General features: G+C 43.6%; 1 protein-coding gene across 2 annotated transcripts; it reads right to left on the bottom strand.

Moving 5' to 3' along the window:
* Positions 1-60,391: 60,391 nt before the first annotated feature.
* On the bottom strand, positions 60,392-215,495 carry ADAMTS16 (ADAM metallopeptidase with thrombospondin type 1 motif 16; the record flags this gene model as incomplete). 2 transcript variants are annotated; one of them, XM_079915264.1, is made up of 23 exons in its annotated part: positions 60,392-60,507; positions 61,270-61,417; positions 70,186-70,410; positions 73,285-73,479; positions 73,586-73,787; positions 110,281-110,407; positions 128,601-128,739; positions 130,631-130,875; positions 131,285-131,408; positions 133,375-133,505; positions 135,328-135,500; positions 136,688-136,836; positions 141,555-141,650; positions 151,202-151,355; positions 159,013-159,150; positions 166,437-166,542; positions 168,102-168,261; positions 170,469-170,552; positions 172,043-172,242; positions 175,989-176,271; positions 208,484-208,809; positions 215,229-215,334; positions 215,421-215,495. In XM_079915264.1, the coding sequence occupies 23 exons, from the start codon at positions 215,478-215,480 to the stop codon at positions 60,392-60,394; spliced, it is 3,687 nt and encodes a 1,228-aa protein (XP_079771390.1). The 2 variants fall into 2 exon arrangements, with proteins under 2 accessions (XP_079771390.1, XP_079771391.1); XM_079915265.1 differs by having other exon boundaries at positions 215,229-215,331; positions 215,421-215,480.
* Positions 215,496-288,358: the final 72,863 nt, after the last annotated feature.

Genomic DNA, 288,358 nt, shown 5'->3' with positions numbered 1-288,358 from the left:
CTCCTCCCAAGGGCACTGGCTTCTTTTCATTTTGTTTAGCTGTCATGTCTTCACTCCTCCCCGAGTACAGGACTGCTCACATCTGCTCATATGGCCTCTCCCTGAAATCTTTCTCTTTCTCTTTTATACAGTCCTCTGCCCCCACCTCCCATATCCACAAACACTCACATACCTTCCCACTCCACTCAGGCTCCCTCCACACTCCCCAGTTAGCACTCCCCCATTGCAGCTGGCCAGGACCAGCTCATAGTTTGGGAGATTAGGTCACTGTGGCTTGTCTATACAGCTGCGCTTCTGGCAGGGCCCCGGAACCACTAATCCCATCCCTCATGGTGGAACCGATCGTTTAGTCTCATATCCACTTTGCAGGCATGCTCACAGTCCTAGAAATGTGACACATTCATAATAAAGCCAAAACATGAGTCACCTAGACCTGTAACCTAGTACCCACTTCCAGTGTCTTCCTGCAAGTTCTATGACCGTGGTGGGAGCCCTGGACTCATTGAAAAGACCTTTCTAGCTGGTGGTGGGAGTGGCCGTGTTACGACCACCGTGGATGATGATGGTGAAGTCTGGGGATACGAGGTCAGCTGAGTGCAGTGAGGCTGTTCTTAGGATGACGAGGGCAGTGCCTGCCACTTCAGGGTAGAGGAGCCTGGCATGCTGGCTTATTTCTGGCCACACCTTGTTATGGCACTAGACACACCTAATTTGGAATTTGACGGGTGAAACAGGACCCAGAGATTGGGTCCAAACCAGAAAAATGTCCAAGGCATGCCAGAAGGGATTTGAGGATTAGGTAATAGGGAGGGGAAGGGGCTAGTCCAGGACTGGACTCTCTGTCTGTCTGTAGTCACCAACAGTCATGGCTGGCCGAGGTCTATGTGGAGGCAAGGCCAGAGTTGTCAAAATAATAACTCTGCTTGAACACAGACCACACAGTCATGGGACGTTAGAGCAGAAACTGACTTTCAAGCTAGTCTAAGATTCACGAGGTTGACCAGTTGCCTAAGGTCACAGAGCTGTGGGACCTGTCTCCAAGTCCCCTTCCCTTCCAGTGGCCTTTTCCTATTTTTTTTTTTTAATGTCACAGGGCAGACAGGTGAGTGTGAGGCAAGGGGTGTGCTGGCTGCTCCTCTAAGTACTTCACTGCTGCCACCCGTGAATCTCTGTCGGGGACATGACATGGTTTTGTGGTTGTTGGAAACTTTACATTCCAGCGTCTCTTAGAAGAAAAGAATAACTCATTTGCAGCACCTGAGCACAGTGAGCAGGAAATCAACCAACGATTATGGTGTCTGAGCAGATGTGTGTGCGGGGATCTGCTTCGTGCTCCCAGGGCCGCCGCCTCTGCCTCCAGTCCGCCAGCTCAGAAGCTGCCCTGTTCTTTTCTGAGACCTTCTCCATGGCCTTCTTGATTAATCCAGGGATGGAAACCTGATCCTCTAGGAAACATTGAGTCTCTCCCCAGGGTTTTTGAACAGGAATTCCCCAATGTGGAAACTGAACACAGGAGCCAAGGGTACTCCAAGTGCCTTGTTTCCTGCCCTTTGGAGGAAGGGTCTGGGCTCATGGTGGACCCCCTGAGAGAAGGAAAGACCGGGTCCTGAAACTAAGGAAGCCTGACACCATCTATATCTGGGGGTCAGTGCCCCCTGGGGTTCAGAAGCACCACTCTACTTCCAGAGGTTGGTTGTTCAACCTTTCCTTGGATTCTGTCAACCAATTTAATGGTGTTTGTTTATGCTCATTCAAGTCAAGTTTTCTGTTTCTTGTCACCAAAGGAGTCTTATTTAACTAGGAAACTTCAATTTAGACTCTAAGTACTTATTAAAGAAAACTCTCTTTGTAGCATCGAAGTAAACCAAGAAGAAGTCAACTATCTTGTTTTAGATATAAAAATGGCAGATCCCAGGGTTGGGACAGAGAAAGTAGAAGATGAACTTGGAACATCTTATTGTGTCAGAAAGTAAGAAAATGGTTTAAAAAAAAAAAAAAAGACAGGGTCTTGTCATGAGGACAAAGATCACAGTTGCCACTGGAAGGACAGCAGCCACATCTGGGTCAATTTTTATTTCAGCATCATTGAGGATGGTAATGAATTTTTGCAAAAATTCCTGCCTCCTTGTTAACAATAAGTAGATACACAAAATAAGGGGGGCGGAGAGGAGCGGGCTCTTGCCTGCTGTGGAATGCCTCATTCAGCTGATAAAGTGGAGGGTGAGCTGGGTTGAAAAAGCTCCACTTGGCAACCATCGCTGTACAAAGTGGTTCAGGCAAGAATCATCAGTGAACGCTCAGTCTATTCGGGGGCAACAATAGCTTTCGATGAGGAGCAGGATGTTGACATGTCTTAATGTGCCTCCCCACAGATTTCTTATTAGAAATTAGGGGAAAACTAGTAACTACAGAGTGGAGACATTGTATCACACAGTGACTGGATGATCAGAATCTGCCTCAGCAACGAGGGCAGACCACAGCCTGTGCTCTGGGTGTGATGCACGATGCCCTGTGTCCCTCACGCAGGGCATGGACCAGCCCTAGATGAGCAAACACTGACAGACCCACACTGAGAATACAGGGCAGGATTCTGAACTGTTTCATGTGAAAGGGGATTAAAAGGTGGGATGACCAGATGAAGGAAATGGTCCTAGACCAGCTCCTTTACTGGAGGGGGAAATGCCGTAAAGGACATTACTGGGTCAGTTGTCAAAATTGAAATATAGATAGTGGGCTAGATGAAGCAATTGCCCCAAGGTTAAATTCACTGCAGTTGATAATGGTACTACGGTTATGCAAAAGCAGACCCACTTCTAGGAGTAAAGTGCCATGACCCACACAAGCTATTCTCAAACGGTTCAGAAAACATTATACACACACACACACACACATAGACAGAGAGAGAACAAATGCAAAAGCAGATGGGGAAAAAGGAAATAATATGTGATGCTGAGGAAAGGGTAGATGAGTGTTCTTGCTCGATTTTTTAAAACTTTTTCTCTAATTTCGAAAATATTTCCCAATAAAATGTTAAAAACCACAGCAAAAGTGGTGCAATCTCTCCCTACGGAAGAAAACCCAGACCTGCCTGGGCAGTGGGAGCTTTCTCAGTTTCGGGGTTTGCTGTTTGAATTCAGCAATGCGGTAGCAGGCCCGGCCTGAGGGCTTGCACTCTTGGGTCCCCTGTTTGGCGAATTTCTCTTTTCCAGGATTTTTGTTTCAATTAACCCACAGGTAGCAGAGGGTGAAAACAGCCCAGCTGCATGCCAACAGTAAGGCCTGGCTCTCCTGCAGCCTCAGAAAAACTGTAAATAAACCAAAACACAGGGGACATTATTTGATCTGGAAAAGAGTTACTTAAGTATTCCAGGATGTTGGAAACAAAAGATACTTTAAATACCACAAGGCCTTCAAGAGTGATTTAGAGGATGTAATTCTGCTCAATATTAGCTGACATCAATTCACGGAAACCACAGCTAAGAACTAAAGCCCCAAGGGTAAGAGAAAGAATGAAAAAATCCAGTGACTTAGACCCCAAGATTTCAGTGATCCTCATTTCTAAGTGGACAATAATTGGATCAGCATATATCTGAAAATCCTTGAGCTCCTCGCGACTACATTAGCCACTCCTGCATGCGTAATCTTTTTCCCTCGTGGCAACATCTCGAGTTGGGGACTGTGTCATCGCCATGTGGCCAAGCTAAAGGGACAACTTCAGTGGTTCCTGAAGTGGGGTCCCTGGACCAGCAGCAGCACCACCCGGGAACCTGAGAAATGCAAACGATCAGGTCCCACTCAGACCTGCCAACTCAGAGCTCTGGGTGTGTTAACAAGCCCTTGGGTGGTTCCATGTTCACTACAGTGTGACAGCAGCTGGGCTACATCTCATTTCCAGCTTTCATTTCCAATGGAATGTCAATTGCTCAAGGAGCCAGGTTTTAATCCAGTTCTATCACTCCCTGTAAACTTGGGGGGAGCCAGTCAAATGATTGTGCCTTGTTGTAAATGTAGGTACTTTGATCAGAAGATTTCTCATTTTCTATTTTCTTTTCTTGTTATTTGCTTATTCAAAATCACATCAAACAGGACTTATCTAATTTGAAGAGGTTTGCTCAACCTTACTGCAAAATGATACGCAGAATCCATTCCTTTATGGATCCAGCAACAGACAAGGACTTGTGGGGCGTGTCGGACTTCCCTCTGAAGGGCAGGGATTTCCTGCGGAAGGGCCCGGGCAAGGAGACTGGCACACGTGTGCTCCCAGATTGCCTTGTCTGTCCCCCTGCTCACCGTCCAGGTTCTGGCAGGCGCAGTGTCAGAGAGAGGGAGTGCCAGGCTCAGGCTGAGGCCATGTCCCCATTCAGAGTGGGGAAGTCCTCGCACATTTCAGGGTGCATATGGGTGTCCAGGAGAGATGCCGCAGGCTCTGGCCTGAACCAGGGCACAGACACCAGTGGGCGGAGGTCTGCAAACCGTGAGGGCCTGGAATAGGTGGGGGGCCCATCAGCCCTGAGTTCACAAGCACAGGGCTGTGCTTCCCTTTGTCAACGGCACCCTTCGGGAAGCTAGGGGCCACTGGAGCGTTGGGAATTAGGGTCCATCTCATCTTTGTCTTTGGCACCTATGGGATCGTGGGTTCCACAGCCACCCATGCTGTAGTCCACTGTGGCCCATGTCGGAGGGCGAGGCTGCCTTCCTCACTAGACTGAGGGGAAAGGCGTTGGGCCAAGGAGCTCCCCATCCTCTCTCCAGTGTACCCTGATCTCCCTGACCCTCAGCCCCTGACACCTCTCCTGACTAATACAGGCTGTGATGAGAGTAGGAAGTTCTTTACCAACTCGGCCGAGAGGCAGGGCTCTCTCAGTGGGGTGGAAGGGGCTCAGGACCCCGCCTCATCCACCATCAGACATTCATTTCTATGGAACTTGAATGCAGACCTCAGAGAAGGCTTCTCAAGGCCTGAGTAGAAAAGACCAAAGTCAAGGTCAGAAATTAGAAGCTGTGAGAGAAGAAGCTAGTGTTTGCCAGTGGGGAGAGGGGATGGGAGATGGACAATACAGGGGTAGGGGATTAAGATGTACAGACTACTATGCATAAAACAGAAGCAATATACTGTCCAGCACCGAGAGATATAGCCATTATTTTGTAATGACTTTTTATTTATTTTAAAAAGTTTAATTTTATGTTGGAGTATAGTTGGTTAACAATGTTGTGTTAGCTTCAGGTGTACAGCAAAGGGATTCAGTTATACATATACATGTATATATTCTTTTTCAAATTATTTTCCCATTTAGGTTATTATAGAGTATTGAGCAGAGTTCCCTGTGCTATACAGTAGGTCCTTGTTGGTTATCTATTTTAAATATAGCAGTGTGTACCTGTCAATCCCAAACTCCCAATCTATCCCTCCACTCCACCCTTCCCCCAGTAACCATAAATTCATTCTCTAAGTCTGTGAGTCTGTTTCTGATTTGTAAATAAGTTCATTTGTACCATTTTTTTAAGATTCCACATATAAGCGATATCATATGATATTTGTCTTTCTCTGTCTGACTTACTTCACTTAGTATGATAACATCCAGGTCCATCCATATGGCTGCAGATGGCACTGTTTCATTCTTTTTAAGGGCTGAGTAATATTCCATTGTATATATGTACCACATCTTCTTTATCAATAATTTTAAATGGAGTATAGTCTATAAAAATATTGAATTGCTATATTGTACACCTAAAACTAATATAATATTTTAACTCAACTATACTTCAATTAAAAAATATTAACTAAAAGAAATCAGAAGCTGTGGAACTCTCTACTCCCTTGGCAGGAGACGAAGTCGCAGTCACTCCTTATAAAATGGGTTCTTACCTCTCATTGTCACCGTTTAGCTTCTTCCATCCTAAATTTATGTGGTGCTCTTTGCATGGCCTCTGAATAAGAGTGATATAAGGAGAAGCGTTCCTCAGCAGGGAAGGACCAGCCCAGGGTGGTTCTGGAGAGGAGAGCAGGTGGGCATGTGGTTAGAATCCTCTCTGGGGAAAAGCATGGCCAGTTGTCTGATAACCTGCAAAAGATGCTCTGAAGAAGTAGAAGAAAATGTGAAATTTTTCTTGAACTAGAGTTAACCTCCAGCTATAATCCATTACTCACCACTAAAATGCTTAGTGATGGAAAAATATGCATATTCGTAAAAGAAGAAACAGCAGGGAAATGAATGATGGGACTAAGAAAAGAGGATTCTTGGACCTAACTTGTCCTGAAATAAGTGAGCTTGGAAGGCCCTTGTGTGTACGTGTGAGTGTGTATGTGTATATATGTGTGTATATGTGTATGTGCATGTGTGAGTGTATATGAGTATGTATATGTGCACTGTGTATGTATGTGCTCATGTGTATTCAGTGTGTACGAGCATGTGTGTGTATATGTGTGTGTGACTGTGAGTGTGTGCATATGCAGTGAGTGTGTGTGTGTGGACTCTCCTTGTAACCTTCAATCAACAACAGAGTCCCAGTGGTCACTCAAAAGTGGCAGGAAAGAGAAGGAGAGAGGGGGAAGGAGGAGGGGAAAGAGAGAGATGGCAGGACCCAGGTCTCGGGCATGGTGCAGATGGCTCAGCAGGCCCGGCTGCCAGAGCAGCTGGACACACGCTGGGACACTGTCCAGGGAGGACGATGGCAAAGCATTTGCCTGTCTCTGTACTTTATTTCATTCTTTTTGTAGAGAACTAATACCTTAGTTTGACAGGTATGGTCAGGGAAGAAAGAAACATTTACTTAGGCTTGTGGGGAGGACATTGGAGACTTGGAGGTGGCTGAGACCCTAAATTCTAAACCCAGCCTTGCCAGCAGTGCACCTAGGATTATGACTTCCCCTCCGTGAGCCTATTCCTTTATCAGCCAATGAGGATATTAATACGACTATTCTACACATAATATATGTGTATTATAATATATGTAAAATACATATATAATACATGTAATATAATACACATATATTATATATAATAATCTTATTACTATCCTCATTGACTGATAAAGGAATAGGCTCAGGGAGATGAAGTCATATATATATGATGTGAAAAATCGTTTCTTCACTCACAAGACCCCCTTGCAGAGAGGACGTTCTAAGCACACATACTCACACGTACACACAAGGGCCTTCCAAACTCACTTATTTCAGGACAAGTTAGGTCCAAGAATCCTCTTTTCTTAGCCCCACCATTCATTCCCCTGCTGTTTCTTCTTTTACGAATATACATATTTTTCCATCACTAAGCATGTTAGTGGTGAGTAATGGATTATAGCTGGAGGTTAATTCTAGTTCAAGAAAAATTTCACAGTTTCTTCTACTTCTTCAGAGCATCTTTTGCAGGTTATCAGACAACTGGCCATGCTTTTCCCAGAGAGCAGGATTCTAACCACATGCCCACCTGCTCTCCTCTCCAGAACCACCCTGGACTGGTCCTTCCCTGCTGAGGAACACTTCTCCTTATATCACTCTTATTCAGAGGCCCTGAAAAGAGCACCACATAAATTTAGGATGGAAGAAGCTAAACGGTGACAACGAGAGGTAAGAACCCACTTTATAAGGAGTGACTGCGACTTTATCTCCTGCCAAGGGAGTAGAGAGTTCCACAGCTTCTGATTTCTTTTAGTTAATATTTTTTTAATTGAAGTATAGTTTATTTACAATATTATATTAGTTTTAGGTGTACAATATAGCAATTCAATATTTTTATAGACTATACTCCATTTAAAGTTATTGATAAAGAAGATGTGGTACATATATACGATGGGATTAGCTACTTCTTTCCTGTCCTTTCTGATCTGAATAAAAGCCAAGCACCGTGTTTATGTCCAGATTTGAGTTGAGTTAAAAATAAAACTAGTTATTATACAATTTAGAGCAGGCTCATACACTAAAATAAAACAGTGAATGTACTGAATGCCACTGAATTCCACGCTTGAAAGTAATATGGTGAATGTTATGTTATGTGAATTTTACCCAAATAAAAGCTACGTAAATAACATGAAATAAACCCAAAGCAGTAGCCCTCAGCTGAACCCCTCGGCCGCCCCAGGCTCCTCACTCTTTGGGAGAGGAACCCCCCAATGTTAGAGGGGGTGTCGGAAACTTCCCACAAGCTCCTGCCTAATTCTCTCAGGGATCCTCCACTCTTGCCTGAACAAGAATTTTCCCTTTAAGCTGACTCTGGTCTACAGAATATTCTCTGATTTCTGAAAACTAATTTCTACATCTTTTTTTTTCAAGTCATTCCCTCTGCCTGGACCCACGCCAGAGGAGGAAGGCCCTAGGGCCAGCCTCACCCCAGGATGGAGGGACTGAAACCCTAAGTCACCCCGTGGGGAGGGCAGGATCTGCATTGGGCAGACTGGCAGCGTGAGTGTGCCCAGGGCTCAGGCCAGGCGGCCTTTGGTGGGTCAAGGATCCCCAGACTCACCTCTGACTCTGGGGCCCAAACCAGAAGTTTAGGGATAAGAGGAATGAAGAACTGACCCTCTGAGTGACTATAGCAGGAAAGTTTAAAGCCTGAATGAGAACCTGAGAACAATTAGAGGTGCACACTTAGGTCAATTCAAGCTGAAAGAGACCCCAGAGAATCAACAATCCCAAACCCCTTGTTTTCCTCATTGAGCAATGGAGGCCTTGTTCCTGGTGTCAAAGAGAGATGTTAAGCAGAATGTGATTAAAATCCCAGTCTCAACTCTGTAATGGAGCCCGCTTGTCACCCACCCACGCTACCTTGGGAAACAGAGAACTCCTCAGGCAGAATTTAATGAGAATATAGAAAAGACCTGCAAGAAAATGTGACTATTTACAGGTACTATTCAGTAGTGCTCTCCTCAAACATAACATGTTGGATAAAACAGTTTTGTTTGCAGTGGGCAAAACCCTGCCTCAAAAAGAGGGAAATAGTTTTATGAGGCAAAAGAGTTGCAAAGCCTTAGTTTTCTCCAAGAACAAAGCAGCTATTGATTCTGTGAACCCATTTTGCAAATGAAACTTTTCAATAAGCTAGAGAACGTTAATTTATTATAAATTATTATTATAATTATAAATAAACATAAAAGTACATAATTAATAATTTTTATACATTTAATATTATAAGTCCCAGAAAGGACTGAAAACTGGGAAAAATAAAGCCAAAAACAATGTTTCTGTGTTTAGATTCCAGTAACTAGAGCTTCAAGCACTTCATGCAGTTCTATTTGTAAACATCTTTAAATAAATCACTTGCCTTGTACGCAGAGTGAATGTAAATTATACATTCTTTTCAGGTAAAACCTAACTAGTCTCAATATTACGTTTACATAAAGGGAGTTATAATACAGTGGTCATTTTCACAGAAGTAGAGAACAAACATATGGACGCCAAGGGGGGAAAGCAGTGGGGGTGGTGGTGGTGGGATGAATTGGGAGATTGGGATTGACATATATACACTAATATGTATAAAATGGATAACTAATAAGAACCTGCTGTATAGAAAATAAATAAAATAAAATTCAAAGATTAAGAAAATAAAGTGGAAGGCTTCTGGGAAGACGGCGGAAGAGTAAGACTCGGAGATCAACTTCCTCCCCACAGATACACCAGAAATACATCTACACGTGGAACAACTCCTATAGAATACTTACAGAACGCTGGCAGAAGACCTCAGACCTCCCAAAAGGCAAGAACCCCCCCCCCCCCACCACCACGTACCTGGGTAGGGCAAAAGAAAAAAGAAAAAACAGAGACAAAAGGATAGGGACGGGACCTGCACCAGTGGGAGGGAGCTGTGGAGGAAAGGTTTCCACACACTAGGAAGCCCCTTCGTGGGCGGAGATTGTGGGTGGCGGAGGGGGGAAGCTTCGGAGCCCCGGAGGAGAGCGCAGCAACAGAGGGGCGGAGGGCAAAGCGGAGAGATTCCCGCACAGAGGATCGGTGCTGACCGGCACCGACTGGCCCGAGAGGCTTGTGTGCTCACCCGCCGGGGCGGGCGGGGCTGGGAGCTGAGGCTCGGGCTTCAGTCGGAGCGCAGGGAGGGGACTGGGGTTGGCGGCGTGAACACAGCCTGCAGGGGTTTAGTGCACCACGGCTAGCCGGGAGGGAGTCCGGGGAAAAGTCTGGACCTGCAGAAGAGGCAAGAGACTTTTTCTTCCCTCTTTGTTTCCTGGTGCGCAAGGAGAAGGGATTAAGAGCGCTGCTTAAAGGAGCTCCAGAGACGGGCGTGAGCCACGGCTAAAAGTGCGGACCCCAGAGATGGGCATGAGACGCTAAGGCTGCTACTACCACCACCAAGAAGCCTGTGTGTGAGCACACGTTACTATCCACATCCCCCTTCCAGGGAGCCTGTGCATCCTGCCACTGCCAGGGTCCCGGGATCCAGGGACAACTCCCCCGGGAGAACGCAGGGCATGCCTCAGGCTGGTGCAACGTCACGCTGGTCTGTGCTGCCGCAGGCTCGCCCCGCACTCCGTGCCCACCCCCCCCCACCCCCCCGCCTGAGTGAACCAGAGCCCCCGACTCAGCTGCTCCTTTAACCCCGTCCTGTCTGAGCGAAGAACAGACGCCCTCTGGCGACCTTCACGCAGAGGCGGGGCCAAATCCAAAGCTGAGCCCCTGGGAGCTGTGAGAACAAAGAAGAGAAAGGGAAATCTCTCCCAGCAGCCTCAGAACCAGCGGATTAAAGCTCCACAATCAACTTGATGTGCCCTGCATCTGTGGAATACATGAATAGACAACGAATCATCCCAAACTGAGGAGGTGGACTATGAAAACAAGATTTATGATTTTTTTCCCTTTTCCTCTTTTTGTGAATGTGTATGCTTCTGTGTGATACTTTGTCTGTATAGCTTTGCTTCCACCATTTGTCCTAGGGTTCAATCCTTCCTTTTTTTTTTAACTTTTTTCTTAATATTTTTTTTTATTTTAATAAGTTTAATATATTTTATCTTACTTTATTTTATTTTACTTTATCTTCTTGCTTTCTTTTTTCCTTCCTTCCCTCCTTCCTCCCTTCCTCCCTCCCTTCTTTCTTTTTTCTTTCTTTCTTTCTTTCTTTCTTTCTTTCTTTCTTTCTTTCTTTCTTTCTTTCTTTCTTTCTTTCTTCTTCTACTAATTCTTTCTTTCTACTTTTTCTCCCTTTTATTCTGAGCCATGTGGATGAAAGGATCTTGGTGCTGCAGCCAGGAGTCAGTGCTGTGCCTCTGAGGTGGGAGAGCCAAATTCAGGACACTGGTCCACAAGACACCTCCCAGCTCCACATAATATCAAATGGCGAAAATCTCCCAGAGATCTCCATCTCAACACCAGCACCCAGCTTCACTCAACGACCAGCAAGCTACAGTGCTGGACATCCTATGCCAAATAACTAGCAAGACAGGAACACAAACACACCCATTAGCAGAGAGGCTGCCTAAAATCATAATAAGTCCACAGACACCCCAAAACACACCACCAGATGTGGACCTGCCCACCAGAAAGACAAGATCCAGCCTCATCCACCAGAACACAGGCACTAGTCTCCTCCACCAGGAAGCTTACACAACTCACTGAACCAACCTTAGCCACTGGGGACAGACACCAAACAACAGGAAATACGAACCTGCAGCCGGCAAAAAGGAGACCCCAAACACAATAAGATAAGCAAAATTAGAAGACAGAAAAACACACAGCAGATGAAGGAGCAAGATAAAAACCACCAGACCTAACAGATGAAGAGGAAATAGGCAGTCTACCAGAAAAAGAATTCAGAATAATGATAATAAAGATGATCCAAAATCTTGGAAATAGAATGGACAAAATGCAAGAAACATTTAACAAGGACCTAGAAGAACTAAAGATGAAACAAACAAAGATGAACAACACAATAAATGAAATTAAAAATACTCTAGATGGGATCAATAGCAGAATAACTGAGGCAGAAGAATGGATAAGTGACCTGGAAGATAAAATAGTGGAAATAACTACTGCAGAGCAGAATAAAGAAAAAAAGAATGAAAAGAACTGAGGACAGTCTCAGAGACCTCTGGGACAATATTAAACACACCAACATTTGAATTATAGGGGTTCCAGAAGAAGAAGAGAAAAAGAAAGGGACTGAGAAAATATTTGAAGAGATTATAGTTGAAAACTTCCCTAATATGGGAAAGGAAATAGTTAGTCAAGTCCAGGAAGCACAGAGAGTCCCATACAGGACAAATCCAAGGAGAAATACACCAAGACACATATTAATCAAACTGTCAAAAATTAAATACAAAGGAAATATATTAAAAGCAACAAGGGAAAAAAAACAAATAACACACAAGGGAATCCCCATAAGGTTAACAGCTGATCTTTCAGCAGAAACTCTGCAAGCCAGAAGGGACTGGCAGGACATATTTAAAGTGATGAAGGAGAAAAACTTGCAACCAAGATTACTCTACCCAGCAAGGATCTCTTTCAGATTTGATGGAGAAATTAAAACCTTTACAGATAAGCAAAAGCTGAGAGAGTTCAGCACCACCAAACCAGCTTTACAACAAATGCTAAAGGAACTTCTCTAGGCAAGAAACACAAGAGAAGGAAAAGACCTACAATAACGAACACAAAACAATTAAGAAAATGGGAATAGGCACATACATATAGATAATTACCTTAAATGTAAATGGACTAAATGCTCCCATCAAAAGACACAGATTGGCTGAATGGATACACAAACAAGACTGGTATATTTGCTCCCTAAAAGAGACCCACTTCAGACCTAGAGACACATACAGACTGAAAGTAAGGGGATGGAAAAAGATATTCCATGCAAATGGAAACCAAAAGAAAGCTGGAGTAGCAATTTTCATATCAGACAAAATAGACTTTAAAATAAAGACTATTTGAAGAGACAAAGAAGGACACTACATAATGATCAAGGGATCAGTCCAAGAAGAAGATATAACAATTATAAATATTTATGCACCCAACATAGGAGTACCTCAATACATAAGGCAAATACTAACAGCCATAAAAGAGGAAATTGACAGTAGCACATTCATAGTAGGGGACTTTAACACCCCATTTTCACAAATGGACGGATCATCCAAAATGAAAATAAATAAGGAAACACAAGCTTTAAATGATACATTAAACAACATGGACTTAATTGATATTTATAGGACATTGCATCCAAAAACACCAGAATACACATTTTTCTCAAGTGCTCATGGAACATTCTCCAGGAGAGATCATATCTTGGGTCACAAGTCAAGCCTTGGTAAATTTAAGAAAATTGAAATTGTTTCAAGTATCTTTTATGACCACAACACTATGAGACTAGATATCAATTACAGGAAAAGATCTGTAAAAAATACAAACACATGGAGGATAAACAATACACTACTTAATAACGAAGTGATCACTGAAGAAACCAAAGAGGAAATCAAAAAATATGTAGAAACAAATGACAATGGCGACATGACGACCCCAAATCTATGGGATGCAGCAAAAGCAGTTCTAAGAGGGAAGTTTATAGCAATACAATCCTACCTTAAGAAACAGGAAACATCTCAAATAAACAACCTAACCTTGCACCTAAAGCAATTAGAGAAAGAAGAACAAAAAAATCCCAAAGTTAGCAGAAGGAAAGAAATCATAAATATCAGATCAGAAATAAATGAAAAAGAAATGAAAGAAATGATAGCAAAGATCAGTAAAACTAAAAGCTGCTTCTTTGAGAAGATAAACAACATTGATAAACAATTAGCCAGACTCATCAAAAAAAAAAAAAAGGGAGAAGACTCAAATCAATAGAATTAGAAATGAAAAAGGAGAAGTGACAACTGATACTGCAGAAATACAAGGATCATGAGAGATTACTGCAAGCAACTAATTGCCGATTAAATGGACAACCTGGAAGAAATGGACAAATTCTTAGAAATGCACAACCTGCCAAGACTGAATCAGGAAGAAATAGAAAATATGAACAGACAAATCACAAGCACTGAAATTGAAACTGTGATTAAAAATCTTCCAACAAAGAAAAGCCCAGGACCAGATGGATTCACAGGCGAATTCTAGCAGACGTTTAGAGAAGAGCTAACACCTATCCTTCTCAAACTCTTCCAAAATATAGCAGAGGGAGGAACACTCCCAAACTCATTCTATGAGGCCACCATCGCCTTGATACCAAAACCAGACAAGGATGTCACAAAGAAAGAAAACTACAGGCCAATGTCACTGATGAACATAGATTCAAAAATCCTCAGCAAAATACTAGCAAACAGAATCCAACAGCACATTAAAAGGATCATGCACCATGATCAAGTGGGGTTTATTCCAGGAACGCAAGGATTCTTCAATCATGCAAAACAATCAATGTGATAAACCATATTAACAAATTGAAGGAGAAAAACCATATGATCATCTCAATAGATGCAGAGAAAGCTTTCGACAAAATTCAACACCCATTTATGATAAAAACCCTTCAGAAAGTAGGCATAGAGGGCACTTTCCTCAAAATAATAAAGGCCATATATAACAAACCCACAGCCAACATCGCCCTCAATGTTGAAAAACAGAAAGCATTTCCACTAAGATCAGGAAAAAGACAAGGTTGCCCACTCTCACCACTCTTATTCAACATAGTTTTGGAAGTTTTAGCCACAGCAATCAGAGAAGAAAAGGAAATAAAAGGAATCCAAATCAGAAAAGAAGAAGTAAAGCTGTCACTGTTTGCAGATGACATGATACTATACAGAGAGAATCCTAAAGATGCTACCATTAAACTACAAGAGCTAATCAATGAATTTGGTAAAGTAGCAGGATACAAAATTAATGCACAGAAATCCCTTGCATTCCTATACAAAAATGATGAAAAATCTGAAAGTGAAATCAAGAAAACTCTCCCATTTACCATTGCAGCAAAAAGAATAAAATATCTAGGAATAAACCTATCTAAGGAGACAAAAGACGTATATGCAGAAAATTATAAGACACTGATGAAAGAAATTAAATAGATGGAGAGACATACCATATTCTTGGATTGGAAGAATCAACATTGTGAAAATGACTCTACTACCCAAAGTAATCTACAGATTCAATGCAATCCCTATCAAAGTACCACTGGTATTTTTCACAGAACTAGAACAAAAAATTTCACAATTTGTATGGAAAAACAAAAGACCCCGGATAGCCAAAACAATCTTGAGAACGAAAAACGGAGCTGGAGGAATCAGGCTCCCTGACTTCACACTATACTACAAAGTTACAGTAATCAAGACAGTATGGTACTGGCACAAAAACAGAAAGATAGATCAATGGAACAGGATAGAAAGCCCAGAGATAAACCCATGCACATATGGTCACCTTATCTTTGATAAAGGAGGCAGGAATATACAGTGGAGAAAGGACAGCCTCTTCAATAAGTGGTGCTGGGAAAACTGGACAGGTACATGTAAAAGTATGAGATTAGATCACTCCCTAACACCATACATAAAAATAAGCTCAAAATGGATTAAGGACCTAAATGTAAGGCCAGAAACTATCAAACTCTTAGAGGAAAACGTAGTCAGAACACTCTATGTGATAAATCACAGCAAGATCCTTTTTGACCCACCTCCTAGAGAAATGGAAATAAAAAAATAGGACCTAATGAAACTTCAAAGCTTTTGCACAGCAAAGGAAACCATAAACAAGACCAAAAGACAACCCTCAGAATGGGAGAAAATATTTTCAAATGAAGCAACTGACAAAGGATTAATCTCCAAAATTTAGAAGCAGCTCATGCAGCTTAATAACAAAACAAACAAACAACCCAATCCAAAAATGGGCAGAAGACCTAAATAGACATTTATCCAAAGAAGATATACAGACTGCCAACAAAGACATGAAAGAATGCTCAATTTCATTAATCCAAATCCAAACTACAATGAGATGTCTTCTCACACCAGTCAGAATGGCCATCATCAAAAAATCTACAAACAATAAATGCTGGAGAGGGTGTGGAGAAAAGGGAACCCTCTTGCACTGTTGGTGGGAATGTAAATTGATACAGACACTGTGGAGAACAGTATTGAGGTTCCTTAAAAAAATACAAATAGAACTACCACATGACCCAGCAATCCCACTACTGGGCATATACCCTGAGAAAACCATAATTCAAAAAGGGTCATGTACCAAAATGTTCATTGCCACTCTATTTACAATAGACAGGACATGGAAGAAACCTAAGTGTCCATCATGAGGTGAATGGATAAAGAAGATGTGGCACATATATACAATGCAATATTACTCATCCATAAAAAGAAACGAAATTGAGCTATTTGTAATGAGGTGGATAGACCTAGAGTCTGTCATACAGAGTGAAGTAAGTCAGAAAGAGAAAGACAAATACCGTATGCTAACACATATATATGGAATTTAAGAAAAAAAAATGTCATGAAGAACCTAGGGGTAAGACAGGAATAAAGACACAGACCTACTAGAGAATGGATTTGAGGATATGGGGAGGGGGAAGGGTAAGCTGTGACAAAGCGGGAGAGAGGCATGGACATATATACACTACCAAACGTAAGGTAGATAGCTAGTGGGAAGCAGCCGCATAGCACAGGGAGATCAGCTCGGTGCTTTATGACCACCTGGAGGGGTGGATTAGGGAGGGTGGGAGGGAGGGAGACGCAAGAGTGAAGAGATATGGCAACATATGTATATGTATAACTGATTCACTTTGTTTTAAAGCAGAAACTGACACACCATTGTAAAGCAATTATACTCCAATAAAGATATAATAAATAAATAAAATGGTCATTTTAATCTTTTTTTTTTAATTTAAGGCGATTTAAAGATTTTTTTTTTCTTTTACTACTGAAAGCAACTATCATCTGAGACTGTTACATAAAACAATGGTTTCAGAACAGAACCAACCCCAAAACACCAAAATGAAGGCAGTTCCCCATTCAGTTGGGATGTGTTATGCATCATTTTTTATACGACGTCAGGGACAAAGTCAGTGGCTTCACATATGTGGAGCTCCTTTGATGAATCTCTCTTTGAGTTCAAATTCATAAATTAATCCCCTCTTGATGGCGGCCCTTTCATTACCAGGAGCCCTGGAATCTGAGTCTGTCCATGACGGGTGTGATGAGAGCAGGACCGGACAGGTGTTAAGACCCCGCCCTCCCTGCTAACACCCTTCATCACCTGCTTTCACATCTCGGCCTTGGGATATCTGCCCACGTCTGCCACCATTTTCCAGGTGAACATCTCTGACATAGACATTTATCCTACCTCTTCCAGACAGATGAAGAGAAATTAAGATTTATGGGACTGCACCTTTTGTATCCAGCCAGCTCTGTTTGCCAAACCTGTCTGGTGTCTCTGGAGATGATTTTATCTCCTGCATAGATGGAAAGAGCTTTGTGTATTCAAAGTTCACAGAGGATAGCACCTTCTAACAAACACCTCATATTTCTTTGGGTTAGATTAGAAAAAAAAGCCTTTCACTTCTTGTCTTGTTATTGCATTAACTTTCTGTATTTCACTTTCAGAATCTGCTCAAATACTTATCCTTTATTTAGGCAAAACTGCAGGAACTATTCATTTAATGAAGTAGTGCTTTAAACTTCTAAATCTAGACATTATGCTTTCTAGAGACCTCATACAGAGATGTTGGGCAAGGGGTGGTGGTTGGCTGACAAGTCTTCATTCCATTGGTAATTTTCCATCAAATACAACAGCTGTCCTGAGCCTGACTCTTAAAAGCCCGTAGCATCACACACGGGAAGACTCACCAGACCTCTCTTCTCTTCATGTTCTGCAGAATGAGATGCAGCCCCGGAGAAGGCATGCTTTCAGCAAGGCATGCTCATGAATACAGGATTCATTCAGCAAGAATACATGAAATTTAGAGATTTACAGTTCTTAGTGAAATTATATCAGCCAACTATAAAATACCAAATTGCAGCAAAACCGGCCGGATTGTTTCTGCTGCCTGCAATTAAACAGGTGCACTTAAAACACTCCCACACCCTGAGCCCCACCCTCTGCCTTCCATCCGTAACCATCTGTCTCCTTCAAGGTGGTTCACAGCCCATGCATACCCTGCACACCTCAGCCTCCTACTGCTGATCTGAGTTTGTGGCTGCTCCCTTTACGAAGCCAGGTCCCTCTCTGTCCCCCAGTGGATGTGCCTTGGGGAGGGAGAATAGGGCCATCCCTAAAGTGGGGCCCTTCCCAGCCCTTCCTTTGCCCTCCCTTCCTCTTGCTTTGCTTTCTCTGTCCACTTCTTTTTGCCACAGATATCCACAAATAGGTCCCTCTCCCAGGCCCAGAGTGTGTCCTTGGAGGCCTGAACCTCTGCCTCCTTCCACACCATCCAAAGCATGCTTGTCCCACATCCCTTTGCTTTAGGACATCGCACTTTCCCAAAGAATCCACTAAAGGAATCCACTGTAAGGTTATAACTTAGAGGATGATAGGGGCAGATCCAGGTTTTGGGGGGTCTCAAGCTTTACAACTGCAGGGGCCCTCTGTAGGAAGAAATAATACAAAATTAGGTATGATAGTGGCATTCATTTAGAATGAGTAAAGAAAGCCAAGCAAAATACTGGGGAGCCTTGGTGGTTCAGATCACTTTCTTCCAAGATCTGGTAGAGGGATTTATCAGAAAGGTTTCCTTGGTACAGGTCCCTAATGGCAGGCTGCTCCCTTCCCTGCCCAGAGTAGCCTAGGGTTACAGTTCGGACTCAGATAGCAAAGCTTTACCAGCTTCACTGGAAATCTTTCTCTGGCAGCAAACAGTGAAGCCTACTGGGTTGACCAGAAGTACCTGATTTTGGATTGTGGCTCCATCTTCTACTTGATCACTGAGTGGCTTGGACAAGGTTTTTCCACTTTGGTTTTTCTGCATCTGTAAACTGGAGAGAGTACCACATACTCCTAAGTTTGTGCTGAGACCATGGATGCAATTACTTGGTCACACTTGGCCCTAAACACTTAATAAATGGTTGACTGTTAGGAACATGTTTGACTATACAAACATTTAGACAGATGTCTCCTGGCACAAAACTGTGGCATTTCCAAAGTTTTTCTATGGAGTCTCCTCAAAAGCCAATCTTACTTTAAAATGATAAAAAGAAAGCAACGATGGAAACAACAACAAGAAGACCTTTCAGGTCAAAATCTACTAATGGTTCTTGAAAATAATTTCAGCAGTAAAAAAGCCACAGCATACCAGAAAACTCTCCTTTGTATGAACACTGTGGGTGTGTCTCTGACATTTTACAGGAGTGAGGTGTCGGGAGATGGTGCTGCTGGCCGGATGATGTGCACCCGTCCTGGGTTTGCTGAAGTGGGAGCCCTCTTGTCAGAACCTCGTAGTCTACTCTCCTCCCAGCCTCTCTGCTTTCTTCAGTGATTTCTGTTACTTAGAACAAAAGATTGAAATCCATTCCAGGAGAAGCATGTGGTGTATGAGGGCATGAGTGGTGATGTTTGCATATGGGTTTATTTCAGGTTTTGGTTCTGAAGTGTTAGAGTGGGATTGCTGGTTAACCCCAGGCCTTGGCAAGCTCTCAGCCAGGCAGGGCATAAGGGCCTGACGAAAGCCAGTAGAGACACACTTTGGGAGTGTTTGCTGCCTTATCAAATCCAGAACCCGGGGTACTGGATCCATATACCAAACCAAAGAGGTAGGAGAAGCCGAGAAGAGAAAGGAGAGGGCCAGGTCTAATCAGCTGTCCAGAGTGGGTTCACAGCCTGGACAGTCTGTCAGTTACAGTTTACAACCTGATCTTTGTTCTCCTCTGTCAAGACAGAATAGTTTCTCCCAGTGAATTCTGTGTGTAGGAAATGTATGGAAGGGTACTTCCATAGACTGAATGCTTACGTCCCCTCAAAATTCACATACTGAAGTCCTAAACCCGAATGTGATGGTATTAGAGCCTTTGGGAGGTGATTAGGTCATGAGGGTGGAGCCTTCATGATGGGATTAGTGCTCTTGTAAAAGAGATCCCAGTGGAGATTCCTTAAAAAACTAAAAATAGACCTACCATATGATCCAGCAATCCCACTCCTGGGAAGATATCCAGAAAAGACAAAAAATCTAATTAAAAAAAAATACATGCACCCCAGTGTTCATAGCAGCACTATTCACAATAGCCAAGACATGGAAGCAACCTAAGTGCCCATCAAGAGATGGATGGATAAAGAAGTTGGGATATACACAATGGAATATTACTTAGTCATAAAAAATAAAATAATGCCATTTTCAGCAACATGGATGTACCTAGGATTATCCTACAAAGTCAGGCAAGAGTCAGACAGAGAAAGACAAATATCATATGATATCACTTACATGTGGAATCTAAAAAAGTGGTACAAATGAACTTATTTACAAAACAGAAATAGACTCACAGACATAGAAAACAAACCTATGGTTACCAAAGGGGAAAGGGGGGGAGGAATACATTAGGAATTTGGGATTAACAGATATACACTACTATATGTAAAATAGATAAACAACAAGGACCTACTGTACAGCACAGGGAACTATAGTCAATATCTTGTAATGACCTATAATGGAATAATAATAATAATACATATATATTAATATATATAATAAAGAATAATAATATATATACATAACTGAGTCACTTTTATGTACACCTGAAACATTGTAGATCAATTATACTTCAAAAAATAAATAAATAAAATAAACTTCCAAAAAGGACACCAGAGAGCTCTGTCACCCCTTCTGCCCTTTGAGGACACAATGAGAAGATAGTCGTCTATGAACCAGGAAAGGGGCTCTCACCAGGCACCAAATCTGCTGGCACCTGACCTTGGACTTCCAGCCTCTAGAGGAATGCATTTCTTTTGTTTATAAGCCTACGGTATTCTGTTAGATCAGCCTCAATGGAACAAGACATATAAGTAACATGTTTGTCTTGTTTGTCTTCTGGAAATATTGGTACTCACAGAATAAACACATTTGGGACTTCTTTGGTGGCTCAGTTGTTAAGAATCCGTGTACCCAAAGAGGGGGCCTGGGTTCAATCCCTGGTCAGGGTACTAGATCCCACATGCATGCTGCAACTAAGAGTTCACATGTCACAACTAAGGAGCCTGCTTGCCGCAACTAAGACCTGGTGCAGCCAAATAAATTAAAAAAAAAAAAGAATAAACACATTTGTACAAGGAAAGACAGGAGAGTATATTTGGCAAAGTCATGAGACAAAGTTTTCTCCCACCTACTGTTTTAATTCCTCTCTCTAGTACGACAGGAACCTGCTTGTCACTATTATAAGGACATCAGTCCAGGTTGCATCTGATCATGCAAAGTGATTTCACTGCTACAGCTGACCTGAAGAGCCAAACTAAAGTTTGTAAAAAGGCAGCCCAAAACATCAAAATCTGAAATATCCATTTCATAACATTTCCTTCCTATATTTCCTCCATGGAACATCAGAGGATGTGGACATTTCATCTCGTTATGACTTGAAAGAAATTACTGCATTAGTCAGGGTAATCAAAATGTTTTGTACTGACTAGACATCTTGATTCGTTTTCCAAGCCGTCTCTCTGTCTTTGCACTGACCTGCTGCATCCCAGGACCTGCATCCCAGCTGCACAGGGCTGCTCCAACTGCTGATTCTGTGGGTTCTGTTCACTAGTCTATTTCTTTCATGACCTGCAGCAAGATAAGAAGTCTCTTAGTGCCTCCTTGGTGATGCTGTGCTTTATGTTTGTGTATTTGGGCTGGTTTATTTTGCTTTTAGGTGTGGGACTATTTCCTGTCCAAAAGTGAACCTCTGTGCCATTATCGGAGGCTGTTTACATTCTAAAGAATTTCACTGAGTAGAGTTCACTCCAGGTTTCTAAAAACACCATCCTCTTTGTCCAATAATATTTATGGCCTCATCTTGAGGAAGAAAATAAAATTATAAGTTTTCTTTGGTTGACATCCCCAGGAGATGACAAAGTTAACAAAAAATTGCATCTTCCTGAAGGTAAATGTCTCAGATCTGTGGGCTTGATGGACATGACGGATGATTATGTTTTGTATTCTATAAAGAGCTAAATATTAGATATTATGTTTCACACAAACATATACAAGTATATTCATAACTATGGTTCCTACTTCATTGTTGAAGAATTGGGTTTTTATTTTTTTAATGCACATCTAATTCAGAGACCTTACAAATAATTGACAATGCCTAAGTAAGGAATGGCATATTTTCCAGAATTTAGTAACACTGAACTTTAATTCATTATTACAGGAATGATTGTGGAATTTGGTGAAATGATTTTCATAGAAAAATAAAATATAATTTGAGGCCTCAAATTTCTGATAATTGAGTAATTTAAACCCCTGTGACCTTCACTCCCAAATATTTTGGCCATACTAAACAAAATAAAGTTGATTTGCCAGCAATATCAAGTTTTAAGGATACAATCATCCATCCACCCATTCACTCATCCATCCATCATTCATGCATGTATTTATTTTCAAAAGGTCATGAGTTGGGTTCTCCTTCTGTTGTGGGAAATAATGCAGAGAATTATGTAGCATGACACATATTGCCTTTATCTCGACTTCATTCCTCCTCCCAGGTCAGCATTCATTCATTTTCAAGAGTTAGAGAGAATATAGCATTAGACGAATGGTGGGAACGTTGGAGAGTATTTGAAGCCAAGACTGTGACTGTGATCAGAGCCTTTAGAACTGCTATGGAAAGAGAAGTACAATGGACTGCATGCTTGTACCTCTCAATTCACATGTTGAAGCCGTCCTCCCAGTGGGATGGCATTTGGAAGTGGGGCCTTTAGGAGGTCATTAGCATTAGATGCCGTCATAAGGGTGGGCCCCCCATGATGTGGTTGGTGCCCTTCAAAGAAGAGGAAGAGGGCACCTGGCTCCTCCTGTGATGTGTGAAGATGCAGCAAGAAGTTGGCCCTCTGTAAACCAGGAAGAGAGCTCTGCCCAGAATCCACCTTGCTGGACTCTGATCTCGGACTTCCAGCCTCCAGAGAAATTCCCGTTTGCTGTTTAAACAGCTGGGCTATGGTGATTTGTTGTAGCAGCCCAGGGACTGAGGCCGGAGTAGCCCAGCAGCTTCTCACAACAGTGCTTCTTGACAGTTTGACTCTTGCAGTTGGAGCACAATCTGGAAAGAAGGTGGGTGTCTGCCCCGAATCACTGGTGGTTTCTTAGTCCCTCTGGATGTGGAGGACCACTTTGCAATCACTGGGGCCTGCAGTGGGTCAGCAGGATCAACCTGTGCCACTGTCGTGGCCAGACTGGCCATGGAGGAACCAGTTCTTCCTGATGATGGTGGCATTTGAGACAGTTACACAGACCTAGACACAGCTGGTGATGGTTGCAGTCAGGACAGAGATCGGCCATAGAACAAACTGACTGATTGACCAAATCAGTGCTGCTAACATTACAAACAAACTTTAGCAATCAGATGAAACAATTTACTCTTTTAAGAGAAAAGAACAAATCAGTCTGTGGGCTAAGTCCAATGTTAAATGCACACTTTAATCCAACAGAGCATAATATTAGTGGTTTATGACAGATTATGATCCCTTTCAATGAATCAAAGATCTAAAATTACAGGACTCACATATTTCTGGGCTTCACTGGGCAAGAATTTCTCCTGAGTAATCTAAGTTGAAACATAATTTTTAAAGAGCCGAGTCCATGATTTTCTTAAATAAAGAAATATCAGGAACATGCACAATTACACAACCTTTTTAAAATCAGTGGGGTTTTGCCATCCTATGATTGATGAGACACGTTTGGGACACTGATTTATCACCCCATGGAGGGCAACTGTGCTAGACTGTGTTTATTTACTGAAAACTTAAAAGAAGTATAAGACCATTGGGATGGTCATGATTTTACAAAGGATAAGATCAAATGGGAGTGGGGCTTTAGCATGCCGTCCAAAACCAATGTTTAGAATAGGATAAAGGAAGCCCAAAAATGCAACAAAATACAAGCCCCTTGGCTTTTTCATTAAGATGTTTATCCCGGGTGGGACCACATTAAGATGTTTATCCCGGGTGGGATCCCGTTTCCTGTCTTTTGAAGCAAAGCCTGGCACTAGGGGAGGGCCATCCCTTTTGTTCTGAAGCAGTCAATCCCTTTTCCTCCTAGAAGGTGTTGGTTGGCCTGTAGGGGCCTGTGTCTCCTGACTACCCGTCCTTTCACTCACCTGGCTAGGGTGCTATGTGGTGGAGGAAGGGGTTCCCAGGCCAGTCCTGGGGGCTGGGGTAGGACAGGTTAAGTATGCCATGAAACTTTGGGTTGGCCAAAGTTTGGGTTGGCCAACCATTGTTGACCCCATAGCGAGTTGGCCATGAGATCTGCTTTCCCAGACCTGCAGGAGCCTTGGGGCACATAGGGTAGGTCTTCTGCCCCAAAGCCCAAGAAGCTGCCTTAGTCTGGCCCACTAGTCTCCTCTCCAAGGGGGTCCTGGGCTGGGGGCCAGTGAGACACCATCTGGGTCAAACGCTGCCTTTTACGGCTTGGGCGATCCTGGGCAAACGCTCGCCCCCTCTCTGCCTTGGTTTCCCTGTCTGTTACAGATAGAGATGATGGATAACCCCACCCCCCTTGCTCACAGGATTGTTTTGAAGATTAAATAAAGACGTTCACTTAAACCCTCTGTCCGGGGCTGTGTAGCTGTAGCATGTAATATGAAAAATAAAGGTTTTTCAACAAACGGTGCTGGAAGCTTTGGACCTCCATATGCCAAAAAGTGGTCCTCACACCTTACACAAAAATATCTCAGAGTGGATCATAGACCCAAGAAGAATACCTGGTTCGATAAAACTTCCATGAGGAAATATAAGAGAAAATATCTGTGACCTTGGATTAGACAAAGACCTCTCACATACAACACCAAAATCACAATCCGTAAAATAAAAAAAATTAAATGATTGGATTTCATGAAAATGGCAAGAGCCTGCTCTGGGAAAGATGTCAAGAGAATGAAAAGACAGGCCACAGATAGGAAATATTTGCAAAACCCACATCTGATAAAGGGCTCCTATACCAAATAATCAAAACTCAATAATCAGAAAACAAACAATACAGTAAAAGTATGCAAAAGACGTGAACATAAAATAAGCAGGTGTCAATTAAGTACATAGAAAAGAGCTCAACATCATCAGACACCAGGGAAGAGCCAAGTAAAACCATGGTGATAGACCAATACATTCCTACAGGAATGGTTCTGACCAGACTCTCAGGCCATGAGGCCCTCTAGCTGAGGACACCACAGGATGCGCACAGCAGGGCAGGGAGCTCCTAGGTGGAGAGGAGCCCTGGATCCTGGGCGACCACCTTTGGAAGAAAGGCCCTTGGGGCCCCCGTGGAAGAGAGAGTGTCCCTGGCAGAGGCTGTGAGCTCTAACATGACCAAACACTTTCATCAGAAAGGCAGCAGACAGAGAAGTTGATGGTTCACTAGCCAACTCAAGTTTTCTCTGCCGTCAGCAGTATGATAGGCAGTTGAATGATTTCAGTTCAGTATAAAGAAATCAAGAGGCTGGGGACTTCCCTGGTTGTCCAGTGGTTAAGACTCTGTGCTTCCAATGCACTGGGCATGGGTTTGATCTCTGGTCGGGGAACGAAGGTCCTGAGTGCCGCATGGCGTGGCCAGAAAAAGAAATAAATGAAAACATAAAAAATCAAGAGGCCATATCTACTCTTGAACATCTGAGTTGTGCTGTAAATTTCTCACCCCCTCCATACTCACCCAGGTGCTTTATCAGCACGCTTGAGAATATCTGAAATTCAGGAAGAATATGCTTTCCACAAAATTAAATTACTAGGAAGCTAGGAAGTGTCTCTCTCATGCTGTCAGATGCTTGACCTTGAGACACAGCTCGAGGGCTTGGCAGGCGTGCCCCTGGAGTGGAAATGGGTCGGACTAGATGGTGGTGGGTACACCGTGAAAGCAACATGAGAAAGTGTGATTCTGTCCTTTACAGAAAGAAGCAGGCAGCATTTTAAACCACCCTACTTTCAAAACATAACACACGGAAACCCAGTGGGTAGAGCAGGCAAATGAGTTAGATAGACTGAAGCCAGCAGCCCCTGGTCGATACACACTTACAGCCCCCAGACCCTCCCGAGACAAGTCCTGGGCAAGGGAATACCTTTCTGGAGCTATTGGTCTCCTCACTCTTTTTTTTTTTTTTAACATCTTTATTGGGGTATAATTGCTTTACAGTGGTGTGTTAGTTTCTGCTTTATAACAAAGTGAATCAGTTATACATATACATATGTTCCCATATGTCTTCCCTCTTGCGTCTCCCTCCCTCCCACCCTCCCTATCCCACCCCTCCAGGCTGTCACAAAGCACCGAGCCAATATCCCTGTGCCATGCGGCTGCTTCCCACTAGCTATCTACCTTACGTTTGTTAGTGTGTATATGTCCATGACTCTCTCTCGCCCTGTCACAGCTCACCCTTCCCCCTCCCCATATCCTCAAGTCCGTTCTCCAGTAGCACTCTTTTTTTTTTAATTGAAGTATAGTTGATTTACAGCATTGTGTGAACTTCTGCTGTACAGCAAAGTGGTTCAGTTATGTCTGTGTGTGTGTGTATATATACATATATACACACACACACATATTCTTTCTTACCCCTTCACTCTTCCATTGTGAGATTCTGTACATCCAATACCAATTCCGCAAGTTTATTTTTGAATGGAGTAGGAATCTTAACAACCACAAAGTTGCAATCACAAAATACTTCTAAAAGGGCTGGAAGGAAATATACAAAAAAGTCTCATAGTGATTATTTCCAGCTGGTGGGATCAGTGATCTTCCTCCTTCCTTCCTTTCTCTTTTAATTTTCTCCAGTACTTTCTAACCCCCCTACAGTGACTGTGAGAGAATTTCATAATCAGGGAGAAAGTGAAGTGGGCTACAGTTTTTGGCAGACTGTCTTCGTGTGGCGAACCAGAGGGAGAGGCATGGCCACACCAAGCTGGTGCTGCCGGGCAGATAGGCCTCCCAGTGGGATAGCGGCTGTTAACGGTGGTTCAGCATTGCTCGCAACAAATGAGAATTTTACATTAAAGGTTCTCCAAGGAGTAATTTTCCTAAATGGTAACCAATGAAAAAGTCTTCAAGGAAAGATGATGTTAGCTCTTGTTTTTCTGTTGAGTGAACTGTGAATTCTGTATCCATGCATAATCACATTTGCATCTCACTAACACAGTTAAGATGTTTTGATAACAATTATTTTTTAAGGAGACTTTGTTTTGTATTTATTGTAGTAGGTGTGTGTGGGAGAGAGAGAGCAAGAGAGAGAGGGTATCGGAAAGGAAGAGACACCTAAGTGAAATGCTTATGAAGCTGCGTGTTTTGCATTCCAAGCTGGTGGCACCTTTCTGCGAAAAGGCCTGAGCAAGGGCAGCCCTGGAAACCAGTCCCCACAGGGGGCTGGGGGCCGATCTCATCTTACTGCTCACAGGACACGTCACTGCACTCACCGAGCCTGCATCTTACCTGTAGAAGAGGGAGGGGCATCCTGTCCTTGCCATGTCATCTGGTTTCTCTGAGGATCAACTAAGCCGAAGTGGGTAAAGTAATTCTTTAAGTGTTTTGAAATCCACGTGCGCTGGCAATGGCAAATGCATGGCTGAATGAATTGGAACTCATGAAACGCTTCTCCCTACACTTGATGCTAAAGTGTGGATTTTTAATGTACTTTGCGCGACCTCCTGGTGCATCTGTGGTCTTCCAATTCAACAACTCTCCAGAACGCACTGTTGGTTTTTGGACATTTTATCAGTTTATCCAAGAGGACGTTTGCTGTGCCTGGGGAGAGCAAGCCAACCCTGGCTCTCCCTCCATGCAAGTGTCTTGATTTCCTTAGAATCCAGCGGGCAGGTGTTTTCCAAATAAATGAAATGGAACTAGTACCAACACGTCTAATGTTTCTATGACTGTATCTCCCTAATGCCCAAACCACTGGATATCAGAGGAAACTCGTTTTCTTGGCATTCATTGGACCAACAGAGTTTAAACCTAAGAACTTTAGATGTGCAGGTACAGCCAGCAAGGAAGTTTCACATCAAATCAGCAAAAGTAACAAAAGGCCGGGTCTGCACGGCTGGTCCCAGCTTGTCTTCAACTTGCACTGTTTTATCTACACATGCACCAATACACACATCCAAACATGCATACACATAGCTACACACATGTACCCATACACAAGTTCAGCACAGAACTCTCTGCATGCCACGTGTGGCCTGTCCACTCTGCCTTTTCAATCTGAGAAATGGTCCTTGTCCCCCACCCCAAGCTGTGTGGGAACTGCTTCGGCACCAGAGTAAGTGCACTGTGGTGCAGATCTCCTGGTTCAACTCTCCTCCGTACATGACGATCAAAGCCTGATCTGCCTTCTATCATGTAACACGATCAGTGTAGCCATGACAGTGGTTGGTGCCAGCCTCTTTACAGTCCAATCAGTCACTGACTTCACCAGCTCCTCCTTGCTTTCCTGAAACTGGAGGAGAAACTGTATCACATGCCTCAATGACCACTGACTAAGGAGCCGGGGCCACTTTAAATAGCCAGTTTCCAATTCTGTTGAAACTGACCCACATACATCTATGGTTAGTTTCTCCGTGGTCAGGGAATATCACACTGTCATGTTCCCTCACCGTCAGACGCATGGTCCCTGGTCCTTTTTCTCAACTGCTGGTCTGTGGATAAGTTGGCAGGTGTGATTAGAAGCTGCCGTGTTGGCGTCGCCCTGACAGCTGGCAGTGGCCACTGTGGTATGCTGTGTAATGAACATCTTTTTATAGTTAAAAGTAGTTCATAAGAGGATGTGAAATCCCATATGATTTGAAGGGAAAGGGTTAAATCCGTTAGCAAAATCTGTGTATTTCAACAATTAAGCCACAACGGTAGCCTAGCATGACACTGTTGGGATTGTGTTGAGTGTTCTTCTTATTCTGCTCCTATTTATGGTATGTGGGACTTTTTCCCCATTTCAAGCAATTCTCTGACATCAGCTGAGTGTCCTACAATTCAACTCTTTTCTGATACTGTCTACTTGGAGGCAGCATCAAATCCCACATGTCAAGGGCTCAGTCCTACAGGATTTCCCCCTACACTTCAGATGCCAATCACAAGTCCAAGATGTCAACTGTGATTCTGACTGATGGTTATAGATTGGAGGTTCCAATGACTCCCTCCTTGGGTTCAATTTATTTGCTAGAGCAGCTCATGGAACTCAGAGAAACAGTTTGGTTAATCATTTACCAGATTATTATAAAAGGATATAACTCAGGAAGAGCCAGACAGAAGAGATGCATAGGGAAGGTATGGGGAAGGGCTTGGAGCTCCCATACTCTCTTCTGGCACCATTCTCCACAGTTTCCATGTGATCACCCACCTGGACACTCTCCGAACTTCGTCCTTTTGGGTTTTTATGGAGCCTTCATTATGTAGGCCGGACTGATTAAATCATTGACCATTGGTGACGGATTCAACCTCTAGCTCCTCTCCCTTCCCCAGAGGTCAGGAGGGTGGGGATGAAAGTTCCAACCCTCTAATCACTTGGTTGGGTCCCCTGACAACCAGCCCCCAGCCTTAGGTTACTTAGGGGCTTTCCAAAAGTCATCTCACTGACATACAAAAGGCACATTTATTACTCTTATCACTTAGGCGATTCCAAGGGTTTTAGGAGCTCTGTGACAGGAGCAGGATGAAGTCCAAATATATACTCCTTATTATACATCAAAATATCACGTTCTATTTAAAATAAGATTAAGTATTTAAAGCTTTAGTCTTAGAACAAAAAAAAAAGAGAGAAGAGAATCTGAGGAAGTTTTGAAAAGATGAAATGATGTAAATTTCTTAGACCCATCATTAAGGGAAAACATTAGTTTCAGTGATTATTATTGGGATTAATATCAGATTGAGGTTCACATTTAGGGTGAATGAAGAGACGGGTCTAGGGATGTGAAAATCCCTTCATGAGCATGGATGTAAGATAAGTGAAATAAAGTTTTAAAAGCTGAGGAAACTTCATAAGAGGTTATGAGAGTCACTAAGGTATGATGACTGAGAAAAAATGAACAACCTAAAAGTTGAGAATTATGTTTTATTTGGCAGACATAAGCCCGGGAAACAGTCTCTCAGATAGGTCTAACGGACTGTTCTGAAGAGGTAAGCGGGGAGCCAGGATTTATAGGAGTTTTTGCAAAAACAACCCAAAAAACAAACACATAAAACAGGTAGTTGAACATCAAAAGATGACTGCTAATTAAAGAAAATAACCAGACATCTCAAATTAATTAATTCAGTGCTTTTCTATGTATGGGAAGATACAAGAGTCTGGGGTCATTAGAATCATTCCTTTGATAACGCCCCTCAGCTATCTGGGGCCAGTATCCTGTTTTTCTCCATCCTGAATCCCCTCAGGGCGCACAGTTGGGGGCGGCTACAGTGGCTGATGGCTGGATGGTCCCCAAATCCTTTGTTTACTGATATGGCAGGTGGCATTCTTTGACCACAAGTGTTAAGGTAATACTTTGGATATGATCAACTGCTGGCAGGGGTCCAAAGGAGATTTAAAGTGTGTTCACATTTCACATCATGATTTCTTCCAAACTACAGCTTTGTGAAGGGGGAACTAAAGCCAAGTGTAGAACTCATGTTTTTGGTGCGTCTCCTGCCTTTAGCATTTCCTTCCTGCTCCTTCCATCAAGTGAACCCTGATTTCCTTTGGAGAACTCACCCCTTTCCATGGCATGGCATCGTGCTAGGGTAGGTCTTGATGGACAAAGACCATCCCCCCTCACCAGGTCACAATGTTATGCAAGGATGAGCCTCCGGAGTGGTTAATTCAACATCTGCACTTGAAAGGGGCCATTGGAGGTTTCACCCTCCTTCTCCAGAACAGCACTGGTGTGAATTGCTGGCGGGGAGGGAACACGGGCCTCACTGCAGGCACAGCAAGTAGCCCCTCGACCGACCATGATCGTGGACCTTGCTCGATGGGCAGTCATGACCGTAGGAAGAGAGGCAATCTGAGTCACGGATGAGAGAAAAGGAGAGGCTGATTCTATAGTGAAAGGCAACCAGTCAGTGACTCCATTTGGGGAGAATGGGAGGAAATGGGGAGCACCAAGGAATGATTTGCTAGTGTGTAGCCAGAACCATGAAGTGAGCCAAAAATGAAATTGGGGTTTGACCGCATGGCTGCGTTTGGTGCTGTAACCATGCACCACACGTGGCGTGGATGGTGGCTTGAGGTGGAGCCGAGGGGGCAGCTAGCCCCCCACTGGGGAGAGGTCTGGGAGGGTTTAAGGATGAGTTTGAGTCCTGAGGTTAAAAATATGGATTTTAAGTAAAAAGGGCCTGTTTCTGCTGTTTCTTGGACTCTTCTGTGTTCAGACGATGGTTGCACATGGCACAGGTCTCACCTGGCCCTCCGCCTACACCACCCCTGCTGGGACGTGTCTCCGTGAAAATGTGGCAGGTCCTGTGTGCCTCAGCTGAAGCAGGGGGGCAGCTGCAGGGAGATGCTCTTCCTGGATGAGCTCTCAGGTAGGAGGGGGCTGCCTGGAGGGAACAGAATGGGAGTCACCTTGGGGCGGGCGGGATGGGGTCTTCTGGGCCTGAGTGGGCGGCATCCTCTCCTCCTATGCACTGGATGTGAGTATGTGGGTACCTTCAGGTCATTTTCTACATGTTTGGAAGATCTCACAATTAAAATTAAAAAAATGAGTGGAAGAGAAAGAGGCAAAAGCAGGAGCAAAGAGGACTGAGCTCCTCAGGCTTCGAAAACCGGCCGCCTGTGGGGAGAAAGAGACCCCAGGTGCAGGGGCGGCAGCGGCCGGAACATCGGGAGATGTCAGGTGAGGACAAAGAGCCGCTGCTGGGAGAACCAGAAAGCAGCAGAGAGAAAGGCTGATACTTTAAAAAGCACTAGGTTCTCCTCTATTTGCAAGACCTTTTAGACGATGGTTAAAATTAACAGAAAAATTGAAAAGTCATTGATGAATTTTGAGACAATTTGCTTTCCACTTAACTCTGTAAGGAGATTCCCCCAGGAGGGACTCCCATAGGAGCAAAGTGAACACGTGCATCTTTGAGCCCCCAAAGTGTTAGAACCAAAGGGGGCCCACCTGGCAAATCTGCACCAAGGAATCTGCAGAGGGAGGCCTCGGATGTCTGTCTGCGGAGGGCATAGTCCCCAGAGGCACAGCAGCTCCCCATCCAGGTGACAGATCCCCTTGCCTCCAGAGTGAGATGAGTCACTGGATGTCCCACGGGAGCCGCAGAGAAGAAGGGCAACTAAAGCATCCCATGGCTCTGGCGGCCCCATCCCCTGCCCAGACTCAGCTTGCCAGCCTGGAATCTGCAGCACTGAGGAGGGGGCAGACAAGCACACAAGCGCTGTTTACATTACTCGGTGGATGAAAGAGCCCTAGGACATTTATAGCTCAGACAGAGGTATTTAGTGCTGATCCATAAATATCATGTCAGCTTGGAAGGTCCATTTGTCACTCATTTGACAATTGCCATAGCTTGTCGCTAGGATCTTAGAACAAAGTGCCTGAGAAAGTTTACAAGGTTGGGAACCGAATCATGGGCATCAATAAAAAAGAAAAAAAAAAAAAAAAGCAATAACCCTGCCTTGAAGACAACTGTGGGCTGTTCTGACACAATCACTTAGACAGTATTTCCCCTGGAAACTCAAAGGCCACCATCAAGCAAAGCTTGAGAAAAATTAATCATTGCTCTGAGATGCCAGGAAACCTCAAAGAATCCTTCCCTCATGGGTGCCCTGGAGTCTGCTATCATTCTCTCTCCACGTCCTATGCCTCCACTCATCTCTCACCCTTACTCCCAAACTGCAGAGTTCTCATTCCCAAACTCTAGAGTTCACCCAGCTGAAGGTGCCCGCGAGCCCCAGGAAAGACTCCAAGTCCCAATAAGGGACTTCCCTCTTTCAAACTCCTCCTTACGCCAGAACTGCCCTATACACATTTTTCATTCTAAATGTCTCTCAATACTTCTTCTCTAGCTGTCCCTTCGAAGGGTTGAAGCTGCATGGCCCACCATGAGTTGACCAATGGACCACAGATGGGTCTCGGTGGATAAAGGGGCATCAAGGCAGGAGAGTCAGCCCTTAGGGGGCTGACGTGATACAACCAGAAGAAGAAAAGTTGTGTGCGCCCAGGTGGTCACCAGTCCACTGACAGTCAAAGCAGTGGAAGGCAGTGAGTGCTGCTCAACTTCTAGGGGCAGGTGAGGGTGTTAGAAGCCAGTGTTTACCTGTCAGGATCTTCAGGCTGGCATCCAAGAGCTGCTGTTTAACCTGCAACGATACACAGTTCAAGGAGGAAAACGTTTAACCAAATAGAAAATATAGATGAAAACCTAGTCCTCTTCAATACTTACCTTGTCCTGCTGCCGCACTGGTTCTGCCTTTTGGCAGAGACTTTTGGCTCTGCCTTTATCCCTGTTCAGTCACCGCGGGGACCCCAGGTCCATCCTTGCAGCTGTGTGAGCCTGAACCTTGGCAGCATCCTTGGTCCCTCTCTCCGCTCACACCTACATCCGATCCGTCAGCAAGTCTCCTGATCTCCATCTGCAGAACGTGTCCAGGTTTGGCCTCTGTCTCAACCCTTAACACCTTCCACCTGGACAGCTGCCATTGCCTTTTAGTTGGCCCCTCTGTCTCTGCCTTCCTGCCTTTTTGCTTCGTCTGCTTAGAGCAGCCAGAATGATTTTACCAGTTGCAGCTCTCCTCACCCATCACCCCACCCTCCTGCCCTGCACCCAGCTCACTCAGACACGTGAACATGGTGGTCTAGGAGGGTCCCACAGTATGGTGCCTGTTACCACTGACCCAGCTCCCACTCCCACCTCCCTGCCTCCTTGGCATTTCTCAGCCTCTCTAGGCATGATTCTGCTGTCCCTCTGACCAGTGCGCTCTTCTCTGTATGCATGTATGGCTCCCTCTTCCTTCTTTCAGATTTCAGGTGTCCCTAAATAAAGAAGAGGCTTCCCTATACAGTGGCGACCTGCCCTCCATCAGCCCAGATCCCAGTGCATCTCTGCACTTGCACTCCAGAACACTCAAGACTTTGACATATTGTGAAGGTGTCTGTGTGTGTGTGTGCGCGTGTGCTGGCACCTATATAATCTGAGGTTGCAGGAAGGAATCTGGTCCTGGCCTCTCCTCTGGCTTCTAGTGGTTTGCTGACAATTTTTGGCATTCCTTGGCTTGTAGTAAAATCACTCTGATACCTGCCTTCATGCTCATGACCTTCTCCCTGAGTACATATCTCTGTGTTCCAAATTTCTTCTTCCTGTAAGGACATCCTTTTTATCCAGATCTACCCTAACGATCTCATTTTAACACAATTACATCTACAAAGAATCTATTTCCAAATAAGGTCATATTCTGATGTACTGGGGTAGGACTTAACGAATCTGAGAAGACACAACTCAGCCCATAACAGGGTGTTTCTATAATTTGCAACTTATAATCTTAACCCCCTACTAGAATGGGAGGAAGTTTAGCTGCCCTGTTCATCCCTATCCATTCAGCCCCTGGAACAGAATCAAGGTCATGGTAGTGTCCAACCTAAAGGAGTAAATCCAAAGGTAAAAAGAGGTCAATTCCCATCACCTGATCATTTCTGCTGGGATAGCTACCAATGCAAAAAAAAAAAAAATACAAAACGGATTCACAAGCATCTCTGGACTGAACATGAAAAGGTTTAGATTCAAACTTTGTGATGCTAAAGAAAGACAGCAAGTGACTGTTCCTCTGTTTTTTAATTATTATTAATGTACACATTTTAGTTTCTTCTGGCTAACATCTCCACCTCAGTCAACTCCTCAGCAAAGTTGTTGATAATTAATAGGGACTTTTACAGTTGAGCATTTTATAATCACAGACACAGTGTGATCATGGTTGGTTTCCTTGTTCCTACTCTATTTCTTGACTGTTCAAAGAGCTGACATTCTCCAGGGAATCTCAGGTTCCCTTGGCGACCCCCATCTTCTGCCAGATCTCTTTTTCCATTCACCTTTTCTGGTGGTCACATTACTTATTCCTCAGCTGAATCTTGGTGCTTGAGCCCAGGTGATGAGTCCTCTTCCTCTTTCTATCAGCATAAATGATTGCATCTACATATTTGCATACAATGCAGGCTCAGCTATTCACAAGTGACTGCACTTACATCATTTGCATACACTGAAGGTACATCCAGTTTGCCTGTAGCATCAGCAGTGTTCCAGGAAATACCTTCTCAGCAGAGTAGAGGTGGGACTGGCTTCTTACAATATATTCAAAGGGAAAGATTACCACCCCCCCCAAAAAAAAAATCCCAAAATGAAATAAAGAAAAAAACAAAAAGAAACCCCAACCAAACAAGAAGTCAAGCATTTTGGTTGTGTCCAAACTCCTCTTCCAGCCCTCAGTTCTTTCAAAAGGAAAATCAGGGGTTCAGATGCTCACCGAAGTCTCTTCCAACTATGAAAATTAAAAAAAAAAAGTCTTAATCTGGTTTTGTTCTTCATTTTAGATTACTCCATAAACAGAAATTTCCAGACAGAGGACTTTTCAGACACCTTTAAGGTTTTTTTTTTTCAAGTAAACACATCTAAATTTCAAAACCAAACAAAAACAAACCTATGTATATCGTTAAACTTAGCTACCTCAGGTCAAGCTCAACCATTATGTAAAGGTCACCAAAGATCAGCAAATAATGGATTGTTCCAACACTGATGATGCTGTAGAGGCAGTTTATAAATTATGACTGCATTTATTCTTGCTCCCAGCCTTCTTTAGCAAAAAAGTAATCATTCTGGTGTGAACAGGCATGTGAAATAAGGGTTTCACACTCAAGCACTTAGGTAAGAGCATCATCCACAGAGTGGCAGAGTGTGAGAGAATTGGCACCTGGAGAAGCTGGCCAGTCAGAATGTGCACCTCGTACAGAAAGGCGCTCATGAGAAGAGCACAACTGTGGGCCAAACAAAAGCTCTCTGCGTGTGAATCTTGGCCCTGGAGCCAGTGATTAGCGAGTTCCGAGACACAGAGGCAAACTACCCATTTGCTACTTGCAGACCCTAACCAATAAATAGACTTAAGCTTCAATCGTCAATCACTGCACCACTTTTAGAGGCATATGTGCAGAATGACACCCTTTCAGGTCACATGAGCTAGTCAAGTAGAAGATATTCGCTCCTTTTTTTGGTTACAGAATTGAGATGAAGACTTTCGGCATAAGGATGCTACCTTGGAAATGGAACTGAGCCTATTTCTTTCAGTGCAGTGGGTACAGACCCCTGTTCCATTCAAGCAGATCCCTCTGCTGGGCTGTGTGTTACTGTCGTGCGCTCCACTCTGACAGGACTCCACTCTGGGCTCCCTAAGCCCCTGTTGAGCATCCCCACCTCTCCTGGAATGGGTATTCAAGGCAAGCAGCTCAGAGTGCCACGGGGCATGGGAGGAAGAAACTCAGCATCCCTCCTTCAACACCTGCAGCACCCAGAAATGCAGGAACTGATAGGGCTTCCTGCTGGAGACCAGCGGGGAAGCTCACAGAAAACGTGTCTCTTCTGCAAGGTGAGGGGATGCAGGGAAGAGACTGCTTCTTGGAAAGCAGCCCCTGGGGAAGAACGCGTTTAGAGAAATGAAAACTTTTCTCTAGCACTAATCTTTTTAACCAGGGACCTTTTAGGATTTCTTCCCACTTCCCCGTGCCTGTTCCCAGCTTTCCCCCACGCTCCCTCTCTATCAGGCCTCACGCAGATGGATGCTCTAAAACTTAGAACACAGTGCTTCGCGCTGGGGTCTCTCAGGCTTGAGTGTTGATCACCTGTGTTTTCACGCTGCACCTAGACAGGCCAGGCTCCCAGCAGCCTCTAAGGAAGTGCTGGCTCATTTGGTCATCCATCTCTTAGGGCTAGTTCCCCCTCCACCTCCCCGCCATCATGCCAGGTGCCCTACCATGGAGCCCTCTTGTTAGTTTCCTAGGGCTGCTGTGGCAAATGGCCCCAGACTTGACTTCCTGGCTTAAAACCACACACGTGTATCCCTTCGCAGTTCTGGAGGCCAGACGTCTGAAATCAGCATCTCGGGGAAGAACTGAGGTGTTCTTGCAGAGCTGTGCTCCCTCCGGAGGTTCTAGGGGAAAAGCCGTCCCTTGTCTCCTCCAGTTTCTGGTGGCTGCAGGCATGCCTTGGCTTATGGCTGCCTCACTGGAATCTTCAAGGTCATCCTTTTCAAATCTCTCTGTGTCCTGTCTTCACCACGGCCCCCTTCTGTGGTCAAATCTCTCTCTGCTCCTCTCCTAGGACACTTGTGATTACAGGCCTACAGATAATCCAGGAGGGTCTCCCCATCTCAGCACCATCAGTCACATCTGCACAGTCTCTTTTGCCTTACAGAAGATGATATTTCCAGCTCTGGGGATTCGGGCCTGATGCCTTCAGTGGTCATTACTCAGCCTACGCTATCCCTCCAAAGACAAGGATGTCTGGACTTAGAAGCAGGTGATGCCCATTGAGTCCTCACTAAGGAACAGGTGGAGTCAGGCTGTGCTACCTGGCCCACAGCTGCTCAGTCCAGCAGCAGGATAATATCTGAGCTAAGAAATAAAAAATCCAGACTACTCCAAATGCAGGATCCTGGGCTCAGAGAGCGGGGCAGGCCTTTAGTAAACAGTTGCTTTAATTTCCACCTGGCCTCGGACTGCAGCGACTCTGACCACTGGGGTAGTTCCCTTTCCGCTTAAATGCTTGGAAGGGGTGCAGTTAGGAATCCCACGCTTACAAGCCAATTCTCCCCAAACAATCTGATCATACCACACCCTCCCACAGCCTACATGAACAGTGAGTTCTCAGCCCCTCGGGGATGAAGTTCAAGCCGCCTACGTACCTTCCAAGCCCTTTGCGGTGTCGGGCGCAGCCTAATCCTCTGTACCTCCCCAGCAGTAGCCTCTGACCCACGTGTGAGCGCTTAGAACTCCTCGGACACCCCCTGGTATTCACGGCTCCCCGCCCCCTGCAGGCCCGGGCGGCAGGCACGTGGTGCTTGCTGGCTGTGGCAGAAGTCGCCTTTCTCTCTCTTCACAGCACCTGCCAGTGTGGTGTGGGTGTCCAGCTTGTTCTTGGGGCCTTTTTGGTTAATCTGTTTTGAGGCTCTGTTACCAGGTATGTACACGTTTACAAGCATGTCTCTTCTTATCCTTCCACTTCTGCTGACGTGCTACCTTCTTTACCCCGAGTGCTTCCTGCCTTAGAGGTTGACACTAGCATAGCTGGCTCTGCTGTAGCATAATGGCACTAGTATTTTCTTTGTACTGTTTTTTTCCCTTTTTTCTTCTTGCAGGTTTTATGCAACTTTTTGATTTTATAGATGCGTCATGTGTAACAGCATATAGCCAGGTTTTCTAAGTTAAAAATGAACTCTGAGGGCTTCCCTGGTGGTGCAGTGGTTGAGAGTCCGCCTGCCGATGCAGGGGACACGGGTTCGTGCCCCGGTCCGGGAAGATCCCACATGCCGCGGAGCGGCTGGGCCCGGGAGCCATGGCCGCTGATCCTGCGTGTCCGGAGCCTGTGCTCCGCAACGGGAGAGGCCACAACAGTGAGAGGCCCGCATACTGCAAAAAAAAAAAAAAAGATCTCTGACAGCTTCTGTCTAGTTATAGAGAGTTTTCATTGTGTTGGGGTACTCATATTTCCTGAGTTCATGTCATGCAAGTAAGTACTTCATGATTTTTGCCTCCCCTCAAACCTCTTTAATATTATGTAATAATAATATAATTAAACTGATAATTAAAACAATAATAAATTATATTAAAATTGACTCAATATTTAAAAACTTAAATAGGTGCTACCTACTTAAGTCCTAATTAATAATATCAATATCTATGAGGTCATAGGTTTAATAAAATACATGTGTGTGTATGTGTCTGTGTCCTAAAATATATTAAAGTACATTCGAAAGCATTGAAATTAAAATGTTTCTTCACACACTACTTGGAATCCTCTAGAATACCTCAGGGATGCATACCTTTGTCTCAGAAGCTCTAGAAAATTAATAATCAGTTATTTTCTAAAATAAATAACTATTTACGTGAAGTCTAGTTAGATCAGCAAAGACTCTGAGGACTTTTATAACAATAAATACAGGGTAACAAGATTAACACGTAAGGGCATCTGGGGAAAAGAACAATGAGCATGAAAAGCAGTGGAACCAGGGCTATGAAATGACAGTGAGCCGTGGTCTGCGAGACGTAAGTCCCTGATTTTATTTGGTAGAAAAATTAGCAGGACAAGACCATGCATGTTTACTAGTTACAGTGCCCATAAAAATAAAAAAAATAAGTCAGATGTTCAGAAAGCCCATGCATGTTCCAGTAGCTGAGAGGTGATTTCTCCCTGGTGCCTGGGGGTAGGGACCTGTGTGATGCTTCCGGGGGCAAAGGCATAGCACGTCCCCTGCAGCAGGACCAGAGCACCGTGTCTGCAGGTGAGGAAGCAACAAGCAAGATGCAAGAAGGCTGCTCTGCCCTTTTCTCCTGGTGCCGCTGAACCAAGGTGGCAAGGAGGGGACCGTAGGCCGGAGGGGCTGCTCTAAGGAAGGAAAGCCTCCATTAATAACATTTCTGTCACCTGAGCTTCTAGTGTGGCCCTGAGCGGCAAAAAGCTCAAAGTTGTATTACTTGAAAGGTACCTGGAGCGCAGCTGTTCTATTTTACTAAATTCAGACGAGTCAGGCCAGCTCAGTCCCCTTTATTACGCTTTTACACACACTGTCACACACAGCACACACACCACACTCACACACACACGCATACAGATCTATGAACACACTCTCACATATGTGCACATGCTTACACCACCCTCACACATACCCACACCCACAGTACACACACATACACAGCACAATTTACTTTTTAAAATGTAAGTTGCGTGTGTGTGTGTGTGTGTGTGTTTATCTTGACTTGTTTGCCTTTAAGCTCTGTCTTGGGGACACTCTGTGCTGCCTTTATTCAGCACCTGGTCCGCGCCAACTCAGCTCCAGTTTTTCTGTGTTCTGTTCCAGGCAGGGTCTTAGCCTGAGGGTCACATGGGTTGGGCTTGAGACCCCCTCCAGTGATGAAGAAGCCGGCTGGGGAGACGGTGGGTGGACTTGCTTGTAATGCCTTCCGTCTTCCACTTATCACCCGTATGACCGCGAGTTAGCTCCTCAAAAATAATTTGATTTTACTGTATTGTCAATTAAGACACTAATACTATTTTATACAATTTGGGTTCCTGTTTATAAACACTTAACGTTTTGCCTGGCTCACAGAGGTCTGTGATTAAATACATTATTAGCAATTTAAAATTCCTCGGATGATGTCTGTGTCCTAAACATCAAAACAAAATAAAGACTAGTGTCCAAACTAGGGAAGGATATTTGGATGATGCATTCCGTTATTTCTTTATTTCCCAAAGGGGCTGGGGACAGTTTTTCTTCAGATATTTTGGAGACGTGACATTTTCTACTCTCATATTCTGAGTAGACGGCACAATTACTCTCTACCTTGAAGGAAACTCACATGGTACATTTTACCTGTAAACTGTTTGATTGATTTTCATCATATTTCAGAGTGTGGAGAACATGGATGTATCCAGGGAGAGGTTGATCACTTGAGTCATCTGAAATCTGTTAAGCAAAGCCTGACAGTGTTGGTCAGAGAGAAGCATCAGGGGTAGAGGTAGGGCATTAGCTACGGAATGTCTAATTTTTTGACATTAAATAAGCAATATGAAATATGCAGTCATTACAAATTAACACGCATTATGATGATAATTTCTAATCCTTTAGCTGAATATATTTGAGATATTGCTACCACTATGGTGTATGTGTCTGTTTAAAAGGAGTTTTTTCTCTTTCCCGTTAAACATCAGTTGGTAAAAGTGATGGAGGAGGATGGATGGGTGAAATGTAAAGTGATTAAACACCAAGATTTGGCTTTAACTGCCAACCCCCCAGCTTGGCCACAGAAAATCAAACCAAACCCACTCCAGGAATCCTTGTGTATTAAGGAGAAACTCCAGGCTCCAGGGGCTGACGTGGTCACATCTGTCACACTGAGGGACTTTAAGGATGTTGCCCAGGAAAGAATAAGTCTTGGGGTTTTCCAGGGCAGGATGTGTGGGTTGAATGGCTTTTTATTTGATTTTTTCTTAATTTCCTGACTATGTAGGCAACAGTTGTGAGCCCTGAAGGCCCGGGGTTGGGGGGAGAGCTGCGGTCATGCACCTACGCTCTCAGGGAATTACAGAATGGAGAGAAGGTGGACGGTTCAGGGAGGCCATTTGTGGAGCTGAGCTGGGCTCCCTGTCTGGGAGTGAGGGAAGGACGGGTTAGCTCCACACTGAGGGCCTAGAGGCCACTTGACATGTCATGTGCAGGTGGCTGGAAAATGCTTTCCCTTTGTAAGCAGGGCTGGCCCTACACTGGGAGGCCTTTTGTTCTGCAGTTCAAACTAGGAAGGGAGGGCCTTGAGGGGCTCAGGTGTGGATGTGGGATGATTTAAGAAAGACTCCATTACCATGTGATTTAGCAATCCCACTCCCGGGCATATATTCAGACAAAACTCTAATTCAAAAAGATACATGCACACCAATGTTCATTGCAGCACCGTTTACAGTAGCCAAGACACAGAAACAACCTAAATGTCCATCAACAAAGAAACAGATAAAGAAGATGTGGTACATACATACAATGGAATACTACACAGCCATGAAAAAGAGTGAAATAATGCCATTTTCAGCCACATGCATGGACCTAGAGATGACCATACTAAGTGAAGTCAGACAGAGAAAGACAAATATCATAAGATATCACTTATATGTGGAATCTAAAATATGACACAAATGAACTTATCTATGAAATAGAAACAGACTCACAGACATAGAGAACAGACTTGTGGTTGCCAAGGGGGAGGGGGATGGGGGAGGGCTAAATTGGGAGGCTGGAGTTAGCAGATGTAAGCTTTCATATATAAAATGGATAAACACCAAGGTCTTACTGTATAGCACAGGGAACTATATTCAATATCTTACGATAAACTGAAGTGGAAAAGAATATTTTAAAAAATGTATCTATAAGTATAACTGAATCACTTTGCTGTACAGCAGAAATTAACACATTGTTAATCAACTATACTTTAATTAAAAAAAAAAAATAATGGCTCCAAAAAGATGGATTACTCCCTTCAGAAGATTTCGAATTCAGAGTGTAACATGCAGCATAAAAGGACCGTCTTTAGTGTGCTTTGACTCTGAATCTTGCATTGCATGTCACAGCTCAGCCATGCACTGGACAAGGGCCAGTCATCGGGTCAAATTACAATGGATTCAGCAAGAAGTGGAAAAAGGGAGAAGGAGGAAGTTCAACTGCAGAAGAATGATTAGCAGGAGACAGGCATCAAAAGTCTCAGAGTCTCCACTGCCCTTGACCTACAGCCACACTCAACTAAATCACATACACACAATGCAAATCCTAAGAAGATAGGGGCTACATAAGGAAGAGACACTGGAGGAAGGACCAGGAGTTTCCCCAAAATACACAAGGAAGCTATTTCCATTTTGTCTTGAGTACTGGTCTTCTCTATCATGTCAGGAATTAATCTCTTACTTAGAAAATAATAAAATGAACTGACTCATCTTTTCTGTAGTACTTTTCTTCCTTTTCTTTCCCTCTTTGAAAAGTGCAAATCATCACTGGAGTCATCAGAAGCAAAAGAAAATTAAACTCTTGGAAGAAAACATAAGCATAAATTTTCATGACCTTTGCTCGGCATTCATTTCTTAGGTATGATACCAAAAGCACGAACAACAAAATAAAAAAAAATAGATAAATAGGACTTTATCAAAATTAACTTTTGTTCTTCAAAGGACACTATGGAGAAAGTGAAAAGACAACCCACACAATAGGATAAAATATTTGTAAATTATATATCTGATAAGAAACTAGTACCACCATATATAAAGAACTCTTACAACTCAACAATAAAAAGACAAATAGCCCAATTAAAAATGGGCAAAGGACTTGTATCCCTTTATCCATATAAAATATACAAATGTTCCATTGGCATATTCAAAGATGCTTAATATCATTAGTCATCAGAAAATGCAAATGACAACCACAATGAGATACCACTACACATCCATTAGTACAGCTAACATAAAAAGATAGAAATTAACAAGTGCTGGTGAGGATGTGGAGAAAATAGGACACTTATACATTGCTGGTGGGCTTGTAAAATAGTGCAGTTTCTTTGGAAACTGTTTGGCAGTTCCTCAGAACGTTAGAGGTAGGGTCACCCAGCTCTTCTACTCCTAGCTCTAAACCCGAGAGAAAAGAAAACAAACATCCACACAAAAACTTGCTCACAATTGTTCATAGTAGTGTTATTCATAATAATAAAGAAATGAGAACAACCCAGATCCCCGTCAACTGATGAATGGATAAACAAAAGCTGGTATTTCTATTAACTGCAACAAAAAGGAATGGAGCATTGATGTATGTTACAATGAGGATGAATTTGAAAACATCATGCTGAGTGAAAGCAGTCAGACACGATGGCCACATATGTAGGATTCTTTTTATATGAAGTAGAGTCAAAGTCATAAAGACAGAACGTAGATTAGTGGTTGCCAGGGGCTGAGGACCTGACTGTGAATAGTACGGAGTTTCTTTGGGGATGATAAAAATGTTCTGGAATTACACAGCAGTGATGGTTGCACAGCTGTGTGAATATACTAAAATCCACTGAACTGTACACTTTAAAAGGATACATTTTATCATATGTAAATTATGTCTTAATGTTTTAAAAGGAAGCAAAGAGGAAGAAGGCATAGTGCACACAGGAGCCATTTGTAAACAAGACAGTGGGAGTCGCGTTTAAAGGTCAAAGCTTTGGATTATCAATTATTTCAGCCAGAAATATAGATAAACATTTTTGGGGTGTTATGGGTGATGGGCTGCTGGCTGAACCAGTGGGTTGGTGGATGATACATCCTGTGAGGCAGGGAATGGAGTGGGCAATGGGCCTGACCCAGCTCTCCCCCTGGGGTCCAAGCCCAAGACCACAGAGCCTTATCCAGCTGTGAGCTCCAGATCCAGCCCCGGCTGGGGGTCCTGGACCTACTGCTCAACCTCAGCCTTTGACCAATCAAGCGGCAGACAGGGGAGCCTCAGCCTGCCCTCTTCTCCTCCGGGCACCTTCCCCCTCCCCCCGTGGTACAAAACCCATCCATTAGCAGGGCCCCTTGGCTGCAGTTGGCCCCTGTTTTTATGCATATGTTGTGGGAGGGTGTCTGGCATGGTTCTGCCATTCCTTTCGCTGCAAAGATTCTTTTTTTAAATTTATTTTCATTTGTTAATTTCTTGACATACCATTTTCAAAGGATTATGCAGAGTTTCTCTACATCCATTTTCTAAGGAACTTTGAGGTGGCATCTTCTCTAATGGGTTCTTTTTTAATTTTTTATTTTTAAACAAATGTACTCTATAAGTAGGGCTCTTTATTTTATTTATTTTATTTTTTTACATCTTTATTGGAGTATAATTGCTTTACAATGGTGTGTTAGTTTCTGCTTTATAACAAAGTGAATCAGTTGTACGTATACATATGTTCCCATATCTCTTTCCTCTTGTGTCTCCCTCCCTCCCACCCTCCCTATCCCACCCCTATAGGTGATCACAAAGCACCGAGCTGATCTCCCTGTGCTATGTGGCTGCTTCCCACTAGCTAGCTATTTTACGTTTGGTAGTGTATATATGTCCATGCCATTCTCTCACTTTGTCCCAGCTTACCCTTCCCCCTCCCCGTATCTTCAAGTCCATTCTCTAGTAGGTCTTAGAGTCGCAGGGAGAGTCTGTGGTCCATGGATTCATAACGTTGCTCTGAGATGGAACTTCTGTTTCCGGTTCTGCAGAATGGCTAGCATTCCTTGAAATAAACTCCCCAGTCAATCTGAAGGACTAAATATGTTTAAAGGGACGGAAGGCCCTGTTTCTGTGAGCACAGTGCGGGACCCCTTGCCGGCATCTGGGTCTGATGAGCTCCCACACAGGCTGTAGGGAAGTTGTAGTTCCATCTGCAATGGATTTCTCAGATGCTTGAAGATAAATCATTCAGAATCCATTAAGAGAAAAAGAAAGGCAAAGGTGATCTGTTGGCCGTAGGGAGCTGTGAGGGAGTCCCATGCCCTGTGGAAGCTGAGTCACCGTGAGATGAGTAATACTGAGAGGAAACAAATGTATGGAGGCTTCCACAAACGCAGGGAGGCCAGGCCTGCCCCTGGGACAGGATGTGCTGGGAGGTCTGGGAAAAGTACACTGATGTTTAGGACCAGCTTTTCTGGGATTCCCTCATCGCTAATTACAACCCCCTTGCAGTGTTGCATCACCGTTAACTTTCCCTCAGTGGACTGGTTATTTGCTCTTGAGGTCCTGCCCACGTCCCTCACCTCCCACGTCAAGGATTTGGTTCACTGGTGACCCGTGCATTTTTCTTCTGGCCTCAAATCCTTCTAGGAGAGAGGAAAGTCCCAAGATGAAGCTGCCAAACTTAATCTACTTTCCTACAAATTGTATTAATACAAATAGAAGAGGCAACATGAAAACTGTTCCATAAAATTGGACTGTTTAGACACCCTGAACAGTTGGGGGTTATTATTATTTTTTTTTAAACTTAATTCACTGAAGATTTATTGAGGACCTAATAGATGCTAGAATTATGTAAGGTGGGTTAGGAGATAGATGAATCAGAAATGAATTTCAGCCTTAAAGAGTTTACAGTATTAGGAGGCATGATTTGTTCACTATAAGTAGAAAGAAATCTAAGTTATGAGAAAAGAATAATAGAGGTAAAGGAGTTGGTAGAGACTTCTGCGTGGGAATATCCTGTAGCATGAGTACCACGAAGGAAGAACTAAATAGTCCTAGAGCAAAATGTCTGAAGTGTTAGGGGTTAATTGTAAAACACAGTAATTAAAACAAAAAGGCCCTGCTCTAGAAATGGTTTAGTGTTTTTGAGAAGGAAAGAAAGCGACGTGGTGGTGAGCTTGCCCTTGAGTTCTAAACTCAGCTCTGGGAAGTGGCTTACAGCAATGTCCCAGGGAAAGTGAAGGGGGGAATTGGACCAGCTTCTTCCAGGTCCTGGGCTTGCCAAATCAAGGAGGGAGCGTGGGTGCACAGCTCCCCCTGGGCTGTGAGAGAGCTTCTCCTGCTACTGAGATCTAAGCCAGTGGGAGTCATGGAAACCCGAGAGGAGCGGGGAGAGCAGCAGTTTGAGGGGCACCCGCTTACTGGTGCAGCCCTGGGAGCCTGATGGTGAAAGACTGGCCCCAGTTCTAATGGCCCCGGCTTTCTCTGCCTGATGAAATTGGTTCTTTCTTGACTTCTAAAAGGGTGATGATTATTAGGTTCTTAATAGATTGCTCTATGAGGAGAGAACTAAAATTTCCCCTCACAAAGTCTAGTGCCTTGATGACCCTCCTGTCTGGGCTTAGCTATTGCGAATAACGCCACTATGAACATGGCGTGCCTGTCTTTGTGTGAACACATTTCCAGTTCTCTTAGGTATACACCTAGAAGTGGAGCTTCTGGATTGCATGGCAGTTCTATGTTCAACTTTTTGAGGAGCCGCCAAAGGGTTTTCCTCAGTGGCTGGGACGCTTGACATTCCCACCAGCAAGATCTGAGGGTTCTAATTTCTCAGCAACCTCACCAACCTGGTTATTTTGTGTCCCTTTCTTTCTCTTCCTTCCTTCCTTCCTTTTGTTCTTTTATCGTAGCCATCCCAGTGAAGATGATGAACTCTCTCATTCTGGTTTCTGATTCTCATTTCCCTAATGACTACTGAGGCTTAACATCTTTTTCTGGGCTTATTGGCCATTCATATGTTTTGTTTGGAGTCTTTTCAAATTCTTTATCAATTTTTAAGTTGAATTATTTGTCTTTTTATTGTTAAGTAGTTGAATTGCTAAGAGTTCCTTATATACGCTAAATATCAGATCTTTATCACTATGAATTGAAAATACTTTCTCCCATTCTTTGGGTTGTTTTTTTTCATTTTCTTGATAGTGTTCTCTGATGTACAAATGTTTATAATTTTGATGGCATCTGGTTTTATTTTTTCCCTTTGGTCATATCCAAGAAATTATTGCCAAATTCACAATCATACAGATTTATATCTTCTAACAGTTTTATAGTTTTAGCTTTTACGTTTAGGTGTGTTTGATCCACTTGGAGTTAATTTTGTGTATGGTGTGAAGTAGGGGTCCTCATTCTTCTGCATGTGGAAATCCACATGTCACATCAGCGTTTGTTGAGAAGCCTGCTCTTTCTCCATTAAAGTGTCTTAACTGAAGTTTTATTGTAAATAAAAAGTTGAAATCTACTATCTGACTTACATTTTTTCTAATTTCAGAGTTCCATTAGAGTCATCTCTGGTGGTTTTCACTGGACAATATCTCTTAAAATTTGTGGTGATTTTAACTGCCATGTTCAAAATGATTTGAAACAGGCACAAAAGCTGAGCGCTTAAAAACATTTCTCCAGTGTGTCTTGTGTAAGAAAATATATAATTTACAAACCCTATGCCCTTCTCATGTTGTACCACTCCTGAAATGCTCTGGCCTCTTCTTTGCCATTTAAAACTCAGTTCCAGTCTGTCCTCCTGGGGGGAAGCTGTCCCAGGGCTTCTGTGTCACCCCTGGGGCTTCTGGACTTGGTATTTTACACGCCTCCATTACTGAAGTGCAATTACTTACTTACATCCCTGCCCTCCTCTCCCCTTTTCTCTGAGCAGATGAAACTGAGCCACTCGGGCTGGAAGTGGGCCCTTGGGCTTAGGCTGCACTCACGTTAGCTGTGCGTACAAATCCCCTTCGCAGAACGATGCCCCGACCGGGGAGCACTGGGAAAGCGTGGTGTGGTCTTGTTTGTCAGGACTGATGCAGGGCGCGGCTGGCGTTCATCTGGGGCCAGAGCACATGGCACTAACCATCTCACGGTGGGCAGGACAATTATTCATGGTGCAGGTTTATCCTGCCCCCGTGCAGTGGTGCCTACTTTGGGCAACCCTGACTCCTAAAACAGCAAACAAACAATCAACTAAAAAAACCTCATTACCAGGTTAAAGAAAAGTCCCAGAAATTTCATTTAGTACTTCTTGAGAAATCATGAGTCACATGATCAGTGCAGGAGAATTAGGATTCCGGAAGACAAAGTCAGATCAGTGGTCCATCCAGTGCAGTCCTGGGTCCTCTGTCATGCTGAACACCCCCGGCTGCCCCCCACCTCCTCTGGCAGTGTCTTCCCAGGCGCTCAGCAGTGGCTGGAGGTGCCTCTCATGCCTGCTCCACGCCCACTAACTTACTCCCCACTTCCTAGCTGATGGCCGGTTCCTACGAGTGCTGCACCGCGTTGAGGATGGACTCCCCCTCGCTGTCCCACCCAAGTCATGGGACTCAGCAACCTGAACCGTCTGCCCCTTTGCTCAGTGATGGGCCAGGGCTGGACTTTGCTTCTGGAGGCAGTTCCAGCCCTGCCTCCGTTCACAGGGGGCTCCCGGGAGGAGGTGGCCCTCTCTGTACACGGCCCTGTGTCTGCTTCCCGTGGTTTTGTGCACTTTTGATATATTGCTCACATTGTGGCATCTGCCTGGAGGGTCTCTACCTTTTCCTTTGGACCCCAGCCCGTCCCCCTGATTTGATATGTGGTCTTCTTCCACCCTCACCCCAGCCTCAACACTGACACCACGGTTTTAACCTGAACATGTTCATTGCAGCGTTTCTATTCCTGCTCTGATGCCAGGTGCTCCCTGCTTCACGTTTGTGACACCTATTCCACGATAAGTGCAGAAATCAGCTCAGGACAGGGTTGGGTCACACACCGGTGGGAGCCCAGATGGAGTCAGTGATGAACTGAATGGATTTATCTACAAGCTCACTGAACTGCTGCTATTTTTAGCCTTTGGGATTTGGGGAGCAACGTTGTCTATCCTCATGGTGTTATTGGATGTCTGACACCTTGAAGTCTCACAGGACTTTGGATGGCACGGGATGAAAGGGAGGAGAACAGAGAGAAGGAAGAATTGGGGGAGATTCCTGGAAGGAAAAGTTTTCTTGAGCTTTGTGAGCCTAGAAACCACAAGCTGGTGGTCCTGACGTTAAGGACGGGCTGCTGAGCACATGCGCTGCAAGGGCCGTGACCTGAGAACATTCCCAGAGAATGTCCCATGTGATCAAACTCAAAGCATGACCTCGGGAGGAGATTGCTGGCACACAGTGGCTGAAAGCAAACTATGGGGAAAGTAGGCTTTTTCTTTACTTGAAGGTTCTCTCTGTGTTAGAAAGAATGTTTTGTCAGTGTCTCCTTCTCACACTCACTGTGCAGTGAACTCTACTTAGTAAGATGTTAGGGTTGAAGAGGTGAAAAGAAAAAGCACCCCCAGTGATGGGCTGTGCTTTCCTTTGTCGGGAGACAGCCCCTGAGGAGGGCTTTAAAGAGATCTGAGCTCTGCACACAAAGACCACTGTTTAAATGGTGATTAATCCTGGGTTATGGTGACTCTATCCTAACAATATCTTACCTTTTATGGGGCTTCGACTTTTCAAAACATTTTTATGTCTTTCACACATTTGCTTTTCAAGAGGAAGCCGGACCCAGCACACAGCCTTCTCCTTACGTGGTTCTGTGCGCAAATTCATAATTTGGGTGATTGCATTTCATTTCGGCAAATCTTTATTAAATAGTTAGTGTTTATTACCCACTTTGCATTTGCTGTTTCACTGGCAAAGAAATATGCCCCAGACACACACATTTCTTCTCTCCTTGGTGATTCCCCATCTCCCTTCCCCACCAAAATAACGTGCAAGAAAATTAGAATCTATTTGGAAGATAATCTTTGTTCTTCTACTCGTGACATATTTGTTCATTTATGATGTTTGTGGAACGTGTGAAGAAGTTTCTGGTCCTTTCAGCTTTGTTTAAAAAAAAAAAGTGCTTCTACTGAGGAAGGGGCTTTGTCCACATGAAAACCACTTTCTGCATAAGTGGGTACATGTCTGTGTCAGTCAGGCCTGAGGCTATTCCGATCGAAGGCGTAGTGGGTGGCGGCGAAGGAGAGGACGTGTGGCGGTCCTCAGAGGTACCATGCAGTGACTGGAGGCGGGAGGACGGTGACCAAGGTGGGAGGTACCTGCAGAGAGAAGCAGCGGAGCTTGGAGGGGGCTCGTATTTGGACGTGATGCATTGATGATTCTCCCAGGGCCCCTGAAGGGACACATCTCAGGGGCTGCTGTGGATAGACCATTTGTGTCCCCTCCAAATTCATATGCTGAAGCCTAAATCCTCTTTGTTTTGGTATTTGTGAGGTTGGGGGAGCTTTGGGAAGTGACTAAATGTGGATGAGGTTGTGAGGATGGAGCTCCCATGGTGAAATTACTGCCCTTTTAAGAAGAGGACGAGCCAGATGTCCTCTCTATCTGCCATGAGAGGCCACCTGCAAGCCGGGAGGAGAGCTCTCAGCAACACCAGATCTGCCTGCACTTTGATCTTGGACTTCCCAGCATCCTGAAGTATGAGATTGAATTGTTTGTTGTTTAAACCCCCTGTTCGGTCTGTTGTGTCCTGGGATGGCAGCCTGAATGGACTCAGACAGAGGCCCGTTGAAAAGCAGAGCCTAGAGGGAAAAAGATTCTGAGGCTGAAGACCAAGCAGGGCCTGTGGAAGGGGCCGCGGCTTCCAGAGAAGGGGCCCACGGAGGACGGCAGAGCTGCAGGGGACCCTGCTGCCGGGCAAACGAGGTGGGGAGGACATTCGGGGAGAAGCCACTTGGAATCAGAATGGAGGGTTTGTTTTCCTATATCTCTGACTCCGTTGGACCTAACGTGGGCAAAAATATTAAGGTGAGCTCAGCTTCCAAAATCACCATTGTTGCCATGGTGAAAATGTGGAAAACAGGTTGGTAAATTATTTAGGGAACATTGTAGAAAGATCATTCCTCTAAGTCAGAGTCTAAGAAGGGGCCTTGTTCTCCACAAAGACCTGGAAGCCACCCGGGCCATTGATGGTGCCTCTTGCAGCCCCTTGAATGGCACCTGCACACAGAGGTCCTCCTGCCCCATGGTCCACCAAACACAAGGGGTGACTTTTTCACATGCAGCCTTTTCACCCTTCTGCCCCAGATCTGCATCTCAACCCTATGGCTGGGAGAGCTGTGAGCATACAGGAAAGGCTGACAAATTAGTGTCTGAGGTTGGAACTCACCAGAAAACCTGGAATGCATTGTCCTCATGCCACGTGAGAGGGGATGCTGACCTCCAAGTACAGACAGAAGAAAGGGACTAATGTAAAACTAACGACCACTGTGGCAGGAATGCTCTCCTGCTGTGGAGAGAAGGACCAGAGGAGGAATGATGCTGAGATGATCCTTCGTGTTCATTTACTGTGCTTTCACACAGTAGTGTCTCTCAAAATTGAAGAGAACGCCACTTGTCACATGCCGTACCCTCAGTTAACATAATAAAGAAACAGCTGTGTGTGTTTGCTTTCAAATTGTTCATGCAGGCTGCTCTATCCTGATGAAACTTCCAACATGAATGGTTGTGCCTAGAACTTTAACCTGACCATGAATCTCTAAAGACATCACACGTTTTCTTTTTACTTCCTGCCGTCTCTCTTTATTTAAATTTTCTAAGAGTTGATTTGAGGTGTAGGTGGATATATAGCACTCATTAAAAAAAACAAAAGTGGAAGAAAGAATAAGAAAACTATTCTTACCTGTTTTCTGAGAGTAAGGGAAGAGTCAAAAATAATTTAGTTGGTTTTTGCAAATCTTATAATGTTCTCCTGTCTCCTATCCCAACACGCACAGGTGAGTGTGTGTGTGTGTGTGTGTGTGTGTGTGTATGAGAGAGAAGGAATGGATCTCTAGTGCCTCTTCCTTTTCTCATAAGGACACCAGTCCTATGGGATCAGGGCCTTACCCTATGACCTCATCTAACCTTAATTACCCCCACTCAGGCTCCATCTCCACATACAACCACTTTGGGGGTTAGGGCTTCAGCATTGAATGGGGGGACACAATTCAGTCCATAGCCAACAGTGTGCTGGAGGAGGGGTTTTAGGGTATTCCAGGGTCTGGGAGTGACCTGGAAGGGTACAGAAGTGTGACAAAGTGCAGCGCCTTCCAGGACTATTGCTCTCACTCAAAAATGAGGGGAGAGAGTTAAAGCACAAGCACTTGGCCTATTTCCCCATCAGGCAGTGGGTCTGAGGGTTGTGACGGGACATTTAGGTGCTCCCGCCTGCAGCGGACAAGCAGAAGGGTCCCATCTGCATTTGCAGGAGGAGACCTGTGGTGCGGGCAGCTCTGTGGCCTTCCAGTCCCCGTGGGAAGGCGTGGTTTTCTACTTGGAGGCGATAGGGGGGCGAGAGGTGCCCTGTGGTGCAGAGTCATGCCTTGCAATAGGAGGAGGAGGCGTTGGGGAAATCATGGAGACGGGTGGCCTGCACATTCATCTCCTGGCTTGAGCCTGGTTTTCCTGGGGAGGTTGGCATCCTTCCTCAGCCCCTGAGCAGATGGTGATGGACAGATGTCAAAGCAAAGCAGTAAAATGTGCTCACCCACACCTCACGCTCCACCTGGGGGGCAGGGTGCCTCGCCTCTCAGCCACAGGGTACACGGGTGCCGCAGGGTCTCTGCCGGACTTCAGATTCAAGGTTTCGTGCTTTGTAAACCCACCGCAGGACCCCAGCTGGGGTGTCAGCTGCCAGGGTCAACCATCAAACCTGAGGTCAGAAGAAACTGCAGCCACTGCGACCCATGGCTGCACGTGACCCAGGTGGGAGCCTTGGGCATCTTGGCTCAGGCCCGAGACCATGGACGGCAGCCAGGCCGCTGTCAGGGCGAGTCCAGCAGGCACGTGGGCCCGGGGATAGTTCCTGCTGGAGACCCCAGCAGGAGGAGCCTCGGCACTGCCTTTGGTTCCCTCCATTGCCGGTGGGCAGGTAGCCCTGGACACCCTGGTCTGGACTCGACCCACCTGGCCTCTTGGAGAATTATAGGTGGGCTCTGCTCTGCTCATTTCTGGAGTCTGTGAGTGTATGAGTGTAGGTGTAAAGATTTCAATAGGCACCACCAAAACGCACCACTTTAACCTCTTTATCTGCTTCTAATGAAGAGCGGGACCCTCCCCTCCATCTGGCTGGATTGCATGATACGAGATTCTGTGCTCAGGGTTAATTCATGATTTCCAGTCAAAGGTTAGTTTAAAAATAAATAAAATGGAAGGGATAGCATCGTGGAATTTTTGAGGAATCTGAAAGATCTAATTGCTTTGTTTTATAGGCAAAACATCCAACAGCAAGGGAAGGGAAATGGCTCGTCCAGGACCATCACACTGCAGCAGCTTTAAGGGAAGGGGCCCTATTTATTCTCACGTGAGTGAGTGTAGAAGCAGCGCTATGCCTGGCACATAGTAGGTGTGATGGGTGATTCGGCTGGTCTGAGAGCCAAGCCCTTCCTGGTACATGCAGCGCACACCTCACCACGCCATCTGCCACAAGGGCCTCCCTGTGGGAGGAGTTCAGGTCCCCGCCCCATTCACCCTGGTTTTGAGTGCTCTTTGCTCTGGATGGCAGGGTGTGAGTACATGTGACCTGGGGCCTGTTCTGGGCAGAAGCGGTAACAGGCAGCGACCGTGACCAGCAGCTGCTGACCTGCTTCTCTCTGCCGTCCAAACAGGATGGCCTGGGTGGGGGGCTGCCTTTCACCCTGGACTCAGGATTGAAGAAAACACCCAGAACAGTTCCGCAGGCAATGGACAGCCACAGAGGTAGAGATAAACCTTTGTCCTTATGAGCCTCTGTGACCTTGGGGTTGTCCTTGCAGCCACCGAGCTGACCGACAGAGTTGGTGTGCGGTGACTACATGTGGAATTCATGGTGGCATAAATGACAAGGTGAGTAATCCATTTTCTTTCAGTGCCTCTAGACAACGTGCTCATTTGTGGCCATGGCTTCTCCCAGGCTGGTGGTGTGATAAGTGAGGCTGAGCCAGAGGAGTCTGGGCCTGGGCGGGCTCACCGTGATGGCTGGGCTGTGTTGTGTTAGAAACTAGCCTGGGCCAAGCTGCCGGTCCCTTGCACTTTGCAAAGCTGGTGCAAACTGCAGGCCTCAGCTATCGGGACCCATAGAGGGCATGAGCCCTGCTGCCTCCACTTCTGGCAGCCTTGGGGCATCTGGTAAGTGTGGTAAATAAAGCCATTTTCTCACCTGGAGAATAAAAGTAGCGTGAGTGAGTGAAGTGGTCTGTCGTGCGTGTAGGTGAGACTCCTGTGTCTGGCCCTGGCGTCCTGGCGTGCATATTAATTGTGTCCGCTTGTACTCTCCAAAGTGATCCTGTTTCCACCTGGAAATTAGCAAATAGGACTTGCTGAAGTGTGCAAGCCAAGAGCTTTTTTTCAGTTGTAAAAAGTCAAAATTAATTATGAGGAACAAAACCTGACTTCAATACATGCCCATCCCTGCATTCTGCATGTGCATGTCAATATCTGTGTAGAGACAAAACAGGACTCTGACTTGACAGATTTGTGTTTCCAGTCCCTCATCTCAGCACCCTTTCTCCACGTCTAAGGGACGGAGAAAAGCTGGGTTTGGCTCTGGGGCAAAGCATCATCGCTGTGGCATCTCCCCTTGATCCAGTGACTCTGCTCACCTGAGAGAAGCAGCAACCTGGGCAGGTCAAGAGCTTCCCCCAGTGGACAGCAGGCTTCACTCTGAGTCTCCGAGTGTTGGGTGTCATGACACCAGGAAGGTGGATGATTACAGAGCAACTGGGGAAACCAGGATCAGACACTAGGCCAAGGCAAGAAACCAGCTAGGTTAGTTGGGCTTTGGCCTTTGATGACCCCTCACCAGCCGGTGACCAGGCTAAGGTTGTCATCCCTGACCTGTCCTCTGCTAGCGGCAGGAGAACCGTTTTCTGGAACAGCTGCTCTGCTCAAAGGGACTTATTTTAAAGACTCTGAATTTATGACCCTGTTGGAGGGCTGCCATTCATAAGCTGAGTTTCACTATAATCCAACCTCCTAATGTCTTTACAAACCTGACTTTTAAAGAGCAGGAATCTAGTACAGGGGAAAAGAGGGATGAATTTTGCGGCCCAGAGCTTGTGATGATGTGATAGTCAGTTTTAGGATTCAGCAGAGAAAATTAGAGCCTATTACAATGCTCTTTAGGTTTTATGGATAAAAAATCCAGAGCTACCATCCTGTAATCCAACTCCTGGGCATATAGCCAGAGAAAACTCTAATTTGAAAAGACATATGCACCCCAATATTCATAGCAGCACTGTTTACAACAGCCAAGGCATGGAAGCAACCTAAATGTCCATCAACAGAGGAATGATGGATAAAGAAGATGTGGTATATATATGTCTATATATATGTGTGTGTGTGTACACACACACACACACACACACACACACACACACACACACACACACACACAATGGAATACTACTCAGCCATGAAAAAGAATGAAGTAATGCCATTTGCAGCAACATAGATGGACCTAGAGATTATCATACTAAGTGAAGTAATTCAGACAAAGACAAATATCCTATGATATCACTTATATGTAGAATTTTAAAAAAAATGATACAAATGAACTTATTTACAAAACAGAAAATAGACTCACAGACATAGAAAACAAGCTTATGGTTACCAAAGGGGAAGTGGGGGAGGGATAAATTAGGAGTTTGGGATTAACAGATACACACTACTATATATAAAATACATAATTGACAAGGACCTACTGTACAGCACAGGGAACTATACTCAATGTCTTGTAATACCCTATAAGGGAAAAGAATCTAAAAAATAATATGTAGATGGTTATATATCTATAGATAGTTATATACATATATAACTGAATCACTTTGCTGTATACCTGAAACTAACACAACAGCGTAAATCAACTATGCTTCAATAATTTTTTTTAAAAAAAGGAATGGCAAACTTAGTATGTGGAAAATGCAGAATGACTATTTTTAAATTTTGAACTGTAATTTTGATGCTGAAATCAGTGATACTCTTTTAGCAGAAAAAATGTGCCTGAAGTGGGCAAGCGGCCTCAAGCTGGAACTGAGCCCCCTTCAGGATGGCAGGAACCAGACCACTCACACAGGGCTCCGGCTTCTGGCACCCACACAGTGGCATCTGAATTACATATTGAAACACAGCTTTCTTTGTATTTGGCCTGTAATTTCAGTCTCTTGCTATAATACTGTCTTGCAAAGGATTTTGCAAAACTTTGCCCAGTGAGGCCCTTTATCTTTCATCTTCCTCCAGCACAGAGCTGAGGGCAGATGGGGCAGCTTCATTCTGCAGCTACCTCTTGTCATTCTTTTTTCCCTACATTAGTGTCTGGAGGGCAGCCTGCCCTTCTGGTCTATCACTGCCCTCCCAGTGGGAGAGAATCTCCCCCTCCTCTGCGCCTCCCTATTCTTGTAATACAGCGCTTTGGGGCCCGACGTTACTTTCCTGATGAAACAAGTCCTTGAAGACGGGACCACATGAGGGGCCACTTTGCATCCTTCACAGAGCCAGGCCAGTGAAACGGGATTCGGACCATCTCCCGCACTTTGGGCCCAGGGGCTCACTGAGGTGGTGCAGGTGTTATTGCAAGCCAGGGAGGTGCACAGGGTGAGTGGGGCTGGCCACACCAGGAGCTGCACTTGGGGCAGCTGGTGTTTGGGAGGGCAAGTGTCGATTGTAATCCCAGGCGCCGCTGCAGGTTTTCTGGGTCCCCAGTTAGGGCTCGCATAATCCAGTCCGAGGGGGATTGGTGTGATGGTTAATTGTACATATCAACTAGGCTGGGCTCTGAGGTCCACTTGCTTGGTCAAACACCAGACTAGCGTTGCTGTGAAGGTGTATTTTAGATGTGATTAACATTTTAAAAACTAAAAAAAAAAAAATTATTGAAGTTTAGTTGATTTATGATGTTATGTTAGTTTCTGCTGTACAGCAAAGTGATTCCATATATATATATATATATGTGTGTGTGTGTGTGTGTATATATGTATATATATATATACACACATATATACACACACACATACACATATATACATATTCTTTTGCAAATTCTTTTCCACTATATTGATAGTTTATTACGTGATATTCAATACCGTTCCCTGTGCTACACAGTAGGACCTTGTCATTTACCTGTTTTATATATAGTAGTGTGCATCTGCTAATCCCACACTCATAATTTATCTCACCCACCCCACTATCCCTTTTGGTAACCATAAGTTTGCTTTCTATGTCTGTGAATTTGTTTCTGTTTTGTAAATAAGTTCATTTGTATATTTTTTTAGGTTCCACATATAAGTGATATCGTATGATGTTTGTCTTTCTCTGTCTGGCTCACTTCACCTAGTTTGATAATCTCTAGGTCCATCCACGTTGCTGCAAATGGCAATATTTCATTCTGTTTTATGGCTAATATTCCATTGTATATATGTGCCACATCTTCTTTATCCATTCATGTTTTTTTTTAAGTATTTAAAAAATTTAATTAATTTATTTTTGGCTGTGTTGGGTCTTCGTTGCTGCGCACGGGCTCCCTCTAGTTGCAGTGAGCGGGGGCTGCTCTTATTTGCGGCATGGGGGCTTTTCACTGCGGTGGCTTCTCTTGTGGCGGAGCACGTGCTCTAGGCACATGGGCTTCAGTAGTTGTGGCTCGCGGGCTCTAGAGCACAGACTCAGTAGCTGTGGTGCGTGGGCTTAGTTGCTCTGAGGCATGTGGGATCTTCCCGGACCAGGGCTTGAACTTGTGTCCCCTGCATTGGTAGGCCGATTCTTAACCACTGCGCCACCAGGGAAGTCCCTATCCATTCGTCTGTTGGTGGACATTTAGGTTGCTTCCATGTCTTGGCTATTGTGAATAGTGCTGCTATGAACACTGGGGTGCATGCCTAGACCTGATTAACATTTAACATTTAAATCAGTGGACTTTGAGTAAAGCCAATCACCCATCACAGTGGGGTGGGCCTCGTCCAATCAGTTGAAGGTCCCAAGAGCAAAGACTGATGTTTCCCTGAGAAGAAGGAATTCGGCCTCAAGACTGTAACATAGAAACCCTGCCTGAGGGATCTGTTCGCTGGTGGGGAGCTTTGGTACCTTGGGCCGGCCCGAGGTAAAGAGAGCCAGGAGGGTGCTGTGCCTGCGGTTCTGAGAAGGGTCTGAGGCTCAGTGTGGGCACCATCTGGCCTGACTCTGTCTCGGGGCCGGGAGGGGCCTCTGTGCCCCAGTCCCATGTTCACCCACAGACTCTGCTGGGACGGCCACGCCGATGAGTATGATCCAGCCAGTGGGATCTTGGTGCCCAGACCAGGGATCAAAATCGAACCCATGGCAGTGAAAGCACCAAGTTTTAACCAGTGGGCAACCAGGAATTCTGGGATTCATGTTCAACGCGAAGTCAGTAAATGGTGGTTCCATTCTCTACTACAGGAGAAAAAAGTAGGGTATCACGGTGATGGTGGCTTCATGGAGTGAGTTTGGGAGTGTTCCTTCCTCTGCAATATTTTGGAAGAGTTTGAGAAGGATGGATGTTGGCTGTTCTCTGAGTGTTGATGGAATTGACCTGTGAAGCCATCTAGTCCTGGGCTTTTGTTTGTTGGAGGATTTTTGATTTCAATTTCAAAAAAAAAAAAAAAAACAAAACCCTGCCTGAGTTTCCAGCCTGCTGCTCTGCAGAACCTCTGCAGGCTCAAGGCTGCAGCATCAACTCTAACCCGAACTTCTGGACTGCTGCCTGGCGTACAGGTTTTGGACTTGCCAGCTCCCACAATCGTGTGAGTCAATCCCTTAAAACACCCACCCCCTCTATAAATACATTGTGCCTGTGTCTCTAGAGAATGCTGACTAATACAGCAGGGATAACAGGGTCAGGGGTCACCTTTCAATTAATCGTGTCATCTCTAGAGAGGCTGCACCTGTCCTGTGCCGGTTGCAGGTGAAGCCGTAGAAAACCTGGTCCCTGGGCAGGATGACCCTGCAGAAGTGCCCCCCTGCACAGGCTGCCACCGTCACCAACCGTCTTCCCTGAAGCCTCCTCAGTCGGGGTCATTTTCTCCTCAGACTGATTCCAGCACTTTCTACCAGGTTCTGGAGCCCCGTTTCCCTTTGAGGCCAATTTCCCGGTCTCTGTGCCAGCCCTCGCATCTAAGAGCAGACGTCATGAAGACTCACGAGCAGTTCAGAAGCACGCCGCACAATATAAAATTTATTATAAAACTTCAGTAAATATAAATATCCAGGTGCCATTTGGAACGGAGATCGCACCACAGGAAAGGGTTAAAAGCCACACGGATACTGACGGGAGGATGTCAGAGGCCAGCCGCGCAGCTTGTCACCAGGAAACAGGCCTTCCTTCTGAATGGGTGTTACAAAAACAACCAAAATTTATGGAAACATTGTTTTTGAAAACCCCGCAAAATACAAAAACGAAACACAGGGCTCCAAGGTCATCACTTGACATCTGCCCAAGTGGACCCACCACTAGTCCTCAGTAGGACGGTGGGGATTCCGTGTAACCAGTAAGTCTCTAATTCAGATACAACCTGTAATTCTGTCACTTGAAGTAGAAAAGCAGTAAGAAATGGGTTTAAATAGGAACACTCACTTGTAAATAACTGAGAAAGATAAAACATAAAATAAGAGAATTCTCTCCTCCAGCACACAAGTCTGAAAGGGACAGGAGCACCTTAGCAGGGATTTCATTTTCCCGTTTCCAGAGGCGAGGTCCCCAATCAGGATGGAGACCAGCTCTCCTGTCCGGGCCCCAGGTCGCTGTGCAGAGAAACTGCTCTTGGGGCAGGATGGGCCTGGGGACGCAGCCTAAAGCTGATCCCGCTGTCGGAAGGGACCTCCAGGTGGGAGCTGGGCCGACATCCTTAGAGGCAGGTGTTCCGTACTTCTCCCTCATTTCCTGGCCTGCCTTCCTTGACAAAGCTCTGCAGTTCTAGGTGAGCACGTGCCCTGCTGCACAGTGCGCCCTGCGGCCTGACTCGACATCCCCACCTCCCCAAGAGCGTGTCCATGTGCCTGGGGATGCGCTCACACACACGAGTCACACACACGCTCACGTGCTCACACACACACACACACACACACACACACACACACACAGGCATGCACAGAATCGTATATAAGAGCCCCAGATGTTTTTTCTTCTCCCAGCTTCCATCTTCCTCGGAAGCACCCCGGTGTAGACCACGCAGCTCGCTGGTGCTGGAAACAGGTACCTCCTGTGCCCTGTCAGCTCACAGGTTGGATGTGGAGCACATCTTGCAGCACTGCTGGCCGTAGAAGTGGTGGCTGCACATCCCGTGCTGGGGCACCAGGGGGCACCAGTGGAAGCGGTCCTCGCAGAAGGCGTCTGAAAGCGAGCAGTCCCGAGTGAGACACCGTTCCAGCACCCCGTATCTGCTGCCACTGCCAATAACTCCAGAAAATCAAGGTAAATCTGTCCTTGCCCTGAAGCTGCTGAAGGAGGGCAGCTCCTCGGGTCAAATGCGCCATGTGGGTTCTACTGTTTTCACAAGACCTTTCTTGGAAGCTTCCCGCAAAGTTGAAATTTTCTGCTTTTTGCGCTAAACCCATCCACGTAACCACTCATCCACCCGAGGCGATGGGGCTTCTGTGGACTGGACTCCAATTGCTGAGTCCCTGATTGAGCCAGACCACTCATTCTCCTCCAGCCCCATTTTCTCTTCCAGAAACCTCGACAGATACACAGGGCGTGGTCCCCGCAAATACCTGAGGCACCGAGGGCGTGTGCACAGGGATGGCGTTTAGAGCGCATCCAAGGAAGAATCTGGGTTCTCCTTTACCTCGGGCGGAAAAGGCTGCTCTACTTAAAATCGGCTTCTCTGAATATAAAGAGCAGCAGTGAAGCAGGAGCATCTGATTTCCCAGCCGTCCGTGGCATTTCTGGGGAGGCGTGAGAAGCGAGGGGTCTGCTTCGTGGGCTATGTCATGGGAAAGCTGGGGGAGGAGATGGAGAGAGAACCGGGGAGCCGACACCAACCCCTCGACTTAGTGGGCGCCCCGCACCTGCTCAGCCCTCTCAGGAGACACTCCGGAAACGGGACAGACCCCCCGAAACGCCAAGGTCAAGCCGAGGGGCTCCGACACTCACCTTTCTTCTGTGCGATGGGGCAGAAGCGGGTGTTGCAGGCCTGGGAGGCCGCGGGCTTCTGGTGCGCGGAGCAGCCCACGGCCGGCCGGCGCCCCGCCAGGCACTGCACTGACCTCGTCTGCATGCCGCCTCCACAGCTGGCCGTGCACTGCGGGAAGCACAAGCAGGAGTCACCGGGGCCACCAGGTCCTTGGGTCAGCTGCTCTCGCAAGCTTCCCCCCCGCCCCCCAACAGGCTCCTCACGGTGGTCTGCCTCAACCAACCACTGTGGGTGGCTGAGCAGATTCCGGATTTTTCCCAGGTATGGACCCTGGGGAGAAGTGCCCAGAAGCCTGAATGTCCTTGAGTCATCAAGGGTCCGATGGACACCAAAAAGTGGCACACGCATCTGGGGATGCAGGCTGTGGGTCTCTCATGGAATGCCATCACCAAGCCAGCCCTTCTGGTGCCCCTGACCTGGAAAAGCTTGACAAACCAACTCCCCAGGAGTTGGCACTCAGCCCCTTCCAGACCCCAAGCGCAGGGACTCTGCGTGTCTGGAGGTTCCCCGGGCTCGTTCGCGTGCTCCCGGGAACTTTGTTTCCCGACGCCGAGGCCCCCGCGCTCTAAGGCACAGAGCACGGCGGGGCCAGAGTAGGAAGGAGAGGCTGGGTCAGACCATCCCTCACCAGCTGGCCGGGCGCACACCCCATAGACCACAGCAGTGGGTCCATCTGAGATCAACTGCCGGCAATAAACCAGGAGGGACGTGGGTGATCAGAGAGACAGAGGGGCCCAAACGTGTAGCAGTGAATATGCCCAAAAAGAAGGCGACTCGAGGTCTAGACGGAAGCATGTGAATTGTGCTCAGACAAGGCTGTGAGTTCAAGACAGTTAAGAATGTAAGCAATTAAAGGAGCACCTGCAAAATGCCGGGGTCAGAGAACGTTTTGGATATCCTGTGGATAAGCTAAATGGTTGCTTTAAAACACGAGGCTAAAGCCGTGCAGACTTAGGGACACACATGACTCAGGCTGCTGACAGCATGTACAGGTCCGTGTGCCAGGACCCCATTGGAGCAGCCCTGGGGCTGGTCTTCCACAGCAGAAACAGCCCACAGCCAGACGCTTGCCTGCAGCCAGATGTTCAGGACCCGCTGCAAACAGAGCCCGGAGAAGTGGCTTTGACATCCCCTGGGATAGGGACTCTGTGATGGAGTAAGTGAAACATCTCTATCTGCCCCTCGGGGGGAGAAAAGTTGGAAACAGAGAGTCCTGAAAACTCATAAGCTGAAGGAACTGTTCCTGCTTCTTGTTTTTGTCTTTAGGGAAAGGATGGCTGTGCCCCTGGAGAGAAAATCCAGGGCTTTAGCTGATAAGCATGTGGGTTTGGAACATTCTGTGAGGCTTACCCCTTCTCTTCAAAACCAATTTCAGCGAACGTCATCAATAGTTCAGTTTCAGTATATGACTGTGGCAGCCAGGAAAACAACAATGTTGTGGGCAGACTCACGTCTGATTCCTCAATCGTGAGGCCCATCCGCGATAGAGCTAGATGTTTCCCACTGCCTGTAACATCTTTCTGAACGTTCCGGCAGAGCCGCAATTCTGGCCTGGGTGCTTTGCACTCTGGTTCCAGCCCCTCCCTCAGCTGTCATTGTGGACTGAGAACTTACAGGGCTGCACTGCCACAGGGTTCCTAGGGTCTCTTTGGTCACATCTTCCTCTGTAGGTGATGAATGTCTCTGCCTTGTGAGTTGAGTTTCTTTCATCAGCAGCAGCAGAGGCAGAATTCCACTCTTGCTAAAGATGTTCTGCCTCAATGAGAAATCAAGAGATCTGGCCAGCATGTTGCATCACTTAAACAGCACCAAGTGGTTTGATTCTTTTTTCGTCATTGGTTGATTTATTCACAAAGAGGGATCCTCCTCCTCCTCTTACCAGGCACTGGTCTAGGCTCCAGACACGAGTGCTGAGCACAAGCAGCTCGCCCTTCCTCGGGGCACTTTCTAAAGCCGCTACTCAAAGCTTGGTTTCTGGACAAGCAGCCCTGGCAACAGCTGGGAGCCTGTCAACATCCCTGCCTCCCACCTTTGGACGCTGCCTCAGAATCTGCACCACCCCCAGATGATCTATAAGAACACCCAGTGTGAGAAGAACTGGTCTAGAGAGATTTTAAACTCCCCGTGGGAGACATTTTTTAGGAAAAAAACCTCCAACTTGCTCAACTTTTGTGTTTCTTCATGTAAACAGAAAGAACTAAGATGTTTGGCTGTAGATTTTGAAAATACTTTACATTGATAGAACCAGAGATAGAGCAGGAGAGGGAAGAAAAAGAAGGAATCTGAAAAAGTTTATTCACTTTTTTTGGTTTGTTTTCCCCAGGAAGGAAAAGCTATGCAAGTGGTTCAGCTATATCATAAACATAGTGGCCTCAAACTCAGCATGGAGTTTAGAAATCACATTCCAGATTTTTCACTGGATTTGCAGATGGGTTGATCCTAAGAATCTCTGTGCAGACTCCCAGGGTGGAGAGCGAGGGCCTGGGGCTGCAGGAGCAGCAGGTGTGGAGGACAAGTCACAGGACACAACACTGCTGGGAAAGGAATACTCGGTGGAAAGAGAGACCGGAGCTCAGATCTGAAGTCAAAGGCTACGTCTTCTTCCTCAGCTTCATGGGGCTTAGCCTGAGCGTCTCAGGCCATTGCTCGTACTGATGGCAGGAGAGGCGGCCACCGTGCCGGGTGCTGATGGTGTCCTGCACCTGCTCTCTGACCTGCAGAGTGACAGCTGCTGTCGCCCTCTGTCCAGAACCCCTGCTGCTGGAGACACCCTCCACACCAGTGGCTCTCAAGCTCGAATGCGTGTCCGAATGAACCACAGGACTCAGCAAAGCAGAATGCTGGGGCCCAGGACCAAAGCTTGAACACCAGCAGCTCTGGGCTGGGCCCGAGAACCTGCATGTGTAGCCACGCTGCTACGGGTCGGGACATACCCGGAGAACTGCTCTCCAGTGAGTGACCGGAACCACACCGGCAAGAGCACCTTCCTCTTCTATTTTCAGAACTGACTTCAGTCACATTCAATCTAACAAAACTCGCACGTCAAGCTGACCTGCAGCTTGACTGCAAACAAGTAAATGAGCACCTGAGACTTTCCCCCGCGTGGCCCTGGCAGTCACTGTCATCTTCAGTCCATGGACTCTCCCCCCCGCACCCTGCTCACTTCTGTTCACCTTCCAGGGCCTCAGTCTGAATGTCCCTGAGCCAGAAAATGTGGATGACTCCCACTCTGTGGGTGGGTGGGTAGTTCTGTGTCTGTTTGCTGAGGGGAGAGGGGGTCCCTCCAGACTCTGGGGCGTGTGGCTTCAGGGTACAGAGCAGGGACATCACCACTGAAGAGCTGGGCATGGGCTGCTCACCCCATTGCTGGGGCCCCGGGGCCTTAAGCCCCCTCCTGTTGCCTCTGGCCCTTCACCCCCACATGCTGCTGCTGGTGACAGGGCCTGAGACCAGGGCTCTGTCCAAGAACCAAGGAACCAGATGGAGAAAAACGTCGAGGCAGGATTCCATGGGATGGCCCCCTGAGGTCTAGCAATGAGGGTCTTCTTGTCATTCTAGAATTAAACGGCCTTCTGGAGGGTGATGCATGCCCGTCCTCACCTGGACCTCATGCAGACCAGCACACTCTGCTCTGAAAGGGCCCCTGTAGGTTGACCAGTCCTGCACCCTTCCAGGGAGTCTCAGGGAAGGCATCTACTCAGACAGACTCTACGGACATTGACATGCTGAAAGACCTCTCCCTTCGGATGTTCTCTGTGTGCCCTGACCCCTCGGCAATCCCCGTGTTCCTAGGAGGATTGACCACCCCTGTATAAGAGGCACTGCATAACCTCTGACTGGAGAAATGGGGGAATTGATGATTACTCTTAGTCATTATCAAAAAAACCCAAAGATACATTTTAAAATAATAACATTTGCCTCTGGGTTTGTTTTAAATTAGAGCGACTACTCTTGTTTATGTTATTGGTCTTCATGGAAAAATGCTAGTGAAGGCGATGTGTGAGAGCTCTAAGTCCTGATTGATGTTCTACGTGGTCTTAGTCTAAGGTAACCGTCCACCTGTCACATTCACAGGAACCTGTAAAACCACGGGGCTTCTTCCAGGGCAAAGTTCATCTCTCAAATGCATGGACACTTAGTAAACAAATGCATGTTAACTGCAGACAGCCAGAGGTCTCACACCTTCATCTTCCTTCTGGGAAGCCTCTACAGAGGCGGGAGGGGGGCAGTTTCTTCCCTTATTTATCACTTTCGTGGACCTCTCCAAGTTTGGAGCTTCAGCCACCATAACTTCTCCCAGAGACCAAATGTCTACTCAGTCAGGATGGGACCACACACACAATTTCTGCTCTAAACGTAGACGGGGCTGTGTATTTTTGTACGAATTCAATTGGTTACAGGCAGACTCCCTCCAGCTCAGGCGACCTTATCCATCAATGTCAACAAAACGGTTCCTGTTTTCCTGTGCACCCTCATAATTAGAAGAGGATGAGAGCAAATTATTAGAGGTGGGCGAATGGGTCAAGGGTGCAGGGCAGCCCTCTGTGATGGACTGACCACACTCATCCAGACCAAGCCTGCTGAAGTCTCCACATGTTCTGTGTGGGCCCATGTGTGTGTGTTCACGTGTATGTCCATATGTGTGAGTCTGTGTATGTGTGTGTGTGTTTGATACATTGTTGCAGTCATAGTTGCCCAGATGGAAAACCCTATCGATGACGTCTGGGACATGGCTCTTTGCCCCTGAGAGCCCAAGGGTCTCCACATCAACTTGTGCACAGTCCTGGTGAGGAACCCCAGAACGAGACAGGGCCCCGGCACTCCAGCGCTGAGAACACACCCAGTCTCTGTCATGTAGAGTCAGACACAGTCCAGCAGGTGTTCGTACTTAAGCCTTTTCAAGACCAGGTCAGCGTGTGATCCACCGGATGCTAAGCCCAAACGACCCAAACGAATGAAGTCAGTCCTGCCAGACGACGTACTACTAACCAAAATGATAAGCTGGGCCATTGAGACCAATAGAAACTCTCCTGGTCAAATAACAGAATCCGCCACCTTCCTGCTGTCACAGGAATAACCTGTCTGCGGGCAAAACTGAGCCAGGCGCTGGCCACGCATTTCCGTCCCACAATTTCCCACGATGGCAGGGCACAGAGCTTTGGGTACAAGAGCTCATGGCAAACATCGCCTTTGAGTTATTACTCCCCAAAGTTACGGACTCGGAATGTAACAGATGAGTCACACCGGATAAGATCTTCAAGCAGCTTATGATAAAAATGACTTATTAGACAGACAGCTTGAATATTTCAGGCTGGTGAAAACTATGCAAGATGTATTTTTAGGTTTTAGGTTTTGGGTTAAAGTAAATAAGGATAAACCTTGTTTTTCTTTTTCTAAATTTGCCTGAAGTCTCTGAATTGAGCAGAGTGAATACTGGCCTGATTCAGTCTCAGGAGCCTCAGTCTCCCCACGGACAGAGGGACCATGGTCTTGGGATCCACCTGTACTTGCCTCTGACTCACATTCTCAAAAAGACAGAGAAAGCGAAGCATCTGCCTCAGAAACAACTCGCCTCAGCTTCTTAGCTCATCCATCCCTTCACCTTGCTGGAAAGCCTGTGCACTCAGAGGAAAATAGAAGGGAAACGTGTGTAGCAAGTGATACTTTTGACCTACTTAAAAACAGCAAATGCTTGAAAAGGATGTGGTTCAAAGGTCCCCTGGTCCAATATTCTAAATTAAACAAATTATAATTTAAATACCATTTGGGGAGGAGTTCATATATTTGTAAATGAAAAAGCAACATCGAGTTTGAAGATAAGAGGAACCAAGCAAAGCAAGAACACAGCTAGAGGGCAGTGCATACAGTGGGTGGAAGGTCTTTCTGCCTCTTCCGCTCCAAGGACTGAGGGATGGTTTCCTTGTTCAGAGCTCAGAGTTTGGGACCAGGAATGTGGCAGAGGCACCAGAGGGACGGCAATGGCCGGGCTGGGATGTTGCGATTTCTAGAGAAGATTATTGATTACCAGCCAATCCTGGGCTCACATACACAGCAGAGCTCCAACAGAATGAATTGGGGCTTCATTTGGGGGGATTTTAAAATGGTTTTATTCTAGTAAAATTTTAGCTAATACTGAAAAAAATTCCGTAGTGGATTAATTTGGTTCCAATATATATTTCCGTTTGTTTCCTTTGGCCTTAGATAAAAATCATAATTCTGTGTGATTTTTGCTCTGTCAAACTTGTTCATTTCAGGTTTGCATTCAGGGTTGAGTTTACGTCAGAAGATTGTTCAATAGAATTGTGGGTGGCGGGCACACATGAGGGAGAGTGAGTGCCATGCTTGGGGACCCCGGTCTGTGGGGAATCAGGAGAGCTGAGAGTGAAAGAGCCCACCGCCTGTCACCTCTTGGCCATTCCTGGATCAGGGGACTGTGGGTCACAGAGCCTTGAGGTCTCCCCTCTGAGATTCACATTCCTCCTTCTGGAGAAACCCCTGTGCTGGCGGACACCATGGTACTGTCGGATTCAGCTGCTGTAGCTCACATGCCCACTGTCCTCAGACTGCAAGCTGGGCTAAGAGGAATGTGAAGGAACTTAAGACACAGCCCTTGCTGCTGGGAGTCACCCTTGGGGGGTCAGGAGGAAACATGATGGGACAAGGACACAACTGAAAATGAGCAGCACCCTGCAGGGCCTTCCTGGGGACAGACACCCCCAGTGTCCCCCACCTCTTGTTTGTAGAAAAGCTTTAACCTCCTAGGCCTTCCCCAAGTACCAAAAATTAAAATTTAATCAGAGAAGTTAAAAAATGCTGAAACAAAGGAAAACAGTCCAGTAATACAAAATAATAGTTTAGCCATAAAACAAAGTCAAGGACCTTTGGTTCCTCCTCAAGGGCTACAGATAACATCCTGAGCCATGTCCTTGTGTTGTTTTGCAGACACTGAAACCCCACCAGAGAAAGTCAACTGCATGCTGACCACCAACCAGCACATAGAGCCCATACCGGTTGGGGCCAGAAAATCGGCAACTGAGATTCCTGAAATACCACCCTGTTACCTCACCATCAACCAATCAGGGAACTGTGAACAAGCTGATCAAGTACCCCGTAACCCTCTCCCTCAGTCTTTAAAAACCCTTTCCTGAAAGCTGTCAGGGAGTTTAGGTCTTTTTGAGGCTGTTCTCCTTGCTTGGTGCCTGCAGTAAACATTGTACCTTCCTTCACCACAAAATGGTGTCAGTAGATTGGCTTTGCTGTGCATTGGGCAAGCAGACCCAGGCTAGATTCAGTAACACCAATAACAACCATGTTAGATGCTCAGGGCTGCTGGAACAAATGACCACAAGCTGGGGGGCTTGAAACAGCAGAAACAACTCTCTCAGTTCAGGAGGCCAGAAGTATAAAATCAAGACATTGGCAGAAGGAGCAAGTTCCATCTCTTCTGGAGGTCCTAAGGGGGAATCTGCTCATCCTTTTCCAGAGTCTGGCGGCTGCCGGCAATCCTGGGTGTTCTTGGGCCCATAGCTGCATCAATGTGACCTCTGCCTCTATTATCACATGACCTTTCCCCTGTGTGTCCTATAAGGACATTGGTCATTGGGTTAGGGTTCGCCCAAATCCAGAATGACCTCATCTTAGCTAATTAAACCTGCAAACTTCCTATTTCTGAATAAGATCGCATTTTGAGGTCCTGGGTGGACATGAGTTTTGGGGACACTGTTCACGGCAAGACACAGGACATGCCCAGGAGGCAGGGTGTGGTGTCCCTTCTGAGAGGAGCCTCGCACAGCGGCTGTCATGGTGCAGGGGCCTGAGGAAAGGGATTTTGCATCAGGAGGGGGGTTGAAGACGAGTCCCCGAGGCCAGGAAATACGTAAGGAGACTCAGATGGAGGGAGAGCTGGTCAAAGTCTGACCCCACTGGTCCCGTCTGGCTAAGCACTGTGGTTGCACCAGTCGCTCCTCCTGCCCGGCCCCTGGCTGGCACTGATCTCCACACAGAACACTGATGTCCTTTCCAGGACAGGTGGTGCAGACGAGCGTGTGTTGCCTGGGATGTGGCCTGCCCCACTGGCAGATCAATAACAGTAATTGTTCAGTCCTTAGTAAAGCTTACCCAGATCAACACTGGTTACACATTTCTGTGGAGCTGGGGACCCAGCAGCCTGCTTCTTTAGGAGCTGGTCTGGCCACATTCCCGATGCTTCCTCTGGGAGCTTTCCTCCCTCATCCCATCAGGTACACAGACTTGGGGAGATCCTCAGTGACTAGAAACACATGTGCACGGGCTTCTCCTTGCGGTGGCTTCTCTTGCTGCAGAGCACGGGCTCTAGGCACGCGGGCTTCAGTAGTTGCGGCTCGTGGGCTCAGTAGTTGTGACTCGCGGGCTCTAGAGTGCAGGCTTAGTAGTTGTGGCACACGGGCTTATTTGCTCTGCGGCATGTGGGATCTTCCCAGGCCAGGGCTCGAACCCGTGTCCCCTGAATTTGCAGGTGGATTCTTAACCACTGCACCACCAGGGAAGCCCCCCTGAGTCACTCATTGAATTTGTTTTTCATTTAGAATTCCATATTTAGCAAATATTCTGTGAGTACTCTGTATGGGCTCGGTGCCCTGGTAGGCACTGGGGACTGTATATATAAAATGTACATATATGTATGCATGTATGTATCTACCCACCTGTCAGTGTGTAGGATACACAGTAAAACACTTAGCAGGACACTTGCCACAAAGTGATCTCTGGGTAAATACCAGTCGGGATGGTTGTTTTGTGACTATCTGCTTTCGAGCAGCTCACATCCAGCCGGAACCTCTCCACCCAGGCCAGCCACCAACACTGAGCAGGGGCTCTGCTCGCCCTCCCTTCACCCCTACCTGAGACCAGGGCGAGGCAAACCAGTCGGCCTGTGGGGAGCCTGCAGCCGCGAACAGGGGGTGCTTAGGGCAGGGGAATGGGGCGCAGATGCGTTCCAGCTCCAGGTGGGGCTGCGGTAGGTGCAAGCACTTCTTCGGGGCCAGCTCGCGGTACTTCCCAGAACTGTACTTCTCAGCACATTTGAAGAATCTTTTCTGTGTTCCTCTTTCACACGTAACAGAGCACTGAAAAGAAAAGACAACAAAGGATGCGGGTGAAAGGTATTTCTCCTGTGGTGGCTGTCTCTTCTACAAAATCATTGAGTCAAGAAGCCTCCTGGTTATATCAGCTTGACCGTTTTCCTAAGTATAAATGGTCAGTGGAATACATGGGACCTTGGCATGTTAAAAAGGTGTTACAGTATCTGCCATAAAAAGGAAGACCTTGTGGTCACAGTGGTCTAGCACTGGGGGCATGAGTTGGGGCAGGGCAATCAGAAACCGTGAAGAGAGTAATTCTGGAGCTACTGCTTCACTGGGAAATTGAAATGTTGGGCTGGACCTGACACCAGAATGCACTGAAATGTAATAGCTCCATGGATTCACACCACCCAACTGCAGCGTGATGCTGGCCCCTAAAGCAGGGGCAGGCAGGGGAAACCCAGGGCTCACAGTCATCCTCAGAAAGTCGAGTGCTGCCCTGAAGACAGCGAGCACAGACAGCAAACCTATTCGGTCCCACGGTGATGTGCTCTGAGCCTGAGCTGTCACTGCAGCCAGACCTTCTAGCATGGGCGGTGGGACTCTGGGCAAATCTGTGGCCAGGCAGAGGCTGCAGACACCTGCCACAGAGGGATGACAGAGAAGACCAAAAGGTCAGCTCGGAGGTCACGGGGAAGGTCCCAGTGGCTGGCATTGCTGCCCTGGGCTGACATTTCCGCAGATCACATAAGTGGAGGAGCCCAGATGCCTGGGTTCTGGCCTCACACTCATGTTCAGACCTGGCTTACAGGTGTGCTCAGTGTGTCCTGATGCCAGGAATGAGCTGGAGGACTCTTCCCAGGGCCTTGCAGGGGCCATGCCTAAGAGAGAAGTTCTGGGAGGTGTGTGTGTGTGTGTGTGTGTGTGTGTGTGTGTGTGTGTGTGTGTGTGTGTGTGTGTGTGTGTGTGTGTGTGTATGCACCCGTATGTGTTATACATTCAGTGCAAGGGCTTCCCAGGGGGACACCTCCAGGACACAGCCCAAGTTGCTTCCTTCCTAAGGACTTAGCCTCTGGGGATATGCACAGAAACAAAAGTCTTCTAATGACAACGCGATTCAGTCCTAGAGACTCTGATGTTCCCAGGTCCCAGGAGACAGAGGACCAGGAATTCTACCTTAGCAGAAACAGGCTTTATCCAAGAGTGATGATGTTTTTAGTTTTCAGTGGCAAACGGAAGTGTCGTCTCACCCGGGTTAAATGCCCTGCTCGGCACACCATCCCTTTATTGATTCATTTCTCCCTCCTGAGCAGGTTGCCAGTGGAGGTGTGGGTACGGGGGCTGTGGCCCCGAGTCTGCCCCTGAGGGCGCGGGATCCGGGAGCTGGGGCCTTTCTCTTCATGTCCGCTATAGAAAGGCAGCCCCGCAGCTGGGATCACAGGCGAGCTCCCGAGGGTGGCGGCGGCTGCTGCTCTCTGGGCGGCTGGCTTTCTGATGTCCGCTGTGCTTTACTGACTCCTGTGCCCCTGAGTGATGCACACCTCTCTGAAGGAGCCTCTCACAGGCCGCTCAGGCAACCCTTGGGCTCGCTGCGCCCGGGCAGGGGGCTGGCATGGCCTCCCGATGTCCCCTCCCGGGCACGGGGGTGGGCAGCTCTGTCTGCTCCCCAGCAGGATGTCCGGCCCCAACTTGGGCCAAAGCGAGGCACAAAACCTTTAACACTCCAAACTCGAGTTTCCAAATGTTGGTCTCAGAGAAGCAGGGTTTGGGACAGTCCCCCGACAGTGCAGATCAGGGGCTTCCCAGCCTTCAGCAGCACAAGGCATTGAGCAAACCCAACACAAGCAGTCTCTTCCCCAAATGAGAAGCCTGCCTATGTACATTCCTCTCAGGGAACGGGTCCTCTGTCTCCTGAGGTCATCCACCTGCTCTACTGCCTAAGCATGGCCAGAGAAGTGGCTGCAGGTGTTCTGGGGTGCAGTGGGTGCCCCCACCCCATGGTCAGCGCAATGAACACCCCTCCCCTCACACCTGCACCTGTTCACCCACTCAATCGCTGCTCAACACGAGGGAGTGATGAGCGTGTGGATGACCTGGGTGAGGTACGCCAGGGATGTGATGAGAAAGCCGGACACTCCAACGAGTGCGTGCCAGGAGGGAGGACTGAATACTGGACTATGGGCAGGGATCAGAGACTCGGGGGAAGAAGAAGCAGAGGAGAAGTGGAAGCAGAGAGACCAGATGAGAGGCAGCCCCAAGGCAGGAGCTGGTCGACCCAGTTTCATCTGGACCTGGTGCACCCACCTGGGACCTGGAGCACCTACCTGGACCAGTGCACCCACCTGGGACCTGGCACACTTACCTGGGATCAGTGCACCCAACTGGGATCAGTGAACCCAACTGGGGCCACTGCACCCACCTGGGACCAAATGCACCTACCTGGGGCCAGTGCACCTACCTGGGACCAGTGTACGTACCTGGAACTAATGCACCTGCCTGGAACTAGTGCACCTGCCTGGGACCAGGTACACCCACCTGGGATCAGTGCAGCTACCTGGGACCAGTGCACCTACCTGGGGCCAGTGCAATTACCTGGGACTAGTGCAACCCCTTCGGATCAGTGCACGTACCTGGGACCAGGTACACCCACCTGGGACCAGTGCACCCACCTGGGATCAGTGCAGCTACCTGGGACCAGTGCACCTACCTCAAACTAGTGCACCTGCCTGGGACTAGTGCACCTGCCTTGGACCAGGTACACCCACCTGGGACCCGGCGCACCTACCTGGAATCAGGTGCACCTATCTGGGACCAGTGCACCTACCTGGAATCAGTGCACCCACCTGGGATCAGTGCACCCACCTGGGATCAGTGCACCCAAGTGGGACCAGTGCACCCACCTGGGACCAGTGCACCCACCTGGGACCAGGAGGACACAAGCCACTGCAGCTTCTTGTGCTTGTGGCAGCGCCTGAGCAGACAGGCCTCGTGAGTCCTGGGCTTGGGCTCCGAGGTGCAGACAGCGTCGGGCAGCAGCTGCGCCCTGGCCGAGGGGTTGGTGCTCTTACAGGCCACGGACCTCTTCCTCCACCCCTTCCCGCAGGTTCGAGAGCACTGCACGGGAAGAGCGCGTCAGCTCCTTCAAGGCCTGGTAAGACTCCAGCCCCACGTTGCCTAGGAGGGGCCCCGCCGTCCCCGTACGCTGGCCCTGCCCCATTACCTCCGCCCAGGGCCCGGCGCTCCACGCGGGTGGGCAGCTCTGAGGCTGGCAGGCCTGTCGGCTGGAGGGCATGGGCTGCGGACACAGACTGGCGGAGACCCGCTCCGATTTGTAGTGTGCCCGCCGCGTGCACTGTACGGGCCGGCTCTGGGTGCCTCCACTGCACGTCCGGCTGCAGGTGCTCCAGTTCCCCACGGACCACCTGGGGGACAGAGAGACCCACAGTGAGGGACAGTGCCAGCTCTCCAGAGCGGAGGGCCGTGTCTGTGCAGGCATCGACCTGCATCATTTCCCACCTACTGTCTATAGGTGCACAGTTATTTTCAGTTGCCAGGCAGTCTCCCTGAGCCCCTACCCCTTCTAACTTCCACGATTAGCATTCCTGGTGGTCATGCTTCCCCTCCCTTGGCTTTCGGGTTCACTTGTACTTGGAAATAACTCCCCTCAACAGTGTGTTGGTTCCCTTTTTTCTAAAGAAAGTTTTTTTCTTTAGAAAACTTTTTTCTAAAGAAAATTTCAAACTTGTACAAAAATAAAGGCCCTCCGTGTCCACTCAGCTCCAAAGATGATCAGTTTATGCCCCCATCCCTATAGCATTTTGAAGCAAATTCTAGACATATTAATATTTCAATTCACATCTCTAAAAGATAAGGAGTCTTAGATTTTTCAACATAACCACAATGCCATGGTGACATCTAAAATTTTTAACGATAATCCCCATTAAATATTCAGCGTTCCATTCCCAAGTATGTCGTCAATGTCAAAATTTCATCGCTCGTCAGAGTCAGAATCTGAATAAAGCTCATAGTTTGCAATTGGTTGATGTGTCTTTCTTCTCTTTTAGTCTGTAGGTTCTTCTGTAATCTCATTTATTTTTCTATTCCATTTATCTGTTACAGAAAGATTGCATACCTTACTGCGTCTCCATTTTTTTTTTTTTTTTTTTTTTTTTGGCTGATTTCAGGACTTTGCAAGTTACATCTCTGTGGTATCACTTAGTATGCTCCTCTGCACTTCCTGTAATTTAGGTGAATCTAATGCCTTTGTCAGATGCGGGTTTTTTGTCTGTTTGTTTGTTTTGTGTGATTACTTTAAAAGTGATGACTTCCAGCAGGAGACCTATAATGTCTGCTCGTCTTTCTTTCAATTTGTTAGCAGCTGCTGATGCTCGAGGATGTTTCTCGAAGCAGCCCTGTTTCTCTCTCTTCTGACTGTAAAAGCATTCTTTGTCGATAGGCATGTTGGCAGATGATGGAGGTGGGGAGGTTGGGTCCAGCTCAGCCCCGTGGCATCACCATTTGCTCTCAGATAAGCCTGCATGTGTCCCCAAAGCTTTGCACAAGTCCACCCGCAGGAGGGCTGAGGGCACAGCCAGGGTGGGGCCCGTCTGGGGCGGGAGAGCCGGGAGGTGAGATGCGGTCCAGTAAGGAGTACCCATTTGGACGGACGTCCTTGGGTCCCGGGGAGACAGCCATTTGCCATTTGGACTCTAAGAGGACTTGATTTCCACTCATATTTGTCTCCTTGTTCAGGGCGTGTAAGCAACATTTGAAAATTCTACAGAAAACTCAGGGCCCATGGGGCTCCGTGTCGGTGGTGGTCAAAAATCATCCCCAAGGAGAAAGGAAAAGCCGTGATCTCCTTCCCTCAGACAGAGAAGCGTGACCCCTGCAGGTGGAGCAGGGTCCGGCGATGTGTCCAGCTGTCAGCGTGATGGGACATCGAAGGACAGCAGGGCCCAGGAAGCTGTCGTGAGGCTCTGCCTCGGCCAAGTCTAGGAGGAGGGCTCAAGGGCCCCGAGCAGAAAACTTGTGTCCTGTTCCACAGCATTTCTGAGTGTGAACTGATAGAACAAGATTTCCTCTTGAATCTGGAGGGAAGACAGGATTTGTGAAGATGCCTGGTTCTCCTTTGTCTTGGTGGCCTCCATCCTCTCCCCACACAGGGTGCCTGGACAGTCACACTTGGGTTGAGGATGCAAAGCAGTGTCCAGAAAGCCTGGCCGAGAGCTCACTAGGGGCCTCTCAGAGATGCTGTACCAACAGAAGAGATTCTGTGAGGACAGAGTGTGTGCACCGGGTTACGTGGGGAGAAACACAACAAGGGAGGAGGAAAGTACTCACCATCCCTCCTCCCGGGGACAATGATTCCTCATTAGCTCCTCACCTTTGATTCAGGTGCTTTGTGTGTGTGTGTGTGTGTGTGTGTGTGTGTGTGTGTGTGTGTGTGTGTGTGTGTAAATATATGTTATTCTTTTAACATGATTGAGGGAAGTATGAGCAACTTTTAAATTCAGCATTTTTATAACTCAATGTCTAAAACAAACATTTTTCTTACCCTGAAAAGCTTCCATGAACATATTTTCAGAGTCTGTAATATTTTGCAGTACCAGACTGAGTAGATGAATATCTAAATAAGGAAATAAAGGCATAAAGGACCAGGAGATCCACAGACACCTGAAATCCTACAAGTTCTAGGTGGACCATGCCTCCAAGATTGCTGAGCAAACCACCAGCATGTTTCCTCAAGTTCTCAAAGGGGTCTGTGACCCAAATCATTTTAGAGCCAGATTTTGGACTCCTGTGAAAGTTCGCCTGGATGGGAAGTGGAAATGATCCGCCCCCCGCCATGCCTGGGCTCTCAGCAGCCCTGCAGTATCACCTGGTGCCTTTAGCCTGAGGTGTACCATGATATTTTTATCTATTTTTGTTTGTAGAAGCCTTGAACTATTTTATACCAAGTGTTTCTCATGAACAGACTCTATTATATTTCTAAGAAAATTATTGAAAAAGAATGCAAAGTTTTACTCATATAATAATAAACTATGTCAGGTTTGTAGGAACTGTTCTCTATCAACCGTGGAAATGCTTCCATTTTTCAATGTCAACAAGATTAGCGTTCTTTAATATCATGTTAAACCACGGAAATTATGCCTAACCCTTATGAAACATGGGCTTTGGCCTCCTGGCTGTGATGAGTCTGCATTTGGATCTTCTCCATTGCTTTTCTGTTGTTTTTATGTTTCCTCCCACTTCTTAAGTTTGCTCTCTCAACCCCGCAGCCTCATAAACTGTAATTGGTGTGCAAAGGCGTCTTGGCTCCTCCAAGGCTTTTCACACCCCTGAATTAAGTCCTCTATCTCCACCATCTTAAGCTGTTCCAACTGGGTTGGTCCACTCTCTGCCCTTCTCTTCTGCACATCATTAAGAAGTGGTCCTGAACAAAGATCGTTCACACAGCATCTGGAAATGCCAAGTGTCTGCTTTGTTTCACAGGCAGAGCTCTGGGGAAATGTCTTGATTTCAGCTTATGAAAGAATCGAAATCCATGCAAGCTTCTGTGCTGACGTCTGAGGGTTCCATGAGCAGAACAAGGTGTGTTGGGTAGCTACCAGTGGCCATACCTGTCCTGCTTTGTTCTGGTTTTTCAAGTTTGCCATCTGGAACAAAGCAGGTGGATGGTATAACCCCAATCAGTCAGGTTTCCCCGGCAGGATCTGGAGGACTCAGCTACGCGGCCACCACAGTACTTGCCCTGGCTGAGGGCTCCCCTGGGGCTCACCCTTACAGCCCTCAGTGCTGCCAGGAGAGGTGGTGGAATTTATGGTTGTCACTCAACAGTTTGGGCAGAATTTCCTGGCACCATCTGTTCCATATTCAACATCCCTAATTGTCAACAGTAATTATTTGTTTATCAGAAAATGACTTTCACCTCCTCATAAAAAAAATAATAACGTTTTGGTTTTGGTTATTTAATGTTTCCTTTGAAAATGCAAATTCCCAACAAGGGTATTTGGTTTAGTGAAATACGTTGTCATGAAGCACCCCCCCCCCCCGCCCCCCCCGCCAGGCAGGCACGGTGCTGTAACTGGCACTCAGGCTCAGAGGCCACCCTCGGTGGGGACCAGAGCCTGAGGCTCACAGCGGAGCATCACCCACGGCCAGCCCAGGGCTGTCACGGATTCAGCATTAGGAGCTGTTCCCTTCAGTTTGGAATTCGGTTTCAGTTTCTTCTTCTGTTCTCTTCAAAGTTTCAAGCTGAAGCACTAAGCCAATTCCATTTTCAGGAATAACTTCTGATCTTCTGCGGAGTGGTCTTTCATTAACTCAATAAACACAAGGAGTCATGACGGGGCAGAACCCGGGTCACAGCCTGAACCTAGAGAAGGCCACGTTCACAGCTGGATTTAGTTCCAGGGAGGTGCGAGCTGGACAGGGTGAAGGACAACATTCAGACACAGCTCCGATTACAAGGTGTCTCCCACATCGGTCAGTCACGACCTTCACGTGCTAGTGTATCCGGTACAACCTTCAGGTAGGCTGTACTTAGTCAAATCGCCCACTTTTACTTTCCGACATCATCTTTAAAATCCTCTGTGACTATAAACACAGACATTCACAGGCTCCACACTCAGTGGCCCAGGGCCTATGACTGACGCCACTGCGGCCCTACGGGCAGGGCAGCGTGTGGGATTTGAAGACAGAAGGACCTTGTCTTTGTATGAAACTACAGCCCCGTCACATGTATAGGTGATCTGAGATTTACCACGCTTTTCATCTAAATGAACTGTTTCCAAGGTAACAGTGCACATCCAACAATAAACAGATGACAGTTTGAAAAATCTGCCTTAGCCACAGGGGAAAAAAAAAAAAAAAGCCAGCTAAGAAGTTAACTTAAAGAGGACAGGCAGGCTGTGAGCGGAAAGCACAGCAGCCGGGATCAGAGGTCTTGGGAGGACGAGGAGGGAGGGAAGCTGATTCCTGAGCCCATCTGGCAGCGGGCCACGCACAGGCCATTAGCTGGCCTGGTCCATCTGCTGACTGGGGAATTATTGGTCTATGTCTAAGGATGTTTCATCAGCATCGTAGGATGCCAGCTGCACTCCAGGCAAGTTCCAGGGCAGAAATCCAGCTCTGAGAGGGCCAACAATCTTGGTAACCAAATGTGTAAGTGAACGGTGTCGGTGGGGCAGAGTTCCTGGACAAACAGCTTGCGCTCTGTGCTTACACTCTAACGTCTGGAGCAAATCCTCCCGGGGTCCAGTAGTAAGTGCATTAGAAGTGACAGCAACACGCCGGACACACATGCATCCCCCTCCACCACAGCCTGTTTGCAGGGATGTTCTGAACCCTCCGACTGTCTGCTGGACGCATTCTTCTAGAAGCAATGCTGGGGACTGGCCTCCACCATCACCTCAGAAGGGAAAGTCCATGGCTGACCACTGGTTGGCAAGGACGGGGCCAGACTTCAGGAAACAGGGGACCTGGATCGGGAAGCCAAGCTCTTGCCATCAGCACTTGGAAGCCTGCAGCTTGACAGTGACTTCATTTTGTTCAGCCTCGAAAGTTAAACTACTTTGTTTGATGTGAAACTGAAGGAGAGATTTATAACGAGCCAGACACAGGACTGTAAATTTTCGGCTTTAAATGCGGCATTTCTTTGCTGACTCACATCGAGCCAAACTGCAGGACATCAAAAGCTCCCCATAAAGGAGGTGTGGTGGGTGTTAATTTTATGGACTGTGAGAAGCCAAAGACATGGAGATTTTTATTATTTTTTTACCAGATTTTCCTGTCTCATTGTCCTGTCATCGGATGTTATCTTGAGAAGAATCAGTAGGATTCATTTACACATGGGAGGCAGGGAAATGGAATTATGAGGGACACACAGGTGAAAGAAACCTACCTCGCTGTTGCAGACAGCCCCAATAATTCCCTGTTTCAGCAAAAATCCTTCATCTGAAGGTTCTTCTCTGCAGACCACGGAGGGTGTGTGCATCCCATTAGCTCAAATGAAAACCCTCAGCTCATAGAAGGTGAAAGGGAAGTCCTTAGATTCTGAGGGACAATGAAGGGCTGGTTCTTTGTGGGGCTGCTCCTCCATCTGGTTTCCATGGAAAATTGGAAAAAAAGAGGCTGACCAGTAGAGCTGGGAAGGACTGCAGAAATGGTCTGCTTTTCTGGTTGTGTTTTACGGATGGGGAAATGGCAGCCCAAGAAGCAAAGACAGTCACAGAGGGAGTGGAAGATGCAAAGAGGATGCAGGGAACCCCCACAGCACTGTCCTCAGGACTCATCCCCGCTCTGGAAAGAATAAACATCTTTCCCATCATCAGAGTTCAACGTGGGGAAGGCAACCCCCTCTCACTCCTCTTTTACATCCACTCAGTACCCAACTCTTTGTATCACAAACCCCTCTGCTATGGGATAAAAAAAAAAAAAACTCAGGTGGTAACTGCACACAGGTAGGCGAGTTAGCAATCTACGCCAAGTTGCAACTGAAATTGAGTAATGACTGGGTAGGCGGTACCTCCCTCCACTTTAACAAGTTTAACATCTCCAATTCTCGTGCCCAAGGATGGCACCAAGGGGCTGAGAGGACCCTGTGACCTAGCCTGGGGCTGAGACCATGTTTCCCCAACCACAGCTGCATGGCGGGCCCCTCAAGCATCTGCACATCCCTGGCCTCTCCTCCATTCTGCAGGAATCACAAATCTGGGGTTGAGGGTCAAAAACCTGAATTTTTACAAAGCCCTCTTTCCCCAGCCTGGTGGCCGAGATGACCATCAGGGTTGGGAACACACTCTGAGAAATGGGACACCTGCTCCTCAGGAGAGTCCAGCGCTCTGGCTCTTGAAGGTGGTAAGTGCCTTTGCTCCCTCCTTTGTATTAAAGTTGTACTGATGTTATTTTTAACGATTATAAGAACTGAGATGTGCCATTAAAACATCAGGGGAAAAGCCTGGTGAGTGGGTTCTTCTGCAGGAGGCATCATCCTTCACTCCCTGTCATAGGCAAATGTGAAAAGCCCACCCAGGCAACCGCATCGCCCAGCAGCCCCATGGTCCAGCTGCCCCTGCTCTGCACAGCCCTCCTGGCTTTAAAGACTGATCTGGAGCAGGTGCCTGGCCCCAGACCCAGCACCCGAGCTTCCGGGAGTGCAATTCATGCAGGCTTAGGCTCCTTCAGGAAGAAAGACCCCCCAACACCAAAGTGGCTGAGGAGCTGGGATGGACCAGAGCTGCTTCCTCCTGCGCTGGCCCTTCCCGCCTCAAAATGATGAGCTCTGAGAAGTAAAGGTAAACAGGTCCAGTGCTGACACTCTTCCAATCCTCCCAAACAACACAGCTTGACAGCTGGGGAGATGCAGTTCCTACCCAAGGATGGCTTCATGGGGTGCAAGGTCTTCGGTAATGTACATTTCGCTTGGGCATGGCAGGTTGTGACAATGATTGCATTCATAGCTGAGGACACCATTTAGGTTATAAAGACCCCTCTTCTACCACCCTGCCCTCTAGGGAGTCAACTGGTTTTCCACTGGGAAGGACCAATATAACTTCCTATGTGAGACTCCTCCAATGTCTGCCCCCAGGAGAACAGAGCAGGGGGATCCTCCCCCATTAGTGCCTGTCCTAGGGATTCTCTACATCTGTTCTTCTCTGAACCACCACCTGGATGAATGCCTTCCTGCCATGGGTTCATTTCTAGCCTCAGGAGCAGCTCTCTACTCTGAACTGACCTGTCAGACAGTTGGGCCTCTCCATTGGCAAAACCCCCAGGCCACTGCCCACACCATGCTGAGTGCCAGGTGGGGTGAAGAGCCAGCCTTGTCCACATTGTCAACATCCTTCTGCTACCACCTGGTGACAGTGGGCACACGGGGAAGCAGCTGAGCCTGCCCTCAAATCTGCCTCTGCCAGCTGAACTTGTTATAGGAATTGTGTAATATAATTAGTTTGGTGTAGCTCAATGGAACATGAGCATGGAAAACGAGACACTTGCTTCTATGAAAACTAAGTTGAATCTTTGGAATGACTCAGTAGAGATCAGTCATTAAATGGAATTGCTCTCAGCTTAGGTGTGGCTGAGAGAAAAGTAAACTATGAAGAAAAAATGAAAGATTTAAGATGATTTTGCACCTGGATGAATAGGACGAGTTTCAGCCTTCTGTCAAGAAACTCATACTGAACATCATGGGTATTGGGCATATTTTATGCAAGTAATCAACTTAGATCTTTAATAGGCATCTTCCTACTCAAAATAAGCTTTGGCTATAACTAAAAGAATTAGCAGGGGGCTTCCCTGGTGGTACAGTGGTTAAGAAATCCGCCTGCCAATGCAGGGGACATGGGTTCGAGCCCTGGTTCAGGAAGATCCCACATGCTGTGGAGCAACTAAGCCCATGCGCCACAACTACTGAACCTGTGCTCTAGAGCCCATGAGTCACAACTATTGAGCCGGTAAGCCTAGAGCCCGTGCTCCACAACAAGAGAAGCCACTGCAATGAGAAGCCCGCGCACCGCAACGAAAAGTAACCCCTGCTCACCGCAACTAGAGAAAGCCCGCATGCAGCAACGAAGACCCAATGCAGCCAAAAAAAAAAAAAAAAAAAAAAAAATTAGCAAATGGGCGCATGTATGTATTTTAAGTGAAAATAAAGGTTCAAGGTGTAGGTGTATGTATGTTATTTTTAAATGAGTTTCCTTTAATTTACTGTTTTTTTCAGAGGGCTGAAGGAGAGCATCTCTTCCTTCTGGTGAGAGCCCCCAAATCCCCCATAAGCGCCTCACCTATATAAAGCCCTGCATCTCCACCACAGAGCATCTCCACCTGAGGTGCAATGGCCACCCGGAGACGACAGTCCCCACCTTCACTCCTCTGCCCTGCATGCCCTTTCAGGGGGTGGAACCCCTCCTGGCTTCCATCCTCCACCCTTCCTGCATCTCCCCAAATCATAGATTCTACTTCCCTCTTCTCCAGCAAAACTGCTCCCTCCTGCACATCTGACAAAATCCAGGTCTATGATGGCTCATTTTATGTGTCAACTGGACCGGGTAATGGAACCCAGATATCTGCTCAAACATTATTCTAGATGTTTCTGGGGAGGTGTTTTTTAGATGAAGTAAGCATTTAACTCTGTAGGCTTTGAGTGAAGCAGATCGCTCTCCATAATGTGGGTGGGTCTCACCCAATCAGTTGAAGTCCTTAATAGCAAAAGACTGAGCTTCCCCAGAAGAAGAGAACATTCTGCCAGCAGACGACCTTTGGACTTGAACCATGGCACTGACCCTTTGCTGGTTCTCCAGATTTGGGACATGCCAGCCTTCACAACTACATCAGTTGATTTCTTAAAATTTCTCTCTCCACACACATACACACACACACACACACACACAGACACACACACAGGCACACATACCTACTGGTTCTGTTTTTCTGAGGACCCAGACTAGTACAAGATTTTTGTCATTTCTCATCTGAATGGGCTCTACATTGGCCCCTTGCTCCTGGGTTTGGTCTGATAAAAGCCAATCTCCATTCTGACACTAGGAAAAATTAGTTTCATTGCTAACATGAATGTGCTTCCTTCACTATCTGAAGTCCTTGTCAGCTCCATTTCCTAGAATACACAGTTCACCACCCAGGTGAACCTGCTGCATTGCTGTGCTCCTTCTCTTCCTCCCCAGATACTGATTGTTCAGAATACTAGGTGTAGAGTACCAAGTATAGAGTTCTAGGTGCAGAGTACTAGGTATAGAGTACCAGGCGCAGAGTACTAAGTATAGAGTACTAGGTGCAGGGTACTAGGTATAGAGTACTAGGCACAGAGTAATAGGTATAGAGTACTAGGTGCAGGGTACTAGGTATAGAGTACTAAGCACATAGTACTAGGCACAGAGTACTAGGTATAGAGTACTAGGCACAGAGTACTAGGCACGGACTACTAGGTGCAGGGTACTAGGTATAGAGTACTAAGCACATAGTACTAGGCACAGAGTACTAGGTATAGAGTACTAGGCACAGAGTACTAGGCACAGACTACTAGATGCAGGGTACTAGGTATAGAGTACTAAGCACAGAGTACTAGGCACAGAGTTCTAGGTATAGAGTATTAGGTGCAGAGTGCTAAGTATAGAGTACTAGGTGCAGGGTACTAGGTATAGAGCACTAGGCACAGAGTACTAATTAAGCCTGCACAATGAGGCTCACTCACTCCTTCTCCCAGCCTGGTGTTTCTCTTCAGTTAGCTCCTTTCTGACAGGGCTCAACAGGAGAAATCACAATGCAAGGAGGGCAAGAATCAAATCTCGATGAGAATCCCACATTTTAAAGGAATGAGAGAGATTCTTTTGTGATAAAGAGGAAGTAGCAAGAAGGAAAGGTCTGTAGGCTTCATTCTGATAGGAGTGTTCCCCCTGAACCTCTGCTCCTCATACAAAGGACAAGAGTGAAGAAAAGGAGAGAGGAAATTGGGACCAAACAGCCATAAGAAGCAATAATTCCTACACATCTGTAGGTTACGTCTCACCCTCACTGAGCGAGGACTGTGTCCACTGACATCATCAAGCAAACAACATCAGGAAATACTCCTCACCCATGAAACATGAGTAGGACATTGTGACCCCTCAGAGGCATCTTTTGGCAACTTTCTCACATCCCAGGAAAATTGACCTCAGGTCCTGCTTCTTCTCCAGAGCCTGACTGCAGACTCACAAGGTCACTTGTGGTTTCCCAGCTTCACATTCCCCTGACACATGTTGCGTGGAACACTTTCACACTACTCCATGCATTCCCTTTGCCAAAGTGACACAGTGAATGCAGGTCACCTTTTAACAAACACGGACATGCAGCCCACGGGCCATGCACATGGGCATGTGGTTCAGACAGACCCGATCCTGGATCTGGTGGGTCTTCAAGAATAACTGTGAAAAGAGATGGACACACACACCCTAAGAGGGGTGAGCATGAAGATAGATGCTGCAGAAAGCCAAGGTGGGAGGGCCGGTGGAGGCGAGGCAAGAAGCCCTAGTAACCAAGGATCGGGGATCAAGAGGACGGAGCACTTGATGGGACTGGCCCTGAGGATCCTGGGGCCACACAATGGGATCTGGGTTCCAGGCGCACAGCAATGGAGGGGCATGGCAGGCTTGACGGAGCAGAGTGTCTATGTCGGGTTTGTATTTGACAAAGACCCTGGCCCTTGCAGAATGGACAAAAGACGGGGAGCTAGATGGGTGGTGGAAACCCATCCGGAAGCTTCTGAGGTTGCAGGGTGAGATGCTGGTGTCGGACTATGTCGCTGTGATAACATTAACACTAATTTTGCCCTGAAAATGGGTGACAGATAATAGAGTCATCATTTTCTATTAAGACACTTGTTTTGCTGAAAAAATGCTTTCATCTAGCCCAGGAGTTGGCAAACGTTTTACTAAAGAGCCAGATATGTATGTTAGGCTGGTGGCCACACAATTTTAAATTCTCAACCTCGCCCTGGCAGGGAGAAGGCAGACAGAGGCAGCATGTAAATGAATGGGCAAGAAGTGTTCCAATAAAACCTTATTTACAGAATCGGGTGGTGGGCTCCACGTGGCCCCGGGACCATAGTTTGCCAACCCCAAACTTAACCAGCTCCACTTAGGAGGAATAGGATTGCACACATCTGCAGAAACCAGGAAGAGGTGGGTATTTTTACAATGGCCAGAATGACTTTATAAAGTCAGTGTGTCAGAGGTTTAGACCTAGCTTGAGTGCAGCCAAAGCAGATTACTGGGAGGAGTGGGATATTGTGGGAGACAGAAGTTACCAATAAAAACACCCAGTCCCACACGCTAAATCTTGAAGTTCTAACAAAAGAGTTGTAAATCTTAAAGAGAGAATAAGGCCGAAAGCAGATGGCTTCATATGTGGCAAGAAGGGGCAAGTGGACGGCCAGTGCTTCAGCGAAGGTACAGCCAAGCCAGGCTCTGGAAAGCTGTGAACTCCTAGCTGTTCTGAGCTCCAGTGAGGTGGGTGCTATTCTTTATTCCATTTCCAAGAGGATGGAGGTGAAGCTCAGGAAGGTCTTACAAGCGGTGTGGACCATGGTTCGAGCCCAGAGTCCAGCTTCAGGACCTAGACACACTCTGGGTCCCTTTCTACGCAAACATGACGCCTGCTTTGTGCCCCAAGCTCTTCCAAATGTTTATGCAGATTAACACACTCACACACCCACACATTTAACAATGCCAGGGAGGCGTCATCAGAATTCTCATTTTACAGATGAGGAAACCGAGGCCCAGAGATGGTGAGAGCCTTTGATGCAGCCACTCAGGTCCTAGATGGTCACGGTCACACAGCTGGTAAGCCGCAAGGCCGGGGGGACATGCAGAGAGCCGTGTTCCCACCCGTCCTTCTGTACTGCTACTGCTCAGTGAGTCAAGGCTTCAGCAAGGTGGGCTTTTCAGCTGAGGAAGTCGAATGAGACAGTTATCCAGTGTGGCTTAGCAATAAACCATCCTAGGATAAATGCATATATTCAGGCATTTGGGGGGCATTATATATCTTAATCGGATGGCTGCACATTTTCTGTGTATTTCTTTCACACACATGTAAGTGTGGAATTCACTACTCTGGTAAAATTGTGTATTTCTACTTTATGACTAATTACCGTACAGAACAGTTTTTTGAGACATCTGTAATGATTCACTATTGAATCAGTGTCAAAATATTCAGTTAGGTCCATGGTCTTCCCTTAGTCACCACGACATCCAGATTTTCTGTAACAACTGTAATATCTTTTCCTGCTTCTCAAGAAAACCTATTAGTGATGCTCTAGGGAAAGCCTGTGTCTAACACGGGTTTAAACATTTCACAACTGGCTTAGGTTCATTTTTCTTTCTTTTAGAATGGATGACCTTCCCATAGGAGATGGTTAAATTCACCTTTCAAGGTGTAAAATGTAATTTAAGTCATGGAAGAGTCACTAAGAACTCTGTGCCGACTCACTTTCCTTGGATCCTTGTTCTCCTCGGAAGGAATGTCAGTTTCTTGTTCTAATACAGAAGTTGAACTCTCCCCACTGTGGCTTCTTCCTTTTATGGAAGGATTTTAAAATGATGGCATCACTCCTACAGTTTCAGGCTTTTCTGGTGTTTTTGCTGTAGGGTTTCTTGGATCTTCACTCCTAGATAAATACTTTGCAATCATCTTCTCCAAACACAGGAGTCAATTTTCTAAGAAAGCTTTCCAGGTGGCCTTGTCCAGCACATCTGGACAGTTTGAGCCAGACCACAGCCACTCAGTTCCCGAGGATTCTTCCCTTGACCAGGGCGGGGTGCTGCAGGGGTCTGGGCCATGTGGGATTGGTCACTTACCATCAACAGAGGGTTTATGTACCAGGGTTGCCAGGAATGGCCATAAATCCACTGGGTTTTAAGAGAGAAACCAAAGAAGCAGATCAAATCCATATTTTACACAGAGCAAATCCGCAAGCACACTGACACCATGGATGAAATCAACGTCAATATCCTGTCCAGAGTCTTGATCACATTCTTTGCTGGAAGGTAATAAGAGACACTAAGAAGGTCATGGTCATAGGGTCACACAACCCAAGTCCACGAAGTAGCCACAGAGCTTTCTGAGTGAGTGGTTAGTGTGCTAAAACTAAACGAAACTGGTAAACTCAGTTCCTTCCTTGTTTTTTTTTTTTTTTTAATTTATGAAAGCAGTAATGACAACTGAATGATGGGGGAATATGAGGCATAAACCTACATAGAGAGTTTTCTCGGTAAATAATTTAAAAGTAAAGGACAGAAATGACAGCAGACGTACGAATATTTACTGTAGTTTCCACAAGATGACGGCAGGATCTGACTTGACAATGATTTCAAAGAATCTCTAAGTTTTATCTGTTAAGCTGTCAAACAGCTTCTAAACTGAGGTCCAGGTATGAAGGCACCCACGCTGTGATGATGTTTCTGACCATGGGGTGCCATTAGGCCGGGCGTCTGCCAAGAATGTGTGGGTAATATTTGATGTTGGGGTCCTCTTTCTCCATAAGGCGGGAACCATTCCATCCTCTGCAGGAACGGACTTCTCACCGTAGCACTTTGAGGAGATTAATCAGATCCAGGAAATGAACACACAGAGTATGTAGAACAATATTTATGTAACCTTCTGGCTCTCATCCCCGGGAAACTACCTTCTTGAGTCGTGTTCATTCTTCTTCAAGACACTGCAGATCAGTTCTTTCTTATTTTCTTACTAAGTCCTAGGTACTCATTGGTTGAATTGCTTCCCATCAGGTGGGTCTTACGTATTTGTAAATACTGAAAGGTTATAACACTTTAAAGAATAGTTAGTTAAATAATATTGCTATTTAGATACTAAATAATTATTTAGTTAAATACTGATTTATCCTCTGGAATAAGCTTCCTAATCTAAAGCTTCAGCTGTAACATCACAAAACTTATCAGATGAATTGTGTTGTAAATATTATGTGATCCACTGCTCTTTTCTCTTTTTTGGAGTATAGTTGCTTTACAATGTTGTTAGTTTCTGCTGTACAGTGAGGTGAGTCAGCTTTATGTATACACGTATCCCCTCCCTGTTGGACCTCCTTCCCCTCCCCCATCCCACCCACCTAGGTCGTCACAGAGCACGGAGCTGAGATCCCTGTGCTATACAGCAGGTTCCCACTAGCTATCTGTTTTACACATCATAGTATATATACGTCAATCCCAACCTCCCAATTAATCCCTCGACCCCGTTAAACACGCTGATGCACAAAGACTAAGGGAATATGAAAAGGCAGGTACTATCCCAGTGTCTCATTAATGATACTTGCTGTATTACAATCAGCATGCTTGATTAGCCTACGCTGAAAAAGAGCCTAATAACTCAATGGTATTTACATTATCTATATAGACATAAGAAAACACTCTTTTATATTTAAAAGGTTTCACATATGCTTAATAGTCTTACAATGAGTTGATGCAGAGAGAAACCCCACATGTAAAGACTTCATTCTCTAACTCAGCTAGTTTAAACGACTCAAATTGGGACAACGGCCAACCAGTGTAGCATTTATGATAATTTATTCCAAAATATAATATGCAGAACATGGAAAGGATGTCTGGGCAGTTTAGACAGTACAGTGATGTCTTTCTCTAACTGCCTGTATGATGTAAGGTCTACATATGCACAAGTAGCCATGAGAGAATTGCATTAGTGTCCACAGACACGGGATAGAAATCGGTGGAAAATTCACTTCTTTGAACTAAAGAAAAGGGTCTCCTGAGGAAGAACAAGTAAAGGCATCAGAAAATGCTGAGGCCAGTGGACAGCTGCATGCAGAGTCCCGTGTACAGCTCATCGTGTACCCCAGTCTAACAGGTGTGCAATGACATCGGCCAGGCTGTGGAAGTTTTCATGGCCCTAAAGAAACCAATATATATTCCAAGTCCTGAGGTATCTATAGCCAGACAACCTGGACTGATGAATCCAATGCCAAGGTCCCTCTAGTCTACTGAGTTCCAATACTAGTTCCAAGTCTACTGAGTTCCAATACTAGTTCCAATACTAGTAATGGCAGCTAGTATTTAATGAGATGCTTTATCTATATTAACTCTTTAATTCTCACAACAAATTTATATGGCAGTTATGATTTTCATGCCCATTTCAGAAATGGGAAACTGAGGTGGAGAAATACTAACTCATGTGCTCAAGGATATGTGGGAGCAGGTGGTGGAACCAGGATCCTGGAGTTGTGAGTGAGACCGACCACTCAGAGGCCAACTGGAGGTATGTCACAAATATGGGTCACAGTGGCCTCTAGGGCAGTGTGGAAAACTGCCAATTCTGAAGAAATTTCACAAACATCCTTTGCTGCAGTCAGGATGGTAGCATTGTCTATAGAGGTAAAAAAAAAAAATGCTCTTGCTGATCAATAGACCAGATTCTGAGTTAGTGTCTCTAATAGCCACAGGTAGGCCACACAACCGTTTGGCGGGTGTGAAAACTCTTTGAAAGCTTTATTTTGAAAACAGCACATGTCTCTGAAACTCTTTTTTTTTTTTAATTAAAAAATCATGGTGGAGATTTTGGGAAAGATGGTGTGAGGCAAGAAAGAGATTCCTTTTCCCAGCCATTTATTTGTTTTCCTTTCCCAGAACAAATAAATGGCTGAGAAGCTGTGAACATATCAAAAGAATCAAAATAAAGGCATTACTCACATCACAAATCATTCAGATTTGCTCCATAAAGCACTTGGGAAAACTACACCACAGGAACAAGGCTGGGAGGAAGGAGATCAGCTCCATTTTTGGTGTATAAAAGACTTTTGTGCAAATGGCTTGATCAGAACTGAACTGAGAAAAAGGAACCTTACTTGGAACCTATGTGAAGACTGTAAAGCAACCCTCTGTCCACCAAAATACACATGCAGAAGAGATACACAGCACTCAAAAGAGAGACTAAGGAAATGAAATATTCTGAAAGAAAACTTACTCATCAAAACCAATTTTACAAAACAGATTACACTGTCAGGAAATTAGAAGTGAGTAAGAATTCTATGAAGCAAGACATCAAGGAAGAGATAAGATGACAGGATGACATGAAAGGCAGCTAGAAGAGAAGCAACAGAAGGACACTCCCAGATAAGCAAGGAGTGAGGAAATTCATGATTTAATTATTTGACTTGAAAACTCTCCTTGAGACACACTTCTGCTAACCAGGAAAAAAATTAAACTATTAAACTCAAGAATGAGAAGGTTATTGTATGGAAAGACAGGTGAGGCCACTGGATCCACTTAAACAGACAATTTAGCTTAACCAATAAGCTTGACCACAACTGTGGTCAAGATTGTAACACAGAATTAACATGCTATCACTATTGAAATGATAGAGATACATGATATAAAAAAAATATGAAAGCTAAATTGAAATGAGAAACATGCAAGCAATTAAAACAAAGATTAGAGCGTGAACTGAAGTGTGAAGAGCAGAGAATGAAAGAAGTAGAAATGTACTAATTATCTTATTTCACCCAGTAAGGTTTTTAATAGTTTTAATTTGTGAAGTTGATAAATCAGAAAAGAATGCTGAAGTATATGATTTTAAATAGTATAGGTAACTAAGGTAGATTAAGAAATATACTGTATGTTTCCTAAATAAACAGTGGGGTGAAAAAGAGAAGGCCATAAATCAAAAGCTAGAAAAGTAACAGTAGAGAAACATTAAATAACTAAAAATAGGAAGCAAACTTAGATGAAATAATGACTACAAGACTTTATCTATTCAAAAATAGCACACAAATAAAATCAGACTGATCTTACAAAATGTATTGAAATCACAAAGAAATACTATAAAATTAAAGCTGCCAATGCATTGAAGAATACACAGCGATTGCTGAGGTTCACGATAGGAATGCAAGGATGGTGCGATTAACCACACATCCCAGGCCTCATCCATCTCAGGCTGGAGAATGAGATGTGCTTTTCTTTTCTTTACAAATTTAATGTCACAAGTGCTCACTTGATTGAATGATGGAAATGTGTCCTAGTTCAAGTGTCCTCCGCAGACCTGTGTGTGAGAGGCCAATACTCTTGATCAAAGGAATATTCGCCCAGGTACTACAGCTCCAGATCCTGAGGTGACAGTGTCCTGGGGGCTTCCTTCGAGGTGTGGTGGGGGTAGGATCATGGCACTACCCTGTATATGTATAGGACCTCACAAACTTCATAGAACAGATTTGTCAACATCTTTTCTTAAAATCTCTCCATGTCTGCCACAAAACTGTTATGTCAGGAAGAAAAGGCATCAGCTAAAATTCAGTAAGTCCTGAGAAACAAGTGGCATTTCCATAAGGTAAACAAATAAAAACGCAATGGGTAGCTTCTATCACGTGAAAAGCCAGAGCTTACTTGTGAAAATGTAGACGTATTCCGATAGGGATCGTCAAAAAAGGAAGAACACATTTTAGTATTATTCTAGAAGCATATGTCATTGGGATTAAACTGGGGGTGGGGGTAAACAAGAGGTATAAACATTAGGAAAGGAAGCTAAAATTAACATTATTGGTTTATGATATAAAAAATATAAGATTATTACTGAAAATATTAGAAAGTATAAAATTTTTGTGTCAGGTTACAAAATTAATATTTTACTCTAGAAAATAATAACTCATTAAAATATAATGGCATAAAGATTTCATTCATAATATTAAAGTTATGAAATATTCAGGGAAAAATATAAACACATTCACTCACGGAAATAAATCTATGAACTGTTCTTGAAAATCCCAATGACCAAATAGAATAAGGAGGAAGAAAACATTGCTGTCTGATAGGTAGCTTCCATATTTTCAAGATTTCAATTGTCTAAATTAACCTGATAATGCAATGTAATACCAGTTAAAATGTCAACAGGGATCTTTTTCATTCTTCAACTTGACAACATGAATATAAAGGTCATCTGGAAAAAAGGATTCAAGAAGCGTCAGGAAAGTTCCAAGAAAGTAAGTCATTCGTCAAATGCTACAGTCATCAAACAGTAAGATTCTGGCACAGAAGGATGAACCAGTGAAACAGGGAAGGGCAGTAGTGCTGCCCAAGCAATTATATCCGTGAATACATATCCTATCCATGTCACTGGTATCCAAATTGATATCCTATCAATTATATACAGGGATATATCATATCTGAGACAAAAGCTGGCCTTCCAACTCAGTGGGCGGAAGATTAATTTTCAATAAATAGTGCTGGGACAGATTGCTGGGAATTGGAGAAAAATTGTAGTTCCCTTCAGTTCATTTTTTATATCAAAATAAATCTTATTTTGACCAAAGTCAAATATTTAAAGTAACCAAAATGTTTGAAGAGAGTATGAATGAATATTTCATAACATTAGAGTATAAAGAAACTTTCTAAGGATGTTATATAAACAAGATTTTACTAAAATAATATAAATTTCATTGCATACTAATTAAAAAATATTATGTAACAGTTATAAGAAATGCGTCTGACAAGGTCCTACAACGAATTTCCATGAATGATTATCTAGAGAGCAAGGGTTACGTGTTGAGCAACCAAGTAGTTTATCATCCAGACTAGACACTTTTGAGGGTAAAAGGAGCACTATACTTACAGTGGGACAGAAGGAATTGGATAACTGTGGATAAACTGGAACTGTTCTGGGAAAATTGGAATGTAGGGGACTTCTATTTTCTATGTTATACACACACACACAACCAATAAAGTAAAGATGAGTTGTGAATACAATTTCATACTGATTCACTTACATATAACAACTGTCTGGTTGGTTTAAGTATTTCCTTGATAATTTTCTTGCTATATAATCTCCAATGCCCATCTGCCTCAGTCTCCATGTCTATACCCTGGGGATAGAAATAGTATCCACTTACTGGGGTTATTCTGAGGATTGAATGACTTAATCCCTCATTTAAGCAAGCATTAGGTTCTTGCCAGGTACTATTATTTTATCATTATCATCATCACCATCAGTGGGAAGATCCAGGTTTTGTGAGACCTGAAGCTTATGTAATTTAGGACAACCCCTGTAAGAATAGTAAAATCAACACTGGGAAATTAGATGAGATTGACAGGAGCCTTAAAGCTCCAGCTTCATTGGCTCCACATAACTTCCTAATCACTAACATTCCTGTACTGACATTGTACCTGGATCCCCATTTCCACTCCTCTTTTGAAAGTGATCCAATGGTGAATATCACTGGTTATAAGAGAAGTAGATGAGCATCTTCTACCATAATTTAATTCTTCATGTCACACAGTGAGGGAGGGGTCAGGGTGACCAGCCCCTCTGGTTGACTTGGAACAGAGGCGGTTTCCCAGACATGGGACTTTTAGTTTTAAAACCAGGACAGTCCTGGACCATTTGGGATGAGTTGATCACTCTAGGGGTAACATATTCTTTTCTTCTCAATACAAACAGATGTAACCATAGACTTTGGTAAAAATTTCCAGTAATTTTCCTCCATATTTCAATTGCCTTGCTTCTATTTACCACTGCTAATAGTACAGCAATGTGTACAGTTGCAGTATCTTACGACTGTTTAGTTGTCAATCTAAGTAACAATGGTAGATGCCTTTAGTAAAATGGGGTAGACTGAGTACGCATGCTTATCTCTGTTGCCTCCCTTAATGCTAAAGGGGGCCAGAAAGGAGGTTTCCCACTGGAGAGGCCAACTTGGGAGAACCAGGGGAGCTGTTAAAATGGGAAGCTCTGAGACCCCCAGCCCCAGGCCCCTTATCTGCTGTGCTGGGCACACATACTGGCCCACCCCCAAACACACACAACTAATAACGGGACCCTTCTTTGGAGAAATAGATAATCCTGGGGGAAGTGACAGAGCAGTTGAAGGATCCTGTTTCAGCCCGGAGAATGTCTAATGAGCATCTTGATGCCTCAGTCTCAGTATGCCTAGACAGAGAAGGATTACTACGTATTGGAGGAAGACATCATCATGAAAGGCAAAGAGAAACATCCACCATCCAACTACTAGAGGAAAGGAATATAGAGGGAAAAGGATCTGTGGGCAAGAGGTGGGTGGGGGAAAAGAGAGAGAGAGAGAGAGAGAGGAAGGGAGAGAGAGAGAGAGAGGGAGGGAGGGAGGGAGAGAGAGAGGGAGAGAGAGAGAGAGAGAGAGAGAGAGAGAGAGAGAGAGGGAGGGAGAGAGAGGGAAACAGAGAAAAGAGATAGAAATAAAGGCAGAGCAACAATAGAATTTCAAAAAGGAAAGAGAGGCCAGGATGCCTTAAAAGAGAGGGAACAAAGTTAAAAGAAAAAAAAGGCATTTGTCAGATATTAAAAAATTTCAAAACAGAGGAAGTAGAAAACCTCAAAGATACAATTTTAAAAATCTCCTAGAACAAAAAGATAAAGAGACGGACATTTGAAAAGAAAACATAAGCACATTAAAACCTGAGTCTAATGTATTAAGAGTTCAGAAGGCAAGAATATGAAGAATGAAGGGGGAGGTTATTAAACTTTTCTTTTTCCCTAAACTGAAAGGGCCCATTATGGGCTCAGCAAACAAATGAACATTAGAAACCTGGGAATAAGTAAAAGACTCAAACGCTTTCACAAAGGGAGAGGTGATCATTAAAAACCCAAACAGTTCCCAAGTAAAGGATTGGGAATCTGAATAGTAGCAGACTTTGCAGCAGCTGCAGGAGAAGGAAGATGGTGATGTCATGGCCATAAAACTCCAAGGGAGAGTGAACTCCACCCCTGAATTCTTCTCTCAAACTCTCTGTCATCCCCAAAGGCTCAGAAAGTTCAACTCCCCTGACATGTTCTCAGAGAGCAGAACGAGGCTGTTTCCCAAATAGTGTCAACTGAGACAGACAATGTCCTGGCAACCAGGAAACAGCATTAGTCCACATCCTAGAGAAACAAGGGAAGCCCCAAGATTGACAGGCCCAGGTTGGAGCAGAGATGGTGGCACCAGGATGAGATGTCCAGGGGAGAGGGAACTGAGGTCTCTGGTGTGTTTGTGTGAGAAACACTGGGACAGGCATGGGACAACCTCACCTCCTCCAAATCCTGTCCACTCCACACTTGCTCAGTGAGGTCTGCCCAACACCCTGCACCTCCTGCCTCCACAGCTCCAGTCTCCTCTGCCTTGCTCTATTTTTTTTTTCTTTTTATCCATGGTTTGTATCACCTCCTAAATATGCCGTTGTTTAAAAAGTACTCTATGCTTATTGTTGACTGTGTCTGTCCCCCAGGAAGCTCTCCACAACACAGACTTTAATCTAGTTGCTCACTGATGTTGGCCAAGTGCCTGGCACAGAGCAGACTCTCAATGGCTATTGGTTAAATGAATCCGTGAACATGAATCTTTTGGGGGTTTATGTAAAAAAACAAACAAACAAAAAAAAACAAAAAAAAAACACCTAAGCAGGCAAAATTCAGGCAATTATTCACTTTTAGAAAAATACAATTTTATATACAAAAGGACACAGCATCAGTGTATTCTACCTAGACAGCAGAGAATAATAAATAATGATGTAAACACCGAATACTAATGGAATATACCCTTATTGAGAGGATGGAGGTAAAGGAAGTTGGTGTAAAGAGAGGGCTTGGTGATGTGAGAGTGATACAAAGTGATGCAGAAGAGCTACATCCTCTCCTGTGATGGGTAAAAGGGTAATCTCCAAAACCGACAAATAGGAAAATGGTAATTACACAGAGTCTTCAGAAATAATGGAATAGACCCCAAGGTAACTGAATTACTCCTGCTGGTCAGTGAGGTTGGGGGTGGGCTGGGCAGGTGGGGCAGGGGAGTGTGACTTCCCAAAGTAACCCTTAAAGTACAGAGTGGCTTTTTAAACTATCTGCAGAGTTACTAAATAGAATAAAAATCTATTAAAATAATAGAGGTAAGAAGCAAAAATCTAGGTTTAGTGTAAATGTTGAATTTTGAGAATTTAAATGAATTCTTCTCTTCAGTCCTCTTTTTCATTAAAAAATGTAATAAATGCATCAAAACAATTAAAAAAAATCCCTCTTGTTGGAATTTTGTTTGACGTAGGAGTAAAATAAGGCTACGGAAGTGTGGCAGCTGGAGGGAGAAGGGGGATACTTGTGTGGATTCTTGTCTTGCGTGGGATCCAGTCAAATCTAAACATTCTAGGAGACTGTGGTCATTACGACAATTACATTCCTGGTGACCACAGTCAGAAGCATATTAAGAATCTGCTCTCTTTTAGGTCTTTTGCCCTGAACTTATATGGGACCTGTAGGAAAAGAAACCAAGTTGAACACAAAAAAATTTATGCTGTCATGCGGTCCTATTTCATCCTGCAGCATCATTTCTTTGTTGAAATGGGGTCTAGTCTTGAAGGTAGTATTTACTTGAAAATATAGCTTATCTAAACAAATTAATTTGAGGATCTCTTTGGTTCTGGGAATATTGTTTAAAAATTCATGCATACCTTCAAAGATGCAATGAAACATGGGTAATATTTATTGGAAACTTTATAAATAAAATAAGGACTGCTTAAGCAGAAACACTGCCAAAAAAGGGATGATAAAAATCTAAGTTTCAGTAATGATATTCATACTTGTCAAAAAAATCTCATAGCCACGTGATAAAATTAATGCGTAAATCTCATTTTCCTTCTAGACCTCAATAATGTTATAAGATCTCTACAACTGGTGAATATGCTTGGCAAAACCACGGTGTATAGGTGACTTTGGGATGACAACACATCAAAAGTCAATCAGAACTAAACTGAATTCTTAAGCAAATTCTAATGTGATTTGCAAAATAAATGATTAAATTCCTATATCAAATTCTAGTCACTTAGTTTGGTTGCCTCTTAAGCTAAAGCTCTTTCAAGATTACATGAGTTCACTATACTCATTTGTTCAATTTCCTAGTCCTGTAAGGTCAGTGATTTTTTTTTTTTTAATTTAGTGAAACTTTTTTAAGGTGCTGGGGGTGTGGAAGCAGACAAAATGGAAAAAGATTATGGTGGGAAAAAAGTAACTTTTCCTTCCAAAATGACTCAGGTAGCTTTTCAGGGAGGCAAAAGGAGCCAGTTCATACTTTACCACGTGGTACCACCTTGTAAGTTTGGTCTGAAACCTTAAGGAACCTCTAGAGGCTCTACAAGTCAGGTGCCCACTTTTGCAGAGGTCGCTATGGAGACAGATGTGTGGCTGAGCATCCCACCAGCATAGGATGCAGAATTTCTGAGGTGGTGGAGGAACCCAGCCCTTAGAGGGGCTACAGTGACGCAGCACAGGGAGAGCCACCTTTGGCCTCTTCCATCCCCTGCCCTTCCCTCCCCTTCTCTTTGGCCTGCTCAATTCAGACTTGTGGGATCATCTTTAGGGAAGAAATAAAGGATGGGTCCCCTCCTGCCCTTCCCATGTTCATGCTGACTTCTGAATCTGGGAAAGCTGGGGAGGGCACATGCTACTTTTGAAGAGAAGGTTCAGGAATTTTGTCTGACACTATGGCCTTGGACTTCTCATCCATTAAAACAAAACAAAACAAAGGGAGACAGTCTTTTTAAAGTATCTTCCTCTAAAAACCTAGTTTATTACAGTGTCATATCATGTCAAGTACCAGGAGCCAAGCTGGACACTTGTCACCTGTTTTCCAGCATAAAAAGAATATGCCTGGTTTCTGAGCACAAATTCAGACTGATGGCCTGAATTATCATGTGTGACCCGCCCCAAGTACACAAACGGTAGAGTTTGTGAATCTTCCCATTAAACCTAAACGCTGTTTAAAAATGTCACTCTCATGAATGAAAGTCACTGGGTGTTGTTAAATAAGATACGATGATTTATAGTTAAACGGAATATGGAGAGTACATTATTCAACTACGTTGAGGAAGACAGTAATGTGACGTTCTGGTAGATGGACTTGTTAGCAGTCTGAAATGCTTTTTCCTTCTTTTTTGATCCTTACTGTCTATATTTAAGTCACATGATGTTGATTTCATGAGCTGAATCATCAGGTGAATATGTGATTTTTCTAGGACTGATGCTCAGAATATTTGACACCTTATGCCTGGCTCAGGAGAGGGCTAATCCAAAAAGACCCTGGCAGCTTGAGCCCATGTCTGCCTGGCAGGGAGGCTGCACACAGGCCCTGGATATAGATACTCAACACACACGGGGCACAGAAGAGATGTCTGCAGATCAACATCTCTTTCACGGAGGTTCCTAGAGAAGAATGTTCAATTTCAATAACTGATTTTGAACTGACAGATAGTTCAAAATACTTGGCCAATATTCAATCAATATTCAAACAGCCATCCTCCTTCCTGCCCTTTGGTCTTGCCCTCCGGAAAATACAACATGAAAAACAAACCATCTTGGCCTGAAACGACAAATTGGGGATGATTTCAGTCCACTGAACGAACGACCCGGTTCTCTGGTTTCTGAAGTCATGTTTCCTGAGGCCTGGCTCCTCAGGATGCAGAGTGCTCCCACGTCCCACACTCCTGGGAGTGTTCATCCGAAGCTCTTCAGCACAGACATGGGCCTGGAGACTTCCTGCGGGGCAGAGTCACATGCTTCTAGATGCTTCTAGAAAGGGGCAGCGGAAGCCCTTGGGATGCCCATGTGGGTGGCCTCCTGCAGTGGGTGTTCTTGCTTCCTGAACTGAGCCACAGACTGACTGCTAGTTCATTCACATTTGGTGTCCAGGTGGGAAATAAAACACACGTCTTTGAACACTGGATAAAAACTAAGCCCTGTTAGATGGAGGTAAAAACGAGGTCACCTGGGGGGGAAGAACAGGACGCCACCCCCCTTTCCAGAATTGAATCTACCTGTTTTCCTCGTTTCATTAATTGAGCACTAATCAGTACCTGAAAAATACTAATCATGCATTTTGGCAAAATGCATGTCTGCCAAAGTGTGAACCCTCTTAACCACCAGGGGTTTCTTGGATACACATATTTTTATTGGTGAATCACTGAAATGAGATGAATTATAACCTATTTTTTTTCTTTTTATCCTAATTCTGGTTAAGCCAAATCTCCCCACCAAATCTGTACCCATGACCTGGGTAATTAGGGTTCAACTTAGGACCTGCAGGCCTAAGTGGGCTCTCAGGGAGATGCCCACCTGAGACTTACGTGGCTGGTCAGGGCACTACCCACCCTGATTTCTCCTTCTCCTCAAGGCAGCAGCTGCTCCTCCCCTCACTCTTAGGTAGTGAAATGGAGCAGGACCCTACGGGGCCTTCCCAGGTCCTCCACCTGCCTCCTGGTTGTAGAAAAATTTTAGCCAAAGAATGAATTTATTCAGAGAAGTGAGAAAATGCAGAAGCAAAGAAAAAGTCAAACAAGACAAAATAATAATAGTTTAGCCATTCAACAAAGTCAAGGATCTTTAGTTCCTTCTCAAGGGCTGTAGATTATATTCTGAGTCATGTTCTTAAAGCTCTTTTGTAGATACTGATACCTTCACCAGGTGGAAGAATTTAACTGCATGATGACCAGATTGTAACCACGACAAAATCTGCACCACCTTACACAATTCTGAGAACTTGGCCTCAAGGAAATGGGAACAAACCAGCCCTGGAACTGAAGATTAACTGTACTTACAACAATCAAGATATTACTGATCAGACCACTGCATGACTAATTTTGATTTCAGAGCTGACTGAACTGTTTCTGCATGTAGCACCCTCCCTCTGCCTGTGCACGCCTGAAACTCCCCTTTGAAAGCTCTTGCCCTCTGATTGGCAGTGAGGAGTTGGCCTTTGGATACAAGTCCACCTTCTCCCCAGGTTGCCGGCCTCCAGAATAAAGCAAACTTTCCTATCCTACCAACACTTGTCTCTCGAGTATTGGCTTTCAGCTGGACCTGCATTTGGTAACAGAAGGACTTGGCTTCCTTCACTGGGAAAACTAACTTCCTCAGTGTCTGGCCATCACCCCTCCTGCTCCCGCCTAGGGCCACCCTCACAGCTGCTGACACACCTGAGCTCTCAGTCCCCTCCCTGATCATTTCCAAAGATGCACATGCTCGCTGCACCAGCTCTCATGTGAAAACAAGGGAAGCAGCAGCCAACCCTCCTGGGCTTCATGGCCATTCCAGGTGCAGTTCTGTCCCTTTGCTTCCCTGTACGGTGAGACTCCGTGGGGACACGCCTGTGCTCATGTGCTCTGCTTTCTCATCTCTCTCTCTCTCAACCCCATGCCTTTGTTCCCACCCCCGCTGGAAATGGTCACATGGTGCTGGTGATCCTGACCTTCCTAAATGTTCTCAACACTTGAGGAGCAAGATGTGAGTGGGCCTGGCCTCCAAGGTGATGCACGCTTGGACTCCCTCCCTCTTTCCCGCAGGTGTCTTCTGTCTGCTGTCTGCCTCCTGACCCAGTGCCTTCTCACCCTCCTCAAATAAAGCACACAGAGAACTCTAGCAATTTTGCCAGTTCTCTATAACTGCTCTGTAAGGAGATTTAATCCAGTTTAAGCTCTGTCACAGTTCACTTAGCTTTTTTCTATAAGTTACTTATTTCTGAGAGTTTTATAATAATCACGTGTGGGTAATCTCGTATATTTTAAAAGTTACACTGATTTATATGGTTGTTTATTTATTTATATCAAAAAGCAGTGGTGTGAAAGAAGGAGAAAGTATAATTTCTTGCAGGAGTGGCCATAAAAGAGCATAAAGAGAACTGTACAAACTCATCAGAAAAGAGTAACGCCATGGAGCAATCAGATGCAAAGACAAGGCCTGGTAAATGGAGGACACAAATCCTAAATCCAGACCTAAATTTAGTACAAGAGCAACCATACCTCATATAAATGGGCTAAGCTTGTGTGTGAAAGATAGTCTTGATTTGATAAAGTCAAAATCCAACAGAAAATTATTTAATCAAGGTGCAGAGAAACCTAATAATACAGACATTTGAAAATAAAGGTAATGAAGAAATGTAAGCCAGGTCAAAAATAAGTAAATGGAGGCTCATGCCATAATGTTCATTTCTGAAAAAAATAGATCATCCACTGAAAAGCAATATTAGGGATGAGGATGGACATTAGTTAATAATAAAGAACGATTCATGCAGAAACCACACGTGCAGAAAACCCTACCTAACAACATAAAGTGGAATTTTAATGTTAACTATAAAGTAAAATTAATAGGAGAAACTGAAAAATAAACAATCGTAATGAGAGATTTTAAAGTATTTCTCTCAGAAACAGACACACAAGATAGATAAAGAGTCAGAACATATTTGAATAAATAAGGAGCTTGACCTGTCATATAAATAACCCAATACAACACAAAACACACATTCCTTCATTCCCACAGAAAATATTTATAAAAACTCCCATTCCTAAGACATAAAGGAAGTCTTGAAAATGCTAAAAATGATATCGTTTTTAACTCTCTCTTTGATCTCAATGTAGTAACATCTGAAATAACAAAAAATTTTCCCTGAAGCCTCAATAAATTTAGAAATGCAAAAAACAATCATTCTAAATAATTCATGGATCAGAGAATAAAACAATGGTGCCTAATCTTACATAAAAACCAACATACTGGGCTTCCCTTGGTGGCGCAGTTGTTGGGAGTCCGCCTGCCGATGCAGGGGACACGGGTTCGTGCCCCGGTCCGGGAAGATCCCACATGCCGCGGAGCTGCTAGGCCCGTGAGCCATGGCCGCTGAGCCTGCACGTCCAGAGCCTGTGCTCCGCAATGGGAGAGGCCACAGCGGTGAGAGGCCCGCGTACCGCAAAAAAAAAAAAAAAAAACAACAGCAACATACTGTGTTCTCTCCCAAAAAAGATATGATTCTGAGAGAAGCTTCAGATATTTTCAGAAGTCCTGATTAGTATACTTGCAGTGAATATACAGATATACATATAGATTTGTAGTAAAATATATTCTATTTATCTATCTACCTACTTACCTATCTAATTGTCATCTATCAATTCTATTTATCTATCTGTAGATTTGTTTTTCATTTTTGTATTTGAAGCATATGCCATAGTGTATATTATTAGGGGACTTGATGAATTTTAGTTTTGATCATATTGAAGTCTGAAGACCAGAATAATAAAAGTATTATGAAAATTTTAAGTATTATTTAACTTTTTTTTTTTTTTTTTTTTTGCGTTACGCGGGCCTCTCACTGTTGTGGCCTCTCCCATTGTGGAGCACAGGCTCTGGACGCGAGGCTCAGCGGCCACGGCTCACGGGCCTAGCAGCTCCGCGGCATGTGGGATCTTCCCGGACCGGGGCACGAACCCATGTCCTCTGCATCGGCAGGTGGACTCTCAACCACTGCGCCACCAGGGAAGCCCTCATTTAACTTTTATAAGTGAGTTCCAAGTAAGTTCCCTGAAATATAGAAGTATTCCTAAAGTGCCTTTCTGCCTTTGCTCACATAGATAAATATATATATATATATATATATATATATATATATATATATATATATATATATATATAAACAACAAAATGCACAGACACACACATACTGCCACACATGCATGCACCAAAACAAATAAGCAGACAAAAAATGAAACGAAACAAAACCCAAACTATTGTACAGAAATACGTAAGGCAGAGTTTTAGGTGTGAAATGATGAAGCCAGATCTAAAAAGTTAGCTATAATTTTTATATCCCCACTGCTTCTGTAACGGTTTCCATGTTAATATTTCAGCAACTGAGGAAATAAGTCAAATCAGTCTTGCTTAGGACCAGTTGGTCCATATTTGTAACTTGATTTTCATTGTGAATATATTGTAACAAATATCTATACCAGCCTGAATGTATTTTAACCTCATTGTTTTGGTTAAGTAACATCTTTCCTGGAGGAGATAGAGTAAGACATCCTCTTTTATATTGAGATATTGTCACATCTAGGTGATTATACAGTTTCAAGTCGTGACCCTAGCACCTGAACTGGCAACTTCACACTGAAGCTGAATGCTTCTCCAAAGAGTGTCAATTACAGAGATGCTATAACACTTCTGGTTTCCCTGATTAACCATAGAGGGTTAGATGCCTTTTCAAAGGGGGTGCAGTGGAGGGAGGACAGGCTTCACAAGAAAAGTGAGGCCCCCTTAGGGAGGTGGCGTGTGTGGGCTTGAGCTGCAACACCAGGTGCCCTAGATACAGGCAGGCTCGTTACAAGAAGAATAGGACAGAGAAGCTGGGGAACCCAGAGGACACAGGTTCTGTAAAGCTCTCCTCAGCATTACTTCACGCATCTGCAAGTATTCTTAAGTCCAGCAAAATTGGCGCTCAGCCCGTAAGTGGAAAGAAAATAAGAAAAGATAACTGTACCAAGTATATCCTTCACATCTGCCACTGTGGTGTCACCAGAGAAATCCATGAGTTGAAGTCATTGTCTTCCAAACTCGAGTAATGTATAATTGATTTACTAAAAGAAGAAACATTCCAGTACAGTTTCCAAAGATTCCAGAAAAGAATGTTGACACAGAAGTCGGGCTGCATGCGGGGCAGGGCTGGCTGTATACCTTGTGGAATCCACTGCAAGGTGCAAAATCCTGAGGGATTTCAAGTTGGCTGCATCAGAGAATTAAACCAAGAGGCGGACCTTCTGAGCACCGGGCCCTGGGTGAATGGGCAGGTCACACAGCCAGGAAGCCAGTCCTGTGGCTCGTTTATTCCGTCACTCTGCTAATTAAATGAACTGAAATACTCACTTCTGTAGCATCCTGGGAATTAAGCCATTTCACTTATACGGACCACCTCAGTGACCACGGACGTTTTCATTCCCTTGCTAACCTGTACACTACTGGGCATTAATATTTTCAAGGCTTGTAGCTAAGAGATGAGACAAAAAAGTTACTGCCCCCTTTCCTGTCACTGGCAGTGTTGCCATAGAAGATCATTAGTCATAAAGTTCCCCTGGTGCAGCTGCTCTGTCATTTCTACCAAATGGATGCAACCAAATGGATGCAGTCACCCGCTTCGGTATCTTGGTCGTAAAAGAAGCAGTTTTGCTGATAGGTTTGTAGAGGGTCAGCAAAGTGTCGGCAAATACAACATGACCATCCAAATATCAAGCAGAGAGGAATACAGAGGGGGGCTACATGTGTACTGGGGTGGGGGGCATCCGATGACAGTATGTTTTATCTACACGCTTACTCTGCATTCCTAGAATAATACTGAAGAGAGAGGAAAAGTGTTCGTTTGCCATCTGGAAAGTATTTCCTCTTGTTCCACCTTCAGTCCATGGTCCAGGAAGGCGTACAATTAGTGTCTGTGCTTCGAAAACTAGAGAGATAAGATAAATGACAGGAAGAGCCACTCCATTTAGATAAACTGAGAAATAGAAAGGAAATAAATAGCCGTGTGATTTATAGTTCACGTTTCAAAAGCAAGCGATAAAAATGCCTGATTCTCCCTCAAATGAGCCGTGGGAGAGCCGCACGCTGCCGTCTGTCTGTGAGAGGCCCTCCTCCTTGCAGGGCGCTGGCCTCGCTCAGTCCCAGGGGAGCAGCTCTCGAAGTGCTGACGCTCCATTATTTGGCCGTGATGCTCCTGCTGGCCGGAGCCTCGCAGACGTTTTGAGATCCTCCTCCTCCAGCTAGGAGGCTCCTGGACTCCCAGGTCTCTGCCTCGCGGAGATTTACGAGCTGGGACCCCGTCCGCGACACCGTGCGTGCGCGCCTTCGACGCGCTGCGCGCACACGTGCTTGGGGAGGGCTCAGGAGGGAAGGGGCTCCCACCAGCGGAGCAGTTTTCCTGTTCTTGTAACTTACAAAGGAGAAGGGCTGTGGATTAGGCTATTTTAAAGTCTCCGCTTCGCGGTCCTTTGGCGAGCCTCCTTCACTTCACGTGGAGCTGGAGACGGCACATTGCACCCTGCTTCATCCTCCCTGCCCCGAGTCGGACGAAGAGGTGGGAGGCTGAGGACTGCAGCCACGCAGTGTGGCCACTGTGGCTTTGTGAGGCCGTGGAGAAGCAGGTGGACACGCGGCTCGAGAGGGTCATGGACGGCCGCCTCGCAGGAGCAGTCTAGTAAGAAAGGCAAGGGTTCTCCTGCTTGGACAAATAAAGCTTGGGTTTGCTGCCCACTTAATCAGGGACAAAAAATCATCGGTATTCTGGGCAAGAGAGAAATGTATCTCACATTTCAGAGGACAACAAAACAACTTTTAAAATTAAGATCTATTTTCCCAATTCAACTGTTAAAATGACAACCCACAAGGACTGAGGCATATAATACAGGTTCATTCTTCTGTGTTTGTCATTGATCGTTTTGCTTCACAGACTAATAACTAATGTGAACTTGTTTCTCCTTTTGCAGCAAAAAATAAAACAGCCAAGACTTACTGAGTGTTTTAGCCCATGTACTGGGCTAAGAGCTTTTACGTGGATTCCCTCAACAAATCCTGACCTTGTGTTGCCCCGATTACGTACAGGTGGGAGCACCAAGGTGGCAGCTCAGCCCACACCTTCGACCAGGTGCGAGCTGGCAGGCATGGGCTATGCTGCTTTAGCCCCTTAGCATGCTAAGTCCACTCCACCGAAGGACTTGGATGCAGAAGAGCTGTGGGCTGGGAACTGGGAAACTTTGTCCTACCCGGACCATAGACACCTGCGGGCTGGCTTGTCATCAGACTCCTGCAACTGGCTGGGGGTGAAGCAGAAACCCTGCAGGCGCCCCTCTTGTCCTCCTCAGGGGTCTCCCAGCAGGGACGCACGGCATTAGTTTGACTGCCAGCTTTCTATTGTCTCCCAAAGCTTTCTCTTTCAGAGGAGATATAAATATCAAAAAATATGAGATGTATAAATCAAAGAGCTCAATAAGGTGGGGGCCTCTGGGTTTTCTGGGGTGATTTGGGTGCCCTCGCTGTGTTCTCCACAGGCTGTTCCCATGCACCACTTCCAGTCTCCCTGAGACTGGTCCTGTTGCTCCTGAGCTGTGCCTTTTCTTTGCACACAAAGCTCTTGACAGAGTTTACTTGTAAAATTCTACACCAATGAGTTAAGTACAGAATATAAGATGTAGAAGAATCCAGAGACCTTGTTGGCTCTGGGTCCCTGACAACCAGGAAGACAGGCTGTAGGGGGTGGGGGGGAGGAGGCCAAGGGAGAGAAACAGTGGGCTGAACAGGGGACCTACTGGAAAAACTAGTAGCATACAAATATATATATACGTTTATAATCTTGCTTAAGGAAACCCAACACCCATTTAAAAATCTTTCTTGGAAGGAGTCCATCCGCATGAAGGAGAAGGAGAGACATAACTATGAAGGTTCCTGGGGAGAAGCAGGACCCTGGTCCAGCGTGAAGGAAGGAAGGCAGAGTGACGGGGGTGTCTCAGGCGGCATTGGTGGGAGGAGGGTGTGGCCATTGCCTCAACCCATCTCTGAGGTCTGAGGTCCTGGGCCAAGAGTGTGAGCTGGAGAAGAAGAAAGCTGGAGGAGACAGGAGGTGATGTAATATCACTGTCCTGCGAGGGACCAGATGCCCAGGGAAGGGTGAGAGGACTGCCTGCCATCCTGGACGGCCAGGGAAGCCGATGGCCATACATTCAGAGTGAGAGCGTGGGCTTGTGAACTTCTGGCAGCATTAAACTCCCGAGCTCCACAAGCAGCAGAGTGAGTGATGAGAGAGGTGTCGCCAGACTGGGTTTTCTGGGTAAGTGGAGTTGGACAAGGGGGTTAAAGCCTGGACACCTGGTGGGACAGGAGGACACCTCGAGCATGGATCTATCTGGGAGCCCAGGAGCTACAAAGACAAAGAGGCCATGGCCAGGGCAGGGTGTTTAGAAACAAGGTCTCACAGGGGCAGCAGGTAGGAAGCAGGAGAGGGCTCAGCTGCCGCAACAGAGACCACGGAAGCACAGCTCAAACATGGTAGGGAGCACTTCCCCTTCACATGGAGGGCTGGGCTGGAGACATGGGGCGGAGGGGGGCAGCTCTGCCCCAGGGAGTCATCAGGGATGCTGTCTTGTGACTCCACATGCTTTGTCGGGGCTGGAGCTGACTAAGGCCAGCTCTGCTACTGCTCAGGAGAGGGGACAGGAGGGGAGGAAGTAGAGCTTCTGCAGGACTCCCTTGAAGGCACCTGCATCTCTTCAGCTCGCATCCCATTGGCTGATGATGATCTAGGAGGGGGATGGGGAACGTCCACCAGGGCGTCCGTGCGTGAGCGTGAGTGTGAGAATGTGTGTGAGCATTGGTGTGTGAGTGTGTGTGTCTGGGGTTCTAGTAACAAAGACAAGAAAGAGGAAATGTGCATGGGGGAGCGCTGCCTGGCAGTCCTTGCTGACGGCAGGAGTGAGCGGCTGGGACAGGACTGGAGAGTCAGGGAGCGTGGTCACTCACGTGGATGCTAATGGCCACAGGTGGCTCTGATGACCGAAAGCGTCTGATGAGACCTCAGTCCCTAAAGCTATGGCTCATCAAGAATAGTACAAGCCCTCTTACTCTTGGGGCAGATCTTGAAGGAGACTGGCCTAGGGTGGGTACTTTACGTGAGAGACACGTGGAAACATACAAATAAGGCTTATTACAGATTACGAGAGAGTTGACGAAGCAGCGTCTTATTTCTCAATGGCAGCATACAAACAGGACTGGCTGGTCTCACCTACAAGACCCCCCAAGGGAGAGTGGGGTCACAGAGCTTCGTACTTAGGGCATACGTCTGTGTGTTTTCTCTTTGTCAACTCACAGCTGAGGAAACCGAGGCATCAGGAGGTGAAGCCACTTTCCCGAGACCATGCCACAGGCCTGGAGTTCTCGCCCTGGCCCATGGGACCCTGGTTCATCCCTGAATTCTACAAGCATTCATTGAGAGACAGATGCAGCTCTCGTCCCTCGGATACGACAGTGGACAAGACTAACACCTGACCCTGGAGAGGTTTTCTGGAATCAATGAGCGTGAAAATTCTGTACCAGCAAACAAGATTTATCTAAACAGACACAAGAGATGATGATGATAGTCATGGATAATGGTTGAGAGTAAGGACAGTTTTGCCCGACCACGTAAGGTATGCTAGGGTTCTATCACTGAAATCCAATAACCAATAATCCAATCCAATAAGTGACCTTCGTGGAAAGTGATATTTCTGGTGCACTTACACGGGACCAGACACTGGTAGAAGCAGCCTGCCATCTGGGGTAACACTGAACAGACAGCAGCTGGGCATCGCTTAAATGCCTCCCCTCAGGGTTCAGTACAAGGAGGAAGCCCAGGAGAGGGAGGGAGGGGAACCCCCAGCCTTCTCCCCACACCATGGGGCGGAGGCCGTCCTCGGAGAAGCATCAGTTGCTGGCTACCGTGGCTGCCTCTGCTTCCCCTGCCCCCTCAGGGCCGCCAGCCACTCCTGCATCCTGGGCTGAGTCCTGCACGGTTTGGAGATGCAGAGGGGCCTATTCAGGGTGTCCCAACCACCACTTCTCATCTGAGTTATGGGATGCTTAAAATCACGAAGGTGGAAGCCGAGGAGTGGGTGACTTAGCCCGGGGCTGGGGTCAGTGTTCACTTGAGTCCACTGTAATGAGCTTCACCAAAGCCACCTGGGCAGCTTGGAATACAAGGGGATGAGCAACTCACACGACCCCAGGAGAGATTCCATGCAAGAACTAAACATTCCCAATCAGCCTGAGCTTTAGCATTCCGATGCATTTAGTCCCAAGTCACCAGTAACTTTAGTTTCCCCTGCACATAAAAGTCACACGCACAAACACACCCCTCTTCGTCTAAATTAGTGAGGTTTTTCGGCTTCTCAACACTGTTAACTAGTTGCCTTGAGGCACCCTGGATTCCTCTGACTTAGCAAGAACTCGGTGCACTATGGAAAGAGAAGCCCAGTGCCTGCAGCAGTGCTCTTAACATCCTTCTCCCCAAGGCTCCTTGGAGAGGTATGATCAGAGGTCACAGTGAGGTCCACGCTGTGTTACCTGGAACACAGGTGCAGAACCGGCTGTCCGAGGAGAAGGGGTCAAGTTGGTGCAACACCTCAGCGGACCCTGGAGCGGACCCTGGGAGCCCTGGCTGTCTGGCCCCTTGTTTCCTTCGGACGGGAGGTTCATTTTGCAGAAGTGGTGCTGTGCTATGTCTTCTCTTGGTTGGCCAGGGGCTTCATTTCGTAAACCATCCTGGACGGTGTGCACTGGGTGTGTCGCTTCAGGCACAGAAGGAGCCCACAGTGGCTGAGCTCCTGTCTGCCGTCCAGCCCTGCGCAGACCATGGGGGCGCCCGGCTGGCTGCAGGATCGCTGACAGGTGAAGCGAGGACCAGGTTGGGTATCAGTTCCAGGAGCTCCTTCGGTCCCAGAAATACCCCCAGGTGGGCCTCCAATGCCTCGGTTGGTGATGGGCCTCAGGCGCTAAATTCCTTTTGCAAATACTGACCCATCTCTCTCTCTCATTACCAGGCTGTGGGGCGTGGTGGCCGAGGAGTCCGGCTGAGTCGGGCCACTGGCCCTCTGAGGGAGGACACATCTTCCCAAGGAGGCCCCGCGCCCCTCACAGCGGTGGGGGGCAAGGTCCCGGCCTCTCAGATGCTGGTCTGTGTCCTCCATCTCTACCCTAAGTGAGGGACCAGGGACCCACAGACTCAGAGAGAAGGGAGACAGTGCCTCCCTCCCTCTTGGGTGTTACTGTCTCTGGGGGAGGCATCCGGCTTTCTGTTTTGAGGCTCAACTCAAGCAGAGCCATCTCCTGTGCATCTTTAAAATCAAGACGTATGAGATCACACGTGTTGTGGCGGGTACCTCCGCTGTCTGAAGGGTCTAGCGGGCCTTTCATCCCATAAATACGTTACTCAGATGATTTCCACAGCCCCTCTGTGAAGATGAAGCAAGTGAGAAGCAGACAGACTACGGACAAGCCCAGGGAGTGACGGCTGAGGAGGGCAGGGCAGGACCACGGCTGCCTCCCAGGGGTCCTTCCCAGCCCCCGTGTCAGGGAACCTGCGCTTTCTTCAGAAACGTGGAGGGGCGGCAGTACTGGGGACAGGTGAGTAGGATGACAGAGCCCTGCTTTCCGTGGCCCGTCCCACAAGTGTGCAGCGTCCACATTCCCTCTACAGCCTGGACAGGCCTCGCCAGCAGGTTCTTCTAACAGGTTTCACTCAGTAAGAAAAGGAAACGCCAGCGAAGGGGATAGAGGCTGCGAGGGAAAGCGTTCCTATGTCCACAGCACACCATCCCTCCCACAGCCTGCGCTGAGTAAGACAGAACAAGCGCCGTCTACCACGAGACCTTCGCTCCCACTGACAAGGCCTTGCAGGCTGTTTCCAGCCCCGGCGCCCTTTATTTGGCTCACCTGTGCAGGCAGTTCTTGCTCCTTTTGCCTCTGCTGTCACGGATTATGTGGCAGTGGTTGGCAGTTCTATTCCCCAGACTCAGGAGCACCAAGGCCTCAGCATTATATCTGCAAAACCCTGATACCCGTTCAGAAGAACATGGCAGTTCTTACCTGGGGGGACAGGCGGACACTTTGCAAGGCACGACCCCTGTGACAGGCCGGGTGTCGGGGCTGCAGAATGATGCGTTCACCGGGAACCTCAGGTCTCTGTAGCAGCCTGCTCTCGTGGTCATCTGCCCTGTGAGAGAGTGGGGTGCACAGTGAAGACTCACAAACACGCCCTGTGGTAAAAGGCAGACGAAGAGCTCACGAAATCTCTTGAAGAAAATCTTTACTGTATTGTCACATCTTTGCATTAATGGCCTTTGGCTGACTACTAATACTCTACTTTTCTGGCCTGTCTTGGTGATTTCTATCAGTGAATTGCATCAATTCTAAGATGGCTTGTATCTTCCCCCTACATTTCAACATCTTGGAACGTGTGTCTTGCTATGGGTGCCAACATACATTTGACAAAACAATCTTTTGGTTCTTTTCTATTGTTTCCAGAATTGGAAACACCAGACATTTTTTCAAAACAAACCCATATTAAGTACACTCACTTGTGCTTCTAAGTGAGAGGGCACAACAGGAAATGATCGGTAATAAACCGGAAAGAAATACAGACAACAAAGTGATAAGCGCTTCCCCACGAGAGAATTCACAGAGCAAAATACCTCCAGGGTTGCAGCTGGATGGTGACCTTTTCACAATAATGGCTTGGATGTTGCCTCAAAGGAGGTCAACGGAAATGAAAGTTGGTCTGATTCTCAGCTCCATTTACATCCCCAGGGCTACTCAGGCTTTCTGAGCATCTCTCAATATGTTCAATATTTCAATTCATTAAATTTACTAAAAAAGGTACCAATGGGGTTTCCCTGGCAGTCCAGTGGTTAAGATTCTGCCCTTCCAATGCAAGGGGTGCAGGTTTGTTCCCTGGTTGGGGAACTAAGATCCCACGTGCCATAGGGCATGGCCAAAAAATAAATAATTTTTTAAAAAGGAACCATTACTTACAGCAGGGTACCTAGACTAGTCAAAATCACAGAGACAGAAAGTAGAAGGGTGGTTGCCAGGGGATGGGGGATGACGGGGTGAGGAGGTGTCTCATAGGCAGAGTTTCAGTTTGGGAAGACGGAAAAGATCTGGAGATGGACGGTGGTGACATTTGCACAATATGAATGTGCTTAATACCACTGAACCATGCATTCAAAAGTGGTTAAAATGGTAAATTTTATATCATATATAATATATATCATATCTTTTACCACAATACAAAAGGACTGTAAATAGATATATATCTTGAAGGATGAAGTTAAGGAGTTCATTCAGTGAAAAGGAACAAAAAAAAGAAAGAAAAAGAACCAAACCAGTGTTGATTTTAAAAATTAACACAATTAATATTAAGATTTAAAATGATTTTTATTGCGGTGCTTGGAAAATGGATGGAGTCCTCCTGTCCATGAGGCCCATCTGTTTTACTTTCTCTGCAGTCAAGGCTGCGCTGCTCAGAATGACCTGCATCCAACTTGGTCCCCACAGGCAGATGACCAGAGGTGTCTCATAAAGGAAGGGACCCAAGACATGGTTTCAGAGGACCAAAGCCACAGGCTGGCAAATCCAGGCTCAACAGCATCTAATGCTCGGTTCTCTATGAAACCGAGTCCCTTACTTGAAGAACACTAAAGTCTCGAAGATATACGTGGAAACAGGTTTGACATTTGGCTTTGCTTTGTCAAAAGGAATAAGGCAAGTCGATGGGGAAAGTTCCCTTCTCTAGAGAATCAGTTTCCTTGATCAGTAGAGGGAAAAGAGCCCTCCTGTTTCCCAAGCACAGATCTCATGCGTCTGAGCCCCAGACCACTTCCTGCCTTGGGTATGGCCCTGTCGGTGCTGATGGAGGACAATCAGAGGTGACACAGGACCCTTGTGGTTTTGTGCGATTATTCAGCTCTCTGCCAACGTGACCCAATCATATTTTAACCAAGTTAAACAGTTTTTATTTGATGCACCCCAGTGTGGATTTCACAACTGTATCTTCCTGATTTTAATGGTCTCTCATCAGGAACAGCATATTTATAAAAGTGACTTTGATAAAGGTCATGGAATATTTCTGCAGAAATCTAAGAAAATTTACTTAAACATGTTGAGAATCTTGAAAGTGAGTATTTCTATGAAAGAACAAGATTTAAGTCACATACAGCAAGTGTCCCGGAGCAGTAACGGGAAGAAGGTCAAGGTGAACCTCAATCCCACGAGGCAGAAGAATGATAATAAAAAAAGAATATTTCCAGGCTCTGCTAAGACTGAAGCCGTGGCATTTGTTCTAATATATAGATTTAGTAAAATCAAAGATGGGCTTGGTGACCTGTGTAGGAAGGCCATGGAGCCCTCGTGGCCACAGCTCTCCTGGGGACGGGGGGAACCAAGAGGCACGTCAGGCAACACAACCCACTGACACCTGCTGGGCTTCACTGTGGAAGGAAGCACATATCGGAAATCCATCTCTTTCAGTGTCCTTGATGTGGTACCAAGCCAGCTGTGTGCCCTGTCACTACGTCACACACAGAACAGACGCAAACGTGCAGTGATGGGCACTGGAGGAGGGTCCCTCACGTCTTACACTCCAAGCCTTGCACAGGTTCGCCCTCGTCCACTTTCCTGGAGGTGCTTTCCTGGGCATCACCCTGACTGCACGTGGCGATGGATTACTGATCCGCCCCCGTCTCCTGCCCTGCACCCGCTCTTAGCCCCGATGTCCCCAGGCTGCCTCCTGGACTCACAGACCTGGCCGTCTAACAGATGCACAAATACATAAACATCCATTTCAAAGCAGGCTTCCTCCAGCCCCGCCTGTCTGAGGTTCTGTGGTCTCTGTGTGGTCAAGGGATCAGTCTTGTAGTCCCCTGCCCCCCACGCCCATGCCTTACTCCAGGCATTCCTCCTTCAAGTCCAGCTGTTGGACTGATACCACGGATACTTCCTTCACACACGCGCACACACACACAGACACACACGCTCATGCCACTCCCAGGTTAAAAGTCTGTTTTTCTCTTTTTAAGCTGGAGACTTCCCAGCCTTGTCCTCCAGCTCTGCTGCATCTCTCTCATGCCGACAACCCCCCTGGTCCTCTGACTCCCAGCTGTCTCTCTACCTGGAATACGGTCCTCCGCTGCCACCCCTGACACACCTGGCAGAAGTCTTCTTATCCCTTTAAGTCAGACCCACATCCCCCTGCCTCTGAACTCCCGTGCTCCCTGACTTGAGAGCACATCTGAACTCTCTGGTAGTTTAAACACAGAATCCTGGCCACCTCAGAGCCTTGGATTCAGCAGGCGTGGGGTGGGGGCTGTGGTTTAAATTTCTAACCGATGCCCAGGTGCTGCTGGCACTGCTGCCCTGCGGACCACACTTTGAGAACCGCGCTTTACGCAATACCCAAGGCCACCACTTTTATGTCTCAGGTTACAGAGCTGTGATATACACGTAGTAAAAAATAAATACCTGGTCTTTGTCCCTGGCTCTTGGCACACAGCTCCTAGAACCTTTGGAGTGTCTGAGCCGGTGGGTGGCGGGGTCCCTTCACAGCTTATGGACGGGGCTGGACCCCAGAAGCATCAAGGCATGATTAGAGGGTTTCAGCCCAATCCTGGGCCTCTGGGGAGGGGAAAGGGGCTGGAAATTTAGTCCAGTTACCAATGACCAATGATTTAATCAATGCCGTGTAATGAAATCTCCATGGAAACCCCTAAACAACGTGTTCAGAGAGCTTCCAGGAGGATGGCACACCCCGGCTTCATGGGGTCCGGAACCTTTCCCGACCTCTCCCTGTGTACCTCTTCATCTCGCCGTTCCCTGGTGTCTTTTACAATAAACCAGCGACAGTAAGTAAGTAAAGTGCCTTCCTTAGGTCTGTCAGCTGGTGTAGCAAATTATTGAACCTGAAACCGGGGGGGTGGGTAGGAGAGTGTAGAACCCACAGCTTTTTAGCCAAGTCAGACAGAAGTGTGGGTGCCCTGGCATGCAAATGGCATGCAAATGGCATCTGAAGTGGGAGCAGTGCTGTGGGACTGAGCCCTTCACCTGTGGGGTCTGATGGTGACTCTAGGTAGTTAGTACCGGAGTTAGATTAATGCAGGACACCCTGTTGGAAGCTGGAAAATCCGGCAATGCTGGTTGGTGTGGACAAAACCCACACATTTGGTATCCAGAGTGTTGTGAGTAAAGACAGTTCCTGCCAGGCTAGCCCAGGTCTGTGCTCATTTGTCCTAGAAAAATGGTAAGCAACCCTTTTGCCTCTCAGTAGCATCCAGGTTTGGGTAAGACATTATATGGTGAACCTAATGTCAAAGTTCAGTGGACATATATGTGTCATCCCTTAGATCAAATTTCCTGAGAGCGGAGAGTACAGCCTGCCTGGACTGATTTGCTCCCACACTTATTAGGCAGTTTTTCAGCCATCGGCCAACTTCATTATATTCAGTAACTTCTAAGCCCCAGCCAGTTAATACAGTCAGCTCTCCTGGTCCAAGGGTTCCGAGTCTGCTGATTCAACCAACTACAGATGGAAAAAAATCAGAAAAACAATCCCAGAAAGTTCTAAAAAATAACTTGAATTTGCCTTGTGCCCGCAACCATTTACCTAGCATTTACCGAGTATTTACAACTATTTAGGTAGCACTTACATTCTATTAGGTATTGTAAGCCATCTAGAGTTGATTTAAAGTGTGTGGGGGGATGTGCATAGGTTATTTGCAAATACCACCTCATTTTATACAAGGGACTTGAGCATCTGCAGATTTTGGTATCCATGCGGGTTCCTGGAACCAACAGGGAAGGATGACTGTAGTGAGTTAATAATACTTGGCAAAAAGAATCACCCAAGTAAGGGTATATTCTCTTCTTTATACAGTACTTAGGATGAACTAGGCACAGTGTTGATGACTGACCCATGTATCAATGCAGAGACGAAATCTGAATCAATGTTTTATGAGTCTACTTTTCCACTTGCTAACAGGGAATAAGAGACTATTAAAGTAAAAAAAAGAAACACATGTCATTTTAAAGCTGTTCTGTAGGGAATCATGTGAACTCCATTAAATTAAATCCTGCAAACTCCTCGAAATTAAGCCAGATAATCTTAATGACCCAATTTACATGAGGACCTACTGAACAAGAGTACCATTTTCTAAAACTGCTGGTTGTCAGTTCTAATAGTAGAGAAGGAAAATTAATCTTTTCTCTCCACTTATACGATAATTTAAAAGTCAATTTTTTTAAAAATTCTTTAACCAAACTCTTCTGGCTTTTTAGGTGTGACTCTATGAATAATGTCTTCAGTTTGGTTTCCAGTTTTGAGATTGAAGACTTGTGAAATTCAATGCTTATGCTCAAGTCTTAACAAAGAATCAGGCCTTAATGATCACTGATGGTCCTGAGTGAGGTACAGGCTCTCGATCAAGCAAATAGGAAATTGTTTTTCTTTGAAATAGAAACATAACTTTACTTTATTAATGTATTCATTTTTCTTTCTTAGTGGAGACATTTGTTTGACCTTGGTGTTAGCCAAGTCCCAAACTTTTACAGGTTAATCGGATAAGAGGGAAATCTAGATCTAGTCATTCATGGAATAATTTAGTAACAATAGAAAAAATATAACCCAAAGAAAAACACTGAATTTGTCCAATGCATGTCCAAGTTCTGACTCTGCCAGTTAATTTTTTTTTTTTTTTTTTTTTTTTTTGGTGGTACGCGGGCCTCTCACTGTTGTGGCCTCTCCCGTTGCGGAGCACAGGCTCTGGACGCGCAGGCTCAGCGGCCATGGCTCACAGCCCCAACAGCTCTGCGGCATGTGGGATCTTCCCAGACTGGGGCACGAACCCGTGTCCCCTGTATCGGCAGGCGGACTCTCAACCACTGCGCCACCAGGGAAGCCCTGTCAGTTAGTTCTTTTAGCTGGTGACATTGGAGACCTTTCATTTTTCTTAGTGGGACACTACTGACATTTTAGGCGCCAGCATTACTTGTGCAGCACGGCTGTCATATCATAAGACTTTTAGCACCTCTGGATCTGCCCGCTAGATGCTGAAAGCACCCCACCCCCACTCATCACGGCAACTAAAATGCCTGCGCACATTTCCAAATGCTCCTTCTGAAAGACAGTACAATCTTCAGTGGAGGACACTGATGGGCCACGAGCAGATAAGGAAGAAAGGGAAAATGTAGAGTGTTGCCTGGAAATTTTAAGCAATTAGTGGAAGTAGGACAAAACAGGAGAGTGGTCGTCAGGTTCACAGCAAAATTCATTTAAGAAAATGACAATGACAAAAATGCTATGAAACAGAATTTACGGTGTGTAACTAAAAGTAAGATTCAGAGGTTATTTTCATGGCCTTAAATACCTTATATTGATAAAAATAGGTATGAATGGAAATAAATGAAGCCAATACTTAATTACAACGTTAGAAGAAAGGATAGATCAAGGAAGCAGAAAGAAGGAACTGATATAGATTGGAACAAAAGTCAGTATATTAGAAAATGAACAGACATCAATATATTTGGATGCAGACAAAAATGTGAAGCAGAAGTTAATATGTTAGGGGAGAGAAAATGGTGAATCCAGGAGCTGATGTTTTGGGGGAGGGGGCTACCCTCAAGCATAACAACCTACAACCCAGCTCACTCCTCTCTTTCCTGCTCTTCCCTCAATTACAGGGGCTCCATGTCAGCACTGTAGTCTTTACATCTTTTGTCTATGAGGCTGTCGGGGAGATCCCACCAATGAGAAGTACGAGCACAGGATGTGGACAGAGCCACAGCATCATGTCCCTGGCAGAGAGGATAAACACTGGCTTTGGCAGATGTGAGGTCTGCAGTAGTCTCCAGACATTTTCCTGGGAAGCACCTGCTCCAATGCTGGCTTAACTCTAATCCTTACCAGGAATTTCTGGAATGTTCCACACCTTCCACCTCTTTATTAGCCAGAGCAACTGAGAGCTACATGGGTCTGTCTCTGACCTTTACTCCTCTAACTTCTCCAGCTATTTTGTAAGTACATGATCCTTTATATTAAAAACCTTCCTGCTTGAAATGCCTAGTGTGTTTTCTGCTTTCCTGGCTAAACTGTCACTGACATACTAACTTAATGAAGAAAATAAACAATAAGCACACATACACAAAATAAGAAATGAGAGGCTTCCCTGGTGGCACAGTGGTTAAGAGTCTGCCTGCCAATGCAGGGGAAGTGGGTTCAATCCCTGGTCCGGGAAGATCCCACATTCCACTGAGCAACTAAACCCTTGCACCACAACTACTGAGCCTATGCTCTAGAGCCCACGAGCCAAAACTACTGAGCCCGTGTGCCACAATTACTGAAGCCCACACGCCTAGAGCCCGGGCTCCACAACAAGAAAAGCCACTGCAATGAGAAGCCTGTGCACCACAACGAAGAGTAGCCCCCGCTTGCCACAACTAGAGAAAGCCCGCGCGCAGCAACGAAGACCCAACACAGCCAAAAATACATACATACATACATACATAAATAAAATGCAATTGGTTTGGTGCTGACAATGTTCCAGTTCTTTATATGGGTAGTGGTTGCACAGATATTCTTACTTTCAAAAAGTAATCTATAGTCTTCAAAAAAATTAATAAGAAAATATGATTAAATATTCTGATAATACTAAAGTTTTAATGCATAGAATGTGAAATTCATGAGTATTTATTGTAAACTCTTCCACACATAGTACTTGACACACAAAATGAAGAGGTACTCAATAAACATTGGTTGAATTAGTGAAGGTAAACTATTGGCTACTAGACTCTCACACTTTAAATGATGACATCTTACTTAAAACTGTAGTATAGAACCACACACAGAAAGGTCATTTTTAAATTTATATAAGAATAATACTCTTTATTTTCAAAGAAAAAAGAGTCATTCAGGTCCCTTACATTCAAAAGAAAAAAAGAAAAAGCAATGGGAAGGCTAGAAGGGGGAGCTCTCATGCCCCACCACTCGATGTCAACTGCATTATCGACAAGAAGAGAGGTACCTTGCATCTCCAACAGGAAGAAGGTTATTACTTTACTACCAGCAGAAGGAAGGAAGAATTTCTCCTTGTCTGGCAACAGTCCAGCCAGTGAGAAACTGCACAGCTCAGCCAACGGAAAGTCTCTATACTTCAAACTCCCAGTTTCCTCCAATGGACTTTTCATTTATAACAGCCCATCACAACTTCCTTTTCTCCTCTATAAAAGAATGTTCCTCTCCTTTATTCTCTGGACTTGCCTGTGGCTTGACATAAATTGCATGTCCAGAATTGCAGTTCTTTGCTGTTCCCTGATAAACCCATTTGGCCGGTAAAATAACTAGCTATCTTATTGTTTTAGATCAACAAAAGTATCAATAATGGTTGAATGTATTTGCTCAAGAATGTGAACTCCCATATTAAAAATGAGCTATTGATTTAATACGTAAGGAGGAACTCTCTGCAAAGGAAGGATACAAATGATGTGATAACATGGAAAAGCTTATCATTAACGAACCTCTGAAAGAGAGCACACACATGTAAACCGGAACATAAGGAAGAGATGGGACAGGACTTATTAAAATGTTTGCAGTGACCTTGGGTCAGAGGAAGATTTGTCTTCCCTATTTTTTATGTTTGTGACATTTGTAATGAAAAATAATTCCAACATCTACAGATTTGGGCCTTCATGAAAATGCACATCCCCTCTTTCTGATCTCCTGGACAGTCTTTTCTCAAGGACACCGGGCAGTGCAGGATGAGGCAGGAGGGGCCTGACCTCTCAGGTGATGCTCACCTGACCTCATATTGGCCTGCAGCCTGTCTGCCTACCTGCTCGGGCCTCCCCTTCCTCTTCCTGTTTTTTGCCCCCCAGAAAGCTTAGCAACAAAAGCCTAAGAGATGCACCAGGGAGGGAGGAGCTGGGAGCAGGGGAAGCTGACATCCTGGTTTCTGTTTTGATCCACGTGGTAATCGTCGATTGACACAGAAAGTCAAACTGGAAAGCACGTCAGGGGCCCCATAAAGCACACACCCACCCAGACACTGAAGAAGAAGGAAAGGTTCTGGGCCTGTTCACATTCCCTCCTCAGTGGAGGGCGGAGTGGAAGGCAGACTCCACATCAGGGCTCTGCTCCTTGGGCTGTGCCCAGACTCTTACACCTGAGCTCTTAGGGAGCATCCCAGGTATCACATGGCCAGGCTTCTTGTAAAGGTCTTGGTTACGCTTTGAGAAACCATTTTTCACAGTTTATCCAAGGCTGCAGAAAATTCCATGCGAACAGAAGGTCTTTGCTTCACTTGAGAATCTGAAAATCTGAACCCACAGTCGTGGCCGAGAACATCTGCATTTCTTTTTTCATATTCCTGATCTTGTTTCTTAATTTCTGTATGTTCTTATCAGATCATTTCTCCCTTATGAGTTGCCGCTGAAATCCCTCTCAAACTCCTGCTTTTCTGTTGTCTGTTCATTACATTGTGCGTACCTATATTTCAACCATCCCATAACCTCACTTGAAGAAAAAATGGTGAACTAAAGATTAAGCAAAAGAAACGACCCTCATGCTTGTGTGCAACGTCTATGCCTTTGTATCAAAGGGCTTTTCTTAGGTCCTTAGGCAGAGACTTTCGCTCACAATATGCATAGACTCTGTACCCTCAAGATCTTGGGTTCAGCATTTACCTGGACCTAAAGTTCTCAGTTCGTGAGTCTGAAAAGGTTACAGGCTGGCATGTTGTCAAGGTCAGATGCTAAGATAGCAGACTGGGTGGAGAAAGGGAAAGTAGGAGCTCCACAGGACAGGTTTCAGAACCAGTGGCCTAACTGTCTGGGGCATTCAGTGGGGGGCCGAGGGCTCTGCAAGGTCCGGGCTGCCCCTGTGGACAGGACCACATGCTGCCTTATCACACGACGTGCTGGACTGAACTTCGCGTGGCGACCTGAGTCCTCCCAAGAAGGGCACGCTCCATCCATGAGGCTGGGGAATCAGAAAGCATTTCACAGGACCATTTCTCTCCATCTCCTTTAAATGCTGCATAAGAGAGTAAACTCATCTTTTATGCTGGAAACTGCAGCTTCCAGGACGTACTTCCTGTACCCTTTGCTCCACTCCTCCTCCTGAGCTGCCCCAAAGTCCTGCCCACTGGCCGTTGTCCCATCCTGGTAGGAAAAGGGCAGGCCATGCTTTGTCCACTCACTGTGGCAGGTACCAGCTTGCACACCCCGTGGGTACACAGAGACACACAGAGACATGCTGCATGCCCCTCTCCAAGTGTGTGTATCCACCACACCAGTGTGCAAAAACACACAGGACCTTGAAGACAGCAGCACAATCCAAAATAGGGAGGAACGTGTTCATCTCCCCTGCCTGGGGCCACGTGACTAGTATCATTGTGTAATTTCCTCTTGCTTTAAGAGTTTAGTAACCTAAACAGTCCAATTTCTTAAGCAAAGCTATAACACTAATGGAAAAGAATAGAATCTGACATTTACTTGGCCAGACTAAGTGTTGGAGCTTTACAGGTATTCTCTCCTCTAATCCTTAAAGGAACCCTATACGGGTGATTACATTATTATCCTCACTTTATAGATGGGCTTGCTAAGGCGTAAAAGGCTTAAGGAGCTCACGAGTTTTAAAGAGGCTGGGCCAGGACTCGATCCCTGACAGTCTGGCCAAAACCCCACGTTGCACGTTCTAGCCTTGGCATGACAGGTTACCTGCTGGCCTGGCCTTTCTATCCAACGTGGCATGCACGTGTAGAAATTTTAAGCTTTTGTTTGATTCCTGTTTGAGAAGGAAAGAGATTCATAATATATTCTGTTTCAGAACTCTTCATATACTGGAGGACAATTAACTCTATTTCACTGGGAGCTGAGTAGAAGGCTAGAAGCAAGGGAATTTGAATTCTAGGGAATTTCAATTCACTTTCAGATATGCTCCCTTCTTTACATCCAGGAGCAGAAGGATGAGAAGCCTGAGGGGCAGCCCTGGGGAAGCCACCATGGAGGGGTGACAGCGGGCTGACCCTGCATCGCCATTTCCATCTGTGGCCTTCGCATATTTACAAATGGAAAAGCGGTTGATATCTTGCATTTGTTCATTCAACAAGTATATACTTGATGCCTGGTATGTGCTGGATCCTGAGCACATAGCAGCTAATAACAAACAGCAAACATCACCAACCAACCAGCACCCCAGACCATCCCATCACGGTCACAGAATCTAAACCACAGAGAGACTGCAGTGACATGTACACACGTCACCCATGAAGACAAATATCCGGACAGGAAAGTTGAGGGTGCTGCTGCTTTGGGGTGGTGAGGACCACGGCTTGCTGCCTGAGGGCCTCCTGGAGCTGACCATTGGTGAGCAGAACACAGCAAAGGCACACCAGAGGTGCAGGGAACACTGAACCTACAAAAAGCACGTCCACAGACCCAAGAAAAGTTTAAAACATTGAGAAAGCTTATAAAATTGAAACCAGTGTAGAAAAAAATCAAAACCAAAGAAAGGGGGAAAAAAATCCAGTCATTGCTCAACACGATAGCATGTAGGAATGATGAGACGTGAGGATGCATAATACAAATTCTTTCCTCTGCAGGACACTTTTTCACTTCCATGCAGCGTGCCCAGATCCTGGGCTTTCTGCAGAGACTGACCTGGGAGCCTATAGAAAACAATATCCTTTCAGTCATACTATAGCCATTTACCTCCATTTCTGCATTTTTAAAAGGAGAATTGCACCCGATGTCTCTGCGCATTTTCACCGAGATTAAGTCAAATCGAGAATGAAGAAATAAAGCCAAGGCAGGTTGTGGGTCGGCATCCTTCCTAGCCACAGGCTGGGAGCCTGCAGGCCGGGCTTCTCAGGCTGCAGGCATTCCCTCTCCACATGGACAGGAATAGGTGAATGGATGAAACATTCCATGCCAGGTGCCTATGGGATGGACCAGTGATGCCCAAATTCTGGACTACTAAAGTCGAAATGGTCAGGCTCAACTGCTATTCTCTTAATTGAAGGGGTCCTTAGAGACATTCAGACATCAGAGAGGAGATGGCACACACCGGCACCCACCATCCCAGGGCGAAGACCCTCAGGCATCAGTGCAGGCCCTGAGTAGGTTGGGAGTTAGTTGCCTATGGATATGACGATGCCGGAAAACACTCCTGTCTCTGCATCTCAGATCAAGTCACAGCATTTTCCAAAAGACAAGATTTTCACAGGGATTTAGCCTGGGGATACTAAACACTCCACTTTATCCCACATTGAAATGGTCACAAATCTAAACGTTCAGCAATGCACCAAGAGATGATGAATTTTGGAGGTCAGATCTGTTTGTAGGTGGTAGGGATGCTCGAGGTTTTAATTTAAAATTACTTTCCCCATATAAACAATAGTAAACTCTAAAGGCAAATTTAAATGTTTCTTCCTTTGTTTTCAGACATCTGAATATTCTGGGAAAATAAAAATATAGACAGCCATATGCCCAGTGGTATTTAGGGTTTCTGGGCTCTATTTTTACATTAGGTTTTAGATAATTATGTTTTCAGACGAGTTTCATGTCAGTTGGGGGTCTCCTCAGCCACCTGGCTGAGTGTTTACGGAGACACAAGTATCATTTCTCTGACTGGGGGCACATCTGTAAAGCAATTTCTCAACTGTGCTTCCAATCTCTCAACTATCTGTCAGAAAGAAAAATCTCATAGTCCACAGGAATGTTAGAATCAAGCTGGCCAATATTCTAAAATGATCCATGTTAATAGATAAGAGAGAACAAGAGTATAAAATTTGAAAAATACATTAAAAAAGAGAGAATAATCCTTTAACTGGGGAAAGCCCAAAGCTGAACCCTAGCCATGGAAGGTGGTGAGTTTAACGAGCAATTTGATGAAGCTCTACCTTTATCTTTTTACAGAAACCAGCTCTTGCCAGATCTTTGGAAATCATTTTAAAAATCTTCACATTTTGCCAAAATATCTGGATGAGGAGTATTCAGTCTAAAAGACTGTGATTATATCAAAGAATATCTAAGTTTTCAGTAATTCTAACAATAGAATGAGTTCCAGCTGTTGACAAAATCCTTATCATTTTTTTTAATAAAGGAAAAGAAACCCATCATTTAAGCAAAACTACACAGAAAACTGGAAAATATTCCATAAACGAAGCATGTGTTTCCACGAGACGCATGCATCATCTCTGTGGTAAGCGCTAGATATAGTACAGACATGAATGCCTGCACATTGAAGGACCTTGACAGTGGAAGAAGGAAGATAACTCCAGGAAAGCAGAGAGGGTGAACTCCTGGGAGCTGCTGCTAGAGTCTAAATGATGCCCAGGTGCGCTTAAGTGACAGCGTTCCTGGCATGATGGCGCCCTAACGGGCACCAGAGCTTGGAGGGTGGTGATGATGGCCATTTACGGATGGCCCGTGACATCCTTGTGTCTGTTCTGCTTAACAAGAAGCTGGCCCGGTATCTGATTTTCCTGACCACACTGACCTGTGTGAAATGACAGCAGGACATGCCCTTCATTTTGCTATAGGCAGGTGTTACCCGTCTTTAAGGTTCCAAGTTTGGTTAATGAGAAGGGGGCAGCAGGACTTGAAACCCACATGTGCACCTCCCTCCCCCTGCAGGAGGATGGTGGAAGGGGGAGCCATCCGTGACCACGTGACCACCACAGGAGCCTGAGAGGGGCTGGGCCTAGGATGGGTCCCAATGCCCCCAGTGAGGGTGTGTGTGCAGGACTGTGGGGCTCTGGGGACAGGGAAGGGTTCCTGCTCCCCAGAGAGAGTGGACGAGATGGACTTCTTCATATTACCCTGAACCTTTGGGGGCTCTTGAAGAAAGGGATGGGGTGGACATCGCACAGGCCTCCTGAGGAAGTTGGTCCCTCTCCAGGGGATGAACTTGTTTTCCTCTCCTCTGCTTTTCTGGGGGGTAAGAGGGCTAAAGTGGGGATGTGTTTTGTAATTTATCCAGGTCTTGGATAAAGACAGAGAAGTGGTTTCATGAACTTGGCTCAAAGGTGACCCAAGGCAGGGAGGAAAAAGCCAGAGTAATTTCAGTTGATCTCTGAGACCTAGAAGGACAAGCCCAAGCCTTTAGGTAAAGTTTAGAAAAGTAAAATGCACATTTACTCTAACATTCAAAATAGGTAAGGACGTTTTGAATATAAGGACGGGGGACGTCTAATTTGAAATAGTTCCCGTGAAAAAGATGTGATTTTTAGCCAGTGAGATGAGTAATATGAATGACTGATGTTCAAAAGCCACCTCAGCTCTCCACCTCTGACTACGACAGATACTCAAAATGCAGCTAACCCAGCACCCTCTGTGCCACGTTTCTGGGGTCCTCTCTGAGTTCCCATGAATGCCTACATACGACAGTGCATAATCTCGCATGTTACGTATGGGTGTGCGGTAATTCCTCCCTCCTGATTGCATGTTTGGAAGGACAGGGCCGGTCTGTATGATTCCTCATTATAGCCTCAAAACTCAGTGTGGTGCCTTGCACACTTGAGGAAGAGTGTAAGTACTCAACGCCTTGGTTGAGCTGTACAGAGGTACCATGTTTCAATTAGCCTTAATGCTAATAGGTCACTAAAGACTTTTCCTATAAAGTAACAATTACATTGGTGTTTCATCATCCACTTCAGAAACAGAGAGAATTAGCAAAGGTCTCTACATTTTCCCCATGTGGCTTAAAGAAGTTTGACACCCACAAATGTTTGCTGACTGAACAGTGAATGGATGAATGAATGGTTTCATATCAACAAAACGAGGGCAAGGTTGCTAATACTTAATTTCATTTTTATTTTTTATTCCATTTTCTAAACCTAACCACTAAGCTAATTAAAGTTTAAGCCCTAAAAATATCTGTAGATGGTGAAGAGACCATTACTGGGAAAGCATGAAAGAGCCTGATTTACAAGCCAGTTTTAAGATTTGTCTGAGGAACTCTAATTGTGAAACAGATGAATAGTTCCATCTGAAAGATGATAATCCCCAGACGTTGCATGATGCATATCAGATAAATTCAACATAACTATAAGCCACGTCTGAACAAGCCTCTTCATGAGTAAGTAAATCAGAGGTTTGAAATTTGTTACTATTTGAAATGCATTGAGCCGATTAAATCACAGAAGTAGATTTTAAAAAATTGCAGCATATGTAATTTTGAGAAATTTCTGATGCCTTTACACTGTCAACAAGAGTCTGGTGAAGTCATCACCATGTCTAAAAGCCCTTATCTTAGAGTAGGACATAATCGGCTAAGCTGGTTCCTATCCCCCCAAATACTGTTGGTTTAGCATCTCATTGTATGAGTCCTTGCACATCACCAATGCCCCAATGAGAGTCCGGTCAAGGCACGACTAAGCAGGATAACTGAAATAAAATCCCATGGTTATGTTGTAAAAGTGAGTGGAAAGGGAAAAAAAAAGAGCAGAGGAAGCTGACAGAAAAGAAGATGAGAGGCACTGTCAGGAAATCTTATTTTCTATAGAGAGACAGGCCCATTAGAACAGATAAGGAAATGGGATTATCCTTCCTTTACTGATGCCAGGTAATGTTTCTGGAATGAAACAAGAGGTGGGGGATTTCCCAGGTATCTTCTCCCAGTTCATTAATTCCCTAACTGGTTCCTTTAAAGAACCCCTTGTAGACATTAAGGTCACAAGAAGATAGCTAAGTAAAAGATGCTTCCAAGGTTCCAAATCCAGGTTATTGGGAGGTCTATGCAAGTGGAAATCTTCAAAATATAAAACATGCAGATAAAATGAAGCTAAGACCTGAACCCGATTTGGCTGCCTCTAGCCTCCATGGACTCTTTCGACTTTTAAGCCCTGTTGAGGGTTTCCACAAAGCCATGTAAGTGACAAGACATAGCAGCTGCTCAGTTAAATACAGCGAAGTGTTTCTAATTTTCCTCCTGTTTGTACAGAAAGTAAGATAATCCCTGGGGACACAAGAGAGGAAAGAGAGAGAGAAGGGAGGGTGAGGTTGTGCTTTTGTCCTTTTAGGAAAATATGGGAGGGTCCACTTCAATTCAAGCCCATGGGATTTCACAAGTGCTCACATGTGGCCTGGGAGGGGATGCTTTGATTAGGTGCTGAGTCCTGGGAGCGGTATGGCATGGGCATTACCACCGGAGGACTGAATGGAAGAGCCGCAGCCTACACAAGGTGATAAAGGATGGGTATCCCACAGTCCTTCTTGCTGTTGAATTGAGAACCCTTGATTTTCCATGAATTTTCCATCAAAATTAAAAACAAACACCCATTCTCTGACTCTATAACACACTTCTTTAGGCAAATGATTAGGGAATGGGTTTGGGGTTGATTTCCTCTAGAAACCTCAATGTAAAAATTAGTCCTTAGATGAAATTAGGAGATTTGCTAGTATGCTGACCATCCACTCGGTGTTTTTCAGGCTGCTGAGATGGGTAATTTGGTCGGTGCTGAGGAAACTGAGCATCCCTCTGCATGCCTGACTCTCAAAGGGAAGATGTGAGGGAAACTGTCTTAATGAAATACTCTCACGGGCCAGACATCTTTACAGGTTCTGCCACGTGGTTCGTTACACTCCTTTCACCACATGAACATCGTCATGTCCTTACACAAATAGAAGGCTTTCTGATTTAATTATTATTTTAATCAAACACTGTTAGATAATCCTAAATAGGGGCAGATCAAATCAAGCATACCCAATATGGGCAAGAGAGTCGTAGGGGATGGTTATAAGAAAGAGGGAAGGGAAATAAGTAGGTTAACTTTCCCAGGTCACACACAGAGATGCCCAGAGTATGGCTCTGTTCTACTTTTTTCTGAATGGAGTAAAACAGCAGCTCCTGTGGGTCCATCACCAGTGTAGGACATCCCATTTTTCTCTAGTTGCCTTTAGAGCCATTTGCTGCTAGCCTGCTGTACAGAAGGGGATTCTATTTCACCTTAGAAAGCTCTTAATGTCAGAATTTAAATATGACTTAAATATTTTGTTCTTAGTTTATAATGAGAAGAATTAATATATATTAAGTATCTAGTGTTAACGTTTCGGACTTATTTTTTGGTTAATCATTCAGTTTTCCTTTATTTTCTTCATCTCATTTATTTAGAGCAACTATAAAGAAGGCACGAGTTTACTTTTATTTTTTCCTTATTCATTATATTCTAAATTTGTACTATTCTCATTTGTGTACCATTATACTTAAATATATAGTACTGTCTGGATTAATTACTTAATTATTAAAAACTGGAATGCACAAAGCTGAAATCCATTTGTCCGAATGGAAACTTGTCTGTTTTTTAAAAATCAGAGAGAACTTAATATTTTGTTTCTAAGTTTGCACTATTTATTCTCCACCCTTTACCAGTTAGTGCATACTGGCTCTAAGCTAAAAATGTTCCTCTAGTGAACTAGCTTTATCAATTAATCATGGGCTTAAAATTCTTATGGTATTAAGATGATAAACCCATCTACCATCATGTGAAATTCTTCTCTCAACATGTTGTTTCTTGTCATTTTCACAGCAACTTTCATAAAATTCTTACATTTTCTGAGTGAATTTAAGTATATGACTTTACAGCAAAATTTTTTCCAGTAAATTTTTTGAACAAAACCATTTGATAAAAACCTCACTCTGTATCACTATAGTTTCCATGCAAGTTTCTATTTCTCATCATAAACATGAAATGTATAATAATTTGAGTGAATTCCATTTTAATAGTCTCAAATACGATTACTCTTTCAAAAATCTTAAATTAAATGAAAAGCAGAAACCAATTCACTAAACCTTAAGGCCACACGCTGACATAGATGAATTAGAGAAAACAGCTCAAGTCTTCAAGTAACACTCAGCAGCACTGCTCTCTACTCTGCCTCTAGAAAGGTTAGTACCTCCCTCAGGCAGAAACCCTGGTCTCCTAATCAGGACATGATGAGGACGAGGGCAGCGTGATGAGGACCAGGGCAGTGTGATGAGGACCAGGGCAGTGTGATGAGGACCAGGGCAGGGTGATGAGGACCAGGGCAGAGTGATGAGGACCAGGGCAGAGTGATGAGGATGAGGGCAGTGTGATGAGGATGAGGGCAGGGTGATGAGGACCAGGGCAGGGTGATGAGGACCAGGGCAGGGTGATGAGGACCAGGGCAGAGTGATGAGGATGAGGGCAGTGTGATGAGGACCAGGGCAGCGTGATGAGGACCAGGGCAGAGTGATGAGGACCAGGGCAGTGTGATGAGGACCTGGGCAGAGTGATGAGGGCCAGGGCAGTGTGATGAGGACCAGGGCAGTGTGCCCCATGGTCCTAAGGCACCCGGCACCTCTGTGCCTATCACCAGGACAGCCGTGGGAAGTGACCTACCCCCTCCACATGAGACGGAGCACTCGGAGCGGATGGTGGCCCACGTGTAGCTGGGCTGGGTGCTGAGCTTCTTCTCACCTCCCAACCGTGGCACAGAGTATTCCCAGGCAACGCCCGGGTTCCTTCCCTGAAACAGAAGCTATAAAAAAAGAAAGGGAAAAATACAATGAGTTAAATTAGAACCAATAAATAGAAGCTAATTTGTTTTAAACTACTTGAAACACCAGACATATCCATCAGAAGATGATTACAGTAATAAACTGTCCATCCTCCAAATTTTACATTAACTTCCTAAACAGGAATTAAACTAGACACAAGCACATCTATAAAATATATAGACATTTGACTCTTTTGCCATACATTTAGTGTTTCTTCCACAGCCTTTACCACCTAACAAGAGCATTTGGTTCTTTCCCTCCGTGTTACCGTGGGAGCCCCACCAATGCTCTCCATCTGAGCAATTCAGAAAATGACACCTAAAAAGCACCTTCACAATTCCTAGTGAGTTCCAAACCCCCAAGAACAGGTGAATGGATCTCATCCCTGCAGGATGAAGGCTAACTCTGAGTACTTCCTCCTGTGATGGGATGCAGAGGACTTTTGCTTACTGGCGTGTACTGTATGGCTCCAGGAGAAAAACATCTTACTAGTAAAATCTCTCAGCTTGGGCACACCTGTGAGCAATGCTCAGCACATGGAATTGCATTTGGACTCTTCATCTCCTAGCTGGAAACGCGACCACATGGACCACTTACTTTTTCCTTTATAAAGGTATCGATCCCTTGACCTGGGTGAGAGGCTTTTCTGGAAACCTCACCATTAGCCTGTTAATAGAAATCCCATCTCTGAAGTTTGGAGTCTCACTGGTCCCTGATGGGAGGTTCCAGTGGATGAAGTCACTGAAGCTTCCCTAAACTCCCTGGCCCTACAGTTCCCTCCCTGACAACATAGCTCGAGTCTAGTTGGAGAAGATGCTTCAGGACAGGTATGAGCCCTGGACAGGTGGCCTCAATGTATGACCATTGAGCCACTCTGTCGCCTGACATCCTGAGCCTCTTGCATAGGAAACAGGTGCCCAACAAGCCTCAACTACCTTCAACCCTGACCGATCTCTCTTTCCTCATGGGTATTAAAGCTAAAAGCCTGAGATGGGGGGAGAGAAATAACCAAGGCAGAATTTCACAAGGCAGAAATTATAAAGGGGCGGAGGAGGCAGCTCCGGGTCAGGAGGGGCGATGGCAGTAGGACGTGTGGAGATGGGGTGTCTCCCAGGAGGATGCAAGGACTCCGGGATGGGGCTGCCAGGCCTGGAGAGCAGGTGGAGGGCCTGTGGATGGTTCACACCTGCACCCATAGGTGTGGGCTGAGGGGGCAACTTTTGCACCAGTCTTTTCTTTAAGTGTGCACAGAAATACAAAAAAAAGTAGGGAATTAGCGTGTCCACTGCCTGTTGCCACCACCTGCCCGGTCCCATGAGGACAAATTACATTGTTAGAAGATGCCCGTTTGTATGTCATGAGCCTCTGCCATCTGGGGTAGAGCACAGAGGGGCTTGCGTAGGGGGTGAGTGTGCAGTCCCCTGCCAGGCACTGGGCCCAGGTGGTGGGTTCTCATCTCACTCCCATTTCCACAAAACTCGGCAGAATGCTGGTCCCACCCAAACAGGCACACACAGAGCCACCCACAGTGGCTGCTTCTCAGAGCCACAGAGCTTACAGGAGAGAAGCAGATTTTTGTTAAAATCGACTGATCAAGATGCAAAAATGGGGACTGCATGATATGCGTAATTACAAATCTCATCCCACACCTAGAAATGAAAGGCGATCAAAACAAGTCCACTGGCCCATTTAGTCTATATATTGATTAGTTTTGTTTCTGAGACACTATCTAATTGAAAACAATTAGATGTAATATTTTTTGTGTGGATGTAATATTTTGTGTGGATGTAATATTTTTCCAGTAGCCTTGAACCTACAGAAACACCCTAAGACCTCAAATTCAAGCCCTGAGACCAAGAGGCTGGAACCTACCTCCACGATCAATGTTTCGTTGGTTGGCCCAGGGGAGGTTAAGCTCTCGGGCTCCCTGTAGGACCGTCTGTAGTCGAAGGCAGTTCCTGAAAACTTGTACCGGCCGGGCCAGTCCACTGTCCAGTGTCCATTCAGGTAGTATTTTTTGAGTGCATTTCGCACAGAAATGTAGGAGGTAGATACATTCATTTCATAGATGCGAATACTCCGGGCTCCAGAAGGAATGATGACCATCTGGTAATACTCTAGAGCAAAGGAGACAAGAAGGGGGAGGATGGGATGCTTCTCTCAGTACTGCCAAGGCAAATCCCTAAGCACCTGCTCTTCTCCATAACCAAACCCTGAGAATCAGAATTTGGAAACTGGAGATCTGTTTTGGCAATCCAGTTGCATGGGTCCTATAAATGAGGTTTTTTTAAATTTTTTTAATTGGAGCAGAGCTATTGTAATATTCACTGTGTCTAAAAACCGCTTGAATTCAAATACCCTAGCAACCACTTCCAGTCAAAACAGAAGGTTTGAGAAGCAAAGCAGGCAAGGAGTCTGTGTAGGGATCTCAGGACTCTGTCTGCACTACACCTCCCATCCTTCCCACCAGGTGGTTCCTTTCGCCCTTGGATCAGCCAGGCAGGCAGCTCCGGTGGGTGGACTCACGGTTGGCACGGTGCTGCTTGGCATAGAGGCCCTTGTGCGTTGTGCAGCTGGAGTTATTTCCCCGGCACACACCGCAGGAGTCTTCCACAGCATCGGATCCCAGCACATTGTCACACCCCACTCTCTGTGGGACCCACGAGGTCACGTGTCATTCATGAAAGACAAGACAACAGGGGCAAAGTCACAAACCTTTTCCCGTCGAGTTGAAAGTTTCACCAACACGGGAGAGTTAACAAATATTTATTGGATACCCAGTATGTGCACTGCGAGACTGTCAACTACGCTTCCATCCAAAGGAGGAGACCTTCGCATGGCAAACATACCCTGTCCTCTTTGGCGTTTTTACACGACTGTCCTACACTGAGCCCAGAATTAAACCTATCGGGTTGTCATGCTGGAGACGTGGGTAAATTTCAGACCGATATAAAGCACTTAGCACAAATGACAAGCAATGTGGCCTCACGAGTTTCCACTGGAATTCGCCTTGTGCTTTTTTGAATCGCCTTGTGCAGAGGCAAAGAAGGAACACAGGCCACAGGGCGATTATTCCCAGCAGTAAATTATGTAAAAGGCACATTTGGCTACTGTCTAGAATTTTAGCAGCTGTTTATATATTCTGTGATGCTTGCCAATTTTACATTTCCTAGCAAAGAATATAGGCTAGCTACGTAAAAAATCCATTCAGAAATGATGGATGAACTATAGTCCACAATCCCTTGTTTGAAATCCTAGGGCCAGATGCATTTCAGAACTCAAGAGGTTTTTGGATTGTGGGAAGGTAATTAACACATATATGATGTGAGAGTCCCTGCAGGGCTCCGGACAGCAACGATGTTTCTAAAATGCGCACATCTCTACAGTGAGCGGGATAAACATAACTGAAGATAGTCGTATCAGTTCAAGACAGTTTTGCCACCAAATAAATTCAGGTCAGCTTATATTTTACAGTCAAATAAACTTTCCATTTCACACATCTTTGGATTTCAGAATTACAAATAAAGGATTGTGATACTGTATCATTAAGAATACATAAAAACAATGACATATTTAACAAATCAACTGATAATTAGACACAATGGGTGGACAGTTGAGCATTTTAAGGCTGAAAGAGATCCGAACAGAATCATTTAGTCTAATCTTCATGCATTCAAACGATTACACTGAGGGTCTGAGTGGATGATTCAACTTTACTGTGGTCATGGTCTACACCTTAAAGAAAATCAGACCTGGGACCAAGGTCTTTGGACTCCACTGAATACGAATATTGAGTAACTTCTTCACTGAAAAGCCCATTATTTACATGCAATGTATCTGACCATTGCATGTAACACCCTCCCTTTGTTTATAATAAAATTCTTCCTACATCTCACTTCTGTGCCTGGTAACAAGCTCAGGCGTTGCGTTCACTTAGCCGCCTATCTTTCCCAGCCTGTGCCCTGAGTCCCTCTCCAGCAGAAGTGAGGTTGCCGATTTCCCGAGACCCCTCGACAGCAGTGAAGCGGCCCCTGTCTCTGTGCTGTCCCTACCTTCATTGACTCTGGTGCCACTGCCTGGCTACTGCCGTCTGATTGGAAAGAGTCCAATCGCGTCCCCAGTCCCAGTGCCTTCCACAGGGACATGTGGATAAAAACCCCAAGTCCTCGTCCCCGCAGCAAATGGCCCTTTGCAAGCTTCTCCCCTTCACTCACCTCCTCAGCATCCCCCAGCTCCTGCCTGCCTCTGGGTACTCTGACCCCTGAACTGGTTCCTACCATCCCATGATTTCCTGTATCTCTGTGTTCCCCTCCCTGCTTCCCCAACACCCCTCGTCCCTTTCCCTTCCCTGAGGAACCCTACAAATCTCTTAGGTCCATATCTAAGAGAGAATCAGCTCCACCCTTCCCCCGGCCACGCTCTCTGCACACGCCTCCATTGCCACAAGCCACTGCCTGTCTCCATAGATGTTCATCTGGCTTTCTCTCCCTCTGGGCTGTGATTTGGAGGGAAAGGGTGTGTTTTAAATGTCTGGTCTCTCTAGCCCCTTACAGGATGCCTGGCATAAAGCAGACTGTTGGGAGATGTTTGTTGAATGAATGAATGATCATTATTACCTCACATATCCCATCTATACAAACATTACGGCTATCCTCCGAGCATGGAGTCCCATCTTTGACTTTATTTGACAAAGAAAAGAAGAAATCAAATCCTTCTGCGATACAGTAGAGTTTGCATAAGTCCTGATCTTAAAAAGAAATACACACACAAACACAAATAAGAAAGATACTTAAGCTCTGATCATTTTTTTTTGCTCTAAATTTTAGATAGACTATTTTTTTTCTTTTTTGCCCATAAAATAACTCCCACACAATAATACATTGCAAAGACATTTTTATAAATTGCCTCTTTAGGCTTGGTTTTTCCTCTTGAATTTTTTAAAATATTTTTTAAAGCTTCACTATTATTTTTTTTCAACTGTGTCCTTTATCGGTCCTTGCTCCGTACACAGTGGTTGGCACATAGTAGGCATTCAATAAACATTTGTTGACTTGAACTACATTACTGTTCGCTTATTTTACTAGTATAGTTAATTACTCTTTCTAGAAATGCAAAAAGTCACTACTATTTTGTAGCAATACACAAAGTTCTTACCAATAAAGTGTAATAAAATACTCAAAATAATCACAAAATTTCTTAACAGCTAATGCATTTACTAAAATACATAGTATTTTTAAACTGATAAAGAGAATAACTTTTGGATGAAATCTCCAGAGAACATTGTTTTTTAAATAAATATAATGGATTGTCAAAAAACACTGATACATGGAGAATATAGGTCTCATTATCTACTACAGATTGGCAGATCAAGTGCATATACTCTCGGTGATCCACTTCAAGGATTTATGACTTATATGGCTAATACGAACTTTTGTAGAAACTTTTTCTTTTCCCTTTGTTCTCTTCTTGGTAAAGAAGAGAACAGTTGATAATAAAAAATTATCTGCCTTAGGAGTTTTCACAGGCCCGAGACTCATGTACAAATATTTTCTTTATAGTGCAGGATAAGAACCCCAACTGAATAATTCTAAGAATCAAATTGAATATGTGTTTCCATGATTCACGAATTTATTTACTGCAGACTAGCAAAGCCAGAAATAGCACACAGATTTTTTGACCCCAATTTCGAAGTTCTTTCTACTATTTTCTCCTGTGCCTTTGTTTCTCACTGGCTTAATTTTTCTTAACGTTTACTTAATTTTAGGAGTAAAAACCCAACCAAAAATAGCTTTGTTTGAAACTGCTTAAATTTTCCTTCCAGAATTTGCTGAATCCATAAAACTCTCACCATGATAACATTATATATTTTGGGATGGCAAAAGTTAAGCGCCCGATGAGATGGCCTAACTTACGTACTTCTCAAGTGTTTCTTGGGTAACACAGTACTCTCATTTTCAAAGAATGAGGTGATTAGGGGTTCTTTGAATTTATCTTCAAATTATGTTACTTGAGCTACTGAGTTCAAGTTACTATGATCAGAAGGCCAGTACATATTTCTCTTCAACTGGAGAGTACAGTCTTATATATGGTACAAATAAACTTCCTGGTTTATAAGTTGTAGATCAAGACTTTCCAGATACGTGGTATATTATCTGATTTTCCAAAAGACGTGAATTTGCTTTCATTCTCTGACAATGATGAGTGTTCAATGGGTGACATACTCAACACCATCTCACCATCAACTACCATGATTTGTATTAAAAAAGAATTGATTCATTACCAATAAATCATCTACTTTGAGTGCTTTATCACTTCTTTAAAGATTTCATGGTATTTTGCACATGTTCTCTATCTTGTTTGCTTTTATTCTGAGCCCACAGCTGGTCAAGTTTAGATAAGGTGCCAGTGGCCTTCGGGCAGACAGAATCAAACTAGCAACAGGGAAAGAACCTGTGACGTTGCCCTAACAGCAATACTCAGTCTATCCGGATGCACACTATTGATCACATAGTTCTTTAAAGAGTAAAGAAGTCCGCAGCTGCCACCAGAAAGTGGGATTTGAGATTTACCTTCTACGTGGGTGTACGGCTTCCACTTGTAGTACCATCCTCGGAACCGTTTGCTATTGTACTCGGCACACTGCAGGGCACGGAAGTCGACACTGTTATGGGGACATTTCTGACTGTTGCAGAGCTTCAGAGTTCGCGTGGATCCCGCACAAAACTTCCCTCCATTCGATGGTCTGGAATGTATAGTGTCCAGTTAGAAACCTTGCCTTTGAATAGCTACTCACCCCTCCCTTGAAATGAGGCTTATTAGGGAGATGGAGCAGATAATGTTAAAGATTTAACATAGGAAACTGGTGACCATTAAGTAAAGATACTTACTGTCACCAGTTAAGAGAAGTGCATTCCTAAGAAGGCACTGGCATTTTCTTACATATTAATGATATGGGTAGTAGTTTCCTTTTCTATTGAGTGTGCAAATAATTGCAGCGTTGGTAGAACAGGTTAGAATTTGGGAAGTGAGTTTGCACATATTTGCTCGTCTCCCTGTAGTGGGCAGGGTGAGCATCGTTGTTCTCCGAATTCCATAAAGGAGAGGATGACTACAGGAGGGCAGCTGGGAGAAAGCAGAACTGAGACTGAAATTCAACTACTTTGCTGTCCAGATGGCAACTTCTTTCCCCTACCAGCCTCCTTGTGACAAGGCGAGGACACCGGATGGGGACAGAACAAGCACTTGTCTTCCACTGGTTGGAAGAGACAGCAAACATCCCTCTCACCCCTTAGAATTCACGTGGACACACCAGCACAAGAGCACCCTGTCGATGAAGGGGACCAATCAGGTCTCATGCATTAAAGACAGGACTGAAATAAATCATTTTACTTAGTCTTAACATAAGTTAAACATATATAGGTGCAAAAGGAGAACTGAAAAACCCCTTCATTCCACTGCATTGGTGACTGCTTTTAACATCCTCATCGTCTACAGAAGACACACTGAGACCACATGTTGTGAAGGGAAATATATTTGATGAAAAACCAAGACTTTGGTTTTCTCACATGAAAAAATTGTTCTTACTGATACTTATTTATTGATTTGGGTTCTCTATACTTATGATTTATCTCCTTATTTTAGGCAGAACCTTGGTATTTCATGTAAGCATGGTTAAAATCCAGTTCTTGAATATCACTGTTGGCTCCGTTACTTTTGCTGTGGTCAGGTAGTTATAAGCACCTTAAATTATACCACAGAGACATCGTTGTACAAAAAATGCTTGAGTAAAAGGGCTTTCTGACTTAGCGTTCTTTTACAGTAATATGGGGAGTACAGAATTACTTTCACTGAGCTTATGTCTACATGCTGTTTGGAAAGTTCGTAGCAGAGAGATGGGTGTTGATGAGGAGGGAGGTCCAGTGCGCTCACCTGGGGTTGGTGCAGAGCCGGTCCCTGTGAGACACCCCTCCTCCGCAGGTCCTGGAGCAAGGAGACCAGGGAGACCAGTCTGACCAGTGGCCGTGGGTGGGCTTGGGGCCTTCGTCACCATATTTCACACACTGCCCTCCGCGGCACCACTGAAAATTAAAAACAAAACAAAACAGTGATCTGACTTGTGGGTAGTACATCACTACTGCAATGCTGAGCCGAGGGGAGTTTGGTCACATAGGCAGACATCAGCATCCCTACCCTCAGGTAGCACATAATAAACATACATTTCATGCAGCTTCTTTTCTTCTTTCCAGACCTAGCCTTGTTCTATACATCCACATAAAGGGAAGGTACAGAGCAAAATCATTTTCAAACTTCTGTCTGAGCTGCTGGAACCGAACACGTGTAGTTAAGTTGTGTTGCAGGAACACTCAGTCCAATTGTTCACCTCTCAGGTGTAGGAGCTCTAACCTTTCCTGGAAACAACGTGCTCTTCACCTCTCACTGTCGGAACAGACTGACTGTCAGGTAGAAAAATCCAGCTGGAGGTTCCATGTGGCTCAACACCTTGTCATTTCTGGCCGGTGCTCTGTGCTTTTGCTCCAAAGCACCTGGGCTGGGAGCCTGGAGGTTATAAGTGATGCATGACCCACACAGGGCTCCTCCTGTCCCTACGAGGCTGGAGATGCTATCAGCTCCCCTTTCTCCAGAGAAGCGTTCATAGATGTTAATTCTGCTAAAATCTACATGGTTTCTTCACTTCCACCACATGCAAAAACTACACAAGATCTAGCGTGCATTCAATGCCGTTGGTTTTCCTACTGATGGACCCATTCACTGGGCACAATTGACATTCTGCCGGCAAAGCGTTGTGTAGGAGTCTATAAAAATAATAGTTTCAGAAGAGCAAATCCAACCTATCAATGTTGATATGATTGCTGAACTGTTTAAGGTTCCTTGCAGTACTTGGTGTCTACTGGATGAATTCTACTTGAGATGCACAAAGTGCTGGGTTTTAAAGTCACTTGGATAATTCCTCTGTTGTGGTCATAGTTAAGCCAATAACTTGACTTAAAGCCTAAATGGAACCTATTTAGGTTAGATTGTTTCATTTTGCTTGGGATGTTTATGAATTACTTTAATAAAATTTGGTCTAGTTTTGTTTTAAAATTACAGAAAATGTTTATGTTTTTTTTTTTTTAATTTAGAGTTTATCCTTTTATTTTTTAATATAAGTAATTATATATAGACTGGTATTTCCTTTTCTTTCATAAATGACCCCATATTATCCACATCTTTTTCCATCCTGCTTTTTCATTTAACAATATGTTCTGTAGTTCATTCCACAGAAGAAGATAGACACATCCCTCTTTCCTCTGTTGTAGTTACAAAACGCTCCATTAGGTATATTTCCAACCAGTCCCCTTCTGATGGACATTTGCATCATTTCCAGGTTTTTGCTTTGATAATTATTGCTGCAATTAACAGTCTTACAAATGCATTTTTTTTTGGTTTTGCCAGAGTATCCTTTTTTTAATTGAAGTATAGTTGATTTACAATGTTATGTTAGTTTCAGGTGTACAGCAAAGTGATTCAATTATACTTACATATATATCCATTTTTTTCAGATTATTTTCCCTTATAGGTTATTAAGAAATATTGAGTATAGTTTCATGTGTTATACAGTAGGTCCCTATTGGTTATCTATTTTGCATCCAGTAGTGTGTATATGTTAATCCTAAACTCCTAATTTACACCCCCCTTTCCCTTTGTTAACCATAAGTTTGTTTTCTATGTCTGTGGGTCTATTTATGTTTTGTGCATAAGTAAGTTCATCTGTATCATTTTTTTAGATTCCACATATAAGCTATATCATATGATATTCATCCTTCTCTGGTTTACTGCACTTGTATGATAATCTCTAGGTCCATTCACATTGCTGCAAATGGCATTATTTCGTTCTCTTTTTATGGCTGAGTAGTATTCCATTGCATACATGTGCCACATCTTTATCCATTCATCTCTCGATGGACATTTAGGTTGCTTCCATGTCCTGGCTACTGTGAATAGTGCTGCTATGAACATTGGGGTGCATGTATCTTTTCAAATTATGGTTTTCTCCGGATATAGGCCCAGGAGTATCCTTAAGTGACTATCCTTAAAAATTATTTAAGAAAACTTCTTGAGATTCTGAGGAGAAAGCACTACATCTTCTCCCAAGGAGGTTGGGGGGAATACCTAGGTGCACGTAGACACACAAACACGGACATACATACATACAATTTGAGTCTAATTTCATGCAAGTCACAGACCTGTGGAGCCGGTCAGTGGGGTGGTCGGGGGTAAGACCCTTGTGTGAAATGGACACATAAAATGTCTACTGAAGCACCAGTTGTATTTCTAAGAACAATCCCATGTTTATCACAATTTTACATTTTACCGATGGAGAGTGTGGCTTATGAAAGAGGCTTTATCTTGGACAGTGTGATGTCATGATAAGGCTCACACCCTGTTGTGATACTGTTCAAGGAATCCATTGTTACACTTAAACCCCGTACAGACAGGGCAGCAGCATAATGAGGCACAAGAACGTACACCGTTCTTGAGGTGAAAATGAGCCCCGCGTATCACTTCAACTAGGTGTGTGACCTGGGGCACTGACTCAGGTGCCCTGAGCCTGTCCGTCCTCCTGTGAACATCAGGGATGAGGGAAACCACCAGACTGGCTTGTTCCAAAGACCCAATGCAATGACACAGGCCAAGTGCCTCGGACCATTTGCAACGTAATCACAAAGTGAGAGATGGTTTAATTTTCTACTAGGGATCATTAAAGAACCGGAATCTGCTTCAGCATGCATACAGGCTGTGGTCCTGACCCCTGTTCTGGATTTCTCATGGCATGAGAGCAGAGAAACCGAGTGTCTTTTTCCTGGAAGAGTTCTTTGGTGTACAGTGGGGGGCTGCCCTAGGCTCACCGTCCAGGGTGCCTGTGACAATTCAATGTATATAATGTTCTTAGTACAGTGCTTGCCACTGAAAGACGCACTGACCACTCAGGTTCACCAGCATGCACACCCATGCAGAGCCTCAGCATTGGTAGCTGATGGAGGAAAATAGGTTCCCATCTAGGAGAAAGATGCACAGAAGCAGTACAGTTGTTGCCAGTTATCTACAGCCCATCCATTGTTCTGGAATATTCCAAAGTACTGACTTTTGGTAATGCATGCTTCTCAACCAATAAACCTCATGGACACTTGTGGACCAGTGATACAGGATGACACAACTAACATGAAAGGGGGCTTTTACATGAACTTCTGATGCTTGTCCCAGCATGGCCACTGGGCAGCCATTCAATCCTGGGCAGAACACTCACTGCTGTGTAATTTGTAGGCATCCAGTCCAGCTTAATGGGCTTTAATTCTTTTCAATGTGAGGAAACACCAGGAAAAAAATATTTTAAAATACCAATGAAAACCAATTTAATTGCTTTTAAGGTAGATAGAACGTAACAGGAATATATGGGTGGCATCACAGCTGTAACTTCATCCAAGGAAAATAGTAGATTTTAAAGAAAGTAGGACACCTGGAGAACCACACCATACCTGTGTGAACCATCATCAAGGCAACAATGGAAGGGCTGCCAACCTTTCCATAAATAGGCATAATTTGGCAAACTATCAGATTTGCAAAATTTGGTCAGTTTTAGTCAGTTATGTGCAAAGAATCGTGATCACCTGCAGTTAATGTTCAGGTAAATTCCCTGGTATCCTGTGACGGTTGGTATTTCCACATTGCAGTACCTAAGCAAATCTATTTTCCCTTTCAAGAAACTAAAAGCATTTTAATTAGACATTTTTGTTATGGATTAATTTACTGCTGCCTACATCCCTAGAAGGATTTAAATATCAGTCTCACCCTGGGAAAGTCTGAAAATAAAGCATATTAACATGTGTAGGATGAATGGTCGCTGGGTGCTATTCTTAAGCAAATTTACTTCATTTCTCTTCATTTCCTCAGTCAGCTTTGCAATAATTCAACCCAAGAGCATTATGTTAGCATTGTGTCCTAATACTTTAAATCCTTTCTGTTTGTATTCACATTTAAATATGTTTATGGTATGATAAGTTTACTTCGGACTTTAAACATCCTGGATCAATGATATTCAGGCATAGATTTCTATTGTGTACTCATTAGCATCACTAAAAAGTTCAGATACATATGGATGAAAATGGTTACAGTGACAATTTGGTTCCTATATGTTTCTATCTTTATCAATAGTCTTTTATATTCTGAAAAAAAAATACAATCACAGTTTAAATCAAAAGGATTAAAAGATTACTCTTGAGTGTTAAGATAATTTATTTTTAAGTGTTAATGACAGAATTGTCATTGCCCCCCAGTTAGTAATAAACTTGCTGTCTTATGAATTTCTTCTTTTCCCCACTAGAGCACCTCTCTCATTTTCACAGGAGCAACAATAGGTCAGAAGGATCTATTCCACAGTCTTCAAGCTGATGCTTTGAGGCTTTAACAGAACTGCTGAATGCTGGTTCTTTATTTGATTAAAAGGTGGTCCAGAGTTTAACATTTTCCTTCATTAAACAGATTCAGCCATCACCTGTTGCCTGACATTTATGTCTATTTATTCCAGGCAGCTCATCAATTATATCATTGGAAAAGTATGAAGGGGAGTCCTCTTCATAGAATTAATATAAATTAAACACAATCTTTTGACATGGGTATAGATATGGACATATATATCAGAAGGATGGGCTTAAAAAATACCAAGGCAAGCAGAGGAAAGATGCATGGTTGAAAGACTGACATCTGAGTATGACGTATGTGCCTAAGATTAGCTTCTTACCCTGTCACGCCCACAAGTTGTGCCTTCTGCCGCTGGCATAAATTTAGTCTCACATTTCCTCCCAATCCGGTGGCACCACAGGGCTTTACAGATATCCTAAAGGAGGAAAAAAGGTCATCAGTATTACAAATGATCCATACGACTCTGAAAAAATATCACTGAAAAATTTAAGGGAAAAACAACTGATATAAATTGAAAGCTGACATCTACTTAGGAGTAGGTGCATATGATAGTGAGGACCTAGAAGACTCATGTTCTAGACTTGCTTCAACTTAATTCTATCCCTGAAGCTCTATTTATTTATATTTATTCATCATACATTTAACAAAATTACGCTTTCTAAATTAAAAAAGTAAAATATGCTTAATCCAGGCACTGAAGAAAACTGTGAAATATTAAAATTAAAAAACCCAGTAAAACCTAGCATTTTATAATTCATTCTCCATCCTCCCTTTCACTAACTTCTCCTTGTCCATTCCTCTATTCAGCTATCCATTCATCCACCCACCCACTCATCCACCATCCCCACATCTTCAGTGAAGTCCTAGAATATGCCAGTTATCTTACTAGGCAGGAGGTTCCATAAGAAATATGACCAGACCTACCCTCTCAAGAATGGTCTTAGCGGGATAGATTAGCTGTAAATCACCATGTGGTGCACGTGGGAAGAGATGCCCCTACAAGGGGAAGAACACAGTGCAGGGTGGGCTTGCCAGGAGAAAAGGGCTTTGCCTGGAGGACCCAGGGAAGAAGTCAGAGAAGATGGACATCCGAGCCAACTATTGAGCTCAAGGACGGCACATTCAAGGGAAAAGGAATGAAGCGTTCGTGCAAAGGAAGATGACAAAGAAGAAAGACGTGTGCAGAGGAAGGAAAGCCCACATGGCTGATTTGTCAATAAAATAAAACAAGATCTGAGATTTATACACAATAAAGGCCTCTCCAAGTATAAGGAATTAGTTTTACTTCTATATCCTTTTGAGCCCAAAGGAACATCTTAGTGAAGGGCAGTCAGCAGTGGAACTCATGAAATGATGGGACCTTCAGGAATGCTGGTGGTAGCTTCAACTGCACACGATGGAAACATTTCTTAAATTATCTGCACAACTGTTCTGAACATTTGAACAAGTGCTGCACTATTTCCCAAGTCATTTAATAGTTGCATCTACTGGGGTTTTTGTGTTATAAAGAAAATGCAACACAGCAAAACTTCCACCTAATATTGCTTGAAAGATGGCATTTCACTGCACTTGTGCCTTTATTTTCTGTTTCAGTGATGCTACAGATGTGCTCACAGGAGACTTTCTGCATTGTGTGAGTGAACTCTTGAAGGATTTCTCTTTTAATAATCCATATTAATTTTACCTTCATAAAACTAATTCTCAAATCTCCTTTATAAATGTACTTGTTATATATTTAAAAGTTAAGGAATTTGTTAAAGGCACTGCCTTATATTTTTTTCCACTTGTATCTCTCTCACTAATAAGACAGCTTTTCAGAGCATGGACTGTGAAGAAGCAAACTCTCATTGTTTTAATTTTGATATCAACTAATTGCTTTTATTTCAAGGTATTCATAGTAACCTCTTAAGATTACAATCACTGTACCACTAAACTTCATTTTCTTGGAAGTCCTCCAGAATCATTAAGTGCTACTGGGGCAAATGTGTCACGCTGGTGGTTAGTGCTTTCCTGGCTCTCATGACATCAATTAGCATGCTGTGCTGGGAACCTCTCTTCTTGCCCAGAACGGTGGTTAGAGATTAGACTCATAAGAGGACCACAAGGCATCCATAAAAGCAGGGGCCTGGGCATCTGTAAGTCTCCAAAGAGACAACTGGGAAGCTCTGTTTGCTTCCTGGTATGACATCGTGACAGAAATCAGGATATAAATAAAGCTCCCTTGAAACCTGAACTTGTGGACCCTGGCTTAATATCTGGGTGGAAATATGGTGGATCAAAGCCAGAATCCAGAAAGTGGTGCAGGGTAGGCATACCTGCCCGTGAGTGCTGGTTCAGAGACCTACTGATTTAGGTGGCTGGGTGTGCACACACACAAACAGATGAACACACGGATGGATGAGTGAATGATGAGTGAATGGTGGATGTGACAGAGATACCTGCTCCTGTTGTTGGGTCAGCGGGGGATGGACACAGTGGTCCAGGTGAGGGTTTGGGCTTCCGAGAAGGTAAACCTGTCTGGTGTGAATTGGGCATGGCAAACCTGGGCAGGCAGAGTCCCGTTATCCTCCCTGAATGCAACCACCCATCGACTTGTCCTGGGGACTGAATGAAGCGTCATAGGTAGGTAATGTGCCCAACTCAGGGCCTGGCAACTAACAGGCACCAAACTCATGTCAGTGTCCTTTCTCACTTCAAAGGTGTGAGGAGATGTGAGCTCAATCCCAGCCCCCAGCCTGAGTTCATGGCTGTGGCCTGAGGGAGCCAGTGGTACTAAGTCTGGAGGCAGTTTCAGGGATGATGCAAGATGATAAAATAAATGGTGTTTTAAAATGCTAAATTATTTTTATGTATTTGTCACCAATACCTGGAACAGTGTTTAGTACCTGGCTGGCTTTCAATAAATGCTTTCTGAGTTGAACATCTGTTAGTTTGTTTCTATGGAAACCTTGGACAGAATGAGCAGGAACATTTTTAGTGTAAAATGAAATGAATAGTGATCAGTGAATTGTGATCATAAAAGCTTCTAAGATGACTTAAGAGGGTGATATTATGATATGAAAACACTACACCTAGACTACTATTCAAAGGATTTTCATAATATTCTTACATTGTAGTCTGGGGGAACATTTTGCAGACTAAAGAAATATGGATGGAAGATACTATTGAAGGCAATAGTTTTTAAGTTTTCTAAGTAAGAAGCTCTCAAGTATAGGATGCTGGTGACAGCTCACCACTAAAGCATGTGACTGTAACTCAGTCTGTGCCCAGCTTATGCCATCTGTGTATTTCAGCCTCATTCTGGAAGCTGCTCAATTCCCAATTCCAGGCCTCCAGGAAGAAATAAATCAGAGTTACAAGAGCCTTGAAATATATAATTCATGTTACTGTGTTCCAACATGTCAAAAAGGATTTGAGACTTTGGTGCCCTATAGATGTAACTGCTGGTCATTTAATAAAAATGTGACATTCCATCCTGGAAAACAAATAAAAATTCTAGTACCTCAAACAATGTTTATTTTATTATATAAACAACCAAAAAACGATTACTTCCTCTCAGTTTTATCACACTTTGACCTAACTGCTAACTTCTGGACATAATGTACAATGGTTGTATTAAATTCTGCTTTATGGTTGTAGGTCATTACATTCTTAATAAAACTTCAGGGTCCTCTTGGAACAATGACCCTATTAAATCATGGTTCTAGGGCCAAGAAGTTGGAATGCAATATCTGCTGGATTGGAGGGTGGGTTCCCAATTTACCAACAGTACCCAGGACACTAAGGTGATCAAATTTCAAAGTAATTCTGGCAACTTGCATCTCAGACTGCAGGGTCAGGCCACCAAGCAATGCTGACGAAGCAGAATAGGAACTTGATAAAGACACAATGTTTAAAATAACTAATACTTGACTTAAGAAGAAGAAAGTTGAGGACCATGTACAGAGTTCACGCTTGCTTTTATCTTTGCTGCTAAGGAATACTGTACTCTCTTTAATGAAGGCTCTCTCACTTGCTATTCCTTCCCGTAATTTAAGAGCTACGTTCACAATGACTTATTTTGATAATACTGACTTAGTTAAGTTTAATGTCGCAACTTAATGCCCCAAATAAATCAAACATTTTCAGATGACTGTGTTGGATTTATTGTGGCATTTCCATACTGTGAATAGAATGCCACCAGATTAGTTTTCTCAAACTGTCAGTATAAGACTTTCCAAAAACACAAACTAAAAATGCATATACAAATGATGTTATAATAGGATATATAATTTATTGTAATTATTTGTTTTTCAAGCAGTGGTGTGCTTTTATCACTAATTTTGATTATCAACAAGTCATCAGTGGACAGAGAAAGCCATGGCCATACATGTGTGTGGATTTATAAACAAGTATGTAAACACCCACACATATACACCAAATACACATCTATTTATCCAAAAGAAGAATGCATATGCATTCGCGTTATCTCTTAACTTTCCAAACTAAATGGCACGTGGTACTTAAAAAAGGTTTACCCCTGTCTAAAACATCATCCATCCATCTATCACCCTTCCCAGCAAGGTCTTACTGAATGGGCCATAAGTGCCAAGTGCTGGTTGAGGCATTGGGTAGTTTCCTTGTTATTTATTATTTTATATTCTTCAGTCAGAAAAGGGAATAAGCTCACAATATTGACTTTAATGGGTATTTTTCAAAAGGTATTTTCTCTACTGTTCATGGTGAAGTAACTGGTACAACACTTACTTTTCTACATGCAAAAACTATAAAACTGGACAAAATGTATTGGTCAGTTGTTTCAGACTCTTGCAACAAGCAACACAGTACATGGTCCTCAAGAGAAGGGAATTTGTAAGGTGGGCATCACCTTTGCCCAGCTCTCTCTCTGGGAACACTTTGCTGGCCACGGTGCAAAGACATGGTTCCCATGAAGACAACAGCAGTCTCACTGAATGGAGGGTGCATAGATCAGAGTTGGGGCTGCAGAAGTAGCTAGAATTTGTGGGAATGGGACCAGAAAGGAGAAAGCTGCATTGAGTAGGGAGCACCAGAGGTCTCCATGAGGATTTTCTGCAGGTCCTTATCTGGTGAGTGAATGGTTGATGCACAGGATGAGACTCCAAGTGGCCTGGAAGAGGGCAACAGCTTTAGGTCGAAAGCTGATAAGGGCTAGAAGACAGAGATGCACAATGCTAGGAGACAGCAGTGTTCTGGCCACATAAAGTGGAGAGACTTCAGTAAGCATCCCGGGCGTCCATGTCTCATGAGTAAGAACCACAAACTAGAGTACAGAACATGCCCTAGGGCTAAGGAAAAACCAGAATAGATGAGCCCTAAGGAAGAGTAAAACAAGCCTCAGGGGATCAAAAGGATTCACCTATTATAATAACATAATATAAATACATGCAACATAAAATAACAATATGTTACAATATATAATTGTAACATATGTAATATGTTATAAATATATTTTAAAAATGGACATAATAAGTGAACAAATGGGACATTCCCTAAAAAAAATATAGACTATAAAAAAAGAACCAAATAGTAATTCTGGAACTGAAACTTAAAATAACCCAAATGCATAGCTTGCTGAATTGTCTAAACAAATGATTAGAAATGTTAGAAGAAAGATACAAATGATCACAAACATTTTATCAGAAACAGCTGAGTCCAAATGAAAACGGAATTATATCTTTAAAGTGTCTAAAGGAAAAAAAAAGAATAAACTATTTAGAATTCTGTACTCAGAAAAAGTGTTCTTCAAAACTGAGGGTGAGTTAATGACATTTGCAGATAGAGAAAACCTGACGTACTTTGTGGCCACAGATTGTGTTACAAGAAATGTTAAAGGAAGTTTCTCATCCCCTAAGGAAATGATATAATTTGAAACTGATCTATAAGAAAGCATAAATAATAAATGGCAAACATGTGGGTAAATATAAAAGATGACCCTATTTTATTTTAAAGCAACACATCATTTTAAAACAAAAATTTTAATATTGTGTTGTGTGGTTTACAGCAGGCATAGAAATAAAATACACGATGACAATAGTACATACTGTGAAAGAGGGATACATGGACTTATTTGTCATAAGGATCCTCCTGCATTTTGCATAAAGTGATATGATGCTAATTCTATGTAGGTTGTAAATTAAAGATGCAGCTGTAATCTCTAGAGTAACCACTAAAAATACAAGAAAATATAGCTAAAAAGCAAATTGATGCAAACATAGAATTTTTAAAAGCATGTTTAATCCAAAAGAAAACAAACAAAAAGGAAGAGAACAATAGGAAACAAATAGCAAAATAGTAGACTTAAATCCACTATGTCAATAATTACATTAAATATAAATGGATTAAACATCCCAGTGGAAGGCTATAGATTGTTCAACTGGATAGAAAAGCAATGCCAAACTAAAGGATGTTATGACAGACATATTTTATATAAAAACACAGATAAATGGAAAGTAAAAGGGTGGGGAAAGATATCATGCAAAGAGTATTCTTAAATAAGCTGATGTGGCTATATTAACATAAGATGAAGTACAATTCAAGGGAAAGTAACATTATCAACAATAAAATAAAGTTATTATATATTAATGAGAGAGTCAGGAAGACATAAAATTCCTAAATGTGTATGCACCTAAATACCCAGCTTCAAAATATACAAAGCAAAAACTAATAGAACTAATGGGACAAATAGAAATATACATAATCTTTGTTAGAGACTTTAACACTCATATCTATTAAATTATTAAATTGTTACATAACAAGTACCAAATACTGCAGAGGATATAGAAGCTATAAACAATATTATCAGAAAAACTAACAAACTAGATATATCTAGAACTCTATACCTGACCACTGCAGAATTCACAATTCTTTCAAGTGGCCATAGAATGTTCACCAGGGTAGACCAAATGCTGAGCTATGAAATATGTTTCAATAAATTTCAAAAGTATACTTATAGGGTATATTCTCTGATAAAATTGAACAAAATTAGAAATCAAAATTAATAAGCTGTCTAGAAAATCACCAATTATTTGGTAGTTAAATAGTATACTCCTAAATAATGCATGGGTTAAAGAAGAAATCGTCACTTAAATTAGAAAATATTTCATAGCTAATAATATTAAAGATTCAACATCTAAAAATGTTCAGGATATATGTTAATAATGCTGCTGAGAAAAAGAAATTACTAGCTTTAATTATATTTAAATGGTTATATTAGAAAAGAAGAAATTTTTAAGTAAGTGATCCAAGTTTATCCCATAAACAGCAAGGAAAAGAAAGTCACATTAAGCCTTAGTATGTAATAAAGACAAAACAGACATTAATGAAATAGAAAAGAACCCAACAAATATTTCCATTAAAAATTAATAAAGATAAATACTGATGTTTTGAAAGGACTATTCAACTGATAATCTTCTAGTTAGATTGACCAAGAAAAAGCGATAAAGAAACACATGTTATCATTATTAGGAATGGAAGAGGAAATGTCACTATAGACCTTTCAGTCATTCGAGGGATAAATGAGAATATTACAAACAAATTTTGGTAACCCCCCTCCCCCCCCAAAAAAAAACAGGTAAAACAAACAAACAAAATCATTGGAAAAGGACTCTTTCTGTGTCATTTTTTGATGTTTAATTTTTTTCCCAATGAATCTGATCAGTCTAGATAGGAATTTCTTCTGCATAATCCTACATGTGTTAGTGTAGTTGAATTAGTGATTACAAAAACCTTCCCACAGATAGGATTCACTGGTAAGTTCTAATAAAACTTTAAGGAAGAAACAATAGCAATTTTATTGCAAGCTCTTCAAGAAAGCAAAGGAGTAGGGAGCACTTTCAAATCATTTTTTGAGGGCAGCATAACCCTGATATAAATTCTTGAATGGTAATTTTAAGAAAAAAAAATTCTAAATTATACTATTCAAGAACACAGATATAGGGCTTACTGGTAGACACAGTGGCTGAAAATCTGCCTGCCAATGCAGGGGACACGGGTTCGAGCCCTGGTCTGGGAAGATCCCACGTGCCGCGGAGCAACTGGGCCCATGAGCCACAACTACTGAGCCTGCGCGTCTGGAGCCTGTGCTCCACAACTAGAGAGGCCGCAACTGCGAGAGGCCCACGCACCGTGATGAAGAGTGGCCCCCGCTCGCCACAACTAGAAAAAGCCCTCGCACAGAAACGGAGACCCAACACAGCCAAAAATAAATAAATTAATAAATAAATTAATTTACTAAAAAAAAGAACACAGATATAAAAATCCTGAACAAAATATTCTCAAATCAAATCAACAAAATATAAAAATGAATAATAGATTATGACCAAGTAAAGCTACCCTAGGAATATAGGTTGGTTTAACATTCAAAAATCAATGAAAAATAATTTTAAACCCTTCAGTACAATTCACTACATTAACAGAATAAAGGAGAAAAATACATTTGTATCAATAGATGCAGAAAAAAAAGTATTATAAAAGTCAGCATAAGTTTGTGATAAAATCTCTTACCAATATAGGACCAGGAGGGAACTTTTTCAACTTGATAATAGGTAACTATGTAAAACTGAAAGCATCATATTTAATGGCAAAATGTGAAACTTTACTTGGCAATTATGAAGTTCCAGAATAAGCAACGTGAAAGTACAGTGACAAATCAGAACAATGGTTGCTTACTGGGGTGGGAAGGGAATTGAATGGAAGGGGGCAAAAGGGAACATTCTAGATTTATGCTGGTAACATGGGGGAATACATTTGTTAAAACCCAATTGTACACCTATAAGAAATACATTTCCCTGCAGGTAAATATTTCCTCAGTAATAAAAAGACCTGCTGCATTTAACTTCTTATTTCCTGTATTTTCCAAACGGCACTAGTTTACCACGGAGGAAACTCTATGGTCACAGCAAAATAATGTGAAAACCAGCAGTATGATGTAGAACATTCCATCTTTGAAAGAAAAATTTTATGTTCCTTTTCCTTAGCAAACAGGAGAGTGACACGCAAAAAATTCTCAGGGATTTCACATATTCTGCCAATGAAAAGGCAACATTGGGAATATATGCTGATGCTGACTGGTTTATTATTCTTGTTCCCAGCTGAGATTACCCAGCTGAGGAGATAAGAATCCAGTTCTGGCACATGGCTGTAATTGACTTTTGGGGGGAGATCTACTTTAGTTTAGAAGAAAGAAGATTATCACATTAGATTGAAATTGGGAATATTCCCAGTGCATTCTGAAATGTTGGAGGTTTCTGGAAGACTATATATTTTTGTCTATTTTTCTCTTGATTTCATTATAAACTAGAATAAAAGAAACCTCAAAAATAGTTAATTTCATTTAATTTATGGGTAGCTTTCCTAGTGGTTTAGTAGGGCAAGCTGTGAAATCTCGATTTTCCCTTGTCTAGCGAGAGCACATGTCTCTGTGTTATATGAGGAATTTATATGAGGAAACCAGTCTTCTGGTGTCCCTGGGGTCAATGGAGTTCTATGAAAGACTTCTCTAGAAACACTTAATTTGAGGAATTTAATAATCAGAAGTCCGAGATAGGCTACTGCTTTCTAGTAAATTTTGTCTATATCTGAGGAAGGTAAGGGGGTGGGGGGGACATTGTTTCTTAAATACCATTTGAAAGGAATGCAGTGTATTAATTTGCCATCTTACACCAACCAAGAGTTCTTGCTGAGCTCCCACATGATAAATCAGAAAGAAAGAACTGACCCAACAGGCCAAGTCAGTACTTGAGAGGAAACTGATCCCCACAACAGTATCCACTGTCATTTTCTTTGCCAGTAAAACATGTGTTTCCTGTTATATAGGACCAGCCCTAACATACAGGATTTGACATTTGGTAGGTACCCAATAAACGCAGAATACATCAATGTCAGCTTCACTGAATAAAACGGTTTTATGAAGAATTCTACATTGAACATCTGCCAGCAGTCACTTGCCTTTTTAAAATCCAGCATGCAGAGCTTGGCTTTCTCTCCAAATTGCCACTTGCACTGTGTGTTTGCATCGTATAACTCTCCCGGCAGCTTCTCGGGATACTTGTATTCCTTCCCAGGCTTTGGCTGATCCGCAAGGCATGTAGCTTGGGCAGTGCTAAAACAGAGGAACTGCTGGTGATGCCGGAAATTACCAAAGATGTAACTTCAATCACGTAATTCAATGATTGAATTACATGTAATTACACGTAATTCAATCATGCCTTTCCTTTCTCATGCAATTTTACCACATGTCTTGTATAAAGAAGAGGGGACATTTTTCTCCTGAGGTCCAATATAACATTTATCTTAATTCTCTTAAAATACAGAGGCCACATTTTCTGAAATTGTTCATAATATGTTTCACCTTTTCCAGGGAGGCAATTTGTTCTTCATCGGATTTCTTAAACCTATCATGGGGAGAGTGAAATGGGATAATACAACCAGATGTTCGATGTGAGGAGTTCTATAACAGACACCTTAAAAAGTACACTTCTTGCCAGGAACAATAAAAAGATGAAATGAACACTGTAAACAGCAAAACACAATCAGCCAATTTCAAAGGCTGGAATTTTCTTTCTTCCGTCCTTCCTTCCTTTCCTGCACAATAGCTTCCAGCTTCCACATGGAGCATTGCAATGATTTCCACCAGAAATGCTCTATACGCAGGCTGATTTCTGACTAGATTCCAAAGTCAAGAAGAAAATTAATTCTCCTTAAGTTCCCTAGAAGATGGACTAAAGGCCAACTAATGATTTCTTCCTCTACAAATAGGGTATCCTCTTCCCTACCAGAGACAGGCTTTGGTATAAATTTTGCATTCGGAGGGAGGGGAAACAAGTGTTTGCAAATAGCAACTAAATCTTATTTATAAATTTCAATAAGCAAAAACAAACAAAAACAAAACACCTCTGTAATCACAATAAACTTAACAACAGTAGATCTGCCTAAGCATCCCCAAACTTTTCTTTGTGTGGTTGTCCACCTTGATCGGAATCTTTCTGTCCCCAGTCTCCAGGACCCGGGCCCCAGATTCTATTGCCTTGGAGCCCACTGATGCATGTGTGCCCTTAATTAATATCCACATACATAAAACATGAGGAAGGGCACCAGTCACTGTGGACAGGACATTAAACATACATGCAAGGAGGTCACAAGCCTTTTAATAGATTAAATCAAAGGCTAGGAAAGTGCTAAGAGCAGTGACTTGCTCACTGTGAGTGTTGAATAGATGATCTTTCTATTACTGCTACGATGATCATGATGTAAGGGTCGATAAGTAGAGAAAAATGAATAAAAGCATAACTAACACTCCATGACAGGAGTGATTTGGCAACTTTGGAATTCCATAGCACCTCTCTCTAATGATCTCAAATGATTCCTATATACTAGTTAGATGTTCCCCATTATCTCTCTAAAGTTACATCAGGGTTGGCAATACTATTCCCATTGCATAGAAAGGAAACTAAGAAAAGTCAGCTACATTGATGAACCCAAGCAAGAGATTGAAAAACAAAAACTTTTTAAAGTTCACAGATTCAGGATTTTTTTATAGTTTGATCAAATGGAACCTATTATTTTTTATTCATCCTTAAAATTTAATTCAAAGAGGACTTCCACTTTTAACTATGGTGGACCAGCACGTATGAGACTGATTGTTCTACAGGCATCAGAAGCCTATCAAAGTAAAAAGAACATGAAGGATGAACATTTCCAGAGCAAAGGAAAGTAGAGAAGTGAACCCAACACCCAGTAATATTTTTCTCCTCAAGGAATTTAATGAGTCATAAAAAGATGTTAAGGAGCCTAGTGGCCGAGTAGAAAGTGGTCCTTACGAGGCTGAGAAGCTGAGCAAGGTGTTGGCAATCTGGTGGGGCTGGGAGATAAAGATTGAAATTGTGGGTCAACCCTGGTAAACAAAATTTTCACGGAAGCCATACTAGGTCTTTGCTGAAGGAGTAAAGAAATAACGTGAAAGGCCGGTTTAGGAAGACCGAATGCCGGGATGACATCAGCTCAACCCCAAAGTGACTTACTGATAAACTGCAACTGCCCTGTCTGCTAGAAAGAAAAGATAACATCATTCGGGGCTCTATCTTGTCTTTAATTTTTTCATTAACAATATCCTTCATTTGTTCAAAATTACCAAATGTATTGGGAGATGAGACCAAAATATTGAAACCCAAGAGAATGCACAAGATACTGGAATCCAGATACTGGAGTAGTCAGAAATGGACTTTAAAATTATTATGGTTATTAGCTTTGAGAAAATAGAGGTTAAGATGGAGAATTTCACCAGAGAATGAATATATACAAAATATGTATGTGAGGTATTGTGAAAAGTTCTAACACTTACACAACTGGAATCCAAAAAGGAGAAGACAGAATGAAAGGGTCAGAACCAATATTTGTAGATAAAATGTCAGAACATTTTCAAAAACTGATGAAAGACAATAAACCACAGATGTAAGCAGTTCTAAAACCCCAAGCAGGAAAAAGAAAAAGAAAAACACGTGGGTACATGAAAGAAATTCTACAGAAAACCAAAATCACAGAAAAATGTCAAAAGTAACCTGAAAACAAAACTTTCAAAGGAGCCACAGAGAATCTGTACATGGCCCTGAGGATGAGGTGCCTGCCTGGTCCAGTGCACAGACTAGGGGCCTGGAAGGTCCCATGCAGGGGGAGACACAGCAACACACACGTCAACCCTGTGATGTGAAAGTCGGCTCTGGTCAGCATCGCATCTGAAGAGCCATGAGAAGATCCCACCCCTGATTCTTCTGGCTGGGCTCATGCTTGGGCGTGTTTGCACTTGTCCCCTCACCCAAAGCAGGTCACACAGCTAAGCCCAGAGTCAGTGAGGTGGGCACAGGGCTACAACAGGGTGTGGGTGCATGAAGCGAAAGCGTTGCAGCCAGTTTACAATCACCTGATATCCACCAGAACAAAATATGTGTGAACTCTGCTGCATGCCCCACACAAAAGTCAGGTGGCCTGCATGTGATAAGCAAAGCAACAAAGCTTGTGGAAGAATATATTCATGGCTCTGGGGTAAGCAGAGTTTTTTTCCAGTGGTGTACAGAAAGTGCTAATCCTAAAGGAAAAATATGAATAATTTGGACTCCCTTAAAAACATAAGAAAACCCTTCTGTTTATCAAAAGACACCATTTAAAGTGTAAATACTGTGTAAATACTAAGTCATAGAGTGAAAGAAGGTATTCGCAATACATATTTCCGGTAATGCACAAAGTGTTCCTACTCAGTATATATAAAGTACTCCCAACAAGAGATAAGAAAAATAAAGGAGTTTAATTTCAAAAACATGCACAGGAGATCTGAACAGACACTTCACTAAAGAGGTTTCTAAAGTAGCCTTTAAAATGTGAAAAGGTGTTCAGTCTCATTAATTACCACTTTGATCCACCACCACAGACCCACAAGATTGGCCACAATGAAAAAGACCAGCGAGATCAAGTGTCGGCAAGATTGTGGAACAATCTGAATATTCATAAGTGCTTGTGGGATTGTAACTTCGCACAGTCACTTAGGAAAGCTACTTGGCAGTGTCTACTGACACTGTACATATATATTTATGACCCCAAAGTTTCTCTGCTCCGTATACTCAGAGATATATGTGTAAACCAAAAGAATATTTACAGTGACATTTCTTATAATAGTCAAATACTGGAAATGCAAATGTCTATCACTAACAGGATGGATTAATAAGTTGGAGCATATCCACACAATTAAAAATAAGTAAATGAATATCATATTTTTATGCAGAAATAAGGATGAATCTCAAAATCAAAATATTTAGCTAAAGACCCCAGACACAAAATAGCACATAACTCATGACTCCATTCATAGTAAGTTCAAAACCAGACAAAACTGTCTACGGTGGCGTCTGTGTCAGAGGAATGGTTGTCTGTGGGGAAGAGGGAGGTGATGACGGCATTGGGGAAGGGTATTCTGGGGGGGAGAGCGGTGTTCCATGTTTTTTTTAGGTTCGTTCACACATCCATCCCTTCACAAAGTTAGAACATTTATTTGGTAGTGGGAACTTTTAAGATCTACTCTCTCAGTAAACTTCAGCTATAAAATACAGTATTGTTGACTGTAGTCACTATGCTGTACATGACAGTCCCAGAAACTCATTCACCTAACCTTTAGAAGTGTGGCCACTTTCACCCATTACCTCTCTCCCACTCACCTGGCCCTTGGAAACTACCAATCTACTCTCTGTTTCTAAGAGTTTGATTTTCTTTTTAACATTCCACATATAAGTGAGATCATGCAGTATTTGTCTTTCTCTGACTTATCTCACTCAGCATAATGCCCTCAAAAACCATCCATGTCGTCACAAATGACAGAAGTTCCTTCTTTCTCATGGTTGAATGATATTACAGTGTGTGTGTAGATAGGTAGACAGGTAGATAGATAGAGAGATATAATTAGATACAGTGCACATACACATATAAATACCACATATACATCGTATATCTCACACCTTCTTTACTCTTCCATCCATTGAAGGGCACTTAGACTGTTTCCATGACTTGGCTACTGTAACGTGCTCCATATCATGATCTAGGTAGAAGTTACACTAAAATGTTCACTGTGTGAAAAGTCACTGAGTTATATGCTCATAATTTTGTACTTTTCTATATGTGTTTAACTACATATACAACGTCAATGAAGGAAATAAGGCAAGGCCAGAGGTTCTGCAACAATATTTCAAAGTCCTCTTCCCACTCTGATTCATGAACCATAAAACGTTAAAGAGCTCGAGAGTTCTTTTACTTGTATCCCCTCTTTTTCCAAGAGAGACAATGGATTATAGGTTATATTAGCTGCCAAGGTCAAGGCCTTCCCCGGCATAGTGATGAAGACCTGATCGGCACATGAACTCTGATTCGCTTGCTGATCAACGATACGGCAGTGCCCATTCTCCAGTCTCCCAGAAACTGCACTCAGCCATGACTCGCTGGTTTATATTTCTTAAGACGAACATTATACAGCAGAGCAAGATGTGAACTGTAATGTATTATTTCTTTTATGCCCCAAAACATACTCTTTCAGGCCAAATCAAGTTTTCCCATTGACAGGGTGGTCGGGGGTATGGCAGGGCATCCCTCAAATTCCTGCTTTCCTATGATGACCTTTCTCATGTATAGATGCAGATTCATATGACAAGCGGGAGGTGTGTTCACTGATCCGAAGTGCATGATTCAAGTTTTTAAAAAGCAAATTGAAGATGAGTCCATGTTGTCATTAAGTTTAAAATAACGAGCTAAAATTTCCCTAAGTCTTAGGCCTCCCGGATACAGACATGAGTGAACGTGATGAGGTCTGTGTCTGCCCATGGGAAATGACATATGTCTTTATTGATGAGGTTGAGGAATTTACTGCAAAAACATATCTGTCCTTCTTGACTCTACCGAGTATAGTGAAAAGTTGTGCTGACACCTTCAGGCTAATTGAGTTCCCTTATTATATATATTTTTTCCATGTACCCAATGCTAGGCTGATCATAAAGAAGAACAGATTCATCTTTGTAAAGTTGGCTGTTTATCCTTACTCACTGTTGGGATCATGTCCAAATTGCCAACTAATTGGTGGAGAATATAACAGTATTTTGATTACTTACAAATCAGGAAGTCAGCAAACATATAAAAGATGGTCTCAGGTTCATTAAGCCAATGAAAAATCAGGATTGATGACTGGGGACACGTCCAATTCACAACTAGACATCTCAAGTACAATTAATCTTAAGAGTGAATTTGACAATGAAAGGCTATCGTAGAAAATTTAATCTTTTGAGAAATCCAATTTGGGAGCATGTAAAATCTTGCATTTTTGTTATTATGTGGTCCCAACTAATCAGTCAAGTCCCTGAAAATAAATGTTTGTTACTGCATGGCTACAGAAGGGTTTTACTGGTTGGCACAAAAACAAATGAGCATACTTCAGCATATGTTTAACCATTCCAGTATCACTGGACAAAATGTCTTTGAACTCCAGAATCTTAATAAGTATTCTCAGGATATTATTCTGATTTGAAGATTACAGCCCATATTTAATGTCATCAAAATAATTATTCTCTAAGCCTATAACTATTTCCTTTCTGTGAGTTTTCCTATATTTCTTGGCAGTTTTTCTGGACTCTTTCATGATGCTGATTCTCACTGCATGCCCATACTTTGCATCCCTGGGATTTTCAAGTTGTCAGAGCATATTTCGAAAAATTTAAAAATGTTTATATATCTTCATCATAGCCATTAAGATGAAAAAGAAGTAAAATTTTAAGAAAAGAATGTAGAAGTTTATAGAAAGGATTTGGGATATGGAAAACTCAAAAATTTCCTTGTTAATACAAATAAGAGCATTGTGAGCTAAAGTGAATTATCTTCTTTATTAGGGAAAGCAGAGTCCTTCACACACACACACACACACACACACACACACACGCACACACATTTGAACAGGTGCATGAAAAAGCTAAAACAAGTGCTAACAATCCCCAACTTGACTCCAAGAGAACACCATGCAGGGCACAGCAAATGTTGGAAGGACCGATTGTGTCATGTGAACATTGTTTTTTGGGTAATAGAAATTAAAAAAATGATCAAGTGTATATTCCTAGAATATAGGTTTATATTACCAGGGTACAGATATTATCTACAAAATTCTCACTCTTCCTGGGTAGCACAAAATATGGAAAGCAGTCATCGTTCCTTTAAGTGGTAAAATATCTCAGCTGAGGTCTCAAAGTAAGGCTGTGAGGAAGGACCACAGCTGCAGGCTGGAGCCCCCAAGGCTGGTAGTCAGGACGCAGCTCTGAAGATGTGTTATGAGGTCTGGAAGTGATGGAAGAGGCAGCAAGAAAGAGAAACCAGCTGTGCACTCACTGCCCCAGGTGAGCACAGGGAACCATCCATAGGATAATGAACAGAACATGGTGAGTAAAACCAACAGAAATAGGCCTGAGACCCTGCTCAAGTGATGTTCTAGAAACAAGACGGGTTAATTTGTGCAGCAGAAAAAAAAAGAAGAGGGGCTCTACTGAAAAAATAAGAAAGAAAGAGAGGAAACCAGGGGGATAATCCACTTTACTAGCAGATCTAAAAATGTTTCTTAAAGTCCCTTATTTCTCTAAAATTTTAAAATCTACTGACGATCTCTTTTTCAGGGGGTCAAACTGTACCTCCTTAATGTTCTATACCCTCAATGAATTAGAGCTATGATGAAACCTTCCAGAAATAATTCTTAAAATTATAGGATTTTAGACCCAGGTGAAGGTTTATATACTCTTTTTTTTTTCCTCCTAATGAGAAATGTATTTTGTAAAAAAACATAATAATAATTCATGGTATGTCACTTATATCTCAATAAAACTACAAGAAAATATTTAAACATTAAAAAATTAAAAAAAAGCATGGACTGAAAATGTCTGGTTATAGAAGTAAGAATTAAAAAAACAAACAAAAAAAAAAACAAATGGTAGTGACAAATACTTTGGTTTGCTAAGTATCTTAAGGGATTCTTTTGACTCTAAAGGGCAAATGAGGTCAGATTAAGCTTGCAGAAATTGAGGCTCTAAGAAAGTGTTTGGCAAACTCCTTGGTCAAATGAATGTCTCCAGATGCCTTTAAATGGGGACCATCTGCGGAAGGGGCACCTGGGTCTGGGGCTTCTTGGACAGGATTAGGCTGACCCAGCAGTGAACATCAAAGGCACAGAGAGATACACAACCAGCTTTAGGGGTTCATACCTTAAAAATTTGTGCAGGTACTGGCGGCTGCAGGGTGACCAGGAGAACACCCCATTGCGTCCTGCCAACGTAGGGGACATTATGTTGCCCTCAGACTTTTTGCACACGTTCCCTTCTCCATCATGGACCATGCCGAAGCTATGAGAGAGAGAAAGAAACGGGTCTTTCAAAACAAATAGCAGTTTCAACTGTCTAACACACTCTAACAAACACAAGTCAACAATGTGAAGGCCCCTCTTCTCCTGTATGCTAGGCAGGCAGAAGAAAGAGTCCTAACAGCCAAACAGGGGAGAATATCCATGAGGTCACAGACCTCTCCTGGAGAACTACCATTTGTCCAGCTGTTTGAAAGTGTACACCTACATCAAAACAGAGCACATGTCCAGATGTCTGCCAAAGGCAGACATTTTAATTATAAAAAAAGCATTTCCAGTGGGATGTAGAGGGCAGTTTATTTGATCTTGAGAAAGCTTATGATGTTCTTATTGCTTTCTTCTCTCTCTACACTCTTTGCTGCTCACCAGCCATGGTCAGGATTTCCAGGTGTTTGTAAGAAACACAAATGCAGGCTCCACAGGGGAGTGTGATGTTTACACAATTTAAGAACGACTAAACCACTACCGCCCCTCTTGGTGGTGCTGACATTTTGTCCCTACACCCAGTGCTGATCCAGCTCATGCTAGGTCTTCACTGCTGGAGGCTGTGACAGCAGGCCAGTACTTGACCAGACTCCCTACTTCCCTTTGGAGGAAGTGGCGCCATGGAACTCCCGTGAGTAGCTGTGGTGGCGTTTATCTGCAGGCGTTGTTTGAAGGTACGTCTGTTACTCTTGACTGAAACCAGAGCACTTTGGGGCTCCAGCCCTAGCTTAGTATATGGAAACACCTCAGGCTACAGTGGCTATGGGACCTCTTAATAGGGTCCTTTGCAGATGTTCAAATCCTACAATGCCAACAGCAACCCCTTACTGTCACTCGAGAAAACTGCAGCCTTGCACCTATACGAATCCCATTGACTGAGATGCTACCTCTCCCCACCAAGTAGGCTCTTCTTCTTAACTTCCTAAAGCTAGCCCTGTGGGATAACCTCATGTTACCATCTTCACCCACCTCAGAAGAGCACAAATGACTACCTTGGGAAGAAAGCCTCCGGAATTTGGGAGCTCCGTGACATTGAAGACTTCCCATTAGGGTAGATACATCCTTGGAGAGTCAAGCCATTTTTGGCCATTAATGTCTGGTACCCACCCGATCACTGTATGGATTCCCAGAGAGCAGTTCTGAATGAGTGGGATACAGAAGGCAGGGGAAAAGCAAGAGGGGAGAAAGCAAAGAAGGACAGGTGGGTTACTGCATCTGTGGGCTTTCTGCCACCAAGAATCCCAGGATGAATGGAGGGAGGGTCACAGGGATAGGAGACACCAACCCAGGGGAAGTGGGCTCCAAAAGGGGGCCAGGGAATCTGCACTTGTGTCCGAGGTTGAAGACTTAACTGTTTCTTCTTAGAGCTGTTTAATAATATCAGTAAAAATGACAACTCCCATTTGTAAGCACTATTTTTCAGACAAGATATTAAGCACATTATCTATATTTTCTAACCCGAATCTTACTACAAGCCTACAAGCCTACAATGACAGCAAGACTGAGGGCTGGAGACAGGCTTGTCCAGGGTCTCAGAGTCCGGACTGGAACCTGACACTCTGACGTCAGAGCCCAGGCGGGACTCGTGCAATAGTGTACCCGGAGCGTGATTGAAGGGTGTGTCCAAGGAAATCTGGCACACAAACATTGTCGAATTTCTGCAAAATTCCTGCTCAGTACCAAGGATGATGTAGTTGTGGTCATTTCGGCCTCCACCCATTCTCTGAAGTTCTATTAGAAGCAATCAATCAAGGTGAGGGTAACCACATGGCTGGAGAAATGTGCCACGGTGATGGAGAGGATTCACGCAGAGGCTGCTTTGGGGAGAAAGTGATAAAAACGAAATAACAAAGTACCCTCCCCTGGCTGGCCCTTGACCTGAATATAAGAAGACAAATTTGGGTCCTGCGAGTGCCCTAGATGAATTTGCTACCACTTCTGCCTACATTTCTAAGGAATTCAAAGCCACAACATCCCAGATCTGGGGACACCTTGGTCTTAACCATTTTCATCTAAGGCATTTTCAGTGATTCTCAGACTTTTTTGAGTATCAGAATATCTGGGAAATGCACCACACATGTGCCTCCCCAGAGCCCACCCTGTTAGATTTTTGATTTAGTAAGTTGGGGGTTAGGCTCTGGCATTTGGGTGAATCCTAACACAATAACGTGATTCTGATGCCCACCCAAACTTCAGCACTACTATGTCTCGAGTTGCTTTTCCAAGCAGTACAAATCCCATATTCTGCACTGTTGTGGGTGTTAGCACAGTGGCATGAAAATACCACATGATAATCACAGTTGATATTAACATTAATAAGTCATGGAAGAATGAATAGGGCACATTTTGAAGATAAGGTTGGTATTTGGCAACTAAGAAATAAAATTACTATTCAAGTTATACATTACCAGACCTTTTTTTTTTTTTTTTTGCTTCCATGACTCACAATACTTTATTCAAAGTGGTTATCACCCTACATGTTAAAACAATGCACTTTTTTCTCTTCCTTATCTACAGGGGCTCTTCTTAACAATGCTCAGAGCCCGAGTGCAAGTGGACTCACTAGTCCGTGACAGGTGCTCCACCGATGTTTGTTGAATGAATAAAGAACAACCTTCCAGCTACAACAACAACTCAAATACCCAAATGTAAACATAATTTCAGATTAACTTGGACTTGAGAATTATATTCTGTATCAGATGCTCTTAATGTCTTCTATAGAATTTTCTTGAATTATTCAATTACATCAGCAAGTATTTCTTTATTACTAATGATATACCCAGAATGATGAACAGCCAAGCTGTTTTAGAGGTCGTACCAATATTTTAAGCTGATCAGACAGCAGTAGGTCAAGGAAAGGAGAACCCCTTCAAAGCAACGATGAGTCAGAGTCATCTGGATGGTAAATCACACCCTGGAGGTGATGATAGCACCACAGGTAGGATCTGCTTGTCCAGAGCCTGATGCAGGCTTTTCAAGAAGCAAACCCATCCTCCCTGAGAGATGGGAAGTGGACATGGGGACAGCAGTCATGTGGGACTCTCAGGGCCAGGGCAGGTCAGATAACCTGGGGGAACACAGGCTGTGGAGGCGGGGGAACCTCCATCAGGTCTTGATCCTGTCGTTCACAAGTGGGTTGATTTGGGGCAAATTTCTCAAGTCCCTGAGCCTCAGTTTCCTCACCTATAAAATGGGATAATAAAACCTTTCTCTTAAACTGTTCAGAATACCTGGCATGTCAAAAAGGAAAATTCAAAATGTATCTTTCCCAGATTCAAATGTGGTCTTGATCAAATCTCTCAACACCTAGATGTCAGATATCACTTGCATACATATTTTGTGCGTGTGTGTGTGTGTGTGTGTGTGTGTGTGTGTGTGTGTATGGGGGTGAGGAGGCAGTTCAGCCAAGGGTCAACGGTTTTCAAATACTTTTTGGACACAGAAAGAAACAAAAATCTTAGGAGGAATGACAGGCAATAAAATTGGTAAGAAATGATGCTCCAACATGCTGGAGCTCCCTAGGGGGCAGTCTGACAATCACCAGACCAGGTGATCTTTAAGCAGCCACTTGCTTTAATATTCCGCAAACCCTTAAAATCACCCAGCACCTCCCTGACCCAGCTGTAGGGGCTCAGGTTGATGACAGAGCACAGTCATAAATCAGTGAGGTGCACACATCACCATCAAATGCTTGAAAGGGAGTCTAACATCACCAGCCGAATATGGTTGAGCTGAATGGTATCAGCACACCAACTCTGTTTCTTTCCAGAAGATTTCCCTGATTTTCCTTGCATCTCTTGAAATGCCTACAGCCCTCACTGCTTGACCCCTTGCATGCCATGCCTACCTTATCTTTCTTTAGGCTTTGAAGGGCATGGATCACTAGTCATTTTATAGAACGCTACACAGTGCTTTGCTGGCAGAATGCAAATTGTGCCTGGTGAATGGGTCAGTAAGTAGTGGAAAAGACAGGGGACAGAACGATGGATCATGAATACTCCTGAGCACAGTAAGTATGTTTAATATTGTCTTGATGGTCTGAAATGATCATGCAAATTAAGTATTTAAGCTGACTTTATATACAAGGAATGTTCAGCTCAAACAATGCAACTTAAATTGCACCTGCACACACCTGCTGAGGTCTCACAGGCTCTACGGGTTTTGCATATGGAAACCCACGTAAGAGGAGATCAGGAGATGCAGCCTGGTCACTGTCAGGCTGCCAGAGAACCACAGGGTATCTAGAATACGAGTCCCAGGGCCCTACCCATCTCATGGCATGACTTCCTTTGACAAATGAGAATTTTTCAAATGGATCCATGCCCAGATGGCATACTCTTCAAAATGTGTAGTTGAACCCTCAGTGTGTCTGTGCCGATTCTTCAACACCTGCATCTAGGAAACCACATATCCTGTGACAAATGATTTAATACAAGCAGGAAACCGGCCCTGCACCAGTCCTGGCTCAGTCCCACACACTAAGGGAAAGCACACATCCTCACTTTCAGCTCCAGACCCTCTTTTCCCCTTCCCAACACAGATCCAAACACTGGTTCTTAGCAATTCCTATTTTTAGGTCAGATTCTCCAGTAGAAACCACAAGATGTCTTAGGATAAAAAGAACTGAACCTCGTAGAAGAAACTAGCTGGGCATGAACTGCATCTTTCTTTGAGTTAAAGGTTAGGAAACCTGTGGCTGAAAGGCACGGAGAAGTACTCCTCCACCTTAATAATGTGCTCTGAATGTAAACCAAACTGAAGAAGTAAGATTCATCTGTGAAACAGGATGTTTTACAACTTATAAATATAAAATTATTTTTTAATTCTTAAGGTACAGGGCTCAGAAATTGACTGCTTAGAGCTCTTTGCCAAGGATAAGAGGAAGGCATGCTGTTTGATCCATGCATTAAACTTATGATTCCTTCTCCAAGTAATAATAGTTCTTGAATGAATAAACTGAATAAAGTTGTTTGTTTTCAATTCACCTGAACTGCACAGAGCTGGGTTGCTGAATCTTCCCTGCTGCGGCCCCTCTCATTTGATGCAGTTGCCACAGCTAAGAATGTGTTAGAAATACGCCCCCTTCAGCTCACCTCTGACCCCCTTGCAGCTCCTCCACGCCTCCTGTGCTGCATGTTCAGCCCAGGCTACTTGCCCAGCTAGTGAAGGGAAGATAAGAGATCATCCCCAGCGGTTTCCAGGCTTAGAGTTACATGTGAAACTACTCCACAAAGAGCACGTATTAGCGTTATTATTACTATTGGTACTATTATGATCACTTATTTTGGCAATTAGCACGTGCTTTTTATGTATCCCATAAATACATGTATCCCACATGTATTCCTATTTCCTCATGTATGTGTACATGTATCCCACATGTATTTCCTATTTCCTCAATATGATCAGAAGCTATTTCACAGGTGACGTCAAACACTCAGAGCTCTCAGTCCTCCTGACTCTTGTACAATATTCTCTAAGCAGCAGGTGCTGGAGAAGGAGCTGATTATTTCCTGGAGGTCAGTTCTATCAGGAGTGGGACTTGCCTGCGTCCAAATCTAGAGTTCCTTTCCTTCCTCCCATCTGTATTCTCACTTGCAAGCAAAAACACTTTTCTCTTGTTTGGATTTTTTTTCCATCTACACCCAGCCCTAGTGATGAAAGGAAATATTAATACTTGACTTCTAAGAAAAAAATAAAAGCAAACACAAATCCTTGTTGACTGGAAGACTGAGAGCCTCGTCTTGGACGCACCAGGGGCCTGAATCTCAACGGCTTATCTAATGCTGATTTGTTCAGCCCTTGATGACTTAAATATTTCTTACTTTGATTGTTTAATTAAATTCAGGTATGGTTCAGAGGACAGCAAGAGCCCCATGTCGTTAAAATAATGAGTTTTTTTGAAGTTTTAACTCTAGCAGCCTATTTAAAATTATGACTTAACTGAAAGCTTTGTAAAGTGTAGGTGCAATTTTCTAGGCACTGAAAAAGTCAATCATTACCTGTAATGATGAAGGGATCAGTAATAAGATATAAGCTTCACTTTCAGGTCATCAGTTCACACAGAGCCAAAGTCTGCAGGGCCTCTGTGAGAGCCCATTAAGGACAGGCACACATGTGTACAAACACACACACACACACACACACACACACACACACACACACAGATGCTTTGAACAGGTCGGGATGACATGAGTGGCCTTAGTACAATTTCTAACAGGGGATGGAGAAATCAACTTTGCAAAGACCAAATCACAAACATTGCCTTCTGCAAGTTTTGTAATTTGCAAATAAAATGAGGATGAAAGTGAAAATAGAAAAGCTGTAATTCCTGGCTGTGAATTTTCTAGGAGAAGCTTCAAGTACAGTTTCAGTCCAGCAGGAAAACACTTGTGTTACCACTGCTGATGCTCATATAAATCAGGGCAATTGCAGGAAATCAGCAAGTGGACCCCACTGAGAAAAACTTTTTTTTTTTAATAGATGGCGCCTCGAAGTGAGGCAGCTTATAGATTATTAGACTAAGAAATCTTATTTAAGAATAATAACTACTATAAGTAATGGACAGAAGTGTTTCATTCTACAGGAACAAAGGTAAGCTTCTCACTTAAAAAGATACTCCTAATGACATGCCACCCATTGCTGAGAGCTGTTTGTCCTGCATCGGTGTCTATCCATCTGTGCCAAAGCCCCGGGTTCCCCACTCCCCCTGATGCTGCCCCATTTCACAACTGACAATGGTGGGAACGTGGGGATGTGGGAAGCAAACCAGCTCCCACCAGGCTGCATCTCTTGTCCTCCCTGTACGTCCCAAACCCTGCACACCAGTCAAAACCCATCTCTACAAATTTTGAAAGTGATATAAGAATGCAAACTTGAGAATAGTAAGTTACCAATGGGCGGGCTTGTTACCATCTTCAGTCACGTGGAGTCCTCCCGTAGGAGTTAACCATGGAATGAGATGAGCTCACAGGACCAAGTTCAAAACCCAGGACAAAGGAGCAGAGACAGAAGAGTCTGTAGTCTGTGATTGTATGCACATGTGTGAGCAGGAAGGGAAGAAGGGAGTGAGGAAAGTGCAAACATGTGTGTTGCCACAGCTTTAGAATGTGTGCGACGAGACACTCAAATAAAACAGAAGCGCCTACGTGAGCATTTCCTACTGGCGTTCTCGCTGCAAATGTGTGAATTCCCCTCACAGGCTTGAGCTACTGCACCAGAATCTCTAGACAATCTTCCAGTCCGCAGAGAACCCCAGGCTCCATCCTCCCAGGGAGATGCACTTACTTGTGTCCAGACTCGTGGGCGATGGTGAAAGCCAGTCCAAGACCTGTATCTTCATTAATCGTACAGCTGCGATACTTACTACACATTCCACTTATGGGTGCAAATCCTACAGGATATAAAGATCAAAAGAACATATAGGAGCAATATTGTAGTAAAATAAAGAAAGAGGGTGTGTCATGTGTGTGTATTTACCTCTGTCCTTTAGAGAAATTTGGTTCTCATTTTGTCAGGTGAAATATGAAACAGGAAACCCTTGGACAATCATATAAAGGGCCCTGAATTATGTGGGAAACCCTTGGACAATCATATAAAGGGACCTGAATTATGTGGGAGAAGGGGGTCTGAATTATGTGGGAAAAGGGGGTCTGTTTTCCCTTCCCAATCCATGGTTCTATGTAATGTTCAAGTTACAGGTTACAATGGCGGCGTAGTTGAAGAGGGCATTCCCTGCAGATGGAGAATTTCAGCCTTTTTCTATAAACAGCTGTGTTCTCAAAAGCCTGAGAAAAAGTGCTGTAGAGAGTGGGTGTCAGGTGGTCCCCAAGGCCACTCCACGGTGGAGGACTTTCGAGGAGGGTGCACAGGACTCAGCATCTGTCATGCTCCTGGGTGTAATTTAATAGGGATGGAAGTATACGGAGTAAAATCAGCAGAAGGGACAAGCACCTGGGGAGAAGCCCGGGGAAATCAGGCACGAGCTTCCAGGGCTTCCTCCCGCCGTGGAGTCGCACAAACGGACTTAATTCCTCCAACAAGGGGAATACTGCCCACCAGGGTGCTCATTAGAGACACAAAGCCCTGGCCTTTGGTTGGGGGCTGGTCACATAGCACCCCTGCCTGGAGTGGGCCAAAATTCCAGGCGCCCAGAATGAAAGCAAGTCTTCCGTGTAAACAGCATTATTTGTACAATTTAGGCCCAGTGAGCTTATCATGTGCAGGGTGGGAACCTCCTGAATTCTAAGTCCTCAGAGGCAGCCCAGGGTCCACCTTGCACTCAGGGCTTTCTGGGAACAAGTAGTCAGGACTAACCTCTATTAAACCAAGTCTTATCTGAATGTTTTTGTAATAAAGACCCTTCTTCCCTAAGATCTTGGGAAGAAATGGAGAATTAGGAAAAAAGGTCAGGAGAGCCTTGCTCAGTATCACACTGTGCTTTACACTATTTGGAAAAGTATAAAAAACTTGCATCATATTATAAAATACCACCAAGATACACCCAGCCTAATAAACATGTTGAACATGGCTAAGATTGGGATATTCATAGAGAAATGGAAAAATCAGGGATCCAATAGTGTTGTAGTATCTCTACAAATATTCATAAATGTATTATTATTTTTTCATAGAATGAGACACCCTTGAATCTGTTGACCCTATTCTCACCACTGGAAGAAGAAATGGAAGAAATTATTTCTTAAATTAGAAGAGATAGAAGCTCTTGAATCTGTGAGAAACCTTTTCTTGTGAAAGAACTGATTTTGGTGAATAAATGCATACTCTTCTCTTTAGCCACAGTTTATACAGGGCAGGGAGTTTATTCCTTACAATTCCACCCAGCAGCAGCTACAGCTTACAGATTTGGAATGAGGGCAAAAATACTCCATATCCTAGGCCACTGAAGGCACACAGCACACATGTGTTTCTCAAAACCCTGGCAGAGGGTCTTACCCAGAGTATCACAGGGTTCATTCTTCCAGGAACATATGTCCAGGCCGGTTAGTAAGATGGCATGGTCATGGCGAGTCCCATCTTTCCCCATCAATCCAGACTGCCACTGGCAGAAGCTGCTCAAGGTGTGGTCCGCATGATGGCTTATCACTAGCCCTGGCTATGCAGGAGACAGACCAGGAGCCCGAGATAACAGGAAGAAAACATGTTGTCATGCAGTTGTTACTGGCTCTGTCATCACAGAAAACTAGCACTAACTTGGATTCAGTTACACAGGTGGAATGGATGGCAGAAACTAATTTACCCACTTTATGTGTTAAAATCCAAAGGAGGGTGTCATATATAAAACCTGTACAGACTCAGTGTAGACACTCATGTTTATTTCTCTAGTTCTGTACCAAAACGGTTGGGATGTATTTGCTGACTCTGAACACATTTCAATGACCCAAGAAAGATGACTTCTGTGCATGAAATGTTCACATTCAAAGTCTTTATAAAACATTGAAAAATTATATAAGGCAACAGAATCGTTTATACGAGAATTTGCACATACACAAAAACACACCCGGATGGTGTTGTGTTTATTTCATAACCAAGTTGGGCAAGTAAGATTTCAAATTTGTAACTCTTCTAAGAGTTATTATTACAGTGTTAAATCAAGTCACTTTCCTACAGAGGCACCATGTTTATGAGAAGAGGCAGCTCAACTGACAAAGCTTTATCTCTAGCAAATAGGCTGGAACTAGAAGGAAACTATACAGATGACATTTCACCTTATCCTTATATACCAAGTTCTAATAGATCAGCAGTGAAAGATCAGAGTGAAGGCTACCCGAAGTCTTGGTAAATGAAGAACTGGGGGTGGGGGGGGGGTGGCAAGGACATCTCCCAAAACTGGCAGGCAGATGAGTTCTTTAAAGCTTATTTATAGGTATGATATATTTTTCTAAGGATGGTCAGAGAAAACCAGGTTAAATACCTCCATTTCAGGACAAGAACTTGTTTAAAGCTTTCATGACCAGAGTGTTGCTTTGAAATTGCGTCTCTCAGTCACTGACTATGTTTTCCCCTTAAATGTTTATTGTGTCTTTCCAGAGAGTCAAATGCACCCAAGCTAAATGCTGTACATCAACCCTGGGACATGCCTTACATTCTTCAGCCGGTGATTTCCAGGAAAACTGCATTAATTAAAGTTAACACAGGTGTACGATCAAATGATAACCTCGCTTATTCTTTGCCGCTTGGATGAGTTCCAAGGTGAAACGTTTTAATACAAAGAATAATTAACCTGTCACCTGAGAAGCCCTGCTAGTTCAGCACCCCCTCTGCAGACACACTCACACAAAAGACAATGGAGTTGTATCGTGTTGACTCTTCAGGCTAGAAGCAGGTCTGCCCGTGCATGCCCCATCCTGCAGGGAAAGAGGGCAGCACCCCAGAAACTGAAAATCTGAAGGCATCTTAAATCTCATAAATGATCTCAGATTTCATCTAAAAATCATTTGTTTCATAAACAAGACAACTGTGGCTAACAGGAGACTCTGTGAAGATGTCAGCCCGGGTGAAATTGGACGCAGGGTGCCTGACTAGGACCCAGGGTTTACGCCCCCAGGTCCAATCAATGACCAGCTTGGGGCAAAATACAAGTGAGAGCCCTTTATGGCTAAGACGTCCCCCTTACTTCTGCCATGGAATATTCACACGAGTCCTTATTGTGAATGGAGGGGTACCTCTGTGTGTTCACACAGGGTTCTGAAATGAAGGCAACAGACAGTCTTATGCCCACTGCTCCCAAGATCCAGCATAATCTGGGGGTTTGTGTGCAATGAGAGGAATGTGCCTGACATCCTAGAATCTCTACAAAAATAAAATCCCGAGACCAAAGGTGGTGGAGGTCAGTCTCAGCAGTTGGGAGGCAATAGAGTACAACAATGCACTGCCACACAGTACAAATTAACTTCTGGGCTACAGGACATTGCTGGTCTTCTAGCAAAAGACCAAAGGGCTCACTTCATCTCCATCCTCAAAGCTCACAGTGGCTGAGGACAAGTTTTGCACCTTGCATTCCTAGTGCATTTCCAACAGGGTATTTAAAGTAGCTCTTCTATTCCATTTTCTTATTAGCCAATCAGATGAGTATTTCTTACTACTCTTGCACAAAAATCACACACACACACACACACAAAACAAATAAGCATTACAGGAACTGACAAGAAACTCATTGCATTAGACACAAAATATTAAAACATTTTTGTCCCCAAGGGAAAGAGAAGTAAAGAATCCATAGAACAATTATATTTAGGAAAACAAAACATTATTTTGAATTTATTTTTCTGGGGGAAAAAAACTACTGGTTTCAAAGAATACCTGTTCTTCTTCCAGAAGAATCAGACCTACAATGGCAATGTTGATGTTTCCTCCTATTGTTCCATCTTTGAATAAAGCAGACACCTGAAAAGGACAGGTAATCCACATCAGTCCCTATACACGGCACACTTTTCCCCCAGCCCTTAGCCTGGAGTCCACAGTTGAAGGCCAATCCTGTGTTCTCCAGTGACATAGCAAGGTTAAGTTTCTTACATTGCTAGGCACACAGGTATGGGAATATCTAACAGCCAATGATACCAACTGTTGGATCCTTACTCTTGGTGCCTGGAAGTAAAATAATGAAGTCTGTGGAGGCAGGTTCCTCCTCTTATCAAACACCTCTTATCAGGCCTCCTAGTTGGTAAGTGTCCTCATTAGACATAAGGAGGTTTCTTTTTGTTTCTTTTAATTTATTTTTTAACTCATAGTGATGATACACAGCAGAGCCCTCCTGAAGCTGTCCTAGCAAAATATTCCAGAAGAATAAGAGAAGTTCTTGGGAAAAGACCAAGAAGATACAAGAAAGAGAAGGAAAACAATGTGGAGAGAAGGTGATCAGGGAAGGATGATGTGACCATCATTAGGGATGATGGTCACATGTGTAAAAATGAGTGATCCGAGTGGCATATGGGGTGATGAGCGAGGGCAAGTCACCAGACATGGGAAGCAGCAGGGAACTAACTTGGCACTGAGGTGTAGAAATGCTGGAAAAGCTCTGCAGAACAGAGGCAATGCTTGCACACATCAGAGACCTGCAGTGGGGGCTGTCACAGACCTGCAGTCTGTGTCACCTCCTCCCTCAGTTCCCTGGGAGATCATAAACCACGAGGGTCTGGCCACCAAAAATGAGGACAGTAATAGCAACCACACCACTTCATGGGAAGTTGAAATACATTTAGGGGTACTCTGTTTATAGAGGTAGGACATAAAACATTTTCAAACATTGTCATCACAACTATGTTAAAATACACTTTGATGACCCCATACTTTGTCTTCTGTTATGCAGGTCTCACTTGGGGGGAATGGGGCTTAGACACCTTGCTCCACTCTTCATTAATGACTAAAGCTGCCACAGTCACATCTTCTCTGCAGCAACCTTCTAAAGGGAGTACTGTTCCTTGTTCTTGTCGATAGAAAGATGCATATTCAATATTTGAACACTTCTATCCCTAAAAAGATGGGTATTTCTATACAGTCATCTAAAATCTCACATATAATGCTGATGGGCAGATTTACTGCACTCAGATGTCTCCACATCCTCTTATAGATTTCTGATAAATGAAGACATCAGTAAACTTGAAATATGTTACTGGCTTACAGAGAAAGTCAAATTATTCATCCTCTGAATTTTATTCTCCGAAGGATTGAAAAAGGATCTTCTTATTGGCACATAGTAAAAGTGAAGGAGTTATCACAGATAAAATATTTCTTGTGTACAAGACATAAATCCACAAATAAAAGTAGGACACAAAACACACACACACACACACACACACACACACACACACACACACACACACACACCCCATTAGGTGGAATCACACACATGACTTCAACAAGAAGGGCATTCCTACCATATTGAGTATTGTCAGTACATAGGTGGTGATGTTTTCATGACCGTGGTTTTGCATCATCTTTTTGTCAACCACCACCAATGTCTCCACGTTCAGTTCTTCGTTCCTATGAGACTTCAGAAGGGACCGCTTGTGCCTTATGCACGACTTATACTCATCAGGCAAGATGAAAAGGTCTTCCTTGGGAGGCTTGGGCATGTCTACAGGGGGGGCGTTCAGAGAGGAAATGAATGTAAAGTTGTCACACAAAACCAGTGGTGGAACTCGTGCTAAAGAAAATGGATTTTAAAAATGAATGTTCATAAAACGAATCATAAAACCCTTAAAACTGTGATGCAAAACATGTGTTAAGGTGGAACACTACATTTAAGTAAAGTGTGCATAGTCTACATGTCATGGAATTCATTGTTATATTGACTTTTGTATAAATTTGTCCTGATTTAAAGCAAAAAGAAGATCACTTTGGCTCTGAGCTCTTATTATCTAAAAGCATGATGTTCAAAGACTATGAACATAAAGATCTGTTCAACAGGGCTCTGCAAAGGAGTTATTGATAAAACAATGAAACTAATAATTACAAAAAGGAGTGCTGTCTTATACTGTGTTCTTATTTGAAGACTTTTAATGACCTAAAAATTTTTAAAGTTGATTCCCATGTCTAGACACACAACTGGTTTGTCTGTAGTATTTCCAATGGGTTATAAACTGCTCAAAACAGATCCACTTCACTGCAGAACTGAATTTCCTAGAAAGCATTGCAAATATTTATCTAATTTAATGAAAAGACAAAATGTACTCGGTCCTCTTGGAGTAAGCCATTTAAAAATAGTTTTGGGGCTTCCCTGGTGGTGCAGTAGTTGAGAGTCCACCTGCCGATGCAGGGGACACAGGTTCGTGCCCCGGTCCGGGAGGATCCCACATGCCGCGGAGCGGCTGGGCCCGTGAGCCATGGCCGCTGAGCCTGCGTGTCTGGAACCTGTGCTCCGCAACGGGAGAGGCCACAGCAGTGAGAGGCCCGCGTATCACAAAAAAAAAAAAAAAAATAAAAAAAATAAAGTTTTGGCATTAATAATCAGTAAATTAACATTATGTTAAAAATCACTAGGTTTAGTGGATGCCTGAGAAAATGTGGTTAGAATGGTTTCAGGTGAAAGTAGGTTTCAAAATATCCCCATATTTAGGTGGTACTAATTCAAAGGCTATGCCAGCTCTATTCATGGAACACACTGCTAGAAGATGCTGTTTTGTTTGACTGATTCCCATGTCTGTTGCATTTTATCTCTCTGCTAAAATACTTCCAAACCTAAACGAACCTTTCGGAGGATAACTGTTACACTGGCTAAAGGTTAATAAGCAGTCATCATGCATTGATGACATTGATGCAATTTACACAGATGTGATCCCCACCCTAAGAGATGTCTATGGATAACTCATTCATTCTCTACACCAGCCATGGGTAGGAGTGAGGCCACGAAGGCATGGGGAATGAACGTAACTTTCTCACAATCCCTCACTAGAAAGTGTTGGAAATGGATTTCAGATCTGGCAGTGTGGTCCCAGGACCCTTAGTCTTAATTCCCATAGGTACAGGGTGCAAATGGACACGGTATAGGAGCATAGCAGCCTCCCAGGCCCCCAGTATTGGAACAGAGGCAGAAGCACCGGGGTGGGGTGGGGGGGTGATCTTACTAGCCAGGGATCTGACAAGTCCCTCAAAACAAGTCACTCCCCCCTCAATATGGTCCTGCAGCATTTTCCCAAACACGTGAGTCCCAGCTCAAAACCCACCTGTGAAGCCTGCAGCTGGAAGTAGCAAGCTAACTCATGAGTCTGAGGTTCAGAATCACTTTTGATTTTAAGCAAATCAATCTGCTTTTGTCTGCCCGTTTCCAGAGAGAGATGCCTAAACACACAGAACAATCTCTCATTCTCTGAACTCTACGGAAGAATCTTTGTAGTGTGAACCCCACTGAGACAGAAGACCAGGATTCCTCCAGGGAAGCCCCAAGCCTCATGGACAACATGGAACTGTCCTGCACAAGTAACTGAGTCCTGAGAATTAAATGCTGATCCTGGAGGTGCTGTGTGTCAGTTCTGCTAGATAGGGCCCCCAGTCCCTCAGGAGCTGCCATGTACCCAGCAGGAGGGGACCGAAACGGGGGCAAGTCAAACAGCACCAGATCAACCACTGATGCCGCCCACCAGCAAGTGGCGTTTCGTTGCACTTTTTTTTTCTAGTTTTATTATGAAAACAGTGGCTACTTCTTTTTTCATTTTCCAAACACAAACCTTATTGTACAGTTTAGTATCTTTTTCAAATAACTGCCTCTCACGACCCAACCCCATCTACTGAGATTCTGAAACGGCTGTGGAAGCAAATACACCTACAAATGTGCACACATGCACACACACACGTGCACACACAGCCCCACCAAACAGCGTAATCGTACCGCCCTGTGTGCACAACTGTGCCTTAGGGCTACTGGCCTGAATGACTCTGATCACCTCCAGATAAGAATGAAAGGGTCATATTCATTCCAGAATGGTCAGCACTGCTGGATTGATCAGAGACACTGCAACATGTGCTTCAGGCCCTGGTGTGTCCTGTCAAAGAGGTGAAGACAGCCCTGACCATCTTTCCTGCCTGGATCCAGGTGCTTGGTCATCTTTCTGTCCCCGACACACAGAATCTGTCCTACTCTGACTACACCCTCACCAGGAGCCCTGTGAGCACCATCCTGGCTCTGACCTTGTCTGTGCCTGAGTCCCTCTCCTCGGTCCCGCTCTGCCCCGCCCCGCCTCTGCCTGGCCCCGCCCCCAGCCGCCTCCGCCAGCTTCTCCCTGTCTGCGCAGATTCAGGAAGCTGTGGCTGGTCAGTGTGCCCTGTTCCAATACCCGCTCAGTCTGTCTTCCCTGACCTTCGCAGCCTCCCGTTCCCTCTACTTGTGCTCAACATTGTTCTTCCCGGTGCCTCCCCTAAGACCAAACTCACTCTTAGTAATTTGGCTTGAGTTTTTCAAGTCCATTTGAACGTAGCCTGAGACTTAGTTACAATTTACACAGTTCAGATGTGAGTTCAGATGACGCACAGGTGCTGACAGGTCAACGGTACTTGTTCTTTCATCAAAGATGCCAAGTGATTCTGGGTCATCCTCTCTTCTCCACAGTATTTACGGAGACCCTGCACATGCCCACCTCTATTTGAGGGTGCTGGGTCTAGCAGCCAACGAAACCAAGCTGCAGAGAAGGATGGGCTTTCCAGAGGCTCCTTGGGGAAGGTTTGCTAAATAAAGCAATGCTTGAGGGGAAAGCCGAAGGAAGTGAGGAAAAGTCCAGAAAACACTGAACTCCTGTTCCTGAGTTTGTGAGATGTTCCTACATAAAATGTAAATATCACATCTATTTTTAAATGTCCATGACACAAACAAAAAGAACTTCGATAAAGCCTTGGTGATAAATCGCAGATAAATTTTGTCATGCATACTCTGTCTTCTGACGTGGTGAGTGAAGTATATAAACCTGCATAGGGACAAATCACCTCTGCAGGAGAAGCATGTGAGCTTTAATAAATCTAGACCTCAAAAGTACGGAATTACCGGGCAGACATGCCAGGATTCTTTTGAAGACATCTGGTGGATTCTGCATTTCTGAGCACCTTGTCATTTAATCTGCCCAGGGAACAGCTCTTTAAAAACAAACAAACAAACAAACAAAACAAACAAACACAGAAAAACATCTACCATTATCTATCCATCTATGAGGGAGAGATGTTTTAAACTGAACATACAGTTGATGGGTTTGCTTTGGAATCATCACTTAAGTTTAGCAAAGGCAGTCAACAAATTTCACCTCTAGGGCAGACTACTTTGAAGAAAATTAAAAATACTCCGTCGGCTTACAGAAATGTCCAAATCGCTAAATACTAAAAAGAATCGCCCTTACATACATTTCTTGCGTCTTCCGCAGAAATGCAGCTTCTGTGGGTGCCTGAGACTGGAGCCGCCGCGCGGGGGTTGATCTTCGTGGTGGAAGAGGTGGCGGTTTTCCAGCCGCCAATTTCTCTCCATCATCGCGACCTGGTGGGACCCCGGATCCCGAGGCTCGGTGGACCTTTTGTACAGGATGTGGGAGGGAGGCCCACCCCCCGCAGAGTCCTTGGGGCCCCCTGCCAGGTGTGAAGGGAGGGGCTTCAAGAAGTAGTCCGCTTCCTGGGTTCTTATCATGCCTGACTGCAAAATAGAGAGGGAGAAAGAAATGCACATCACTGTTTTGTTATCTGCTCACAAACGTGCTGTTTCCGCCACTGAGAGCACACGTTGAAAGGGGTCGCACAGGGGGCTGAGAATTAGGGATGGGACAGCCCCACTCTTGAGCCCTTTCCCCACCCGCACCCTGGTAGAGACACTGGTGTGGAGGTGTCCTGACTCGACTCCAGGAGCAAAGAGAGTGCACAACATATTAAGGTCAGGTCCTTTAAAGCAAAAATTGGAGGAGAAAGCACACAACCCTAGATATTAATATGGGTGGAGGTGGTGAGGGGAGTTCCCAAATAAAGACATAAAATTATAATCCTAATATAGTAAGTAGCAAAATTCTATTCAGACTTCAATAAAATGTGACACTTTCTATAAAAGTGTAACTTGACAAAATTAATCCAGAAGAAAGCACAAGGAATTTCTTAGGGAATCAGGGAGGTCTTTCTAAGCAAAGTATTTGGGAAATAGGAAAGAACTGATTATGAAAACACAAAAAAATGTCTGTACAGCATAACAGACAATGAAAGCACAAACAATGACAAAAATATCTTAAAGGAGAGAAAATTGAGAGACTTGCCTTTTAGAGTGACAAGTATTTTTCAAACTTGATAATTGTTAGGAGAAATGGGAACAAACAGGCAATGACACTGGGAAAGGGTAGACTGGGGCCAGACCTGCCACATCTATCAGCATTGAAAATGTATAATTCAATTCTAGGATTTTACCCTTTTGGAATTCTTTTTTTTTTTAACATCTTTATTGGAGTATAATTACTTTACAATGGTGTGTTAGTTTCTGCTTTAACCTTTTGGAATTCTTGCCAAATACTTCTTGTAGGCATGTCCCCAATATTGATAAGTTTTTGTGAATGTATAATTGAATCCTTGTTTGTAATAGCATAAAAAATACAAACAAAATGAAAAAATAATTAAAACAAGAAATAATTTAAATGTTTACCAACTAATTCAAGGTAATCTTTAAAAGTACATTTACATATTTGGCAAGACCATAATGATTTAAAAAGGCCAGCTAATTATGTCCTGATAATAATCTTAACTAAACATTGTGTGTGTGTGTGTGTGTGTGTGTGCGTGTGTGTGTGTGTGTGTGTGAACTCCTAAGACTATGGCCAACATTTTCTATATTACACCTTATTTATCACTCACAGCAATTCTGTGAGGTAGGTATCATTATGCTCCTCCTTTTATGGATGAGGAAATAGAGAATCAGGCTGATAAAACAACATTTTCAAGGTCATCTGGGAAGCAAAGTATAAGGATTGGAACAAAATCAGAATAAATTAAAAACCTGTAAGTTTAAGGCTTATACTGTAGGGGTCCCAGAAGTTGTTATTTTTAAAAAGTGTATAATAAAGTATATAGTGGGATTCCAAATGTGTTCATTTTTAAAAGTGTAAAGAATTTTCCTAGAAGGACTGATGAGAAATTGTTGATGCTGGTTATGTTCAGGGAGAGAAAATCGAGGAAGAGGGATACAAGAGGGGGATTCCACTACCACTTTTACATCCTTAGGCACTGCTCAAGTTTTTAAACTCTGTGTGCATCCTTTCTTTAAAAAAAATGTCAATGGCATTGCTGGATCATGGGATTACAGATTAATTTTTTAAATCCTTCTAAATGTTTTAAAATACCTTTATAATTTTATCATACAAAGAATTACTCCTACAGAATTATCCAGCTATAATTTAGAACTCTCCAGTACAGTATTTATATGTGTACTGATTTTTTGCAAGTTATTTTGACAATTTAGGACACTGATTAGACCCTGATTGGGTATTCAAAGACACTGATGCTTGGTTGCCTGTCCTAAGAGTGCCTCTGATTTAGATGCTTGAGTCTGATTCTCATCTGGGGGGGCTTAGGGCCCATCACTGCACACCAACTAAAGTTCTGTGGTGGACTGAGTTGTCCTGCATGGGTCTGAAGATTTGTACAGTGCAGGATGACAGACATGGAGAAGCACTTCTGAGATCTTGGGAAAGGGCCAAATACACCTCTCAGGGACAGGAGGGTTGGGGGTGGAGACAGAAAAGAGAGGGGCAACCGGGCTTATCGTACATTCAGAGATTAAGCATTGACCATGGTGTTCCGCTGGTGGGAAAGAGGTAAGAGAAGGTAAACTTGGTAAACTATCAATGAAGCCATCAGCCCCATGGGGTGTAGACCTCCTGGGGCCCAAATGCCAGCTAGCAGTGGAGAGGTGAAATACTTGGAATTTATGCTCTGGATTGAGGTGGAGGAGGTGAGGGGCTCTCATTGGTGAGCTCCATGGATGCCCTGGGAATCTTTTTGCCCTAGAACTCTACCAACTAAACTAGGATAGTCAATATTTTAAAGTCTTCAGTTCTATCAAGGAAGAGCCTAGTATGGAATTAAATAATAGCTAAAGCTAGTTTCATCCCTTTGGCAATTAAACTAACTCAGGAGTCACATGAGCAATCATGAATATGTTCAACCTTGTGTGATAACATTCCCCAGAGAGGTTTTGTACACTACTTAAGGTAACTAGTTGCAATGTTAAACTGAAAAAAATAAACTAGTAATTTTTTGCTTTAAAAAAATCTTTTCTGACATGCAAACCATCCCTTGCTTTTCAAATCACCCTGAAAAGATGAGAAGCTCCTGTGGGTGCTCTAGAGCAGATAATGTTCAGCATCTCTGATGCAAAACTGGGGGGACTCGCAGAGAACAGGCTGATGAGTCAGACACCCAGCATTTATCATCCTTTTTTAACATGATCTCTGTGACTTCCGATGATTTACTCATCCCCTCTGTGCTGTTTTGTCCTCTAGGGAGTGGATACAAAGGCAGCTACTTGCCACGAGATTGTAAGATTTAACAAATAATATATATTTAAAATACATGGCCTCCAAAATACATGGCCTAAGCAAAAATATTTGCTGCATTAATGAAACAAAGAGTGTAAAATATCGTACTTCACCCTGATGATGTCTGATTCCCTTCTGTAATGCAAGGTGTTTCTGGGGGATTTTTCACTCTACAGTACGAGATCCCTCTGAAGACCGTGTGTGGGTATATCCCAACATCATCACCCCAAACACATCTTTGCTTCTGGCCTGCTGCCTCAGGCTTTCTGGCTTCCTCCCCTAAAACACTTGTGTTCTATGACAGCTGTTCCAGATTCAAAACCACCTCCTGCTTTCCCCTGGGTTTAAGGCTACATCCTGGGTGGCCCAGAGGACCAGATCCGCAGGCAAGAGAGAACTGCCTCTGGAGGACTTCTGAATTTTCACTAACACAGTAGTCAAGTGTTTATGCTTGTTTCATTTATAATTTAGTCTGAGCTACAGTATTCTGTATTTAAATAATCCCCTATTTCACTAACTACATAGAACGACGCAATAACTGATAAGACTGATATTTTGATATTCCTCTATAATCAATACATACTGAAAAGTACAAGAAAAAAGTTACTCCTTTTTTCTTGCTGCATTAATCTTGCAATAAATCTTGCTGTATTATTAGTTTGCAAGCTTATTTAAATGATTAGGTAAATTGTGGAAGATTAATGTTTTCTTTTTATCAGTGCTTTTCTTTACTGAATCGAGAATATTTACTTAGTAGCTCATAAAATGTCTGGTGTACACCTGCCCACAGTAACCACTGGGAGGTAAACTGGGTGGATTATTAACCAACTTCAGAAAAGGTCAGCTTCTCCCAGGCATTGCAGGGGAGCTCTCCAGACACCTGCATCTCTCGTCGCCAGTTCTGTAAATCATTTGACATTGGGAAACTCGACACTTGTACTGCATTTATAAAGAGAGAAAGAGTGGGTGCCCTGTCAGTGATGAGAAAGTGCTGTTTCTCAGACTCACAGATACAGAGAACAAAGTAGTATTTACCAGTGGGGAGAGGAAAGGGGGGAGGAGCAATCAAGGGCTAGGGGATTAAGAGGTACAAACTATGATGTTAGGTATAAAATAAGCTACAAGGATATATTGTACAACATGGGGAATATATCCAATATTCTATAACTATAAATGAAGTATAACTTTTAAAAATTGTGAATCACTATACCATACACTTGTAAGGACAGCAACTATACTTCAATAAAAAATAAAAGAAAACAAAAAGAAAACATGCTGGTTCTGAGCAATGTAAGAAAGTGTTGAAGCTTGAAGGTAGGATGTTTACTGTATTATATTTGTTGCTTCGCACTTAAATGCTGATAGATCTTTATTAATGTATATCTATTTAGAAAAACTGTCTATAAAAGTTGCATGAATCAAAAAATAAAATGTAAATTAGGAAGAGATGAGCCTGGTTGGGCAGTGTATCAGATTCCTTCCTGCTGCGTAAGGGATTCCTCACTGAACTGGTTGCAAGCTTGTCTCAGGTGACACCACGAGTGTCAATCAACACTGTGAAAAAGTGATCCAGCTCATTAGAAGAAACAGGCATTTCAATTCTTAATTCATTTCATTTTTACTGTATTTCTTTGTCATTTCTCCAAAAGTGTGATTTGTATTGGGAATATTCTACTCATTCTAGTCTCCTTAGTGATGTTTCTAAAACACAAGACAGATGCAACTTTTATAGAACTTTTATGGTTACTTTGTCTTGGGCACCATCTATGTGGCAGGTAATATGCTAGGTGTTTTGCTCTATTTATTATTCTAATAACAAACATATGAAGTGAGAATTAATGTTCCCATTTAAAGGAATGGGACATTAAATGCATACATTTTCCCAACATTGTAGAGCTAGGAAGTGGGGTAGTTAAGATTAAAATTCAGAATTACTCAGATTTACACACTGTTGTCAGCACACCATGTTGTTTCTCTACCACCGTGTGCACCTGGAAAATAACTGCAATACTGGTGGGGGCTGAGAGTGAACTTGAACTAATTGTAAATGTATATTGCAAACTCTTGGGCGAAAAAAAGAAAAGAAGAAGTAGAACTGATATTCTAAAGTAGGACAGAAAATACAACTATATAAAATGCTAAATTCAAACCACAAAAGGCAGAAAAAGAGTAGAAGGCCAAAACAGAAATAACAAACAAGGGCAACAAATAAAATACAGTAACACATATAGTAGATGTTAATTCAATTACATCAACCTTGAATGTCAGTGGTCCAATGCACCAATTAAAAGAGATTGCAATAGATCAGAAAACATGACCCAACTATACACTGTCTACAAGAAACCCACTTTAAATATAAAGACACAGATAAATTAAAAGTAAATGGGTGCAAAACTATACTACGAAAACACTAATCAAAAGAAAGCAAAAGTAGCTATATTAATTTCAGATAGAGCAGATGTCAAAGTAAGGAAAGTTATCAGGGATTGAGGAGCATTAAATAACGATAAAAGGAGTCAGCGCTCTAAGAAGACACAACAATTCTTAACACGTATGTACCTTAACAACAGAGTGCCAAACTACATGAAGTGAAGTCTGATAGAACTGAAAGGAGAAACAGATGAATCCACTATCGTAGTTGGAGACTTCATCACTCCTCTCACAGAAATGGACAGATTCAGTAGGCAGAAAATCATTAAGGACCTCAACAATGCCGTCTGTCAACTGGATATAATTGACATCTGTATATTACTTCATCCAACAGTAGCAGAATACACTTTTTTCTCAAGCTTGCTTAGGGCATTCATCCAGACAGACCACATTCTGGGCCATAAAACACACTTTAACAAGTTTGAAAGAATAGAAATTATACAATGTCTGCTCTCAGATTACAACAGAGTTACATTAGAAATCAATAACAAACAAGATAACTGCAAAATCCCCAAATAAGTAGAGATTAGACCACACACTTCTGAATAACACATGGGTCAACAAGAAAGTCAAGAGAAATTTTAAGATATTTTGGACTAAATTAAAATGAAAACACAACTTATCAAAATTTGTAGGATGCAATGAATGCTAAGAGGGTAATTTATAATACTGAATGCAGATAGTAGAAAAGAAGACAGATCTAAAATCAATAATCTAAGTTTCCAACATAGGAAACTAGAAAAAGAAGGTTGAATTAAGTGTAATGTAAGCAGAAGAAAAGAAATAATAAGAATTAGAGTATAAATCAATAAAATAGAAAATAGGAAATCGATAGAGGAAAAACAAAGAAACCAAAAGCTGGTTCTTTAAAAATGGTGAGATGTACTCATACTGCACTTAGAGAAATTTAAAAAAAATAAAGAAAACAAACCAACCAACTATTAACCCAAAAGGTTTTTAAAAATGCAATGAATGACCACCTAGAAACCAGAAAGGACTTATTAAAAAATAAATTCAGAATAAATGAATCAGTAAATAGTAAAAGAATGTGCTTATTAAGCTGAAAATTCTAATAAAGCCAAGATCTGGTTTTTGGATTGAAATGGGAATACCTCATGAAAAAACAATGAATGTGAAAAAAGTCAAGAACATAGATAACCTAATGGGACATGGCTGTTACTTATAAAGGGAGATCAAATTTCTCTTGGAGCTTAAATATCATTGCAGTGTGTATTCTTATTTTTCATTAGTAATTTTTTTTGAGCTTTTCAATGTTATGACATCTTTCAGGTCAATCTATGGCAAGGATTTAAATCTCTGTTAGAGGAAAACTTCTAGATGTGTGCTGTTCAAAATGGTGGCCACTAATTTTAATTAACACTGAAGAAAATTAAGAATGCAGTCCTCCAACTGCTCAGTAGTCACACACAGGGATTCAAGTTTAAATTAGTATCAAATAAAGTTAAAAATTTAGTCTTGACATTGCTCAATAGCCACACATGACTAGTTGCTCCCATACTGGACAGCACGGATATTTCTATTACGGTACAAAGTTTTATGGAAGAACAGTGCTCTAGAACAACTGGTAATTAACAAATATTTGGGAGCTTACCTCTTAAGACTAGTTTGGTAAATACATGGCTGTGGTATTTGTCCATAATAAATAGTATATGTCACCTACGAACATTCTTATAAATCACGTCCACTAGCGTGTTGATAAAACTGCGCCAGCTAAATAACCAGAGCATGTTGTCCTAGACTGATTGCTTAGTAAGATTGCCTTTGGTTGACACAAAACTATCTGAACTAGGAACGGCTCGAACTTAAATTCTCAGATCCTATATTTATCTGCACATTCCCAAGACACAAAGAGAAATGTTTAAGCAAACAGTCACCTAGTCAAGGCATTGACGATATTGCTGCTACCTAATATAATCAGAACACCATGGATTAAACACTCTAATATTCAATAGATTACAGAGCTGTGTAACATTTAGACATGAATTTGATCCCATAGTGGAGGAAATTCACAGTTCCTCTCATCCAGGGAGTGTGTAGCATGTTCGCTCATTCATTCATGTATTCAGTGAATATTCATTAACTGCCTATTATGAGCTGGGTGCTCTTCTTGTCAATCCAGATACAACAATGGACAACACAGCTTCCCTTGTGAAGCTTAAATTCCATCGTGGAGTTGGGGGGTGGAGGACAGGTAGTAAACAATTGATGTAATAATATGTAAATCATAAAAAGTTAAAATTCAATGTGTCAGTTCTTTCCAACTCGATCTATAGATTCAATGCAATCCCAATCAAAATTCTAGCAAATTATTTTGTGAATATCAACAAACTGGTTATAAAGTTTATAGGGAGAGGCAAATGCCCCAGAATAACCAACTCGATATTGAGAGAAAAGAACAAAATCTTAGGACTGACACTACCAAACTTCCTGACTCGCTATAAATCTGCAGTAACCAAGACAGTGTGGTTCTGGAGAACAAATAGACAAAGAGAATAGACAGTCCAGAAAGAGATACAGACACAAATACAGTCAACTGATCTTTGGCAAAGGAGTAAAGGCAAGACAATGGAGCAAAGATAGTCTTTCCAACAAATGGTGCTGGAACAACTGGGCATCCACATGTGAAAAAATGAAATCTAGACACAGACATTACATGCTTCACATAAATTTAACTCAAAATGGATCACAGAACTAAATGTAAAATGCCAAACTATAACCTCCTAGAAGATAACACAGGAGAAACTCTAGATGACCTTGTGTTTGGCAATGACTTTTTGGAGACAATACCAGAGGATCCATGAAAGAAGGAATTGATAAGCTGGACTTCACTGAAACTTAAAATTTCTGCTCTGTGAAAGACACTGTCAAGAGAATGAGAAGACAAGTCACAGACTGGGGAAAAAAAAAAATTTGCAAAAGACACACCTGCTAAAGAACTGTTATCCAAAATGCACAAAGAACTCTTAAAACTCAGCAATAAGAAAACAACTCAGTTAAAAAATAAGCCAAAGTCATTAACAGTCTCTCATCAAAGAAGATATACTGATGGTAAATAAGCATATGAAAAGATGTTCCACATCATATGTCATCATACGTTAAAACAATGAGATACCACTATAAACCTAGTAGAATTACCAGACCAACAATATGAAATACTGGTGAGGATGTGGAGCAACAGGAATTTTCACTCATTGCTGGTGGGAATCCAGAATGGTGCAGCCACTTCTGAAAACATTTTGGAGGTTTATCATAAAACTAAACAAACTTCACTATAAGATCCAGCAATTGTACTCTTTGGTATTTATCCAAAAGATTTGAAAACTTTATATCCACATCAAAACCTGCACAAGGATGTTTATAGCAGCTTCATAGTTGCTAAAACTTGGATGCAACCATGATGTCCTTCAGAAGGTAAATGGATAAATACTGTGGTGCATCCGGGCAATGGAATATTACTCAGCACTAACTGAGCTACCAAGCCATGGAAAGACAGGGAGGAAGCTTAAATGCATATTAATAAGTAAAAGATGCCAATCTGAAAAGGCTACATACGGTACGATGCGAACAATATGACATTCTGGAAAAGGCAAAACTATGGAGAAAAGTAAAAGAAACCACAAAACAAAACAGTGGTTACTGGGGGATAGGGGGGCAGAAGGTGTGAATAGGCAGAGCACAGAGGATTTTTAAGGTGGTGAAGCTATTTTACATGGTATTATAATGATGAATACATGTCATTATACATTTGTTCAAAACCATAGAGTGTACAACACCAAGAGTGAACCCTAACTACGGGCTTTGGGTGATTATGGTGTATCAGTGTAGGTCCATCAGTTGTAACATATGTGCCGTCTGGTGGCAGAAGGCTGTGCCTCTGGGGGGGGGGGGCAGGGTCTAGATGGGAAACTTCTGCACCCAGTTCTGCTGTGTTTTGCTAAAAATGCCCTAAAAATAAATTATATTAAAAAAACAACTCAGAATGAAGACGCCGGGAGAGTAGGAAAGGGGGTTTCAATTTTAGATAGGGAACCAGTTAGGCCTCATTGAGAAGGTGGCATTTCAGTAAAGCCCTAAATGGGTGAGGATTTGGCTGTGCGGATTCCAGAGGGAAGGCTGTGGGCTAGGCAGAGGGAACAGCCACGGCAGTGGCCCTGTAGCCCTACACGGCATCAGCTCACGTTCTCTGCAAAATATCCGCTTGTGATAGATTCACCTACTAATAATATTAATACTGATTCAGCAGGGCCTTGCTCAAATTGGGCAAAGGCTCTGGGAAATCTCTTCCAGCCCATCTGGTAGAGGGGACACGTGAAACTTCTGGGCTCATCCTTGCATCCCGCCTCCACCTTCTCCCCCAGAGGGCTATGCTTACTCTCTGCCCCTTCCACTCTTGCCCTCCTTCTAATGTTTTCTCTACTTTTTTGGAGGAAAAAAGAAGCATAAATCAGATCACTAACTACTTACAACCCTGCAATTGCCTCCCTTGATTTGAGAGCACAATTCCTGGAGCCTTACCCTCTGACCTGCCTCAATTTCCTTCCGGGCTGTGCTCCTGCCACCCCCCGGGGGGCTCAGGATGCCTCTGCTGCACCAGCTACCCTCCAGCCTCGGGAACACCCAGGCTCTCTTTGGTCTCTCTTGGCGTCCACTAGTCCTGCTTCCTGTGCACACCTCCCCCAGCCCTCCACTGGCCTGGCTCCTCCTTTACCTTTCCGTTTGGAGTGACAGGGTGAGGTGTGGGGACTTGCTTGCCATTGTGTTGCTCTTAAGGGCAGAGCAGGTGTTAAACCCAGCCTTGTGACACGTGCTGCAGCGATGCAATGGCCAGTGGTGGCTCCTGAGGCCAAAGCTCTGGTTAAAGGCCTGACTCTGCCTCTCTTCAGAGGGTGAGTGCATGTGTGTGTGCGCGTGTGCATGTGTCCTGAGACCTAGCTTCTGTCTCTGTAAATCGAGGAAGAAATCTACCACTGTTTCCTAGGTCACCTGGTGCAGATTAAATATATACACTTCAAAGGTGGCAAAAAAAAAGACATTTTAATGATGTCAATCAAGATCCCAGTAGATATTTTGGAGATTGAGGGCTGCACAAGGAAATCTGCAGAGAGAGGAAGTAAAGTGTGTGCAGGACTTTGTGCAGGTTGGGAAACCAAGACCAAAAGGCCAACGACAGCTCGGGAGGGTCACAGCAGAGCTGGACAGCCATTGCTGCATGGTCAGGGCAGAGAAGTCGGCCAGCGTCACGAGGCGGGGCGGGCACACGTGTTTCTCATCAGAGGCCATGGGTCCCCGGGGTGCTATCATTTGCATCTACTAGCCATTCCTGAAGTCATGCAAGTTTTTCCACACACACTCAATCCATCCCAGTGGGTGATTCAGGCACCCGTCCCTCCGGCGTCGGCAAGCTGCTGGCTCTAGGTGAATTCTGTTACGAGCTCATCAAGTTCACACTTAGCTCATGAATCAGCTGTTTTTGCTATTTAATTGTGCCACTGGGGATATTTCTCTTCCTCACTGGTTTTGGTGTTGATATCTAGTCTCTCACAACAGTGTCCTTTAAGCTCCGGGTTCTAGGAACGTGCCACCCTATTTCTGTTAATCATATTAATATTGATGACATTCATTTACTGATTGCCTATCATGCCCCTGCCTCTGTTCCAGGGACTGGATACCATCTGATTACCAATAATCCTCAGAACAGAATTGCAAGGTAGGGACCAGCAGCTACATTTCTGTAGATAAAGAAACTGAGGCCCTCATAACCCAAACGTCCATCAGTGAGTGAATGGATAAACAAAATGTGGTACATCCTTACAATGGAACACCATTGTGCCGTTAAAAGGGATGCAGTATGGATAAACATGGATGGATCCAAAAACAGTATGTGGAGTGAAGGAAGCCATATCATTTCGTATGATTCCATTTCTCTGAAATGTCCAGAGAAGGCTAAGCTACAGAGGCAGGAAGCAGAGCAGTTGTTGCCAGGCTGGGGTGGGAACAGGGAGTGACTGCTGGCACAAGCGTTCTCTCTGGGGTGATGGAAATGGTCTAAAACTGGATCGTGGAGATGGTTGCACAGTGCCGTATGTTAACTAAAATATCACTGAATTGTTCACTTGAAGCAGTGAGGTTTTCTTATGTGAATTATACATCAGTAAAGTATTTAGAAAATTAAACAAACCTGAGGCTCCAGGAGTGTGACCTGAACAAGGGTGGCAGCCAGGACTGCTGGGCTCCCAGCTGGACATTCCCTCCACACCTTGGGGCTTCCTGGGGGCACAGTGGGGTGAAGTCATTCAGAGACGTGCCTTTGGCAACAACCAGCCTAAGAACAAGCATAGCCCGGACTCCAGGGCCCTCTAAGGGGTCAGATTACTCATAAGAGAACACAGAGGCAGGCAATGAAAACTAGAGACTGCAGGCAGCTTAGGGGCCAGTGCTGGAGCTGCTTTCCCAGAGATCCATGTGGGGCATCGCAAAGCTGAATGCAAAGCATCTGTCCCGTTTCATTTAACCACTTTCACTAATGCTGTTGCTAAAAGTGATGAGCATCTGAATTCAGTTCTTCACCTGTCTCCTCCCCACTACCCCTGGACCAGGCAAAGCACGGGGAGAGGCACAAGCTTTTCATCTGCAGGTTCCCTGCCGCAGATACACGATAGGAACTTCATGGACTTTCCCTGAAGAGGGACTGGTAGGTTGACGGTGTTGCTTATGGAGTCTGCATATCCAGCCATGACTCTCAAAACTTTCTGTCCATGAAAACCCATGCTCTCCTCCTCCATCCTGAAGTGCTCAGTCAGCGGGTCTGGGTGGGGTTGTGACAACGTGCATGTTTAATAAGATTCACAGACCTGACACGGAGACACACCCAGCATCTGTGTCTCCAAGGCCCCGGGCTCACCTGGCGTCTTTCCCTTTCCAGCCCTGCACTCAGGGAATGGGACAGGCAAGATCCCTGTGGGGTTATACAGTTTTGTCAGATGTTTACCGTTTATTGAATGGCTTGCTAAGACACAATTCAACTTTGGGTGAGGTTTGTTATAACTAAGTTTCCTTGTTTTCAAGCAAGTGGACATCAGACACCAGTATCAATATGGCCTCATAATGGCTTTTGTAACGTGGGGTCTGGGGAACGGTCATTTGTACCAACATTGTGTGTTTGACACAACTTCTGTTACACATGTAACCTTCCAGGCAGTTCCTTTAAACATCTGTCCCTATGGATACCAAATTTGACCATTCACAGATTCCAGCCTTAGTTATATATATGACTGCATATACTCTCATACACATGTCAGAATTCTGAGGGGGTTATAGAAGTTACGACTAATCCTGTTTCCAGACTGTTAGCTCAAATTGCGTGATCATTATAATGTGGCAATGCATATTCAAAATGGTCTATTTTAGAATGCCTTCTTTTTAAAAAAAAAAAAAATTCTTGATTTCTTCTTTAGTTTTAAAACAGTTAGTCATTAAAAATAGAAATACATTTCAATTTTAAAGTATTCAAATTTAGTAAAAACATTTTATCTATGAAATAGAATTTGCTCTTAACCAAACTAATATATTACACCTTGTGGTTTGTACTCTGTTTCACTGTTTTGAATTTTAAATACAAATAGAAACTTTAAGTGGTCACATAAGAATAATAGAATTGAACAAATATGTGCTACATATTCCCACATTAAAGAGTAGATTGGAAACAAATAATAATAGCACCATGATTTGTAAAAACAAAATAGAATGCCTTCTTAATAAGCTGTTATCAAGCACATATGAGGCAAATACCACCTCTTTTTTTTTTTTTTTTTTTGGTAGAAATAGAGCATTGAAAACACTATGGCAAAATTAGTCCATACAAATCTAGGGGTCTTCCAAATAGCATCCTCTCAAGGAGACAGCTCACTACAGAAAATGGGCAGATCCATCACTTCCAGAGGGACAAATAAACCAAAACAAGACAAACAACAAATAAAGAAAAGAAACCAGGCCAGGGCTGATTCCTTCCTGTGATTCACAGCTGGTTTCTCTAAACCACCATATGGCAGGTTACCTTTGCCAACCAGTGAGAAAAGGATTCAATTCCCATGATGGCTCAGAGAAAGCAAGTCCAAATTAGCTTGGAATCAGCTCCATCCTCCTTTCCTAGGGCCATGAAAGCAGCCCAGCAACACAGACTAAGCCTGTGGTCCTAAGCGTGGCAGACAGCTATTCTAGATCATACAGATACACTGTTCTGCATTAACTGGACATTACTGATGATTTAGCCTCCTCCACGCCTTACCATTTCAATTCTCTCAACCTCCAAAGAGCCCCCCAAATAGATGAGGCTCACCTACATTATCTCTCCCATAATTGTTTGTGTTCAATAAATATTTGTTGACTGTGATTCAAGTCTTTCCAGAGTCCCTTCTGTAAGAACCCAGCAGAGGGGTATCATGGCTTAGCTGGATTTTCACCTATCTGGGAATTTTTTGTACATTTTTTATTAATTTTTTTGATATTTTTTAAATTTTATTGTAAAATAATACACAAATATAGAAAAGAAAACCCATACAAATTATACATTTATAATGAGTTATAAGGTAAAGCAACTATCACTCAGGCAAAGAAATAGAACTTTTCCATACATCTCACAAGCCCCTGTGTGCCCAGTTTCAATCTGAACCCCCAGTGACCCCATAGAAGTAACCACTATTACTATTTTTACAGTAACTAGTTTTTAAAATTTCTTGTACTTTGAATATTCAAGTGTGCATGCCTATACATCATAATTTAATCTTGTTTATTAAAAAAACTGGTGTTTTTTAAATTTAGTTTTTATTGGAGTATAGTTAATTTACAATGTTGTGTTAGTTTCAGGTGTACAACAAAGTGAATCAGTTATACATATACATATATCCACTCTTTTTCAGATTCTTTTTTTTTAAATAAATTTATTTATTTATTTATTTATCTCTGGCTGCATTGAGTCTTTGTTGCTGTGCACGGGTTTCTCATTGTGGTGGCCTCTCCCGCCGCAGAGCACGGGCTCTAGGCGCGCGGGCCTCAGCAGCTGTGGCTCACTGGCTTCAGTAGTTGTGGCTCGCGGGCTCTAGAACACAGGCTCAGTAGTTGCGGTGCATGGGCTTAGTTGCTCCGCAGCATGTGGGATCCTCCCAGACCAGGGACCGAACCTGTGTCCCCTGCATTGGCAGGCGGACTCTCAACCACTGCCCCACCAGGGAAGCCCATTTTTCAGATTATTTTCCCATATAGGTCATTACAGAATGTTGAGTAGAGTTCCCTGTGCTATATAGTAGGTCCCTGTTGGTTATCTATTTTATATATAGTAGTATGTATCTGTTTGCTGTACATTTTTTTAGAATGGGTGTACCCTTAAAGAGTTTGTCAAATAGATAATGGAGGGTGGGGAACATCCAACTGCCTTAAAGGATGTATTAGCCAGTGACTCCATGGAATCTGCTGACTTGTTGACTTCTGGCATTTTCACACAAGTCATGCACATAAAACAATGACTGCTGAAGACTGAGGCCTGGCCCCAAGTAACCAGCTCTTCTACAGGTCAACACACTGAAACCCTTGGGTGTGGTCCCCAAGAGAGCGCTCAAAATCCACATGTCAAGCTCTGCAGAAGTGTAAGATATTGCACAAATAGTATGGTTAAATATTATGATAGAAATATAGGGAAGAGCATGAAACACAGAAGATGACCAATACACAAGAACTCCATGACTCTGGTCAAATCACAGACTTGGTATCTATAGGGCAATTATTGGACCTGTGAAGTTATTCATGCTCAGGTTACCTCCCAATCCACCAAAAAATATGATCCAGAAGGTTAAAAAGTTTCTGGAAGAACAGTTTTTTGAAATCAGTATATATGAGTATGTATGCATGTATTTCATTGACAAGGATGATTCCTGAACAGTTATGTATTTTGTTTTTCTTCACACAAGAAATTAAAAAAGAGAATGCCTGGGACCAGTTCTCTCAGTTATTTCCAGGTGAGACATTCATTTCTCTCAATCAGCCTGTTACGGCTATGATCACAGTGCACCCTCAGGCTGCCCTTTTGCCAATTCTCTACATGCCTTTTTAGCTCTACCACACTGAAAGAAATAATGCTGTTAGAAACACTGCTGTCACATCCTTAAGAAAGGCACAGGGCCCAATAGTTGTGAATTAGGCTGAATTACAGGGACCAGCCACTATTTATGACTTGAAATCTCTGTAGCCTTCCTTGATTAGTTTTGGATTAAAAAATGCTATAAACATATGTTCTATGCCTGTCTGTCTGTCTTTATGGTCTTTCATCACTAAATCTTATAATCATGTGAGCTGGTAACCACTAGAGCCATAAAGGACACAGAAGCCCCCCCAAAGTTCTCTGGAGGAATCATGCCATCTGATCGAGGTTGTGCATAATCGTACAGCTGTCCCCCATGTAAACATCAAAATGATTAAAGGCACAGGTTTTGTATATCTAAGTTCTTCCTGTGCTGCCCAAACAGTCAATTAGACTCCAAGAAGACAGAGGAAGAATGTCCTTGGAGAGTGCTAGTGGGGAACCTCACCATTTATTCTCGGTTCCAATGGACATGGCTTGGAATTTGGGCTCTGTCCCTTGTAGGATGGCAGATTTGGGCAGGCTACAAAATCCTCCTGATCCTGAGATTTCTCTTATTTACAATGGAAATAAAAATTATTCTTATATTGTAAATATAATGAAATGCAAAAGTAATGCACCAATGAATCTGAGTGCAGAAATGCCTGCCCTGGTATACAATAAGTGCTCACTTCAATATCAATATTCCTCCCTATCTATAATGGTGCATTTTCATTTTTTATTTGAAACTATTTAAATTGCATCATTGGTACGTACTTTATTGTACACGTCCCTATGGTAAAAAAGCAGAATTCACCATATGTTTGTTCCATAACAACCAAACACGGAACATAGGTTGAAAGCAGGCCTTTTCAAAATGGTGACACGTTGGTACCCAGGTACATTGAATTATGTTCAGATTTTTTTCTCCAGAGCTCTGGTTTAGGAGTTGGAGAAAAGCATTTGGTAGGTTAAACAGGAAGAAAGTGAGTTAAACAGCCTTTCCATGAAAGCATCATGGTCCCCCAACCCCCATTTGTCTGTTTATAGGGAAGAGTGGAACCACCATTTCCAAAGAACCACCAAATTGAAGCAGGTCAAAGCCTAATAATGTGTCTGCTTTTCCTATGATAGAAAAAGTATCAATATTACCAGGGGCTACCCGTCTGGGCAAGAGCTGGAAATGTGGAATGTGATATTATTAACATGAAAAAAAAGTAGTAGAAAGAACATGCGAATGGAAGATAATTAAAACACCACAGGAATTTCGAAAGTTAGCTCATCATGAAAGGAATTCTCCAACCAGCATCCAACTAAACATGATGGCAATAGCGACCAGAGTTTTCTGATACATCTGTCTCTATGTTTGGCAAATATAAGAATACATTACCTATTATGCTTAGGGATCCTACAACTTTACCCACATGTGCATCGTTTCTACAACAGCTGTGTCATGGCCACTCCATGCCCTGACAGAGCCTGGAGCAGTCACACCTTTGACAAAGCATAGATGAAAGGGCTTGAAACCAGAGAAGGGAGAAGTTGGTTGGGGCTGACTTTGAAACCAAGATCAAACAAAGAGTGTACGAGATAAAGGAGAAATCTGAACCGTGAATAATTGCCAAATGAGAGCATTAATTTGCAAACTATACAGGGGAATATGATACAATGTCAAAATGTAATTAATGTGCTTGGACTTCATAGCTGGATGTGAATATAGGTAACATACTAGGATCTACAAGGCTGAAGACTGCCACTCGACAGTTGACTTTTAAATGATGGGATTTTAAGAGATTTTTACATTTAGATTGCAATCTGTGGGACTTCCCTTGTGGCGCAGTGGTTAAGAATCCGCCTGCCAATGTGGGGGTCATGGGTTTGAGCCCTGGTCCGGGAAGATACCAGGTGCCGCAGAGCAACTAAGCCCCTGTGCCACAACTACTGAGCCTGCGCTCTAGAGCCCGTGAGTCACAACTACCGAAGTCTGTGCACCTACAGCCTGTGCTCTGCAACAAGAAAAGCCACCGCAATGAGAAGCCCGCGCACCACAACAAAGAGTAGCCCCCCTTGCCGCAACTAGAGAAAGCCCATGCACGGCAACGAAGACCCAATGCAGGCAAAAATAAATAAATAAAAATAAAATAAAATAAAATAAAATAAAATAAAAATTGCAATCTGTGAAACTGTCAAATTATTCTTCCCAGTGTACTTCACATTTTAAGACAGAAGTGGCCAAATCATTTCAAACACATGTGTTCCTTCATACATACAGAGGCACAGGGCTCCTGGGGCACTCAGCCTTTCTGGTGAGGCTAAAAGCTGGGTTTGCCCATTCTCCCCCTGCTGGTGCACACGTGTAATGCAAGCCTGAAGTGAAGCTGGGGTTTTGTTTTGCTTTAAGTTTTAAAAGTTTTAAATCAATGTAGAGAGTATTTTCATTGTTTTCAAAGAAAACTGTTGTCCTATAAAGCCTCTGCACCAACCACAGCTTGGGGTTGTAGTCATTCTGAGACTTTAGATGTGGGTCCCTTTCAAATATGTGGGCATAAGTCATTCCTCTAAAATTCTCATAAATAAAGTGTCTCTTAATCCTCCAGTAGAGGAAGGTATGACACACGTATTGCTATATCTTTTCAGAGGGTTAATAACAGGACACTTGAAAGTGTTGGGGATTAATAAGCTCAATTTTATTAGAATGTATAGCCCATAAACTACTCTCCAGTGGACAGCATGTTGGATTATTGGAGGCAGAGGTAGGAAATTATGATTGATATTAAATACAAAAATGTATTGAAGTAGTAAACATAACTATGGTATGTGTCAAGTCAATATTAGAAATTCAGAATAATGATACTAAATGGTTAAGAAAAGGCCAGCTTATATTATTGACCTTCTTAAGAAACATATAACGACTTCTGTTTCCACATATGCCGTGCTTACAGAGCACAGCCCTTACATGTTTAAACATTTACTGTTTATTCTCCAAAGTCTTCTACACATACTTGTACATTTCATCTAGACATAGACTGGTGCTATAAAATATCCTAGCTTCTCTTTTGGCTTATTATTCTGTAATCCATCACTCTTTATTTTATTACCTAATGATGACCTGCAAAGGGAATAGTCAAAACTCCCCCAGCTTCAGTTAGAGATAATCTCTGCAAATAAAACAAGGTTTATAGCTCCTTTGGCTGCTGCAGGGGGAATACAAAGCCAAGATGTCAGCTATTCTGGGCACTTTTCTCATTTATGATACCTTGTAAGCACAAAGTAATCTCCCAGGTGTTGGGAATGGACAACTTTCTTTCAAATGTGTGGGCATAAGCAATGCTTCTAAAAAGTACATAAACAGTCCCTTGCATTTTAAATTGCCTGCTTAAATGATATGTATTTTAATCATCCTAAGTGCTTTCAATAAATCACCCAAAAGGTTTTAGTGTAAATATCAAAGTATTCTAATCCTATCGCCATCTCATCTGCAGGTCTTCTTTCTCTGAAGGTCAGCGGAACTCCACCTCTGGGTTCTTCTTCTTCTTCTTCTTTTTGTTTTTTTTTAATAAGCGTGTAGTGATCACACATCACTTATTTATTTATTTATTTTTGGTCGCATTGGGTCTTCGTTGCTGCGCGCCGGCTTTCTCTAGTTGTGGTGAGCGGGGGCTACTCTTTGTTGTGGTGCACGGGCTTCTCATTGCGGTCCCCTGCATTGGCAGGCAGATTCTTAACCACTGTGCCACCAGGGAAGTCCACCTCTGGGTTCTTTAACTTCACTTGAATTTGCTTGCATGACAATGTGTGCAGTCACCTTCTAGTTAGGTTTTAACCTACATTTCATATTTTAGTAATGGGGGTTGTTGAGGAGAACAGATACTTGCTCAGCTCCTACTAGGAGTCCTGTGCTAAGGTCTTTCATATATATGTCAGCTCACCCAATCCTCATGTGACCTTGTGAGGCCAAGGTTATCTACAAACTAAGGAAACTGAAGGATAGCAGTGAACGATTTGGCTAGTAGTAAGAGAAGTTAGATTTGAACAAGATTTGTGTGATTCCAAAGGCTATGTTTTTCATTCAATTTCCCATTTGCTTATCTTAAGGAGTCATTTTACTCTGTTTCTTATTTGAATGTCTGAGTAGGTATTTTCCTTCACATGTGGAGAGTTCACACTTTTCCCTCCTCTTGCTGGTCTGGAAAAGTATCACAGCCCTTAAATTGTAGCTGCTCTAAAACGCTGTTGACCAGCTTGCTTCTAAATGAAACAATTGCTTAATATTTAATGTATCTTAACTAACTAAACAAAGTAAATGTTTTTCTTATTTTATGAGAAGTGTCAGCTTTTCTGACATTGCTGAAAGTTAGTATAGAAAAAATTTGCTGCATCACCTTTTGTGAAGGATTCACGGAGGGAAGAGTATCATTTCTCAGAAATTGTCATGTGTAATAGGCAATCCATCCTGGTCATAAGATTGATAAATAAAGATCATGTCCAAGAAACTGAGACACAGAAATTACTATGTCTTTATGCTCGTGTAGTAAGGTATAAGAAGCTAAGAGGTGGATGAATGCCATTTAGTTTCTTAAATTGTACTTTATATAAATTATACATACCTTCTTGCCTAAGTATGTTGCAATGTTTCTTATTTAGAATTTATTTAGAGATACTCTCTGTCATTAGAGAAATTACTCATATGGTTAGGATTGCAAAGTGCTCACTAGCAGATGGGTTTTGCTGAAATTACTTGAATGTGAACAGCACTTGCTCTGTTCTTCTTTGCTGTGGAAATACACTCCCAGAGCCTTAACAGACAGGCTTGGATCTGTGTGGTGCCTGGGAAATGCATGCTGTCCAAACTCAACTTAGAGCCATTTCTAGACAGAGATTTTCACAGTCACTGCACCTTCTCTCTGGAAACAGGAACTTTCTCCAACTAGTGTCTGAAACTAGGATCCTCCATCCATCCATCCATCCATCCACCTACCCCTCCACTCATCTATCTTGTTCCTTCCAAGGGCCAGGAACAATGCGGGCGCTCTGATCCTTAAGGGATCCTGACCCTTAGTGCTACCCTTAGGATGTTGACTATCTAGTGGGAGAGACGGGTAAATACTAAACTAGTAACCAAAATAAGAATAATTCCTTTCAAAGAGAAAATTAAGGTGAGTCATGAGTGTATTGCTAGGGAGTCTGCAGCCGCAAAGAAGTATGACTCATGGGAGTGTCTTTCCAACTGATGCATAACTGGAGGAGGAAGGATGGGAATTGTGTTCCAGGCAGCAGAAGGAAAAGCATTTGCTAAGGCCTTGAGGGTGTGAGGAGCTCAGCCTTATCTTGATAGAAATGAGTTGGTGCCACACAAGCCTGGAGAGTTTCCTCCATGAGGCTGACGTTGCAAGCAAGGGCAGACCCCAAGGGCATCATCAACCACAGTGAAGATGTGGGCTTTCCCCAGAGTGCAATGGGCACATGACAAGTAAGGAAATGAAAGATCAGAACTGTGCTTTTCAACCTCGAATGAGGCTGCTCTCTGGAGGAAAGTAGGAGAAGGGTAGGAGTGCAGGTAGGTGGCCTCACCTTTCATGGAACAGTCTCTGACCCCCTCCTTCCCCATGTCTGTTCACAGTTCCCAGGGTCCAACTTGAACTACCATGCATGGATGCCCTGGCTATTTCTGCAAGCCCAATCAAAACTAAGAATCTTCTTTCAAAGTGTTTCCAACATGCATGAACTTAAACACATTGAAGGGATAGCCCCTGCTTTTTCATCTAAGAGAGAAAGATACAATGTATTCACATGAAAATTTAAACTATGATGAAATGACCCTAAGGTCATCAAGGCAAATATTTTTCTCAGGCTTTGCATACTGAGAGAAATCACCAATTACCTAAACTACATGTTACTTTACATGTCTTACTCCAAATTTCTAATGTCTTAAGGGATGGAGATATACCTATTCAATGAGAGAAAACTGGAAGAACTGGATATCTGTCATTGCCTGTTGAAGCTTTCTATCATTTTAGTACCATTTTTAAGCTAAAGGCAACCAATCATTTTAATGTAACTGTAAATCTGGTAACAGTGTGTAGTTTTTGTTGTTGTTGTTTTTAGTTTTGTCTCAGTTTAATTTTTGTTTTGTAACTGGTAACTTTTCATATATTGACAGTGCATGCCTTACTAGATACACCTATTTACTGTAAACTAACTATACAAAAAAAAAAAAAAAAAGAATCCTGCCTACATTTCTTTAGATTGTAATTTTTCAAATGAGATAATTTTATTTAGTTTTCCTATAATTTCACAGAAATAGAGAAAATGAAATTAGCACTGATTTTGCTACTAATTAAAAATACTGGATTTACTTAATTTAATGTCTTTAAAATACATGTTGTTCTTCTTTAAAAATTAAAGACAAATCCTTGAGCAGTGAAAAATATGTGCAATAGAGGACAAAGGATGAATGTTGTCATTAGACAAAGGAGTCAAAATTAGTAAAAATGATACATACTTGGAATAAATAGGGACTGGAATATAGACAGAAGAGCAAATCCAAATAGTGGCTTCCAGTTGAGTTTTGAGGCTCAGGGAATCTGAGAGTAGGGGTGAGATTACTGAGGACGGCTGTTGTCCAGAATGAGCAAAGAGAAGATCCACTGAGTGTAAAAATTCACTCTGATACACAGCTTGGCCTCAGCCTACAGATGATGCTACTCCAATGTCTCCTTCAGGAGTGGTTTAGAGTAACCAAACTCACAGACACTGAACACACACACATGCACATACGCACACACGAGCCTCTGAATGCCAGTTTATTCCTGTGTAATAAGTCATGAAATACCACTTCCAAGCCTACTGAGGAAATGCTGTGCTGCTTCTCCCTCCAGGAAAGCTACACATGGGACTTAATTTTAATCAAGTGAGGAAAAAGGGCAAGAATAGTCCATCATAGGGGAGGAATGTCTGCATGCATGGGTCTGACAGCTCTATCTCCTCACAGGAATAAACCTGCCACCAGGCCTGGTGAGGCCCATTTCTTGAGGTCTAAACCTTTCCCTAGTTAGGGGTGGGATGTCCCTACTATTTCAACTTTTCGTTTCTCCTCCTCCCCCACTCCTTCAGACCAGTGGCTGCGCAAATTATTTTTGCAAAGCACCAGAATTCCAGTTTCTCCATTAAAAAAATAATTTGTTCATTGAATACATTTTTATTGCGGGCTTTAATATGTGTCAGGCATTATTGAAAGTGCTGGGGACAAAGCAAGAAAAAGTTAGACATAAATCCCTGCTATACTCTCAATATTTAGCATAAATAGCCTGCTTGGTATTAGGAAACCATTCTCAGTTCTAAACTCCCGTTTTAAACTCTGCTTTGAGATACTGGGTCTGGAACTCTACAAATCCGATTTCAAAGAAGGTGGAAGAACTTGTTCCTGCCTGCCCCCTGTGGACTTGTGCACTTCATATCTGCTCCTTATAGACTTCCTGCCTGGTATTTATGGACTTCCTGTCTGCACCCTGTGAACTTCCTGTCTGCACCCTGTGAACTTCCTGTCTTCACCCTGTGAACTTCCTGTCTGCCCCTGTGGACTTGTGGACTTCCTGTGTGCCCAACATGGACTTCCTGTCTACTTCCTGTTCCTGTCAGCCTGGCTTCATCCTGGCAGTGGCAGTTAATTCTAGTAACAGCAGCTGACTGCAGTTTACAGGTTACTTAAAAAAACAGCAGCAAGTTGCCCCTCCCAGCCCTGGCACCAGTTGGCCAGCTCCTCCTACTCAGGGGTTTGAGCCCAGCTCCAAGCATTTAAATTTTAATAGTCCCAACTTCTTCCCTCAGTCCCTCAGCTCCAGGTCCAGTAGCAGCTTCCTGCACTTGCTACCCTGTTGTATCTGGGTATTTTCTTTTTCTTGTTTCAGTTCTTTAATACCTACTTAATGCATTGTGTTAGTTCTCTCTTTTCAATTAATTTGTGTGGTTTCTGTTTCCTAACTGGACTATGATTAATACAGATATGATAGGGAAGAGGATAGGAAGTATGTGTGGAGGGGGAAGAGTAGGTGATTTTAGATGGGGGTGGATCAGGGAGGTCCTCGTGGTGAAAGTGACATTTAAGAAGAAAAATGTTACCTGTGTGTTAAGCAGATACAGTCAGACTGCTCTGGTTGAACCTCAGGCAAGGCAGGATCGTGCTTTTAAGAGTCTGGTTTCATCTGGGCTCCTCTTGTACTCTCTCTGGCCTGGACTTTCTCTTAAACAGTCACTCTCGAAAATGTAGGTTTCAGTATCCTTGTCCTTTGGAAAATCCTAGACCTGAGTCATCCCCCAGAGGAATTGGCCACAGGAATCACATTCCTGCCCCTCCAAGGGGATCACATGGCTGTTCTCAGGCTAATCTTGGCCTTGGAGAAAATCCTGGTCATACTGGTTGTGGAGATAAACACCATTCCGATGACCCTCACAGCAAATATTTTATTGGCCATAGAGACTGTCCATACGAGAGCTGCCATACAGTGGAAACATGTGATTCCCAACAAAGGGCATCAGGAACACCAAACACTAACCAGAAGGAAGCCTGCCGCTCTGTTCTCTTCCCACTGCCACCTGCCCCACACCTCCAGAGCAAGGGCTCCCTTGCTTTATCTTTAAAATCTCTGGCACATAGTCCAACATTTAAAGCCTTCAGCTGTTCCCTCACTATAATGAAAAGTAATAGCATCCTGTTTCTTTCAGTGAAAATATCGCAGGACAGAGAACCTAAAGACATACATCCTTAGACCGTCCTAAACCCCACTTGACTTTGTAATATTGGCCAAGCCACTCCACCTCTTTGATTCTCAGGTTCATCACTTGAAAAATAAGCGAAATGGAACAAAATCATACATTTTATACTTAAATTTCTCTAAACATCTCATTTCTGTTTACAATTAATGGTAAGCTAATAGAAAAATCTGGTCATAACAAGTACAAAATATTATCTCATAAATGTTACTTTGATCTAGTTGTAATAATGAACTATATTCCATTTTGTCAATTTAAAGATTTATTCTGTATTTATTCTTAAGTAATTAGCAGAAATTCATGTAATGATTCAGTACTTTCAATTAGTTCCCCACACCCACCTTTTAAATTTCCTAATAATCAATAACTTTGGTGATACTTTATCCAAAAACCTTATTTTCTTTACCATTTTCCTGCATGTCTCCTAAGCCTGATGTATTTTCAACTGGTATGCCATCACTGGCCTCCTCAGACAGTGATACTTTTCTTTTAAAACTCATATTAGCCCTTCTAGCCATCTCCTGTGTTGGCTCTTCCTTTCTGCTCCTGTTTTATTTTCCTTGCTCAAGAACATTTTTCAAAGTCCATTGAAAACTTGGCAACATTTCAGACAGTTTCCGAGGATTTATTGGGTTCTTTAGGAAAACTCTCAATGACTAGAGTTTCCAGAGAATCCCTGGAGTTTTTATCTGGAAATAAAACCTAGTACAATTCAAACCAGGGCCACAAGTAAGTCTGCAACCAAGTGAGGGAATTCTCAAACTGAACTGAGAACTGTGACATTTACAAGTTTTCCAACACTATTGAAAGCAAGAGAATAATTAGATTTTAGGAGAAGTGATATGTATCCTTTGCATTAATGCCTTAACAATTACACAAGAGGAGCTAAAATTCAGGCAGATTTTGTGCCAAGGACAGACAATAGATTTGATGCTGTTCTTTATTTAATTTTTTTGGTAAAGTACTAATCCAAGTACAGAACGTGCATGAAATCCTTTAAGAAAATCTAATCCTGTTACATGTAACAGAAAATATTTCCAAAGAAACCTCATTTAAAGTATTGACAATGGGGATTTTTAAAAATAGTTTGTCAGAAATCTTACTGATTAGACCACTTCTGAATAAACTGTGCTTCAAAAGATAATTTAGATTATTTGACATTAGTCATGGAAGGAAATCATATGAAATGAATTATAAAATGAATTTTATGTTTATTCATATCTTAAAATAGAGGTTGAGAAGATGTAGTATTTTTGGTTGTTAATTTGAAATACAATCATTCATTGCAAGAAAAAAGAGAACTAGGTTGTGTTAACAGGAACTTGGGGATACAAAGATGAATAAAACAGTGTCTCTTCAAGAACTCACAATCTGGTATAAAAAAACAAACCTATAAATAAATGATTATGGAATGAATTCATGTTTTTTTAGTATAAGGGCCTGATACATTACAAATGGGCCTACTAAGTTCAGAGAGGGCTTGATACTGAGGAAGGTTGTATTGAGGTGGAAACCAAATGCAAACATCGTTAGACTTTAGAGAGTATTCAAGGATGATGCAATGGAAATCCATATAAATGATTTTGTAGGTCCCTATAGTGCAGCAATGACCTCATGATCAAGGGAAGCAAAATAGTATTGTGATTTAAAGTGTTGTTTCTGAAGTCAGTCAACTTAGGTCAAAATCCCACTCTTTCAAGAATTACCTAAGGAATCATCTGTAAAATGGGGATAATAAAATAGCTTTGGGCAGTGATTTGCAAAATATGTTAATAATAGCATTTAGCAGAGACTGACTTCCAGAATGGCAGTGTAAGGAATGTGGAAGATCCTCTCTCAAGTGAAACAACCATTTTCCTGCTGAAAATTGCACACACACACACACACACACACACACACACACACACACACCCCATTTGAAGTCTCTGGAAATTGTCCTAAGGGCATAAAAAGTGGAAAATCTTTTCTCATATAGGTTATCACAGAATATTGTGTAGAGTTCCTTGTGCTATACAATAGGTCCTTTTTAGTTATCTATCTTATATATAGTAGTGTGTGTGTGTTCATCCAAAGCTTCTGATTTATCCCTCCCATATTCCAATAAAAAAAGTGGAAAATCATCTATCTAATTAAATTTAGTAAATCTGTAAAAGAATGGTAAAATTTGGTGACCTTTGAGCCATGGTATAGTCACATGCTCACCTTTCCCCCTGCTCAATGTGACAGAGATCTATTCTAGGTATATTCTAAAAAGACCAGGGCTCCCTATCCTGCCCAACACCCATTCTAGGGCTGTATTTTCAAGTCAGGAGAAACAAGGCACCAACATCTCTTATCCCCTCAGTTCTATATTGCAGAAGCTCTATTCTGGACAGGCATGGCCATAAGAATTGATTTCCCTTGTGCTAAGCAGCCCCTGCTTATAAGATGGAAGCTCTACTCCAGGCTCAGCAGGTTGAGAATAATTGATCCCTGAACATCCCCAACCAGGAACATTTGTATGGTAGAGATTTCAAGCCAGGAAGCAAAAGCAGAGAAGACCAGGAGCTACTATTTCCACCCAGAGTTCCACTCATAGAGTAGTGGTGTCACTTCGGGAGGAGAAGCATACTACTAGTTCCAGCTCCAAAATGTGGCACACACATTTTTCCCAGGAAAAGAAGCCAGAAGCAAGCTCTAAGAACAAGAAGCTCACTTAAAATGAATGGCTATATTTGGAACAGAGTGTGTGAAAGTTCATGTCTAATGGTATTGTCAAAAATAATGGGTATCTTACTTGCAAGCAATTAAGAGAAGGTTGTTGTTCCATGATACACATAACAATAAGCAAAACAGTACACTGACTAGAAGTTTAGCAGAGAGACTCAGGGAAAAAGACAAGAGGATTCCTACTGGTGTTGGAGTAGTCTCAAAACCTGGCAGCATCCTAATCCTGTAAGGCTCTTCTATAATCAAATTAGACTGTGGAGCAATCTATGCTGAAGTGTGCTTGGGGAAAAAAAAAAAGCAATCACCTAGCAGTTAGTGTAGAGTAACAGCTGGTTGTGGTACCAATAGAGGCAGCAGATCAGCACAGGCTTTCTGAAAGACCGTGCACATTCCCGAGGTTGCACTCTCTGAGAAGCAACATTAGAGGCTGCATGCTGCAGGGAAAACAGACTTCACTGAACTAGTCACTAAACAAGTAAGAAAGAAAACAGCAGCAACAAGCACTGGAGTGGTGGTGTGTGGTCAGTCTTAAGGTATCTAGAGTTGCTAAAATTTTTATCTATAATGTTTAGTATTTAGCAAGAAAATTGTGAGACACACAAAGAAACAGAAAAGTGTGACCCATATACAGGAAAAGAAAGAGGCAATGGAAACTGCTTCTGAGGGGACCCAGATTTTAACTTAGTAGACAAACACTCCAAAGCAACTATTATAAATATGTTCAAAGAACCAAAGGAAACTATATCAAAAGAATTAAGGCAAGGCCTCATAGCAATGTTTCATATAATACAGAATAAGAGAAATTATAAAAAGAACCAAATTGAAGTTGAAAAGTGCAATATCTGAAATGAAAATTTTACTGCAGAAGCTTAACAGTAGATTTGAACTACCAGCAGAGAATCAGTGAGCTTGCAGATCAATCAATCAAGATTACACAATCTAATGAGCACAGAGGAAAAAGAATGAAGAAAAATGAATGGAACCTCAGAGAAACCTGCTACATCATGAAGCACACCGACATATGAATAGTGGGAGTACCAAAGGAGAGGAGAGAGAGAAAGGAGCAGAAAAACATATTTGAAGAAACAATGGTCACATACTTTTCAAATTGAGGAAAAATATTAATATGAACATTCAGGATGCTCATATAATCCCAAGAAGGATAAACTCAAAGATACTTACACCTATACACTTGACAGTAATAATGTTGAAAGACAAAGACACATTGGAAACAGCAACAGGAAAACAATGCTTTAAGTATAACAAAACTACGAGATAAACAGCAGACTTCTTATCAGAAACAATGGAAACCAGAAGGCAGTAGGATGGTATATTCAAAGTGCTGAAGGAAAAACAAAACAAAACAAAACAACAACAACAACAAAAAAATTGTCAACCAGTAATCTCTACCTGGCAAATAAAAACCACAGTGAAATACTACTTTATGTCCATTAGGATGTCTATAAGAAAAAAAGGTGGACAAGAACAAGTGTTGTCTGGAATGTGGAGAAACTGGAACCCTTGTACATTGCTGGGTAGACATAAAATGGTGCAGCTACTGTGAAAAAACAGTTTAGAATCTCCTAAAAGTTTAATCTTAGAGTTTCCATAGGATCCACTAACTACACTTCTAGGTAAATACTCAAAAAAAATGAAAACTTATGTCTACACAAAATCTTGTACACAAATGTTCATAGCAACATTATTCACACAACCAAAGAAAATACAAACAATGTCTATCAATTGATAGGTATTAAAATAAAAAGAAGTGGCATATGTATACAAAGGATTATTATTTACTAATAAAAATAATGAAATCTTTAAACATGTTACAACACGGATGAATCTTAAACAAACAGTATACTAAGTGAAAGAGGCTAGTCACAAAAGACCACGTATCATATGCTTCCATTTATCAGAAATGGCCAGATTAGGAAATCTATAAGCAAAGAAGACAGATTAATGGGTGCCTAGGACTGATGAGGGCTTGAGAGAAATGGGAGGGACTGGACTGGGTTTTTTTTGTTTTGTTTTGTTTTGTTTTAGGTGATGTAAATGTCTCAGATTAGATTGTGGTGATGTTTGCAGAAGTCAGGAAATATACTAAAAAAACACTGAATTATAAATTTTCAAGGGGTGAAACTCTATGATATATAAATTATTCCTTAATAAAGCTGTTAAAAAAATAGTACCTATCTCTTAGAGTTATCATTAGGCTAAGTGAGATAACAAATGGGAAGCTATTAGGCAAGTATTTGGCAAATAACATTCAGTAACTTATTACTGTTCCCTCTGCTACTGTCATTGTCATCATTGTTTCTTACACTGTAAGACACCCAGTAATTCTATCCATTATTTAACAAGTACTGAAAAGCACCTGCTGTGTGACACACATTTATGTGCTTGTGTTTGGTAATCAGAACAGATTTGTTATGTCATTTTGGTAGAGACATAAGTTTAACAGATACTATTTTTTTTATTAATCTTATTTAGCAAAATGAGAAATATCTTGAATCAATATACTTGGTGGCAATGTCAGAGTGACTCTAGAAGTCATTTTAGGGCTTACAGACCTTATTTAGTTTAATATACTTGGGCTTCATATACAAATATTAATCTCTGAACAGTCATGGATGGTGTTATCAAGGATTCCATGAGCTTGACTGGTCTCCATCATCTTCCCTGAGATGGCTTGTTACTCCTCCATTCATGAGCAACACATTCCAATTCTACAATAAGGATTTGGCTTGGACAATATTTCCTCCAGAAACCTACCCTGATGCTGCTATCTCTCACCAAGATAGGGTGAGGCATCTTCATTTCAGTTCTCCTAGCACCCATATTTGTCCTTATTTTATCACTCTTCAGTAAAATTGCCTATTCCCTGCTTGTCTCATCAGACAATACACTCCTTGGATGCAACTTTGACAGGTTCCAGTGAGACACACTTCTGAAGCACATGACATTCATTATTCACAAGAGATTCAAAGTAAAATGCTCACTTTAGTATTGTCTTTCTTCTTTAAGAATATGTATTTACTAAGAATATGTATTTACTATAAATTAGAACCACACTCCTGACTCCCATCAGATAGCTGAGTCATCTAGAAACCAAATTAAAAAAATGTTTAACTGGGATCTACCTGGAACTTTAATTAGAACCTGAAAGAACCAAGAAGAACAATAATAACAAAAAAGGAACCGTCATCTAATGCAAAAGGTATGCTACTTTTCTTCATGTGTTAACAGATTTGAAAGAGGACAGATGGGGTAACCATCAATCAGGAAAGAAATAACAGACTTGGCAACTACTTGAGGGGCATTTCCATTCAATAACTTTATTATCTGGCTAAGAGAGAGGACTTCTTAATCCTCCCCTTTTCTTCTTTAAAATGCCTTTGATTTGTCCTATCATACGGCAAATGCCCCTGGATCTCACACTCATAAGTCTAGTTGAGGTCATGTTTGTAGTGACCATCTACAGACAAAATATCTCTTTAGTTGGAATTAATGTATTTGGAAGATGAATGGTGAAAGCACACAGCTTTCTATTGCAGTCACCGAAATATTACATTCCAGTGTTTATTATCCAGAGGAGTCTTTTTCCTGTTCTTTTCACTCCTTTATCTTTCATGTAGTTGTCATTTACAACTTTCGCTGTTAACTCCCATTGAGTTCAAAGAGAGCCAGAAATTTCAAGCTGCTGTCAGCCAACTCTATTCACGGGACAGACTCCAGGGCATAGCTCAGCCATCACGCCATCACTAGGAAGCCTTAGGCTCACAGAGACCAGGGGCATCCTCGAGCCTGCACCCCTGCTGGGCTAATGGGAAGAAAGCACCTTGCTCCGTCTCCACAAATCCAAGAGGGCTCTGAAGGGCATGGCGCATCTCCTTACCACACAGATGGCTTCCATTTCTGGTCTGAGCAAGCCTTTGTTGAAGAAAGCCAAGGAAGAGATATCTCCCTTTAGTGCATTACATGAAGAGTTCTAGCTCTTTCATTAAGAAAGATCTATTTTTGTTGAGACAGCATGGGAGAAATCAACCACACTGTCCTTATGCTTAACAAGTGTGCCAAATAACCACCACCCCACCCTTGACTATTCCCCATTGTATCCATTCTCAAACCAAAAGTCTTTCCAAAGAAAGTAGATATGAGCCCAGCCCAAACTGAATTCCCCCTAAAAAGCATAATGTTAATATTTTTAAAAAAATAACAGGACATAGCATTTCCACATATTTAGTATTTTAAGGAATTGGTTATGAATGCGCCTTCAGCATCCAGTATTCACATACACGTACACAAAATCCTTATGAGCTGTAGAGTCTGAATTATCTCTTTTCAAAGAGGGAAAGGAATAAGACAGGCTTAGATCACTTTCTGGAGATGTAACAAATGTTCAAAAATCTATTTGCCAAACCTTTAACATGGTCAAGACCTTATTGTTTGGACCACACCTTTTTACTCTGCTACTTATGTCATGTCTCCCTCATCTGTGTCTGACTAATCAATTTGTGTCCAAGAATCTAAGCATCTACTAAGATTTCCTTCCCGAAAGTTATGGAAATATTCTAAGAAAAGTAAAAGGTAAGCCATTAAAGTTTCAGCTTAGGTCAGCCTGAGGGATTTAGGTACCTTCTCAACTTGGCCAGATGCTCCTCACTCTAGGATCCAAGCAAAGGGGACCACCTGAAGCATCTAAGGATGTTTAATGTCTAAGTCAGATATTAAGAAAATGAAGAAAGCACTAATAGAATCTTTAGCTCAATAAGATCAGCACTGCCCTGACATGGATTCACCACTGTTTTTGAAATGAATGTTCTAATCTGTAAATATACTATCAACATCAGAATGACAGAAATAAAGTGCTTTCAAGCACATGGCCAATCAGTTGAACACTGTTGTTCTATTCAAGATGAAAACATTCCTCCAGTGCTAGTAAGTGACCAGCAAGTTAGAGTAACCAGTAAGTCAGAGTAAAACCATCCCCAAAGAAGTCAAAGTCTTCAGACTTGTCCGTAAGTTCTCACGCACAGTTTTCAAACTGCAGTGCTCTGCCACAATCGTTGTAGACCAACGACAACAGAAGGCGGAACCTGGATGCTGTTTCCAAATTGGGGATAGGAAGCGCCCAGCATATCTTAGAAAGCATTGCTTGGCAATTTTCCTTCTGCTTTGAGAGATCAAAGAAATCTGTACTGCAATAATGGGAGAAGGAGCCCAAATCTTGTCACTTGCTCCCTTCCCTACATCCCTGACCCCACGGTCTCAAAACAGGTGGCAACAACTGTACTCACCAAACCTTGGCAGGTCGAAAGAGCCACTGAGGAATTTTTGTGGGATCGTAACGAGCCTTGATAAAAACAGAAATCCTCGGGTGGGAAAGTCTGCACCGACTTAGTGCCCCCCTTCCCCAAAGTCTGTACGAGAAATCCAGGCGCCACCAGCTTGCTGGAAGTTTTCAGATCCAGGTGGAAGTCGTGCCTGAAGCCTTTCAGCCGAAGGTGCAGAGAGTCAGCTCCGAGCTGGGCCAGCGCCCTTTTCCTCCTCTGGGGGTGCATGATTTCATGGGACACGTAGTCTCCGTTGTGGTCAACCTCGTAGGGAGACACCAGGTCATACTCTGAAAGTGAGAGAGGGGGTGTGACTGAGTAATTTCAGAATTCTGAAAAGGATCAGGAAGTCTTCGAATATCATTTACTACCGGATAGTATTTTCACCCAGCAAAAAAGGATGGAGGAAGCGTCAACAACCACCCAGCCTCAAATCTGAACTACAGAAAGCATAAAATCGGAGTTAAAAGGCAAAATCTTAAAAGGGGCATTTTGCAAAGTCACTGTTGTTCCTATAATGTGTTATTACCAATCCAGCAAATGCTATGACACTTCTAAGGAGAAACATATTACAGAGCAAATGAAACTAAGAATGGGCTTTTCAGATTACAGAGTAATTACTGTAGAGTAATTATAATGTCATTATTTTTATAGCTTTAAATATTCCTTTAGTCATATTGTCTTTTACCAACATCTTTAGTCTATTGATAAGAAAGTTGAGCTTAAAACTACTGATCATTTTTCAGAAAACAGTTAAAAATACAAATACGATGGACATTCTTTGGCATTTCATTTTTAAATATTTAATTATTAAATCATTGAACTACAGCAGAAAAGGCAGAATGCAGGTATGGTAGATGCTCAGATGTGTCTTTTCTCCAAATGAAAACCACTGCTGAGCCTCTGACTGGCCTGGGTTCTTGGCATTTCACACTTCAAGGTTGTTCAAAGACATGCACCACACTCTTCTTCCAATTCTAATTTGTATTATACCAGGTAAAAATGTATTCAAATAAACGATTTATTTTTAAAAAGTCAAGAAAACCCCAAGGAGCTAACAGATTTGGGGCACCCATATGATCTGCCAGGCTTCTGTCACAGACTGTCTTATAGTTTTGCATTGGGGAGCATTTGTGTCATTCCCTTCTCTGTGCAAAGTATGGAGAAAACATCTGTAACTCCACCAGAATCCTGGGCGGTGGCCCTCACCTGCCTTTCTCGAATATCATAACTGTCTTCTCCAAAGAGGTGTCTTCCCTTCTAGCATCATGTATTTTTCCTTGCTTTGACAGGGATTCTTCCTTTCATTCCCACCATTAACACATCATCTCTGCCATCCAGAGGTCAGGGAGAGGTTGTTTCTGGGAGGGCAGGACAGACATGGACTAGAGACCTAGGGGTGGGCTTCACGCCAGAGGTAGGATCTTCCTGCACCGCCATGTTCTAAACTTGAACCTGGACTTTTAGACCATGCGAAGGTAGATTTGTCAAAGCAGAGGCTACAAAATACTTTAGTTAACAATCTCTTAGCTTGGCTTCTACCTTTCAAATATTTAAACACATCTTGTGAGTGTCTCCATCTGCATGCCAGCGATGGACCTTTGGAGAGGGCCAGCTTCCTAGCCTGCATTTTGTCTAAACACCAGAAAATAACAGGGCAATAGGATGTCAGGCTTTCTCCAAGCTTCCTCTGAGATGTCTTTGAAATGGATGTCAGACCCAAGCCCCAGAGGGCTAGCCCTATACTGAGGTGGAAAGTCCCTAACGATTCAAAACGCAACTTCCTCTTACGTGTATGACAAGACCTGATTCTCATATTCTCATCCTGATTCTAACATCCTAAGAAATTGTATATATTCCCCTTTTATTGCCAATATATGCTTTCGGGAGGCTCTTCTGTTAGATACTTAATAACCGGGCCTTTAGCATGAATTGGGCATGCTTCTTGGTGCTATGAGATAAAATAAAACAACGTCCTACAGAAGTGCTATTTGGTCATAAGTGAACTGTACTCAGGTAGATTTTTTTTTTTTCTGGAAAAAGTAATTTTTCTTCACAACCAGAACTCTTTTTGTATGGGTACTTGCCCACATGTCCCTGGGCCATCCTGGCAGGTATCTGAAAGGTTACACTGGAACAGAAAGGGTGGCAGCCAGGGGATGGTCATAAAAGGCATGTGTTTGGCTTTGGGAGAGACAGAGAAGGCCAGGGATGGAAAGGCACCGTCCAGAGTCCCCTGGGCTGAGGCCCACGGCAAGGTGAGAGTCAGAGGCCTGGCAGCCAACCCATCAGGCAGCAGGATAACCAAAAGCTTAGCGATGGCCTGTTTGAGCCCAGGCTTCCTGTTTCCTCAGGTCAAAGGGCTCCTCCTGGGCCCACAGGCCTGCCCCACATGCCCAGTGCAGGTAACCGGTGAGCTGTGGCCCAAGCAGATTAGACAGGAAGCAGGTTCTGGCTGGCAACTCGACAACCAACCTTGGAAATACCTGTCAAAGCGGGGCACTCGTGTCTGCCAAGGCAAAATGCACTGGGATCACTTCATACTTTACTTAGGACAACGAGAAAGTGAAACAAATCTGCTTAAATTCTATGCAATGATAAAAAAAAACATAGGGGGAAACAAATTAGGAATGAATGTGCCTGGTGCAAAGTATGTGATCACAGTCTGTTCCCGGCTACTCCTAAAAAACAGTGAAAAGCACTTGCTCATTTAATTTGCATTTTTCCAAACCACCTTCCTCATCCCCGGCCTTCCGGACTCAGGGGAAAAGCTGGTGTGACGTGGTCGTGTTAATAACTTTCTTCTTGACCTGCGGGCTTTCAGGGAGTGTCTGCACCTCACACTAGCCTGTTTCCATCCCAACAGAGGCCGTGGAATGAGGACAAAGCAGGTGGACTGTTCCAAACACTGGCTACTGAGCAGATTTACTGCACATAAAAAGATGGTTACCATTAAAAGGCCTTTTTATGACCTTACTTTGGAGGGCATACACTCTTTATCTTGTATTGGTGGGGAGACATATAATATCTATTTTTCAAAATGACAACTTTCAAGTCTGTTGTACAGAAACGCACGTGTTGTGCTGGTACATCTTTCACAACCAGCTACGGGTGGGAGTCATGGGGTAGCCTGGTTGAAAGCATTTGCCAGTTTCCCTGGTATAAAGACTCCCACCATGGCTAATTTCAATTACCATGTGACCTCACTGAACACGGAGTTTAGAGGTTTGCACGGTAGCACACCATTATAAAGTATTTCCACCATACAGAGGCAATACAGACAAAGAACCTCAAGAGGATACGTAACCTCAAAACTTAAAGAAGTGTGAAGTGATGAGTTTTCAGTGTTTGAATCTTGTTTTGAATATTATTTATTTCACCCAAGTTTACGTATTTTGATTTTCGGCACACCAGCTCACAAAATTCCTGACAAGGTAATGATCAGCTCTGGAGAACTGGCCTGAGCCTGCCCAGAACACCAGCTCCAATCACTGCAAAGCCACTTCTTGTAACCAGTTACGATCCCTTCTGAGAATGAGGGTGCACATGGGTGAAAATTTAGTCCAGTGGTTCTCAGCGGGAGTGCTACCCCACACCCCTGCCCACAGGAGACACTTGGGATGTCTGGAGACATTTTGGTTTTCACGAAAGCGCAGGGGATAGTGGTGCTCTGGGAATGCAGTGGGTGAATCCAGGGAGGCTGCTACACATTCTTCCATGCACAGAACAGGTTCCCATAACAAAAGGTCAAGAGTGCCAAGGCAGAGAAACCCTGATCTCATCAAAGAGCAGTCCTTAGTGCAGATATGCACTGTCGGTTATGTATAAATAAATGTGAAAAGGGTCATAGCTGAAGAATTCTATGAATGAACAAAGTAAGCATAGCTTCTCCCCATGCAGAAGGCAATAGATCATTGCTATAAAATGACAATTCTAAACTAACTCTCAAGCTTATGTTTTAAGATTGTAATCCCCCAAACTACCGGCTTGTGATTTCAAGAATAAAGAAGTTGTGAGATTCCTGATCCTTGAGAATCCCTGAAACAAGACCTCCGTCCTACACAGGTTTTTCTAAGGAGGAGAAATTCACACATGGCTGCTTCAGTCAGCACCCTGATCTACTTCATTTCTAAAGGTGTTTTGACCACAGCATCAAGTCTAGGAAGACTCCAGCTCCAGACTGAGGGCATGAGGTGTGGAGCACCTGTGAGCATGCTAGGGGCTGCTGGTACCAGCTGCGGAGAACAGATTTTGCACATCAAGTCCTAACTCTGTGTTCAATGGCATCACATCCACAGCTTGAAATCAGCCATGGTGGGAGTATTTACCCCATGGGAACCAGCAAATGTTACAAAATCAGAGGCCTGGAGAATCTGTTGTTAAACATTTACTAGCAGATCCCTGGGCCAACCTGCCCCGTTTCAAGTCACGTGAATGTGTGACTATAAATCAATATATACTTTAGATTCACACACACAAACACAGATCTCTCATGTCCAATGAAACAAAGTTCTAAAGAACTTCTGACTCTTGACCTGGAAGCTTAATTCACTCTAGATTTTTAAAAGTTAACAAACTCGTGCTATGTGTTTGCTCTTAACAAAACCCACTATTATTATGACAATGGTAAATTTGTAGGAAAAGCATTCGAGGCTCCTATTAGGGAAAAGCTATGTTGAATCAGCCAAAATGAAATGGGTGTACTGAAGGTCTGAAAATAGAATTGACCTCAATGAAGTTATCTATTGTTGCCTCACAGAATACATGGAGTTCTCTATCTTATTGCATAATTACTCCAGACTCCCAGGAACATTGGCAATATAGGTTGAACTATGTGTTAAACAAACTTTATGGCCAAAGAGTTATTTCAAAGGCACATTTGTGTTGTGAAGGGATACCCAGACATGCAACAGTAAAGTAACCACAGCATCACACAAAGTCTATTCCACATCTGCTATCCTAGGTCAAAAGAGGTAACATTGCCGAGCATAAAGAGTCTTTCTCTGGTCGTGTGAAAGCTTTCCACTGAAACCCACTCTCTCAACTTAGCCTTTTGTAATTAAAGACCTAAAACACCTGCACCGTGAGGGATGAGGGAGTGGTGTGTCCACTAGGCGAGAACCTCAATGATGATGGCTCCCACCTTCCCCCTGAGGTTCTGACCAAGCGAGCTAAGTGGTTGTCATGGGAACGCTGGGCTTGTGACACCAGCTGAGGTGCCAGGTGATTACAGCCACATGCCAGCCAGGCTGGAGTCCAGCTTGCAGGACGCTTCTCCCTAGGAGAAGGGCACCCTCGGGCAGGAAGTCTTGGCTTCTCCTCCTGGAAGTGGTTCTCTATCTCTAATGCTCTTACCTCACAGAAAACCCCAAAACTACTAGAAAACACTCTGAAAATTCTCCTGAGACCTTCAGGAATTTTCATGATTTTAGAAAACTAGAATTTTCACAAACAATTTTTTTTTAAGTGGAAGAAGACAGCTAACTACAATATAAATAACTACATACTAGAATGAATCGTAAGAGAAACATTAAAGAAGACAAGGGCAAGACCAAGGAAGTGAGCTTTAAATAGATAACTTTCTCTTGCAAATACATAGTGACAAGTAATTTTTAAACTTTTCTATTATTTACATCTAGCGCCCTCTGGTGGTCGCGGAAAAGTTCCTATGTTCCCGCGTTCATCGGATTGATCACTATTACTCTTCATACAGCCCTCGGGAGGAGAGAATTTCAATAATTAATGCATATATTAAATGATTGTCTTTATGGAATTTTATCAATATGAAGAAACTACACTCAGAGATTCTTGATTATTAACTCAAATTTTCTAGGTTTTCTGAAAATAGGTTGGGATAATAAAACCTAGTTCTTCCTCTGTAAGTCACTAATAACATTTGAGATGGCAACGCATTGTTGGAATTGATGAAAAGTACTCATGTTTAGCAACTGCCAGTGGACTGGGTTCAGATTAAAAACCCGGTAGCTACCGACATTCCACACCTGCTTTCCGGTTTACCCAAAAGCAGTTCAGGACAGAGAGGTCCATCCCCTGAGGCATGAAATGATAAATGCCGCTTGTGAGCAGTGAAAGTAAAACCACACACTGCAGAAAGATCAGACCTGTTTTCTGGCAAATCATGACACAGGACTTGGACATTGCTTGTGACGTCACAAAACGCTAATTACCCATTCTGCCAACCCTTGAAGACCTCCCTTTTGAAACGAAGGTGATAAATACTGAGCAAAATGACTGTCTTTTTGTCCCGTGCTCTGACAGTGAAGGATGTTCATTTTAAAAGGCCAGAGGGGGAACAGGAGGGGGAGGGGACGAGGGGATGAAGAAAGGCATAATAAGCTCTTTATAATTGCTGTGTATACATTAATGCAACTCCTAGATTATTTCCTCCTTCTTTAATTGTGTGTGTGTGTGTGTGTTTGTTTGCTTTTTAAATAAATACATTCCCTTGCTTTCTTCCTTAATGTTTATGGTAATAACGCTGGTAAGCCATTTCTGTTTTACAGGGAAACAATATAAATATTGGTGAAAGTTGACTCAGAGGCGCTCGCTCTTACGGTTGGAAAGAAGCACGGCAGCACCTTACAGAGAATTCCCAGAGTTATGAACATTTGCAGAGCCTGGTAAACTAGCCTTAGAGGGTTTACAAGCTGCTGCACTGCAAGGATTCGAACCCCCCTCGCGCACTTACCGCCCTTTTCCACCCAGCCCGGCCACTCCGCGGGGCCAGGAGGACGCCGGACGCTCGGGCTCCCCGGCGAGGCCGCTGTGGGTCCCACGGCGCACGCAGGTGCCTGCTGGAAAACAGCGGCGACACCTCGGTGAGACGGGGGCTGCGCGAGGGGAGCTTCGGGGGACCCTGCCCCCGCAGTCGGGGACTCACCTGCACACCCACCTGCGCCAGCAGCAGCAGGCAGAGCGCCGCGCAGCCGGGGGCCAGCATGGCCGGGCTGCCCCGCGCGCCCTGCGCCCGCAGCCGGCGCTGCGCCCCCGCGGGGAGGACGCACGGCTCCATCCAGGGGCGCTCGCAGGGGCCCGGGGCCGCGGATGCTACCCAGCCCCGCGACTGTGCAAGCGGGCACCGAGGACCAGCCCGACCAGCGCGCAGGACGATGCCCGCAGTCACTGCGCCGCCCGCGCCGGGGTTATTACTGCGGCTCCGCGCCGCGCTGGGGGCGGAGTGGCGGCCGCGGCGGCGGGGCGGTGGCGGAGAACCCGCCCGCACCGTGGGAGAGCGGGGGAGGGGGAGGGCGAGGGCAGGGGAGGGGAGGGCGACGAAGCGAGGGGAGAAAGGAGGGGGGCGACAGAGGCGCGAGAGAGGGCGGCGGGGTGAGGCGCGAGGGGAGGAGGACCGGGGAGAACCCGGGCGTTCGCTGGCCAGCGGTCGGCACCTTGCCGTCCGTCCCGGGGGCACGCGGGTGGAGAGGGGACCGCGAGCGCGGGGCGGCGGCGTCAGCAGGTGGGGTCACCTGCAGTCCACGCACGGCTGCACTGGCTGGCACCTCGCCGCGCTGCGCCCCGATCCCCACTCCCGAGGGCCGGAGCGGCGCATCCAATGGCCGGACACCTGCCGCCCGCCGGAATGTGGCAGAACGGCTCCTGGGTCCCGCTGGGTCCGCCCTCCCGCCCCGTGGGGAGATCAGCTGCGAAGCAGGGGTGCCCGGACTTCCTTAGGGATGCGCAGATCTGAGTATACACGAATGTGCTTTTCTCTCGAGTCTGTGAAGTGATGGGAGACGAGGGGGGTCGAGGAAGCTTCGTCCTCCTGGGATGTAGCTGCGCTCCTGGCCCTGGGGTCTGGGCAGCAGTTGACTGGCCTGTGCCGGGGCTGCTGGGGGCCTAGGTGTAGCCATCGATCGCGGAGGCTTTGCGGTCGCGGGTTGGTCCCGGCCCAGGTCGGGGACTGCGCAGTTGTGCTACTAGCTCCAGGAGTCTGAGGGCGCAGCAGAGGCGCGTCCACCGGCCCGGCTACAAGCCCAGCTCGTGTTCTACACCTGTTGACGGCATGTGTGTGTGAACGCACGTGCACGCGTTCCAGTGTGAGCACGCGCGTATATGAGCCGGGTGTAGGCGAATGCGCATCAGTGTCGGCTTTCACGTCTCCCCCCCCCACCGTGCATGTGTGTGCGCTGGAGCTTGAGTTCACACGTGTGCCAGTGCGTGTTCTCAGGCACGTGTCCCGCCTGAGACCACTCTGCTCCACTGACTGTTCCTGGCCTCCTTGACCTCTTCCCTCCTGCAGGTCCGAGGAGTCTGGGCTCCTGCTTCATGGCTCCAGAGTCCCTCCTATTCAGTTTAGCCCAGCTTGGCCGGTTTTGCACATTTTGTAAAGGATGGAGAGGAAACCGGTGGCAGCGGTCTCAGGCCTCCTTCGCCCAGCTCGCCCTGAGCCTGTAGGTGCCGCTTGCTTCTGGCAGCCCTGCAGCGCCAGGCAGCCTGGGCAGGGACAGTGGGACCCTCTGGCTGCGCAGGGCGTTCTGCTCCATCTCTCTGTCATATTTGTTTCCTTGAAAACGCTCTTCAAAAGTGGGAGAATTTTTCCGTAAAGGCTTGCCTGGGGGTGTGTGTGGCCTTAGAACCCTCTCCCTGCTCCACACACACAGACACACAGCTCCTGGTTAGTGTCTGCCAGACTGGGGGCTGGCAAAGGTTCTGCAGTCGGCAGAGGGTCCTTGTGTCCTGAGTTCAGGGCGTTGCATGCTTGGTAAACGAGCGTCTCTAATTATCGCTGAGTGTGTTGAATGTGGCCTGCAAGGGAATCAGATTTTCCAACTCTTACCTACGATCACACGAGGACACCCAGGGGCTCTCTTTTTATAAGTTCAACAGATGAGATGAAAGAAGGATAGCTGGTATAAAAGGGTTCACTTTTAGGAATGTTTTTCCCTTTTTGAATACAACCAAAATGAATCTTTCCATTGTGAAGAGAGAAACAATATCCTTTTCAGGGATGAACGTTTTCCAGTTTTTTTTAGCCGTTCACTGAATTCAGTGCTCTGAGTGACTCAGATAGAGGGCAAACTCCAGCCCGGGGGCCAGGTTGGGGGCTGAGGTGAAGGAAACTGGTGGACAAGGTATATAAAGGCCATAGGACACGTGGAACCCATTTGTGATTTATAACAAGATGTATATATTTGGTCTTCCTCCAATTTCTGGCACAGAGCTCTCCAAACTTGGAATTTCCTGAGTGCAGAGGGCAATAAAGGTGTATTTTGTTAGGTTAATGAGCTGACTTTGCGCCGAAATTGAGACCAGTTGCCAAGGGATCCAACCGTGTTATTAGACGGTTGGAACTTTCATTCCCATCCCCTGACCTCCAGGTAGGGAAGAGGGGCTGGAGGTTGAATCAGTTGGAGGTTGATCAATGATTTAATCAAGCAGGCCTATGTAATGAAGCCTCCATAAAAACCCAAAAGGACCAGACTCAGAGCTTCCAGGTTGGTGAACAGGTCGAGTTTAGGGGAGAGTGGTGCCTGGAGAGGGCATGGAAACCCCACACCCTTCCCCATACCTGCCCTAAGTATCTGTTTCATATGGCTGTTCCTGAGTTATATCCTTTTGTAATAAACAAGTAATCTGGTAAGTAAAATGTTTCCCTGAGTTCTGTGAGCCGGTCTATCAAATGAATGTAACCCAAGGAGGGGGTTGTAGGACTCTCCCATCTATTGCTGGTGGGTCAGAGGCACAGGTGACAACCTGGACTTGCCCTTGGCTTCCCAGGTGAGTGGGGTAAGAGCACTGTTCCCTGTCCCATGGGAGGTCGGACTGGGCCAGGCCCCATGACACTTTCCCAAAAAGTGGTTGACAGGCTTAAAAGTGGAAAGAATACCTCTACAGTGTGAAAAATAGCATATTAAGAAACAAGAAAAGGAAATTTTTGATGCAAGAAAATTTGAATTCCTAAAGGGAAAGGTTAGGACAGGGCAATGTGTCTTATGGATTATGTGAAACTTAGAACTTGCCATGAAGCCTGACTTAGTACAACTTTAGGAATCAGGCCATCCTGGAAGAATGCTCTTCGGAAATTTTTGGCTAGGCATAACACAGCCCCTGTGTTTCCTTGACATCCCGTATGGTCCTGGCTGAACCTGAGCCACTCAGCTCCCAGGGCCAACAGGGTTACACGCCCTCAATCTGTGGGCCCAGATGCCTCGGACCTAACCAGACAGCAAACAGCTTGCTGATTCTGATGCTGGTTCTGTTCCTGGCTACACTCTAGAACCTGGGTTCCTCCACGTTGAGACTTGACTTTTCTTAGGAAAAGGAAGAAAGGAAACTTGGGAACCAAGGAGGACAAACAATACTGGATTCCTGAATTCAAAATGTGACTTTTGTAAGCTCTTTCCTGTTAAACACATAGAAATTTATCTCAAATAATAATAATACTTTCTATCATTATATAAAATATAATTAGTATTAAAATAATATGATAGATGTATGATAATCACTAGTATTCATTAACTGTTTGTTATTAGTATTGTTGGTAATTGACACCCCCTCCTGCAGTGAGGCCCCTGATCCCCCCCAGTGCTGAAGCTGTTCATAAGGTAACCAGTGCCAGAAGATCCATCACTTGGAAACCTTGATTAATAAGACTCAGCATTTGTTCCCTTGTGTCGTCTGGTCCAGAATTACACTGGCTTCTGCTAAACTTATTTGCTTCTAATGATTCCACAGGTAAAATCAGTGTTGAAGGTGGGTATATCTGCTAGCTATCCCTACGCAAGGAAACACCACATAACTTAAAATGAGAACCATTTCTTCTTGCTCAAGGACTATATGCTGGTTGGTTACCTGGTGGTGCAGACCAGGCTTGCTGATCTTGGCTGGGTTTGCTCCTGAGTGCTGAGTGAATTGTGGGTCAGGCATACACACAGGGAGAATGCCATGTGAACACTGAAGACAAGGATTGGGTGATGCCTGTACATGCCAAGGAATGCCCAAGATGGCTAGAAAACCACCAGAAGCCAGGGGAAAGAGCATGGAATGGAATCTCCCTCACAGTCTCAGAAGGAACCAACCCTGTGGACACCTAGATCTGGGACTGCAGGCCTGATAACCATGAGACAATACGTTTCTGCTGTTTAAGCTGCCCAGTCTGTGTGCTTTGTAATAGCAGCCCCAGAACTAGTACAATCAGTAAGTTCTCTATGGACCAGGAAGGAATGTCAAGTTGAAATTCTAACATGAGTATCCAGGCATGGCCCTCTTTCCATCCCAAGGCCCAAGTAACAAGATAACAACTGAATCCAGCAGCTGGAGGAGCTCAAAGAATCCCACCAGGGGCCTTTCAGCCGAGGGTCCGGGACAGTGGGCGAGGCACAGGTGGACATCTTTGAGCTCGTGGGGGAGATAATTCTTCTCAGTTGCCCTGTGCCACCTTGGGGAGGGGGTCTGATTGCCACTGTCCTCCTTGTGCACCCAGGAGACCTATGAGCACAGAGGCTTAGCCCCTCATCAAGGGAAGACATACCATCTCATGCCACCTGGAGCAAGCCTGCTGCTCTCCCCATCGCCTGCAGTGCTCCCCTCCCAGTGAACTTCTCTGTGGAGGCCCATGGAACCCTGGCCCTGAGAAGGCTCGTAGGGCAGTGGTCCTCCATCTGCTCTGCCTACAGAATCTCTAGAGGCTGCAGACCTCCTGATTCCCAGGCCCCACCACCAGAGAAGTATCATGGGTGTGTGGTGGTGACCGGACATCTGTGTTTGTAAAATCTTCCCAGAGGATTCTGTAAGCAACCCAGGCTGAGACGGAGCGAGGGCGGTGAATCTCACCACCTGCTCCCTAGGGAGGGGGGGTCTGGGAGGGCGACAGCTGGGGTACTCCCGAGTGTTCATCAGAGGGGGATGCCTGTGTGGCTAGGGTGTGTCCAGCCTCTGGGATAGCTTGCTGCCACGGAAGTGATCCCACCTAGAAATGTTCTATATGTGTCTGTGTGTGTGAGCCAGAGTGGGCGTGCACACGTCTGTGAGTGCAATGGTAGTCTGGTTTGAGCGTGCGTGCGTGTGTGTACGTTCATCCAGCCACCTATCATTTAAAGTAAGTGAGCAAGGAATGTGTATATTGTTATTTGATACCTTTAATTCTAAGAAACATTCTAGAGAGAAAGAAAATGGGTGGGTTGTAGCTCTTTGGGAAGCAGAGGCACTGGGGAGGAAGGGGGCCTGCTTACCTGAGTAGTGGGTTTCAGTTCCAGGCCAGTGCATGACTCATGCAAACAATCTGATTACGATCCCCCTTGGGACCCGGGGACAGCCCACCCTGTGGATACAATGACACCTGCCTCCCCACAGCCCTGACTGTCGACTCTGTTCCTGATGGGGCCCCACGTGGTGTGCGGTGTCCTCCTCCCAGGGCTGTGAGTAGGCATGGCTGATAAATGCTGCCCATCTCACCTGCCCGGGCTGGGCGTCCTGTGTCTGGCTGTCCTGTAACCCTGGGGCAGGAGTCCCTCCCTCAGGGATGGAGCGAAGCGGAGGTGAGGAAATGCACATGTGCAGACCTCCTTTTCAGGTTTAGTGTTTGGTCTTTGGCAACTTCGTAAAATTAACCAGAAAAATTTCCAAATGAGCATTTCAAGTAAATAGCAATTATCTATACCTCCAAGATCTGAAAATACACACTTATAAAATTATTGGGGTCTGATTTATGTTCTGGAGGGAACTTTTTGCCTAATTATTCAATGTTTTTTATTGTTCATGGACTATTCTGTTTTCCTCCTACTTCTTGAAGCAATTTTTCAATTTATGTGTTCCTAGAAAATAGTTAACTTCATCAAGATGTTCAATCATTTTAGAATAGCTTCTTTTGCCCCTTCCTGTTACAATTAGCCGCTCATTACTCATGACTAGTTGTGAATAGTTATCTACTTACTGAGAATCCATCATGGGGCTTCTTTCTTCACTGAACTTACAACTCAGGGAAAAGACAAACTTTGAACTAGTACTTTCAAGAGAGGTTGCATTTTATGAAGAAGTAAAGGAGGCTGTGTGAATGATGATGTTACCTCTTATTTTTCTGTACTTTTAGGTTTGAGATATTTTTTAGGGGTACATCTATTAACGTGGGCTTCTTTGGAATGATTTTGCCAACACATCATTATACTGTTAAGGTAGATATATTGGTTTTTCCTATCTAACCTTGTAGGTTAAATTCCCCCCAAGTTTTGATCAGTAGACTTTTTATTCTTATCTGCATTTCCTCAGTTGTGAAATTCATTTTTCCCAATTGAATGCTTCTTAAATTGGGATTGTGTCTTATCACCTCAACATATGTTTAACATTATAGAGTACCTTCCCAACCTCCTCCTTACCCTCTCTCCCATCATTAGTGTTAGACTCCTGGTCCCATGGTGTCCTAGCTCAGAGGTTATCTGACACCCCTCCAAGTCCCAATTCGGTCCCATGTGATGCACAAACCAGTCATGCACATGCTTTGTTGAACATCTTCTGACATCAATTTGCTCTTTCTCTTCTATTTCCTGTATTATGTGAAATGTGTTAAAGTTTACTTTTTGATTTTTTTCAGGGTGCTGCTTCTACTTTTAACTTGTTCCACTTGCTGTGTTCATAATTCATTACTACATAATTTTTTTCATGACCAATAAGTATTTGTTAAATGAGCAAATTATTCTCTATATTTTTTACTTCCATTTTGATCTCATATTTCTTCATGATTTTGTGTTTTTGTTTTAGAGAAGGCAGGTTTCTCCTTGGATAGGGGGTAACTAGAGTTGAAACTTTCTTCTGACTCCTAAGGGAGGTCATTTCCACATAGACACTCTACCCCTGAGTTTCCCAAATGCTGTTTCCCTTCCACTGCTGTGCAAGGCCTTTTGTGTTCTGCTTCAGTCATGTCTTTGATCTCTGTGTATCCACAAGTGGGAGCTGTCCGCCACTCAGGGTTGTGTGCAGCCAGGCTGATAGGATCACCTGTGCCCTCACCTCTAGCCATCACTATCACCCGTGATCCTCTTCCTACAAGTACAGCTGGTTCTTCTCTGACTCCCACCTCTAACAAGCTTTCAGCAAGTGTACCTCTGCTTTACTGCCGTGATGTCTCCCCAGTACTCTGAATCATTCTAGAACATAAAAAGTTTTCATTCCCAATGTTTTGCTGCTGCCAGTTTTTCCGTCTCTGCCTCTGGAATTCACCTCACATGTCCCAGCCTCTTCTTCACACCATCCTCCTGCATGCTGCTCGTTTGTTTTTTCTGAATGGACCCTCTGAATGAGAAGGGTCATGGTGTACTTCTGAAGGAGTTTGCGTAGAGAGTCGCAGGATCAGAATCAGGAAGTAGATGGTAGATGCCAACACTGTGGAGAGAGACCAATATGGGCTAATTTATCAGAAAACAGGTGAGAAATGATGGTGGCCTTGACAAGCACAGTGACAATGGGGTTGTGGAAAAATGGACTGATGTTAAGTTTATTTAAGAAATAGGATTGGCAGAAGCTGGAAATTAGACAATGCACACAAATGAAAACAAGTTGAGAGTAATCAAGTTATTTTAAGTAAGTACTTCTGTGAATAGGACAGACAATAGTGAATGTAGGGCAGAGTGTTAGATTTTATGGGTTAGTAAAACTTCCAAATGAAAATTCTAAAAGAAACCCACCATGGGGTTGCCAGCCTTTCATTTTCCTAAGGTAAGACGAAATATGGTAAGTGTGTTATCTCAGAATTAAGACTTCTGTCTAAATTGAATGACCTTAACTTAATGAAATGCCCATTATGTTGACCTGATTGTTTTCATTCACCACTAACCATCATGGCTGTAAAACAATTTAAAAAAATGAAATCATGACGAGCAGAAAGTGTTGAGTAAGGGAATATCTGTAGTGTTTTGACTTGACAGAGGCTATAAAGTTCAAGGAGAATCTGGGAGGCAAGAAAAGACACTAGAATGAATTGCATCTGGAAAAGAATCACTGATGAAGGCTCTCAGGGCTGCCTCTGTGCTTCTCAGTGGTCTCCTGGATCCTGCTTCCAGAAGGCATCTCCCTGGTTTACATCCTGGAATCTTCCCTCCAGTCTTCCTGAGGTAGAAACAATTAGAACAGAATCCTTGCCTTGGCCACGTTTGCTAGGCAGGGCTGCCCTTGCAGGTGCACACATTCTGGGTCTACACCTTGACCCAGCACCTCCCACCTTTGCCTCCGGCTCAGCTCTTCCTTTTCATGTTCTGTGGACCTGGGAAAAATATCCCCCAGATTCTAAGTAGGAAGGAGCCTGAAGCTTGGCACCTCTCGTTCTTGCTTGATCAGTGAAACATGAGTTGGCCCTGGTGGAAGAAGCAGAATGGCCTCACAAAGACATCTGCCTAGACTGAAAGGCCTCCAAACCCACCAGATATTATAATACAAACCCCAAGTCCACCCAAACCCTCCTTACAAGCACATACTGCTCCCACAAATGAGGTCTATTTTGTAATTGTCAACATTCCCAGACATTAAATTTATTTCCCGCCCCCCCAAAGTGTTGGCCTTCCAGTCCTTTTGAAAGGGGCAGCACCTACACAATGCCATGGGGACAAACAAAATTAATAGCACGTGCCCTTGGGGGTCTGGCAGCTCCCAAGAGGGAAGAGGAAGGGAGAGATTATGGCGTCCAGTTGCTCTTCCAAAATCACCAGACCTATGTCTCTCCTCCTCCTGGGAAGCATTGAGTGCAGAGGAAGTGGAGAGTCAGGAAGGCTGTGCCTCCCAGAGCTTCCTTCAACGTGGAAGGAGATGGAGAGGAGTATCCCCTTTCACAGGTGTGGGAAGGAGAATACAGTTCAGAATTACTCTTATTCCAAGGAATGTCTTGTTGTTTAACATGCCCTGTGTGTGGACTGTGTCACTGTGACAATGAAGCATGACAGTAACTGGGAGGTCGTTCCCATTACATTTAGGAAAAAACATAGCAACCTGAGTCTTGAAGAGGCACAAACAGAAAGGGAAGTTAACCAGAACATGGCTTTTCAAACAGTATGAGGTGATGAGTCACTTTTTCTCTTCTCAGACTGTAGCAGACACACAAATACAAATTTTATATTCTAATAAAAAAAATAAGGATGACTAGAGCAATGAAATGAAGTAGACATACCATATCCAATCCTTTTTTAAATTCATTGATTCAAGTGATCGTAAAAGGCTCTGAATTGCTTTGAAGGCTCCTGGATGCCACTTGCCACCTCTGCATTTTCCACATCACAGAGCGGTGAGCATCAGTCCGCCACCCTTGAACGTTCTGGAGAGCAGCACAGGAGAAGTAGATACCAAGTGCGCCGTGCAGCCAGGGAGGGGTCCAGGATCCACCCATGGACCCGTGTCTGTCATCTCCGTGCCTGGCCTGGGCCACTTGGAGCGAGGCACCTGCAGCAAACATCTCACCACCCCATCTCCCTTCTTGCTCATTTCCCTTCTGTAAAAGTCAGTTTTGTTCTTTTCTAATGTCATCCTCCTTCCCCCCCCATTCCCTTTATCTTTCAATATTAATCATCCTTCAGTAAATTCCTGACTGCAGCCCTAACAGGGGCTGTCTCCACTCCTTCCCGTGCCGAGAATCGCCCTCTGGTCTTACCAGCCTGTTAAGATGCTCCTTCAGCCTCTTTCCAGCTGACCTCGGCTCTCTGGGACTCAGTTTTCTTACATAGCAACCAGAGTGACAGCAGCGGCTTGCATATGTGTGAGGGCTCCATGAAATAATCTAAACACACAGCACAGAATCCCTGCACCCCTCTTTGTCCCCCTGATACCACAAGGACTGGAGGCGACCAACACGGAGCAAGTGTCCTCAAGGAAGACGATGGAAGAATTGAACTCAAGTCAGACTATCTTTGGGAAGGGATACCAAGAGCACATTTGACAAGGTATTTCTGTTCCCCACCTTATGACAAAGTTGACTTGGATAGAATGTCCAAACCACGGTGCATGTTTTCTTTCAAGCATGGCACGCTGTGATCTGGCATTTGCTTTGGCAGAGGAGAGGTCCAGAGGCAAATTCAGTCTTGTTTTCTTGGTGACCTGTTGGGCTCTTCAGCCTGGATCCTCATAGAATCATCACATGTCTTTGTCCTTATGTTTTTTTCAAGATGTGGCTGGCTGTGCATTTTGTCATTAATTTTGCCTGGAACATCATAAGTGTATAGATTTTTTTCAGCTTTGAAAAGATCTAGATACTTATGTATTTATTATTTGGGAGATATGATATTACATGAGTAGAGTTTACCATTAAAATAGGTAAATAGAGAACTTAGGTAACTGCTTACATTACAAAATGACAAAGACCATTATGGAAAAATAAAGTGTATCCGCATATGTATGTCTGACTAAATAAGATGGATAAAAATTCTACTCTACTGGTAGTATTAATATATACTGCTTTCTTCATGACTCTGGATATCAGAGAATTAAGCTAAAATCCTTTTGAAAAGTTAAAAGTAAATAGTGGTGGTAAAAATAAAGAGAATACATGGGAAGAGAAAAGTAAAGAGATTTTGAGTACATGGAAAAAAACCCAGAGAATAACAACAGAAAAATGAAAATAAGAAAATATAGGTGGGACAACAGAAGATGTAAAAAAATTATATCAACACACACAATAGATTAAATTTGCTTATTATAAAACAAAATCTTAGATTTTGTTATGGACCTAAAACTCAATCACATACTCTTAAAAGTGCATACATACTGCAAAGGAAAATTGATATAATGAATTAAATATTAAATTAATATAAGCTTAAAATATTTTTCAGGTAAGAATAATAAAATGGAGAATCCCGGAGTGCGTTTCCTATCCTACATGAAACTTTATTTTCCCATCTGTGTAATGGATATGATAAAACCAGAACCTACTCCAGAAGGTTGATATGAGGACAAAGTTAATATTTATAAAGAACTTAGAACAATGCCTGGAATGTAGAAATTGACATATAAGTTTAATGGTACTTTAATTTAAATGAATTTTAATGCATGTAAATGAAAAATAATGCATATTATTTTGAAAAGAAATAAAACAAAAGAAAAAAATAGTTGGCAGTATCAGATCAGTAAAGACCAAATTCAACATGAATATCATTTCCTTTGCTTTAAGTCTTGCTTCCAAATCCAGTTGATTTACATGGGAAATAGTTGCAGTGATCCTTCCAGAATAAAGATTGCATCTCTTGAATAGAGTTCAGCGTTTCTGCAGACCCAAGACCAAGAACAGCACAGCCAATCTGATGTGACAAATTGGATTTGTTTTTCCCATATCACATCTCATTTGTAAAGACTTGGATAACTGGAAAAACTGCCCCTCAGACTCACACAAATTATGGAGGAAGAGAACCCAGTTTTTATCTTTGCAAAAGAGAAAAGTATGGATAATTTTCAGAGAAAAAGAATCTCATCTACAATGTTGCAAACACCACAGTTTGTACTGTGCTTAATGCCCTGGGTCAGATTCAAATGGGAAACCATGCCTTGGACAACTAATTAACATCATGATTCTGTTATTGAGCAATTTTATTTCAGTTGTCTCATTCTATCTTCATGAGATGAAAAAATCCAAGTTCCCAAATTACATAATTCCAAATCAGTAACCACGTGACACTACTTTACAGACAGAAACCAGAGTATTTATCATTACTTTATTAAGGTTGCTTTTATGAACAAGACTAGCTGTGGGTCTGTAAAATCACTAAGATACAAAAGTAACTAAACAGTAATATCTTTGGGGAAATTTGAGTTCACAATTGTTACTTCTTAGTAATTCAAATAAAAGCTTCTCACTCTCTAACTTTCTCTACCTGTTTCCTCAAAAGGACCGATGAATTTGGCTAATGTCTCTGAAATGTCTTTAAGCCACATCCAGTGTGATAAGCGTACAAATCTGATAGCATCCTTCAGCACAATTTGGGATTCAAAAATAAACTCAATATATAATAATGAAGGCCAGTTAAATCAATGGAAATGTAGATTGTGCTTTTTCAAACTGCCTCAAACATTTGACAGGCCCCTCTTAGCAGGGACAGACATGGGATTAGACACTGAAAAGTCACTTTGTAGAAAAAAAGCACGGTTGATCAGTCCTGGGAAACACCGTTCTCATGTTTTCCTATCTTTCCATGTCAGAAGGTTTGCTCACAAACACCTTCTCAGAACAGATAATCACATCCTATCTGCTCACCTGGCTTTATTCTCTTCTTCCTCTTCCTTCTCCCGGTACCACAGCCTCTGTTTGCCAGGTGGCTTGCTTATTGATCACCTTTCCTCTGGAATGCCATGCTCACGGCTATCTCTCCCACCCAGAGGGGCCCAGCACGCCATAGGGTTCAAGGCCTGTTAGTTACCTGGATGGTGGAACAGATCTACTTTCAAGTTTCCTTTTACCTTTTATAGTTCTCAGGAAAACCCATGATTCTCTCCCTCCTGAACAGTCAAAGAAGAGCTGGTATCTTCCAGCCTGTCCTGAAAAAACTCCAAACTCTGCCCCAGTGATAGGCGGAAAGTACAAGCCTTCTGTATATATTTCAGCATGCAAATTGTTGGAAGAATGACATTATTTTTCTGCCCAGAGACAGAGCAGCTGGCATGGAAGAAGTTGTCTTCCCAGGTGGAATGCTTATAAACTGTGGGCATTTAATCTCTGTGTCCTTCCTCTCCTCCATACACTCGGCAGCGAGCACAGAGAGGAGAATCTGAAACTTTGTGTTTTAGAACACGAAGCGAATTTAAGCCTCTCAATTAAAAATCTGCCTATATATTTTAAAAGATTTGGGCTTCTTCTTTGTCGTGCTTCCGGGCTAGACAGGAGAGGAAAGGTTGATCAGATTCCAGGAAAGGATCTAAACCAGGGAAGCTCAGCTGCTGGTAGACCTCAGGGGTCACCTGGCAAGGGGACACCAGCGCGCAGAGCTGGGCCACGCGGACATCAGATCAATTCAGAGCAACCTGGCAAAGCCAAGACAGGCTCTAGGGCTGGAACGAAGGGCACAGAGGCAGATGCTAAGAGCAAAGGCCCATAGGAAGATCAGAGCACAGGGCAGATTTAACAAGAGAGCCCAGTGGCCAGGTGGAGATGATAGTTATGAAAGGGAGAGTGTCTGCCCTTTGAGATGCTGTGAGATTTTGAGGAAGCAGCAGTTGGGTGTCCCCTACACTTAGTGACTTCTCCTCCTGTTGTATGCCTCCTGATCTGAGCACCGTGTGCAGTTTTTTTTTTTTTTTTTTTTTTTTTTTTTTCGGTACGCGGGCCTCTCACTGTCGTGGCCTCTCCCGTTATGGAGCACAGGCTCCGGACGCGCAGGCTCAGCGGCCATGGCTCACGGACCCAGCCGCTCCGCGGCATGTGGGATCCTCCCGGACCGGGGCACAAACCCATGTTCCCTGCATCGACAGGCAGACTCTCAACCACTGCGCCACCAGGGAAGCCCCCATGTGCGTTTTTTGATACAAGTGCCAACAAGCTGGGGACTCACAGTCATACAATAAGATAGGTTTGCAATTCCATAACAAAGCCTCCATCCCTAGATTCACCCACAAATGTGGCACCGAATAGCAGAGTACACAATAGCGTGGGTGCAGTTGTCACGAATTCCTGCCCAGTTCTGTGAACCCATTATGTTTATAAGGATCTGGACGTGTACTTGGTCACGCTTTCCTGGCCAGTTCGGGTTTACCTTCCTTAGGAGCCCATGGAAAGTAGGCACAGTAGGTTCCCCTGTATGTCCTAGAGTTTGCTCTAAAGTGAAAGAAATGTGCATGTGATGAGCTTTGGGTTAAGAGAGAGGCAGTAAACAGAGAGAGACTGTCTTTATGGGGGAGAAACCTACCAAACTGAACTCCGTTATGGCAGCTCGTAGCTCATAGCTGAAGGAAGTTGGAAGAACAACGCGTGAAGGGTGTCTGGGGTCTCACCCAGATCCTTTAATTGGTCTCCAGTCCCTGCACACATGGCCACCATCCAAAATACCATGCTTCTGACCTGCATGTGACTCCCAGGCTCACGTCTAGGCCATCTGCCTTAACTCGCAGCCGGCTCCCATGGTTCCTGACCCTGGTCAGGTCAGGACCCTCAGAAGCGGCTCCTACACAGCCTCCTTCATCCCTCTCTTTGCACTCCGCCCAGGTCCTGTCTGACTCCCACAAACAATCACCACCAGATGATGAAGTCCAGCCTGACTCACAAGCCTGCCTGAGCCCCAGGCACCTCCCCTCGGCCCCTGGGTTCCTTCCAGCCCTCACCTGCCAGCCGCATGCCAGGTAATCTGATTTTGTGAGCTTGAGGAGACAGAGGAAAACGTTCATGTCCTTGACACCGGGGACTTTAACTCCCCTGTCCTCTCATTGTTTCTCCTTCATGCCACTTAACAATGAGTGTTGCAATCTTTTCTGTATCAAAAAAGTTCCATTTACTGACAGGAACTAAGGTGCTGAGATGGGGACCTGATTTTTCCCTCGCCCCCCTGCAGCCTTCCAGACTGGGTGTGCATTTTACAGGTGATCCTGCCACTGCCCGGGAGTGAGCAGGCAGGCTGCCACCTGGCCCCACAGGATGGCCACACACTGAAGAGCAGACCGGTCAGTCCAGGTCAGAGGAGTTCCCCTGGGCAGAGCTCACAAGAGGCAGTAACTTCATGCATATTCTTGACAACCGCGTCCCTCACTTCTCAATGACATCACTCATGTCCAGAGAGCACGCCATTCTGCAGGGGCTTCATTCCAGCCATGGCCTGGGGACATGCGTGGCCAGACCTCTGAGCACCCTCTGGAGTGGTGCCAGGTGGCCGGCGGTCTACAGGACACCCTCGTCTGACACCCCTAGCTCCAGGCCTGCATCTCCACTCAGTCCTGCATCCTCCACCCTCTCTCAGCCTTGGCATTTAGCCACGTGCCCTGCCTGCCACAGCCTGCAGGACTGCAGTTGTGTTCTCTGACACAAGCCTGACTAGGGGCCTCAGGAAGTGTGACCTTGAACCACCCAGTACTTGCCCTTGCACCAGCTCGGAGGTGGGGGAACTGCCTTGTCTCTGGAGCATCTTGGGAGGCAGGTAAGGGGGCGGCTCAGAGGCTGTGGACGCTGCCAGGGGTCAGGTTCAGGAATTAGCAGGGACACAATCTAGCCTGAAAGGCATCTAGTAGTTTGAACTCTAGACAAATCTAAATGTATTGTCCTACTGTTCACAGCATGACCTGGGGAAGGGTCACACTGGTCTCAGACACGCAGGTTTTCATGAATATTCAAGTTGCTAGAACGGGTCTCAGAAGTCGAAGGCAAGGGAGAGGAAGTGTCCTCCCCAGGTGTGCCTGCAGAGATGGTGCAATAGATCAGGGCTGTCTGGCAAATTCCCTGACGTGCTGGAGTCCAGGTGGCCCAGGTCTGTAGGTGAGCCCTCACCTCCTGGAGTTCCCATGGCAGCCCTCCCACCCCAGGCTGCTCTTTCTCTTTATCTCACCTGCAAACAAGAATGCCTGCACCTTCTTTAACATGCAGAGCTGCATAAAACCCCTGCAAGTGGGAGGTGGCTACGCAAATCACTGCAGTGGCTGTAGTAGGGATGTGAGAATCATGTTTCTGCACAGGGACGGGCATAGGAGGGCAGCGCTGGCAGCTGCCCCGTCCCCTCCCCACCCCATCCTTATCACAAGGAGCAGCAGAGGGAGTGGCTTCCCAGGCGAGGACGTGAAGCAGCAGCTTGACCATGGCAGCGCTTCCTCCCCAGGTCACCGTGTCGATGAGCTGTCCCTCCTCCCCAGGGCAGGAAGAGGGAGGGGTGGAGAGAAGCTGGGTGTGTTTTGTCCACACCTGTCCTCCTCATAGATACGAGGAATAGGTCATCAGGTTACCCAGCAACACACAGCTTTGGTTCTCCCAATTTGGTCGATTTCAGATGAGGCTGGCAGCCATCAGAGGTGTGGCTGCCCCTGGAGAGCAATGGACAGGTCTGTGTCCACCGCTTGAAGCCATTTCCAGATGTGCCCCATCTCTCCTCCGGTCTCCCTGAGGCCACTGTCCCCGGAAGGACTCTGACACAGGTCAGGCAGCCCTTTAATTAGATTTCCTTCCTATCTGGCAGGGTTCGATCATGAGACGGAAAGCACACAGTGATCTGAACAGGAGGAGAGTAATATAAGGAACTGTGGAAGCATGATAGAGTGGCTGCATGTGTAAAGACGACTCCGCGTGGCACCTTAGGGCCGAGGAAGGAGCAACGTGGAAGGGGCTTTTCCCCCAAGGCTGGGGTTCCAACCTCCTCAGAGAAGGAGAGGTTGCAGCCCTGGGGGGACGGGGAGTTTGCTGTGTTGTCCAGGCTGCATCTCTGGCCCTATAATGGCACGAGGCCCCAGTTCCCGTGGATGCATTCGCTCACCCAGTCTCCCACCTGCCTGCGTGGGGCACCACACTCTGGGGCTCTGCACGCAGAAGCCGGAAAGTATAACCATTTGTGATTCATTCATTCACCAGCATCTCCTGAGCCCTTACTGTGTGCCAGGCCTTTCTCTGTGCAGAAGTGATCAGTGAATCCAGAGTCAGTGGAAGACCGTGGCCCAGTGCAGGGAGGGGTATGTGTGTTTCTTGAGCCCATGGATAGGTCACGGCCTTATAGGAGGTAAGTGTCCTCACAGCTTGCTCCTGTAGCACTGAATGCCATTCACAAGGAGGCTGGGGCCTCCTGCCCAGTACCTCCCCTATGCCTGCACCAGACACCAGGTGACAGGAGGCTCAGGAACCAGACCGCCAGGCTGGGGTCCCGTCTCTGGGATTCCTGGATTTGTGGCTATGGGGGAGTAGCTGTCCCTCTCTGGGCTGGTGGCAAGCTATCAGAGCAGTGGATAAGTTTCCTGTTGCTGCTGTAACAAAGGACCAGCCGGGTGACCTAGAACAACACACATTCGTTCTCTCACAGTTCTGGAGGCCACAAATCCAAAGTCAGGTTCACTGGACTGAAATCCCTCCACTGTTGGCCTCTGGTCACATGGCCTTTTGTTCTTCCATGTTTAGTCAAATCCCTCACTTCCCCCTCTCTTAAGGACATCAGTGTTTGCCTTTAGGGTCCATCTGAATAATCCAGGATCATCTCCCCATTTCGAGATCCATAACTTCATCACATCTGCAAAGGCCTTACCCTTACAAGGTAACATTCACAGGTTCCAGGGGTTAGGAGCAGAAATCTTTGGGGCCATTATTCAGCCTGCTACAAGCCGTGAGTGCTAAATGTGCTTTCTTTAGTCTTTGTATTACCTGTGGTTTAAGGGCACAAGTGTTTTTTTTGTGTGTGTGTGGCATGCGGGCCTCTCACTGTTGTGGCCTCTCCCGTTGTGGAGCACGGGCTCCAGATGCGCAGGCTCAGTGACCGTGGCTCATGGGCCCAGCCACTCCACGGCATGTGGGATCTCCCTGGACCAAGGCACGAACCCGTGTCCCCTGTATCGGCAGGCGGACTCTCAACCACTGTGCCACCAGGGAAGCCCCACAAGTGTTTTTTAAAGGAGTGTAATTCCCATCCCAACACCTGCTTCTGTAGATTCCCTGTCTGCCTTGTTCAGGCAAAGGACGGTGGCGGGGCCATCTAACAGTACTGCATGTGACCCACGCTGGGTTAGAGCCAAGGGCACACCTGTGAGGTCAGCACAGCCTGAGTCACGTCCCCGCAGGGCTCACAGGAGGTCAGGGCCCGCTGGGCTGCTAACTGACGTCTGCATACCAGAGTGCTGTCGGCCCCTGATCCGGTAACCTGTGCTGCCGGGCCACACACAGAACCTGGAGCTTTAGGGGAACATCCCCCGGGTCATCCTTTCTCCTCCCAAGCTTGGGTCTCAGAGGGAGACAGCTGGAGATCCAAAGTGAGGTTTTCTACAGAGCAGGTGGGTGCAGATGAGGGGTCACAGGGGTGATTTATTCTTACTTATATGGAGAGTCCAACGCACACTCACACTCGCACAGCCATCCTCAGAGGCTGTTCTGTCCCTCCAACAGGGACAGGGCCCACCCCACTAAGGGACAGAACAGGAAATCGACTCTGGAAAAGGGAACCCCAAGAGAGCACAGAGCCCACCAGGATGCTCTCTGTAAGCTGTCTGCATCAGCACCAGGAGGGATCTAAGTGGTGAGGGGCTGGGGAGGAGGTGGCTAGCCAGGGAGGGTCGGCCACACCCCTGAGGTCTGGACTCCGGCCCCTGAGGGAAAACTTGGTGACACTGGCTGGGAGCCGCAGGAATTTGAGAGCCTTACCAAGGATGGACATTGGTGGTCAGCCTCTGCCGATCACCTCCAGGCCCGGTGGGCAGACACAGGAATTCTGAACGAATTGGTTGGGACCATCCAGGCCTTCCTTGGAGCTGAAAAGTGCCGGCTTAGTGGACCGTGCACATTAGGACCTGAAACATGACACACACGCTGAGCAGTGATGTTTCGAGTGAGCATTGAAAGGGCATTCTGGGGACAGTGGCCACCAGAGCCCTGTGTTAAAGGCGAGAGCCAAGTTCTGGGGGGAGAAAAGGGTTTTTCTCAGAACCTGAAACCTAGGCTGTAATCATTTAAAAGCAGAACATAGAGGCTGCAGCCTGGACTTTGTTATAGCCTCTAGCAGGGAGGATCCAGAATTTGATCAAGAAGAGTTCCTACACCTTGGAAGGGGATAAGGACCTTCCTGGTTAGTGGGGAAGCCGGAGGGGGTGGCCTAGTGGCCGGTGGGGCAGGAGGGAACTCCACCTCTAGTTGGGCTGGTTTTATGAGACACCTTGCAGTCAAAGTGCCCGGGTCATAGGAGAAATAGGGGTGCCCAAGAAGCCCAGGATTCCAGAGCAGAAGGGGTTCCCTGCCGGTTCCTTCAGGAACTCAGTGCGGGGAGGGGTCTGCCTTGCACAGTGGCTCCTAGACCCCTGAGCAGATGCCACCCCAGGAGGAGGGAGGGGCACCCTAGAGCGTGAGCGACCCCAAAGGAGCCAGCTGCTTATTTCCAGCTTCCATTGCTAAGGTACCTATGAGGCAGGTCGAGAATTCACTCTGGTTTTGTGTTTGTTTTCTTTTGTCCTTGCTATTAACCAGGGAAACTGAGGGCTTGTACTGAAGGTGAACTCAGATTCAGAGAAAAAAGAAAGGCACACACTGAGTGAAGTAAGTCCCACAGAGAAAGACAAATATCATATGATATTGCTTATATGTGGAATCTTAAAAAGGGTACAAATGAACTTATCTACAAAACAGAAATAGAGTTATAGATGTAGAAAACGAATTTATGGTTACGAAGGGGTAAGGGGGGAGGGATAAACTGGGATATTGGGACTGACATATACACAGTACTCTATGTAAAACAGATAAGTAATAAGGACCTACCGTATAGCACAGTAGGTCTTCAATACTCTGTAATGGTCTATATGGGAAAAGAATCTAAAAGAGAGTAGGTATATATTTATGTATAACTGATTCACTTTGCTGTACACCTGAAACTAACACAACACTGTAAATCAACTATACTCCAATAAAAATTAAATAAAAACACAAAAAACCTAGAGGGGTGGGGTAGGGAGGGTGGGAGGGAGGCTCAAGAGGGAGGGGATATGGGGATATATGTATACATATGGCTGATTCACTTTGTTGTACAGCAGAAATGAGCACAACTTTGTAAAGCAATTATACTCCAATAAAGAGGTGAAAAAATAAATGTAGAACATACCTGATGTGACTATCTTGATTGTATAACAACACAATTAGTGACTTTGCTGAAATACAAATATGAAAAATAAAATTTATGGAATAAATACATACTAAAAAAACCCAGAAAGACACATTTCCTCTGTACATCTTGGTTATTTCTGTTCATTTTAAACGTGCTATGCAGAGGTCCAGCTGACCCGTGTGTACACAGCCCCTGGACACCCTTGGAGCCCCCACCTCAGGACCTTCAGACATCCAGTCTGGGTGCTTTCCCCCGAGGGCAGGGTCAGAGAGAGAGAGTCCTGTTCTGTTACTGGCCTGGGATTGGACAAGCAGACGCTTGGTGGAGCCCATGCTCTCTGTGGTTGTCTATACGGCCCCTCTGGACATTTTCCTCTGGAATGTCCTTTTGTACCTGTAGAGTATTAAAAGACACGGTGGGGAAGTGTACAGTTTGGCTGCTCACTGATTTTTTCTCCTTTTCCATCTTATCTCCTATTTCTGATCTCTGTTGACTTCCCAGAGCACATACTTGAAAAAGGAATGTTCCCAAGGACACCCATTGGGACATTACATGCTTTTCTACTTTTTGGTGCAGTAAAGAGAGGTTGTGAAAACATGATCTGTGGAAATGCCTTTCTTCTTGGGGACCTGGCCCTTGGGTACTAGTCTTCCCCTTTCAACAATCTGCAGAGTCGGCATATAATTCTATGATCCTTTTATCTCTGCAGTAGGCTGAACTGTGGGTTATTGGTAAGGATAAAATTCTCGCTAAGACTTGGTATATTTCAACAGATCTTTTCTAGAATTTTGCAGCATGCTTCTGCTGCCATGTGCCTAGCTTGCCAAGTGAGTTAAATATAAAGTATGGCTGTCCTTTATCCTCTGTATCCTCTGTAATGGTGTCTATATGTCTTTCCAGAAAATGCAGTCCTCCTAGAGTGATCTGCCTCCCTGGGTTTATAACTGTCCCATATGGGAGATTCTGTTGTATAAATTCTACCTCTTGAATTGCTTTTTTTGGTATCAAGCTTACCAGCTGTCTCAAAATTTTACTTTTGGTTCTAGAGTAAAAAGAACTTCACATTGCTCAGTGAATATATGTAATAAACTAGTTTCCAAAATTGGAATATCACACATTTACCCTAGATTATTATTGTGCTGTAGCCTTTAAGCTTTAATGTAGTTTTAAAAATTTAATTATTTGACATAAGCCAATAAATTTCAGATTTCTCTGAGAATACATTTTTTAAAAAAAAATTTAACACCATTTTAAATCATCTAATTAAAATTATTGTGAGTTCAGTGTCATTTTTTAATGTGGAGCATTGCCAGACAGAAGTAAGCTTGTGAAAGCAGCATATTTGAAGGAACGGCACTCAGTTTCCCAAACAGCCTGGAAATCTGAGGATAGCAATGATTAAGCTTTCTTTAACCCAGATTGTTAAACCCACAAAATAATCAGCTGGAATTAAATAAAAGTTAACTATAGGGCTTCCCTGGCGGTGCAGTGGTTGAGAGTCCGCTTGCCGATTCAGGGGATGCGAGTTCGTGCCCCGGTCCGGGAAGATCCCACATGCCACGGAGCGGCTGGGGCTGTGAGCCATGGCCGCTGAGCCTGCGTGTCCGGAAGAGGCCACAACAGTGAGAGGTCCGTGTACCGCAAAAAAAGGAAAAATAATAATAATAATAAAAAATTAAAAAAATAAATAAAAGTTAACTATTAAATAAAAGTTTCACATGATTTATTCTTTCCTTAGTTTAGCTACAATTGTGTATAGTAAGTCATGAGAGGTAAATCTTGGTCTATGGACAGACGGGTCCTGCTCCTTCTTATGGGGGATGCTTTGCTCCTGGAACCAAGAAACTTCCTGGTATGGCCTGGATCTCTCTTCTTCTTGGTTACATTTTGTCTCCTCTGTGTGTCTTTTGGGTGCAATTCCCTCTTCCAGGAAAGTGAGACTTGGGCACTGACCTGAACTAAGCTTGGTTTCTAGGAATCTGGGGTTGGGTTTAAGGTGATAGAGGAATTTTCTCTGTAGCCTTTATTGAGCCAAAATGCAGGATCAGAGGGAAAAAAATAATAATCCTGGAGAGAAACCTAGCAAGACACCCAGCTGGATCCAAGTCCTTGGGTCACTGGAGAGCTCTACCAGGTGTTTTTGGAAGCAAAGCCCAAGCCTTGACCACAAGTTAGGGAAGAGGCAGCATGAAGGACCCCAAGTAGACTCAGAGAGCCAGGGCTAGGGATGTGGTTGACAGCCTCAGAGCCATTGCTGTTAACATCAATCAATTGCTCATGTGTTCATGCCCTGGGTGCATTGAAAAGCCAATGCACATATGCTCTTTGATGTAGGAAGGCTTCACCTAACTAATAGTGTTAGTTGCCTCAGGAAATTCACAGCATCCTGGGTGAACATACAGAAAACAAAATTCACTCTGTGCTCCATTCTACCCACCTGACAGCTAGAGTGATAATTGATATCCTTCCCCTAATTGAAAAGTCAAACACTGGATATGGTCCAAAGGCAGATTTGGTAAAATTATTTTCGAACTTCATGAGAGGCTAAGCAATCATTTGTTCCACCTGGTCAACACCTAGTTCGTTTTTATATCATCTCAAAAGCAAAAAAAACCTTTGGCTATGAAACCTGGGTTCTTATCTCAATGCTAGAAGACTAGTGGTTTGAGGCAAAGATCATTTCAGAATTGTTCTTAGTGAACACAGCCTCAGAACAGAGGGCCTGGGAAGGTAATAACCACACGACACAGTGTCTTTTAAAGGAATGAGCACAATAAGTGTTCTTTGTTAAGTGCAAGTGTCCATATGTCACCCCTTTACTCCACTGAAGCCGTACGTAGTTATACCCTAAAGCATTCAGTTTGAGCTAAAGGGCAAATCCCCCCTGAACAAAAGAACAAGCAAGTCCCTGATGCCTGTGGACCATTTCCCAGGCAGAAGTAGTACAGTGGAGGTGGAGTGGTGATTGTTATTCCACATCCTCTCATCCACGGATTCTCACTTTCCGCTTGAGTAGAAGCAATGTGTGAGGCCTCATGTCACGTATATCTTACAGCTTTGAAAATGCAACATGGATTAGGAGATGTGATAGAAAAGATACAATGACCATGAAATGCCTGCATGAAATTTCAGTATTATTATTGTTTGAATTTGGATAAACTGCCACTGTTAAAAGATAAACAGTTCTTGTTTTCAAGCATGGGGAACTGAAGAGTGCATTTGGACCATTCACTTATTTATTCATCCAAAAAACATTTATTGCATGCTTACTGTGCACTGATTATGGTGCTGGAAGCTGCAGGACAAGAGTAAACCAGACAGAACAGGTTTCTGTCCATGGCGCTCTCATTTTCAGTCAGAAGATTTTAGAGAATTCGGATAAGGGTGGTTGGCAAGGCCAACAGATCAGGAGATGACAGTCATTGTAATTAGAGTTTGTGACTCACAGATCCCAAGAGGAGGACGCAACACACGATGGGGGGCCACACGGGGAAGCACCAGGGTCAGTTAGGAGGCAGAGGAAGTGAGGGGTCAACGTGGACAAGAGTCTTTATTGTGGTTTCCACAGGAAGAAACAAGCTAGGCTCTGTAGGCAGTTTTAGGATTGGGCTCATTTGAATAATTTCAGGGGACTCTGTTTGTAGTCATCTGGTACCTGGTGTGTCTAGGGCAGGGAAAAGCATCCCAAGTGTAAGTGCCCCATACAGGGGGCTGCTGGGGCATGGGCTCTGAGTGGGTCGGTTTACATATGAAGGGCCTGCTTGCAGGTGTGCCCTCACTATCTCTTGGAATTGGCTGGCCCTGTAAGGGGCAGTATCTCCAGGGTTAGCAAGGCCTGAATGTCAAAGCACCAAACATACAGAAAATGAAAAGTCACGGTTAATAAACCATCTTTTCTCTTGGCACTTATTCTGCCATAAATTCTTTTTTTTTAATTGAAGAACAGTTGATTTACAATATTGTGTTAGTTTAAGGTGTACAGCAAAATGATTCAGTTATACACATATGTATACATCTATATATTTTTTAAATTATTTTCCATTATAGTTTTTTACAAGATACTGAATATAGTTCCCTGTGCTATACAGTAAGCCCTTGATGTTCATCTATTTTAGATAGTAGTGTACATCTGTTAATCCTGTATGCCCAATGTATCCCTCCCTCTTTCCTCTTTGGTAACTGTCAGTTTGTTTTCTATGTCTGTGAGTCTATTTCTGTTTTGTAAATAAGTTAATTTGTATCATTTTTTTTTAATTCCACATATAAGTGATATAATGGGATATTTGTCTTTGTCTAACTTACTTCACTTAGTATGATAATCTCTATAGGTTCATCTATGGTGCTGCAAATGGCATTATTTCATTCTTTTCTTTATGGCTGAATAATATTCCATTGTATATATGTATCACAGCTTCTTCATCCATTTACTTGTCAATGGACATTTCGGTTGCTTCCATATCTTGGCTATTACAAATACTGCCAATATGAACATTGGGATGCATGTATCTTTTCGAATTAGAGCTTTCGTCTTTTCCAGATATATGCCCAGGAGTGGGATTGCTGGGTCATATGGTAGCTCTATTCTTAGTTTTTTGAGAAACCTCCATACTGTTTTCCATAGTGGCTGCACCAATTTACATTCCCATCAACAGTGTAGGAGGGTTTGCTTTTCGTCACACCCGCTCCAGCATTTATTATTTGTAGGCATTTTGATAATGACCATTCTGACCAGTGTGAGGTGATACCTCATTGTAGTTTTGGTTTGCATTTCTCTAAAAATTAGCAATGTGGAGCATCTTTTCATGTGCTTATTGGCCATCTATGTGTCTTCTTTGGAGAAATGTCCATTTTTTTATTAGGTTGTTTGTTTTTTTGTTATTGAGTTGTATGAACTGTTTGTATATTTTGGAAATTCAGCCCTTGTCAGTTGCATCATTTGCAACTATTTTCTCCCAGTCTGTAGGTTGTCTTTTTGTTTTATTTCTGGTTTCCTTTGCTGTGCAAAAGCTTATAAGTCTGATTAGGTCTCATTTATTTATTTTTGCTTTTATATCTATTGTTTTGGAGACCTGCTATAGAGTCTTGGTTGTTAACTTAGCTAATTCACTAACCTCCTTAATAAAGGGATGTTTTCTTGTTCAATTTTGTGTATTTTGCAACATTCTCTACTGTTGAATGCTTATTATAAATATTCAATGATATTTGTTCACCAAAATACAGCACAACAGACATTTTCCTTGGGATGTGGCAGAGAGGAGAGAGCAGCAGAGAAGAAGAGAGGGATTATAAAGTGTCTCAGGCCCAGGGGGACCGATAACTCAAAGTAAATAGAATGTGTGTATTTGGTCTGCAAGACTCACCATTTGACCTGTAAATGAATGATTTGTTAGTAATCGTCTAGTGTACTGAATCTCTAAAGAAAACTTCACAAAATGCAAAAGTATCAGTAAGTCATAAAAGAGCTAAAAAGGATAAACCCTTCTACCTTTCCTTCACCTGGTATTTATTTTCACGTCCTCATTTTTAGCACCTCCTAGAAAAAACAATTATAAGTTGATTACTGTACAAGCAATGAGGCTTTTATGATTAAGTAGACTGCACATGACACGCACGTTTATTTCACAGGTGTGGGTGTGAGTATTTATGCTGACTAAATTCCCTCCCTCTTGGGTATTTGGGGAATGTCCTGAGGCTGGTGGCAGGGCTCACACTGCTGAGATGGTTTCAGGACACAAATGCAGGGTCAGGGACCCAGAAAGCCATGAGCCTCTGGGAAGTTTGCCACAGTTTTACTTCAAACTAACCTTTCAGATTAGATTTGCAGATGCCTCTTTTCCTCAGTGGGGGATTCGGAGGATAAGGGACTGTTTGTACAGTTTGTGTTAATCTAATGATCTTCTCCATTTAACAACTTCAAAGCAAAATAAACACAAGACACTCATTAATACTTACAAGTGAGGCATAAATCTGGCCAGGTGATTTTAACACCAAGCCTTGACTACAAGCTGCTTTTGGAAAGTGGTTGTCTCTGCTCTGACTTGACATAATCCAGAGAGATATCTTTCAACTTTTCTCTTTGAGCACAGGATATCAGGAATAAGTACAGTGGCAGCGTTCAGTGGAACTGTCCAGACTACAGGGCTGATGAAGCCAAGGAGGATGTTTTCATTCAGCAGCACAGTTTACTGGAGCGGTCCTCTTGCTTTACTGATGAACACAGTGAACTTTGTATAAATGTCTCTGCACAGGCACACCCCAGGGCACACCTGTGACATCAGTGACAGAGCCAGGGTGGTGGTGCCGGTGGTGTCATGGGTTCTAAGCTTCTCTCACAAGCTTCCGTCTTAGACGGACAAGCAGACCTCCTCTTTGGCAATGTCATCTCTTCCATCTGTGCTCTACAAGCCAATCCCCTTCCTCTCCCAGCTTCCTCTGGACCCTCACTCCATCAATATCTACATTGGCTTTGAATCTCCCATCTCTTCCCCTTTCATGGCTCTGCTCCTTCTACTAAAACACACGCAAGTCTCACCTCCTATAAGGAGGATCTTCTGAGTTTGTCACATGCTTAAACTACTGTCATAACGTCCTTCTCTTTGCTGTCCAAAGCCTGAGCATGTCCCCTTCCTCGTGCTGCATCCCCCAAAGGACCTCCTGAAACTTCTCTGTGAATGTCTCCCGGGTTGCCTTGATTGCCAACTACAACAGCCTTTCTTAAGTTTTCTAGCCAGGCTGCTTCCTTTCACATTCTTGTTCTTTTAGGGTAGGTCCTAAACTGTATGTTTTCTTTTTCTCAGCAGAGGGTGCCTAAACCCAGAGTAGTGGCAGCACATGTCTGTCCAGTGGAGAGCGAGGTCAACAGCACAGATGCCAGAGCCACTGCCTGAGAGATAGGGTGAGTCACCACCGCCCAGCACCATGTGCCCTTCTCCAAAAGGAGGCTGATGATGGTGCCGCTCATGGGACTGCTTTGAGAATCGGATGTGCTGATGTATGAAAAGGGTTGTGAGTGGTTTCCAGATGCACGAGCCACGTGTGTGTTCGTTATGTGTTATTAGTCCTATTGCCTCAACTGTACTCTGTCCAAACACTGATGCTGGTCTTTCGATGTTAGACACAAGCTTTCTGTAGGAACCTGGCCTGTGGTTTTCTGGACCTCCCTGCAAAGGGGTGAACATTCTTGATCACACTTTGTCACCAGCTGTCCTGTCCTGTGTTGAGTTTCTGAGCACATCAGGAACTGCTGGCAAGAATGGGGGAAGGCTTGTAGCTTGGCATGTGGTCTGAAGTGGACCTAGGGTTGGGCCATTGGTCTAGGGGTAGAGGAGAGGGTGTCCAATCCCACCATTTGCTGTTGTGCACAAATAAGACCTTGGATTTAAATCCAAGCAGCACATGAGGGTCTCCCAGAGATTTCAGACTCCCATTTCCCAGTGATATTTCCTAAAAATCGCATATCAATCCAGTTCAGTCACTATTATTTCCCATTTCACATAGAGGAAAACTTAAAAATCCAAAACTGGAGAGCATCAATTTATGTTTTTAGGGAGCGGCAAGTGCAGCACTTGAACTCAGATCTTCTAATTTCATTTTATCATGATTCACTAGAAGAAAGAGTTTGAATCTCAATGATAACTAAAAAAGAAAAGATGAAAAATAAAGAGAAGAATTTCCGTGGGAGAAAGATACTTGGAAAGGCACATGTTCTGGTTCTCAGACACCTATCCTGTGCCCAAGACAGTGGTTCAGGGGACATGGTCAGACCTCAGGTCTCTCCTCGCCTTCCACCCACTTTGTGATGAAAACTCATATCCTTCTCATATCCTCTTACCTGAGGGAGAAAACAAACATGTTTTCTCCTGAGGGAGAAAACAAACATGTGCTTCTCATCACCTTTGTTGAGTTCCATTGTCTCTATGCAAGGTTACTGGGGAGAAAGACTCTTTCAGTAAACAACAACAATGACAAACATACTTAATGAGGAATTTTAATATATCAAGTGAGAACTTTTATAACCAAACTTATAATGCTTTTTGCAGCAAAACTTAATCAGAAAATAAAGAGTTTTAGGGATTTAACAAACATTCCCAGACATCGATTTAAAACTAGACTTTATACCAGACGTAACTGTTTCTTTTTCTTTCATGAATCAACTACTTCGTTACATAAAGAATGATTGCTTTGGGCTTCCCTGGTGGCGCAGTGGTTGAGAGGCCGCCTGCCGATGCAGGGGACACGGGTTCGTGCCCTGGTCTGGGAGGATCCCACATGCCGTGGAGCAGCTAGGCCTGTGAGCCATGGCTGCTGGGCCTGCGTGTCTGGAACCTATGTTCCGTGGCGGGAGAGGCCATAACGATGAAAGGCCCGCGTGCCCCCCACCCCCCCCCCCAAAAAAAAGAATGGTTGCTTTTTTTAGCAATACAAGAAAAGCAAAAAGTATTTTTTTTGATGTATTAAATGTACTCAATATAACATCCAGCAGTACCTTCAAGATTTCCAAGCAGATCCTGAGTTCTGTCTGGCGTAATTTAACTTGCATCCACATTTTCCAGCTTCAATCAACTCTTTGCCACAAATGAAGTGTTGATTAGACAGTCATATGTGCCTGTAAGATTGATTGTCTGCTACATCTTTCCCACTGGTGTTTCAGTTCAGGTTCACCATAAAGATGTGAAGGAGCCCCACCATTGCTGCTTCCCGAATTTCTACCAGATAACAAAAGCGATAAGGAAAATGGGAAGAAAACAGCATTGGCACTGGCACCTGGGAACAAAACAAAGATGCCATCATGGACAAGAAACTTGGAAGAGCTTCTGAAGGGCAGAGTTGAGGCAGGGCAGGTTTGAGGTGACAGCCCACGAATTGGCAAAATGTTCCCAAGGAGCACAAGCAACTGGGAGGGGCTGAGGGCAGGCAGGGCAGTGATGGAGGGGGACATGCCTGGAGCTTAAGTCACTGGAGCTGGGGCAGGGTGAGCTGGGCACCAGGGGAGGGACTGGGACCACTGGGACCGTTGGCAGGGGAGGCCTGTCGGGTGAGGGTGGGACCTGCCTCTGGACAGGGGGTCATCCTGCCGTCTTCTGGAAGTCCTACTTAGACGTGTTCTGTTCTTTCAATCTGTCTTCCATACCTCTTAACTCCTTTTTCTATTTTATTTTGTAATCTCTTTACTTCCTATTTAGCTTCTGTTCCTGTTTATTGCTTTTCTGTTTTTTTTTTTATATTTTTTCCCACTCGGCTTAATCATAAGAAAAGTCTTCAGCACAACTATTCAATGTATTAACTCTTTGTTGTGGTCAGTCTAGAGCCCCTCCTAGCTATTGCTAATTTTAATTTTAATGATTATATTTTTTTCAACTCCAAGATTTGTTCATATTTTACACACAGGTTTGGCAGGAACCACTGGTGAAGATTTTCCTTAGAGCACTATTCACTCCTTATTTAGGTGGTTTACAACTTCAACTGGAATTTACTCTTCCAGTCATGAAAGCTTCAAAGACTTATTAGTTGCACTCATTTAAAAAAACCCACCATCAATAGCATTTGGAAAAATATTCCCACTTCCACTTTGGGCTGCACTGAGTAACTGACATGCTGATAAAATAAAATGAAGGTTCAAATTCATAAGCTAAAGTGCTGTGTTATGTATGGAGAAAGCAGCGGGGTAGAGATAAGACTTTGGTGTGAGTTTGCAATTCTGAATAGCTAGCTAAAGGAACTGGGGTGAATCATATTGCTTTGAACCAATATCCTAATCTCTACATGAGAATAATCCTGTTTTTGCTCATTTTACACTGTTTACTGTGAAAATCACTAAATGACATAGGTCAAACTGTACCACACTACAACCTATTAAATGATTCAATACAATGCTATTGATAACTGCAGTGTTCTCTAGGTCTACCATGGATTTTTATACCACCGTTTTCCTAGATAGAACTTTATCAATAATGGAAAATAATGTGGCAAGGGACATGGTCTAGGAACAGGCAGAAAGAAGAAGGAGAGAGAGCAGGAAAGTCTCAGCCGCATGGTTGGTATCTCACCCACCAGCTCGCTTCAGCCTGGGGCTCAATCGCTCTTTTAGAAAGCACAGGATTATGAAAGGTTTTACCCTTACAAAATGAATCACAGCAGCGAGGGCCAAGTTGGTTCTGGGACGGCTCCCAGACCTGGGTCCCAGTGGCCATAAGCAGGAAATCAATAGGTATTGGTTAATACCACCGACAATAAAAGACACATGTGAGTGCTGAGGCTCTCAACATAAAAATACGTCTCTGGGGAGACAGCCGATGAGAAGCTAGACATATAAAAATCACATTACCAAATCCATCATTGGCTTTGAAACAATACTAATGAAAAGTGGCAACTAAATTTGGTTGGAAGCCACGATAAACTGGCTGGACTAAGTCTCCGGAGAACCTTGTGCAAGCAAAGTCTGCAGCATTTGCTGCCTACTCATCTAAAAATGCATTTTAGTTTAACTACATTTCAAAGATATAGTGTGAGGCCCCACCTGGCCTAACCGGACGCTGCAGTGGACTGTGTCTAGAATGGGGGTGGGACTGTGGCTCTGAGGTCACCTGGCCCAAGCTCCCTACTCATCAACCTGCATGGACCAGGGACTGTCACTTTCCATCTCCAAGCCCTAGTTTCCTCACCTGGAAAATGAGGCTGGGGTAAGAAGTCTATTTCTAGAGTCTCAAGAAAAAAATAACCTAGAGATTGTCACAGTGAGTGAAGTAAGTCAGACAGAGAAAGAGAAATATATGATATCTAAAAAGAAATGATACAAATGAACTTACTTACAAAACAGCAAACAGACTCACAGACTTCGAGAACGAACTTACGGTTACCAGTGGGGAAGGGTGGAAGGAAGGGATCTTTAGGGAGTTTGGGACTGACATGTACACACTGCTATATTTAAAATGGATAACCAACAAAGACCTACTGTATAGCACAGGGAATTCTGCTCAATACTCTATAATAACCTAAATGGGAGAAGAGCTTGAAAAAAAATAGATACACGTATATGTATAACTGAATCACTTTGCTGTTCACCTGAAACTAACACAACATTGTTAATCAACTATATTCCAATATAAAATAAAAGTTAATTTTTTTAAATAGTAAATAAATACAAAGAAAAAATAATCCATAAGATGCAAAGTCCTTAACAACACACCTGTCACCATGGGGACTGTCAAAAGCGGTACCTGAAGGGAAGTGATCTTCAGCGTCGCCTGACATACAGAGGGTCATCCTTCTCACGGGATAGCACAGCAAGCAGAGTGCAGCCTTCGTCAGCTTCTGGGCTTCTCCGGAGCTGAGGAAGCCCTGGGATGTGGAGGTGTGGGCTTCCAATTCTGGAGTTCCTCAGGAGCTGGTCGGAAGCCTATTCCTAAAGGGGGACTCCTAAGGGGCGGCTAGACGGCATAATCCAGGCAGGAATGGCAATGCTCCTTTGGACAAAAGTTTTAGTTGCACTTTCACAATGCATTTGGATGAAGCCCCTGTGAGAGAATGGAGACTTCAATGCATGCTAAGGTGTGGTATTCTTGGGGACAGTTCAGGTGTCAGAAAAACAGGAAGCAAGTATCCAGTCCTGGCTCCAGTAACCAGAAACATAAAAGGAACTTGAATTGCATGATAAATGTCACCTTTGTGGTCACTTAAATATTCTTCTCTTGTCATAGGAAGAACGAATATGGGGGAGCCAGCAAGTTGTCTTCCCTCCTTCCTAACAGGACCCTGATCTTTATTCCCATTTGGGCCTATGGCTACCCTGAATAAAGACTATGTTTCCCAGTTTTCTGTGAAGCTTGGTAAGATCAGGAGAGCAGTTCTGGCTGGTGGAGTGTCAGCGCAGGTGGCAAGTTCTCCTTCCAGGGAGTGTCCTCGAAGGAGGGTGTGCTCCTGTCTGCCTCCTTCCTGCTGGCTGGAACGTGGATGCAGTGGCTGGAGCTCCAGTGATGATCTTGGACACTAAGGTGGCTCTGTACTGTGTCCAAGGATGGGTGGCACTCAGATTGCAGGGGCCTCTGTAACCCTGTGCAACCCTCCAGCTCTCCTACTGGCTGCCCGGACTCCTCTTTCATGCGGGAGAAACACACGTCGACCCTGTTTCACCCAGACCTACTTCTTGGAGGGACAGCGGTAATGAAGGACTGTTCTTTATGTCACTCCCACGTTAGGAGACTGACTCAGGTCCAGAGTGACACCTAGTTATCTATAAGAAAGAGATGAGAATGAGGAAAGTGTAGGCATTTCAGGAAACAAAAGAAACAATAACATCCTGAAATGGTTTAAGAAGGACTTAATATTCACCCTTTGAACCTGAGTTAATGATTAAAATCAAAGCAATATATTTACCTTCATTTTTGTTAGCATTCTTGTGTAAATAACATTTTATTTACTGATGAGTTTCTTGAGTTCTTTTGCCATAATTGGATAGCTGGCTTGAATGACTGTTAATTTGCTGGGCATCAGGAGATCACAGTTGTTTTTCTTGGGCACGGAACGCTGGAATGTGGGTGCTCAGCCTGCAGATGGAAGCATCCATGTCCATTGGGCACAATTATATTTAATACAATGTCTCCATCCAGTGTGCAGATGAGTGGAAGGGACAGTGCGGACGAAAGAGAGATACGGGGACAAGCTAATCCCCGCTCCTTTCCTATGATGAAGGGCACTGGGTCCTGTGAAGTTCCTCCCGCCTGACGCTGGTTTTGGTTGGAGGACATGATGTCCCTGGGGTCCCACTCTACTTAGCCCGCCTGCCTCTCCACCTCGGCTAATATCTCACCCTTCACGTTACTTACTCCTGACCCCCATGGAATTTCTCAGTGTTCCAGTGACCGGTCTCATCCCTGAGTAACTGGAGCTTAACACAAAACACATCACTGCAGCCCCTCAGAATTGTTCTTTCTTAGGCCATATATCATGTTGGGAATTCAATTGCCCTTCAACCAAAAGACTCATGCTTTATCTGAGTTGACTCCGTAACCCCTAGGAGGGCAATGGAACTCCGAGGAGTTTGGCTAAGGTTCTGAGACAAAGCAGCTCATCCAGGTGCTGAGAGTGGCAAGGGGGCTATTGCCCAAACGTCGGATGAGGGTGCCCCTGTTTGAGTAGGTGCGGGGAGTAGGGTACTCCCCATGTGGACACACAGGAACACATATCGGGTGGGGAGGGAGGGGAGATCCTGCCCATCTCTGCTGGGGTCACCGCAGACTCCCTGGCTCAGAAACAGTTTTCTAAAGCACAGAACTGTTACAAGGGGAAAAGCTGAAGGATCTTGTTCAAAGCCAACATTTAAACAGGTGTTGAAACACCCCTGGCTGGCGCTCTCCACCTTTCTGCTCATCACATGGGTCAGAGATGCCGGTTCCTGGGCTCAGGGCCCCAGCTTGCACTCTTGCATGTCCGCTGTGTCCACAAACTCTCAAAGCCAGCAACCTCGAGGCTCTTGGATACCAGAGGCTCTCCTGTCTGATATTTGTTTTCAATGAGGTTTCTGGTTAAAGGTGAACCCGATTCTCACTTCAGGCATTTGCCCATATTTGGGAAAATACTTTCCATTGAATGTGATGCTGTGAAGAAAGCCTGGATGTTTGGGGGGGCCGAGCAGCAGTGTGTCTTGCCTACAGAAACAGGGATTTCAAGTCCTCTCTGTCCTAGAAAGCCCTCATGCATGTGGCTTGTGTGTTCTCTGCCCCTGTGCATGGTTGCCCCAACAAGTAAGGAACAGCCTGGTGAACCAGAGATGCTCACAGCTGGCCACGTGGCTCCTGAGAGCACCAGGAAGATTGCACCTCCCCATTTGATTATAAATTTCCAGGTGACAGCTGACGGTCCCATGGCACCTAATATGTGCCAGAGACTCTATTTTCAGTGTATTTAATCACCAACACTCTTTGCAGTAGATTAGGTGGACAAGGATCGGGCGAGGATCCCCACTTCAGGGATGAGGACATGGGGACCCAGAGGCGTGAAGGAAAACCATGGCCCAGGTGGGGATTTGACCTGGTCAGCCTGCCTTCAGCATTTTGCTTCTGGCAACATCCTCTCTGCAGAGGTTCCTGGAAAGCCACCACCAGTCCTCGGAGCTGTGTAGTCTAATGACTGGACTGATTTGCTGACCTGGATGAGGGAAACACTACCACTGTTGAGACACTCAGGACCCTGGGCATCAAGAAAGAACCGTCTTGACAAGAGTGATTCCATCAGGATTCATAAAGCTGAGGTTTTCGTGGTGATTTCCCACCCCCTCCATGCCTCTGGACAGCCAGCTTTCTGAGAATATATGTCCTGACCTCCCAAGGCAAGTGATCACTGGTGGCCTTTTTGATGTTAAAAGTGGGTCCCTAATAATTATTGTTTTGCTAGACACATGCCTTGAACTCCCGCTATACACACACTAAGAAGTGAGGAAATCACCACATTTACAGTCTGATTTTCTTTCCATGCATTAAAGATGCAACTAAGGCTGCCAATCTAAACATCAACAGTCAACTCATGCTTGTTTCATGTTTGTGCATCCCCTTTTGACAGCACACCCAACCTCTGCCATTTCTGGTCAAAGCTCACATGTTTTGGGAATAATGTGAGGAGTAACTGTGAGTTTAGTTATGGTAACCGTGTATAATGTCAATGCTGATTTTGTCTCTGGGCTGCCCTTGCATTTGATTTTTGAGTCCTTTCTGATCAAGCCTTGTGATGTGTACTTATTTCATTGTCCTTCATATACCATTTTGAGATTGTCTCATTACAAAAATCAAGTTGGGATTTTTAATCATCATGACTAGCAGTCAAATTTTACTCTACCCAAGCAAACCTTCCAGACCCACAACTCCCACTGTGTGTTCTCGGGCATCTTCATAGGTGTTTCTGTAATAGGGAAGAATGAATCTGACTCCATATTAGATCTGTTTGTTTTACTTTAACCTTTGTCCTCTATTGCTTTTTCTTCGAGTTAAGAATGTGGCCTATAGCCTGAAGTATATAGGATGGTCCATTCTCCAGGCTCTGACATTTAAGGGTATAACACTTTTCCATTCATATAGAGATAAAAAGTTGCAGAACAGAGAATAACGTTTGCTTGTTGGAGGTTTACAGGAACATGGCGACCTGACCTATGTGGACAGCTGCAAGAACAAAGGATTCCAACACCAAGAAGTTTGCAGCAACCAACTACGCCCGTCCCTCACATTGTCTTTAAAAATGCTTTGCTGAAACTCTTTAGGGAGTTCAGAGTTTTTTGGGTATAAGCCACCTGTTCTCCTTGCATGGCCCTGCAATAAACCTTTCTCTGCTCCAAACTCCGATGTTTCAGTTTGTTTGGCCTCACTGTGCATTGGATACATGAACTTGTGTTTGGCAATATTTCTTGATGCAGGAATCTGTGACCAAATCCATTTCAGAAAAGCACAGTGGAACTAGCTAGCAAGTTTCCTCTGTAGCAGAACTTCCAGAGCCTTTAACCTGCTAAGGGGGCAGGGAATCACCTGAGTCAGGAGGGAGGGATGACCAGGTAGAGCACAGGGCAAGAGGGAGAAAGGGTGGGGGGAGGATGCTGAGGAGTGACACAGGGCTGGGGCCCAGGGGGCCCCTTTCCAGCGTGCTGTTTGTTCTAGAATTTACCATTTTAGAAAATGGCCATCCAGGTATGACATGGCCAGGCTCAGGTAAACTATTCAGGTGCCCTAACACATTATCACTCAGTTTGTACCAGAGAAGAACAAACCTGACTCCATAGTGAACCTGTTCCTTTAGCTCTAACCCTTGGGTCTGCTGCCTGTGCTTAGTCATGCTGGCTCCACACCTTTTGTAAAAGAATGTTACCTGTAACCTGACATACACAGGATAGCCCATTCCCAAGGCTCTGACCTTTAAAAGTATAACATTTCCATTACAAAGTTGCACAACAGAAAATAACATTTGGCAGAGTTTTATAGGAAGACCGTGACCAGACCTACCTGGACAGCTGCAAGAACAAAGGATTCCAGCACCAAGAAGTTTTCAACAACCAGGCACAGCCCCTCCCCTTTTAGTATAAAAGAAGCCTGAATTCTAACTCAGGTAAGATGGTTCTATAGGATGCTCGTCCACCATCTTCTCGGTCTGCTGGCTTTCTGAATAAAGTAGCTATTCCTTGCCCCAACACCTTGTCTCTCAATTTACTGGTCTGTTGTGTGGTGAGCAGTACAAGCTTGGACTCAGTAACAAGTTGTTTTGGATAAATGGTATGAGGTGATGGATAATTCCTGGAGTTTGATGAGCTCCATTGTGGAGAATTTGGCCTCATGGAGAATTTGGCCTCAAGGGACACAAGAAGAAAACAACATGAGGTCCACCTGTTGGTGAAAGAGATTTTGATATCAGGGTAGGGCAGTGGGGGACAGTGGAGAGGAACAGCGAGGGCAAATAGGATTCAGGTAAGAGGACACATAAGGAAACAGAATTGTCTAAGATGATGCTGGCAACTCTGATGTGAAAACCCTTGCCTTTCTAAGGCTGCACCTCGAAGGTGCATGAAGGAATATGACAGTGAGTGTGATGGATAACATTTACATGCCTAAATATTTTACTATAGATCACCCAGTCTGCGAGAATGTCTGTTTTTGTTTAATAATACCTCCTGGTTTCTTACTTCTCTCTGGTACCACTACTTGGTTCCCTGAGTCACCAGCTTTGAGGAGAAGGGTTTATGGTTTTGTCCAATAGCAAATCCCTAACACAGCAGACCCCAAAGTGAGGAGAGCGTCCCAGGCTGGTAAATAGTCAGTTATCTCACCCTTTTCTGTGTTTCTGTAAATCCAAACTTTATGTTAAATATAAAATATCAACATGGAAGTCAGGCAGCGTGGCAATCTAGAAGCAAACTTGCTACATCTCTGGAGAAGATAAAGAGGGGAATCAGAGAGCAAGGTCCCTGTGGCCTGACAGGGGCTAGAGGAGGGAATTCAGAGGAAACAAGGGCAAATCATGCATATCTCACACACACACACACACACACACACACACACACACACACACACACACACACACACACAGAGTTAGGCTCCTGGGCTAGAAGGCCATACTGTCACAATAAGTTCTAAGATACTGGGAGACTGTTAAGTTCTAAGATACTGGGAGACAAATGCCTTCAAAGAAAAAGTAAAAATTCCCTCCAGGTTTATACAATACCAGCCAGCAAAGTTTACACTTTCAGAAAATGTATCTGGAAACTGCGGTTATAACGCCAGCCACTGAGGCCTTCCAGGCTGGCCTTCAGGGCAGACACGGAGACACAGAACTCTGGGCTGCAGATACAGGGGTCCTGGCCTCTGGTAGAATTCCTTTCCAGCTGAAATGCCATTCTTCTCAAGGACAGTTTTCTTTCTCCCAGGCCTATTGTGTGAGGAAGGCTTTCCTGTGGGCAAGAGATTTTGGCCACAGGGGGCAGTGCCAAGAGCAGCTGACAATAAACAAAGTCATAACATCAAGCAAGGAGTTGTTCCTGGAACACTCAGGGTGGTTGTGGAACAGGCCGAGGTGCTTCGAATTCCCTCCTTCCAGCCCTGGAGATTCTTGCAAACCTTCCTTGGCATTCCAGAAATGTTTGGAGCTGTTCCTCAAATAGTTGAATGAATGGCCTTTCCCATCATCAAGTCCTCTTCAACCTGACTTTGCATCACTGTAATCTCTACCCAACACTTCCTCTTTCTACTTTTATTTCTATTATTTAGACTTACTGAGTATTCTTCCAGCTAGTTCTCTGTATATTTCCATTTGACATCTATGATATAGTAAATTCAGAGTTTACTCTTTCAGACCTCCTCTTCCTCTTTCTCTCCCAGGGAGCAAATGCTTGGATTTGATTTCGGATCCCAGAACTGTTTGCTGGGGGGCGGGTGCAGGACTCCTCTGAGGGATGAGTGTCTTGGTGGGTCCCCTTGTGGGAGGGACACTTCAGAGACTTCACCTTCTCTGTGAACCAACTACAAACACAGTGACACTCAGAACAGAGAAATTCCATCTCAGATAAAAGATCAGACCCGCGGAGACTTTACAGTGAAGTCTGAAACATGGAATTTTCTAGAAATGTACATCTTATTTCCATTGTGTTAGAGTTTTTTAAAAAGTACACACTTTTTTTAACATCTTTATTGGAGTATAATTGCTTTACAACAGTGTGTTAGTTTCTGCTGTATAACAAAGTGAATCAGCTATACATACACATATATTCCCATATCCCTTCCCTCTTGCGTCTCCCTCCCTATCCCACCCCTCTCCATGGTCACAAAGCACCGAGCTGATCTCCCTGTGCTATGCGGCTGCTTCCCATTAGCTATCTGTTTTACATTTGGTAGTGTATATATGTCCATGCCACTCTCTCACTTTGACCCAGCTTACCCTTCCCCCTCCCCGTGTCCTCAAGTCCATTCTCTACTTCTGCGTCTTTATTCCTGTCCTGCACCTAGGTTCATCAGAACCTTTTTTTTTTTTTAGATTCCATATATATGTGTTAGCATATGATAAAAAAGTACACATGTTAATAGCCTTTTGAAATTCTTCCTCATGATTCCAGTTGAATAGGCTGAAAATACACATAATTAACATGCCTTTCTACATTCTACGTTGCTGTTTTACTCTTTGAATTATCACATACACAACTTCTAATATTATTTTTGATGTTAAATCTCCTAGGGTTCTACCTCATATCAAACATTGAAGAGCTCACTGGACTACAGCATGATGCAAGATTACAGGATAGTCCATGATGAAGTGACTGTGCTTTTGGGAGTAAAAAGAAAGTTCAAACTGAAGAAAACATCTTCAGGGAAGGTCAGCAGTTTGAAGAGGTAGGTAAATGAGTAGATGAATTTTATATAGCATTCACTCAGAATGGATAATTTACTTTTTTTTTAATTAATAGATAATTTTTTAGAACATTTTGAGCTTTATAGAAAAATTACACAGAAGAACAGATTTCCCATATGTCCCCTTCCTCTCACAGAACTTTCCCTTTTATTTTTAACAATGTGCATTAGTGTGGTACATGTCTTGCAACTGATGAACCAAAATTGATGATTTAATTTTAATAAAGTCACTGACCCTTTAGTCTATCCTGATCACTAAGAGTTCACTGCAGAGAATCCAACTTAGAAACTATAGCTGAGTCCACCAGCCTTTTCTATGTCTATGGAAATGATAGTCTACCTTGTCTGTGTGACTCTCCTTGAATTAAATCCTTATTCTAAATCAAATCTCACCAGGCTTGCCTGCAGGCATAAAGTCTAACTCTCCAAACTCTGCCTGCATTAGAAGGTCCCAAGCTCCACTTGCAAGACAGGAGCTGTGGGGAGGGAGCATGAGGGCTCCCTTTTTTTTTTTATTACTTCCACTTCCCTAGCAAGAGGCATTTTATGAAACTTGGAAAGCTGTACTGTGGAGGCAGCTAAAAGTTAGTGGGAAAGAGCATAAATTATTTCATGAATGTATTTGGGGACTTTTTTTTTTTACAAAAATGTGTAGCTTGAAACATGGCCAATTCAACCCAGCAGAATTGCTGACTGCTGCAAACGCGTGCCTGGTACTCACAGTCTCTGGGTTCAGACTGCTGAAAATACGTTTTTATCCATCTGAGCACCTTTACTCAGAAAAGGCAGTGGAGGGAAAGAATGTCAAAATGGGGGACACTTGGCAGGTTTGCTAAGGCACTGGTTTTACTTTTCTTGGATTGAATTTAGCAACATGTCTATCAGTTAAAATGTCCTCAGTTGTCTCCGAGGATAGCAGAAAGAAAGAATTTTCTTGCCAGAGTCAGAAATTAAGTGAGTGAGACCTGGGCACGACTGGGGGTGAGTGGGAGAGGGTCCAGCACAGGGTCTGCCTTCTCAGTTGGGGGACCTTGGCTGGATGCAGTCTACATCACCTGTAAGGGCTTTCCAAGCTTTAAAAATAGCAAATCCACATGCAGTGCAATAACTCCCAGTGTGCAGGAAATACAATTTGTCTTATAATTCAATTCAATTCAACTTCAGGTTACATTTGATCATCTGATCAGGAAATCATCGAGTTGCCCTTAATGTCTCCTCTATGGTGCGTACCACACCAGGCACCTTCCTTGTACAATTTCCATAGCACTTGTTCAACCTCTTTCTGGGTTAGGAGGTTTAAGGTGGGGGCTGGACATTGATGCTTTTGAAGTTTCATCTACTGTTCATTTCTTGAAGATGTCAAGAGAGTGAGTAATTCTTATCTTAATTGCCAGTATTTCAATTGGGCTGTCTCTGAACTAATTGTGTCTCCCTAGCTTTTCTTGAGGAAAGCAAAGAGAATTAGGTTTATGCCAGGAAACTTGGGGTCTTTATCTGCCTCTTTAGCAAATAAATAAATAAATAGTTCTCTCTCTTCTCATCTCCTTAATCAGCAATTCTCAACCCTGGATGGATGTTAGAATGACCCAGAGAGCTTTAAAAATACCAGTGACACCATTTGGGACAAGGCCAACTCAACCAGGGTCTCAGGGTGGGGGGGAGGGGGGCGGGACTGAGCTTTTTTCTCTTGGATGGGGTGGTGGCTGTGTCTGTTTTGGTATTTGTAAGCTCCTCTGGGTGTTCTAATGGGTGGTTTAGCTTGAGAACAGCTCCTCGTAGGATCCCTGCTCCTTGGTCCTTTTCAGTTCTTTTCCCACAGCCCATCTCCTTGTAATTTACTTTCTAAGACAGTGATTCTCAAAGTGTGGTGCCCTGACTAGCAGCAACAATGCCAGTTCCCAGGCTTTGATGACTCAGACACTCTCTGGAGGTTTAATGCTCCCTCCAGATGATGTCACTGTGTGCTGAGGTCTGGAAATGACCTGTCTAAGGCATGAGCTCTCCTGTCTCCCAGCACAGTTCAAATTTCCCATCTCCAGCTTCATCCTGCTAGTTTCAGGTGTTGATCTGAATGTTTCAGCAGCACATTGCAATTATGCCAAATAGGAAACCAAAGCTTCTCTTCATGTTTATTTAGCTTCCTATATTTCTCACCATGATTCTGGACATTCCTGTTCAATATCTGACTGTTTTCTTCAATTTCATCTTGCTCCTTTTCCCAGCAACAAAGGTGTCCCCAAGTCTGAGTGCCTCTCCTCTACCATTGCTACTGGGCTCGGCTTTCCCCGATCATCACTGTCATAGACGCTGCAGAAACCCTTCGGAGGAGGAGCTGGGACTGTTTCCCTCTCTCTTGTCACCCACTCTCTTCATCTTTGTTATGCTCTCTGAAAAAGAACTCCAGTTCCTATCCAACTCCTCTGCCCTCATTGCATACCACAAACAAATCCACCAATTCATCAAAATTAGTACAAGATGCAACCCCTCTTGTCCACACTGAACGCCCCTCCTGTGCCCCCGCAGACCCCCGGCGGCTGTGGGTGTGAGCAGTCTCCTGGCCTCCTGCCTCTGGGTTTCTGGTTACACTGCCTCACCCACTTGAGGTCCACTGCTCTGTCTGGCCGCATCTATCTCTCTAACGTCCACCATTCGAGAGTCAGTTGAACTGTGACTGTCTTCCTCCTGGCAATAATCCCTCTCTCCTTTGTACTCCTTTAGCATTTTCTTTGCAACATTTGTAACGCTGGGTAGATTAGTACCAGCCTCACGTTTTACAATAATCAGCGTGGACTCAGAAAAGCTCCCTCTCTCTCCCTCCATCAGAGCTTCATTCATGGACCAAGTGTTGGGTCCTTTCTTCTTTCTTTCTTGGATTGACTCTTGCTTCTTTTAACACCTGCTTGCTCTGTCTGCCTGGGTATCTGTCTGTGTGTCAGTCTGCCTGGGTGTCTGCCTGTGTGTCTGCCTGGGTGTCAATCTGCCTGGGTGTCAGTCTGCCTGGGTGTCTGTCTACCTGGGTGTCTGCCTGGATGTCTGCCTGGGTATCTGTCTGGGTGTCAGTCTGCCTGGGTGTCAGTCTGCCTGGGTGTCTGTCTGCCTGGGTGTCTGTCTCCCTGGGTGTCTGTCTGCATGAGTGTCTGCCTGGGTGTCTGTCTGCCTGGGAGTCTGTCTGCCTGGGTGTCTGCCTGTGTGTCTGCTGCGTCAGTCGGATGCCTTACCCGGCATCTCCAAACGGAGTCCCTCCTCATTTCTCTGATCTTCTCATTGACCTGAATTGAATCCTTCAAGAGGCATTTGACACTCCTCTCTTCAGCTCCCATATTTATCATTTGCTCAGATGTGTTGATTGTTCCTTTTAATTCTTTATGGTTTGAAGATTTCTCTCTAGTCTTCATGCCATCAGACTAGTGGGTTTCCTTATCATTTCATGACTGTTAAATGTGAGGCAAACACAGGTTGGAACAAGTCCTCAGGTGAGGGGAGTCCTTTTCCTGGGCTCCCCATCTCTGAGTGCTGGATCTTAACACAATGGGGGGTAAGTCCCAGGCAGTTGGGATATGCCCCTGTAGCTCTACATGGACGGGGTCATTACAGACAGCTTGACACAAGCCCAGTTACATCTGGAAGCATCTACTCGGGCTTTAGGAAAGGTCAGCTTCACGCCTCAACATCAGTACCAGCGCCTCTCTGCTCAGTGGGCATCCAGGGCTGCTCCCACCATCCTCCATCTTTACATCTGCCCAGGCGAGAACGCTGCGGGGGTTGGTCTCCCTCAAGAACCAGGAGACACACTGAGATTTCTCTCCAGGGCAACGCCTGGCAGGAGCTTCTGCAGCTGGGAAAACCCCAGCAGGGGGAGGGCAGGGGACAGACCTGAGTCTCCATTCCAGCAAGTACTCTTGGCTGTCTGGTCATTTCCCTCCAAGACCCTGTTTGTTTTGAGGTGGGGAAGGAATGCATGTGCATCAGTCTAACTTGGCTCAGAACAGCCCCAATCTGCTTTTCCTGTCAATTGTTAACTTTCTCTTATACACTCTAGAGGGGAATGAGTTCATGGTCCCACCCTGGGTTTGTCTCCACGTGTACTGCACACACGGTTCAGTGTCCCTCTTTGGGATGTGGCATGGATGAGACACCCTCTTTTTCTCTCACACTGCCCACATCCCATGGTCTCAGCTTCTTTCCAATCTCTCCTTCTTCTGTTCAAGCCTGCAGTGGCATTCTGGTTTCCCGTGTGCGTGTGTGTGTGTGCACACATGCATGTGTACACAGAACTGGGCACATATTTTCAGACCTGGCAAATTCACTTGATCCATATTAAACTTAAAGAGGAGATTCTGCCAGTTTTGTTTCCAGGGCGATTGCACTTCCTCTGTTAGGCTTTTCAAAAGGTTTACTATTAGGGAATGGCTTCTCTCCCAATTTGTAGCTCCCTAAAGCTTCTATTTTGTATTTAGTTTAATTTTAACATCCTTGTGCATAATCTTCTCTGCATTTTTTTTGCCTGACCAGACTTCTAGGGCTTAGGAAGGTCCCAGGGGAGCCAGAGACCAGAATCTTATTTTCCCAAAGCCCCACTTGTTGGTCTTTAGATATCGAGTAATTTCAGCTTTTCTCTAGAAGTTATCCAGGCAGATTGCCAGCTGCCACAGATCTGCAGCTAAAGCCTTTATCAAACGCTAGGACATCTCTTAAGCATGTCATCCAATATTTATAGCTAGTATGTTTCCAATTCAGTTTCTTTAAATATGACCCAGTGTCGCTAATGTTGAGTGAAACAAAATTATATATTAAATTAAATTTAAATTAAATACTTCAATTTACTTATAATTAACAAATATGATTATTTATTAACTTCACTTTACGTTAAATCATTAGATCAAACTTCCAAGTTTATCCCTATGCTTATTTTCACAAATGGTTATGAATAGTTTGGGGGAGTATATAAAAAAAAACAACCATTTTACTATCCATAAGGTGAAGATATTCTTTGTAGTCAAAGAAACAAAACTTTTCTACTTCTGGTCACTCATTTGTTCATACTAATAAACAATTTTAAAATAAACTCTTTAAATGCACATTAGTAAACATATGAAAATAAACTTCTGAAAATGATCTTGTCAGTTTCTCTCTTTATATTTCAAAATCTGGAATGTGCCCTCCAGAAGCCAAGTGATTCCTTGAATGAAATGGGGTGCACCCTCCTTCAATTTCAACACGATTAATACATGTTAATCAGATCAGGGCCAAGTATGAACTCCTTACCGTGTCAACAGAGATCTTCAGCGATTAGTTTGAACCATGTGAAATTATTATTTTGTAGGTGAAAAAGCAGAATCTCGACAGTTTCATGTGGCTCAGCCTAACATCTACATTGGTAAGACCAGCATCGACACATTTTTACTGGACATCTTTGCTGGGTTTGTTTTCTGGAAACTTGCCAAGCTGGGGGATCCTTTTTCTGTCCCTTTCCTTCACAGACAGTGTTTTAAAATTTTGGGTACACATACTAACTGCAATTTATGAAAATGTATAATTAAAGATATCCTCCACATTGCAGTACTATTTACAATAGCCAAGACATGGAGGCGACCTAAATGTCCATTGACAGAGGGATGGTAAAGAATATTCCAAATACAATGGACTATCACTCAGCCATAAAGAAGAACGAAATAGTGCCATTTGCAGCAACATGGATGGACCTAGAGATTGTCATACTAAGTGAAGTAAGTCAGAGAGAAAGACAAATATCATGTGATACCTCTCATATGTGGAATCTAATCTTAGAAAATGTTATAAATGAACTTATTTACAAAATAGAAACAGACTTAGAGATATCTTAAACAAACTTATGGTTACCAAAGGGGAAATGTGGTGGGGTGAGGTATATAGATCAGGAGCTTGGGATGAACACACACAGTCTACTATATATAAGATAGATAAGAAACAAGGACCTACTGTACAGCACAGGGAACCCAATATTCTGTGATAACCTATATGAGAAAATAATCTATAAAGGAATGAGTATATGTATATGCATAACTGAATCACTTTGCTGTACACCTGAGACTAACACAACCTTGTAAATCAATTCCAATTTTTTTTTTTTTTTTTTTGCGGTACGCGGGCCTCTCACTGTTGTGGCCTCTACCGTTGCGGAACAAAGGCTCCAGACTCGCAGGCCCAGCGGCCGTGGCTCACGGGCCCAGCTGCTCCGCGGCATGTGGGATCTTCCCAGACCGGGGCACGAAACTGTGTCCCCTGCATCGGCAGGTGGACTCTCAACCACTGCGCTACCAGGGAAGCCCCCAATAAATTAAAATATATATATATATATATATTCTCTCTAGCACATCTACCAGACATTACCTGTAGAGACGGACCGAGTTCCTGGGTAAGACCAGCCTCTCAAGGCCCCAGTTGCCCAGACTGAACCTTTTCTCCTTCTCGGCCTCATCTCTACCCCCAGCCCCACCCCCCTGGAGTTCTCAGCTTCTTATTCCATGGGAGGACCCCCAAAGTGATGATTTTAGTCTTCTCAGGACTCAGCCTGAGCCCGCTGGTCCTGTGGCTTGCAGCTCACCTTTCCCCTCTTTAACTCTCATCCAAGACACAGCCTGACAACATGTTTTTATTTTTAAGCCTTTTGGCCTCATCCCAGGAAAAACGGCTGCTGCCCATGTTCCCTGAGGAATTTGGGGGCTGCACTTCCCATTTTTTTTACTGGAGTCACCATTCTTGTCCTTGTCCTCCTCTCCCAGGTCCCTTGGTTGGTTATTTATTCCCAGCAAGGCATCACTTTCAGCCTTTCTTGAAGGCCTTTTTTGGAGTCATTTTTTCTATTCTGAAATTTTACAACCAATTTTTTTTTTTTTTGGTTGTGTTGGGTCTTCGTTGCTGTGCACAGGCTTTCCCTAGTTGCGGCGAGCGGGGACTACTCTTGGTTGTGGCGTGCAAGCTTCTCACTGTGGTGGCTTCTCTTGTTGTGGAGCATGGGCTCTAGGAGTGCGGGCTTCAGTAGTTGTGGCACATGTGCTCAGTAGTTGTGGCTCGCGGACTGTAGAGCGCAGGCTCAGTAGTTGTGGCGCACAAGCTTAGTTGCTCCACCACATGTGGGATCTTCCTGGACCAGGGCTCAAACCCATGTTCCCTGCATTGGCAGGTGTGTTCTTAACCATTGCACCACCAGGGAAGCCCTACAACCACATCTTAAAAGGAATACAATTGAGTCTCTATTTTTCAATTAATGTCAAGAATGAATAGTTCTCATTAACTCACAGTCTTTCTTTATCCACACTGCCACCTCTCAGTTGGGATGAAATAATACAATATTTTTGATACAGATATTAAACACAATACAAGAATAATTTCATAGTATTTGCAAACACAAATATTAAGAAATGTTTGTATTTCTTAGAATACATAGAAAGCAATAGTTTCTACTTAAATAAATGTTTAATATTTTCTATTGCTCAGCAATCTTTCTTCTGTACCATGTCTTCTTTCTTGATTTCTTCATTCTAGTTCAGTTTTAGAAAATTAATTTGTAAAAGGAGGCACATAGATGACATATTTTCTGTGCTCTTTTCTATTTATTTAATTTTTTACTTATTTATTTCTGCCATTGCACATGCATGAAGGTGGGTTCAGTATAGAATTCAACAATCATAATAATTTTCCCTTAGAATTATGTGAAGGTGGTTCCACAGACATGTAAGCTGATCTGATGCTTGTTTCTTTGCAAGAAAATGGTCGGTTCCTAGAAGACGTGTGCTTTATTTTTCTTCATATTCATCAGATCCTTGATGATATTTTAAATTCAGATTCAGAAGTCATACCATAGAAGACAGCCCTATCAGTCAATACATCCTTTCCTGCTGCATCCAAGCAAAACCTCATGATCTTTGTTAACACAAACAGCCACCCCCAGTCAGCAATAATGGGTGCACAAAATGAAAGCTATTTTCTATCCCTTCTCTGTATTCAAGAGTTTTAAAAACTGACTTTCTAATTCACTAATTAGATCTTCTAGTGTAGCTTTTATGTTATTAACTTCCTCTATAACAGTTAAAAATATGGTGTCCACGCTATCTCCCAAAATGCTTTACTTCTTTCACACTGTTTCATGCTCATCGTAGGCTTAAGAAGGAGGTTTTGAAGGTTTAAGTTTTTCTGTTGCTTGCCCAAAGTCATAACCTCTTGAAGGCCTCAAAGAGTTTTCTAAAGTCTGTTTACATTATTGATGAGTCATTGGAAACTGACATCACTAGTTTGAGGACAGAGTGGGTTGACCTCCCCCATCCTCGGTGAACATGGTCAAGCAAGACTTCTGCTCACTGGGCTCTGATCTAACCCTCAGACCTTCAGACCCAAGAGCTGCTCATGGGACAGGAAATTCAGGGGGACTGGAGGAACTTCCCTTCTCTCTACAGAAGGTTCCTCTTAACCAGTAGTTTCCACCAGTTCAGTCTTCTACCAAAGCTTTTCCATATTTTAGGCATGTAGGACTTCTTTATACTTTATAAGTTGTATAATATTTTCCTTGTTATGTTATTTTTGGCATTTTGGAAACAAATTGGGAGAGGTAAGGATTCAAATCCATGGCCTTATACATCTTCTTGGGTATTTTTAAATTACCGGTTATAGTTTTGCAAAACTATTGGTACCTTAGAATTGCCATTTATATAATAATGTTCAGATGATTATAGTTAACTGAAACATCTCTTCAACTCCTTTCTCACTCATTTCCTATCAGAGCAATATGAAATATGAAGTCTGCAGGTATTTGCTTTAGTATTTTTAAAACTCAGAGTAATCTATAATTAGTTTATATCTAAGAGCTCAAATATATGTGCATCCCATGGAATTCTTCTTTTTCATTAATTAATTTATTTTGGCTGTGTTGGGTCTTCGTTGCTGTGCGTGGGCTTTCTCTGGTTGCGGCAAGCGGGGTCTACTCTTCTTTCTGGTGCGCAGGCTTCTCATTGCGGTGGCTTCTCTTGTCGCAGAGCACGGGCTCTAGGAGCGTGGGCTTCAGTAGTTGTCACTCGCGGGCTCTAGAGTGCAGGCTCAGTTGCTCCGCATGGGCTTAGTTGCTCCACAGCATGTGCCATCTTCTCCTACCAGGGCTTAAACCCGTGTCTCCTGCACTGGCAGGCTGATTCTTAACTACTGCACCACCAGGGAAGCCCCATGGAATCATTCTTTATCAAACCAGCAGGACAGAAACTTGAAGCAGTTATTGTTAATTCTCCCTTAAATTGTGGACTCTGCTTTGGAGTGATATTGGCTGCTTTGCAGTGGCCACGTGCTGATGGACCTGAGCCTCCTAGCAAGTGTCTGTCCACCCAGTGGTGCTGACCCAGGGTTTCCACCTCACCACCCCTGCCCCAGATCCAGCAGTAGCGTCTCGGGCTGTGTGTACACATTCTCTGTCTCCATAGCATCATTAAGTGACTACAACTCTTCGTATTTCACCCTGTGTGGAAGACCAGGGTTGATTTCAGATTCCTGATGCTAAGTGAAGTAAGCCAGACAGAGGAAGACAAATATCATATGATATCTCTCATATGTGGAATTGAAAAAAATGATACAAATGGACTTATTTACAAAACAGAAATAGACCCACAGACATAGAAAACAAACTTACGGTTATCCAAGAGGGAAGGTGGGTAGGACTAAATTAGGAGTTTGGGATTAACCAACAAAGAGCTACTGTATATCACAAGGGACTATACTTAATTATTTTGTAATAACCTATAATGGAAAACAATCTGAAAAAACATATGTATATAACCGAATCACTTTGCTGTACACCTGAAACTGACACAACATTGTAAATCAACTATATTTCAATAAAAAAAAATGAAAGAGCAGCCCAAAAAATTCAAATATGATTTTGGAAGAGGGAGACATCCTCCAAATATCAATATAACAACACATTTTGGGGCAAGAATTGCTCATGTTTCAGGAACAGACTCCGTCTGTGGTTTTCAGGAACCTGGTCTCCACTACTGTGAATGACAAGCTATTGGCTCTTCCAATATCAGCTTAACCAAAGCTGTTTCATTGCAATCCTGAAGCTTCTTCTTGTGTTTGACGTGCACCAGACAGTAAAGGAGGGGTTGGAACAACCCGAGATCTCCGTACAACCAAGTTGGTGGATCCCACTCCCATAGTCCACACTCACCTGGTGGTAGCTTCTGTCCATAAGAACAATCAAAATGAGTCATTAAAAGGAGAATGAATCTGTCTTTGTGACCAGGAAAAAGATGTGTCTTTGAGTCATAACAAAAGAGTTTAGTAAGATCTGTCTCAATTTAAGTCTTATATAAATTACAATAGATTCTAAGATTTGGGGATTTCACTCCACTTAAACATGTATAGGGGAAAAACATGAAACAGTCTTCAAATATCTTATTAGTAAGGCAAATATTAATATCGTACAGACTTCTTTAAAAATAAATAAGCCTTGTCATGGGCTGCCTGGAAAATCACTTCAAGGCTAATAATATTCCAGGGAATACGTCTCAGCTCATTCTAAGCAACAGACATAACCCAAGTTACGAATCTCAGCTGCTGTGGTTGGCTGAGGGGTAACTACCTGCGATCATAACAGGCTCCTACAGGCATGGCTTGAGCAAAAATCTCTTGTTGGTTCGAAGAACTTCCCTCTGGGCCATCCAGCCAAGCTCAGCCATCGTGTCTAGAAAGACCTCTAGAAAGACGCTCTCCACTATTTTTACAAGACTGTTTCCCCTCAGTGAGAATGAAAATAAGAGACAATGGGAAACCTAATTTAAATAATTATTGGAACTTAAATTACTTGGTCAATAAAGAATGTAACATCCTTTCCCCCCCCATCCCTAGCAATCTACAGAGTTAAAGGGGGGGGGGGATACTGTGGCCATCACTGTGAAACAAATATCAACATTTATTTCACATTATAATGTGTTTTAATGAACTCCCATTTCTCCCAAATCCAAGTAAACTGTACCTTGATTCTTCATTTGCTCACAACTCACACACACACACACACACACACACACACACACTGTATTTTATTTTTACAAGAGATCAATCAACTGACACCAAGCATTGTAAATGGATAACCACAACAAAAGCAACAATGATTGCAATTACCAAACATGAAACACACTCGTACTACGTCATAATATTGACATTCAGTCCAGGAATCCTCCACTGTAACAGCTCCTTTACTTTGCAGTGAAAATTGATTGGTATATTTTTTGCCTCTGAGTCCTTGTGGGATTTCAAATTCCTTTTTACATCCTGTGTCTCCCTTCCATCAATTTCTTCTTTGCACAAACACTTATTGGCTGTCCAGCAGGAGGCAGGGACGTTGCTGAGAGCTGGGATGCTAAAGGAGTCACACTGTTTGCTCACAGGAGCCAACAAAGTGGCTCTGAATCAGATCGTGCAAAGGCAAAGAGGAGAAGGAATTCCTTTTGCCTGCGATAGGGGAACCCTGGAAAGTTTCAAGAGCCTATACCATTTGATTATCATAATTAATATTTCACCAGTTAAAGGGGGCACAGAAAGCTGGAAGCGTGAGTGGGGGAGTGCAGAGCCAGGCTCTGAAAAAAACAGGTGTTTTCTGGTGTGACTCCTGCCTGAGATGGCTGACTCATAGCTTGAGGTAAGGTTTTGAAGGACTTGGAGAGCTATGCAAAAAGGTTTGAAATTTATTTTGAAGACGGTAGGGACATTTCATATTTCTGAGGAGGGGACTTTTATGGACTGATTTGTGTTTTCTAGAGGCAACTCCAATAATAAGGATGGGAACAAATTAGAGGAGATGTGTCTGGAAGCTTTGTTGTTTTCTTTTGCATATTTAAGTCTGTCCAATTCAAGTTGATTTTTGTCTCTAGTGTGAGGTAGTAGCCAAGACTCTTTTATTTTTCTATATAGATACTGGATTCACCAAGTATTACCTATGGAAATTATCATATTTTCCACACTGATTTGGAATTGTTCCTTCACTGCAAGTCAGGTGACTCTGTGTGGTAGATTGACTGCACAAAGATCCCAATTAAAGGTCTCCCTGTACCCACTCATTGGCCCTAGAACTTTTGTTCCCTCCAATTTTGCTTTGCACTCAGCCATGTGACTTATTTTGACCAATTAGATGTGAGCCAAGAATGTCAAATACATGTGAATTTCCACGTGTCCTCTGGCATGATTATCCTTGCTCTCTTTTGGATCTCTGAACTTACTATGATGACATGCATGTTGGGATGGAGGATGTGAGGGACCCGTGACTGAGAGCCCAGTCATGTTAGCCATCTTAGACTGACAACAGTCATCTGACCCCAAATGTGTGAGACAGCCCAGAATCCATCAGCAAAGGCACTCACAAGAACTGCAGTCGACTAAGGTGCCCCTGAGATCACTGAAATGATCCAACTGACCACTGGCACATGGGCAGTAATACTTGTGCATGGTTTAAGGTATTGCCTGTCAGGGCAGTTTGTGAAACATCTTTATCATGATAATAGGGAACTAATGCTGACATTGCTACTTCAAAGTAGGGTAGTGTTGTAACAAAAATCTAAAATGCTTGTCATTGCATTGGGGCTGGGTGGCCAAGACTGGAAAAAGGGGTGGGGATTTTTCAGGAGGCTGGAATTATGGTGGCCCATGTTACCAGTGGTGGAACAATTTGTAAAACCATGGTGCGCAGTATCCTGGGAAAAGCAATGGTACCAAATAAACTTTTGGATTTGAACAATTATATTTTGAAGGCAGAATGCTGAATGCTCACTTGGCTCTTATTCGCTAAGTAATGAGCTAAAGTAAGAACAGGCATTTTACAAATAAAATTGAGGGAAAATATGGAAGAACCAGAATTTTAGGGTTGGCATATAAAATTGTTTCTCATCTTTGGTATTTCCATTAGGTAAAAGATTCTCAGCATCGTACATCTTCTCAGTTACATAAAGGTTTTACATACATTTACATACCTTTACATACCATAAACGTACATACCTTACCTACATACTAGTCCACAGTTCACCTACAAATTTTACTAATTTTCCCAACAATATTTATTGCAGCTACTTTTCTTTTTTATACTCTGGGATCCAATTCAAAATCCCATATTACATTTAATTGCCATGTCTATTTAGTCTCCTTTAATTCAGAATATGTACTCAGTCGTCCTTTTTTCTTCTGTGATTCTGACTTTAAGAATTCAGCCCTATTATTTTGTACAATGTCTCTCAATTTGGGTTTATTGCATGCTTCCTCATGATAAACACAAGTTATGCTTCTTTGGGGGCATAAATGCTAAAAAAATGTTTTCCTTCTAGGGCATCATATCTGTATTCAGATGATGTCAGTTTATCTCATTAGGGATATTAACTCAGATTACCTGGTTAAGATTGTGTTAGGTGAACCCATGGTAAAGTTAATATTCCCTTTGTAATTAACAAGTAATTTTGAGTCTATGTACATGTTTATTGTTTATCAAATGTTCACTCATTAGTTTTTGCATCCACTGAAGAATCCTGCTTGAATCAAGTATTACCATAATGGCATTGTGTTTTCTTCACCAGGTATCATACGTTTCAGGGTTGTTGGTTACACATAAATCAATTCTAGATCGTTAAAACAGAAAAAATAATCATGAAAATAAATAATAAAATATTGGAGACACTCAGAGAGTGTCCCAGTGGAAGAGAACCATCCTTTGAGGTGGTTCAGTCAGGAGCAGCGCCCACCCGACACCGCGGGATTGCTATAGCAGGAAAAGCCCACTGCCCCGCTCAGCCCAGCCTTTGCCGACAGCCCTGCGGTGCTCAGTGTGGATGCCAGGGCTGGACCTGGTGGACGGGTCTTTACCCTTCCCCTCACCATGCTGGAATCCACAAGGCATCTACTTTTTAGATGTTCTGGTTTCTGGATAGAAGCCTCATTCAGTTTTGTCCAAATATGCTGATTGGTGGAGCCAAGGTCACGTGCTTGCACCTAAGCTGCAAGAGTCTGGGACGTGAGTTCGAGTTTCTTCCTTGTGAGGGCAGAGCACCAACTCACAAATGAGGGATTCACTAACCCCTGGAAGGGAACATTTGGAAGATTTTTAAAATGATTAATTTAAACAGCAATTCTCTTTCTTTCTCTCTTGGCTTATTTTTCTAATATTGCTTTCTACTAGATTAAAACAGTTTCTTCATTCTTTCTTTAATGTTACCCATACTTTTAGTAATTACGGTTCACTCTGAATTTTTGTAACAATGTCTGAAACTATTTAGGATCTCTGTTCTTCTACAGTAGGGTAAGGAGCATGTTGTGCTTTAGTTACCCCCCCAGACCTCCTCATTCTGTTTCTGTTATCTAGAATTTTAGTGTCAGCCCTTTAACCACAAAAATCAAATTTAGACCCATAATTAATTATAATACCACATGTATGTTAGCAAGGTCTTAGGTGAGCATAGTTTCTGTAATCCCATTCCATGCCTCTACCTACACTTTTCCTCTTTTTATCATGTTTAGTTTATTTAATTGTAGGATGTTAGTTAACTCGCTTAGAATTTTAAAACTGAAAATGTTTTATTTTATATCATAAATTTGAATAGTCATGGAACAACACATAATTCAAGGTTGATTTTTTTCCCCTTAGCAATTTCAAGTTGTTATTCCAATGCTTTCTTCATCAGTTTTACCAGTGAGAAGTCTGCTACCAATCTAATATATTTCTTTTTGTTAAACAAAATTCTGAAAATGTTTACATTTTTTTCTTTGCTTTGTTGTTCTAAATTTCCCTACCTTATGATCCTATGTGGATTTGTTTTTTCTCAACTCACTTTGATATCAGATTGAGTTTCTTATAAAAGATGCAGGGCTTTTATTAAATTGGAAACTGTTTCAATTGTCAACTTGTAGACTATTGTTGCTACTGAGAGTTTACTGGAGTCTCTATGTGTATCTTCTTAAGTGTCTCTTAGTTTTCCTTGACTTTTCTTTTAATCCCTTCTTAATGAATTTCTTGGTGCTATCTTACTACTCAGTAATCCTCTGGGGAGCTCAACTTTATCTTGCTTTTCACTCCTATTTTCAGTTTGACTGTCTTCACTTTTGTTATATTGTCTATGCCAATGGTTGAGAAAGATTCATTTACTCACTGATTCAGACATTCATGTATTTATGCATGCTTTCAGCATGCATTCATTGAGCACCTATTGGCATCGTACTCTGTGTTAGGGAAGATTATTCCATATTTTTATTAGGTCAGAAAATGGACCAGTTTTTCTTTACTTAAATATTTTTATTATTTTAGTTCGAGTTAAGGAAAATATGGTCAATTAATAATGTAAGTATCAAGCTATCACTCTCAACAAACGTTGAATTAAAATTTCATTAATTGGCTCCTAATAGAAATCAAATATTTTCTCTCTGATTCTTAATCTCTGTTTGTGGACATATGATAATTTCCTCCTGTGGATCACATGGTCAGAACTGTCCCATTAATTACCCCACAATGGAAAAATTCAGGCCACATTTAATTGTCCATTTATTTTTCAATTCATACACTAGAAATAATAATATTCTTTTCTGACAGATGGCTGTGGTTGTCATACAAAAAGTCTACTTTTCTTCCCTTCCTTCCTTCCTTCCTTCCTAACTCCCTCCCTCCCTCCTCCCCAGTCCGTCCCTCCCTTCCTTCCTCCCTTTCTTCCTTCTTTCCTTCCTTCCATCCCTCCTTCTTCCTCTGTTCTTCCCTTTCCTCTTTTTCCCCCCTTTGCCAAATGGATGTTGTCCGTCCTGTGATGGATGCTGGCAGTCCTCACAGCAAAATACCTGTTCCCTGTCTTCCAGGTCTTCAGAGTCTCTTGAGTAGCAGATTTAGGTCAGATTCTAACCATGGCAGAGCTCGTTGCTTCAGCAGGGCTGGTGTGATAACTGAGCACATAGCTGTAAGACCTCTCTGTAAATCGAAGAAGCTCTGCAGAGGAGCTGAAGTTTGAACTGAAGCTTTAAGAGAGACAGATGGGTGTATAGAAGAGACAGTGTATGCGGCTGAGTCCTAACATTAGCAGCCATTTAGAGAGAAGGGGAAACTTTGGTTCAAACCCAGTTCTTCCTTTGATTGGCAAATATTTAATAAATCACTTAACCATTAGAAGTTTCAGTTCCCTCACTTGCAATGTGGGTTACAAACATCTGTCCCATTAGAGTTTCTGTGAGGAGTAAACCAGATGATGCACTCAAAGGCCCTAGCACTGTGCCTGGTAGGGGGAGCCCTCTGAAGGCTGGGCAGCTATGGTCCCTGTGTGTTGGGGCATGGCCAGGTGCCAGTTTTCTTTCATTTCACCATCAAACCACTACCCCAGGACTGGCTGTGTCAGCCTTGCTGAGGTCGTGGAGTTCACTGGAATCATGGCATGCCTGCACAACCGAGCATGATGTGCGTTGTTATGGTGGCTGACTGCTTCCTTTCTGGGAAGCTGTAGATGTGCTTGCTAGCAGCCATCACCAGCTTCTAAAAACCAGGTGTTTCTGCTCAGCTCCCTACTGGGACCAATGAAGCATTGGACTGAGGGTACAGGGATCACTAGTCAGATGCTACCGCCTGGAGGGAGGAACGTATGGCCTGGCGGCCTGGCCACGAGGTGTCCAGGGCTGGGGCTCCTTGTGGGGAAGGAGTGAAGAGAGCCTGAGGCCAACATCCTCTGGGCAGCTCAGCTCTGCCTTGTCGAGGACTTTGCACAGACCCGGATCAGAGTAAACCTGCTGAGGCTGATCCCATGTCAGGGGTTTACGGTGGCCTTGAGATGTCCAGATGATTCCCCACCTGCCCCAGGTTATCCTGATGGCAGGAAATGACTTTCGGATCACTATGATCAACAATCCATCAATCAGATAGAACTTGGCTTTGGCACGACCTTCCAAAAGAAAACAGTGGAGATTTTGTTGAATAACTTAGAATAAACATGAAACAAGTACTTTGATACAATCTGAACCCACTTTATTAAAATGTCATCCTTGAACTTGGAGAAAATTCACATTATTTGTTTGGATTTCTGGTTCAGTGTGGGGTCATAGATGACAGTCCTTGTATGGGATTCCTTTATTTCTCATTCTGAGGGGAGATCAGAATGCCAGGGAAGTTTGATCTAGATAGAAAAGTCCTGGGAGTCTCAGAGGGTGACGCAAACCCCTTACATTAAATCCTTTAGGAACTGTCCGTATCTGGGCAGGGCTACCCTCAGTAACCTCCTCCCTACAAGTCCCAGCCACACCCTTTACCATGGGCCCCAAGTGGAAACTGTGAAGTCGTGGGTGGATCTGTCAACCATTTTCTTTCCTTCAGAAAACATTAATTTGGGGATGTAGTTCTCAAAAGGCAAATACTCACTCTACTTTTCTCCTAATAATTGTTAATAATTATTGAGTACTTCCTTGTTTGACCACTTTTGACCCCAGGGATGGTAGAACTAGAGCCCACCTACCAGTCTGCTGTTTAAAAGGAATATTGTGAATGTTTGGGCTTGAAATCGGGTTGGTCATTAAACTCTGGGTGAGGAATAAGCAAAACATTAATCATAAAAATATGTTTCTAGCTCAAGATTCCTTTTTCTCCTTTTACTGTACAGGGTTAAAGAGTCACATCTGATAGAAGCATCATTTGTTGTTAAAAAGAATAAAGAGAATCTAGTCATCTGCACAGGGTAAATCCTTTTATCTTTTTCTAGTGAAGTGAATAAAGGATTAGAGAGAAAAAAAGGAAAAAGATCTGTCTCTCAGGGACTGCCCCTGATCCATGTCATGAGGGAAAAAAAAAAAAAAAAAAGAGATGAATATTGGTTCAGAGTTACCCAGTCAGGGTCACTCCGCAGTCAGGCCAGGAGTTACTGTACTGGGGAAATTTCTGGTTAAGCTTCCAGACAGAGGAAAGAGCAGTCGGGGAGATCTACACTGGTAACGACAGCCCCTGTATTTGGAAGGCTGCAGGTGGCCGAAGGCAGGCAGTGGACCACAAATGCTTCATCTTCCCCGAGGACCCTGGAGCAGAGACATTTAGTAGGCTAACCAGAGAGAGGTGCCAGGTGCTTTCAGATGTGTCTTGTCCAACAAATGCTTCTGGGCCAGGTGCTTGCTTAGCCCCTTCCTACCTGGGCTTTTATCATTAAAGAAGTCATATACTGATCCTGTTGCACAAACAAAAATCATTATATTCATTAAAAACTCACAGGTGATTTCAAAACAAAGATTTAGGTGAGTCTTTGATTAAATGGGAGCCGGTTTAGTTGCTTTGGACAGCCAGAGGCAGCCAAGAAGGTATAATGAAGCCTGCTGTCTCCTGCCTTTAGTTGGAGAAGCCTGCGTGCAAGTGTCTGTTGAGAGCACAGGAGAAGCATAGCTGTGCCCATTCGGTAGACAAGTTGAGATTTGTGTCTACGACAAGGCTTTCAGTTGAGCGTGGGCTCTATGGTAATCTCATCAAACTCAGATACTAATATAAGCCACTGAGCTATCACCGCCTATTGCCAAGGTCTTCCTGACTGCCCTAATTCAGTTCAACCAGCTCTCATTATGTGGTTGTGTAATAAAAGGCAAGGGACTCAGATGCATCCCACATGTCCCCCTTGCTCAATCCCTGTGCTAGGCATTCTATCATAGTTTCATATAACTTACCCTGCGATAGTGCTATTATATTTCAAATATAACTGTAACCTGAGGCAATGCACTGTTCATGCCAACTTTAAAGGTTTGGTTGAAGAGTGCATTACTTTTAATAAAGGGATAAGGAGGGGCCCACTGGGGGAGGGAACTTGGAAGAGAATTTGAAGGGTCTTGGCAGCAGGGTGATCATGGCACATATCCCTGTGGGGGACAAACAGAAGGTGTGGAGGTAAACAGACAGTGGGATGTTCTAAGGTGAGTCAGGGGGTAAAATTCCCTAGAGATTAGGAAACAAAAGAGAAGGATATGAGAAATATTTCTGCTAATATTATTGAGGGCCCTCCATGACAGTCCAGTGTTATGGGCTGAATTGTGTCCCCCTAAAAGTCATGTTGAACTCCTAACCCCTGATATGTCAGAATGTCTTTGAAGACATGATCCTTAAATAAATGATTAAGGGTAAATTAAGACCATTGGGATGGGCTCTTATCCAATATGCCTGGTGTCCTTGTAATAAGAGGAGATTAGGATACAGATAACACACTGACTGAGGGGCAGTCGTGTGAGAACAAAGAAGGCTGCCATCTGCAAGCCAAGGAGGGAGACCTCAGAAGAAACCAACCCTGCCAACAACTTCATCTTAGACTTACAGCCTCAAGAATTATGACAAAGTAAATTCCTATTGTTTAAACCATCCAGTCTGTGGTATTTTGTTATAGTAGCCTTGGCAGACTAATACATCTAGGAAATATTTATGTTATTAGTCTGGCAGTGGTTTGGCATTGAAAGATTTTAAATGTTATCATGGTGCCCTAGGATCTGAACATAACACAGATAGGGCAGTAGAGTGATAAGTGCCAGACAGGCACCGCTGTGATTCTCTAGGCCAGTACTTTCCAGTACACCCATCACTGGCTGTGTGTACCTACTGAGTACTTGAACTTGGGTCAGTCTGAACTGAGATTTACTGTAAGTGAGAAACACACAGTGGATTTCAGAGACGTGGTGCAGAAAGAAAATGTAAAATATCTCACTTAATTTTATATTTATACTGAACAGTGTTGTTCTAGGCAATGAGAGACCCTGGAGAAGGTGGATAGTGGGCACAAAATGTGCAATAACAGAGGTTGACCAGATGCCTGGATGGAGATTTTGGGTGAGGTGGTGGGACCCCAAAAGCACACCTATCTGGAACAGGAGTGACAATATTGGAAGGGCATCTTTTCTGGTTTGGGGAGGATGATTGATGTGTGTCACACAGGTTGTTATTGATATGCTGAGAAGTTCAAGTAGTTGGCTGAACATCATACATTAATGTGGGTCAGAGTTGTGATTTATAAACCAGCTCTGATAACGATCATCCCCTAGGGGTCACTCATCTAGCAAGGATGTGGGGACATGAAGTTTGATCTACTTGAGGAAACAAGAGGAATAAGATGGACAGACTAGGAATAGTTTAACAATGTGAATGTTGGATATAACATTACATATGTTACATTTCGGATGAGCAGCACTGAATATTGGTATTGCCCACACTTGGGCTAATGGACTTGGGAAGAATGATTGGCCTGGAAGAGCTGGGAAGAAGGACCTTTAGAGATGAATGTCTGTACTTGGGTACCGATTAGCTGATCAACAGCAGCAATGATCAAGATATGACTTAGCACTTGGGGTTAGGGTGATTTGGGAAAAATGGTGATGACTGTGACATACAGGGAAATTGGAGGAGGCAGCTAATAGATGGATTCTGCATTTTTCAACAGGGGCAAATGACGTTTTTGGTGGGACAATGCTTTGTAGGACTGTGGCTCACAGGATAAGACATGTTACGTGTGTATGGCCAGGGTTCTTGCAGGTGGCACACAATGCTTGTATAAAGCAAAGACAGCCTCTGTTTGGAGAACTAGGCTGAGTATAAATTAAACTCTCACCTACAACATACACACTGGCATCCCTTTTATTGTTTCCACTCTGACTAGGTGCCTCCTCAAAGCCACATTTGAATGCCTGTCATGCCCTGCAGTCATCTGTGATTTCCTTTAAGTGGCCACTCTGCACTTGGATAGGCACTGGCATCCGAAAGAGTGTCCTAAGTTCTCACCAACCTCGGTTGATGTGCCCCCTCAATGGGAAACAGATATCTTGGACGGCTTCTGCAACGTGTACAGGAGTGGGTGCTTCCCTGGAAGTGTGGCACTCTCTGTTCTGCTCTTCCAAAAACCTTTACTATCCTTCCAGCTCCTACACACAAAAAAAACTCTTTATTTTTGACATGTATGTGACCACATGGCTTGCATGGCCTGTTTTTTTTCCTACCAGGGTTAATAAAGAGGGAATCTAATCGTCCCTTTTTAATGTTATAGTTTACAAACAAACACTATCCATTTTCCAAACCTACAATATAGCTTTTTAAAATACTTTTTATATTTAGGTTAGTTTAAGTCCTGGAATGTACTAATCTGATTTACTAATAGTTTCAGCAACAAGGTATAGTCTACAAATTGCATATTTAAATAAGACAAGAATGAGGAGCATAAATGTTTCCCAACATTTTGAAAGTGAAAGAGTTTTCTTTCAACTTGATGAACATAAAACCATCCTTCTAGATAGGCACGTACAATTAAAGCTTGGAAACATTTCTGTAATGAATTCAACAGAACGAGATTGTTCTACTGAAATTGGATTAAGATTTAATAGTCTTCGGGGAAATCGTTTAACCTCATGGAAATTGGACAGTTCCTTGGCTGATGAGGCAAGTTTACCTACAAAGAACTTATGAGAAACTTTAGGAAAAAATACTATCCAAGACAATTACGGATTTGAGTGTGGTAGGGTTGTTCTTTCAATAATCACTCCCAGGAGGGGCTGAAAAGGACCCGAGTCAGAGTCTCCATCAGACTCCTCTCGGGGAGCGGGATCAGATTCAGGCCCCTGACAAAGGAACCCAGCCAAATGAGAGCCTCTTTGCAAAGTTTTCCAAAACCTATGAATCAGCTCCCTTTATGTTTTCAGGTCATTGAGATTTGCAGACACAAACCAAAGAGATTGAGAAGATAGCTTTTCAGGAAAAGCAGAGTGAATTTCAAAGAAATCGAGCAAGACACAATTATACCAAGGATATATACCCAGGTTAGTGAATCTTGGCTCTTCTCCATAGCTGAAAATCAAACAAATTACACTCCATCATCAGAATGCTCATGCAAAAGTACCCAGAAAAATAACCTACATATGCCTTAGTCAGGACTGAGAAAAACTTATACAAATTTGGGTAGGCTTGTTTTTAATTCATGGTAATTTTTTTTTAACTAAAAGGAAGAGTCAGGGCTGACAACGGTTGCAGCTAGCTGAGCGATGTAGGAATTCCAAGCTCACGGCCCAAGCTCAATTGTCCTGTGACATTGAACTCTGGTCCTAAAAATCAGAAGTAGCTTGTGTGTAGCAGTTTGCAACACAGCCTCCAAAGCTCACCTGAGAGCTACTTCTGAGAACGCCATTGCAGCTGTAAGCATGAGAGGAGAGTGCTCCACTGAGAGTCACTTTTTGGCCAAAGCCCTTGAAGAAACTGTCAGTATTATCAAGGTTCTACCTTTCTTGATTCACCATCCACAAAAAAACATTTGACCAAGAAGCATCTGTGGGAGCTGGTCTTCGCCAGGATGTTCCCATCTGAGACGTGCAGCTGGTGGTAGACAGACCACATAAAACTGAGAGCAAATGGTTCTAATTGAAGCCATTTAGCAGCCCAAGAATAAAACTAAGGGAAAGATCTGATTGTTGAATCACCTGAATTTTCTGTAGAATTGGACCAAAACTACTGTATCTATCAACATATGGTCCCCAGCTTCAAGAACTTCATCTCTTTATTTCAGGAACAAAGACAGAGTAAAGAAGCAGAGAAACTTTTGCACAACAAAGGAAACCATAAACAAGATGAAAAGACAACCTTAAGAATGGAAGAAAATATTTGCAAATGAAGCAACTGACAATGGATTAATCTCAAAAATATACAAGCAGCTCATGCAGCTCAATATCAAAAAACCAAAAACCCAATCCAAAAACGGGCAGAAGACCTAATAGACATTTCTCCAAAGAAGATATACAGACTGCCAACAGACACATTAAAGAATGCTCAACACCACTAATCATTAGAGAAATGCAAATCAAAACTACAGTGAGGTATTGCCTCACACCAGTCAGAATGGCCATCATCAAAAAATCTACAAACAATAAATGCTGGAGAGGGTGTGGAGAAAAGGGAACCCTCTTGCACTGTTGGTGGGAATGTAAATTGATACAGCCACTATGGAGAACAGTATGGAGATCCTTAAAAAAACTAAAAATAGAACTACCATGTGACCCAGCAATCCCACTACTGGGCATATACCCTGAGAAAGCCATAATTCAAAAAGAGTCATGTACCACAATGTTCATTGCAGCACTATTTATAATAGCTAGGACATGGAAGTAACCTAAGTGTCCATCGACAGATCAATTGATAAAGAAGATGTGGCACATATATACAATGGAATATTACTCAGCCATAAAAGGAAATGAAATTGAGTTATTTGTAGTGAGGTGGATGGACCTAGAATCTGTCATACAGAGTGAGGTAAGTCAGAAAGAGAAAAACAAATACCGTATGCTAACACATATATATGGATTCTAAAAAAAAAAAAAATGGTTCTGAAGAACTTAGGAGCAGGACAGGAATAAAGACGCAGACCTAGAGAATGGACTTGAGGATGGGGAGGGGGAAGTGTAAGCTGAGACAAAGTGAGAGAGGGGCATTGACATATATGCACTACCAAATGTAAAATAGATAGCTAATGGGAAGCAGCTGCATAGCACAGGGAGATCAGCTGGGTGCTTTGTGACCACCTAGAGGGGTGGGATAGGGAGGGTTGGAGGAAGATGCAAGAGGGAGGGGATATGGGGATATATGTATATGTATAGCTGATTCACTTTGTTATACAGCAGAAACTAACACAACATTGTAAAGCAATTATACTCCAATAAAGATATTAAAAAAAAAAAAAGAAGAAGAAGAAGAAGCAGAGCTTATGTTGGGTCCAGGTATGGTGGCACCCCAGATTGGTGAAGGGTCACACTTAAGATGTCACATCTGTCATCTCTCACCTTGAAGTCCTCTGATGTCCAATTACAAAGATTTGAAATGTTTCTAAGTATGAATGCAGGTGTAAAGATGGGAGCAGGAAATCCAAATGGTAACATCAGAAGAAGTGCACACTGAAAGTCTTACTCGAAAGTACAGCATCTTACAATAAAAAAAAAAAAAAAAAAACAGCAAAAAGAAGCCATTTGCTCTAAATCAAAGCAAAGGGTAAATAAATGGGTAAGTGCATGCCAGGCATTTCTGAGAAATTTTCTGCTTTAAATCCTGCTACCATGACACAAAGGGTCAGGTCCTGCTAAGGATGGACTGAGAGGCACCCACACATGACTCTAGACACCCTGGAAGACAGGACACAGAAAACAGTTGAGGTTTTCAGACAGGGAATGACATCAGAAGGGTAGAATGGGCATCCTCTGTCCAAACAGCAGAACTGTCACTGTCAGGTCAGCTCAAACCTGCCTTCCTGTACCCTTGACTGTAATTCGTATCCTGCCTTGGCTTCAGGAGAACTGATCCTGTAGGTAGGGGGAAATTGAGCCTGAAAATGAAGATCAAATGTTGTCAGTTGTTGGGAGAAAATCTGCCCCAACTCGATTTCTCTGAGTTAGTCTGATGCACCCACTGGGGAAGATCAGCCCCAGTCTCATCCTCTGATTACCCAGCCCTCTGCACACTTCCAAGCCCATGGGGTCCCTCCAGGCTCTGCTTAGCTCCCAAGCCTTGGCTCTGTCCTCTGACTGCAGTCTTTTACCCACATGACATTCTCAGCTCACCCCAGGGGCTTGGCTGAGAGCCTCCCTAGGGATTCCTTGTGGTTCAAACCCCGAGGGCCTGGGATCCTGCCTTGCTCATTCCCAGGATCTAAGGCATCACTGAACACAGGACACAGGGGTTCAGGCAGGGCATGCAAGCATCCCTAGATGCATTACAGTATTAAGAAGACACTGTGCGTCCATTACCTCATTCCCATCCTCTAGCTTTTCCAGACAGGAGAACAATTGCTACTGCTGTTTAATAGATGAGGAAACCCAGGCTCAGAGTTCTAGGGCTCAGACTCAAGCCTGAGCTTCTAAATGTGCATTTTGTAATGATTAGACAAGAACAACTGAGGGTGGCAGTTGCTCAGTGATGACAGTTTCCTTCTTGCCAGCTCTGCTATGCTCTATGTCACACCAGAAAGCTGTTCCTCATGGCATCTGTACAGAGACTACACTGCAGGATCCTGGGGTTTAACAGTTGCCTACATGGGTGTGAATAACCTGAGATCTTTGAGCAGATTTTTGGCAATTTTATCACATGATTCTGAAGCAGAAGAAATGTGTGATGCAAAGACAGAGCAAAAGAGAGAAGGATACCTACTACACACATGCACACATTGATGTATGTATATATACACATAAACTTGTATGTATGTGTGTGTATACGCCCCCCCCACACACACACCCCTACACTCATCCTTCAACCTTGATCCTTAGCTTGGCCCCGTTTTAGGTGGATGGATAAAGGACTGACCAATAGATAAGTCTTTAGGTTATCATCTATTCATACCTATGACTATACCACGGAACTTTGAGAGTTCATCTAAACTTTGGCTGTACCATTGCTAGTATGTGAGCCCTGATTTTTCCTATATTCTCTCAGAGGTGTGGGACTCTGTAATAATTACAGTGTGCCTGTTTTTCTAAATTCTAAAGCCAGCCATAGAACGAAACCTTGAGCACAGGACCACTGCATCATCAGGAGAGGAGAGTGAAACTGTTAAAATATGTCAAACACACTCTTATGAAGGACTCAAATTGCTTATATTGTACACTGGCAAGTAACCAGCTGCAAACGAACCACAGAGGATACACTGACATAGTGAAATGAATCGTGGCCATCTGAACAAAAATGTATTTTTAGCAGGTTCTAAAATAGATACCAACCATATTTCAAATTCCTAGCTAATTTTTTCCAAATATTTGAACTATTTAAAATGGGATAGATTTCTTAAAAGATTTTAACACACACACACACACACAACAGATATCTATAGGTATATCTCGACCTATGAAACACAGATGTGTGAGCATGTATCAGGTAGTGGTCACTTCAAATGTATGAACGCCATACAAATCCAGCTGGGCTGATGGACTCAGAGCCATTTCCTTTAGCATAAATGCTACTTCTGGAAGGAACCCTGCTTGGCAGGAGCTCAAGTCAGGGAGAAGGGATTGTGGTTGTTTCAGAAGCAGAATGCATCCTGCTGTTCTGCTGTCTTGGATTACAAGAATCCCTGGGTGATAGACAAATTTAGAATGCATTTGTAAACTTCAGTTCATTGTAAGATACGAATTGGTCCTTGCTGAACTTTCCCAGTGGGCATGTTTCCATTGAAGTATGGGAATTTACAATTACATTCTTTTATAGACTGGTCGCTTTTTCTCAAGAGTATTTGAAGTTCAAGCTCAGAACCCTGGATTATCCAATTTTCCATACACAAAGTGGAATTCTATAATAGCCCCTTAGACGTCCATTTCCCAAGCTTCTGTTTGTCAGCTCAGCTGAGGCTTTAATGAGAACCCCATGAAGACATTACAGAGTCAGTAACTTACTGGATTTAAAGTTCCCAGAGATTTTAAGTGAGGTGAGGAAATTAATTTCATATTTTTCATATTTTTATTAAAAATGTTTGTATTTTATTGAAAAATCAATCCTGTTATATAGTTATTATTAATATCAAGTAAGTCCCTACTTTCCAACCTTGCACAGTGGTAGGTTTTACCCACACTAATTCTATATCCAGAGGTAGTTTTCTCTCCTCTGTTCACTGATTGTTCCCGTGTGCCTAGCAAGTTCCTAACACATATTAGGCACATGCTGGTTGAATAAATGACCCTTATATTAACTTATTTAAACCTCTAAACATCCTTTGTGGAAGTACTGCTATTGGCCCATTTGATAGATGAGGAAATGGAGGCACAATAAGTATTTTGACTTACTTACCAAAGTCACATAGCCAGGAAGCTGTCAAGCTGGGGTTTGAATCCAGGCCCTGAGACACCAGAGGCCTGTTTGTAAGCACATTGACAAAATGCCTGTGCTTCTCCAAGAATGAGTGTCCAGGGGATGTGACAGACCAGCCTCCTGCCTCACCTGCACAACTGTCCAGTGAGAGGGGCAGGTGCTAAATCTTAAAGCCACAAACATCTTTACGTTGAGGCCGCACCATCCACTCTCAAATCCTGTCTCTTGGTGCAAAGCATCCTGTCTTCCAACTGGTCTACCTGTTGCAGAAACAGCTCCATGTGGGTCTTTATCAATCTCTTTGAACTAGGTCAGTTAGGGAAGCTGCCAGGGTCAGTGCAGATCTTAGAAAAACACATCAGAGCAGCAACATTTTGCAAAGAAATAAGAATATGAACAACCCCAGTGAAAGTGAAGTGTGACACATTCACATTCTATTGTCACCATAACAGATCACAACAAATTCAGTGGTTCAAAACAACACACTGCATGAAATACAGACCTATAGGTCAGACACCTGGGCCACTGGGCTACAGTCAAGGTGTCAGCAGGGTGACTCTTTTCTCCAGGCTCCTCGCCTTTTCTAGCTTCGAAGAGTGGCTCAGAATCTTTGGCTCACAGCCCCTTCCTCCATCCTGAAAGTGGCCAAAACGCTTTGTCTGACTCCGCTTTTCTTGTCAAACTTCTTTCTCTGGTCTGACCTGAGAGAAGTTCTTCGCTGTTAACAATTCAAAGGATTCGATTAGGCTCACTGGGATGGATATTCCAGGATAACCTCCTTCACTTCAATTACATCTGCAAAATTCCTTTTGGCATGTGAGGCAACAGAGTCACAGGTTCTGGGAACTAAGATGTGTTCCTCTGCGGGGACCACTGTTCTGCCACAACATATGGCTCTGCATTAGAGCTGTTATCTACCAGGAAATTAAAACTGGCCCTTAGGCTTCGGGGTGAAGAATTTTCTAGCTAGTCATGCATGCAGCTGATTAATTGAGATTGGGAAGCTGATCAGATGTGAAGGCTTATGAAAGAAAGTTTCACTCTTATTCATTGAGGCTGATGACCTCCTACCTGCTGGTAGAAACCCTGGATAGGCAGGACTATTTTGGAACAAATGTTACCAACACTAAGGAGCAGAGATGTGAACACAGAAGCTATTTTAAACTTTTGGTTTCATGAATTGTTAGTTTTTCCCCTTTTGTTCCCTCCTACCCACTAGAGCCATTATCTAATTTCCCACCTACAACCCAACCTGTCAGCTTTTCCCCCAGATCAAAGAAGGAAAAAGAATACCTGCACTGCCCATAGCCTTCAAAGCTCCCAGAACGCTGAAGGAATTGTTACAACTAGTGGTTGCTGCTAAAACTCACTTTCCAGGCCAGGGGTAGTGATAGGCTCATGACATGCTGGTCAATTTCTGTGGTGTGAATATGTTTGATTTTATGTTCCCCATGTTTAAAAGAAAGTTCAGAATTTTTTTTTAAACAATTGGCTCCCATGAGATGTAGGATGTGGCTGCAGAATACCACGGGGCCAACCCACCTTCCTCGATAACCTCAGTCTTTTCCCTTTTCCTGACTTTGGCCACCCTGTGATCAAAATCTCACACAGTTTTCCATCCTAAGAAAATGTGCGTTTTCCCTAATGCACTTACAAGCGTGCACTGGATGTCTTCTAGTTATACTGCAGACCAACTCTCTATCCTTTTCCATAAGCTCCGTGCCCTGGGAATCTGTTTCTGAATGGGTTCAGTCAATTGGGAATCAGAGGTAGGGAAGGCAGTGAGGTCGGCAGGCTTATTCCCTTTCCGAGTTCCATATTCTGGCCAGTTCCTCCATCAAAGCCTGCAGCTCCCAGTGGAAGCCCTTCTCCTCACAAGTCTCTTGGTTTTATTAAACACTCTACATTCTTGGGAGTGGCAGGACACATCAACTGTTAAAAGCTCCAAGTATGAGTTTTTCCGTACCCCCCTCTCACCTTGGTAAAAGTTCCTTCAGTAAATTATTCTAAAAATAGCCACTTTAAATATTCCATCTCTTTCCCACTAGGACACACACTGAACCAACGCTGCCCTCATTCCTTGCTGTCCTCTCTTTTGATCCTCTCTTTTGTCCTCACACCCGAAGAAGGTTGCTGGTGTCTCCGTATCTTACTTTTCACAACCCTTTGCTCTCTACTGAAGCTGGTTGCTTTGAGATCACCACAATTTTATAACTGAAATATCAGAAGGTTACTTTATAATCCTGACTCTGGATATTTAGTAATGACTCCCTATTGGCTTGGTATAGGCTTATGATACAATAGCTGATTAAAAATAAAACTCTCTTCCTTGGAGTCCGTGGCTTGTGTTTTGTTTTTTGTTTTTTTTTTTAACTTAACCGACAGACTTTTTGCCTGTTCCTAGGGTTTTATCCACAGCTCTGCTTTCTCCAGAAGGTCCCATCTGTGAAAATAATGCTTATACCTCTACCTTTAGCCCCGCCTTCATGGGCAACCCCATATGGTGTGTCTAAGGGCCCACTTCACATTACAATGTGAATTACAATGTGAAACCCTGCATCCTCACTTATTCAAGGACCAACTCAACATTCCCTGCCCAATCCTGGCCCTTCTTCAGGCTTCCCCTTGGCCTGTCCAAGGTGTCATTATACTTTAATGACCCTCTAAAACCCAAAAGAGAAATTATTCATTTCTTGAAGAGATAGTCAAAAATATGTGAGGAAAATTAAGGTTTTTGAAAGTTTCATTTATTTGGCATTTTGTTTAAACCAGGTGCTATTTCTTTCTTTCTTTTTTTTCCCTCATTATGTGTATTCTTCTCATCAAGCAAGCCATAGGTACATTTTGACCCCCTACTTATATGTTTTAGTTTTGCATACTTGGCTGTACTCAAGCATTCATCCTTGTGACTATTTCTTTGTTGTTGTTAAACAAGAATCTACTCTGTAAAAATGCATAATACCTTTGAGCCAAAGGAGAGATTTTGACTCTCAATACCTCATGCTCACAAAGGAAATAAGAAGACAGGTCGGGTCTCTCAAATCTGGAAAACTCCCTTGGATCAGGGCGGAGGGTGGCTAGGAAGGAGGGGAGTTGGCAAATAATCCATTTTTCTATCATGAGACTAAGCTAAAGCCATTGAACTTGGCTTTGCCAGCATCTAGAACAAATAGCAGTTCACTAGGGCTTTATATTAATTAGATAACAATGTCATAAAGTCAGATGGAATTGTATTTTCAGTTTGTATGTTTTTATTTGGTAAAACAGACCACAAAAATTGTAGGTGAAACTTAAAGTGAACATAGAGATGGGAGAGATTCCCCCTAAGGATCCCTATCAAATTCTCCATTTTCAAGCTGCAGTTGCCATTCATGGGGCAAAGCCAGGACCCAGTACAGTAGAATAAATCTTTCTGATCAGCTGCTTCTGAATACATGTGCAACAAAGACAACATCTCCAGGCATTGCTCAGCAACAAAAGTAAAATTCCTCTCATCTCTCTCTGCCCTACTGTTCAATCTTTTGAACTTCTTGCCTTCCCCCTGACTTTTCAAATGTTATCTTTTGAAAGCAATACAAGTATAGTAGAACAACCATATAATGGCAGTGCTCTACACCATAAAATGAGTTGGTATTTTACCACACACAAGAAATCAAAAGGCAGTGAAAGAAACTTCGTATGTTTGAGCATAAAGTTTATGATGACAGTTGACCGCTGGCTGTAGCCTCACCACCTTACTGTACTTTATAAGGAGGGAGTCAGCTTGTCCCCCACATATGCCAATCTGGAGCTAAGAGCCCCACTGACATAGTTCAAGGCACACTGCACATGCTGCTCCTGGGCTATGGAGCCTGGTGGTGGCCTGAGAACAGAAGGGACCATTATTCTAGCAGGTCCCTGGTCTCTCCCTGGGTCCAGCACACTGCTTATCAGCAGTATCAGTGAGGGTCAGCCCCAGACTTGTCAGGTATGTAAATAAGTCACAACACTTTCCAGCCACATGCAGACATATCCTGAACCAAAAAGAAAGCAGAAGTCAGTGACATTTTGTATGTTGGACAGCTTTTCTTCTTTAGGAAGTATCATAAGCTACTTGCTAGGAGGCATACCTTAGTTTACTTATAGTGATATAATATTTAGACCAAATATATTCAAACCATATCATTTTCAAGTCTAGCCTTAAGTTATTTGTTGATAAATTAAGGCAATCATATGAATTTCAAAATTGTCTAGGAGATGCTAATACTAATATTAATGAATCAAAACAAAATAACAGAAAAGAAAAATATTTTAACTTAAATCTTCTTTAAAATGATTGCATTTAGTTAAAGAAGATTTATCTAATACCTTCTTGTGAGGCATTGATGTGTCATGATGTGTCAAAGGACAAACAAATGAGTTAAAAAGCCCTTGCTCTCCATCAAATCCTAATGTGGGTGATAAACCAGAAAATGCAAAATAAGTGTTATACGTGAGTGTTGGCTAGCATGGAATGAGCACGCTATCAAAGTAACAAGTCCAAATCTTCATGGGACATTTGCCGTTTGAGCAGCGCTTGAACTATGATGACATTAGGAATCGAAGAACAGATTCTTCATGGCCTGAGAGAATAAGGCTAAAAGCAAGCATGGGACCCCTCAGAAAATAGGTACATTCTTGGTTCTGGGAAGAAATACTTTGAGTCAAATTTGGAGAAACAAAGAGAGCAAGCAAAAAAGCATGACATAGACATCAGTCTGAGGGTAGAGGGTAGGATGAATGTCACTGCTCTAGATTCCAAAAAGCCCAATTTTATTAGATTTATGACATAATCCATCAGGATTCAGTTTTACTAATTTCTGAACAGCGTTTAATGAACATAAATACAGCAATAATTTACATTTGGCCTGTATTTTTCTTTTGTTATTTCCACAAGGGCACAAATGTACTTAGGGGAGAAACAATAAAAATGTTAACACAATTTAGGATGACAATGGGAACATGTATAGTAATTATTCTTTTCAAAACATGGCTAAAGAAGATCTCCAAAAATTATCTTCCCTTTCCACATCTAGAATGCTGTAGGAAATTATTTTTCCCTCTTCTCCCAGAGGAGAATTTATTTTTCAGGCTAAAAATAAATGCCAGATGTCAAACTGAGTTAGGATACATCACCTGACATCATGTTGTGATTCCATGCTCATCTTCCATTTTGCATGTTGTTGGTCTCAGCCTGAGCACGTATGGCCCAGGGAAAGAAGGAAGCTAACAATGCTTATTGTGGTCAAATAGTGATTTTTATTTTTTACCAGATGGTAAAGAATTAGGAGTTCATTCTAAAGGAGAGGGAGAAGAGGTTTCTTAGGTAGGAGTGTGACTTTGCTTCAGTTGCATTTTTGGAAGGTAATTCTGGAGGCAGAGATCGGATCTGGTGGACAATCCACCAACAGTCAAAGGCAAAGGGACTGCTTTGTGGGACCATCTGCTGTTTAGTGGAAGGAGGAGATGTTTTCAAAAGTAGAAACCAAAGGACTTTATGACCCCAAAATGAAGCTGTAGTAAAGAATCAGTGTCTTTTCTTTCTATTATAGGTTTAAAAAATTAACTAGCAAATACTCATTGGATATTCTTAGTTGTGGTTTACTAGGACTAATTTCATATCTTGACAATGAGAAAATAGAAGTGTTTTAATATTTTGTCTTCTTCTCATGATATTGTTGGCATTTGATCAGAGTGACAAACGTAGATGAAGCTGAAAATTCCCATAAATGATTGAGCTATGGGGCAGCATGATTAACCCAGGTCTCTCTGATCCATGCATGGAGAATCACTGGGGCCCTCGTCCATCACCAGCGCCAACCCTACACCGCGGCTGCCTTCACTCCAATGTGCAGATGAAGGGCTGGTTGATGCCACATTAACAAAGAGAAGCTAGGTTTTCATAATCCAGAAAACCTTTTTAATTTATCTCTCTTATTTTATTTACCTGTTTCAAGGTTCACATTAAGTTCATCTCTTGAATAAGCCCTACCTAACTCACTAAATTACATGAACAGTTTCTCCCACCTCTGACTCTTCCTGAAATTTTCTGAATCAAAGAATAAAGACTGTCAAATAAGCCTACAGTTTTTCATATAAACTTTTATTCTTAATAATCTGTAATTAGATTACTTTTTAGCTAATTCGATTACTAGTGGTTTTATGATTAGATAAAATGACCCTACAGCCAATTTTCAGTTTTTTTAGTGAATAGAACAGTGTTTTTTATTTCTAATAACACTGGAATGTGGGAACTAAAGTTATAATTATTTTCAGATTTACTGATTAAATAGCCAGGCAATCTGAAGGAGTCAGCTAAAAACAAGAATGATAAATGTATTAAATAGATAATTAAAGGAAAACATGGAAAATATAGTCTTTTGTACAACAGTGATTATCTTAAAATACAATAAATTGTGTATTAAATAATTTTAGAAGTTTAAACAGTTAACTACTAATATTATATTATGGAAAAAACAGAAAAAATAACGAATAGCTCTCAGGAGTAACAGTTGCTATCTGGACTTTTAGAAAAAGAAAGACAGAAGAATCTCAAGAAGTAAGATAAAATGAAAGGGCCAACAGTAGTTTGGAAACATTTTCTTCCATCAATGTGGATAAATAAATATTTTTAATAATGTATAAAATTGTACTGGAGTTAGGAGAAAAGCATCAAGATGCCATTTATTAAAATGAATAAGTTGTAAAGTATTTGATATAACTTGTAATAAAAACATTAAGGCACTGATACAAGATGAAACCCAGGGCAGCTGTTTATTGCAGGCAACATAATTAACCTATAACCTTGGAAATCAAATATGACAGCATGTGGGAAAAGCTTTAAACATATCCAAAGACTTTGAACTGTTCAAAAAATCTCTTAAGAATTTATAAGATGGAATTTATAAGATGGAACTATTTTCCAGATGTGATGAACCAAGCCACCCCAGCAGAGTTGCCAATGATAGCAAACAATTTTAAGTATTCTAAATAGCTAATGTGAGAGGGAAGAAACAGCCTTAACTGTGTTGGTTAATTATATATATATATATATATATATATATATATATATATATAATTATTTGTATCTCTTTCCCTGGAATATTTGAGGCTGTTTAAAATTAAATAAATATGTGTCAAAATAGTAAAATATGTATATAAGTATAAAGTAAGAAACACCAGAGAAAAGGCATACACAATTCATACAAGAGTCAGCATTATTTCTGTGAATGAATTTTAGACAGGGCTTGGGTTCATACTGACATATTAGGTAAGAAGGAAAATAGAAATATGTACAGAATGTCAGTTACGATAAGGAGAACATATCAAGTTCTGGTGATACAAAGAGTTTTCTTGGTCCTAAATTTCAAAAGAACTTTCTGATATAGAAGTTTTACATTGTGTTATAAGGAATAATTTTATTACTTTATATGGGGTGTTTGGATGATAAGTCAGATGCAGACACAGAATAACAGCATGGAGAGGTATGTGAATGTGAGAGAGA

The sequence above is a fragment of the Stenella coeruleoalba genome (assembly GCF_951394435.1).
Source record: "Stenella coeruleoalba genome assembly, chromosome: 3".
NCBI lineage: Eukaryota > Metazoa > Chordata > Mammalia > Artiodactyla > Delphinidae > Stenella > Stenella coeruleoalba.
Note: the sequence above shows the minus strand (reverse complement) of the source record. Positions and strands in the feature narration are given on the sequence as shown.